At 40.6% G+C, this 275,174-nt stretch overlaps 1 protein-coding gene across 2 annotated transcripts; it reads right to left on the bottom strand.

Moving 5' to 3' along the window:
• Positions 1 to 51,761: 51,761 nt before the first annotated feature.
• On the bottom strand, positions 51,762 to 268,585 carry ITGA9 (integrin subunit alpha 9). 2 transcript variants are annotated; one of them, XM_035552621.1, is made up of 28 exons: positions 268,257 to 268,585; positions 260,609 to 260,736; positions 259,484 to 259,590; positions 253,377 to 253,500; positions 246,207 to 246,274; positions 242,981 to 243,110; positions 241,271 to 241,356; positions 238,609 to 238,677; positions 235,251 to 235,388; positions 232,779 to 232,884; positions 231,322 to 231,416; positions 228,378 to 228,468; positions 227,798 to 227,843; positions 224,731 to 224,885; positions 218,161 to 218,321; positions 159,174 to 159,329; positions 146,445 to 146,521; positions 130,837 to 130,987; positions 108,579 to 108,665; positions 107,065 to 107,144; positions 103,699 to 103,788; positions 101,209 to 101,317; positions 98,377 to 98,484; positions 83,535 to 83,660; positions 82,822 to 82,941; positions 81,050 to 81,151; positions 72,925 to 73,044; positions 51,762 to 56,494 (listed from the first exon to the last, which is right to left on the bottom strand). In XM_035552621.1, exons 1-28 carry the CDS (start codon positions 268,409 to 268,411, stop codon positions 56,396 to 56,398), a joined length of 3,084 nt encoding a protein of 1,027 aa, XP_035408514.1. In that variant the 5' UTR covers positions 268,412 to 268,585; the 3' UTR covers positions 51,762 to 56,395. The 2 variants fall into 2 exon arrangements, with proteins under 2 accessions (XP_035408514.1, XP_035408515.1); XM_035552622.2 differs by lacking the exon at positions 246,207 to 246,274 and having other exon boundaries at positions 55,458 to 56,494; positions 253,377 to 253,514; positions 268,257 to 268,529.
• Between the last annotated feature and the right edge of the window lie 6,589 nt (positions 268,586 to 275,174).

Here is a 275,174-nt window from a genome sequence, read left to right as displayed (position 1 = left end):
TAAGAATTCAGCGAAGAAAAGAATGTAGCAGATAAACAGGGCAGGTGTTGATGATGCAAATGAAATAGATGACAGATGGTTAGTAGCACGATCACTCACTGTGTGTGTATAATGGATAGAGGTAATCAAATTCCTTTGTGAATTGGTGACTTTCCTTACATCAAGAACTTTAACTATGGTGTGCTTATACAGCTTCTCCTTAAAAATTCACTCCACTCCTTGTCATTATCTGGAGGTGCAGGACACTCATATTTGCATACTGTTGCGAACAAAAGCCAGGCATGCAAATAAAACACCACCCAGGGAAGCAGCTACATCGCAATGTGGCCATGAGACTATGAAGTCTCTGTCATGAAGGAGCAGTCCAGGTGACCCACAGTGTAAAGGCTTCCCTCCAGCCTCACAAACAAACCACAATGCTGAATGTGACCCCACAACATGGCCTCAGCCCCCGAAACCCCAGTTCATGGGTTTGTATCAGAAGGAATAGCCAAGTCATCATCAGAGCAGAATAACCCAACTGCTGTTTACTGACGGGTGCTGAGCCCAGCTCAGTCCCTGACCAATATACCGATTTTTAAGGGAGATTTATTTCATGGCACTACACAGCCACGCCTGATGACTTGACATAGGCTGCGAGAGAAAATAACCAGGCTCTAGATGCAAAGATATCACATCATTATATATCCACCACACACACATGCAAACACACAGAGGGGAAAAGCAGAGAATGCTTGAGCCAGCACTTACTTTACAGAAAGCTGTCCTTGTTCTGAGCCAAAAAAAATGAGCAAAAATAATTGCTCAAGGACTGCAGACACCATATCATGAGCCAATCTAATAGCAGAGCAGTTTCCAAGATAAGTACAGAATGGGTTGCTGATGAGGTAGGAAATACTATCTATGCAGCACTCGCTTAGCGTCTAAAACAAAGACTCTTTCATGGAAGTACTCTGTGTGCAGCAATGTCAGCAGAACCCTTGCAAGATATTCCTAGGATCATTGATGAGGCCAGGTTCACATTGCCTCAGTCCTTGTTCTTGCAATTACAGGTATGGCACTGCTGCACCAAGACAGCCTCTAGCTCTGTAGCAGAGTGGTGTCAGCACAGTGTTGTAAGAGTGGTGCAAAAGGGTGATGGTCTTGTGTTCATGGTCCAGCAAAGCATTCCTCAAAGGATCTGCTCTGCTAAAGCACCTGCATTGCGCACCCCTCTACTCAGCACAGAGGGGTAGGGAAGGGTGACAGGATGCTCTGCAGCAACCCTCTGCTGTGGCTAGTTCCAGTGAAGAGCCAAAACTTCACCTAAACTCTAACATTGCTGGGTGGAAGGCTTCATTAGCTCTAAGACTAGAGTAGTTACAGGTCCAGTGTCAGCTGCTTGTATCCTCCTTTGTCATCAGAAGCTTGAGCCTGGATAAATCACTCCCCATGCTTTCGAAGAGCTTTGCAATATGATGATTTTCATCCAAGTGCTAAAATATTTTGGTGCTAGGTGCTCTGCTGCACACCCATAGCTGTATGCAGATTTAGAAATCTGGACAATAGATTTGGTGATTTGCTTAAAGTAAGCAATAGTTCTGCTACATTTATTGAGACGTAACTTTTTTATACCTTGAATATTTGTTCTTGAAATTTGAATGCAAAAATGCAAAAAAATAAAATTAGCTAACAAAATACTACAGAAATTATATATATATATATATATATATATATTAACCTCTTTGTAGCAATACGTACTCATTCAGTCTTTCACCAGAAGTACACTGCATGAAGTTCAGCAAAATAACTCATGCAGCTGCATTTCTTTGTGGAAAAATAAGATAGCCACTTTTCAATAGAAAGGAATAGACTTTCTTTTCTGTTAAGAAAGCCACTGCAGCAGCATCAAAAAAAACAAAACACAAACACCATCAAGATATATAATATCGTGCTTGATGCTAAATGTCAGGAATTGTAGCAAGCTTCTGTGTTGAAGTACAGATATGCACAGATTCTAAAGAAAGTTTACTGCAATTTAAACAGGGAAATCAAAATCCTTCTCTATGCTAGATGGGAAAGCACATTATTAAATATCTTTTGGAATTCATCAAGAACACAGTTCTTGAAACTGTTTGGACCAGAATATTTTATTTTCCCCAGAAACTACATCTACTCCTTATTAAAATGAAATTGTATTACATTGCTATATCATTAGAACAGGGGAAATGCATGCACAATCCAGAGACTACAATATGCAACAAAAGACTGCAACTGCATTCAAGACCCTTTGATGTTTCAGTTTATTCATGCAGTATTTCTGTTTTATGATTCTTTAATATTATACAACCATTATTTGGGCTTATTCATTTCTATACTTATGATGGACACCTGCAAACAATTTAACAAAGTTAGGGAATTTTATTATTTTTCCTATGGGAAAACTGCATACTTCACAAAGGAAAGAATATGTGACAAGAAACTCTGCATAAATCCTTCAATACCGTAAGTATTTGGAATAAAACAGAATAATTGTCACTGAAGAAGAAGAAAAAAAAAAAAGCTATTTAGAACACATTTTTATCTCTGCCTTTAAATTATATCTGCTTAAGTATAAAAACTTTGTCATTACTAGTGTTGTTTCTGCTCCTTGCCTGCCCTACAGAGATGAAGCAGCAAAGAATGAGCTTGGTTATTACTTTTTAGGAAGCATTATTGACAAGTAACTAAAAAATACACGGGCAGTGTGGTAACCCTAAGCTTTGTGTTAAGCCTAACCTTCAATGTAAACTGGCAGGGGAAAACCTGACCTGTTGCATTTTCACCACTGGTGGATGTTAACGGCTAAAGGAGAATGTGTTGGACTCTCAGATGGCAGGCAGAGCTTACAAGAGTATTTCATATGGAAAAATATTTTGGTATAATCTACATTCGATACAGACTAGAAAGGAACAAAACTGCACCCACAAAATATCCATATGCTTTTTTAAGAACAGAAGAATGCTTCAAAATAAATGAAGTTAGATTCCATACAGAGGTATTTAACTGTCTTATGTTTGTGCTTCCTGATAGGTAAATACAAAGGCAGCTACCAAAGATATAAATACTATGTGTGGTTGGGGTGGGGGGTTATGTGGTAGTTAGAAAACAAATTGACAAATATGACTATTGCGTATGTTAAAATAGCATTTAACCACCACTGTTTTGACAAAACAGAAGTGTGGTCATTTTATACAGACCAGAGAGCTTAAAATCACTTCATATCAGGGTAAAATTCTTCTTCTGCAGAGGCTGCCACTGCCTCCATGCTAGTCAGAATATAAGAAGGTCCATTAGGTGGCCACATCTGGAGCTCTGATCATCCAAGGTGTAGGTTCCTGCTCTAGCACGTAAGCTCTCACTGAAATTTGTGAAGGATTACATGCTTAGCAGGAAATAAGAATGTAAATATTTATTGATTTTAGCAGTCTTCCCCCCACCCCACCCTCTTCTAGGGTGACTGTGACAGAGTTACGGACACGAAAGCTGACAACATCCTGCAGGAGTCACGCATTTTGTGTGTATTTAAGTAACTGCATCACAGTCTCTCAACAATGTTCTAACACTTTGTTGATACCACCACAGAAAATTTACGTTAATATGTTACCTCTCACAGTCCTGGGGAAGGAAAGAGATATATCCCACATAGTTAAACTAAATTAAGATTCAATTTAGGTGTATAACCCCTATCTATACCGGCGTAGGTTGTGAGAAGCAGTCTTGAAAGAACAGCAGAAACACCAGAAAGAATTTACCATTTAGGCATGCAAATCTCCTCTGGAATTACTGGTGGTAGAAAGCTGAAATACAAAGCGAAGTTGAGGCAGAGGAGAAACCTACTTACTGCATTTTTATTTCTTAACTTCTCAATATTCCTGCTACCAGTAAGGAGATAGAGAAATAGTGTGATAGTTGCTTATGCATCAAAAACCTTACTCTGTGCGGAGGTGGAGAAAGCAGAAAATGCAAAAGAAATATAGCAGCAAAGATATCTTTAATTTCCCTGATTTTAGGAATCCAAAATATCAAAAGAATTTCTGCTTCCTTTATGAAGTAATTACATTGCCCTTTTCCCTGAGCTATTTTGGAATTGCTAAGAGCTCCCTGGGGTTAAAATAATGGTCTGCATTGAGAGTCAGATGCATCCCTATTCCAATACCGAGCCAGAAAGTAACCTGCATTTGCACCAAGCAGCAGTTGCAAGGATGAGTAATTTTGCATCACTTCCCTACAACAATGACAAAGGATCTGTGAGATGAAAAAAGCACTAAATTTTCACTTCTTTGCCGTGATCCCCGTCACGCCAATAGGCCTGGCCCTTGCACTGAAGCACTAGCAATGTATTGCTCCTTAATCTTCTCATTAGGGGTAGCCAGAATGTAGTTGAGTTTTGAGATGGGAACAGTGCACAAAAGAAAAACAACAACAACAACAACAACAAAACTTGCCTCCAAGACTTGTTTGGAGAGTCCTTGGCTGCCAATAAACTTCAGAGAACACCGAAAACATTTGCCTGTAGGCTGGGAGAGTGGCACACAAAGAGCAAGGGCCGGACACTGTGAGCCAAAACAATGCACAGCTCTGTCATCTGCTACAGGCTGATGGGAGAAGCCAGACTAAAAGAGTCCTTATGGCAGGCTCCTGGGATGTCCTGAAACAGATATCATTAATTTAGAAACAATTTTAAAATTTCTAGGTAGGATTTACCTTTTAAAGTTATTACTGTGAAGGAACTGCCTTTTTGTTTCTGATATTTTTTTCTTACTCAGCATAAAATTTCTGCTAATTAACCTAATTTTTTTGACTTTTAGATGATTTATGCTAGATAATGAACTTTCAATGCTTGTTTTTAACTGGAATATTGGAATAGGAGTCCAGTACTGAGCTGCTATCTTCCAAGGATCAAACATCACCTCTTCTACAATGTCCAAAAGACTTGACAGCTGCCCTAAAACAGCTGAGAGGTTTCAGAAAGAAAGCAGCATTTGCTGCAGTCCATGAAGCTTCTCAGGATTTCACTGGGCTTCTTGGGATTTCACTGGGCATGGTGAGAAAGAAATGGCTGCCAAAGCTTTAGGGAAAGCAAATCACCAAGGAAATTGAAGTGTTACCATAAAGGAGTTGTTTCTTCCCATGGAGGGAAAAAAAAAAAAAGTCTCTCCTTAGACACAACGTGAGATACTTTAATGAGAAAATCAAAGTCAAAGACATTATATGGAAAAATGGATGAAAAGGTCTGTCATGAGCTAGACCTAAACCATTTACTAAATAAATAAATAAATAAAATTGGCAAAGTAGACAGCTGAAAGGATTCTGTCTGCCTCTCAGCAGCCATGTGGCACCAAAGGTGAAGTTAGAGCTGCACAAACTCATCTGTTCCTGAGAAAAAATCTGTAACCTAAAATTAGCAGTAGACAGCACAATCCAGTGATGTGACATGCATATGTGATCCATGATGTCCATAATGCAATCACTCAAATACCTGATGGAAGAATTTTGTGTTGCTTTCACAGGAACTTGACTGTTGCAGAGGAGGCAGCTGAAAGGAGAGCCCACGTAGCTAGTGCTGCAGGGAGCTGCATGGAAGACGGGATGGAGAGGGTGCCAAGGGAAAGACCCGGACAGCAGCTGGGCAAAAGGTACATGATAAATGTGGGAAGAGAAAAAAAGCATGTGCACTGAAGCACATTTATAAGTATTTCAGCCTCTGCACTTGTTGAATATGGGGAAGTTGCACAATGCTTGCATGGTTCAGAAATGACTCAAATCCGAGCAGCTCATTACAAGCTGCACCTGAGCTGCAACTGGTCAGCAGGGCAAAATGTGATCCTGGGTGCAACGCAGCCACTGGGCTCAACTCCTGTGGCAGAATCTCGCAAGAAAAAGTTCCCCACACCTTTCTGCTTGTCAAACTTGAGAATAACACTGATTACTCAATATGAACACAATTAACAACTGCAGATGCTTATAAGCAACCTGCTGATTAGAGTGGAAATGTTCCATTGCAGTGACACGTGGACCTCCACATCCACACATAACAGCAGCAGCACGTCTTGGGAGGCTGCAACAAGATGTGCTCCATGTATCTCCCTGCCCCACGGCTCAGATCTCACAGCTTCAGCTCCTCTGCTTCAGCTTAGTCCCAGGGTATCTTGATAGAAGCAACTGATGCAGTGCCCACCTGCTCTCTGGTGTTTCGAGGGGCTGCCACTTGTTTTTCCACAGGAAACCCCCAGTTTGCATGAGTGAAAGCTTCATGCAGCTAGAGGGTTACCTTGTGTGCGAACCCCTGCTTCTGCAGCTGTAGCCTCCTCATGTGCACACAGACACACACTTCGCTCCTTGGAAAAATGGCAATACCCAGGTGGTCAAAACATTCCGAGTGTCTGTTTTTCTTTGATCTTTATTCTTTCTGTATCCACTGAGCCTGACATCAGTGTCTAACCATGCAGACATTGTGCTGTGCAGCCGTCAGTTGAACAAAATGTCAGCAGGTGCCGACTCATGCTTCATTGATGCTGCTCTATAATTTAACAGCAGTATATACAAATCAGGTCTGCCTCCATTTTTTTTTCTTTTAAATGTATTTATTTAAGAAATGTGATATTATTTTGATGCTGTTTTCCAGCAACCTTCTTGCTAAGTGGTAAGGGAGAGCAGCAGATCCTGTTTGAAATCTGTACATGGAATGAAGAAATTGTGCTAACTTGGGATCATTCTTTTGTGGGAGTTACCATGCAAGATATAAAATGTATAAGGAATAGATTCAATATGAACAAATACTAAGCTATGGAATCTTCTAGTAAGAACATTTCAAGAAATGAGAAAGAGAACATCAGATTAGGAGAAATACCTAATTTTCCCTTCCTAGCTTACATAAATGTAAGACTACTTTGTTCCATGCAGATGTACATCTACTTTTTTTGTTGTTGTTTTGTTTTTGTTTTTGCACTAGGTTCAGCATTTCTTAAATTAGGCTATATTTCTGGCCTCATCAGCAACTCCCAATAGCATTATTTGTTAGGTTAGAACAAAAGAAATTTTATAAAACTTATACACAGTTATTACATATATATTAATATTTATATACATTATATAACACATTTGTCAATTTCTGAGTGATCTTCATTATACTAGTTAAGAAATGAGTACATTCAAGGAAAACTCCATTTTGTACTGAGACATTTTTTGAAACTATTAAGAGAAGGGAACATGCTGTTATGCCCAGTATGTTTTAATAATGTTACTTGTTTTTTCTGGGTCTGCTCCCAACACTGGCAATTGCAATCCATGTAGCAACCAAGATCAGAGTTTCACAAAAGAGTGTTTAAATAGCATCTCTTGGGACTTTGCTTCATTGCACTCTTTTCAAATGTTGACTATGACATGCTCACCACCACTATGCATCTCCCAGATTTGTAGCATACATAAAATTATAGCTGGGAAAAAAAAAAAGAAAAAAAAAAAGAGGGAAGGGAAAGGGAGGGAAGGGAAGGGGAGGGGAGGGAAGGGAGGGAAGGGGAAGGGGAAGGGGAAAAAAAAGTGTCTCAGACCAATGCAGGGAGACAGAGAAAAATAGGAGAAAAAATGCCAAGCTAGGGACGAGTGATTTTTCAGAGTCAGTCTCAGTAAATGCAGATCCTTCATAAATGCTGAGATGGATTTTTTGCACATTGTTACATCTGGAGTATTGGCATTCGCTGACAATGACTCAAACTTTTTACATCCACCTGCTAAAACCCAAACCTCTTCTTCTGCTTAAGCACACTTGTAATCAATCCACCTTGCCAGTCCCAAGGAGAAGCCATGAATCTTCAGTTTAGATCACAGCACTGTGAGAGAAGAGTAAAAATAGCCCAAGAAGCAATAATAAGAAATTTAATTTCTAAAATACTTTGACAGAAAATGTAAACTTTTGTTAACTGCTTCAGCCACTCAAGTGCTTGATTTAACATTACTTACCAGACCGGGTTTTAAATATCTTATTCAAAGTTCTTGGATCAGGTAGCTAAGGAGGATGTTTAATTCCTCCACCAGACTTGGTGTGTAATCTCAGTCTCGATATTTGTCGTTATTTACTTGACAGTTCATGCAAGTCTAGAAAATATTAATAAATCTATCATTTTATGACTACTCTCCAGATACAGAAGACAGTATTTTTTAAATTAAAAAACAAACAAACAAAAAAACACATAAAGCTAAAGTAAATGTGTTCCTATGGACTAAAAAAACCCCCAGTGTCTTTGGAAATGCTACTCTGCCTCCCTCAGCTTGTTACCAAAGAGCAGGTTTTGAATGATTAGCCCCAATGAGTGAATTGCCTGCTGGGGTTTATAACACTAAAACACGTTTCATTTATAAATGAAATATTTTTTCAGCTGCTGTCTCAAAGCAATCCCCATGCTCTGCTGTCTTATGAAATATCAAGCTTTAATATGTTGCTGATGTTTTATACATACTGACAGTCTTGTTTACTAAATACACGTATTGTCAATTGTGTTATCCCTAACCACATTATAATCTCTACTTACACCAATCTAATTGGTACTGCTGCTAAGCATTATTAGTATTAATAACAGCAACTAAAGCATGGAAAATACAGCAAATGTTTCCTCGGCTGAAGGTCACATTTTCTTTACATCATTGAATTTATGGCAGCATAAACAGAGAAGTGCAAAACCACACTGAATATGTCTCTGATTTTGTACTGTGCCACTTTTCCAAGTCCAACCCTGTTTCAATCACGGGCAGCTTCACACACAAAGGATTTTTGAGCAACTCTACAGGCAAAAATCTACTTGCATTTGACCCAAAGCTCATTGAAGTCAGAGAAGGTCTGCCCTGACAATCTGTATCAGGCCCTTATTGTCCATAGCAGATTTATAATTATTAACTGGCAGCAGCATCAGCTAAAGACATTTGAGAAGAAAGCCCCTAAAATTCCATACGCAGTGTTTTTATAAAAAGCAAATAAATAAGGTTCCCCACTCTACTTTGAAGGACGTTTAAAAGAAATAACAGAAATGTTAATATTATTTATTAAATTATTTTTAAAGAGTAATTGGGGCATGGGGGTGGGGGGCATTTAATTTCTAAGCAATCCCACTAGGTTTCATCTCTTCTGAATTCCACAGGGAAAAAAAAAAGACGTAAATTGCAATAATAATAATAATAATTAAAAAAAAAAAATCTGACGAGGAGAAAACATCTTGCCAGCTCTGCACCCACCCCAGAAAAAAAAAATGTAGTGAAAAGGATGATTTAAACAAAAATTAAGGACAACTCACATTTGAATATTATATCTTTGGGCACAGAGCCAAATGCAGATGCATCTAGCCATGTTTTGGACCGAGGCCAAATTCTCTCAGTCCCAGTTGTTCAATTTTATAGCAAGTGAACAAAAGGGGGGGTGATATAATATGGTCGTTTGGTAACCAATGTTTGGGGGCTTGTTAAGGTGCAAGTGAGGGTGTTTATGTGAAAGGAGAGCATAAAATTAACACTGTGTTCTTCAAACCAAAGTATGATGTGTGTCATGTAGTACTGTATTTTGTGTTTATTTCCAATAGCAGCAGGGCAGTTCTATGCAATGATTTGCAAGCTAAGGCATTGTGTCGATCTGCTGGGTTTCTCTTCACAACCATCTTGAGAAAAATCAAACCTGGACACGATATGCAGTGACATATCCAAATATACTGTGACAATTGTGTTTCTGTCTACAGACAAACATTTATAACGTTTCTCATTTTTTCTCTCAGAGTATTGTTAAAACAAACCAAACTGGCAGATCTCAGTACCTTTAATAAATCCCATGGTGTCTGGGAATATTAACACTCTCCAGTTTTAGGGGTTTTGCTCCAAATTAAAATGCATTCACTGGGCCCCACTGACCCAACACGTGGAAGGGGAACCTGATGGCTCTGGATTGGGATGGAGCAGAAGAGATTGCCAGCAACACAAGGGACAACCTCCCTCTCTCCTCCAACTGCACAAATATATTTCACGGTATGGAGGATCATTGAGTGAGCAAGCGACAGCTGCAGAGGCAGCACCAGCCACCACAGACCCACGGGATATTAGCAGGTACGTTAAGGCTGATCCTGTCGGCGTTCATTTCCTGGCTGTCCTCTCTGCAATGTGAAACTCTCTCTGAAAGGGCTCTGGGGCAGCCCAGGGAAAGCTGCGTGTTCTGGTGGGTACCCAAAGTGACTGGGACCAATCGAGGCGACAGAGTGCCACTAGCCTGGACCTCCATGGCTCTGACAGTTTGGGCTGCTCCACCAAGGGTGGAAAAGAAACTCTCTCTTTCAGTGCCTACTGGGAAACCAGTGAGAAGCTCAGTTAAGTGAGTAATAGTAATGATTAATAATCCTGGGGATTTGTAGCTGCAGGAAGTTAGAATAGCTGGCCAGAGGGAGAATTGAAAAGTCTTTTTGATGTTTGGGATATTTACAGTGACCCAAAAAATCCTCCACAATGGGAAACACAGAGTCCCAAGTTGCACTGTTGCTCTCGTGTCAACTGGAGAAGTGACGTGACAGCCAAATGGTAAGAGTGGGCACCGAACCGTGACAGCAAGCAAGACCACCCCACCACCTAGGGCGAGCTCCAACACCAAATTATCCTCCTGCAGAAGAGGGTAAGGCCAGCCCACCACTGCTGTAACTGGCCCTGTTGCCTCAATGACACTTGTGGCGCATACTCACTCACAGGTGAAGGCAGCAACAGGTCTTGGAGGACCATTTTGTGTGCTCTGCAGGCTGTTCTTGGGTACAATTCTCTGAGCCTAAATTCAGCTCAAGTGCAGGCGGCTGCCTCACAGTTGAAGTCAATGAAGTTGCACCCACCTACACCGGATCTGAATTGACTCTATGAATAGATATGTACTAGGGTAGGATATTCAAATTCTGTGGTTGCCAAAACTAGACATCTGTGTCAATGCGTTTGACAAGTGCACTGATATATGTCAGCAAATTGCCTGAGGTACTTGCTAAAAAACTACAGTAACTTTCTCATCCTGAAATACTTCATCTGCACAATGATTAGAAAATGGCTACAAAGGCAAAATGCTAATAACTCCTGCCTGAGAATTTAAGTGTATGCTTGTACTCAAGAACTGAGACTGCAACTTAAATTTTGTGTTCTGTTCAAAAGGAAAAACAAACTGAGTAATACAAGATTCAAAAACACAGGGCCTTCAAACAGCCTCCTATGCCGAGGATTTCACTGGGATCTGATGGTAAAAATCTCCTTCTGCAACTTGCCAACTCAGCCTTTAACCACTACATGAAACTTAAGACTGTCACGAGCACCAGTTCCAGGGAGCAACCTCTGTGCAAACATTGATGGGTCAAGTGCCCCATCCTGTTCTCTAGCTTAATAACCAAGTTGCGTTCCAGATTGGTGCTTGAGGAATCCATATGCTGACATTCTGCCTCTCTTGCCTAAGCCCAGACTGCGCTGCTAGTCACTGGCATTTCTGGACAACACATATGAGTGAGAAAAAAAGCCAAATTGAAAAAGAAAAACCCCATTCTGTCTCCTTTTATTATCAAGGGAGCTCAGAGCTTCTACAGCTTGGCAAGGGCCATAAGCAAATTCTTTGGAAAGGAATAGCTGAGGCAGAGCAACGTCACTTCTCTTTTTCAGGGGAGGAAGGGTATAGTCGGGATTCCAGCAAGACACTGCATATACTTTCCTTTTTAAAAAAAAGTGACAGAGAGATAGAGAAAGAATATGACTTTACTCAGAAGTATGTGTCAATAAGTTACATAAGCTCTTAGAGAATACCGAAACAGCTTATTTAGATCTTTGATCATTGGGATTGGTATTACATTTTTTTCCCTCTGGAAAAAAATAAAAACAAAACAAAACAGCATTGCTGAAAACTGCATTTTTTTTTCCTTATGCATTCACTGATTAAATACTCTAGAAAAATCAGCAGATATTTTGAACCCAGCCTGAATAATGAAACAAATTATGTAGTAATAAAAATAAAAAGATAGTCACAGGGAATAATTAAGAAGAGAAACATATTTTATAAAACAACTGAGACAAGGTAGTGCTCCAAAACCAGCAGGAACAAAAGGCAGTTTTCCTGAGAATATGAACCCAGCTGGAAAAATTTAGTTAGAAAGTCTTTAACAACCCTGCGGAGCAGAGCAAATTACCCTGGTGCACTGCAGTCATGACATGGCTGTATCAGCACCCGAATAGCAGGTAGCATCTCTTCACAGCACTGACAGTATTTGACATCAGTTTATTTAGATCTGCAAATGCACAGGATAGCCACATTTCAGAATTTGCTGTAGCTTAAGCTATGTTACTCTGATGGCTGCAAGATTTAGTTCAGTAATTTTATGCAATTGGCAAATAGGCAGATCTAGTATAATTTAACATTTATGAATTGCCAATCTTCTCATATAAATACTGTAAGGAATGCTGCAATTATCAAATTATCTAAAGAAAGTAAGTTGCAATTTGGGATGCTGCTTATTTGTTAAAGTGATTTATAAACAAACAGAAGCACATTGACTTAAAGAGGCTAATCCAGTAACTCAACATAAAAGTTACTCTGCCTAGAACAGGTGTTTTTGTAATTGTGACACATTAGGAAATTTCACTGTGTTTAATGGACCTCATAGTCACCTTTCCTCTTGAAAACAAACTATTGAGATTTTTGATGGAGAAGTGCCAAGGAGCCATCTCTGGAGTCACAGGTAAAATGCAATCATCAGCCACATACATATACATCAGCTATAACTTATTTGGCTGGCTCATGTTCACAGTTCCACTGAAGTCACAGAATCACAGAATCGTCTAGGTTGGAAGAGACCTCCAAGACCACCCAGTCCAACCTCTTACCTAATAAGTCCATGGCCTAAATTTAGTATAGCTAAAATTCAGCACCCTAGCATTTGTAATTTGACCCACTCCTATCAGCTAGGTTACACTGACTGCAGGGTAAAGAAAGCTTTCAATTCTCTTCCTTTCTCTTATAGTGAAGATCACAAGAGCACCTCCTCTTCCTCCATCTCATTGCCATGGCTGCTCAGAAGCACTTGAGAAGACAGCAAAGCTACAACATCAGAAGTGGGGGGGTGGGGGAAGGAAAAAGAAAAGAAAAAAAAAGCCCTAGTTAACTTATAGGAAGGGAAGTGTCTGCATATAAAAGGAATGGTGTGGGGAGAAACCACTTGTTCCTGAAAAGTTTGACATTAGTTACTTAAATATTGTATCAAGCCCACGGTTTGGAATGAATCGACAAGCAGGAAAGCTTGAAATTTGTTTGAGCCAAAGACAGACTGGCAAAACAGTCCAGGGTAAATAGCATGTACTACAGAAGTGTATATAAATGCCAGATATATAAAGTAAGGTGGAATGTATTTAATGACATAAAGAATGCATATAAACATCCATAAATAATTGTACTTCCAAGAAATGCTTTGTCTACTACATCAAGCTAAGAATTAGAGTGGAATGCACTTGCACCTTGTCATCTATTGTTTAATTATATAAAAGCTTTTCTTGGAGAACTGTATGTGGGGATGCATATACTGCATTCTGACGTGATCCCAGAGGGAAAAAAAAAAAAAAAAAAAGAGCACTAAAAATTTGATAACTTAGCAAAAGTACTTCTATTCAATGTCTTGCATTGCATTTATCACTGTAGTATCAGAGTGCCTTCCAGTAGGGCAGTAAGCAACATGACTAACATCTGTCACACGTTTGTTCTCTCTTCCTCTCCCTAGGGGGGCAATTGTGTGCAGTGGAGTGTTCTCCATTTGCTTTTTCTTTTTATAATGGAAGTATACACAAACATACACTTGCACACACAGACTGTATTGGTACTTCATATCTGTGCAAAAGCATTACGAGCCCATGCAGAGACTAACTTTGTCCTTTGTGTAAAAACGCACTTTGGCCTCATAAACAGAGTCATTCTCTCTCGTTGACCCACCTTAAGTACATACTGGGTAGAGCACCTGATGAAGGCTGAGTCATCAGCATTATAGAAAAGACAGAGGATTCAGTGAAAACACACTGAGCCAACCACTAGAAAATTTCGAGTTGAACTCTTTTCAATTAGCATACATAAAAATTTATGTAACGAAATGTTGAAACTACTTAGACACCAAGAACTAGCTAACATTTTCCCAGCAACACTTCCAACAGAAATGTGCCTTTCTGACTAAAGTTAAGTCTTAAGAAAGTGTCTACTTTCTAAGGAAATTTTGCCTGCTTGTTGAAAAAAATAAAAACATGAAAACTTTTTGAAGCCCATTCTCTGAAAAGTTCCAGTCAGAGGCATAAACTTAGCTTCATTTCACACTTCTTGACAATGTTTAGATCTGTTGACAGTGTTGTTATCAAGAAATGCCGAGGGGACACGGACAGAAATCTGTTTCATGTAGCTCATTTAAGTTAATACCTTCCCCTACCGTTTGCTATCCCAGCACAGTCAGTATGTCCAGAAATAGATGGAAACAACCGTGTGCAAAGGGTGGCTGGTGATAAATCCATCAAAAATAAAATTCAAGGTTCGAAAACCTTGACAGCAGGAGGGATCCAGATTTGAATCTGACAGCTAAATGAAAAGAGCAAAACTCTCATTATAAGTACTTTCATGGCTATCTGGAGGTTTAATCCTAGCAAGCTGCATCACAACTGGGTAGCAGGTTGCCACTCCTCTCCTGGAGGATTGAGAGGTTCACTGTCACCTTTAGGGATTTGTTCCCGTGACACCCCGCTCCTGCAGCTTGGGGCCAGGAGAAACATTAGGAGAAAACCTGTGTATAGAGGTTCTAGCACCAATGATGAAGCCTGGAAATTGACTTTGGCCTTTTGCATTCAGGGTCTAAACAGTCTCTAAATTTCTTCACTGAGATCTTAAATTCAACATAAGACTATCTTTCATTGAGACAGCAACTGCTTGCCCAATTTATTCTAACATTATGGTGCCCTCAGTAGCCCAATTTAATTTCTTAATTTAAATTTGTCCATTACCTACTATCAAAATTTTCAGATACTTCTTTAAAATCAATAAATAAATCTTGTTCTATGTCTTCTGCGCAGGATGGCTCTTCTGAGACTCTTCTGGAGAATTTAGGCAAATGCCCCCTGATAATCCAAAGCCCAGGAGCTTGGAGAGGTAGCAACACCTGTTTGTCCATGGAGATGGACATATTACAGGAGCCAGAGCTCTGGCCACAAAACAAAACCACATGAGGGCAGGATCTGGAGTCTTATCCCCTTCTTGCCAGCCTCTTATCAGCTCTCCTCCCAGCTCTTGCTCTGTACGCACATTGATAATTCAATCAGATTTTCAGCTTCTTGTTAACCTAGGCTGTTCAAATATGTTTCAGTGTTGTGTCTACTGGTGGTTTCTTAAATACCAGACTGCATTGTATATATGTGTTGTGTGCTGCAGACCTATCAAAATGACAGACACATGTTTAAGTAAAGGACTGGCCATCACATACAGACACCAAACAGAAAAAAAGTAAAAGTCAATACTCAAAAACTAAGCTATCCGAAACATTTCTAGGAAAAGTCCCTAAATATTCCTAAGTCATGCAGCCTTTCAAACATTGTTTCAGCCAACATTACTCTATAGCTGTGAGTCACAAGAGAAGAAATTTCAAGGTCACATATAGTACAGGGCATTTGAGGGCTTTAATTGTCACCCGTATGTGCATAGTGGTTGAATTTATTTTGCCTTACATTTTGCTAATATCCACATATGGAGATACTGCAGGGAGAAAACTCATCCTCATGGGACAAAGATGCAACCTTCACTGCTCTTGGAAGGAGCCCTGCAGGGAGAACCCAGATCTGGGAGTGATATACCCAAAAAGAGTTTCTTCAGTGTGGGTTGCATTTTCCCATGTGTCAAAAGAGGATGGAAAGCTCCCTTTCCTGAAAAAGGCATCACTTGATTTGGCCGTGAGCAGCACCAGTTGTTCACAACCTTCTTTCTCATCAGCCAGGGAGGAGCAGACTCATGTATTTGATATTTTCAGCTCAGTTTCTTTAGGCAGCCCTGAAACGGCTTGCGAGTAAGTGTATTGAGCCCCAGGAATGCAGACTGGGAAGTGAAGACATCAGCTCTGTGATTTTTTTATATCTGTGCTCCTGTCAGCGTGAATGCTGAAATCTCCAGAGGTATAAATCTGGAGTATTTCACCATCATTGCCAACAAGGTATCAGTAAACTCCATTATGAACCCTTTGGGGGCATGGTAAATGAACAAAAATGTATGTTAGCCTTGGCTCTGTTTTCTGTTGTTAGATGAATGAATTAAATCAAACGTGTCTGATCTGAGGGACCGCTTGGGTTTTAAAGTTTGAAGGGATGATAAATGAAGTGCAGCCTTCCTTCCTCTCTTCTCTGAGTTTGTGATGAGCCCAGTGGCCTGCTGAGAGAAGGGAGGCAAAGAGAGAGAGAGACAAGGAATGGACTAATGCTGTGTTTGCAGCATCTTCTGCCTGGGTGTCTGTGATAAAAGCTTTGTCGTATGTTGTGTCTCTGAGAACTCTGCATGTTGTTTGGTGGCAGGTAATCTTGCATCCATACTAATGTTGTTAGTGGGAATAAGTAACATAATATTCTTCAACCGACTGTATCAATAATTTCAAATCCTCAACATCCATGCTAATAAATACATATACACATAAGACCAGTCTGACCCAGGCACCTTAATTATGTTCCTTCACTAAATACCCATATGAAAGAGCCTCCCTCTCAGGGAACACCTACAGAGACCACCTTCCTAGCTTTGTTGGTAAGCTAAGGTCCCTAGCAGCAATTTCTCACACATTTTCTTCAGTCACACACATTTCTTGAACGTAGTTGAGTTTATCAATGACAAGTTCAGAAAGACAAACTCCTGCAACAACTTTTGAAGAGAAGCCTGCCCCATATGCCAGCACCCAGAGACAGCTGCTATGCTCCCCGGTTCTCCAGGGAGACACGTAACAGTGATAGCTGAATAAAGCAAGGTCTAGTGAGTCTGAAACTGGTTGGGAATGCAGGAAGCCTGGATTTTATTCCAAATCTGTCACTAAGTGTTGTCTGACTGACCTTAGGCAAGCCTTTTTTACCTCTCATTAGCTCCTTTTCTCTCCCACACATTTTCTATCTTATCTCTTCATGCTATAAGCTCTTATAGATAAGAGCTGCCACTCTGTATACAGAGAACCAGGAAACCTAAGCTGGCTGTTACACAATTAAATCAGCACTTCAGTTCTTTGGTATGTGCATGTAATTTCAAACCACTGTACAAACAATTAATGAAGTCTGCTTTTGCAGAGTAGTAAATAGACACCAGACACTCAAGTGACTAGCCTTTACATCTAAGAAACAGTGGCAAACTATGAACTACAGCCTTGAAATCTTGACTGCTAACCACTTGATACAGTCCTTGCTCTCTTTGTAGGAAGTCTGCTAAACCGGAATTGTTCTATCCTTTCCAGTGATACACATCCACAGCTCTTGATAAAAAAAATCCCCTAAACTTATATAACAAATGCACAAATGTATTTTAGCTCAAAAGTATTACGGATCCAGAGTTGTCTTTACATGTCACAATCACATTTTCTTACCCATGCTTTTACCATGTGTTGTAAGCATATGGCATGTTGGCAAGACATGACAAGAATGCACAAAGTATGGTGTCAAAAAGAAAAAAATCCTACCAAGAAGTTTGAGAAGCTTCTTGCTACTCTATTTGCTCTTGGGTAAATCAGGCATCTTCTAAAGTATCTATTTTCTTGTAACCTGAAGTTTCTCTCTACTCTTGCAAGAAGATTTAATTTTTGCACTCAATAGAAACATGCAACTCTGGAAGGGGCTTGGTATCCTGGTCTCTTGCTGATGATAGATAAAGGTTAAATCTTCAGTTGGTTTACACCAGGAAAGAGTGTATGCTATATAATCTATCAGACTCCCAGATGTTTTCGTAATGGGCACAAGAGTCCTGATTTTGGCTGCCTGTGTGTGGCATCAAAGCTCTGCCTCTAGTATTCATTCACTGACTAGCACCTGTAATCTTTTTTATTCAGTGGATGAAACAGACAAGTAAGGTGCTACTTAGCCTATACTACTGAATTAAATAGTGCCAAGGAATATTCCCGGCCACTAGAAGCCAAATATGAAATTCCCAGAACAGTCTGCAGCTCACCTTTGTCCCAGGCCTACTAACACCTCCCCAAGCCATTCTTCAGCATGGTTCAAGTATTAACAACACAGATGTAGGCTTCACTGTGCTAGATGGCATTGGGGCTGAGAATAGTCCTAGGCATGTTTAGTTTACTACTATAAACATAGCCAATATGAAAACACTGGTGGCATCTGACCTGAAATCTTAATAAAAGATTCTCAACAGAGAATGAGGTTGTACACCTCTTGGTTAGGATGTGAAAGCAACAGGTATACAAACGATTGAGTCACTGCTTTAAGGAAAGCTAGGGCTATTCCCGCTGTGAAAGACTACAATAATCTCTAAGGTTAATTCCCTCCTCTTCTGAAGATCCCACCCCACCCCAACCCCTACTCCAAATCTCCTTGCTCTTTTCTGTACCAAAAAGCCACATCCCTCAAGTTGACCCTGTAGTGTCCCTGCTAGGTGAGCTAGTTCTGCCACCAAATTTTTGACAGCAGTAGGAAGACAACTGCAGTAAGAAGCAGCAGCAAGAAGCAGTCAGCAGACAGGATGGTGCCACCTCACACAATTCCCAGCCAAATCCTGGGTAAACACGATTTAAAGCAATTGAGAAATGGGCCTTGAGCTTCAGAATATGAAGGAAGGCTGGAGTGATTACATTTAAAAATTGCTTTCTAATGATGTCAAAGTGGCTCTTTGTTATGCACTAAAACACATGTGATTATCACAAAGGACACTGGAAAAAATATTTAGGCAGACCAAGGAATATTTTGCTCCTATTCCAGATCAAGTGAGTGATTTTGGTAATGAATATCCAAATTCACTCTCAAGTAAGGGGATGGTAAAAAGAGTAAAATTCTTCTTTTAGCCATCAAAATACTTGTCATCATGCAGGCAGGTATTAAGCAGACAGAACATGTCCAGCTAAAAACACTGAAACACAATGTGAAAAGCAAATTAAATGATTAATTACAATTAAGACTACACTACATATAGTGGTAATCAATGTACTCTAGCAGTTCAGAGAGAGAAAAAGAATCACAGTTCATGGCACAAACTATTCACAGCTGCAAACCAGATAAGTTGTTGTCAGGATTATTTTGGTAAAAGTCAGATAAATAACAAGGCTACCTGTCATTTTCAAGTCTATATCCTCATCATAAAATGGGCAATACTACAAAATCTTCATAACAGTGATGCTGAATACCCACAGCCCTTCTCATCATTAAGGTGCATTACAGTAACTCTTACAACACCCCACAAATATAAGGACAAGTGATATAGATGTGATCATTGTGACCTCTGATCCATTTATGAAAACAGAACAGTATTCTCTATTTGACAGCACCTCAGGCTAAGCTCAAATGGGTAGTCACGCATTCAGGGTACCCAAAATTTCCTCATTATTATAAACTACACATTAGTTTTTAAGCAATTCATCTATTAGAAAGGTAAATACAGATAATCATGTGCATGCAGAATAATGTATCAACTGACACCATTTACAGGATGCAAAATCACCCCCTTTTCTTCTCTCACACAAAATTAGCAATAGGACCCGTGGGAATGGTGTTAAGCTGAGGCAGGGGAAGCTTTAAGGCTGGACATCAGGAAGAGGTTCTTCACCGAGAGGGTGATTGCACACTGGAACAGGCTCCCCAGTGAAGTAGTCACTGCACCAAGCCTGTCTGAATTTAAGAAGCGATTGGACTGTGCACTTAGTCACATGGTCTAAACTTTTGGGTAGACCTGTGCAGTGCCAGGAGTTGGACTTGATGATCCTTATGGATCGCTTCCAGCTCGGGATATTCTATGATTCTATATGATCTCTACTTGTCACTCTTGCTTCCTAATAAGCTTTTGCTAGACACTTTAGGAAAATTCAAATTTTATTTTAGCAAACATGATGTCCTGGACAAATGAAACTCTTAAAAAGTTAATTTCATTAAGTGAATAGGAAGACTAAGCCATTAGTAGAGATGAAGTGAATTTTTTAGTTAGACAAAACAAAAGGAAAAGCCTTTGGTAGACATAGGGCAACCAATGAACAAACACTGAAAGAAATGATGGGAAAAACTCTTCTTTCAGATCCACATGGTAGCCTGTACTCCAATATTTTCACTCTGCTGGCCCCCACTTCTCCTGTTGATATCAGTGCGTGGAGGGAGAAGAACATCAAAGGCATGCAAAGACTCCACTCTGCTTGGGGCATCTCTTGTCAGCTCTTCCTTTTGGCCTCTCTTCTCACCCTCACTGATCTGTTATACCTCCCTTGCTTAAGGGAAGGAGGGAGGCAATGCCGCCTAACTCAGTCCCATAATCAATACTAATTTGCAGTTTAAACCTTGGTAGATATTGGTGGGTTTTACCCCATGGCGTAGAAAATGAGCAGATTGTTTTTTCTTGAGCAAGTAAAGGAGAATGAAAGCTAGAGTCATGGGTTTGTAGTGTGCTGTTGAGACAAAGTAGAAAAATGCTGAGTTCCAGCCCAGTCCCCCGGCTTGCTTCCACTTTCATGTTGGGCAGGTCCATCAGCTTCAGCTTTGAAGCTGGGAATTTTGTTTCTCTGAATAGAAAATACATTAAAAATGCAGCTTGGGAACCATAAAAAGATATAGAACCCACTTCACTGTCTCGTTGAAGCTAGTGAAGAGTCTCAGCTGATTTTTTTTTCCTGAAAAGTTGAAATGCCTTCTTTAAATTTTCAGTATGAAATGTTCTGATTTTTCTTTTTACTGAGATTTTAATTTCAAAGTAACTTTTTTTTTTTAATGTTTTGAGAAGTGTTACAGCATCCCAAAATAACAATTGTAAGTTCTGTATCAAAATAAATATTTGGCCACTGTTTTTATTTCTGTCTAGTAATCAAGAGTTCAAAGAAGATAAAATTCCTATTAAGTAAAATACTAAAAAGTGTTCCCCTTATCTTCAAATGACACACCACATATCTGCTATAAATGGGTTCATTTATCAAAATTAGAATTGCAGCTAAGGAACTCAAAAGAAAAAAAAAAAACTTGCCTCACAATGACATTTTTTATCTTCTTCTTGTAATTCAGATTAGATTATTTGGATTATATCTTCAAGGTAAAAAGGTTTAAGTTTTTCCCTTCATGACCACAGCACTGAGTTAGGGTTGTTTCAATGACTTAACCACCCAAAGCAGTACGTATATCTAGGGATCTCTGTCCTTTAGGGTTTCTCTCTCTTCAGTTCAGAGAGAACTGATCCTTCCTCAGCTTTCTCTAGTGCTACTGTCTTAATTTGCAGACATGCAAAAGCAGCAGCATTGCAAGAGCCTTTAATTCACTGATCTTTGTGTGGCAATGTAATACTAAAGGCCAGTGACAAATGGACCAAGAAATCCTCTCTTGACGTGCACTTACCTTGAAACCACCAAAATCAGTAGAACTGTTGCAAGCAAATTAACATCAGTGGAAATGCACTTCCCAACAGAATTAGACATATTATATAGACTCTACTTAAGAGTTATAAAAACTCTTGACTAATGCCTATCTACAAGTATCTACAGTAATCATAATGACTCAGAAAAGTTATTAACAGTGTTAATAACTTTGCTTATTTACAGTGTAATTTCTTCAAACATAGCCTAAACATGAGTTTTGAATTAGCTTCATATGAAAAGACTTAAATGACTGTTACTATGCTGTTAAGACCATGTGGGACAAAGAAAAGACTGACAGAGATGCCATTTTTTGTAAATTACCTAGTATTTAATTAATTTTAACTGGAAAACTAATTAATGGCTTTCTATGAATGTTTTTGGAAATTCATCCAACGATTGTAAGCGAGGAACTCAAAGTTTGGTAAGGATATGCTGCATCATTTGGAGGAAACAAAGAGCTGATACACTTCTCTGTAAGCCAAATGACCAAGTTGTAACTTTTGGCTGATGTCTTCCCTCTGTTAAGTTTTGTAAGTATTTAATGGACTTGAATCATCCATAAATATCCTAGCAAATTAAGACATCTTTGAAGAACTAGCCTACCAGAATTCATAGAAGAGGCTTAATGGAAAACAAATGATATCAACATTATGAAGTAAAGGCAATGCAATTGAAAACATCTTGCAGAGGAAAACATATTTTCTAACTCATATTTGAATGGTGGAATTCATCTGCACCAACTGAGTCAGTGCACCTTATGTTCTTGAAATAACTCTATTGCTCTATATAGATGTACTGTTTGTATTTAGGTAGTGCCTAGAGATGACAACAAAACTTCAACAGGAGAGGTGCAGAGATGTCCTCTCCTGCCAAAACTTTCTATAACCAGTTGGTTAGAGCAGTTGCTTGAGTGAAGATGGGTTTGAATCCCATCAGGCTAATGAGGGAATTACGTTTTGGTTGCCAAAGGTTGAGGACTCTGATTTGCTGCATAAAACTCAGCAGCAGCATTATTTTAGAATATTTTTAGAAGGAAATGGCAACAACAGCATTTCCTGAAAGGCCCAATCATGTTAATATTCGTGAGGCACATTCATAACATACCTTCTGGCTGAAGTCAATGAAGAGACTGAGTCAGTTGAACACTGAGGTTTCTGGATTCTCATTAGGCTTAAATAAACTGGAAACTGGTATTGACATGCTCAGACGTGTGGTACAGGGTGCAAGCACACTTCTAAACATTAAGAAGTGATTGAGAGGCACAGAGATGTTAACAGGTTTAAGGATTTTTCATTGCCAGTCAGAACTGCCATGTTTACCTTCCATAATAATCCTGTTTCAAGCACCCCATTTTTTACCAGTGGACTTTTTAACCAGCAGTCATGGAACATATTTTGAATGTGATTGTAGGTTCTGTGAAAAATAGCTTGTAAGTATCGTCACACAGCCTAAAACACTCATACCACAGTGAGACTTACACCATAACTTGGTACAAAACATTCAGACACCATTACTTACAGATCTACTCAGTTATAACATGGCTTGCATTTGCACCTAACATGAGTTGTAAGCATTGCAGGAACTTATAATGCATGGTTGAAACAAGGCAACAAAAAGGTTGGTATATGGCACGATTTCATTTTAAAATGCCCATCTATGTCCAAAAAGAAAATCATGCTAAAATAATCCTGCTAGTCTAATATCAAGCAATAAGGTTCTGGATTCTGCAAATGGTTGTAAAATTGGGGTAAAAAGTGTAAATGGAGCTGAAATGTCACACAATTAACCAGCTATGTTCTAGAGGCCTCCCTTCATTTACTTTTTTGTAATACAAGGGGAAAAAATAAGGAGATACTGCTGTTGGTACATTATTTCTGCTTAACGCACAAGATCAGTAATTAAATATATTTCTGCTGGTCTTGTGGCCATATGCCTGCAATATGTAAAAATATATTTGCTTCCTTTTTTCTCTTTCTTTTTTTTTTTTTTTTTTTTTTTAATTCCTTTTGTTCCCAGTACTGACTGCCTGTCAGAGTGAACCCTCCAGATTCCTGTGTGCTGGTATCCATGGGCTCTTTCTTGCCAAGCTGCCAGTCTGGAGCGTCACACCTTACTGCCTTTAAAGATTGCCCTGCAGAGATAGAGGAAAATGGCAATTTTTACATGATGCAGTCTGGCGGCCCAGGAGATTTGAAGTCAGAACTGGTGCCAAGATTTACCCAGGAGAGCAAGCAGAGGCAAAACAGAGAACCTCGGCCAAAGGAAAAAAAAATAAAGCAAAGGAAGAGAGAGTGAAAAGGAGGAAAACGCGGCAGAGTGGGAGCGGGTTTTCTCATAAAGGGTGGAAGGCAGGGCTAAGCAATGGACACTACATGTTGTTTGCATGTGTTTATTAAGAGGGTCAGGGTCCTAAAGAAAGTCAAAGGGAAGAGGTTGGCTTTTTTTGCATGCCCCAAATTGTAGTAGATTGCAGAATGTAAATGAGACAATTATTACACCAATGCTCATCAAGCTGTGCTGGAAAGACTTCAATAGCCTGATGAATATGCATGCAAATTTGTTAATTAAGTTAATTATTCTGCTGAAAATTCATTTGTCTTCCAAGGACATTTTCCCAATGATTTTAACATGCTTGTGCCATTAGTCATGCTCCGTGCTATTTAACATTACTTTTTGTCCACTTTTTCTTTTTTCCTTCCTTCCTTCTTGCTTTTCTGTTCTATTCTATTCAGCTTTTTTATTAAAGCTTTAAAACCAGATGATTGGTTCTCTTAATTGACCCCTGCAATGCTGGAAGATGCTAACAGCCAGCTCCATAGGAATCCCCTAAACCAGATTTCATTCAAACAATTGCTTCCTATATAAAAAGTCCCTAAAATGTCACCTAGGAAAAAAGGAGGTGCTGGGGGGGAACAAACCTATCTGGAATCATTATAGCCGGAGTCTGAATGAATCCATGCAGGGATGGAGAGGGAGTAATCTGTCCCTGCTGCAGGCTATTTCTTCAGTTGCAGCCATTCTTTGGCACAAGCAGCTACCTTGTTCGGGAAGGTGTGATCTTCTCACACCTCCCTTCCCTCTGCCTGTACCGCTATACACAGAAACATATGCGTTCAAAGAGGAACAAGAACTGAGATACTTTTCTGTCACCAAGAGGGCCAAAACCTGTTACCATGGCAACAAAGGGAATAGTGAGTTTAAAAATCATGTCTAAATGGCAAAATGAGATACTTTAAAGCAACAGAAGGATTATTCCCCCCCCCTCCCGTGGAAGAAAAGCATGGCATTGTTACAACTTCGCATGATTACGTGCTCAAAAAATGGGACCTTTCTCTATCCATTCTCAAATCCACTTCATCTGAAAATGTGTCAGAGTGCACAATGACTGTTTTACATTTCTGGTATGTATTATGCTTTTGCTATAACTCCGCAGCGTCTAGCTATTGGTTCCTCTGAAGTTCGCTTATTCTATTCACTTATTCTATTCTATTGCCCATGGAAAAAATAAATTGTGTTTTTTTTTTTTTTTTCTCCACTAAGCCCAAGAATAAAAGTCCCAACATGATTGTGGGATTGTTTTTTCCACAGCAAGAAAGGTACCAGGAAAAGCTTAGCAGAAAAGGGCTTATAAGGAAGGGAAAATTACAGATAATGGAGTTTAAGAAAATTAATTGGCAAGATTTCTCTTTTGTGCAGTCCTTATATATTACACAGTCTGAATGGCACTGTAGTGTCACATAGATCGTAAACCAATTAGGATGATATTTTAAACCCTGTAATTTCTGTAATTCCATCTGCTTTAGATGGTTTAATTAGTGAAAGTTACAAAAGCCAAATATATTTGAATATTTTGAAATCAAGCCCAAAGGCAAGAAATAAGAGTTACCGAAAACACTTGGTGTGCAAGTGGGCATATTGCAGGAATATATGAAAGAGGGGAGGGGAAGGCTTTTTTTTTTTTTAAATGGAAGATGAGTTAAATATTAGCGGTGAAATCCCAATTGTATTGAAGACAGTGGCAAAACTGACATGGACTTCAAAAGGGTTTGCGTTCAGCCCAAAAGAAGACAATTTTTTGTCCCGAGCTATTTTTCTAGCAGAGGTATAGCTGTTTTCTTCATTACCTAGACCCAATCCCTTTTCTTCTGAAATCAAATGCTTACTCCTCGCTGGGGACTCTGACTGAGCCATTCATCTGCAGTATAGAGAGTTGAGGGACTCTACCACATTTCTAATTTTAAGAGAGTCAAGGGAAAGACAGACCAACGGTACTAGCCCTTTTGACCCTACTGTTTTATGTCTATAACCTTTGTCCGGGAAACTGGTGAATACTTTGAACAAAATCAAGTTCTCACTTAGCTGCTCCCTGTTCTCTTTTTTTTTTTTTTTTTAAATATATAGTTTACAGTGGACCTGATAGTGAGAAACTAAAAGCCATAATTTTCTGTTGTGTTTCCAAATTGCTAACAGTACATCATAACATGGAAAGTCTCAGTTCTGGTATATTTGCTCATGCAAGCAGTCCCAGAGAAGTCGACAAGAAGGACGATTTGCTTGGAAGAGGGTTACACAACCCATGAAATCACTTTAACTTACTGGAAAGAAAAATAATCTCTCTTTTTTGAAATGAATTTATCAGAACCTTAAGAATGTCAAAGCCAAATTAAATGATTAGCACTGCACCGTGTTTGTTTAGCTATGGTATTTCTCCTGCACAGCAGCTGTGCATTATTATGGACCACGAATAGCTTCAGTCACCAGTGACTGACAGCAGCATACTGAAGACAGGGTGTATGATATTACAACGTCTGTCACCCTCTGATTGAGGCACTGTAGGTGTCCAGGGCTGTCCTTGCCCACTCTGATAGGTTTCTGAAATATTCCAAGGTAGAACTGTTACCCAGAAAAAAAAAGATCACTTGTCTTCCCACAGGAACACAGTAACAAAAGTCAGCTATTAATTCATCATACCTCCTACAGTTTAAACAAATCACTTTTGTTATAGCTATTGTGAGAAATGTCAAGTAAATGAAAATATCTAACATAACAACAATTGTCAACCAGTTACGATGAAATAGAAAAATTGAGGGGAAACAACAGTTATGTAGCAGTGTTGAAAAAACAAGACTTTTAAAATACCTGTATCATTATAGAGCAACATCCTTTTTCCATAATTGTCAGGAAAGGTCTTACTAATAAAATTAGGCACATACCACTTTTTGCATATTTGGTTCTGTAGCCATTTGCAATGGGATACTTCTAGTTTAAAAAAAAGGGGGGATGGGGGAGAGGGAGGGAGAGGGAAAGGGAAGAGGAAGATAAGAGAAATAAAACTTTTTCCCATCCCAAACCTACACCCTTGGCTCCAATCTAAGTTATATCAGAAGCAGCTGTAAAGATGAAGGACACCTCCTGCTCCTGGGATTACCCAGCTGTTTGACTCTTGTTCTGTATATTGCAGGCAACCAGCTTGCTTTCCTTTCCACGGCCTAAAAATTGCATCTAAACGTCCTTGTGACAGCTGGTAATTGTCACTGTAGGTGTGTCATGAACATACACCTTTCCTCCCAGTTCACAACCCACTGATAAGGGGTGGGCTGAGCTTGCTCTCAACATTGCTGAATCTTTCACTAGTGGCTGCATTATGCATGAAGTGTAAAGCTGGCAGACCAAGGATAACAATTTGTACAAACACCACTCAAATCCAAGAGCATCAGTAGTCTAGTAGTTTGGGCACTCTCTGTAAGGAAAAGGTATTTGTGTTTGTACACTCTATTAAATGAGCAAATTTGGGCGAACCACAGATGCATCACTGTTACTAATTAAAAAAAAAAAAAAAAATCACTATTGCTTCCACTGGACAACAATGGTTCCTCTGTCCCCACTTTATATTTCTCTCTCCTCTGGATCTCACCAGCACATTTCAGGATTAGCTGTCTCTGCTCTTTGCTCTCCATGACCTCACTGCAAAAGTACTGAGGATTTAGCCATAGTGACATTTTTAGGTAATTCAGGAGCAATGGAAAAGCAAGATAAACATTTATTTCAAGACAAAGCAAAAGTAAAATAAAGAAGATTAGGAAATCCAGAACTAGGCACAAAAATGAAATAACTAAATATAAATACTCATTCAACACTATTAGAGCAGAACACTACTCTCCCATAAGGGCTAATATTCCCTGCACAAGTATGCAGCACAGAAAAATCCAGCCCACATCTCTCCACAGGCACAGCCAGTGGAATTAGAGGTCAATGAGACGCCTAATGCTTATGCTAGGAAGCCAATCTGTCATCTTCTGCAGTAGGGTCACAGGGTACTCTGCACTGGCAGCCTCCCTGCTGTCCAGTGGCCCCAAGGCTCGCCTGTCAGTCAGCTCCCACAGGCAAAGGGGAAAGGACAGCTTGCCTTCTCCAGTGGTGAAGAGAGGTAAAAAGGCACCTCCCCATCTGCTACAAGGAGCATCTCCAGCACTGCTTCGCTTCCCAATGTGGAAACCAGCTCTCCACAAACTTTTAATTCCCCTTCTGACAGCAGCAGCACTCATATGTAGGTTATAAGGGCCCACAAACTCATCACAGGGGGACTGTTAGCAACCCTCTTTCTCCTGCAAGCATCTTGCCAGGTCTGACCCACCCCACAGAGCAAGAGAGTTCTGCAGAGCTGCAGCATCTCTTTGGGTTCTGGATTGGCCTCTGGAGGAGGTTTGTGCCTTCTGGGCATGGCCAGCAGAACCAGTTTCACCATGTGATGGAGATGACATTGATTGCTGGCATTCTTTACAAGCCACCAGAGCAGCAAGAATATTCCTGTTTGTTTCTTGCACTATCTAAAAATCACGAACTGGGAGTCCCGAGTGAAGGTACTATTAACCTCCAGCAGTATCTTTAAGCAGAAGGTGGCTTATTACAACTTATTACTGTCTTGTCCCGATTCTTTTTTCCTCCAAAAGCACCACTAAAGTTGTACTTCTACTGACTCAGAGCTGCACTGTGATTGCTTGCGCTCTGTTGACCCTCAGAGAAGTACTTCGTGCATCCTGAAGGACTATTTTCATCAGGGTATTTCCCCTCAGGGATGCACACAGTCCTTGTGTTCTTGCCCCCTCTGCTGCCTTTTCTGTTGTTGTCTCTACATCTAAACGTGACTATGACATGGAAGTAGCACGAATAGTGATAAAACCTTAAGAAGGAATACGTTGCTAAGTCTGAGCCTTCAATTACAAAAGAAACTTTAAGGAGAGTTGACTCAGCACACTACTGCAGCAATTCATTTTCATTTTTCTTTAATCCAACTCAGCCTATAAAAAAAAAAGAAAGGGGGAAATGAAATGGCAACAGTGACTTAGTCATGGCAGATTTTGGCTCTTGTAAGACTGGCAAAGCGACAGAGCTATACCTAATCCTGTTACAGTCTAAAAATTAATATTGTAGCCCACTCTCATTCTGTGCAATAGAGCATTCATTATTATCTTCTGCAGGAAATACTGCATAAACTGCACGAGCTACGGGGCACACATTCCGTAGGAGCACTCTTTGGGATTATGGTCTGAAATGCCCAGGTGGCTGAGAGGATGAAGCATTCTCGTGACAGACCTCCAAAACAGGAGCAGAACTTTGTTAGTGGGACATTGGCTGCCAACGCCACAGTCGTGATCAGGCTAGAGCTCAGCATTTCTGCCTACGTTTGCTACCTCTTTTTTCATTCGTTTCCCATATGAAGGCCAACTCTATCCTGTTCTGACAGCACAGCTGTGTTGGTCAGAGGTGCGATGAGATGTGTTCTCTGACAGCGTAAGCTGCGACCACACTCTGGAATGTTATTTTTCTCCAGTTATCATTAACACTTACAGTGAATAAACCTCTTAATGCAGATTGCAGCAAATCCCCATTTGTCTTCTGTTCTTTTAGGCAAAGAAACACAATATGTGTCTATGCTGCAGTCACAACAAAGACTGCGAGTTCTGCCCACAGTCCAAGCCAGTTTTAAACCGGCAGCAGTGTGGAGGCAGAGCTACCCTGCAGACAGCCAGGCAGATGAGCTCCTGCTGAGCTCCCTGCTGCCACGGCTCCCCCAGATAGCGTGAATAAAGCCGGCCCAGGTACACCGCAAGCACAACAGCGACTGTCAGGTAGAGACACTCGAGTGTGTCACAAGCCTCATGGTAAAAATCACAAATGTCTTGAGCTGAAGACACTCCTGTGATTTTCCTGCCAGAGATGAGATCTTTGGGATTTCTCTTGAAATCCCAGTCCGTCTGAATCACACAATTATGTCAGCATTTTCAGCCTCCGGTTTATGAAAAGGAAAGCAAAAAGTAAATCTTTAGCCAGGAAAAAGTCAGCAAGTGAGACCTCACTTCTCAAAAAAAACAAAAGGCAAATAAAAAGACAAGCACCTCTGGAGATTTGTTTGAGGGCTGGACACACGAGGTGTTGCTCATCATGTTTTGATTGATTTTGTGCTTCTTACAAGACTTCATCTGCTGGTCTCTGCAGTAAATGCCAGTGGAAGCTTTGTCATGCTCTGTGCTTGCACTAATGTATGCTTTCTAATACACTAGAAATTTTAAGAAATACATCTTTGAGAGTCTGAAAAACAGCTACATTGACAATTGAGACTGCGGGGTTTTTTTGTTTACTTCAATGACAGAACATTTTAAACTAACACATGCTGAGCTAACATCAGGTTCTTATCCCATGATTCCTCATCGTGATATGACTCCATTACCAAATCCAAAGAAAGAGGGACACAAGGTACTTGAGCTTACGTGACAAAGAAGTAACAGACACATGCAGGCAGAAGGCTTCCTGCTCATCCCATGGCAGAGTGCTGTGTCCTCAGAGTAAAAGTGCCATCCGGAGGCACTGCATGGAGGTTGAGAAAGAAGAAGGAAAAAAGAAAGAGACCCAACAGGAGACAGGCAGCCAACTGTTAAATGGACTTTCTCTTGGTTGGCCACTACAAAACAGAACTGGGAGGGGTGCAACAAGCATTTGCAAATGACCACATTACCAGAAAAACTTAGGGGCAAAAATTAACCACACACATGCACTGGGCCTATTACAAACTGAATTAGTACCTTCCAGTACATACATCAGTCTAAATCTCCTTGACCAGAACACCAGGGTTAACTTCCAGTGGATGTTACAACTTTACTTTCAGTGGGAAAAAGGGAAAATGGGAGCTGTTGAGGCTGTACTACAGTCTGCATGCACAAATAAGGTAATGCCAAATAAAAACAATGCACTGGTAGGAATTTATTCTCATTATTGCATTTCCTATTGCATAATGTGAATTATCCCTTTTAAGCTTTTTTGCAATGACTCAGACAAACACAGAATTCCTTGCAACAGAAAGCAGGGTACCGTGATTTCAGCTTTTCCTCTCCTCCCTCCGTTCTTTTCCTCCTGATTCCTCACCATCACCACCCATTCCCTGTTTACAATTTCAGCTGTATTTACTGATCATCAGCAAATGTGTAAACAATATAGTCGGGATGGTTAACAGTCTGTTTAGCCAAGATCTTCAACCTTGAGCTTGCAAATGTTGCTGTGAGCACTGGTGGCTAAAGACAGAGGTTTTCAATTAGAGCTGAGCAAGTGCTTAATGTGTGCATCTGTTCTGCAGAAAGGCTAAACATCTTTAAAATTTTAACACAAGCGCACTGACATTGCAAAAAGAAAATCAAATGTCATTGAAAAGCGAATGGTTAAAAAGGTTGCTGAGGATCTTATTTGCATTTTTTGGATGGCTAATTAGGTCACAAGGGTTAATATGTTAAAGAATGGTCTGTCTATTGTTATGTTGGCTGTCAGAGCCTATCTCAATCAAGCATAACTACAGATTACAGGGCAGCTGTCTTTGATCAAAATCTGAGTCCTTGTTTAATTTCAATTCAAAATGAAGAGCCTAATAGTTAATAATTTAAAATATTTTGTAGCCTAAGTGTCATTGTCAGTAAAAGTCCCATTAAGGAAAACAAAAGCTTTCTCATGAAAAAACACTGAACTTCTCACAAATTTTGTCAGTCTGATGCTTTATGCCACAATAATAGATGGTGGTGTTGGCATCATTTCTCCCTCTAAAACAAACACTAGTCCAGTACAACCCTGTTTCACAAACTTTCAAAATCTGAGCAACATTTGCTGAGGACTTGTGTCCTTTCCACATATTTTACTGGAACAAAAACAATGGGCATATTCCCCTGTTATAGTGAACAATTACTCGGCAGTATAGGTTATTTTAATGGACACATCACTTTAAACTAAGCTTTCGCATCTGTTCTGCCCTCTAATTACAAATGCAAAAAGAACATAATTCACAATTGCATCATAAAAAAAGAAGCTGTAAGTGATTTAAATGCATGTGTATGTTCTTTAGTAAACACAACATGCAATCTGCTATGTTTTTCCCATGTACTGGGAACAAATCAGATGGAAAATCTGATGTACCACACAGAGATTCCTCTTTCTCTCTAATTTTATTCCCCCTATAGAAGAAAGATTTCACTGTATGAATGAATCTGTTGAAGAAGTAAACCCGGTAGAAGAATCAAGTCCATTCTCCTGCTGCTTTCTTATACAGTAGAGGATTGAATAAAGCTGAGCAAGTAATTCACAGTTCCTAATTTATTTAACAAATGTTGATGTCTTCTGTCTGCGCTCTGGCCCTGAGCAACTTATTTTGTTGGTAATTCTTCATAAAAAGTTAGGGGAAAAGGCCATACATTTTTTTTCCCTTTTTAGTAAATACCACATTTAAGAAAATCATTTTCTACCCACTTTTGATATTTTTTTCTGCTGCAGTTGCTGCAAATACTGAAGGAATTTTGCTACCATTTTGTTCCCAGCTGACCATGGCTCATAAGCAATTTTGAACAGCCATCTGATATGTCAGTTTGAGCAGATTCAACTAGTTACTGGAACACAAGTTATTTGTTCCAGATCTCTTTACTCAGATTACAGTGGTTCTCAAAATAATGATGTTAATAAATAATTGTATTTTTAATTTTTTTCCCCTCTGAATATTCACTTCAAATTCACAGTTGCTATAAATATGCCCAATAAGAAACTCACATATGAAAACTGTGTATGAATATGTAAATAACCAATACAATCTTTCTGATGTTTATTCATTTCTCCCTCTAACACTATATACAGAGTAACAAAGGTACAGCCCCAGCCTATCAATCAGCTACATTGCTTGCTTTTCAAGTCACTACCACCAGGCCAAGTGGATAACATTTGCTGTGATTTCCTCACACTCTTCTATCATCCTGTTTATACTTCTGAAGAGCAGACCACAGGACTTCACCCTACAAACTCAGTGCTGTAATCTAGCACTGAACCTTACAGAATGGCTGCTGTAGGGGCTGGCATTATGGGGGAGTTTGTTTTTGGTTTTGTTTTCCAACTATCTACACTGTACACCACAGCAGAAGAGAAGACATCAGGAGAAATGCTGATGTGTCTGAAAGTTTTTACCAATTTTTTTCCACCTATGTCTTATATAAGCCATCCCCTCAGTCAGATATCTGTCCTCTCATTTACTTTGTCCCATATGTTTATGGAAGACATGGTATAACAGAGAATTGAGCTTTTTTTAGATCCTTGACATGATGAGGTCTCCAAAGGTTTTTGGAAGGAGACCTTCACTCATCAGTGATTTGCAATAGTTATAGAACATTATCTGCATATTTCAATACTTTTGCTGGTCACCTAATCAGAAGTTAATTTTTCTCAATTATTCCCATCCAACATAGCATTGTTTCTGGGATTTTTATTATTTTTTATTTTTTTAATCCTTTTCCTGTTGAGGCAATGGAAACTGGACAATGTTATGAGCAGAATGGGCCATCGCCCACTTTTTATACTTCTTTGAGAAATTTACCCATTAACACCTGTTGTAAGGACCAAACCCCCAGATCTTTCATTCTCCCTTTCAGGGGTGTATTACTGTCATGGTTGATAGTATACTACTCACTAAGTTTGTAGTCATATCTTATGAGAGTTTGGTGGTGTCTGAAGATGCTCAAAGCTCCCGATCAATGCTCCTTCCCTTACACCACCTGATTATGGTGGCTGAAGAGTCCAGGAATGGTGGTGCCCACAGGTTCCTGTTACTATGCCACTTTAAGGACAAATCTAGTTGGCAAATCTTGAGGAATGCTTGAAGGTTAATGATGTAAAGCTCTTAGGAAAAACCTGGGTATGGAGATTTCAGTGATGTCTGTTGAAAGCAGAACTTGCACGGCAGTTTGGCATGCTCTGTATGAAAAGTGCACTCCATGGTACATGTTCCTTGCACTTGAAGGCATTGTCCAACAGAGGTACAACTTGCAGCACTAAAGTATCAAAATGAATGAATGGGATTTCTTTGGCCAGTCTAGGGACTCCATTTAGAGAGACAGAGAACAAGGATTCAGATTCATATGCAAAAACCCACAGCAGAGGCAAAGACCTTTTAGAGAGTCACCAATCAATAATCCAGCCAGGGCTATGACCTAGAAAATGTCAGCCCTACTTTTGGTCTCATAGGCCCAAAATAACTCCCTCGAAGCACATGAAGTCCATAGTGGTGTAAAATGTAGAGACAAAATTAGTCCTCCATTTTTGATTCCACAGAACACTCAGGAAAGAGAAGCTCATGACTCAGCTGGTGTGTTCCTCAGAAAATGCTGTATTTAGGGCCAGGTTTTCCCCCAGAAGTGATACAGGAGGAAGCATGTTTGAGCCAGGCTTAGCAGCAGCAGGAAAATAACACCCATGCCCAGGAAGAGAAAGAAAGGCACTGAGTGATAGCATATGAAGACAAAATGGGTGTACAGGACAATACATATTTGGCACCAGCTTCCGAACTCTTCCCTGGGACATTTCAAGTCTGAAACAAGCAAAAGTGGTATCAGCCCAGTCTTCATGGGGTACAAACAAAAGAAGGCAATAACATTCACTGCTTTTCCTTTCCTTGCTTTTATCCCCTTCTTTTGCCACTGAAATGTGGCAGAACAGGTGAGCGGCACCAGGCCGCAGTGGGGCTGAATGCTGGACAACAATGCTGAGGCATCTTGACCCACGTTCACTCCCTCTGCCCTCCCCCATCCCTCTGCTGTTCCTGGCTGCAGCTGGCACAGCAAATGGCCGCTTTCTCACCGCAGCAGTTGGTTTCTATTGTTGCAGGGCATCAATAGGCCTCCTCTGCCACATTTATATCCCGCTAACAGCAAGTGCCCCAGCAAGCTGCCACACTGTTTGTTTCCACCAGTCCCTAGGGACCATCAGGGAAGACAGCACTTTCTCAAGAAATGGCAGGTGCTTGCTCTTTGACAAGGTGAATTTAAGTCTAGCGTGGCAGACGTACTGGGAAGAAAACAATCCTTGCCATGATTATGCCTCTAGCATGAAATTAAGGTATTTTCACTTGGTAGTTTCCATCTATTCTGGGCAGTTCTGTGCCCTCATGCCCAGTGATAAGGGGAGGTACAACATCAAGGGGAAACTATGCAGGGAGCACAGCCCAGCCAGCCAGGCCCTGCTACTGTGTCCTCTCCTCTGGCAGGCCTCCTTTCCCATGGCCACAGCCAGCTGCAGACCACCACTGAGGCTCCAACTTTTTCTGTTGTTATTTAGCTAAAGCTCTCCATCTTGCTTCCTCCTGCCTGGCCTACATCAGGAAAATTCTCCTTTTAAACAGGCCCCAGCTGATGGCAGGCTGGCATAGCAGAAGCAGGGTCTTGCTTGCAGGAGGAACCCCACAGGTCTCAAATGAGACATGAGAAAGTGCAGCTAGGGGCAAAAGAGAAGAGGAGCCAGTGCTGCTGGCCTTTCTGGTGAGGAGCTAGCTGAGGACTGATGAAATCCTCCCATTTGATGTTTTTTCTGCCCTTTAATGTCCTACGTCTTCTGGAGCACTGAGAGTCTGCCAGGAAGTAGGCCGACCTAGAGAGAGGAACAGATACATTTCTGGTGATGAGAAGGGAGCAAGAAATGGGAAGGCTTCTCACTGGTAAGAAATATCCTTCACAGAACTGCATAAAATTTGGCAGCATTGAGAAATCTCTCTGGATCTCCTCGCCCCATCATATGTCATGGCTAAATGATAAAACACACAGTTCTCTCACTAAATAGCTGTGGAAAAATCCAGAAAGTAGGACACGGCATTCTCCTGAGTAGTACCATCTCTCAGCCAAAGGTGAGGTGGGCTGCAGGAGGACTTTTGCCACCATATCTTAAAAAAAAAAAAAAATGATATGGTATTCACCTCCTTCACCAGCTGTGAGCAAAAATAGTTGCAAGGTAATGCAGATAGTTGATAAATCAACGCTATGGAAAGAGCATGGGCCTGTCAGGCAGTGAAAACCCAGCTGCCGAAAAATAAAGCCTTCCACACTGAAGAATGAAAGGAAGAAGCAGGAATGGTAGAGATCAAACAGCCTTTCAGTAACTTTCTAGCAATTTCATATTTCCACATGATAATAGTGATCTTTTGGAGGGCCATAATTGCCAAGCATTTAAACAGCAATAACTAAAGAAGGTTTTTTGTTTGTTTTTGTTTTAATTGAAATCAAAAAAGAAAATGCAAAAAAATAAGGATAAAAAAAGTCTTTTTTTTTTTTTGGGTGGGGGGAGGGAGATAAATTCTCATATTAGCAAACTACACATGTGGGTTCCCATATACTATGTGCTAATACACACATTTTTAATTTTTCCACTTGCTCCAGTGCAGGTCATTTAGTCATCTCATGTGGCAGAGGGGGCTCGCAGTTGTGGTTCAGAAGGACATTGAAACACATGCAGCCTTTACACAATGAGTACTTCCACTGCAGCCACCCAACCTCATCACATTCTCTGTGCTAGAGCTGCCTGCAAATCCTTTACTGGAGGAGTCCCCATATTCTATTTGACTCAACTGACCTGTAAAAATCACATTTTCTCCCATCATTCCCTTCCTTGCAAGAAATAGAAAGTCATCAGTACTGTATATTATTACCACCTCTTTTATCCCCCCAACTAAATTCTTGCATGCCATTAAGTGTTATGTATACACCCTACCCACCCCTAACTTATACAACTCATTTCATGAACCTAGAAAAGGTCAATTTCTTTCTTTCTTTATATATATATATATATTTATTTATTTATATAATCTTGTGTGTGTGAATTATGGCAGTGGCATTTATTCTGCTTTTCCATGTAACTATGTAATGCTTCAAAATATGCCTTCTTTACACTACTGTGGTATTTTATCACAGCTATTTGGTCAGATAGTTACTGGATATTTTTGTAACCTTATGCCTGAGATTTCTATAATTTCTATACTGTCCAAACAGGATCTTTAAACTTCTGTTAATAATTGGTCATATCTCCCAATATAAAATGCTTACTAGTGTAGTTATGTTGAATCCTGTGCAATTAGGAAATTAAGAGAGTTTAAAGTGGGTCACTAGAGAACCTACCAAGAAGCAGTTGCAAAGCAAGGCACAAAAAATGCACCATATTATTTCTGTATTTGTGCTTTCTCCTCCAAGTGCTAGGCCAGTTCAAAACAAATGAGCATAGGGTTATCAGCAGAATGTATAGTATTAGATAGCTGATGCTGTATTAAAAGTCATTTCAGATGAGGAAAAATATAACAGCTAGGTTTTGCAAATATGGCAGGTTCCCAAGAGAGGGCTGTGGCTGCTGATGCCGCAACAGTTCATCAACTGGATAAGCATATACTTCTGTCTCTGCTAACAAGTCATAGAGCAGAATCACGGCTGACATGTTTAAATACTTTTAATCTCTTTTCTAATAGGATTAAATCCATTATTCATAGAAATTTGCATATTTTGCAATGTGATGCAAAGGTGGGATTCTGTGCTATTCAGTTATAACTGATATCATATAGAAGGGACCACAGCCTGTCTAGCTCCACCAACATACATTTCTAGCCATGGTTACTTTTCCATGTTTAAAATTTTCTGTGGAGGAAGTTTTGGCCAACTGTTTTTTCACTTATTATGACTACATGTACTTGCAATACAGTAGAATTTGCTTTGGCAAAATTCAGTGAGCAGGCTATGATCACAATACTGTGAAAAGAGTGAATCGGAAAAAAAAATCTAGCCTTTTTTCATATTGTGAAATAAATCTATTTTTCTAGCATTGAGACAAAGAAGCTCACATTTCACAGGTGTTTCAAAATTTATAGCAGACCTGAAAAATCCTGTAAAAGACTGTCTGCAATTGGGACATTTTGATATCCCTACACCTCCCCTTCAAAACTGAAATTCTAGATGTTGCTCACCAAGTATCCTGATGCTTTTGAACTATTGTCTGCTTCCAGTGTATACCTACTACTGAGTCTCAGAGCTACCTGAAATCTGCATTGAAACTGGAGATTTAACTCCAAAAAAAAAAAAAAAATATTAAATCATATGCTGAAAAGAAAAAAAAAAAAAACACCACCACCAACAACAAACAACAAGGAGATACTGGTAATTCATGCCACAAAGCTAAATCAAATGCAGCCTAAATTGAGCGGCACAGTAGCATTCACTCCTATTAAGAATTTGAAGTGAAGAAAGCCAAAGTTGTCTTCTTCATCTTCTGAAGGTGAATTCTGTCTTGAATTGAAAATAATTACAACAAATTAGCCAAATTTATCCTTGTTTCTTTATTTTTTTTCCAAGTGCAAAGGAGGAAGTCAAAATTAAAAAAAAAAAGGGGGGGGGTGGGAATAACAGCCAAGATCATTTCATCTGAAAGGAAGGAAGGAAGGAAGGAAGGAAGGAAGGAAGGAGAGAATGAACGAACGAACGAAAGCAAGAAAGAAAGAAAGAAAAAAAGAAAAAAAGAAAGGCAAGAAAAAGACAAACCCTGACTCTACCGTCAGGTTCCTGGTGGTAAGCTTCAGAAGTCTGAAAGTGAAAGAGAGAGCAATGGAAAGAGGAAAGAGAGAGGGAGGAAAGGCTTTTCATGAGAGTTATGAAACACCTGCTGACTTTCCAGACAGCCCAAGCCAGCAGGAAGCCACATTGTCCTTCTGCATGAGCCAGGCACAAACTTCACTCAGTGCCATGGAGGACTCAGTAAAATCCCTGGATCGCAGTGACCCCTAGGGGTAAACTATACTTTTGCAGGATTTCCCTGGTTCTCGTTGAAACACATTTTCCTTCTACACAAAAGGCGTCTAACGAAGATTTAATTGAGAATCATCCAGAAATTCTCCATGAGGAGCTCTCCAGTGTATACAGATATTTTAAATTGTGAATAAGTCTTTCCAAATACGAACTTGACGCAAAAAAAGTTGTTTCTCAGAAAACAGATTAATGTAATAAACCGGCTGACAACATGATCTCAGCAAAGAAAAAAAAATAGAAATTGACCCTGTCTATCTTGAAAGCAGTGGCAAAACTCAAATTCACCTTAGTGCATGAAGTGCAATGTGTCACTGCCTTCTATTTATTGCTACACGAAGTAACTTCTGCCACAGCCCTGGGGGAAAAAAAAAAAAAAGGCAATCCAACATTCATAGCCTTAGCACCTAAAAGCCTATCACTTGTGAGTGTTGTTCTTTGAGTGTTGTGAAAGCCTGTTTCTCCTCTTTAAAACATTGAGACTCTGATGCCCATTTACTTGGAGAGACCTTTCTCTCACCAGCGTAGCATGTAAGTCTTTAAGGCAGAATAACATGGCAGGTTACATTTTAGCGTGATTTCCTCTGCATGAGGAATTAAAAGCTCAGTCCCTGATATTTGTAAAAATTGCATAATTGATTTGTAGCATGCATTAAAAAACTCCTGGGAACTTGAGTGGATTAAATTAGTGATTTTTCCTATTGTTCAACCAAGCTACACCTCAATTCTTAGAGAAAGGACTAGGAACTATAAATGGGAGGTTATAACTTTGAAATCCCACTCCCAGTCTTACTTCAGCTTCCACTAAGGTCCAAACTGCGACTTTGCGGTTATTTGCAGGCTTCTCCCTAGAGCCTGTCTGTCCTATACTGGTACTTCAGCAGTGGACATTCACAGAGAGAGGGATAATACACAGGGAAACAATTTTGTGGTCTTTTCAGTGGCTACAGCAGATTCTGTAACACTAGCACAGGGAGTGTGGCTGTCTGCCTTCAAATCTTGGCAGAACTGGCTTTGAGGTGTCTCACCGCAGGGTTGTCCACAGTGAATGCCTGTAGACATAACCTGCAAAGACTTATGAAGTCTGGACATTAGAGGATTGGATCTGAAGTGTGAGAGGAGGAGGATGTGCGTAGCAGGCCCTTGGAAGAGACAGAAAGTGCAGCTCCTTGTCCATGTTACTGCTGAGGAGAGGTCTTCCGCCTCCTCCACCATGAACAATCCTTGTACATTCAAAGGTATTTAGGCAACTGATCTGTTTATTTCACCAGTGTAATTTTACTGCTATTAAAGATTCAAATAATATGAACCCCTCTGGAAAAAAAAAATAATAATAAAATAAAAATCATGAACAACACAGCAGCTAGTTAGGAGAAGAATATGATTGGATTTATTGGACACGACTGCAGACAGGGGAAATACTGCTTAGAATAAAAAAACATGGCCCAATGCTTCTTTAAGCAGGGGAGAATCAGAGCAAAACAGCCTTGCAAATCAATCATCCATTACAAACTGGAACATATTGGCATCTCAGTCTGCAGTCACTCAGGATGGGGGCGAAGTCTCCTGATGCCAGCATTGCTCCAGGCTTTCTGAGACATCTGGTCACTTCACTGAAAGGTGAAGACTCTGAACAGAAGTGAATATACATGAAAATTAATTTAAAAGAGGGGGGAAATCCTCTCGCTAGTGCTGTTGGGATGATTTCAGGAAATAGAAGAGTCAGTGCACTGCAGCGTGTTGAGTAACAAGCAAGATGGGGGATTTTAACTGAGCTTGCTGCACACAGCAAAACCAGCATCCAAACCATTTCCACGATATTTCCTTATTCATTGTAAACTGGGTGAAAGAAGCAAATAACACGAACAGAAGTCAACCGAAATAACACGAGAGGTCGCTCTAGAATAGGATTACCCGCACTGACAGCTCCCCCTAATCCTGCATGGTGACAAAATCTGAGCAAACACAGCTACCCTCTAGTGCAAGGAAGTCACACCAGAACTCAAATCTGGTTTTATTTGTTTATTTGTTTGTTTTGCCCGTGTGGAGCTTTTCCAAACTTACACGATGTTTACACCTATTCATGTGCGAAACTGCTATTACATTTTTTCTCTTCTCCCACTGATACTCAGAAAAATCAGATGGACCCAAAGTCAAGGTAACAGCAACATACCAGAGTAGAAATAAATCCTGTAAAGGAAGAAAAGGGAGGTATCTTCATCAGTTATGCTCATTTTCTGTGAGAAATAGTATTGCCCACAATAAATAGTGCAGCTTCACTTTAGTTACTATGTCAATTATAGGGCTCACCATATAACCAAAAATTGAAAATCAGTCAATGGAAAATAAGCAAATCTATGTTTGGCATCTGACAGCAAGGTCCACCGATGTCCCCTAAGTGTCTTCACACAGACTTAGCTTTAAATCTGCCCTTTCAAACAAAATCTCTTTAGCCATGTTTACTTTTCTACTACTTGATTCCCATGCACACAAGCAGTCGAGTTACTGCCTGTTGTCTAGTCCGTGGAGCTATGCTGCCTTCGTTCATCATTGGCTCTCGGCTCTTTCCTAAAATTTATGACTCTTCCTGCATCATACAACTCTCTTCATTGAAAGAAAGCTTGTCATTTTGTTAATAAAATTCACATTTTCAAAGAAAGAAACAGAAACCTCTCTTCTAATTGCCTGCACTCATATAAACTAATGATGCTAGGTTGGTAATGAATATGACAAATTCCTGTGGTAATTTGCACTTCATGCTGGCTCTGTGTGGGCTTGCAATAACATTTGCTACACTAAAAACATGAGGTGAAATCTTGGCCTCATTTGAATCAATGATTTTTTTTTCTTTCAGCCTCCGCAGGGCTGTGCCACGATGGTGCCTGCTGAATTCAGTGGCATTATCTGTTTGATTGCTGTGAACATGGCCATATGGACATATCCTTTGCCACATGGCATCACAAATGAATATCTGATTTTTCCCCCAAGAATTACAAGATGTTATAGTGAGTGATGGTACCATAAAATATTTAGGTTAAGTCCCTGCTCCCGCCAAAGTTAATGGCAAAGAATCTCTGATCTCAAGGGAACAGGACTTCACCCTAAAACATGCACCTAACTCCAAGGGCAGCTCTGGGAGTATCAGGGTCGCTTAAAAGGGTGCACAGGGGAATTATTTAAGCTCGAGTCCTGGAAGTGGTTTTGGTATGGTAGTACTGAGTTTTCATTCATGCAGCTATGTAAAGATAGTGCATTGTCCGTACTTTCACTGCTCTTTCCCAGCTTTTGACTGCTTTTCAATGCAAGCATTTTATTCCTTTTACTATACATGATTGGCTTCCCCCCAACCCACACCCCTCACCATAAAGTAATGGGCATCCATCAGTATAGTGAAAACTAAGAAAGCTGAGTAGCTTATGACAGACATGGGATCAGGCAAGACTCCATCCCACCCCCATTCTGAGAATCATTTAGAGCTTTCAGCAAAATTTCTCAAGAAAGGGGCTGAGCACTCCTTTTATTTTCTGTTTTCCATGATTGTATTCAGGATTTCGTTGTTAAAGCCCCCTTTCCAATCTTTCTGTTGCATTCACCTCCCCAGTCAACTCAAGCAGCTCTCTTAAGGCTAGGTTCTCCTTAAGAATCAGCGTCTCCTGGCTCCCTGACCAAGCCTTGTATACCCAAACCTTTGAGCTTATTTTCCAGGCAAATCTTCAGGAGGGGCATACTGCAAAGTCAGTGAGGCTGATTCAGATATCACCCTGTAACCCTGAGCTTTGCATGCGTGCGCATGGAGCTCGGGAGCATGACCACTGCTCGTTGGGCTACAGAGATGGGGAATTGCCTTAGGAAGCACCCTGGACAAACTACAGAAAGCAGAGCAGTGGGTCCCTCCTAGCTGCATAGACTACTTTCGCAGAAATGGTATGGGGAAGATGCAAAATATTCTGTGGTAGTACATAACCACATAGAAGTCTGGCACGAATAAAAGAAATTTCTGTTTAAAGACTTCAGAAAATTCAGTAAGAGGACAGTTTTTCAACAACCTTGGGTTTCTCTTAACGTGCCTTTTGAAGTCTATACAAAGAATAAATGCTTGAAATGTGTAACCAATCCGAAATCACAGTGGCTGCCAGTGAAGAAGTCCTTTCCAGGCTTTTGCATGTAACTTCCAGTGCTTAGGCCAAGCTAGTTTATATAATGGAGCCTGTTACAAGTTAACATGATGAAGTAGTGTATAAAAGAACTAAAAAGGGCAGAGCTAATCCTGAGGGTAGCTGCAGGCAGCTAATAGCATAAAAGGAGTTTAGTCAGAATAATGATTGCAGCATAGCCAAAAAAAAAAAAAAAGTGTAATATGTTGTCATTCCAGTGTCACTTCCACACCAAAAAAAATTAATCAGAGGAGTAACTTTCATGATGTGATGCTAAATCTAATAGGGAAACCGGACCACTACTTACACGTTAAGGTATCTTTCAAGTCACTTCTTCTTATAACCGTTATTCAGATGTTACCTGCCTCCTAAAGACTGTAAAAATTGTAACTTCTTTTTCTATTAAGAGGTTAATACAGCTTTTTAACAATACAGCAGTCAAAGCACCAAAATTATGGCGCTTTTTTTTTTTTTTTCCTACTTATTGTTCAAGATCTGCTCACTAGCAGTGAGTAGCTCTCTGTACACAGAAACTTGGCTTTTTTGGAGTTTATATGGTGTCAGTCTTACCTCCAATGTTTCATTTGGCATGTAGTGCTTGACAGCACTAGCACTGGACTGTGAAGTAGACAAATAAAGTTTTGTGGGGAGAAAATGTTCACTCAGAGATTCCGCTGCTGAATAGTGTAAAAATCTAGGAAAGGAATATTTAAGACAAGCCACTCGGCAATTTTCATTCCTTTCTACTTCCGGTATCCTTTCCAACTTCTTTCTTTCTTCAGCCACTTTAACTCCCAATAAAAAATAAATCAATACATTAAATTAAAAAAAAAAAATCTTCAGTCCCTAACGTACTTTATCCAAAAATGTCACCAGGGTCTCTTTCAGCACAGTTGGCTAAAGCTTCGAGGCTAATGTTCATGTCCATTAGTGAACGTTAGAGTTGGTCTGATCTCTAATTTTACAGTCATCTTGCCTTCAATAGCCTGTAGGTTTTCTTTGGCAGGCTGCTTGTAATGATAATGAATTGATCACTGCTGGATTGCTTGAAAGCTACACGAGCTTTATAGACAGTGGGCTTAATCCTGCTCAGAGTTACAATCACTTGTCTGCTCCAATTACCTCTGTTGCGGCTGTGCTGGAAGTGCCTGTCATAAAGAAAGGAAAGCATCTAAACTAATCAATGTGCTGGCTGTTGTTTGGTTGCTTGTTTATTTGTTTTTTAACAACCAAAGGTTTTAGTATCTCTGTGTGTATGTATGTGTCTAGGATTCAAGGTCTATCCAGGTTTCAAGCAGTCTGAGGTTTTTTGAGTCTGTAATTCAGTGTTTGAAGGCACAGACTGATCTGAGGATGTGCCAAATAGAGGAGAAAGAATCCCTGCCCCACCAATTCTGCAGTTCTGTAGTCCCAGGCATCAAGCCGATAAAATAAATGGAGACAGGAAAACAGAAGGGGATGAAACAGTAAGACACGGGGCACTGCAGTAAGTGACACAGCAGGATACAACTGTGGTATTATTGTAGGCATCATAAGAGACAAGTCATTTAAGGAGATTATCCTAATTATGCAAGGTGGCTTTGAATACACTAGTGATTCAAATTCAGGACAAATGAGGAGAGCATTATATTAGAGATGGATATGACCCATATTATCTTAAACCAGCTTATAGTTTTAAGACTATTATAACGTACCAGGGCATAGACTCACTGTTTCACAGAGTTAGGTGACTGATTTTTTAGCAATTTAGGTCAGTCTCATAAATATGAATTACAATGAAAACTTGTCTGATATCAAAATCTATTCTACTTTAAAAGTGCAGCTGTCATTCAAAGTGTGTTCAGAAGTGAACAACAAAGAAACTGCTGTATCACACTGGAATAATTTGCGCTTAAATCATAGGACCAGTGTCACTTTTGTTAAAACCAAATTTTGTGTTTCATTCTGCTTTCACGCTCTTTGGCTAACCTTTTTCATGACAGGCAATTTTTTACATCGAGATAAATCTGTAAGATAAAGATCAAAATCCTGTAGGATCTTCTAATACTACAGAAGCTTTGGAGTGTTTATTTTATTTCACATAATAGGGTCTAGATATTGGAACATCTGGGCCATAGCGTAACACTAATATACAGACAACAGCTCAGGAGACAGGTAGCTGAGTCTGCTGTTATTCAGCTCTAAAAGTACGGATTTAAATTTACCCAGTATCAGTATTTAACTTAATGTCACATGTATTAGTGGCTTACATGAAATGAGTTAATGATTTCTGCTGGTTCCTGGGAAAAATTGCCAACACTAGATTTTTATCACTGTAGTCATGACTTCTCCTCTTAGACACATCTGCTGCAATGGTCTCAAGGACTGTGACTGATTCTGCTAAACAGTACGTGCATACCGACATTGATGTTGACAGTCCTGCTGAAGTTTTACTCACATGTAAATGTTAGGATCTGGCTTTACATTCCCACAGCATCTCTGGTTATTTCAGCATTCAAATGCTTGCTATGGCAACACCCATCAAGACACTGCAGTGCTTTTAGGGTTGCCTGCTCCCCAGTGAGAGGACAGTCCTTCAGAGCTTTCATTCCTCCACCTCTCAAAGCACTACATCTCCACTGAAAAAAAATAGAGGGGGAAAACAAAGCATAAACATTTATTAGCACTTCACATCTTGTGATTTCTGCAAGACATGGAAGAAGCAGCCATCACCTGTTATTTTGAGATTCAAATTAAGATTTCAAATTACAGTTCTTTGATGTTCTTTAGGTGGACAGCCTTAACTTTTATTCATATTCCTGACTAGCCTTTAGAAGCACTTTAGCTTTTAGGATGAGCTAAGCCAAGCAGAATTTGTTTTGTTGTTGTTATTAATATTGTTGATTGTCATCTGAAGGACGATTTCCCTCTGGGAACAACCTGAAATGTTTTGTAGCAGGAGCATATGTTCGGAGTGGCAGGGGGAAGGCATTTGCTTTCTGCTATGTGATGGGAGGATGCTAGACAATAAAACAAATTATAAAGATTTATGACAGAAGGAGCAAAAACTTTCAATGATGGAAATAAACAATGTTTAGTGATCATTTGGGTGAATTCTGAGAAGATACAAAATGATACTGGGAAACTGGATATTGGGAGTATTTGATATGTGATACTTGGGATATTTTATATTGGGAGCCTCTCATATGTTTAGTATGAAATATTGATTTTCTTGGGAGGTATTTTGGGGTGACAGAAGAACTGTTACAATAATTCACTCTCCAACTGCAACAGGAAAGACACAAATGTCAAGTTAAAAAAAAGATGAAGCACAAAAAAATGGTCTTCTCAGTCTTCCTTATTCTCTATTATCTTCAATTATTGTGACTAAAATGACATTTAACTTATATAGAATGTTATGGGGATTTTTTTTTAACTTATAAGGAAATAGGTATTATTATTATTATTATTATTATTATTACCACCAAAACAAAGCAAAACCTCTCCCTCAGGAAGGTTCTCTGGTGCCATAGCTCATCTGGACAGTTTTCTGTGCCTGCTCTGCTGATGGAGGCTCCTTGAAAGCCATGAGGATGTAGAAATGCCTACTCTGCACCAACCTAAGGTCCGTTTTGCCCAACATCCAGTCTCAAACTGTCTGAGGGGCATACAACAAGAACAAATATCAGACCATGTGGGAAATGACATTTCCCCAGAATATTCTTCCTGTTTCAAGTGTAGAAATCACTGGGATTTCCTGAGTGAGAGATGATGTATTTTATTTCTAATAAGTATTAGTGGATTTTTTTTAATGTGGCAGTCAGTTTCCCATTGAAAGCAAAATCAGTGAGGCAAAGTCTGAGTATTTGCCTATGCATTGGCTACACCCCAGAGTTGTCCCAATTTACATAAACACACCCTAACCAGTGAGGGCAGACAAATTCTGCCAACATAAAGGTGGATGCATTTCTAATTCATGAGAAAGGTAGCATACTGTATCATTATAAAAACCCTCTAATCCATCTGGAATTCACTATGCCAGGCATTACAAAACTATCTATAAAAATTTACAGCTATAAATACAATAAATATACAAATTGAAAGCTTAATTAAATCAGAATCTTAATTAATTGAAACTTCATTGAACCAAGTATGTGAACCATTTCCGTAAGCTTTAGCTTAAACCCAATGCTAGTCTACCAAAGAATAACAACATAAAGAGTTAACTGCTATAAGAAGTTAATATGGAAAAAGATAACTCCAGATTCTTGTGTGGCACTTAGCCTGCATCACTTTTTCCGTATGTGGAAAAATATATGTGAGTTTTAAGACCCATTTACACTTTGTCCATTTTATTTTTCAGTTTATTGAGGAAAAGATTATTCCAAACAGAAATGTTTGATAACTAACACTGTCCCTTTCATAGTATATGTCAGCTTTTGTTACCTGTCATCAAAATAAGCCATTCTTACTACACAAAAACAGAGCCATCTTAAATGAGTACCTACTGAAGGTGATTTTGGTTTATCAGATACCAAATAGCTGTGTGGTTATGAACTTACAGATACGCAACATCTGGGGAAATATTTATCTTGTTAAATAAAACATGTACCTGGCCCCTTAATTGTCAGCTATAATTGACAACAACAACACTTCAGAGCGCACTTTTCTACCTATACCACCTTGCTGTAATTAACTAGACAATAATTAATGATGCCTTGAATACATGACAACTTCAGAAAAACTCCAAGCATAAGTAAGACCAATGGGTCCCTTGGTCACCTTTAAAATGGTCAGCAGTAGTTGGCAGCCCTTTGATGAAAATACTAACTTGTTGAAATCAAAATGCTTTGTGCTTTTATCTATACCTATATCTATACACACACCGGTTTCAATTAACTTCTGCCAAAATACAGCCAAAGCCTCATATGAAGAACCTCCCCAGTTCCTCTCCAGTTTACCTAGCAGGAAGCATTATGCTACAAGGAACTGCAGTTCCAGGTGCAGCCATGGAATGGATCACTTCTTTTGATAACAACCTTCTCCACAGGGCACATATGATGCTTAGGTTCCAGACTCTTCAGACCTGTAGATGAAAAACCCTTGAGAAAGGTCTCTTGTGTTTGATTTTTCGGTGTCTCTCATTGCTCAAGACATCTCAGAGAGAGCTGGCAACTCCCAAGCCAGGCTTATGTACCTGTGATGTACAAAACAATGGACAAGGCATTCAATACTCCATGTAGAAAACAGTGTCTTCTTATGGCCACCCATATTCAAAAAAGATCAACTCAGAACAGGAAGGAAGGAAGGGAAATATTTAAGTTAAAAAGACTCTGTTGGCATGAGAACAAATAGGGATGAAAATTACCATTAACAGCAGCATCAAAATGAGGTGCTAGAATAGTCTTTTAGCAAGAAAAATAAGGAAAAGAAATTTAAGTGGTTTGACTGGATCTTGTTCAGTTAGTTCAAGAAAGGAAATATATGGAGTAGACGCCAAAGAAAATAGGAGACTGGACTTGAGGACCTTCCAATCCCATGCTCCTAAATTGCATTTCAGAATTTTCAAACAAAATGTTTACATTAATCTGAAGGGCTGAGGCTTTGGCAGGCTTGGCCTTTTTGTATGATTTGTCTGCTTTCAAAAAAAGGCTTCAGTCACATGCGCATGTCTCTATGTATCTATTTCAGATTTCACGTTCGTTGGGGATTTGATAGTGTACATTTCAACTTAGTTGAAAAGCAAGCCAAGGAAATGACCACAGTGCCCAAGAGAACTTCCTGCAGTCCTTAAAACTATGGATGTAGTTGGGAAAACTGCCAAGTTTTCAGAAGGACAAACCTTTCTTCAGACCTGAAACAAAAATAGCACATTTCAAACTAAGTACAAGTTAGAGAAAAAAAAAAATCACTTAAATTTAAGGTAGCTCTCCTATTTAGACAAAATGAGAGAAAAGGTTAATCAACACTTATGAAGCAGAGGAAGAAATTAAGAAGAGATCACGTGAAAAAGTCGGTAGTTTCTGTAAGATGACTAATGAGTGTGGGACAAGCACAGCTGAGCAGGCAGCGGAGTGTGAGACAAGGTTATTGTACAGGGACACATGCCACCTGGCCAGGGTAAAGCATGGGCCTCTCCGTTGATGAAGTCACATCATGGACACAGTCTTGAGCTAAGAAACAGGGTACCAACACCCTATCTTTATGTTGGCATTTGGCAATCTTACAAACAACTTGTATTTTCTTATGCTGTTGGATGCAATCTCTCATCCTCCACTCAGAAAACAAAACAGGAAAAGTATTTTACCCTTATTTCTGTCACCTTCCATCAAAGACTATATGTAAGCATCATGAATTTAACATTGAACAGGTATTCTGATCTCTTACTGGGTAAACATTTTATTGCCAGCTTCCTATTCTGTGCTATTCTCTTAAAATCAACAGAGCAAAATCTGTCTAAATAAATAGTAGGAATTTTAGCCACCAGCCTGAGTTCTGAAGTTCAATAAAGGTAAGGGGGCAGATTGTGTCCACTTCTCAACGGCCCCATTTCCATTGAGAATCTGGTGTAGGACAGATTATATCCTATCTGTGAAGTGCTCTCTCTGCTGGATGAAGTGATCACTTTCTTTACTGTTCCTTTTCTCTTTCTGAATATAGCATGGAGCAGCATCATTAGGATTGAATTACACAGCTCTCAGATAGCAAACCCAGAGGAATACGATTTAAATGACAGAAATTACTGTACATTACCACTTATGCAGATTAGTGCAAAGCTTGTCTCATGATGTGTGTCCTTCAGCTTCAAGGGAGTCTGTCTAAGTCCCTCTTCACTTGTGTTAGTATAAACCTAGAAAAATTTCATGAAAGTCAATACATCATATCTCAAAACATGTCTGCAATGGGGAATTTTCTGCTCATGGTTACTACTTCATTAATTTCTGATTCTTTACAGGTGTTGAACTGCTGGTTAACTTACCAAAACATTGCACATCTAGAAGCTGAGGCATTAAAATGACACTAACTACATCAAAAGCAAAGAAGAAATGTACTGGAAATTCAGAATTGATCTTTCTAAACAGTCACAGGAAATTATAATGTGGCTAAGACACGAAAAACTAATTTCCATTGCCCCTTTGTTAAGATGACTCATTTCCCCACTATTCCACTTTACCTCTGTCAAAAATGCTTTTAAATAAAAATCTCCATTTGCAGCCATTTACACAGAACCTTAGATGTGGTTTCTCTGGTCTCTCTTCAGATTGTATTGTGCATCTTAATCTTTAAAAAAAATAATAAAAAAAATATTTAAAAAGTTCTTTTGTCATATCTTAATTCTGCTGGCAAACCAACCAACGCCAGAGGACCATAAGATCTTTGCACCTGTCATGACTCCCACAACACTTTCCTTAACCATTCTGGCAGTCAAAATTTTAATCAAAACCAAAACACATTACCTAGGACTACTCGATCTGCAAATAAATCTGCAAAAGGCTTCAGGCTTGAGACATCTCAGTTTTCTAAAGCAAAGTCGCTTTGTCATAAGGCTCCTAAGAGGTTCTTAAAAACCACTTATGTCGAAGGGAGCACACAAAATCATGCAATATACAGACTGCTGTTCTCTGCTCATTAAAAAGAAAAAAAGGCAAGCAAGCCCCACAGGGGGCAGTATTAGCTCATCAATCCTCCTTCCCCAGGAGGGGAAAGGCACCGCCTGCTTCCACAAACATACATGCTCGCACCGTAACAACGTATTAGTACCTCTCAAATCTTCTGTTTATTATTTTAGCTGCTGCTGCACTGAAGCTTCCACTAATCTTCAAAAGCAAACCGTGCCTTGCATTCCTTTCTGCAGCAGCATCCTCCTACTCCATTTACCCAGCGATGCTTGCTTTGTCCGGAAGAAAGCTTTCCAGACTGAGAATATTTGTTTTACTTTGAAGGCTGCTACCTGCATGCCAGGACCCACATCTCTACTTGGAGCACTCCTGATGCCATTGTGGTACATGAAGCCATGGTCTTCCACCAGTAGAAACATGCTCTGAGTCACAGGGTAGGTCCTAACCCTGCCCAGTCTGTTCTTAGATATTTAGCTGACCACATGAAGCAGATGAAACAGAAGGTTTCTGTATGTCTGGAGAACATGTAGGCACTTACACAGAGGGTCTCCAAAAAAAGCAGAGAATGGACTAGAAAAGAAGGAAAGGGATAGCCTGAAATTTCACATTCAGTTTTTCCGTTTTATTTTCAAATGAAGGTTCAGGTCAGTTTATGTTTTACCACTAAAGTTCCATCCATCCTCAAAATGAGGAGACAACGCTGATGGAACCTCTTAATAGGTATTAGAAATACAAAAAGAGATATTATAGCTGTAGAAATAAATCAGCTTTTTTTTTTATGGCTTCTCATCATCTTCTTACCCTTGATAGAGTAAGCATGGGGATGGATGGAGTTGAAGAAAATATATGAAATATATTATTTAGCTACTTATGAAATCAAATCCTTGCAGAAAAAAATTATGTGAAAATGAGTAACTTCACTTTCATCCTAATTCATACAGATTTAAACAGAACTCAAAGTTGCACAGGTTAACATTCTTAACATAGGGCAATGTCACCACCACGGCTTTTATTTCATGTTGAAGGAGCAATACTGTTGGAATATAAACGATTCTTACTGCTGTTATTTTATTTCCATGGGCTAACAATATTGTTGTCAAGCTAGTTATATTCTTAGTCCCCAAACACCTAGGTTTTATACAAGTTTTTGAATGACAGTAAAAGGTATCTATTATCCACAAGCAGATAAACACATGCACATACCATTTAATTCAAACATACATGTGAAAATGTCTCATCTAATTAATAGAAAAATACTTGAGCTGGACAAGGACAAGAAGTGACAAAATGATATTATTAGCATAATTTTGCAGCCACTTTTTATTCAAAAAAAAAGTTGTATTTTTGTAAACCTGACATTTCCAAAACAGTGCAAGTGAATTAGAATACAGGTGAACATGAGCTTCTAAATACAGGTGACATCAATAAGAGTGAACACATTCTTCCAACCACAAGCTCACAAAAAGACATACAATTTTACAATACATAAGGAGTGACATTCTAAGAAAAAGGTGATGATGCGGGTACCCTACTGCATATGCAAACCATGCTCCAAAAGCCATTATAGTCTTCATGCCAGTTTAATGAATGTACAGTAAAGGAACCAAATCCTACTTTCATTTTTATCTAAGAACCCTTAGCATCTGTTTGGACTTGGAAAAACATAGAAATTAGTTCTATGACTTCCTTAATCCTTAAAGCAATATTATATATTCCCACATCACATGGATACTATGCTTGAAATTTGTGCAAGACTCCAAAATGTGCCCATAAACAGAAGACATTCAAGAAAGTCAATACTAAATATTGCCAAACACAATCTTTGTGCAACTGTTGCTTTCAGCAAGCCAAATTACTCGCACATGACTAACTTGTAGATAGGGCCCTTCCTTCTCGTGTATCAAGGTAGAGAGGGCTGTCCTCACTTGGTACGCTAGGCATTGAGAAAAACCTTTCCCACTTTGAGATGAAAGGATTGTTCAAGTGGTTCAAGGGCTTGAGGTTCACATCAAGCACAGTTTCTCTCTCAGATAACCCAAGTGATTTCCTCATTGTAGGTTTATTCAGTAAAACATACCTAGTATTTTTATTAGCAATAATGGCCAAATACCAGGGCACCCCCAAAACAGTCTCAGAACACAGTAGCCCTGCTGCTGCTTGCGGTGAACTGACAGAAATTCACTACCAAGAGCAGAATTTTGGTTTGCAAATGAAATGCACGCAAAGCATGCTGTGAAAAGTGGCAAACACTCTCAGCTCTTGGGAAGTAAAATTCGCCCTTGTGCTAAACTCAGAAAGAACTGTGATCCCCTTCTTGAATTCCATCTTGAAGATAGAAAGTAAATGGGGTTGCAACAGTATGGGTTCTGCATTAAGTGAATTCTCCCTTAACATATTTTTCCCTTTCATAGTTTCTGAGATTGTTTTCTTCCTGCCCTAAAAGCAACTATAAGGGTACTATTGGAAAGAAGACATCTACACATTACAGAAATAACTTAAGGGTTAAAATAAAAGATCTCTCAGGTGCTAGATGACACATTTGAAAATGTTAATGCCCCACTTCTAAGCTTCCACCTGCATAGCTTACAGCCAGTGCAAAGTGAGTCTTTTACAGGGGAAAGAAAAAATAATAAAGCAATGCCAATTCAACAAACCTTTCGATGAAGTTGTCCAAGACAAACAATGACTTAGTCCTGAAATGGATTAACTGGGAGAACCCATACAATGACTTCCACCAGCCCTACTGCGTGAGCGGTACAGCACAAAGGAACTAACAAGCAGCTGATAGATGGTAACTTCCAGAACCCTAGAAGCAATTTCCAGAGTAACCATGCCTCTGCATTTTGATACAATTACATTTATTATATTTTTTTAATTAAAATAAAAAACAGCTGAACTGTAGCACAGTGATTTGCTATACATTCTTGAAGTACACTACATTTTCATAAGATTTCTGAAACTGATTGCAGACAATTGATATTAGTGAGTACTTTGGCTCCCCTTTCTTTTCTTTCCTTTTTTTTTTTTTCCTCTGCTTCTATAAAGAGTGGAAAGATGCAACTATAGGATTTTAATATTAAGTATTGGTACATTTCATTGTCAAATCTGACTCTCATAACTGGAACTAAGCAAGAGCAACACTGTAATTTGAAAAAAAAAGACAAGTATACATAGAAAAACAAAAGCATGTGTGACAATGGAACTACTTAGTACATAACAGTGATGATACTAAGAATTTATGGATTATTTTCACTAATCTATCCAGTGCCTTGATTTTCTTTAAGTGAGGACTTGTGCAGGATGAATAATAGATATTTCACCTTTTTTAACTCTCTTCTTCAAACACTTTTAAAAGATGTTTCAAAGAAAGATCTATTCTTGATTCTTAAAATATTGAAATGAAATATTTTTGGCATTTCTGAAAGTCATTTTATGTTTAAAAAGTGGAAATGCCATGGAGGCATTTCAATTTTTCCAAGGAAATTTCTTTTTTTTTTTGATGGAAACTTTTCAAAATCAGTTTAAATTCACAACTTGTTTCTCTTGTCCCCTGAATTATTTTTTTCAGGGAATTCATTTTTAAATCTTTTTTTTTTTTTTTTTAAACTCAGTTTTAAAGAAGTCAGATATTGAAAAATATTACAGCTAAATAAATGGACTCATTACTTGCTTTTCAGAATATATTTAAAGCAATTTCTTACTCAATTCATACTTATGAATCAATTTCATGTCTAACTTTTATCTGACATTCTTAGGTATTTTACAACAACAGAAAAAATAGATACATGAGGTTTAAATACTCCTAGCAGAAAAAAACTAAGTGATGTCAGAAGAATCATACTGTGAAAAATTCTATAGTCTCTAATATAATAGTGCAGTCAAAGGCTATGAGCCTTCTGGTTTTGCACTCTGATGCAAAATGTGCAGTCCAATACATGTGGTTATAGCAGGATTTGTTCTCAGCAGTTTTTTTTTTCAGATTCTAGCTTAAATGATCACTTACTATACCAGATCTGTCAAATCAACAATAATTTATTTTAAGAAAGATAATCAAATAGACTAATAGCTTTTTTTTTTTTCTTGGTCATACAAATTGATATTCTTCATTCAATTAAGAACCATCTTCTGCCTAATGGGTGCAGATAGTTAAGTTAATAACTATTGATCAATACTGTAGTAATAGGAGGCAATTAATGCCAGTGTGTGTGGGGGGGAGGGGGGGGGGGAACAAACAGGAAGCAGGTTATTTTTTTTTTTAAAGCCATAAATGAATTTGCAAGGAAGAGCAAGAATTAGGCATATTTTCAGACAGATTTCTTGCATGTGCCCTATATTCAGGTTTCCAAACGTCCAGCAGTTCTTTTACTTTACCCTTATGTGAGGAAACATCTCCTGCCACCATTCATTCCCGTTAATCCTTCATCTTCTATCGTAGAACTTGATCTTTCTTTCCCTTAGATGAATTTTATACTAACACAATTACTCCTTATTTACACAAGGTGCAAAGTACAAATAGAATCTAAAACCAAGTTTTCAGAGAATTCCACTGTTTCTAGTCAAAAATCCAAGAGCTTTTTGAAGACATATGGCAAAAAAGTGTCTTTCAAGTAAAAAAAAAAAAAAAAAAAAAAAAAGGTTTTCTAAGGAGTTACCAATGAACAAAGTGGCAATCTGAGATTCAATAACATCTACACCTTGCCTAACTTCCTTCTTAACGTTTGATGAACGGATGACATTCTGTACTAGGAACACCCACATAGGGAATCTCAAGATCCAAAGAACATTTCAATGCTTGCATCTACTTATCTCTCCTAAAATTATCATATAAACAAACTCATGACTGGTGTATAAAACTCACAAGGCAGGTATAATAGTCATAGCTTGCATTAACTCATCACTTGCTTTCTTGCTTTGACAGCAACAGGTCACAATCATTGACAGTAGCTTAAAAAACATCCTTCTTAACATTAATAAGGCTCCATCTTTTTTTTTCTTTTTTTTCTTTTTTTTCTTTTTTTTTAATTCCAAGGACTTTATCAATGCCACAGTACTTGGCCCAATTACATCCTTTTGGTATCTCAACTGTCCAGTCCTAGACCACAATACTAGAGACTGCAAGAGAAAACTTCCAAAGGGAAAACATTATTTTATGCTTTCTTTAGTGATACAAGGTGAGCTACAAGTCTTGCTACATGTCACCAAGGAAACATTTTCATCCTCTCCCATTTAGGTCAGTGAAGCATTGACTCAAATACAGAACACCGTATATGTATAACGCTTCAGGTTGTTTAGTTTATAAATCAAACACCTAATTCAACTCAAAACAGAGACAGAGAAAAGATTTTGGCTTATTGCCATTAAATGGTCTATATACAATATTACCAAGCCTTGTGAATTAAGCATATGACATTTCCAGCTACTTTCATCTGAAAATCTTTCTTGTCTCTTGCATTGAAGTTTAAAAGTACAATAGGATTTATATATACATATATGTATTTCCAAGGATTTAGCCAGATATCAGTGCTTGAGTGAACTATATAGCTATTCAATAGAAACTATAAAACATTGATACAAATATAAAGACATAATCAATATAAAAAGCTTATATTTATAAAAAATATTTTTAGGTAACAGTCTTCCCCTGAGGGTATACCACAGAGTTGGATTCATAAATATTGCTCTGCACTGCAGCTTGGTTACCAAAGTTCAAAGTTCAGCTCTTATATGAAGTGTAAATTGCTCCAGTCACCCGACATTGCCGCAGTGGTTGCCTCAGGATATGTTCCCTAGCTTGTTAGAGTGATAAGGACACAGCATCAATGGGGCCTCCGAAAAATCTGGAGAAGATTCCTTCTTCCACATATGGAAGATACGAGAGCAGGACCTATAGGCTAGCAAGGGCGTGTCACATGACCGGGCTTTTCATTTTTGTGGGCAGTTCACTGATTTTTCTGGACCCAGTCCCAACTATCTTCATTTTCCTTTCTGTTCTTTTCGGCCTCAATAATTTCTTTGTACCTCCGGCGGAAGAAGCCCATCTGTAAATCAAAAAGAGATTACAGTGGTAAGTAACAGTATCATTAAATTGGAACTTACACTGTCAGAAAATGTAAAAAAAAAAAAAAAAAAAAAAAGAAAATAGCACAGGTATCAATATATAATTTTTAAGCATAGAATCATAGCTCCTTCTTTACATCAGTATGAGAGCAGACTGAGTCCCAAATCTTCACAAGTACTCTGCTCCCTATAGCTGAACTACTCTGACTCCTCTTATATAAAGTGAAATTAAAACAGAAAAAAAAAAAAGCACATAACATATCTCTAACAAGCACAGACCAGACAAAGCAGATACAGGTTTATTGGTTTCAAATGAAGACTAATGCAAATTTTGGATATGAACCTAAAAACCAGGCTAGCCCTTGGGTTCCACGTAAAGGCTGCCAGAGTTTTATGAACTGTGTCCACAAATGCATGAAACAAAAGAGATCAGAAAAATTCAATATGGCCATCTCCCAAACTCCAACTATCTGCTTTTTTCATAAACTCCTCTTCAAGAAAAGCCAGTATGGTCTATTGCTGGTGCTCCAACACAGCTCTGAGAAGAGGTCCACTGCCATTTTGGCTCCCCTGTTTCTAGAAGTAAAAGCCCATTTCTGTGTAACTACAGGCATTCTCCTCTTCCTGGCAGCAATGTCAACTCAGATCGCAAATTTTCTATTTAATAATCATTTACGTTAGGATCCTTTGGTGGAAACAGCTTCAGATTCTTCTTTTTGCTAAATGCAATCCTTGTGCCATTGCTACCAGTTGTGTAAGGTCAGAAGGCAAAATGCAAGCCTGATCCTACAAAATGCAGAGCATCAACAATAGCTCCTCCCCAAGCTTTCAAGCTGATAATCACTTCTGCATATCTTCTTGTTTCCTAAACCCCTGTACTGAGTTTAAAAAAAAAAAAAAAAAAAAAAAAAAAAGCAAGCAGTTTTCATTTCAGTTTGGATAAAGACCTCTCGTATCTCTGTGGTCATGGATTTTTTGTTTGCCTTTTTTTTTAATAAGTCTTTCAAATAAACAAAAGTTGTTTTAATAATAGACTTTGGTAGGCATTCAAAAACAACTCCTCAAGTTTAGTAGTGCACCATCGAGACCACTGAATCAATATTTTGTTCATCTTAATTAAACATTTATGTAACTCCTACCACTCCAAACCTGTTTTCTTACTCCTGCTGGGTAAAACACGATGCTTTAGTCTTCCTCTATCATCTAGTTATTGCCATCCTTTATTCCCAAATTGGCTGTAGGTAGGAATATTTTGTGCTGTTTTGTCACTACTAAGTTTCTGTTAATTTGGACTTTTTAGTTTCAGTTCTTTAGCAATTTTAATTTTCTTCAAGTATATTTTAACTTGCAGGGGTTTGGAAGACAGCTTGTTCAAGCTGATGAAAGCACTTTTCCAGCAGAGCTTCCTATAAAGCCCAGGTCCTTGCAAGTGAGCCCCAACTACATCCTGGATTCATGGCAACTTGAGACCAGACACACACCACCTTTTCAACACCTGTTACCTCCACCATTTAGCTTCTGTGCAAAGGACACAGAAGATGCAGCACAGTTTAACGAGTTCCTTTTTTTGTGTAACCATGGACCACAGCCCTGATGCACGCTACTAATCCAGAGATAGGTGTACCCTCCTGAGTGCATGGATGTGCGTTACACACACAGCTACAATCACTTTATAAATACACAAGAGACAGACACATATATAAATGCCTAAAATCTTGATTTTACAGAGTTTGATTAAGTGACCTTCCAGAGGCTACCAGGGATAACTGAAATCAGACCTGAAATGTGATTTGTTCATAGTCTTGTACACAGACTATGAACACAGTCTGCTCCCCAACCACCACAAGCAGAGCTTTATCAGCTGCTCAGTACATATAAACACGCTGATAATGGTCTTTCTGTTTCAAAAAATGTCCACACAAAAGGGATATTGTTGAATTTTGAAGGTGCCTGTCTCCCTCACTTCCCATTCAGAACAGTGGACTCAGGAATACAGAAAAAAAAATAATAAAGAGAAGTCTCTAGTTCTCTGTTCTTCAATCTTGCTTCAAAAAAGCCAGATCAAGTTCCTTCTTCTGTAGAAGGAAAATATCATTGCTAGTAATTTTTTGACTTGTACATACAGCTATATCAGTGCAAAGGATGTATTTGGGGAATAAATCCTCAAGATAAGAACGTCATAAAATCCCAGTAAAATCTCACTGTTGATGCCAGTGTAATTCGTATCAACAAAGACTTAAAGCCAAGAACAAAGGTTTCCTTAGATTTTCATGCTCCAACATGGAGACTCCAGTGAATAGTTTTATTGGCAATGAACAAAAAAACAAGTTACAACTTACTCCACCTCTGCTGTCCCAATATTTGTCCCAGTAGGATTAATCATAAGTACTTATTTTAGTCATAGGAACCTGCAGATACACCTTACATATGCTCAGGTAGCAGATGTGTTGAAGAAGTGTGTGACATTTTTGTATTATCAGTTTTTTATAGCAGACCTACAAGTTCTGCACATAGACAAGAAAATTGCCAGGGGACTTGAATTCCTAAGATTAACAAGAGAAGTTCAATTTGTAGCTTTTAAAAACAGGTTTTAAACCCTTAAGGTTTCTATCCTTCACGCAACCACATCCTTGGTACAATAAAATCCTCACTTGAAGTTATAATCAAAATTATAGAAAGGCTTTTTAATTTCCTCGAGGGCCAAACAAACAAAAGCAAACTCTATCCCACTGTTATTTTAATAAAAATGGTCTGTTTGTGAACATCTGCTTCAGGAATTATCTTTAAAAGTTGGTTATGATAGTTCTGGTATTCTACTATTTTGTTACTGGATACAGAATGTTTTTGTATAGCTATCCAGCAGGGCAAAAAAGTGAGCTGAAGACCTTAATAAATATTAATGAAGTATGAAATCCTGCACCTACAAGTGCCACTGTGAAGCTATGTATGTTCACTTGCTGTAAGTGCTGCAGGTAATCCAAAATTTTGTAGAGGGCTTAATTTAAGCATACTAGAAATGAGAAACCAGTCCTTAAGGATTTTTTTATTGGACACTTCGTAAAATAATGGTCAGGGATCTGATATATTTGCCATACCCAGAAGGCAAGGGCATGCTTTGTTATGGGATACTATTCCTTAGCGTTAACACAGCATATTTCCGCTTAATGAGATAAAGGCCCTCTGATCACCAGAAAGATTTTTTGGGAATGGCTGTGAAGGAATCACAACATAATCATTGCCTCACGAGAGACCACACAGCCCACATATCTATCTCCTTACAATAAACTGATTTCATTAAAAATGACAGCAATATTAACCCATATGGTGATGGCGGAGAAGTGCCTGTGGCAAGGTGGAGAGAACAAGCTAGTTTAACATGCAGTGAGGAGACAAGGGGATAAAAAGGAGGAGGACACATGGACCCAAGCAAGAGAAATGGTGCAACGGGATGATTATATACTGTCTCTTGTCACTGGGGCAGAAGCGACACCAGAGACCTATAGTCTCTGATATTTTTTGTGCTAATGCAAAGCCCTTAAGAGAACTTAGAAAACCCAGTGAAGACAGCTAGGACTCAGTGTTGGATGTCAAGCAGGGCAAAGGGGAGAAATTGTCAGCTATTGCTGTAATCTCATTTGTGGAAATGGAGTCATCAGTGGACCAATGGTCTCCAGCCTGTTTCATGGGCCATGATTCTCTAATATTGTTTCTTTTCCATAAATATGTGTGTATGTATATGGCAAAGGAACACCCAAGTCCAGATTCATGACCCCATCATCCAGTGTATGAGTGCACACCACCACAGCCAAGAAAAGGACTGATGATGAACCTGTGCCTGGGGAAGGTACTCATCAGAGGAAGAGCAATAGATCCTATTTATAGGAGGCAAGGAGACAGTACCATGGGAAGATAAAGGGTTATAACGGAAGAGGAAAGACCAGCCACCGAGGGTAACACAGGAAAGGAGAAAAGCAAACCCTACCCAACACTTCAACGTTGGGTGAAAATGATTTGGGAAGGCTGAAGAGGCCCTTAGTTTTGGGCGTTTTGAATCAGTGTGGATGAAAGAAAGGTCTCAGGAGGGGGGCACTACTCAGCCTGCACCATGCTTTACTCTTAAACCTGAAAGACCTCACCAGAGGGGGACTGCCAAGCCAGGGGCACCATGTCCCAGATCCTTTCCTCTGTGTGGAGATAAGAGAGGAGAAAGAGGGACATTTAAACCTTGGGAAACATAGGGACAAAATCCTGAGGTTACAGTGATACTCACAATGGATTCACACCCTACACCAGGAAAAGGAGTGAGACACTGAAATATTTGCAAACCCACAAACTGTCATGCTTCACATCTGCCATGATAAACTGCAAAGGGATGTCTCCTTGCTTTTAAACAAATTCACACAAATTAAGGCAGAACCAAGCAAAAAGGAAATAGCAAGTTGATTTACCAGAATAGGCAAACAATGACCAGTCCCTTCTGGAGGTGCTTCAAGTAAGGATTAGAGCTGCTGTAAGTAGGGGGGGGCTTAGATTTAAAACCTAAAACCATCCATAGATTTTTACACATATACTTTAATTTAGTTATTTCAGTACGTGCACCTTTTTCTAGCATAACCTTACTGCCATCTACAGTATATGCTGAGCAGAAAGCATGTTCCTGGCAAAACAGAACAACAAAGCAATACAAAATCTGTGTTACTTGTAGTCTGGGGAATTACACCTGATAGTGTGAAGTTATTTCTTGCCATGCAACAGCACTGTCAAGTCATCTATTCAATCTCAAGTATTCAAAGTCTCTTTCACTAGCATACACAACTCCCTTCTGCTGCCATGTCAGGTTTAAATCCCTTAAAAATCACCGATAAGTCCCATCTACCAACACTCGCGTGAAGATGCATTCTTCAAGCACTGACACAAACTGAAAACTCCAGTCAAACTCATTCCAAAGTGTTAACATCACAACAAATTATTGTCTTTTTTTCTGCTGCTGCTTTCTTCATTCCCATCTGCATGTCCACAGGCTGGTCACTGAATTACTGGACTTTGTATTTTTCTAAATTCTGAAAGTATAAACACAGCTGACATTTCCTGCATTACTATCATGTGCCACTCTCTCTAGGGTGCCAACGATAAATACGTTTGAAGAATGAGGATATTACAAAATTTAATCCACAGTTGGAAAAAAACAAAGCTGATGAGAGTGCAAGTAATACCACTGGCTTTGTTATATTTACTGTTGGGTAAACGCCTAAAGCATTTTTATCATAGCCAGTGAGACTCATATTCTGCCAAATAAAAAGAGAAATATTTTGAAATGTGGATTGTAGAAGAATGGTTATCCTATATATTTCTTTAAAAAAGTACTTTTCCCATTAACGTCTTCCATTAAGAAACAAGAAAAAAAAAGATAGGAACAGCTACATACTGCTGTAAAATATCATTATGACTTGACTTACAGTAGTGTTTGCAGACTATAACTGAGCTAGGAATATAGGTTTGTGAACAATGTTCATACAGACTCCATTATTGTACAAGAGACTTTTGCCACTAATGTCAATCAGTGAGGTGCAATATTTCATTAAATTTCTACTGCATACTGATGTACTTAGCTGCACACAAAAAAAAAAGTATTGACTTTTATCAGTATGCCTCCGCTGACAAACATCTTCTAATGGAGATTACTGACCACAGTGCAAACCAGCAAGTAAAGAGAGCATACAAAGTGCTGACACGTGTAGCTAAGAAACAAAAATTTAAGAATCACCCCCATTGAACTAGGCTTTGACAAGGTACTTTGGGTTTGGTGCCTTAATCGCAAACCACTTTTTCTCTATTATACAGTTACTTCATCTCCTATAAGAACTATCCAGACATACCTGCTTAAGAGCTACAGTCTGGATTTATATAAAATCATAAGGGTTGGAAAAGCCCTCCAAGACCATCTGGTCCAACCATAACCCTACTACCAATGTCACCCACTACACCATGTCCTTAAGCGCCACGTCCAACCTTTCCTTGAACACCCCCAGGGATGGTGACGCCACCACCTCCCTGGGCAACCCATTCCAATTTCTGACTGCTCTTTATGAGAAGAAATGTCTCCTCATTTCCAACCTGAACTTCCCCTGGCACAACTGAAGGCCATTCCCTCTTGTCCTATCGCTAGTTACCTGTGAGAAGAGGCTGACCCCCAGGTCCCCACATCTTCCTTTCAGGCAGTTGTAGAGAGCAATAAGATCTCCCCTGAGCCTCCTCTTCTCCAGACTGAAAAACCCCAGTTCTCTCAGCTGCTCCTCATAGGACTTGTGTTCCAGGCACTTCACCAGCTTCGTGGCCTCCCTCTGGACATGCTCCAGAATCATGAGTTTTTACTAACCAATCTCTTTAACTTAGGCTGAGGTCCCTAGCCACTTACCTTGCAAACCTTCAGAAAGAATTAAACTAGCCTTTTATCACCTTTTTGGGGTTCATGCCTCATGAACTCTTCTCCCTTCTCTCAAATGATACCACAGTTAAAAAAGAGTACGCAGCTAATTACAGTTAAAGGGAGATCAGGAACCTCACCCCCCACCAAGATGTCACCAGCCGGCAGAGTGGTGATAACCTGAATCTCTGCAAAGCAGGCTGGTGCTGCTAGGACTGGAAGGGTAGAGCGTTTCCCTTTGCAGACATAGATCACTGCTTCCTAAGTGCATTTCATTTTATTGCTGCCAAGATGGTAGGAGAAAAAACGCTTTGCACTTGGGTTCGCGTGGCCCTGGATAATTCTGGCAGGCCGCCAGCTCCAAGAGGATGCACCACTTCCTTCCTCCTAATTAAAGCACCCCTGCCATAGTACAGAGGGGTCATGAACAGATATTGTGTATCAGCTTTTCCATAGAGGACTAGCGAACTGCCACTGCCTGGGCCCCCCTGTGAGGAAAAGGCATGTTTGGAAAGCAGCCATAGGCCTTGGCTGTAGTTAAAGGAGAAGCCGTGTATTTGGGAGGAAGGATGATATCGTGGTTAAGGTAAGCTCCTGAGGACTCCAGTGGTCTGGCTTTCATAGAATCATAGAATATCCCGAGTTGGAAGGGACCCGTAACGATCATCAAGTCCAACTCCTGGCACCGCACAGGTCTGCCCAAAAGTTTAGACCATGTGACTAAGTGCACAGTCCAATCGCTTCTTAAATTCAGACAGGCTTGGTGCAGTGACTACTTCACTGGGGAGCCTGTTCCAGTGTGCGACCACCCTCTCGGTGAAGAACCTCTTCCTGATGTCCAGCCTAAACTTCCCCTGCCTCAGCTTAACACCGTTCCCACGGGTCCTGTCACTGGTGATAACAGAGAATAGGTCACCTGCCTCTCCACTCCCTCTCATGAGGAAGTTGTAGACTGCGATGAGGCTTTGATTATTCAGTCTCTCGTTGAGTTTTTGGGAGGCAAATCCCTTAGCTTTTCTGTAACGTAGATCATCATTTGCTCAATGAAACATGTGCAAGCAAATAAACACATATGCTTCAAACATCACTTTTCCCTAAGTGGCTGGTATGTGTGCGTATATATACACAACGTATATAAATACTTCTGCAGCCAGGGAACTGAGGCAAAGAGAAGTTGAGCAACTTTCTTAACGGTAAGTTCACCTCTACAAACACTTTATTTAGCTACTCGGGAAGAATTTGACACCTAGCAACTGTACTTAATTCCGATTTATTGGGAGAGGGACGTTGCTATTCAGAAAAGAAGTAGTAGTGTACACAATATTGCAACATACCACCTAACTTTCAAGTTACTTTCATCCAGCTAGCAAACTGACTCAAGATATTAGTATGAGTACCTAGAATGAAGATTTGTAATCCACTGTAGATTTTAAAAGGAAATCCATTTCACGTGATTTTGTAATAAAATAAGCACAGTTTTAAAACACACTTTTTAGTAGGCATTTACTTTGAGAGGCTAAACTAATAACGAAAAAAATAATTAAGTACTCTTTTCTTACTAAGAACAGTCAGTCAATTAATAAAGAGAGCTCATGCAGTCGTTAAGTAAACTACTAATTTAACCAAATGCTTTATGTCTGTCTCAAAGGCCAAGTTTTCAAAAACCATAAGTAAGGCTAAGTACTCAAAGTGGATACACAAATTCAGACTAGCCTCATACATGCAAAAGGCGTCTTTAGGAGTGCAAAAGAGAGAACTGCACACAGAGATGGACACCAGAAGACAATCTAATTTAGTATTTTGGTATTTTTTGAGTGTGTGTTTTGCTGTTGTCACTGATGTACTTGATGTGGAATTCATTGTGTGACAAGTCATATCAAGATCTGTATGGTACGTCCACACTGCAAGGCTACATCACACCCCACTCTAAATGCAAAGCCCAGTCATCAGTCATGTTCCTCTCACACAACTTTTCTCCCAGGAGTTGTTCACTGGATTCAGTGGACCTGCTTGCTAATGAGGTGAAGAATAAAGCTGGTGGTTCTGGTGTCTACCCTTGGAATATCTTCACCACATAGGTAAGATCTAGTTTGCCTCCGACATGACTGATACTCACCTAGCAATTGGTTCATTTGTGCATATATTTTGCTAAGGAAGTTCTATGCTACAGAAACAAAGAGAACTCCTGTGACTGAACTCTCGAAGATCTTTCAGTGCTGAGTTCTGGCAACTTGAGTTTAATGAAAGCAGGAACTTCTTGCAGGATAGTAGCTTAGTACAGTAACTTGTATGACAGATGTTGCAAGCATACTTTTAAGTGTAATTGAAGAGCAAATTAGCCAACATTAAAACCCATAAACACTTCCAAATAGTTTAAAAATCTTTTCCTATTGCAAAATTTTACTAAGTAGTTTATTTAAAAAAAAAGTCATAGAATGAACATAGCCATCATCCAAAGTTCATCTCTGATTATCAGTCTCAAAAACTGGAAAGAACACAATGTCTGTTGCAGATATGTCTGGACAAATTACTATAGACTGATTTCTTAAATTTCAGCAGGGAACAGGACAGCAATTAGATATATCATTCCTGAAAGTGCAATTCAATTTAAGATATATCTCAATCCGTGCTTTCCATTTCCTCTTCAAAGAAAAAAAGAAAAACTGATGAAGTATTTCTGGCTTTGTTTGAAAACCAGAGATTAAATGTTAAAGACTATTTCTGGAATCAATAAAAAGTAGCTTTACAATTGTATTTTGATATATTTGACCTGCCAAAAATATTTGAATGAAAGTTGTACTATGCCCATAATTATCAGAATAAACAACTTCCATGGGTTTAGCTGAACCAGGAGGAAATGGCTATGATTGGTGTAAGTCATAACACAGCATTTCCCACTGTGACACCAAGCTTGAAGAGAGAATTCAGACTATGTAAGTCACATTTTCTCTGTTCTTGGCATTTGGGTATGAGGGATGCTAATGGCTTCCAGTAAACACACATGTTGTGTTCCAGCAGTGGGGAACCTTGGAACCTTAGGTTCTTATTTGCAATTTTTCATTCTGCACACATATTCTTTTTTTCTGGTTTGGGCTCCTGAAAATGATAGCTATCTTTTTTCTTTTCAGAAAGACGTTCTGAACCACAGCCTGACCTCTCTCTTGCTAGTGGATTCAATTTGTTCTTGCGGTGCCAGGATGAGAGCTACATTAGCTGCAATGGCTGTGATGTTCCCAAAGTGTCCTGGCAAGCACTGCTCCTATTTGGAGGATGCTGGGACCAGAGTGAATGCTCAGCCACAATATTATTATTGTTGTACATTTACATATACCATTTTATCCAGAAAGATAACAAAGGCATTTCACAAGTACTGGACACACACCACCACTGAAATGTTGCCAGCCTTGCTCTTGAGGGTGTTGAACAAATATTACATGGCAGCCAGCAAACCCACTGGGGAAGGCAGTGTTTTGGCTACAACAGCAGCATTAACCATTTACTTGGCTAAGAAAAAATAAAAAGTAAAGATGTCCAAACCCAATTTTATAGTCAAAATTCAAAAATCACTGCAAATCATCCAAGCAATCTACTGAAAAGCAAACAGACAATAACAACTACCCCCCCCCAAAAAAAAAACAACACCCACAAATAAACAAAAACAAACTAACAAACAAACAAAAACCCCACAACCAAACATTTGAGTCACTGCTGCCTGAATACAACCCCTTTTGTCTTAGGTAGGTAGGGGGTGTCTAAAAATATTTAATAATACTCAGTGTAGTCCAGGAAAAGGAAACAGAATAAAACACGCCTTAGACTGTTCTTTGAGAACATAAATCTCAAATGATCCACCTAATTTCTGCCTGGTGAAATTGTTGTTATTTATACATATAACCAACCATTTTCACTGCTCAACTTCCTCAAGGTTTCCTAGCTGCTATAAATAATGAAGATCCATCCATGTTTGGGAGATAATATGGGTTTGATTTTGAATCACAGAACCTAATTATGACCTGACTGCCTTACTATTATTACTACTGTAATAGGATAATACTGAAAAAGCCTAATTCTAGACCTATTGAGCCTAAAATATCAAAAAAGTCAAGTAGTTCCCCTGATAAGACTATGCATCCTATAGCAAATTAACAATTTCCATGAAGAAACTACATAAATGGGTAAGATGTGGGACATAACAACAAAATGAAATGTTTATCAGAAACACTTCACGGAATGCAGCAATTTGAGACGTATAGAAACAGGAATTTCAGAAAACGAATGAATTACAGGTTTTGCATTTTTGATGGACAGTTGAGACAGGTATACATTATGTAGCTCATACAGGTAAGATTAATACTTTTCTAAGTGAGACAATCTGAGAAGTGAAAGAGGATAAAGCAGGATGGAAACTTGGAAGAAAGTGTGAGAAAGAAAAATAAAAAGAAGTACAGACCTCCCTTAATGAGTTCTTAGGCAGCTGGAGCATGCATCTACATCTCTACTAGGGAAGACTTTTGTGCACTTTGAAATCCACCCTTCCCATCACCAGACCCTGGTAAGTGCTCTCACAGCAAGTTGAGCCAACTGCCTTATTTATCTGAATTATTATGATTCTTAAAATTAAAGCATCATCACAGTAAATACTGGTTTATTCTTGGAACTGCATGTACAGAAAAGAAGAAGCACACAAGTTATGAACTGGTGCCACAACTTTCATCAAAGATATAGAATGCTACTCAGTTTCAACAGGTTTCTCTGATCCCAGCTCTGCCACCTACATTTGATGCTATACAGCTGCGATAACGGTTGGGTTGCACCTAGCTGGGAGGCTTTTTCAGCAAAAAAAAGGTTTTTCATGGAAAGACTATATGGGAGGACATATGTATGTATTTCCTCAGGTAGAAGAAAGCCAAGCTTCTCCTCTACACTAAAATCCGAAGAGGTTTAGTGCCTATGCTTCTCTGTGGGGAAAACAAAAACAAACAAACAAAAAAAACACACACGCACACACAAAAAAAAAACCACCACGTTTTATTTCATTATAGAGCTACTATTCCAAAACCTGGCCACCAGGAAAGGGGGTTGTACAAACTGGCCAGGAAAAGGCAAATAGCCTTTGCTACCTGAGCTGTAGCTAAAAGGGAAAGAAAATGTCTTTGGGCTTATAAGACAGGATACAGAGCAACCACTGGCAAAGAATAAGTGGAGGGTTTGGGGTTTGTTTTGTTTTTGTTTTTCTTTCTCCCCCCCGCCCCCGCTGGAAAATCATGAAATGTATGTTTTGGCCCACTATTTAAAGCCTTAAATGTTTGAGGCCCTAAGTAAGAAAAAGTGTCTCCTTCTAAAAAGGAGAAAATCAGTGGTTTCTACTATATAGGTGAATTTCAGTTAGCCTTGGTTTGCTTCAGATATTTTCTAAACACTCAAACAAAATGTGAGGCAATGACAAATACTACATGTAGGGTAGTTCCTTCAAATGTTCCTTCAAAGACGCTTGTACAGTCACAGGAATAAGTCAAAAGGCTTCTTCAAGCCGTATACCCAAATCCACCCTTAAAAAATGCTTGGGTTTGTCCGGCTTTTTTAATTTTAAATGAAATATGAAGTTCAAACAAACAAACAAAAAACTAACAACTTTGTATTTCAAAGCTTCTGCCCCTGAATCAGTGTTAGGGAACAGCACCATCCATGCAGACAGCCTCTGCTTAAGTGAAGATTTTGCGAGTCCAGCACTTAGCAGGATTCAGAAGAAGCCAGTTCAAAGCCTGGACAAACTGTAACCTCAATAACTGAAGAACTGTCTTCACAATATCCCTCCTGAAAGCTAAAGAAAGTCTTCAAACCCTTTTTTTTAGACAAAGAGCAAATAGACATTATGTGCAGCACATACTGAAAGGCAGGAACCCTCTGGATAAGCAAAAACCAACGTATGTGGGTGCTATTCTGCTTGGTCTTCTCCTGTCTGCAATCCTGCCAAAAATCCAAGGTTTGGAGAAGAGCATCTTACCATGTAAGGGACATCCATAGCATTCATAACATCAGTTCTTTGCCCCAGGAGTGCAAAAGCCATAGAATAGTGCTACAAACCTCATTTTATACAAATTAGAGCTCGGATACCATAGGGACAGGCTCAGCTCAGAAATAAACTTAATGTCTAGTTAAATAACTTTAGATACAAGTCCAGCTCCTGTGTTAAACATGTCACAGAGAAATATGAATGCAAAATCTCTGCTTTGCAAATCACTTCCACAACTAGCTCCACATACCACTCAGCTGCCCCAACATCCATTCTGACGCCCCCGACACACCCCCTCCTTGACATCCTCTGAGCACAAACCACTTTTTTCTTTCTGTGCACTTAGTCTAAAACAATATGGATCAAAGTTAGTTCAAATGTAGCACTACTATAATTAAACAAATATTTATTGTGGTATAATGTAATATTTATTTTGCTACAATATATTACACTTCAGTTTTTCATTCGCACAGTGTATGCCAATTTTCCCCTGGTTTACGTGTGCATAAATCCACCACACCTGAACAGGACCTTGCACCCATGCATGGTTGCAGCCTGGCAGCTGAAGGGACTGTGCATGGGAGAGCACTCCCCAGAATAATCCAGCCATGACCACCTTTTTCCTTCCTGAACTGTTGCCAGTGCTTATGAAACCATGAGCTCAACCAGCACAGGGGTAGTTGGTCTGAAGCAAAGCAGCCTCCTCCCCTGCTCCACTCTCCACAAGCATCTGGAGGCCACCAAAAAGGTGCAAGCCAATCTCTGTGGGTAAAAAGCTAAATTTATTACTGTAGGCATTAGCATGAGAGCCCCTCCATCTCCTCCTGTGTATGGGAGACCATGGGCAAGGCACAAGCAGGGATTGTGAGCCGTGCAGTGGACAAACCAGCAAGAAAAGGCACATGTCCCCACAGACACCTGTGCAAAGGCATCCAGAGCAGATGAACACCGTATGAACAATCAAAAGTGTTGGGGGTAAAATTGGGCTATCCAACAAAATATACAAAAAAATAAGGAAACTCTTGACAGTCTGCATTATGCATGGCACCTTGTGGAAGTCAGGGAAATGCTGCTTCACCCCCTCTGAATCTGTATGCATTTAAACCAGAGGAAACGTGGTGTCTACATGAAGTACTAAAATAAACAAGCAGAGGAGCAAAGCCAGTCAAAAACTAATCAAGCTCATGCTAAAAAGCTTGTTATGTGTGCATAAACATGGCTGTGGTCTTGCATGTAAATAAATAAGCTTTCACTGAAGTGAAATAACCAGGCCTTTAACATCACTTCCATTGACATGGGCCCCTAAGCTGGGCAATTTTAGATCTACAAATAATGAAACAATTACCATCCTCATCTTACGGAATGCACAATAACTTTATTTTGATTCAAAGTAGGATTTCGGGCTGGAATTTCCCTGAGAGCTCATTCCTGCTAACACCATTAATTCAAGCAGTATGTAACATGAAATGTTTACATGTACTGCAATATTTTTTTGCAACTGCAAGTAGTTCCTCACTCCATCTGTGAAATGCTGTTGTGTTGAAGGACTTGCCTGTTGTGTTGCAACACTCAAGGCACAATCGACCACACAACGAGAAGGTACCTTCCACGCCAAGCTGAGACACCGGCGCTGCTGCCAGCACTCAGTTCCCCGATAATGGGTTTGCTACAGCTCCTACTTTGTTTTTTGTGAACTGTTACCTTCCAGGACCACAGCCAAGCTCTAGTTAGTTTCTTAATAAATATACAATTTAATTTGTACTCGTCCTAAACCATGTGTCATTTCTAGTTCTTGCTAGTAATTCTGCAATGCCCCAAACTCCACCTAATTCACCGTTGTTCTTTCATTCCACAATTAAAAACAAACAAAAAAAAAAACACCTCTTCTAATGTAACTTTTCTTGGACTTTTTCAAACATGAAATTTAGGCATGATTGTAGGATATACTTGGCCAATTTTGTCTAACAAATATTTACAATCAGACAATTAAGATTCTTCCGTAGGATTGCAACTTTCCCATGTCAGTTTTATCTTAGACAAGTTTAATATTGCCAGTAACATTAATAAATATAGAAACCAGTGAGTGCTAAGTATTACTTCTATATTTTTATGACCCAAAATAAGATTTAAATGAAAACACTGGCTGATACTAGCAGCTACACACTTCCAATCACTTTTCTTTAAAAGAAAACCATAAGTTACTGGCTACTTAAGCAATCATGCAGCTCAGTGGAGTGCAGCTGATGAAGCCTGGCTTTTACTGCCATCTCTGCCATAGGACTTTGGGTATGTCATCTCACCTTGCTTTGCTACACCATTTTAACATCTGCATACAGCAGAAAGGGCTGTAAAAGCCTAGAATTAATTGTACTTATTTATTCTTGTCACTCAGAACTTTCACAAAAAAAAGCTTTCATGAAGCAAAATGTCAGCATCTTCGTGAGTATTTGAACAGTCCTGATAACATTCAAAAGGGTTCAAGTCTCAAGATGACGCCAGAGAACATAGTGTATAAATTCTAGTACAGACCAACCAATCAACTTGTGTCAGATTCTCATGAAGACTCATGGTGAAAGGTGCTACTCTTCTCACCTTGCACGTTTTCAAACAGTTCACCAAGTGCCTTTATACCTTGAGGAAATGCACCTTTTTCCAATCTCATGATTGGTCTGCCATCATAACTGCGCAATTTCGTGGTTTTCTTTTTTTTTTTTCCCTGCTTTCTGCCACAGAAAGCAAAAGCATTTCCCATGTTCCAGAAAAATAGAAATTACAAGATATTCTGGAGTCTAAAGCCTATTGTAAAGAATGCTCTATTTTGACCTGGCCAGTATATGCTTAAAAAATCTTCAAAATTGACTATATAATGTTTAAAATTTATAATCCATGTAAAAGCTAAATATTCTATGAAGTAGATGTATAATCTATAACAGCTATACAAATATTTGTATAATCTACAGCTAGAATCTCATGACCAGTTTTTGGCCCAGGTCTGTAAATCTGTTTTACAGCCTTGCCACCTGCAGTGACATATCCTTTTGCAGCCCACTGTGGCTGCGACCTACAGTCCCGAAACAGCCGGTGAGCAAAGCCTGCAGCACACATGCTGTTCAACAGTGTGAACTGGGCTCCTGGACCTCCGCCACAGGAAGCAAACTAGGGTTGGACTTGTTCCCATGTGTGCATTCAAGATTTACTTCTCTCAAAGACAGTCCCTGACCTTGACCATGACTTTTTAAATTTATGGGTTGGTAAGATGGAACTGAGGAATGAAAACACTCAAAGCTCCTTAGCCTTTATACTTACCACACCAGATGGCTGTTGCTGAGTGTCAGTATCAGCCCAGCTTTGCCATGTAACCGCGTCTGGGTACAAGAACTATGTCTTATCAGAGATTGTGTGAAGGTTGGCTTTAACAGGTCATGGCACTTTTTGCTCTGGTAATGCATTTTACTCATCTGGAACTCTTTCTCTGAGAGATCTAAAAGAATTATTCCTAGATACTGCTCTTCCCCAGGCCTTTACCTCTTGAAAGCGGTAGCTACAAAGTGGTTCTTGCTAGGCATGCACCCGATGTTTTAGCTGGTAAAGCAAAACTGACCTGATTTTCAGGAAACCCTGTTGAAATCAGTGTGCATCAGTCATCAGAAAACCATGGAGATGTACCATATATCTGAGTGTGAAATAACGGCAGGTTTCTAGAGGGATCCTCCTCCATCTTGAAACTGTAGTGGAGGTTTTAAGTTTTAATATTCAAGCCCCAAAGAATCCACTTTTCCACTTCTCTACATGAGGAGTTTATCCCTGTCCCTCACAAAAGCCTAGATATGAAAGTATTTTTGCTGGCAGACAACTTCTGTAATGGAGTGGACAATTATTTAGTTCCAAAAGCAAATGGATATTAAATGCATGGACAAATTCAAGCTTTTTTCCTAGGACTAGCCTCAGTGTTTACGCTGCATCTGTTACCTTACCTTCCATAACAGCACAGCCAGCAACAGGAAGATGAGAATTCCCACCAGCAAACTGATGGCAATGATCCATCCGACAACATACCCACGAGGCTCCAGATTGTGTAGAGCCTCAAAGACCACCTACAAAGCAATTAGAAAAAGATATTTTTATGATTGGAACTTGCATTGTTTTCTCTTGTACTCATCTTATTAAATATATTGGATGGTGGCCTCACTGATCATATTTCGTCTGTCAAACAAATATGGAATGTGCCCTTAATTTCATGCTTTCTGTCTATTTTTTGCAGGGATTTAAAGCTTTCAAGTGGAATTTGAGTAGCCATGTGCTCAAGCCAAAGGATATCAGAGCCTTCTCCAAAATAACCCTTACTCTTCCAGCTCTTCCATCCCATTCCAGGCACTGAGCTTCTTCTGGTGCTGGGCCACCAAAAGTGCACAAAGTTTTGCATGAAAAACAGCAAGCCTTGGAGTGGCAGGGATTGACATGACACCTTGCAGGGTCTGCCTTAATTATCACGATCCCAGCCCCACAGAACACCCCAATGCTTCACATGAAACACTCATGTATGCTAAGCTTGTTAACTTTTTTCACACACACACAAAAAAAAACGGGACAACTTGCATATATCCCTATTGCATATGTATAGTCCCTGCTGTGCTTCACAAGATGCATTGTAGGAAAAGATGGAAGGGCACGTGCAATCATGAGTTCTTCTGGGAATGCAAAGAGCAGTCCCCTGCTGTTCTCTGCTCTCTTTTTGTACACCATGTATGACAGGGAAATACATCCTACAAAATGCTCTCCTCAACTGTCTGCTCTAAGAAGAAAATGGGAGCAGATTATACCACATGTATACACTGTGTGAATTTCCAGTCTCTTGTTTCAATCAAAATCAGCTCCTCAGTGGAAAACTCAAAAAGAGTTCTCAGCGTTGGCTATTTCTTTGTTAAATTTTGCAATTTAATATCCAGCAAATGCAGAGAGGCAATTTTTTTTAAAGGTAGTACACGTTTGCTTTATCTGGCCTTGGTTTGATTTGCTTTGGAAGGTAAAGTAGTGAGTTTTCCTCCCTCCTTCATAAACCTCATCTTTGCTGAAAAACATCCAAACCCTTTCACAGATAGGAATTGTTAAATCAATCTTTTAAACAAAAAAAAACAACAACAACAACAAAAAGGTAGTTAAAAGCACATGAAAATCCAGGAGTTAGAGTCAGATACAATTATGCAACCCAAAGTTGGAAGAGGCCGCAACAAGGCTCTGGGTTCTCCATCCTTGTAGGTTTCCAAGGCTCAGGCAAAGCCATGGGGATCCTGAGCTGCTGTGGGCAACAGTCCTGGTTTGAAGGGGAAATAGGAGAAGATGGCCCATCAGAGGTCCTTCTAACAGACATCTCTCTGTTTCCGTAAGCATACCCAACTTCAGCAAACACCCACAAAAATTAAAGGCACAGATGTGACAGAAACAAATGGATTGGGCTACATTTTGTCATGGTGCTCCCATAAAGAAGTACTCATAAAGATCCTTCATCTCAGTTTCACAGACTAATGTTGATTAAGACCACAACTTTCCTGGTGGAGGAATTTGAATACAGCTGATTCACATGCACTGCTTTTTCTGTCAATGAGATATTGTCAGGTATTTGATGACAACAAGAAATGAAAACAACAAATAGACAGGAATGCTACTATACATAGATAGCATTTTCCAAACATGTTCATATAACCAGTACTACAATGCTCAAAATAGCTCTCAAACATGGACCAGTTCTCTGAGAAAAAGAATCATTTTAGCATTTCATACATCAGCACAAGGCCTTTGTCAAGCTTTTTAAGATATTTTAGTGAACAGAGAAAGTTTCCTAGGCAGCAGAGCCTCCCTCAGAGCCAAGACTTTCATAAGGGAAATACCCGACAGACAGATCAAAGACCAATCTTGTGTCTTCCTCCTGTTTCTGAGCCAGCTTGGAAAGATGACCTGATGTGGCAGTCCATTTCTCACAGAGGCTATGGTTAGCATCCATCTTGCAGAGACAAGTCAGATGACTATTTCTTAGATGATAAGGCAATAATGTTATTTTCCTTTAGGACTCTAAAGGAAAAAAAAACAATAAACTTCTAACAGATTAGACACTGTCATCTTCAGTGAAAGGAGACCTTTTAAACACTCACTGGATGCAAGATGAGGTGGTGCCTTGTCTCCGCTACTCAGAGAGTAAATGTTAACATAACACAACCTCCAGCACAGTAGACCTGTACCTTGTGCTGCCAAAAGATGGACACAGTAAGAGCTGCAGAGAGCAAATCATACATCATCTCTACAGCAAAAACCCCACATCTGGGGCTTGAAGTGCACTGGCTAGAATAGCTTGGCTCTATCTTACACAGTCACAGATCAAGCTATCGTAACTGAGAGAGTAGAGAGTAACAACAGCTTCTTATCAGTTTGCCTTCTAGCAGTCTGGAATCAACTGACAGGCACAAAAAATACCCTGTTCATGGCTTTGTGGTTTGGAAAGGAGCAGAGATGTCATGCATTTTAATGCCCTTATCCCTCTCAAGCCATCAAAAACTGCCTGCATTAATATGCAGTCACAGCAATGAGTTTTGCTGAAGAAACAAACAAAACAAAGCAGCCAAAAATACACAAAACACAAAAATGAACAAACCAACCAACCAACCAAGTCCCGAATCAACCAGACTGGGAGCATCTGGTTTGTGTTCATCACATGTTGGGAGTGTCAGGGAAGAATCAGTACAGTAAGTGGTGGAAGGGATGGAAGCAAGTCATCCTGGAGAGGAGGAGGTTGAAGGCAGAGAGGGTGATGTCACCAAAAAGAAATGCACAAGCCACTGCCTGCCATTGGACCTGTGGACCATTGCACAGCCTCTGAAAGCAAGCCTTGAGCAAACTTGGCCTCCCCGTCCCAGCCACTCCAGCAGAACAGCCCCTGTGGGGCAGCTGACAGGACAGGGAGCACAAGGCAGTGCCTAGCCCAGCGCACATCCCACAGCCATGACTTGTGGAGAAGATGGGAGTGATAACAGGGACTGATGCAGAAGATAAGGGGTTGTGTGTGGGAAAGCATCCGAGAGAGGGCAGTGGGGGCGGCAGCCGTCTGGTTTGGAGAAAGTACATGCAACAGCCATAAAATATGGAGTGGATTATAGGCTTGTTTTCAGCCTCTGACCAAACACCAGGGAAAGGCCACAAAAAACACAGTTGTCTTGACAATGTATGAGGAGTTTTAGTTTCATATTTATCATTTGCATTTCACACTGTACTAGTGGGATCTGAAAGCAGGAAAGCCTGGGAGGCAGCTTAGTCCGCCTTTTAGCTGTACATAGCTCAAGTGTCAATCAAGTTTTACACAATGTAATTGCCCTGCTGTAAATTAATGGAGAACTGCACCCTACCAGCGACTTCTGAAAGGTTGAATGTGTATGGACAAGGGCATCTTCTACCTGTGCCAATCACTTGTTATATTCTGATAGTCTTAGTGAATAAATCAAAAAGGATCAGATAAGTTTTTAGTGTCTTATTTCAGTAAAGTATGTAGGCAAGAGTTTTACAGCCTAACTGAGCAGGAAATCCACAAAAACCTGAAGTTCATACTACGCTTAAGCCCTTAGCAGAATAGGAGCACGTTGTTGCACTGGGACTCAGGAAGACAAGAAACATAACTCAGCAAAATTTGGTTAGAAATGAGTAACTGTAAAATGTTCCTTTCTCCCTCCTAAAAAGCATTTCTTTTTGCTTATCCACACTGATTGAATTTTGTGTGTTTGTATCATGAAGCCCAGCACCAGGAGAGGCATGGGTTTATCAAAAACACTATTTTATTTCTGTATTATCACCCAAAATATTTCTGGTGTTTCAAACCACACTGCACTGCTGGCAGACTAGTCTATTCAAGTGCCATTATACTTGAGGGGACTTCCAGTAAAGACATAATTCTCACACACATCCGTACACATGTGTATATGCACATTACATCTATAGTATGTGTTATCTATAAATATTTACATTTACTAACAAAAAACTTGGAATCTCTTGAGGAATACAGACCTGAAGTATCCTTGCTACCTGTTTGTGTCTAACACCATGAAATTATCTGTATTTTGTTGTTTTTCTGTATAGTTCTGTTCCTTTACTCAACTCTGTGTTTCAACCTGCTAGACTGCACAGTAAAGACAAAACAATCTCTAAAGGGATTGTTACAGTAACAGATGGAAAGGTAAAACAAGAAAACAAAAACAAAGCCCAGTGAAAACAAAAAGGCTGCAAATAACCTGCTAGAAAGGGGGCTTTTGCAGCTTCTGGAAAAGGCTCACATCCGGCTTCAGCCAGGCTAGGTAGGATGCTGTATCCACCTCAAAGGTAAGCTGGAGAGAACAGGTGCCTAAAATGCTCAGTACGTCTAAAAGACAAGGGGGTGAGGGTAGTGGATTGCTGAGAAGAGGAGGTATTTCCACGTGCATTAAAAAAGGCTGGGATGTTCTATCCAGGTTCAGGCAGAGTACCACAGCCTGCTCCTTCTGATCCCAACATGGATAACAGGCCAATGATAGGAGTCTTCCAAGTTCAGTCTCAGGTAGACAGCTAAAGCTTAGGCTTGGAAATACGCATTTAAATCACTCTGCATATATATTTATGCATATAAAGACCTCTCAGAACACGCTCTAGGTCTTCATGCAATAAACTTTTCTTTTATCGTTTTTGGTTTTGCTGTTTTCTGTCAAATATATTTGCATATCATCACAAACATAAATCCTGAACAAAAAAACACTTGCATGTGTTGCATTAATCCTGGGGTGACTGGTCAGAAAATGAGAGAACAGTGAACATTACCCAGGAGGAGAGAACGGTTCAAAGGCTTAATGAAATGTATATGAGCTGAGCTTAAAACTAGACAGCTTAAATCAGCAGCAGGGAACCTGCAGCTTTTTACAGGGCATTTTGCTGCAGGAACTGCATGCGTTTTAGTTGGGACTCTCCCTTCATTTACTCAGCTTTGCATTCCCTCACTTTGACAACCGACACTTGGAGGTATTTGGCAGGTTTGGACATAGTGAAATCCAGTCTCTTCATCCCTCCACACCAGCATTCACAGAAGGCAGTCATTTTGCTTCAGAAGAGCACTCCTGCGCAAATGCAGAGCACACAGGACATGAACCCTTGGATCTGGTGTTTGACCACTGTGGTCTCATGGAACTTACCGTTGGTTTTGCCTCACATGCACAGAAGAAAAGAGCCAAACCTTCATGGAAACCCAAATGCTTGAGAAAAGAAAGTATGTCTCCTGAATGCATCATGCATCAGTTTCAGCCAATATATACTCATGTTAATACAACTGTCATCACAAAGAGATATCTAAACTCTGTTCACCTTCATGTGACTTATCCAGTATGAGTTTAAGTAGTCTAATGTAAACAGAGAGAGAAAATACATTATCCCAAATCACATCAAACCATATCCAAATCCACAGAAATTATTTCTGAACATTTCATTTCAAAGACTGCCTGGTACCCAACTTACAGATATTTACATAAGCTTTTGCATCTCCCTTAAAAATAGGGTACTGGAGTTCATGACAAAACTGATATTTATATGGGTGGTCCTGCCACCATTGGTACTTCTTAAACTAGCATCTCAAATATAATTCATCCTTTTTCTTTTGTCTTCTATATAGATATTTTGCACTCTGGTATTATACACTAAATAGTAAAAGTGCCCAGTGAAGTAAGGGCAGCTGGTTCTAAAGGACAGATTAAATAGGTTTAATAAGTGTACATTCAGTTGTAGACAGCAAAGAGACCTTTTCAAATTTACCATGATAAAGTCTCTAAGAGAACATGTTTCTCTGTTAGGGAACACTTTCATAAACAGACTCACAGGAAGTCTATGCACAACTGTTCAGAAGGAGCTATTATCCAAACGGATATGGTACAGCAGTCTGTGGTCAATGAAAAGAAAACATAACGGGATTTTAAAAAGGAAGGGAGGAATATGAACAAAGACATTTTCTCTCTCCTGTTTCTACTTCCAGTGGAATAGCTGTGGCTTGCAACAAGTATTGCTCCCTTCTGCATTCCACAAGAAAAGAGAGCAGGGAAAAAAATGAATACCTTGAGCCAAACCACATGTCTAAATTTTTTCCCTTAACATAACTGTATGCAAAACATACAGCAATAGAGAAGCCAACAGACATATGGAAATAGCATAAAGGAGAAAGCAAATAGCACTCACATTAGAAAAGACTTTAAATTACAAATTGATGTTACATGGCTACAACATCTCAAGCATGCTCCTTTACAGCTTGGGCTTCCCAGGAACTAGGAGCAAGCTCTTGTGTGAAGATTCATCTAGCTTTCCAGCACATACAGCGTACTTCATAATCATTGCAACTCAAGGCTTGATGAAACGCTTTCCGGGAACAGGAAAAGGATAATGTTGTAGTTTTTATTTTTTTCCTCCAAGCATTAGATAACAACAACATACAGCAGAGCTTGTATTCCTGGATAAAAGCATTTCTAAATATTGAACATTAAATAGCAATCCCACACATTTGACACTGCAGCTATCATTCTGACATTCCAAAATCACTTACAAATCAAAATCTCTGGCAGAGAGATCTTGGTTTCTCCTACTTCAACTGGTGCATGGGTATCACAGTCAAGCGTTAACTCAGTCAAGTTTTGCCATAAATTTGCAAGATTGTGCTAGCTGCAGAACTAAAGAGATATCTAGCAATGCATTAGCAGTCAAGGCTGCAGGTCATTTATAAGGCACATTCCCAGGGAAGGCTAGATATATTTTTCAGGTCAGCTGCCAAGCCTATTTTTTAAAATGTTCTTTAGAATGATCCAGAAACCTGACAAAAATAAATAAAACAGAAACAGAAAATGGGGTCCTGTCATATAAAAGATTTTTTTTTTCCCTGACAGTTCTAATAAAATCAAAGGTTAAAAAAAGAAATGTGAACAAGGTTGCAGACATCATGATGGTGAAAGTGGTCACTGTAGCAGTGTCTCTGATTTCAGACTAAATATAGTAAGATGCAGGTTCAATTCTTTCTTTGCCTTTGGTGTTTAAAATCCAGTATCTCCTAGATGAGTGCTCTAATACAGCATGTCGGTTTCTTTCAAAAGTGGTTTGAACTCAATACTCTCATACTAAAACCTCAAGAGTACTCACTTTAATGAAGCCTATGACAGAATGGTTGTATGAGTTAGTGGTGATGACAGTCACTGAGAATAAGAGGGTAACTGAGAGGTAGGACCTAGATTATGTTCCAAGAATACACAGTAAGAGGAAAAATTGAATTTGATCCTCATGTGAGATAGACATAGGAAATGAAACTTATAAATTTATCCAGGCAAAGAGAAAGCTGAATTTGAGTATGACCCTCTGTCCAATTTTCATGCATAAGCATTAGGCAACTTGGTAGTAGGAAACCAAACTCATCACCTTCTTCTTTAGCATAAGAATCAATACGGCCCTGTAGAGCTTTACTTACAGCCAAAACTACAAAGTGAATTCACTTTGAACTTCAATATTTCCCCTTCGATTTTCAATCCAGCTTCATGCAGATTAACACAAAATGCAGTATCAGGTTGTACATGAATTCCACCAGCTCAGCACAAAGGAACAGTTCAATGAATCTCTATAAATTTAGCCCTCCTTGCCCATTTTCACAGCTCCCAAAATATCATTAACATTTCTAAGTATTTTCTATTGGCACATCTGAAAAAGCTTTGATGGGGTTTTAAGACTACTATTTTTCAAGAAAAATCTGAATTAGATTAAAGCAGACATCAACCTCAGAGCAGGAAGCTAAACCTAATTTTGGCACAAATTCCTCATAGGCTATTACAATTTTGGCTAGTACAACACAGATTCTCCTACTCCACGTAACATCATTCACAATATTGTGGTTATCACAGTGAACAAAACCACAGAGGCAAGGTTAGCTGCACTGTTAGTCTAGTCAGACAAAATCTGGGCACTCTCACTGGCTAGCCAAGCCCATGCCCAGATGCAAATTCCAGTTTGCATAGTGCTGTTAATGATACCCAGCCCACTGGAATCAGAAAACCTTTCTCTGCAGGCTCATTTACTTACTGGCTTTTCTTCTGGACTCCCATTGGGCACCTCTACAACCCTGAGGTCAGGGTCCACCTGCACCCTCGCCCTTGTGACAAACTGGATGACTGATGAACTGTCCTGAAAAGAAAGAACAAGAAGAACTGCATTTGGGGTGGGGTGGAGGGAATCACCAAGAGACCTCAAAAGAAAAACATCAAACATTTGCCAGTGTGATAAATACATAGAGATAACATGCAGCATAGGTTGAGTTGAGAGTTAAGTACTATCCTAGTTAAAAGCCTGCTTTGACAAAATATACTTTACACTCATAAAATAGACAAAACAAAGCACATTATGTCAGGTTAGAATAAAATGAGGTATGTTGGACTTTAAACATAACATTCATATTTGAACTTTAAACACATCATTCATATTTGGCTGTTGTTTTTTTGTTTGTTTCCCATTTTTACCACAAAAGCAAAAGACAGAACATTGCCAATCACTACAGACAAGTTCAATATTAACCACCAAACAAAAGTTGTACTTGTTTTTCAAATGAACAGAAAAAACATACATGAAAGCTGGGATAGACTCAAATATAACCCAAGATAAAAACTACTTAATTATTTGAATTTCTGCACTGCAAATATCTTAAATATTCAATGTATATCTCCCCATATTAATATATGTTTCTCTTATATTTTACTCATTGCATTTTAACAGACACATTCCAAAAAATATTTTAATTCATAGGTTAGTCATTCAAATGCTGTTCACCCTGGGGAGGGTAGATGATAGGTAGCAAACGGCACATGTTGGTGATACTGATCCAAAAACATGGGTAAACTTTGTATGTCTTTTAAAGGTGGGATGAATCCTGACTATTCCTAGGACTGAACTCCCCAGAAGCACATTTTACGTGCTACATGCTAACAAATACCTGAAACTTCTTGCCTTTCTTCTATCTTCTGCTTTCAAATATGGACAAAAATCAGCAGATATAGTTGGTTTCAGCTCGAAAAACTCAGAGCTATGTATTGCTTTAGAAACTGCTCTCTAATAAGGAGTCCCTCCAACGTTTTTAATCTAGCTGCTATCAAAGACAGGTTTACTTTAGTAGGTTCATATTATCAGCTTTCTCCTCTGATTCTCTTATACGCTAATAATCTCACAACATCTTGCCATAACTACACAGTCAGCATTTTTTCTAAGTACAGGAAAACAGGGCAAATGCAGTAAATCACTAGAAATTTTAATGATTTGCTATTTCATTTAGTGGCTTCACAGAAGACAGGAATCAACTTGCAACCATTTGTTTCTTGTCACAAACATCAAGCTCAGCATTAATATGGTTGTGATGCATCTTCTTTGAATAATAATCATTTGAAGTAAAAAAATTACAAAAAATGCCACATCGCTGTTTACACAGAGGGAATGATAGATAGTTTGTCACAGTTTACATGCACTTAGTCCACTTCTCATTTTTCAGAATGATAACTTTCAGAAATCAATTCAACTTTTAGAATTCCCTAGCCTTAACACCATGCATACAATTAAGGACCTCATTTGGTGTTTCTCAATGTATAAATTTCTGAACTTAATTTATTTCTGTCATAATGGGTAATGGCTAAGAACTAGGATTAACACCTCCATGCACACTGTTAATAAATAGATCTGTATTCTTTGACACTGTGATTTTTTTTATAACACACTAGTAAACAGAAAGAGTAATGCATATCTCGAGTCTGCTGATGCACATAAGCATACTTGAGTTGGTATTTAAGACAAACGATGAAGGAAGCACATACCTTCTTCAGTATTTCAGTGTTCAGCAGCGTGTAAATACTTATATCACAAGACTCTGCTTTTGCTAGTGAACTTAAGTTGCAGCGTATAATCAAGCAGGACCTGCCTGGTCTTTCACAGTCCTATAGAAAATATGGAAAAAGCTGTTAGGCAAAGGAGGAAATCACTGAAAACTGTGTGACTGCAAACACTCCAGCTGACTGGACTCAATGATCCTTGGACACCAAAGATCCTTCACACTTGGGATATTCTATGATTCTATGACTAAAACAGGCAAGGTAAGCTGCAAGGTAATCTGCTACCCAGATCTCCTGCGTTGAAATTGCAGCAGCTTTCAAGACTGAAGACAGCTAGGTACCAAAACCTGCATGAAAGCAAGGCAGATTAATTGCAGCATCTAAGATCCAAGGCAGGCTCTGAGCACGGCACAGGGCCCTGCAGCCCCACCTGCCTTCAGCAAAGTATGGGAGCAAGGGCTCTGGTTACCAATTGCACTCTGCCGCTTCAGATACCTCCCCTTCCTCCTATCCATTTAAAAATCAGATAATTAAAATCACTGGATATCCCAAACATAACTAGCTATCCCCCCACATCAGTATTAGTTTATATACAGCAGCTGCTCTAGTCAACTGTATGCTTTAGTTCTTCAGGCTGATCTTTGCAAAACCTTTTGTAATATGCACTGTATGTTTAAATTTGTCATGGGTGGACTTACCAATACTTTTCTGCCAGACTTTGTGAAAAAAGCAAATATTGTGTGGAAAATATTTTCATTCTCTTGAGGAACAACACAAGGACTGCGGTTTCTGTGAAAAGAGCAGTTTCCTTTGTCCTGACCAACCTGCAAGCACAATTATACTCTCAATTATTATTATGAATTACAATAAAAGACACAAGAAGATAGGATTAACCTGTCCAAAGAAGGCACCTACATCTGAGTTGGATGTCTGTACTCATATTAAGAGTCAAAAAAAGACAAGCCACATACCAATTTTAAGTCAGTTGTGTTGCCCTTTGTACTACCTTTCTTTTAACTGTATTACTTCATGCTTTGGCCATCTTGACATTTTCAGAGTTTTTATCAGAACACATGAGCAAAATGAAATCTTTGTGTAAATGCACAATCCTGGACACCACATCTGTTCTCCTACCTTCAGCATAAATAGTACAAAAATAATGAAAAAAATGCATCTTTAGCTTATTTACTTGTCTAGAAAAACAGATGAAGCTAGTGAAGTGTACCAAGGTTTGATAAAATGATCTTCAATCAAGATAACCTTGCACTAGAAAATCTTTCTCACATTTTTCTGCTTATGAATATTTACTGAAGAAAATCTATTGGAATTTAATACAATTTATGACAATAAAGTATCAGCAAATTTCCCCTGTTCCCCATCCTTAAAAGCTGTGAGGGAGAGTTTTTCCCACAAACCACCAAGTGCTATTCTTGCGTATCTTGCTGTTAATGTCCCCACATCCTCTACCCTGAGGATGAAAACTTCTGTCTTACTTAAACCATAAATGTTTGAAAGAGGGAAAAAAAGTTGCTACAGTTATGAAATTACTGCGTGCTCTGCATCCAATTGCACATTAGCAGTTTTTAGCTGAGTTACCCAAGGTGTTCCCAAAAAATAAATACAGGTTTATCTAGATTTTAAATGCTATCTTCCAGACAAGTGATGGCCATGTCTCTTGGTAGGATGTAGCTTTTCTGCTTCACTGGCCCCCAAACTCTTCATAATCTGTTCTTTGAAGTATGTATTCACAACCTGTCTTTACACAATCTGTTCTTACATTCCCATTAGATACAGACACAAGTAGCTACCCAACATTTACAGTCTTCTTGGGATCAACTGAAAATTAAGACTATGATGTTCTGTACTTGTTCAGATCATCTGGAATGAGTTTTCTTTATTTATTGTATCTAAGAGATACACAAAGCACACTGACATTTATTTTCTTTGAACTTTCACATGGGAATTAGATCCAGATCTACCAGAAGGTTTATGTTAAATCAAGAACAGCAGAGTCAAGATCTATTCAGTACCTGCTCTTTCTTCCTGAAAGTTTGAATTACCAGACATTTGGACAGATGTCATTAGATTCATGCAAGAGATATACAGAGAACAGTATGAGCTTCTGCACTATCCGAGCTTTTGGCGTGCTTTCTAAATAGTCTTTCTTTACATCCTGTATAAACACAGTGTAAGAACAAGCTAAAGCAGAAATATCTCAAAAGACTGAAAGTAATTATCTGGCATGAAGCAACATAAATCTGGTCCTCTCTCCTCTAAATGATTAGATTTTCTAAAACTGAACCTTGGACACACCTCATCCTTTTCAAAACTCTTTAGCTGAAACAGAGAAAGCCACCCCCAGGGGACTAAAACTGAATATGGAAATGCCCTTCCCTCTCTGCCAACTATGCAGCAATCCTGTGCAAGGCAGCTATTAAATTCAGCATCTTGGTCTGTGTCAGGAGGGGCACATGCAGGACCAAGTACCTGCTGTCTGTCACCTGTGCTGTTCTGCAGCAGAGCAGTGGCTTGCTGACAGCCTGTTTTGGTAGCCAAAGGTAGAGGCCGCTTCTTACATGGAGAAGGTAGACACTACTATTTGGTTAGCAGAATTTGGGTGAATTCCACCAGGCAGCAATTTCATATTCAGGTGCAATCTGTTTATCTGCAACCAATCAGCATATGTTGACAGCCAGTGGGCAGGAAAGGATGTAATGCAGCTGAGAAGCTCTCATGTTCTGTAAGCATTCTTAGAAACGCCAGAGCCACAGGGCTAGGAAAAAGATAACAAAAGCCTTAGAAACGTGTGGATCATGTGGAGGTAGGATGAAATCTAGACTTCCCAAAGGACTGGCCACTGTTGTTTGATTGTTTTTGTTAGGATGGCTGTCAGTCATTTAAATTTTGTCTCTCTTATTTTCATCAATTTTCATTTGCATAAAGGAAAGGTTCAGTCAACCAGTCAGACAAAACTAAGTATAGTAATTTTTCATTAAACTCTGTCATCAATGAAGGATTCAGATGTAGAAAACCAGCCAGTTAGACAAAAGCTTTACACAAACCTTTAAGCTGAGACTGAACTGCATCTCTGAAACGCAAATCAAGACATGAGCTCATATTTGAGTCTCTCTCTGTCCAAACACAGTACTAACCCAAGCACCTGTTTTTCTTCTTGCGACCAACTTCATAATCTTGTACACACAGAAAATTTCTGGAAATTTTTTAAGGGCTTTACATAAGCAAATGCTTACCATTTACAGAAGCAAGAACTGTGCAAGTAGATAACAAGCCTCTGACAAAGTCTGGGAGTTGCTAGGTACGTGACATAATAGGGCCTGTTGGAATTTTCCATGTAGTCTCAGGAGCCTATTCGCAGGAAAAGGACTACTGACAAAACGATCTTTCCTGGACCTGGAATGTAACATTCCACAGAAATAGCAGAAGGGGGGTTTCAGAGCAGTGCAGGGGATGTGGAAAGAGATGTTTATTCCCTTTGCACCCCGTACACAGTAGTCTCAGGGAAAAATCAACATCCGACTCCTAACACAAACAAACAGCAACAAAAATGGGGTCAGGGGAACAGGTATAGAAGAGAGATTGTCCTAAATCCTGCACTGAGACTGCAGCTTGGGGAATAAAAACCGTGGCCCAAGCAGGGCACCAAGCAGGACCCCCCCCGCTGCCTCCCAAGAAGGGACTTCCAAGGAGCTGTGTTGGAGCAGTCTCTGCTGGAGGTTGTTTCATTCCTTTTTCCAGAAAGCACTCACCCATTTTAAAACCTGTATAAAATTATTTGCAGCCCAGCACACTGGCAATACAGTCCAATCTCCAACATCAAGAACAAAAGCAAAATTTTCCCACACAAGATTTTACTGACAATTGTTTCTTTTTATCAGGTTCTCCTTGTGTAAAGTCATTCTAATTCTCTAGGAAGAACTTGTCATATGCTGAAAAAAAACACCCTAATGTCAGTGCATCATATGTATTATTTTTTTCTAGCTTTACTTCAAGCCCCAAAGTACTTTTGTTACACTGCTCAGCCCCAAGGTAAAGGGAAACACAATAGAACAGCAGATGGATAAAATGTACACCCGTCATTCAGAGCTCGCCTGCATTCTTGAACATCCATGGATGCCAGAATATTCATCTGCAGTTTTCAAAGAGGGAGAAGTTCTTTTGGGTACCGCCTCCTTTCAACACCTAATCAGGCCTCATTTTAGCTGTGGTGATTTTTAAGAAGAGATTTATCTACATACTCATCCAAAACCTAAGGAACTGAAAACCACTATTCAATCACAGACATACATACGTATGTATTCTCCTGTTCTATTCAACGTGAGCATATACATGCAACATGCATAAACATGAAGAGATAAAAGTCTGAGGATTGCCATTGGTGCCTTGCACAACAGGTCTCTAAAGGTTACCATAACTCTGCAATAGCTAGCATTGTTTCTAATCTGTCATCGTGTAGAAAAGTAGACCATCCCTTATGCTACCTATCCCACCCATCAACAACCACACATTCAGACAAGTCAGTCTCCAGCTTTATTTATTTACTGGAACTCACTGTCCCATTAAAAGGCCCATTAACATGACTGAAAGACAAAATTTAAATATTACGGCCTACACAATGGGTTACTCTGCCAATTTTTTGTCGTCAGCAGAAACCACTAAGCTTCTCAGAGACAAGATGTAACCACTAGAGAAAGCATGTGGATTACTTCATGCTTTAGGAACGCTGTATCTGCCAAAAGGAATTAATTTCCATAGGGCTTCTTCAGTGGATGCTGAATATTTGAGAAGTCTTGCAGAGCAAGGGCAAACCCATAACATAGCAATGATTTTTAACCGTATCAGCTTACACCACCCTTAAAAGAAAGTGGTGGGAGGACATTTCAGAGTGAAAGTTGTATGTAAAACATGTCAGGTATATTCCACATGCATTGCATCCTTAAAAAAAAAAGCATAGGATATTTAATAGGGCTGGACAAATGTTGGATTTGTTATGTAACACAAGTATCATCCTCTGACTTTTCCTGCACATGCATGGATTTATGGGTTGGGCTTGGTGCTCCAGCAAGGTAGTACCAGTGCAAGGAGGACAATCACCATGTCTCTCCCAGAGAACACAGAGGGTAGCCTAGCATCAATGCAATACTGCCCGTATTTCTAATCCAGGTCAGATATAGGTTTACTGGGTTTGGGGTTTCTAGGAGAAATAATATATTTGCAGCCTCAGTACATTCACTTTCTCCTATCAGCTCTGTTCCCCACATTAAGGGGACACATAACATCCTTTCTTCTTATCTGTAACTACTCTCTAGACTTTATCGCAAACTGTTGAACATGCATCAAAGATGAGACTTTTTTTTTTTTTTCCTAAAGCACTGTATCCTGCACAAGATGGCAATCTAGGTGAGGGGAATGAAATACAGTTTCCAAACATTGGACTGGAAAGGTCAGCTGAGGACCAGGCACAGAAAACTGGAAATTGGCAGTTGGTATGAGGTTAAGTATGTGCATACGATACAAGTCCCCTTGGAGGAATGAGACCGAAAAATGAGAGGAAAGTAGCTGTTGCTCCCAAAGAAGCATTAAGTGCAATCTCTCTGCTGTGTTGCTGCATATAAGAAGCTGAACACTAATCCCATATGTAATGTTTGGCATTTTACAAGATAAACAGGCAAGCAAATGTCTTCAGTCCATTCCTTATAGACAGCATTAGATTTCCACTAATGCAAAGAAATTCATTACAATATTAAAACTTAAATTTTCCAGGCTTTTCCAGTAAGCCTGATTCCCCTCTTGAGCTAAATCATCATCAGTTATTAGTGAGAGTCTGGAAGCCAAGAAAACTAAGCTAATACAAAACAAGTAAGAAGGTAAAATCCAGCGGTGAGGGCATGTGATGAGACCAAACCCACCTTTGAACATGGAAAAAGCATGGGGCCAAGTTCAGGGAAAACATCATGAGACACAAGATACTTGGAACAGTACATTTAGCTGCAGAAAACATGACCAAGGGCTGAACGCAGGTCAGTTGTTTCACAAAATTGTTAGCATTTTTCAACTCTGAAATGGATGGCTTTCTCATCAGCCTTGGAGTACTCTGGCTCCAAAGGACAGTTTGGCTGTAGTCTTATTGAAATTGCTGCCAGATAGTTTGTACATATTTCTTCTTTTTTTTTAACTTTTTTTTTTTAATGTATGTATGCCTAATCAGTGGTTCAAGTTTACAAATTGGATAATAAATAACAGATCCTTTTTATTTGTCTTTCTTGCTAACCATAGCGCATTTACCCTAATATCAGGGAGAAAATGTGCATGTGTCCTGATTCAAAGGCACTGATTCACCCGATAGCAGGTGAATGCAACAGAGACAAATTGACAGGCATGGCAATCTCACATGTCACACACACTGAGGAAAAAAAAGGGCTCTGACAAGAAATTCCAGACAAGGTCAGACTTTCAACAGTAGACAAATAAGTTATGTAAATATGTTATCTGAGTACTTGCTCCATATGCCAAAAATGTTTAATATTCACAGATAATGAAATATGTTTGATTCAGAGCAGTTCTGTTGATTCTGGCAATAAATTTAAGAGCCACTGAAACAACAGCGAAGATTTTTTTTTAAATTAACCCATTTTACACAACACTTGAAAGATTTTGACTGAAAATAGCAATGCTGGTAAGGAAAAGCAGTACTCCACAGATTCATCCAACAGGGAAGCACGCATGGCCATGAGAAAATGCAAAATTTAAACAGCAAAGTAGAGATGTTAAAGCATTAAATTGTGATAGAGAAGTACCCCACCATAGCTCTGATTCCTGCTCCTTCAGCTGGAAGGGGAACACCAGAAGCACATTTGGCTGAAATCTGTGCTAACCTGTCAGCAACGCTTGCAGATGTACTTTTGACACGCTTAACTGTGTAGCTTAATTAAAGAGCTGGGTTAGATCAGCATAATCCTGCAGCACTTACCATCAGCAGACAGGCACTGGCACTGCAACCACATTGTGCATATTCAGTGGCACTGCACAGAAGCACTACTCTTAAGGGCTAGTGGGATGTACACGGTTTAGTAAGAAGAGCACGATTTTCTGATTTAAAGTACCTGACTTGCAAGACAGTGGTTTCTCTCCGGGACAGAGGGCATCACCACATGAACACAGTGGGAAGAAAAACTGAACACTCGTATCTATGCTTTCCACAGAAAGTTCAGGCATAAGAATGTACACCTTACATGGAAACTAAAGTGACAATTTACCTTTAACATGTGCTCCTTATGATATATAAGCCTTTACCAGCTGAAGCACAGGAATCTCTGACACGCACAATCCCTCTCCCTATTATGAACTACTTAATCAACACGAGGCAACAAAATACATCTCAAGGTACACCTCTTTTTAAAAAGCCTCTGAGATCACTTGGAGTTCAGCGCTCTTTTAGCTAGGTTTCAGCTACATTAATTTCTAAAGCCTTTCCTATGATGCAGAAAACATCATTAAATGCACGAGACTTCTTTACCTACTTGTTGGACTTTCCTCATGGGCTGTGTTAATATTAGGATGAAAAGCTCTGAAGAGCAAGCAGATAAATACATTCCCTGCAGGGCTTGAACAATTTGGATAGACAGCAGATATCTGAATGCATTAGAAAGATATATAAAATCAGTCACCCCAGGTCGCTTCAGAGGCAGTGTAGAGAAGGTGGAACCTCCAGTGAATAGTCTCGTTGATCTATGGTAGACACCTGAAGGTTAAACGAGTCACCCTCATTATAAGAGTAAGTATTTTAAGTTATGTAGATGTCCTTTGTTTCCAGGACATCCTCAGAGTTCTCATTTCTCCAAGGAACGGTTTATTGATACTTTTGATGTTATCTGGTACCTTGTCCAAGACTGGAAGGCAGCAGAGACATCCAACACAACGTGCTTATTCCCACTCAGGCACGTGATCCGTGAGGAAAACTCTCCTTTCATCTTTCTCCGTTGGGAGATTTTATACACACAAACAACATTGTTTTCAACTCTTCCTTCGTTTCCAAATTATCATTTTAACCAAGTATCTTGTATGTTATTTATAAAAGAAAAAGGCTAGCTTATGATTCAGCATTTAAGGCAGGCATGTATGTTAAAACAATTAATCAGTCAGCTCTTTCCTGAGTTTCCTCCTTCGTTGTTTTTTGGCAGGAACAACTTCACCCATTGGAAAATGGTGAAAGGATGCAACTCTCATATTCACTCAAGCATTAAAATAAAATTAATTTACATTAAATTTTAAAAATGTTGACTCATCTTCTCTCATTCAGTAGTTCCTTCACAAGGGAATTCTCTGTCTAGGAAGCTTAAAAAAAGGCTACTGTATATTTTTTTCTATACCTCAGCAAAACTTCTGATTACTGTGCTATCTACCAAACCTCCTGCTTCCTTTGTGAATCCTCTTAAGAGCTGGTATATATATCCAGTTCACTTGGTAAGGCTTCTTTCTTTACCTGAAATTCAGTTGTATAAAAAGACAAATCAGACATCTTTTTCAAAACAGGAATTTCATACAGAATTTTCAAGACTGGAATTTCAAACTGGAGTTTCATGAAAATAGGAACTATGGACATGACTTCTGTATAGCTATCAAATGGTTCCAGTAAAGCAAAATGCCATAACTTTTTTTTCCACTTTGGATTTATTTTAAGATCCTAGCTCAGGAAATAATTTTACAGCCAGGCACCCTTTCCTGTATAACAATATCTTAAATGAGAACTAAGTTCCTCTTCACTGAAAGAGCTTCAGTTTATCACGCTGACATTAGGAAGATGCTTATGAGAGCTCTTTCTGAGCCGCTTTGGGCTCCCATTTCCCATGCCTAGAGGTGACCATGCTGTGCTGGAACATGGTGTACGTTCTTGCCTCTCCTCGCAGTCATGCCAGGGCACAACAAATGCACCAGTTTCTCCTGCAAGTGACAGGGCTCCCAGGCAAAGCCTGATTAGACTGCCATCACAGAGATGCTCTACATGGGTGGTGGTGGGGAACCACCTTCAACTACCTACGCAAAATGTTTTGGAACAGTCATTTAAAGAAGCAATTAAAGTGAAGGAGGCAAGAAGGTCACCAAGTTTTGTACAATACACTCCCTGGAATGAATAATTTCCTGCAGCAATCTAGCTATGCCTTTTAAATACAGTGCCAAAATATGCGTATGTGACTGTGAGTATAGCGTTCACCGAAATGAAGAGACCACAGGGGGGATGACTAATACAAAGGGCTAAAATAATTCTTGCTGTAAACCCGAAACATTCCTACACAAACATGTTATCAATGGTGGCAACCAGCAGCAGCATAAATAACTGCCGGAACAATATTTTGTTACATAAAGTACTATCACCAAATATTTATGTCTTCACATGCTGGGACTGTGTATATATGCTTTCAGAGCCAAGACCTGAAACTTCAAAAGACACAAACTAAACAATTTTAAACTGGTTGCCAACAAACAAGGGGGTTTCTACATCAAGATAAATACAAAGGTTTGCCTCAGTAGGTGGAGCTTGCACTAGTGAGCCTGAGAATCTCATGAGGTACTTCAAAGAGCACTCACACACAGCTACCACTTCAGAGAGCTCTGGCAGTCTCCCTTTGTATACAGTTTTAAACATCAGCAGTGCAGTTGCCAAAACATCATATTCTTATGCTGGAGTTTAGCAACCTACAGATAATAAGCAGGCAGAAATTACATTTAAGGTTTTAAAAGTGCTCTCAAATAGCTCTCAAAGATACAACTGAAGAAAAACCACAAGCAGCCTGGGACCTTTCACAAGACAGCAAGCTCTAACTCGTCTTTTGCACGTTTTCCTGCTCCTCATGGATGTTACTGTGCAAATGGCAGGAAGAAGAATGACATGAGTGCTACACAAAACTGGCCTTAAAAATGTAACCTGTCATCAGCTACGAAGGACTTGAGTCTCTGGAACTGACTCCATTTTACTTTTTCAACATTCACATGAATAAAATAATGTTTATTTCAAGAGCTTTCCTTATTGAACATAACAGACTATTCTACAGTCCCATGCTCAGGCAGCCATTAACTTGAAAGGCAACTTGCAAAGTGAATTTTTTTTTCCAATTCCTCCATGCTTCTGAATTTCCAGCCCAGCTTTTACTGATACCCAGTTTTCATAAAGGCACAATCCAGGTCTCACCTGCTCAGACAGAAGGAATGGAAAAGTATGAAATGAATATGCCAAACATAATAGGATGCTAACCAAAGAGTGAGGGGAACACTGGGTCAGGAACAAGGGACTTGAGATAACTGGCACTCTCAAGGTGAGCAGAAGCAGGACTCACAAGACCAAAGTTTAACCCATTTCTTTCTGGAGATAAATATCAAAGTCTTAGTGGAAACTCAAGGAGAATAGATTTATTTTTTATATTGTCAGCGGAGACAAGCAGATGCTTTTACGAAGTTACTTCTATGCCTACCTCTCTCCATTAATAACTAGAGTAATACAATATTGTAATTAAAAATATTCCATTACTAGCAATTACTACACCAGTAATTATTACACTTAAATATCAAAAGTTACATGCTAGGAGTGACTTTCTCATTGGAAAACTGAAGACAGTATTTCTTCTCCCTTTTTTCTCAGAATTTCCCTTTATTTCACCATCCAGACTTCAAACTCTTTGAAGAGAATAAGCTTCAATGTGTGCATCTCAGTTTCTAACAAGATTCCTATCTCAGTAATGTTAACATGTTTTTTTCATATCCTCTGTGTTGATTCATCTAAACAGGCTCACAAAGTCAGTGCTTGCTGGCCTGCATGATGCTTAGAACATAGAAGAGTTCAGCTGGAAGGGACCTACAAAGATCTGGTCCAACTGCCTGATCTCTTCAGGGCTAACCAAATGTTAAAGCATGTTATTGAGGGCATTGTCCAGACACCTCTTGAACAATGACAGGCACAGGGCATCAACCACCCCTCTAGAAAGCCTGTTCCAGTGTTTGACCACGGTCATAGTAAAGAAATCTTCCCTTATATCCAGTCTGAACCTACCCAGCACAGTTTTGTGCCATTTCCTCATGTCCTGTCATCAGCGACCAGGGAACAGAGACCAGCACCTCCTTCTGCGCTTCACCTCCTCAGGACATTGTAGAGAGCAAGGAGATCTCCTCTCAGCCTTCTCTTCTCTAGACTAGACATGTCTCATGTCCTCACAGGACATGCCTTCCAGCCCTCTTACCAGCTTTGTTGCCCTCCTCTGGACACTTTCAAGGACCTTACCATCCTTGTTACATTGTGCCCAGAGTTACACACAGTATTCAAGGTGAGGCCACACCAATGCCAAATATAGCAGGAGAACGCTTGCAGTAGCAGCTAGCTTCTTCCAAAAAAAACAGGAGTGCACGGGGCCCTTGTTACCAGAATTAAAGCTGCATGGTGTGAACCAGGACAATTATCTGAACAACTTGTCAGCCCTGCAGAGCCTGGTTCCTCCAGAGGAGGGGGTGAGGATCATCTGCTTGCATTGCAGCTGGCTTCTGGTTTAAACAAATTATGTCTCCAGTTGTTGGTCCCTTGTTCCTCATAACTGTGTTCACCTTTGCTGGAAATAAAATAAGTGGGAATGCAACAATCCTACCCAGTTTCATAAAGTCAGCATTGGAGCAATCCCGGATTTATTGCTAATTTATCAACAGCTTCAGGAAATACTCTGGTTAATTTGGTAGGAACTCCCATAGTGAAAATTTTTCTGGATGCCCAGAAAAAGCATCTTCTTGGCTGGCAAGTCAAGTAGTGCTTCCCTTGCTCTCCAAATTAGCTGGATACCCAAAGGAGATTATTAATCTTTCAGTTCAAAACCAAAACACAGACAAGTATAATGAGCTTGTTTTCCTTTGTGGAAAAACAGATAATCAATGGCATGAAGAGCAGAGAATCTACATTTCTGTTAACACTATCTCTCCTGTACTCTAGGTGAAGCTTTCAGTGCCATCACCTGTACTGTGACAATCCTAACACTTTTACCAACAAGCTCAGGTATTTCATTAATTATGTTTTTAACCTGCCTTAAAACTTCTCCAAGAGAGCAAATACAAAAATACATAAAAGCAGTTTGCCGTACGGGCTTCCAAAATATCATCTACCACTGCAGACTTTGACAAATACTATACAAAATCAATGTCAATGGTGAAATTTCCTAGTTAAATTCACTTGCAAAATTTCTAACATTTCTATTTTGTTTAAAATTTCTGATAGGGGGGACATTCAATCGTTAAGTCTCTAGTTTTCTTTCAATTATCAATTTTCTTCTATTTCTGGCTTTAACTATTGACTTGTTTCCTTTATTTTGTGGGGGTTTTGTTGGGGATTTGTGCTGCATAAGCTCCCTAGACCCCCTTGAAAAGAGTCTGAACATCTCTAAAGCAGAGCTCCAGATGTCAAAATATCTTTGTGACCTGAATTCCTCTGGAAGAAAATCCTAAAGCAGTTTCTGCAATAAAGCAAAAGCTTAGAGCAACAGCAACAGAGGAAGCATGAGGGCTGTCATTTCCTCCAAGAGCAGCAAGGTAATAATTCATATTAACACCTCCCAGAGATGCAGACCATTCCAGCAGGCCACATGTGACTTTCTTCCTGTTATTATTTTTTGTGACTGAATGAAAGACTAGATCAGTCAACACAATATGAAGGAATTAGCTCCTGGCACTATCTTGTGTGGTTTATGTATGTTTGAGACACAAACTCATACTTACTACGCTTTTTCACCCATAAGTTTCCCTGCCGTACTATACACTAGAGAAGTGAGGAAAGCATTATTAGCTTTCAAAAAGAAAAAAAAAAAAAGCATAATGTCACCAAATCTCAAATGCTGTATCAACAGTTTAAGTTATAGATAAATGACAATTCCTGATCTGCTGTTTTACTGACAGCCACTCTGAAAGGTCCAGTAATGCTGACACCTATGCCAGCTGGAGAAATGTGTAATTACAGAACCCTCTGCGCTGTCTGAAAGGACACTATCATCTTTACTACAGCCTGGTTTCTCATAAGTTCAAAGTAAACAAAAGTTTGAAATCTTTAATGAATAGACATACAAAAATGCTTTTGAAAAATATCTGTTCAAACTCATTTTCCAAAGGTCATTCAAATCTGCAGCTTTTAGTTTTGATTTTGTTGCTGTTGTTTAAGTATATTTGGTATGAGAAAGCATGAAAAAGTGCATGATTTTAGTTTTCAGTCAATAAAAACTCAGTGGGAAAGAGGCAAGAGGGAAGGGCAGGATGCTTTTCTTGTTACAATACTAGGACACAGGAGATATGGGTTCAGTGCCCATCTCTGACACAAATTTCCTCTGTGACCTAAGGCAAATTATTTGGTTTTTCAATTATTTATCTGTAAAGCAGGGATAGCCACTAACCCAGACAGGATTTGCTTGGATAACGTTTATGGACATGTCAGAGGTGCTCAGGAAATCATATATTAGACTCCTACTGACCATATATTCCAAAGCAGTGGTTGAAATAATACAGGGTACGCCAGCGTTTCATGAAGATACATAAAGCCACACTTGCCTACTACTACCCATCAGCCTGCAAGGCAAATAAGTCTCACAACAGTAGTTGGAAATTTCTACAAATACAATTCAAAAAGTAGAAGAAAAATGTCAGATAATGCTGGTAAAAACGCAACAGTTGTTGCAGAAAAAAGATGCAAACCCTACAAGCATGTACTAGCATGGTACCCGATGCCACACTGACCAGCTGGATCTCCTCTAGATAAGCCATAGCATGCAACAACAGCAATAAAAAACATGAAGCTCTTTTACAAGTTAAACGCAAGATTTAAGAGGCTTTTGCCTCTTTTTTTTTTTTCTTTTTTTTTTTTCCTAACAGCTATTCAAAACTATATAGGCCATCCTAACTTTGTCAGCGCAACTTGGGGTCTTGAGTAGAAACGATGAAAATTGTTTGGAAATTAGCCCTTGTATACCTTGTGGGTAGCATACAGCTAATTTAAGCATGCAAAACAGGTGTCTTGTCTAAGACAATTTGCCCTGATTTCTAGAAGAGTCAGCATCAAAAAACAATCAATGCCTAGAAGGAATTCATCACACCCTCAACTAGACAGGCTGAATTTGCTATCCCTCTCTCTTGGCTGTACAGGAGAGCATAGGATGGGTGGTGACTCAAGAGGAGACAGAGTCCGGGCAGAGAAAATCTGTTAAGGAGACTCCCACCTCTCTGGTGGGGTTGTGAGCACATGACATGTGAGCACAGACATGTGTTCATGCAGCATACAGAGATGGGATAAGACAAGGACATGGGTCAGGATCCTTTGACAGGCAATGTGTCAAAGGGAATGTGGATTTCCACATATAGGGCTGGACTAAATAAAACACTGAAATGCAATGTCATGGAAAAAAGAGACATAGGCTGGAGTATTATTTCAGTCTAGCTGGAGAATCAACTCAGTCTATACAATGCTGGTGCCTCATCCAATATCCTAAATCTGTTTCTGTCTTGAGTCCCCATCTGTGATCCATATATATACCATACCTATCAATAGCACAGATCTTGGAAACCTGCTCAGAAAGGTCTTCCTGGATCTATATTCGTATTAATTCAGTAACACAGTTACCTGTGTATGAGGGCAGGTAATATCTTCCAGCCAAAACGCTAGAAAAGTAGCTAACCACAAAGAAAGTATAATATTTCTATTCAAGTAAACAATGAGCTGATGGAAGGAGTTGGTTTTGTCTCATAAAAACAGTTTACTCTGAAATTCAGCAATAAATTTACCTCAGGAGTGAGATTTCCCTCTATTGGCCACCACAGTATAAATGACGGCATTTTAGTGGTTTAACAAAAGCTTTGAAAATAATAAATAAATATTAAAAATGAAATCTAAGAATGTGTCTTCTTTACCACAAATTATTTTGGTTTTCTTTGTAGTTGACACAAAATCACCTTCTGAAAAACATTATGTTGAACGAATAAATTCCTCTGTTGCTTACATTGGTTAAAAGAACAGTCAGAAAGAGTAAATTATAATACAGAATATAGGAAAATATACACTGATAATGCATGCAGATCTAGCCAGTGTTTTTGAAGATTACCCTAGAAAAAACAGGGAACATAAGCAGGCTTTGTAACACATCATTTTGATACATCACATGAACCACTCGATCAGAGTGGACTCTGAGAGTAAGACTCAATCCTCTTTGGAGGCATGACTCTGGGAAATATTCTCCACATTTCCTTCAGAATTAGCCTGATCCAGTTTTACACATCGTAGGAAACCAGGAACACACAAACAGCTGTTTGCCCTAGGTGAGGAGGAGCAGTTGACAGCTCGAAGAGATCAGCTGCTTCTGATGATCTGGCCACAGCTACAAAGAACCTTTTATTGTTTCAGAATAAATAAATAAATAACCCAATTAGTCAACTCATCTAGTTCTGCTGGACATTTTTTGTTTCAGTCATTAATAGGTCTCAGCATCTCTCTGGGCTCAATGCACATTGTAATATACTCACCATCATCTGCTGAACATGAAATATTTCAGCTCCAGTAGCAGAAAGGCGGTTTGGAAATGAAATGTCAAGAAAAGCACCAGGGAGAGTGCTTGGTCCAGCATTGTAAACCTATTAAAAAATATGCGTATAAGTGTATAAAAAACCAAAACATATATGACTGCTCATAAATGGGAAAAAAATGTACAACCAGAGCTGGGAGAATAGGTAAATTTGAAAAAATTCAAATCCTATGCCAGCTTTTCAATCTTTTCAGACAAAATCTTCTTTTGTAAGTACCAAGATGAAGTCAAAGGTTTAATTTATCTAAAAGTCTTTAACTACAGCTCATATATCAAGTGAGAAGCAGTTTTGCAGGATAACTACCAGTCATCAATACAAATAGCATATGACTTTATCTTATGTGCAGAGACATTGCAAGTAGTCTTTGAGAGTCCAGAAGACAGTAAAAAACACTGCTGTCTCTACCAATATTCTCATTTCCATCTGGTAACCACTGCATTATATTCCGCATGTGTTTTATTATGGAGCAGAACCCAAAGTAATGTTGACTGTAACTAGTGGACTGTGGGTTTGCTAAACTGAGCTGCCAGGAAATGCATGTGAACAACTTCCATTCAAGATCTGGGGTTTCCAATTAAATTAAACTCTTAGTGGAAAACTTTGGCTTTCTATCAAATCCCCCACAACTTTTCAACAAAAGCTCAAAGAATTTCCAGTCCACCACTGAAAAGTATCCAGAGAAAATTCCAAAATTTGTGGATTTTTGCTAAAGAGAAAAAAAATAATCCATGGAAATCTGTCTATGAAAATAAGTTTTTATGTCTATCTACATTTTTTTTAATCAGGAAAAATATTTCCTGGTAGTTTCTAACAACACATGCATAAGTGCATCCATTAAAACATTAAGCCTGTTAGAATATTTACCTACACTGAGATAGTACCGTCAAAAAATGTAGCAATCAGTGCTTCAGTTGTGTAAAGTACTGATATTAAAAACAACTTTTCATTCTTCAGTCACTGCTTATATTTGAAGAAATGTCTGACTGATAAAGAGAATCAGTTCACAATGCCAAATCCTTACAAAAACCCTGAGGCTCCAGGCAGGGGGAGCAATCCCACTACAATAGAGCATGATAAAAGCTGCATGAAATACAAACATAACGTTTCATGTAAGACATTTAAAAAATCTTGATTATCTCACTGAGATCAGATATAAGACTTAAGGAAGAAAAGACATTTTCAGTGCACACCTTGTTACCCAAAAAAATGATGCATACATCTCTTTCCTTATTAACATTAGACATGGTATAGATTTTCACATATAAAAAAAATATTTCTGTATTTTTGTAAATCATCTTTTGTTTTTGGTTAAGAAACTATTACTTTTCTCCATCTGGAGGAGATTAATAAGTGACAGGCAAATCATTAAAAACAATTAAGCAGTGATACAAACCATGCTTTGCCCATTATGAAACTCTACCCTTTCTTTCTGACACACACAGCTATGAGGTTTATCACGTTACTAGAGAGCAGATCTGTGACTTGTTACAGCATAATTTTCTAATTCTACATGGAAAATAACTTTTTAATATTGCAGTTTACAAGTGTGTGCATGATACACAAGAGGATGGGGGAGGACAAATGGTGGCTCTGCCAATATATAGGTTTTCTCTTCCTTACCTGTTATCACTTTGTTTTACTGAAAATAATAAACTAGTTAAAGCATCAGTACATCTGTTCTTTATCTGCTTCTAACCACTAACTGGCTGGGGAAGACCTATAAAACCTCAAGAATGAAATCAGAATCACATGAATTAATAGCCTGGTTCACAAAAAGCTTTAATGTCCTGAAATCCTGTTTTCACTCCTTTTCAGTAAATAGCTAAGGGCACTGCATGACAGTGGGGGCTTAATTGCTCTGGACCACAGTCTGTCCGTGGAGACAGACATGTGTTGTTCATTATAAGCCGAGTGGCATTCATGCCTACGAGAACAGAAAGGGGAAAAAAGGCGAAAGACTATTTTTCACAATACATGATTCCCCCATCTCTTCCTTATTTATCATTCCCTAGTTCCATCTAGCGGTCAAAGATGATGTGAAGTGGTTGTAATAGAGACAGTCATGGCAGTTAGACAAGTTCATTTTGGTCCCATTGCAACAGCTTGTTATAATAAATGTTCCATATGTTTTACAACTTCAGGAACCCAACAAAATGTCACGTGAAATTTAATCTGTAGATAATACTTGAATAACACTGATATGCTATGAGACATTTAATGAAACCTTCTCACACCATATTTTTAGTGTTACATTCTCTTCCCTGTGATATGCTCTCACTAGTAATGCTATAAACATTTTCATACCAGGGGCATTTGGCAAAGTTGGAATCCCTTGCATGGTATGTGCTCATTCTCATGGATGTAGGCTGCCCACTCCTCTGCTCCATGACCAAGCTGCTAAAAAGAATTACTCCTGCCTTCTGAACCTGGGACTGCATCCAAGATGTGGCACTGCACCAAGATGTGGTACAGTAACTAGAGTTCTTTACTTAGCATATGATGAAAGGTAAAATAGAAACAAACAGTAGCAGCTTCATTCCTATGTGAGATGCCCTATTTGTAATTCTTGTAATAATATACTCAGATAAGGAAATACACCATCCCTGCACACTGTAAATATGGCATCCACTCAAGAATGCACTGCACAGCATACTGTGATATGGAAACATGCACTAAAGCCCATACCACACTCAGAATAAAAGAGATATAACGTTAGAATGTGCTGTCAAGCAGGAAAGCAGTCCAAAAAAAAAAAAAAAGGATCAATTTTACCTGCAGTGTGAAGTTGAGAGACTGGAAAAGGCATTCGTGGTTTTCCAGTTGAACAAAGTTGGATGCTTCCACAGAATCACCATAGAAAAAGGAAGTAGGAAAGACTTCTCTGAAAGATCAAGAAACGTATTTATTAAGTTATGCCTGTCAACAAAATTAAATATATTTGTGGGCTCTGAATCTCACCTCTTGCTTTCTGACCATGGGAAATTCTATGGAACCACTTTACATTAATCTATTATTTGTGATTTGATTTCCTCTTGACAATACTAGACTACACAAACAGCATCTCAACTGACCAGACTTAATATCCCAGCACTGACTGAAGCAGATTTCTTTTGATTATATCTCTCTTTTTATCTTTTCCTATCACAAAACCTCTTCTCAGGGCCCATGGGCTCTGCCAATGATAATTTATGCAAGTTCTTTAGCTTGTGTAACACAGGAAGTCATTGCACTACCAAGTTAGTCTGAAGCAGTTACTAACAGGATTACTTTCAGTTACATATTCATTAAACTAACATTTCATTTTTATCTACTGTTTACAGAGCATTTCATGAATAAACCCCTCATTAGCTATCACTACCTTTATGAGTTGCAGATGGTTAACGGGAAGAATAGAGCGGATATGACTTGCTTAGCGCTCCAGTGGCAGAGGCCAAGTTCCCTCAACTACTCTTACCACCTTATTGCAAGGTAAAACACAGTAGGGTTTTATCAGAAAAGACTTGGAAGCGCCACACAGTACCCGGAAATCCTAGAGAGGAAGACCAGGAGTGCTTTAAGCATCCTTTGTGCCTCCTCCTAATCTTAAGCTGCTCCACTGACTGGAAAGGTTCCTGGTGTAATTTCAGACAGACCTGAGTGAGGGTTTGCCTAAACTCTGCTTTGTTCCTTGGCTGTCCTTTTGATCAGAGTATTTTGAGATAGGATTTTAAGCCTGTTTAGTTACATTTCCTTTTTTTCTGGTCTCCTGACCTGCCTCCTGTGCCAGGGATTGCTAGGGCAAGCAGCAGGAGACAAATTTTACTCCTCCCATCCACAGTGTTGTGCCAGAAGGCTCCTCCCAAATGTGGTACAAGCCCTTCAGGGCTATTTATGACCAGGGATGAAGGTTGCTCTTGCAGCCTCCAATGCAGGATAACTAATAAAATTAAGCTTTAAAAGCATACTCTCTGAAAAAGAGTATTACTGGTATTGCCTAGTATTGCCTGGGAATGCTGTACCCTCCAATAAACCAAACTTTCCCCCAGTAGTTTGACATTTCCATGAACTTGAATCAACTAAGCTTTGTCTATGGGAAAGGACAAGATAATCCACATAGCCAGTTGGGTGGGGCTGACAACTTCAGAGACCTTGTGGTTTTAAGAAGCATATTTTGAAAAGAAAGAAAGAAGCCCAATCTGTATCAGTGTTTTCTACCTGCAGTATTCTGTAAGCGGGGAGCTGAGATCTAAAGACACGTTATTTCTTTCATATCTGTAAAGCTGTATAAAATCTGTGTCAAAGCATCAAGAAGCAAGGGATACAGAGTTAAATTTCTATGCAATCTGTAACTGTGAAAGCATTCAAAAACATTCAGAGCATGCTGCTAGGACTGTGTTCTCAGTATAGAGAAGATTTTTGTACTTGCTAATCATCTTGTGACATCTGACAGTACTCTTCACTTCTCTGAGCAAGCTCAGACATATCGTCTACCCATTCTGACTTCTGTGGCAGTAAATAAAGGATTTTACTGCTATGAGGGGAAATCAGCTTTATATGGTAAAACCTAGACCTGGACATGAATTTGAGTACACCCAGCCTTTCAGCCAAATCACGTCAGTGCAGGTAACCTTGTTTCCTCTGTCTCTGTTAACCACTGTCCTCTCCCAGGGACTGGGCATGTGCTATACAAGTAAGTATTTCAGTCAAAGGGTGAGTGATGTTCCTCAGCTGGTATTCAGACGCCTTGCAGACTAGGAAGCAGAGAGAGTGGGAAAGGAGACAGAAGCAGAAGCAAATTCTGATTGTGAAATTAAAGAGAAAGGCAAACAGCTAGACTCCACCAAGATCCTTAAAATCCCAGAACATTTGACCCTAACCTTTGGCCTGGTGATTCTCAAACATATCTTTAAAGACATGCCCTAAGAAACAAGAAGCAATTTGCTTTTTCTATTTTTATTTTATTTTAAGGTCCATCATATCCACAAAACCACATGAATTCAAATATAGTCACTAAAATACCTATTATAAATGAGATGACAACTAATCAGTGCTAGCTAGAACGGAGTGAGAAAGAGGTACAGTGCTGGAACAAAAGGAATGACAAATAAAATTCCCAGATAATGAATGAGGTGGTCCTTATTTCCAGACTCTGGGAAACAAGGAAAAAGCAACATTCTCACTACATGTAAACAAAGAGAAAAATTCAGTTTTTCACTCAGAGAAACTGAGATGTTGTTGTTAGGACTGTTATTATTTTGTTTTCATTTGATGACTAGTACTTACCCATTGATAGATGAGTCCACTTCATGCATCAGGGGCACTGATAGGGTTAGAGTATTATCATGCAGAGACTCTGTGCGTTCTAGGTTTCCACTGTGCCAGAAAGGAAAAATAAACACACTGTAAAACCACAGCCTTTACAATATACCACAGTTACACAGCTACCATCTCTCTGCTTTGTATTCTGAGCCTTTCCCAGTGATGTTGCCTCTCATTAAGAAGCCTCTCAAAGACTGTTACTTCTGTTCACCCCTCTTTGGAGGGGGCACACATACAAAACATGCTTTGCAGCTCCTCCTCTGTGGCTGGGGCATAAGCAGGATCATGCTGACAAATCTATCTTTGAGCAAAGTACTCAGTTCAAAAGTGCAAAACTACAGCAGCAATCATGCATAGCGGAGAGAAACAAGGATATTTCAAATGCAACTCCAATGGTTGATTTTTTTCCCAGCCTGACTGCACATCAGTTTGGGAGGGATACACACACTTCACAGAGGTTCTTGACACAGTAAATGAAGCTCCCCTTTTATTGTACCTGCATTATTTCACAGTATTGTCTCAGTACTGCTATGAGCAACTTTGCATGTAGACCCTCATACTGAACTGGCCATAAACTCTCAGCTGTTCTGCTCCCTCTGCATGTTTTAATTGTCAAAATGAAAGCAGTTCTACTTTGTATCTTCAAAGCCAGTTGCCACGGCTGGTCAAAAGCAGAAGAAGGAAAGAGAAAAGTGAGCAATCATCTCTCATTTAAGTCAGTTTATTTCAGTGTGAATACTTGTGTATTAAGTCCAGAAAAGGTTCCTGAAATGCATGACCAACAGGCAAACTTGTAAATATTCTAATTCTGGTGGTGAGTCTGCTTGGTGGGTGACAGCTTAAAATAAGAATATATTGCATATATTTCCTGTTCCTTCAGCAGTGACTCTGATTGCTTTTGCCTTGCTGTTTATTGGATTTACTCACAAATCTATCTGTTAAAAGGTATGATCCTCTTTACTTCAGAACATTACCACTGAGGCAACAGCAGGTAGTAACATCCCAAATGATAACATGCATATGATTAGTTGCTCAATTAGGTTATGAAAACAGAGCCTGTTGGCTACATACGTATGTAGATACAGCTCAGCCTTCTGAGACTTGACACATTGGCTATACAGGCTAAACACAGCTATGGCTCAACAAAAGCTTTTCTTCTGAATAGGCTCAGGAAGAGTCCAAAATGGAGACATTTCTCATCTCAAATATCAAAATATTATGCTGAGAAGCAGAATAAGCAAGTAGAATCTAATATAGGGCTCATACGTATGTGTTTATCTGTTTAAAAAGAAGCAGTTACTGTAAAAAAAAATGAAAACATAGCTTGGTGAATCTAGCTCCAGCAAAATAATTCATTCCAGAAAGCAACAGAAGAGTTATGTTTAAAATAAACAAAAAAAAAAAAAAAGGAAGACCTAGTGTAGTGCTGAGTCTTTGATCTCTCTCTCCCACTACAGAACCAGTCTCTCTTGTTACAGATGCTACTGCCAAATTTGCAGCTACAAGGGACAGGTTAAGTGGCCACTTGAAGGGTAATACTTAGTTTCCCATGACAGCATGGTATAGCTAACAGCTTTTCCATGCCAGACATTTCTGCAGGACTAGCTCCAGTTTTGTGTGGGAACTATGTCCCCACTCATTGCAGTCTAACCACAGTACAACACAGACATTTCCCTGTCCATTTCCTCATCACTGACTTTACCCCAGGGCTCCCTGTTAAAGCCCAACAACTTTTGTGGTAGAAACATTTTATTACTCTCATTTGACAGCAATGGAATTGAGCAATTTGCCCAAAGTCATGGAGAAAATGAGGGTAATTCAGCAATGGGAACTGCACTGTTGCTAGAGGTTCAGCTGAATCCTGAACAACACAACTGTCCTCCAGCCCATCCTTCTGAAAGGAAAGATAGTCTTTTAATCCCTCTGATCATTTGCACTATGTGTACAAACTACTACATATTTATTTGTTCCATCTAAATGCAGCAACTAACCCTCTTCACTGGTAGTGCACAGAAATCTTGAGGAGTGAGGTTACTGAGGAAAGCCCTGTGCTATCCAAGGCAGGGAAAGGAGAGGTACAGCCTGGAAAATGCTGGCTGGGCAAATGTAAAGCACTCCTGACCTATCTTTGCAATGGCTGGCATTTACATGGCAGATCCCAATACATCTCCCTGACCTAGAGGTATTACATGGTCATCTGAACACACGATCGACTTCTCTTCATGGAGAATAAAACAGGTCTAAACGTGCAAGACGTGGTCTTGCCCATCTGATGTGAGGTCTCACTGTCAGCATTTCCTACTGGCACTACATGCTGCAAGATCTTTTTCCCTGCCTACAGCTGTTACAGGAGGGGGAGGATGCTGCCTTACAAGAGCAGTCACTCAGCAACTGCTACATCCCCTCTCTCATCTCCAGCTGGCCTCTGAAGTGTCATCAAAGTGGGGAGGAGAGTTCACACTGGAGATCCTGACCTTGATGGGGCAGGATATGAAGCTGGCCTGTTCACACAGTAAGTGGAAGCAGCAACCAGTCCCACACTCAGCACCTCAGAGCGGCAGTTTATGGCCCAGGTTAATGAAGCTATGCTACAGTTGGTTTCCATAAACACCCAGACACTGCCTGTGACAGAACCATCCCTGGTGTCTGCTTCTTTGTGGCACAGAGCACTTGTCACATCTTTTATTTTGCCCAGGATGAAGTTCCTATGCATGTATCTTAAGGTTACTGGCTAATATTTGGCACCACACTACCTTAATGCCTGCTGCAAATACCTCTGGGACTACCCCATTCAGCTGTTTCATGCAGTCTGGCATACCTTCCTAAAGATCCAGAGAGGGGAAAAAATAGACATCAACTGTCAGTAAGATCCCTGACCATCTGATGAAAGCATTTTTCTTTTCTGGTTTGCATCCAAGCATGCTTATTTCATTCAAATGCTGGAACAAGTGGATCTGCCTGGTTCTGATCGTCAAGCACAGCTGAACTGAGCTTGACATACAGCCCAAAGGGATGGGCACAGAAAAACAAGGGCCTTCCAACTGAGAGAGCCCAAAATGCTCCTTCAGAATCACAGCTGCCTGGCAAACAAACCCTACACACAATCCCACCTCATTTTTCAGGAAGGTAAGTCACATGGTTCCTCTGCATTATCAAAAACACACATTTAGCCATTTAACCTTTGACCTTCAGCCATTTAACCTTGTTTACTGTACATACATGTGCTATCATATCATGTCACTGCTACCACACGATTGTCAAGCACATGTAATGCACACATCATGCAAGGAAGAATATTCAAGTCATCAGGACGTACAAAGGTTCTCTTACCTTTGGGCAGTGACAAGGAAGGTAAGTGTTTCTTCTTGCCCAGACAGGTGACTTGTGTCAAAGATCACACTGAACTCATACTACATAAAGAAAAAATGGCATTTAAAGACATTGTACTTTGTTTCAAAACATACTTATTCTGAAACTTCATACATATTTTACTGGTCTAGCTGTACAGATGTAGCATATTTTGATACATTTAATAGAGCCTCCTCTACCGTAGAGTAGCTTTTAAATCTAAGGAATTGCTCATCTGTTCAAATACTACAGAATCCAATTTTTCTTTCATTGTGAAAAGGCCTTTATTAGAACTGCCACTCAATGATACTTTTGGAATAGATTATCTGCCAGTGGAAGAATCTTCTAGTTTAAAGGGATCATTATCCAATCCTACCTCGGCACCAATGTGTACAGTAGTTGCTGGTGAAGCGATCTTTTCAGGGAATAAAGATCATGTCATAGGCATGCACCGACACCCCAAACAACCAACAGTAGCCAAAGCACCGTTCAGGCCAATAATCAAACTGGATAAAATCAGGTGCCAATTTTGAATAGAGAACCTACTTCGATGATCCCTGTAGCACTACATTAAAAAAGCCGTTGCATCAAATATTTATGTACCTCCAAAACCCAAGTGAAAGTTTCTGAATTCATGCTAATTTCAATGGCTTACTGAAAAAAAATGGAGGTAACCCAACTATGTTATTCTGAAACAAAACATTGAAATTCTTACATCCCAGGTAATATTTTGCTGTTTTATTTTTTCCACTGTATTTTAATTCTTTTTAAATGTTTGAAAAGACTATGTTCCAACAAATATATGATCTATAACAGAAAATTTCATATAGGGTCAAATGCTATGTCAATTCAAACAGAAAGGAGTAATTTTTGAAATTTATATTTTCTGAAAAGTTTCACATTGATTTTGTTTGGTTATTTTCTGAAGTTATTCCTCTTCTCACCTTCCTGAGTTAGTCATGTGTACAGCTTTGTTTAGGGACAGAAAGAATGTAGCTGGATTTGTAAATACTACGAAAGAGTTCATTCTCTACTACCCAAAAAAAATCTTCCAAGAAAAAAAACAACAACAAGCTACCAGGAAAACATAATATGAAAAAGTTATTACAACATTTTCAATGTCATTCATATGAATGCAGTTGCACTTTAATGTGAAAGTAGGCAAACATAAAAACAGAGTAAGGCAATATAAGTAAGGCAGAATCCTTCCCTATTTTTCTGCAGAGGAAAGTTTTAAGGTTTTGGTAGCTACAGCTCTTGCACCATTTTTGAAGAGCATTCAATTGCAATGCACAGGGTATTGCCATTGGATGTATCTGGTGGGAAAGAGTACATCTGCCTTCCCACAACTATGAAAGGCTTCAGTATCTGGGTTAGAACACTACAGAAATTATCAGCCACACACATTTAACAGAGCAACTGTCTTTCCTGCTACTCCTTGGAGACAAACAGAGGAAGAAACCGTCACTCGGCAGATGAAAACATCACAACATTACCCTAGATTTCGATCTCATGAAAGGAAATCCCACACTGCACTTGAGGAAGTCTGATTCCAGCAACTCACAGGCAATGCCCAGCTCCTCCTGTATGAAAATAAAAAAGACCTTGAGATGATGGATTTGAGGAGAATAAGAGAAGGATTACCAAGAAATATCATTGAGATGAAATGATCTTAGAAAACAAAACGTTTCCCATTGTATCACTGCTATTCCCAGAAATCTAATACTCCTTGAACAAGGAAAGGTGCAATGAGGCATTTCCTGACTCCACCTCAGTAAGATCAGCACTGTGTGGACAACCATCTGAACATTGCTCTAAGAGCCAGACCATGGGGAAATATGGCATGACTAAACACACTGAAGCCAGGGGACCAGCCCAAAGTTCTTGGATAACTCAGACCATCGGTTATTCCCGTTGTTTTTTAAAAGAGCTTTCAAATATTCCAGAATACAGGTTCTCCACATCAGTTTTCCCAGTAACATGAAGACAGAATTGTATTGGGTGACAGTGACTAAATCAGGACAGGCACAGATGCTGGAGAAAACTTCATCTGGTCCTAGTGTTATTCACCGCCCTGATCTCTTTGGTCCACAGGATGAGCTGCAATGATATGGGTACCAACCTTCTTTAATGATACAATGGTGGAATAAATAAATTAGGGAGATGGGCCTCTCCTCAAGATAAGCAATGACAGCCTATGAACATTACCCATAATACAAAGGAAAATGTTAGAGCAGCCCTACCCTGCTTGATTGGCGACTCCATTAAACCAATGGAAGTGCTTCTATTGAATAGAAAGTGTTTCACTGTTCCACAAAAAAAAAAAAGTCTGGCTCCAGGTTAGCATGTTCTCATCTCCAGGTTATCACAGAACAGTTGTGTGTTCTGTCACTCTGAATAAGTTCATCACATAGAACTTTAGGGGTAGGATTCAGTTCCACAGTCTGATGTGCACTTTTAGGTGCCTGCTATGTGACTTAGATGCTCCCTTCATAGTCAATGGAGCCAGAAAACTGTTCAGCAGGCCAAATGTAGGTGTTTATTCCAGACTAAACTGAATAGTTATCAAGGCCCTGGTATTGTCTAGATCACCACTGTGGTACTGAAGTATGCGGCTACAATACAAATGCCTGAATTTAGCTATCTGAATCTAGAAATTAACTATATTCTAGACATGTTGCTGGGAATCTCAGAGGTACAGGAGATATGGTTTATTTGACCTATTTTAGGTACCCAGAGAAGTTTGCAAAGGCCAGGGTCTGCCTCCTTATGCACATCTCCCAAATTGTTTGAGTTCTGCTTTAAACATGTACTTCAAATTAGATATTTGCATGAGTACCATTCACATCTAGAACAAGTACGTGCTAAAGTGGCTTTGTGAACCATGGACTCAGACTAAGCATCTCCAGGAAATGCTTCTCTGGCTTTCACGTTCTGATATGAGCACGGTATTAGTGTTCTACAGATGTTACTTCTTTCCTAACCGCAGTCTTGATCTTTCAACTGCTTTCTGCAATATCTGAAGGACAAAATCTCCTTTAACATCACGGTTCAAATCATGGCACACATTTATAGAAAATTATGTCCCTCACGCTTTCTTCTCTCAGTATTTCACTGGTTTCACATGTAAAGAAAGTAATCTAAGGAGAAAATCCACGTATGCTTTGAGATGCCTGATAGCATGAAATCACTCCAGCACTAAACAGCTAGAGTAGTGTCCTCCATGTACATTTTCTTTACGGATTTATTTCCTTGCAATCTTTAGTACATTTTATTTGCAAAATTACAAAAGTTGGTACTGCCCAGCAAATCAAATATCTATATTCCGTTGTATAAAGCTGCCATTTTCATATTCTGTGTCGGTTTTTCTCCTCCATTTAACACATAAGAGCAAAGAAAGCACTTCATGGGCGCAGCATCTCCTTCACTTGCCTCTTCCTCTCAGCTATGCGGGAGGTTCTCCAGCTTTATTCAAGTGATCAAGTGAACACAAACTGAGCAGCTGCATAACCAAATGAAAAATTTCACAGCTGTTTCCTCTGGGAACATTCTCGTTTCTGTGTTGTTCTGAGGTCCCTTGCTGTCTAACTGTGGGAACCTATGAACTCTCTTCCATCATCTCCCTGTCTCTGCTCATTCAAGAAGGGTTTCTATTTACATAGCTGTCTGGTGGTGACAGTGACCAGACAGACCCAAGAGGTTGTCTCCCCTCCCCAAGCCCGTATCACTTCAGAGATGTCAAAAACAGTAACAGAAAGAACACTCATCTTGATAATGGAAGAAGTGCAATTCTTCTTCATTTTGCAAATTGGTGGCTCCCTGCCTTTGCAGTTCTGACAACAGGCAGGCAGATGCCAGTTGTTTATAAGGACCTGTTAAGGAAGCATCAGGGAACACTGCATTGTGGCTGGTTTTGCTGTTACTGCTTGCAACAGCTTGATAGATGTATTGAGATTGACTTGAAAGACCTTCTGGCTTCATTAGCATACCAACCAGTTTAATGATTAACATTAATAGGACATTATTAATGCTGCAAATTCAAACTGCTCAATGCTAGGAAATAACAGAAGTAAGTTTGCCTGTACCACACTGGTTCAGCCTTCTGCATGTTTCTAAATTCCAGAGTACCTACAAACCTTTTCTATGGACCTATTGCTCTGCGATTAGGATTAAGAAGCTCTGATAATGGGTAAACAATTTGCTTCTCCTTCATTGCTCACTGTCTGGCCTTAGGCTTTATTTGCTGCATACTGTGCTGGAGAGAGAAAAAACTGTTTTTTTTTTATGGGATTTCCTATGGTGTTCAGCTCTGTAATGCGTGGACACTCAGGAAGCATTAAGTTCAGTTTTCAGAAAGCTGACAGATTGGTGCTGCCTTAATAACAAATAGGGAACAGAGGCAGGGGATTCTGGGCTTCCAGAAATTTTGGTGCCACTTCTCACTGATCTGAGGTAACACTTTAAGTGCATGGTGCTTCTTTATGACAATACAGCCTAGCTGAAAACGCAGTTTATTGCGTGAGTTTCCCTAGCAGAATTTCTAGTTTGCTTAGAAAACATAGCCAAAGGGAAGCTTCCCTTCCAGTTACAGAGTGTGAAGTTTTATCTGGACAACTTTGTTTTCTTTCTGAAACATTTCACAGTTTTTCATATTTTAAGGAGACTATCAGATAAAGAGTGAGCTAATTAGCCAAATAGCTGTACTATTACTGCATAACAAATAAAGACCCGGGTGTGAGATACAAGAAGCTCAGGCTGGCTCACAGTCTGTTTCTCCAAATCTTTTATCGCAGAAAGAAAAGTTCTTGATAATTATGACAAGAGCAATTAAACAGTCAAGTTTTAACTCCATCATAAGGGGCACATGGGGAAAAACAATTCAACCTAAATTTTATAGCATAATCCTTTCAAATACAATCCTTGAGGTATGTAACCAGGGTATAATTAGAGATGTAACAAAATGGCCTTACTTCTGGGGTGTTTGTTTTAAAGCGTAAATATCACGTGTAGTTTTCAACCAAGTAGTGCAGGAAGCTGGTAATGATCATATATATTAACGTTGTATGGGAGAAACAGCAACCTGGAAATGTTGCTATTTGTTAAATTTAAGACTTAAAGGAGAGGAAATTTCAGTAATGCTTGTGTTCTTCCTGAGTCAGATCCACCTCTCTTGCTGTTTCAAATATTCATCTGGTGTACCACGCAGCCTGCACTGGGAGACATCAGCTTTCTTCTCCAGTGGCATCTCTGGCCAGTACCTGTCTCCGCAGAAGCAGTCTGTTGCTGAACGTGGGGGCTCGGAGTACATCTTACTACTGGCTGACAACACAGGAGTGCTTAGGAGCAATGTCTCCTCATGCTTTGTCCCTAACCCACACGCTACATGCAGTCCAGTCTTTACTGCCCCGAACAGCTCAGCTATATAACCAGAAGAAAGCAAGAGGCTCACAGAATAATCTGCTTAAGACAGGAAAACAAAACATTCAGCTTGGCCTAGAAAGCATTTCAACATGAATAAAGCACTTTAACCACACAGATGGGAGGCTAGGATCATTATCCTACATTAGAATAACTCAAGAGCAATGTCCTTTTGCTGGCTTCACCTAGCTGATTATCTAGGGATTAACACATGGAACAACCCAAAATTTTGCTCTTTCCCTATCACAGAGATCGTAACTGGACTGCAAGAGAACCTCGCATTTTCCAGGCCACATAAGGTAGATTATCACTAAGAAAATAGCTTGTCAGTACTAGAACAGGTTGTATCAAGCCAGTCTATGACTGCATGCATCTTAGCATTTAGAAAGATTGTCTTCCCTTGATGTTTGATGGGCGTAATGTTCTCAGGATATGAAGATAGGACCAGCACCAGCTGGAGCACAAGACCAGAGTATTTTAGGTATGATCCTGAAGAAGACCACTTATGAGACCCAAACACTGCTCAAAGACAGCTGCTGTTTGTCCCCACTCCTCCTGAGACTTTTTTTTTTAAATAAGATTTCTTAAATATTGTTTACTTTGACCTCAAAGGGTCATTTTCAATTTGGTTAACTGCCAAATCTAAGACTTAAGAAAAAGGAAAAGAGAATGTCTTATGAAAACAAAAAAAGGGAGCAAAATAGGCTGCCTGGCTCTGGATAAAACACAGTGACAGGTTAGAGGCTTGCCTCTGGGAAGAGTCTTCATGCTGACATACCAACACAGGACATTGCTCCTTGTTGTGCTCCCCCTTCCTGAATGCCAATGACCAGAAACAAACACCGTACATGAAGTGACACAAGGAAGGGCACTGAAACTTCCTCACCTTCAATTCAACTAGCAGTTTTAAGATCAAATCACGAATGTATTTTTCCCCTACGAATCTCGCATAGCTGGTATATGGTGACTTAGTCATCAGCTGATACAACCTGAACCTCCTCTGCCTCATTCATGTCCAAACAAAAAGCTTCAACCTCAGAGGAAAAAACTTTCTGCTTCCCTCAGCCTGACCTGGCAGTTCCTATAAACACATTGTTCTGGTTTTATTTTTCCCATCCTTAGGGTTATTTATTTCTTCCCCAAAGACAGAACAACCCTCCTCTGAACTGAGGTCGCCCCCCACCCGGAGTCATCAGCACACTGCTTTGACCTGCTCCCATTGCTCATCCCCACCCACAACTGGTTGCAAGCCTGATACCTCAAGCAAGCCCTCAAGTAATCATCCCCAGCCCACTGGTTCCCCTTCAACACCGTCTGCTACCAGGCTCTTATCTATTTGATAACTCTTCTACCAAATTATGACTATCAGCAAAAGCAAACAAATATAAAAGTATAGGCCACTTGTGCTGTAATTTGCACTCACCAGTGCTCTCACAGGGAAGGTGTGAATTCAACCATCCTAACGCCCATTTATTGCCTGTCAGATCTCTGTTTTTTAAGAATACGAGCTACTACTAGATAGTGCATCTTCAGTGTCAGCATGAAGCTGCACTAGAACAGTACTCAACTTGTAGAATTTAGCAAAATGATGTCATGGATACTTTTTTTTTTTTAATAAAATCATACCAGACAGTCAAGAGAAAGTTATATTAATTCCTGCACTGATGGTGAGTTGGGTACTGCTCTGAATACTGTTGGTTATCTGTGCCAGAGATGACCTAATCCTGTTAAATAGTCTTCTGATTCACTGTTATTTTTGAATGGATTAAAATCACTAATAAAAGGCACTGAAAATATTTTTGTTGCAGAATTGTTAGGATAAACTGTATATTTTTTGGCTGAAAAACAAAACAGAACAAAACATCAGACTTGCTAGATATTACGTCTAAGAACAGATTACTTCTCTCTTTTCTCAGTTATATTCAAATTAAAGCTTTTGTTGTTGTTTAGATGATAAAATGTCTCCCCTGCAAATCCTGGCTGCTAGCACATACGCTCTGGAACAGAGAAGAAAATGTCCTGGAAGCCTTGATAACATGTTGGCAGAACACCCCTGTTTTGAAGATATTGAGAATTTCTTTTACTTGTTAGGTTTTTTCATCCTGCTGCACATTTTCCAATGGGTAAAAAGGAAAAGTGCCAAGAGCAAATACTGAGAAACCCTGCACTTGTTGCTGGAGAACATGCTCTTGGTTGTTTCTGCTTTTCCTGCTCTGTAACACCTGTACGTCTGAGAAACACCAAACCTGACACCACAGGGCACCACCTATCCTCACCTGAGAGGTCCTACAAGTGCACTAAGGCTAGTTACACTGTCTACTTCATGCTGTGTTAAATCCCCAAAGTTAGATACTTTAAGTCTACCCAGTACAGACTCTCCAGTATATAGACTTCACAACTAATTCTCCCCACTAGTTATTTGGAAATTTAGGGTATCTGACCTGCACACCAAAGGTAGAGGCTTTTATCAGACACTAGGTAAAACAGAGTTTAGTGAAATAATTTAGCTAAATTTGTACTTTTTTTTTTCTATATTCATCATGGACTCTTGTCTTAAAGCACATACTTGTATCTCAGCAATTTCAACTTACAAATTGGAATTTTTGGTGAATAGGGACACTTTCCCAAATGAGAGATTAAACGAACATCTGGATGTTTTGTTCCACCCAACAGGACAATTATATAAACCTGAACTGCATTTTGTGAGCTTCTCACCTTGGGGAGATATCACTGAACACATGTATGTTCACAGCTCGTACCTGCTTCTGTGCACTGAGCTAGCAAACATGGGTAGCACTAACAGCTCTCAGGTCAGGAACCTAAAATAAACGATCACTTCTCTGATGATGTTTGGGATGGCCTCTTCAAATTACTGTTCATAATCTCGGTGTAAGCCCTTCAGCTGTACTTCAGTAACTTCCCCCCACTGTGGCTTTCCGTAGGGTTCTGAGAGAATAATTTTTATTTTGATCGTACCCTTTGCTTTCCCTGCCTCACAATCCTCTTAATGCCTTCACTGAGGCTTCAAGGATATAAAGATTAGTAAATTCATTCAATAGCTACCTGAGTATACCGATTTACTTCCCTTCCACAGCAATAGAGGTCACCAAAGAATGTGGGTCACAGTTACGTGCACGTACAGAGCAATTAGGAAAGCTTCAGCTGCTGAAAGCTTGGGGATTTTTTCAATACAAATACTGGCCTAGGTTGAGTTTCCCTATGACTGTAAGCAAGCGCAGCTCAAGTAATTTCATCTTGCAGGTCCTTTCTTGTGCAAATAACAGGATGGATTTTCAAATACAATTTCATAGATAACATGCTTGCCTCCAAAATGGTGCTTTGCTGGGTATTTTAAAACTGCAGGAACACAAAGAGGATCAGTGGTATTGTAAACAGAGAACTCTTCCTGGTGCTACACAATAATTCAAGTAGAAGACATCTGTCATGACTGAAATGGTGACATTTAGAAATCTCAGGACCTCACAGACTGAGGCTGGTGTTTTGGGAGTTTGGTTCTCTTTTTTCCAGCTGGGAATGCCACGGGACTTTTTGTGAGCTCCAAGCATGTGTGTGACCTCGGAAAAAAAAAGACCCTATTGCTGACAGCAGCTTTGAAGATGGACTGCAGTGGTCCAGCACAGGTGACCATGGCTTTAAAAGCCAAAGATCTAGGAAAAATTCTCATGTACATTTCAGTGAGTTTTGCTCTCAGAACAAAAGTCTCATGAGTTTTATTCAATTTCTTGATGTGGTATATTTAGCAACTTCAAACTTCTGAATCTCATGTCCAGAAGCTCTTGGGTACATTCCTCTACTTGCCAATGCAAATTGGGTGACAAGGAACCACAGAAAAGAATTAATTCATTTCCATCATGAGTTTTGTTTTAAGATGGGTTTTATTCCTTCATCATAACAGCTCTGTAGACCCAGCTTCACAAGTTTCTTCTGCTGTGTTTTCCAAACATTGGTGGAATGCAATCAACAATGTGAATAATGTGAAGGGCAATCCAGTGATAAATTAGCAGCAATGGCAACTATCATGTGAAAGTTATTCTAAGTCAGTACCTGCTAGGAAAAGTATTATAGAGAAGGAAATACAGATTCAGTAGGGACTTGCTGACCTAGATGTTAGCCTTACAACGTTTATTTAGTCTCCTGAATATAATGATTGAAAAATATTGGATATCCGATCAAATTACATGATGGAATAAAAATACCATGTGTTCTGCAAGGGTCTGTTTTGAAAGGCATCACAGGGACTAAACGTTTTCCTTCACTTTTGAGCATTGGGATATTATCCCAACAAACTAAGCCGGCAAATGTGAGGTGTCATACATAAATTCTGTAGCTCCACAAACTGCTGTTTCATTGGCAAAGAGCATTGTCCATGCCAGTGCTCACATGAGCAAGCAAAACTGCATACCCCAAGTACACTGACACACACACAACCAAACACACACACAAAGATTTGGGGAACCAGGATGGCTGGTCTTGTAATTTTGATAATGAATCGATCCTTTAATTCATTATCAAAAAATAAGCTTGAAAGGTGATGGGGAACCTCTTTTTTCCCTAGTTCTCTTCATGAAACAACAAAATTATTTGGCATCAGAGAGAGATTTTCTGTCCTATTCCATGATCTCATTAGTAAATGCTGTAGGCACACCCCACCCCCAAGCCCAGCAAGCCTGGCTTCAAACATCTTGGATTTGCTGCTTATTTTGTGAAAACAACTATTTCGATGTAATTAATTAGAGCCTCCCTCCTCTTCCCTCTCCACCCTTGACAGAACCTATTTATAGACCATGAGATCACCAATCCCAACCGACACAGCAAATCTTTGAGGAAGGAGGGAGAGAAAAACAAAAGCTTTTCTATTTGCTGGATATTTTCAGCATTCTTATTTTTCTTTCTCTCACAACATTTATCTTAACCAGAGAAAAGCTAGCATAGCAGATTTTTAAAGCACACCATCTCAGAAACCTAAGCAGCACCAGAAATTGGTCACTCAGCTCATGTAGGTGATTAAGTCCCCAAACACGTTTTTGAACAGGTCAATAAAAACAGCTGTAGTTTTGCAACTCCTACTTTTTAAGGGACCTGTAGGGCAGGTGGTGAAGTTGTAAGGAGAAAGGAAGGTTTGGTGCCACTCCAAGAATTTTCATCTCCTTTGCCAGCACACAAATTCCCATTTTCAACAGACCAACTGGACTTGCATCAGCTTCCAGCGTACTACACAAGCTAAACCCTTCTCTCTCTCTCTTTTTTTTTTTTTTTTTTTTTTTAAAGTTTGGATGAGTACTGTTGATCTTAGTTAATCAACACAAAGAAAAAAACAAGCCAGGGAACATCACCAAGATCCACTGTCCCCCTACAGCTAGTAGGTCAGTTGTCCCTCATTCATTGTGAGGTTGACTACATTTCAGCCATGCTGCTCCTGACCTCTTTTTGTATGTGTTAATGTACAGCTATATTTACTCCAGTAGCAGAGTGGGAACAGCTTAAAGGTCAGGCTTCAACCTGCCCACGCAACAATGCTCATCCCATGGAGCATCCTTGGGCATGAGCTGGATGTTATTAGTAATATAAGGAATGCCATTTAAATTTAGGCACAATGGGACATATGACTAAATCATGTAGAGATTGTTATCTAGGATAAACTGACAAAATGCCCCCAACGTATAGGATATCATGCCCCAACTACTTACAGCAGTGGGTGACCAGTGCCCACAGTGGAATCATCCAGGTGAGCTGGAGACACTGGACTTTCCCTGGGATCTCTTTACTATATCTCAAAAAAGCTTGGAATAGAGATAAGAGTCTTATTCTTGCTTTTATACTCTTTCACAGACAGTGGTATGAAAGCAGTCACGGCAGAAAATACTTCTCACCAGAGCAAATATGTATTTTTTGGAACATAGTTGTTAACGACAAGTGTGCATTTCTGAGGCCACCTCCCCTGCCCCCCCTCCCAGCAGAAATTATCATCTTAGAAGTGACATCATTGCTGACATCACCAATTCAGGAACACGTGCTGGGGTTCTGGCCCGTGTAGCTACATACACACTCCGGGGAACATGCGTTACCTCAGACTTGGCACTTGCACCTCTTTTCTCAGCACAGGGTCTGCCGGTCCAGTCAGGATAATCTCAGGCTCCTGAAAACCTCTCTAACTCCTGAACACAACCCAAAACAAATGTTTCCCCAGGGCCAGAAAGTTCAAGCTGCCTTTCCTCCCCATCTCCATATGGCTCTAACACTTCCTAGTTCCTGCAGGGAGGGCAACCACCTGAGCTGAAAAGGTGCAAGGGAGACAGACATGCAGGGGCCAGCAGCTACCTTGACTGGAGGCACTAGAAATGTCGAGAGGAAACCTCCTGTCGCGCAATTTCACAGGCATTTTGCTGATTTGAGGCTTTGGAGGACCATGTAGGGGTTTGAGAGCTTCCCCCAGCCACTTCCTGCAAAAGTTCCTTGCTTTTAATGCTCAGCTCGGGGGGGCTTTGGGTGCAACATGTCTGCTCAGCAGAAGAAGGATCCTGGAAATGTTGGAGTAAGATCAGTATCAGTCCCAGTGGCAGCTCATTCATTTTCGACCAAAAAAAGGAAGAGTGTTCTTTTCACAGGAAGGATTTAGATGTCCCTCACGGTATATAAGAAAAAAAAAAAAAAACAAACACAAAACAAAACATCTTAAGCAGGTCCTGGCAGGGAGCACGGCTTGCACTTGGACTCCCTTTTATTTTCTCCATATTGCAAATCAATCTTTTCTTTTGTCCTTCCTTCCTTTCAAGGATGATAAGCAATGACAAGGTAGTTCTAACAAGACAATTTCATTTAATGCTGTATTGTCATTAGCTGTTCCTCAAAAGCAGCCTTTTTGGTTCATTGTGTCACTTCCCCCCCTTTAGAGAAAAAAGAAAGCAGAGATAACAGGGCTGCCTGCCTGTAGGAAGGGACAGTTAATGACACTCCACAATTAAAAGCTGCTAAAAATGCGAAGTGGTGAAGCATCAAGCCTGGAACACAAGACAGTTTTGTGAGCTTAATTTATGTACTAAATAATGTAATTCATGTCCATTGTGACCAAGAAATTAATATCTAAGCCTGTGTGAACTCAAGTTTAATAAAAACAAACAAAACTCATTCTGGTGATCCAGTTTTCACCTGTCTTTTGTAATCCTCACCTAAGAATCAGGCTTGTAACTTCTATTAAGACACAAATGCCTTTCACATAATGAGTGCTTTTTATAGTGGAACACGTAATTATTGCTTGAAATAGAAAGAGAAACAATTCATTGCTTGGAACTTGCTTGCTAAAACAATAAACAGGCCCCTCTGCTAGTGCTCTTCTTTGCATGCAGCACTGCAAAACTATGTACAGGCAGTAGGGAAAAAGGACTGAGAGAAAAAAGCTAACATCAAACCTTATTTGAGGCTTTCTGTTAATGGCTTTGCTCACGCTATTTTCCAGCTGAGGGAGACAGACATACACAGTGGTTTCAAACTGGGATTAACCCATTGGCTCCACTCATGAGACCATGAACTAATTATTTTTTATTTCATCTGACATATGCAGTTAGAATGAGAAATGGCAGAAAGGCATATCATAATTGTATCAAAGTTAGTAAGATGCTACACTGTGTGCGCCAGATAGCTCCATATATAAAATGATCAGACCCTGCACATATTCCCAAAATATTTGCTGCTACAATAGCTATACTCCTTGCCCTATAAATATATAGGAACATATTTATGGCTGTATTAAAAAAAAAAAATCTCAAGGGTAATTTCAGAAGGGTAATAATAAAGCTAAGCGTTCTTTTTCCTCCTGAATCAAAGAACTGACACAACTGGAAACACCAATCATTCAACCTGAAGAAGTTGTCTACAGAAACCGTCCTGAGTTCTTCCCAACCAAAACATCCTCTGTGCACCTGAAATCCCATGAATGCCACCAATGAACACATTTAAAGAGATAAGGGACAGGAAGTGGCAAGGGGGACCTCTCTTCTCTTTGTGTAAGAACTGCTAGACTATTCTGCTTTAGCTTGCAGAAGGATTGTCCCTAGAAGGATTATGTCCCGTTATGTTCCTAGAAGGATTGGGGACATAAAGGGTGCCTTTGTTGACCTAGCGTTGTTAGAAGTATTTATACTTCAACCTATTCATATTGTACCATTTTTTGAACAAATTCAAGTATCTTTCACACACACACACACACACACACACACACATTGCCCCATTCATTAACAAGGCACAAAGTGAAATAAAAAAGTTACTGTGTCTTTGCAGCCAAGCAAAAGAAACTATTTCCTAGAACCAAAACCAATAACACACACATACACACCGCAAATGACCCTAACACAGGCACTTTACCACAGGTATTTTGTGCCCCACAGGTTATTACCATCAGTAGATATTATCACTGAGGAGCCAAATATGTGCAATGTGCAAGTTACATGTACATTTGCAGAGACTTTTCAGTAGATTTTTATAAATGCCATTTACTTTTCCATGAGCTTTCCAGCTCAGTATTGGAAAGAAGAGCAACTACCACTTCTAATGTGAACTCTAATCACACAGATCATTTAATGTTCTTATCTTTCAGGGCTATTAAGATAAGCTTCATAACAGCAGTGCATTCTCATGCATATGAGTGCATGCTCTTCAATACCTCAGACAAAAGTCAGAGACAGGGAAGCTGTTCGGAGGAGAAAAGGGTCTGGGGTGAGCTGTCCTTCATCCTGACTACACATGTATATGTACGTACATATATGTGCACACATCTCACTACTAAATCATGGTTGCATGTTAAGAGGAGAGTTGTTTTTCATTATTACAGATAACCCATGGGCTGTAACATTATTCTATAGTAATGAACAGAAGTTCAAAACATGTTTCTCAAAATTAAAAGCAGAAAAAAATCAGGTGGCAGAAACCAAAGAAACAACATTAATTTCCTAGTGATATTTCTGAAAGCACAGATAATATATGCCCACATGTAAGACAACCTCCTATATGTAAGCTGTGAATTATTCTGAATATTAGCATATTCTTCTGCAATACAGCTATTCCCTCATAGTGTTATTAATGAAAAGCTTAAATTCAGAACAAGGTCAGGAAATAAATTCAAATGTCATCACCTCCACATAGTTCAATGGAAAAACAAATGGAAAAGCTCACTACTAAAAAAAAAGTTAAAACAGACTATGATGAAGCAAAAAAAATAAAAAATAAAAATAAAGCTTTTTTCACCTTCTTCCCCAGTGGTAATTCTCAAGGGTAAAGAATACTATTAATGTAATAACAATAATAATGAGTTTGGCACTGGATATTTTCCTGGAATTAATAAACCTCAGCTCAGCCTACAGTCACCAACAGCCAAAGGCAAACCAGAAAACCCAGGAAATGCCTTTTGAAAGCACACATAGGGCTTTTGGACATTCAGAAGCACAAACACAAGGCACATCAGGACTTTTTCCACAGCAGGAAACCGTGACATGATAAACACTAATCTAAGGATACCAATGAAATGCAAAGGTAAAATTCATTACCTCCTGCACTGGGATATTGAAAAAGTTGCGGGTTGTATATTTTTTTTTTTTTGTTGGTTGGTTGGTTTGTTGCTGGGGGTGTTTTTTTGTTTTTTTTGTTTTGTTTTGTTTTGTTTTTAAACAGAGGCTTAGTTCCTTTGTAAGGCTTTACTTGAAGAGATGCTGCCCTACTATTCAGAGCAGCTGGTCAGTGCACTCCTCCTCTTCACCTTGCCGCATGGAAATCCCTGCCCTGCTCTCCTGCAGATGGTTACAGCCAAGAGTCGAGCACAGGTTTTCTGGACTCCTCCCAAAGGCAGGCTGCAAAAGCACTGTGGCCTGGGAACACGCCTGACTCTGCGTCCCCCCACAGCCTTGCCCAGCTGGGGATCTTCTGGGACAGCCCAGAGAGGGGGGTCCCCTGCTCACCCCAAACGCCCAGCACCTCATGGACCTTACAGTGAAGCCAGCTGGGATGCTTCTCCCTCCTCTCCTCTTCCTCACTCAATGCCTTTGGCTTCGATGAAAGGCCATAGGAAGCTCAAGCTCTTAAATCAAAAAAAAAAAAAAAAAAGCACCCTAAACCACCAGATTTTGGGCCCTAAGGCCTCCTCCAGAGGGGAGGGGAACATGCCTGCATCTGCTAATAGGAATTCAGACTGATCCCAGCCAAAGAGGAAAGAATGAGCAGGAAATTCAAGGAAGGGAGGAAGAGAGGGAAGGGAAACAGAAAGAAGGGAAGAAAAAGAAGAAAGTCAGGACTCTCCTTTCACACCAGAAGCAACCAAGAAGTTTACAGGAGAGTCAGAAAATCCCATGGCACTGGTACCAAGCCAAAGGAAAGCTCCTGTTTACTCACACCACCCCTCCTTGGATTTTCAGCTTAAAACTCTTTTCACACCTTTACTAATCTTTCTGACTGTGGGTAAAATACTGTGAAGCTGTTTGGTTTCGTCTATTTGTTTGGCTAATTTGTTTGTTTGCAAGTCTTTCTACAAATAAAACTGCAGTTAACTTCAGAGAGGCTATGCCCCAAGTATGACTGCAGAATCATGCCTTGTGCTTAATGAGAATAATTAGAGCGTTTCATTTTTATCTATAGATCCTATTGGAATCAGGGGAGAAATCTGAACAAGAAGATGAAAGAGAGCAATTACCACGGCTTCTTGCCACAGGACTCGGCAACTTAGCCATACAGATATTTACACAGTTCTGGTGGGCATTCGGCTCAGGGTGTCGGTTATCTCCAGGCACCATCTTGATCCGCCTGTCTTAGAAGCGATGAAAGGAAACTCCTACAAGAACAGAACTGACCTCCTGTACCGGAAAGTCAATCAACTTGAAACTTCGAGTTACAACAAAAACAACAACCCCCAAACCCTCATGCTGTAATTACAGCCACTAAAACCTGTGGAAATCAATTCTTATGTAAATCTGTTGCAGAGGTCTTCTAAGTTTGGACAATTGTAAGCCCCATCCTTAAGAACACAGGAGACAAATTCTGCTCCATAGATTTATTGCCACAAATGTCTGCAAGTCCCTCTGCACTGAATTTAACACCAAATGATGAGAAAGAAGAGACACTGTGACACGAGAAAGACAGTGATGATCTTTCCCGTACGGAGAGAGTAGCCTGTAAATAAACACGACCAAGATCGAGTGTATGGAACTTACTGTATATAGGGCTCTACCCTTTGCAAAGGGTTCTTCCCTTTCTCCCAGCAATGCAATTTATCAAGATAATCATCTAAACAGCAGTAGCCAGATCTCAGCAACTGAGGCAGACAAAGTCCTTTTTTGAAGACCTCTCTAATGGCCAGCAAAGATTTGACCACAGCAGTGGCTCCTGTCTGTGCAGAGTTCCCAAAGATGCGTGGGGTGAAGCAGCTCATCCAGTGAAGAATGGGCCACATGGGGCCAAAACAGAGAGGTGGCCACCGGCCACCACCTCCAGCTCAGGGAGCCCTTCTCCACACCTTTGAGAAAGTCTCATCAATTCATTGCTTCAGATTTCCTTTTCCCTCTCTCATCCAGAGGGAAACCAGGACTTCCACTCATGCCTGGCCATGGTGAAGCCCCACCTTGGGTGGTACAGCAGCTGCTGGGTACTCATTCACCATCAATAGGCTTTGCTACAGCACAGGCTGCCTTACAGCTTCCACAAAAAGAGTACATCTCAAGTGTACTCATCCACACAGCTGTTCTTCCTTTAGAAACTCATTCCTCTTGCAGGCCCAAGGGAAGAACAGGGCTAGGCAGTCAGACAAAACCTCCCTTAATAATCTGAGCCACCCGGAGCATCCCAGGCTACTCCCTAAAACCATTATTTGTATATATACGTAAACAGTCAGTCTAAGATGCATGAAAAGCTTCTTCCAGGACAAACACTTTCCTCATCACATAACCCAGAGCACAGCCCAAGCAGATCAGCATAAAGCTTCTCAATATATCTGGTCCTTCTGTATGTTATTCCAGCACCATCAAGTCCTTCGAAACAAATGTTTGTTAACATCTTACTAATCACAGGCTGCTGTAAAGCCTCACAAAAATTAACACCACATTTTTGTACTGTAAAATAAGTTTTTACTCTAACATCACCCAAAAGAAACAAGTACATCATCAAAAGCCTTGTCTCTTTCAATCTGAAGTTTCTACTGCTTCCTATAGAAATGTTTTGGATGATCTCCCACAGCAAGTCACTGTTTCCCTACAAGTAGCTTAAGACTGCAAAAACCTCAGATTTCTAAAGCTAGCTGGAGTTGGCTGTATCCAGTTTTGCAAGGTCTGAGTCACGTCATCTTACACATTACCACCCTTCAATCAGATTTCTAAGTATTAAGCTGCTCCTGAAAACTGGATCTAACAAGCTTGCATAGGCTCTTCCACCGCTAAGCAGAAGAAGATCTAAATTCCTGAAAAATCATGGCTTCTGAATCATTTATTCCAACAGGGAGTTTTCCAACAGACCTTGAGGATTCTGCATTCTATTTGTTGATGGGGGAAAAAAATAACAAAGACTTCATTCAGACGTAAACAGTAAGAGGAAAATTTACAAGACTTCTATCAGTACTAATTATACAACTAATTCCCATTCCCTGTCAGTGGGAATGATATCTGAATCCCAAAAAGAAAATCTGGATCAAATGTTTAGCCTTCAATTCCTAGCTGCTAAGAGTAGGTGGATATTAAGTGGCTCTAACAACTTCTGGCCTGAAAAAAAATTGTTGCTCCTTACTTATCCCTTGGGAAGTATAAAACTTAAGGTTTTCATTGAGCATTCACAGAAAAAGACTAAAATAAACAATGAAGTCAGATAGCTTGAACTACATGTATTTTTTCTTCCCAATCAAGAAATTAGACAATTTAACTCCAAGGATGCAAAACAGTTTTGTGCACTTTGGAACACCAGTTAAGCATTAGATTCACAAGAAAGGAGAAGCAGCAGGTGGCAGTGACTGCCACACTACTTATTCCTGAATCCTGGCTATAAAAGCTCTCCTGGCAGAAGGGTTCAAATCCCCTCACATAAGTGATATATTGCTTGGGAGGTCTTCCAGATGTGCTCATGTCAGTACAGGGGTCACAGCTTCCACGCTACTTGGCACCACTCACTCTGACACTCTGGCAGAGCAGATGACAGGAGCAACTCCAACCTACTCCATGCAACATCAGCTGGATTAACTCAAGCCTCTAATTTAAAAGGTTTCTGCTAACCAGCTGGAGGTGAACTGAGAGCAATTACAGTTCTCTACCGGTGGCTCAAAAGGGGCAAAGACTACTGGAAAAAAAAAGACATCGGGAGTACCCATGACCTACAGTTTCTTCCACTGGCACAGATGGATCCAAAAGGAGGTACATGTCCTAGGCTTTTGTGCTCTATCAGTATCCTGTCCCTGCCAGCCCTAAGACTCTTAGAAAGCATGAGCAGCATGGGAAACCAGAGTAAGAGAATTTCCAAATTGGAAAAAATTAAACTCAGTGTGTGCAGCATTTCTGGGCTCTCTTAGTCAGGAGACGTCAGCAAACTCTCAGGGAGTGGGGGGGTGAGGGGTTGGGGGTGTGTTGTTGTATCCAAAGTGCATGACCTGACCTGCCTGCTAACCCAGAGAAGGCACTGCATTACTTATCTGAAGAAAAATCCCAGGGTCCATAAACAGCATGACTCAAGATATCAGCATAGTCATAACGAGCACCAAGGGTTCAGATAGCCATTCCTTGTATTTCCTTCATGTGTAAGTCCTAGGAAACAAAAACCTTGCTGCTCACTCTGTCCTGGCCAAGCCCTGCAAACTTCACTCAGCTGTTGCTTGCAGAAGTTGCTGCAAAAAGCTGGAGGAATGCTATACACAGCTGGCTCTGGATGCTGGGAGCTTGCCTGAAATAAAGAAATAATCCACGGCTGGAAATGACAGTCAGCAGTGGGATTTCCTGACCTCTGCTCTCCGTAACCCATGCTGAAATGGGCTTAGCTCTTAGATTCCCTCCAGTCCTTGCAGAGCACTTCAAGAGCAGCCAGAGATTAATGCTATAGATATTGGGTTATTGCTGTTTTTTATTATTACTATGTTACATATGCTATTTTTTATACCATTAGTATAAAATCTCCTGACCAGATTTAATAAAGATACGGCCCTGCCTACACCCACCCCCCAACATCAGCTCCTTGATCGTGTACTTCCAGCACTCTTCCTGCATTTACCTGGCGCTCATCTGACCCCTTGCAACCTGGCTCGCCTCACTGAACCCACAAAATACTAAACCAACCAAAAGGAGTGAGAAAGGCTGGATGCCATGGCCAGGCACAGACAAAGAACGGGATTTTCCCCATCAGTGGTGGTTGTTGTACCAGCCTACTTGGGAAGTCTCTGAAAAATGTTAACTGCCACTTCAGCAAGCTTACAGTGCTTTTTCTGTAACTGTACTAACACTACCCTTCTGCTCTAAACAGCAGCTAATGAATGGTTACCAAAGTGCCTATTTCTGACGAGCATTTTCAGCAAAACTTCACAAGTCAGCAGGCAATTCCAATAGATGAAAAATGATGTAGAAATTAGCAGTAAGAGCCTTTTATTCTTTTCCAGACTCCTTAGCACACAGGCAGCACTCTCTGTTCTATAGGAAAGTGGTATTAACACCTCTGTTAGGTGGATTTTTCAGGCTCTGAAATAGCTTTCTTGAAATTGAATTAAGATTATGGGACAATAAATTTTAATACCAAAAAAATAGATGATCTCCTATTTAGGGAAGAGGTGACCAATCTCTGTCAACACAGTAAAAGTGAAATCTATGTGAACATGTGAGGTGTCTTTTTTTTAAAAAAAAAAAGATTAAATCTCTTCGTATTTCAAAAGGAACATTTTTCCTAGTGGACAACTTTTGAAATTCATTACAGTGCAATGCTCCCATGCACCTGTAAAACCACCAGTTCTCACTGAATCAGAACTTGAAACTTTTCACAGGCTTTACATCAATGGCCACGCTTCGTCAACCTCCTGAGAAAAAAACCAGCCTTTGCCCAGCCTTGAATGGACTTTGCCATTCTGGCTTTTTTTGTTTGTTTTTCTAACTAAACAATGTGAGTTATAATTGGCTTCTAAAAATCTCAGTTTAATTCTACCAAAGTTAGGAAGAATTGAAAAATAAGGTTTATAATCCAAGTGTTGCCACTACATATGAAACCATACGATTAATGAAACCATTATGAAAGGAAAATACTATGTACAGTAAGCTACTGGAGATGAAACCCACAACTGTATCTTAAGTTTTCAGGAATATCACCAGTTAAGAAATTTACTGTTTTGTACCTATATGTTCACTTCCACACAAGAGTCTCGCTGTATGTAAAAAGGGTGAAGGGATGATTTGAGCGCAGGACAGTGACACTTCTGTGACAACAGTCCCTTGGAAGGGCAGCAGTGATGACAGTTAAAAACACTGCACGGAGGGTAGGCAGAGATGAGAAGTCTGTTGCCTGAAGCCAATGCCACATACTGTGCCTCTCAAGAAAGAAGAGGGCTGTCTGTCAGAAGCTGGAAAGAAAATGCTGGGCTTCGTCCACAAAGCCAGGGAGGACTGGCAGCAGCACAACAGGAAAATCAGACAGTGGAATAAATGGAGCCGTTTAAACATCAGTCAGCAAATGCTTTTTCACCTCGCAGAGAAGCGGCAAAGCCCTGCCAGGTGCTCTATCCACTGCAGCTCATGAAATCTCAGTCTCCACAAAAGGAAGAGCTATCTCCATAATGCACTTCAGGGAATGCTACTGGTAATCCCTACTGAGCTTGGCCATACCGTTGTTTTCAAACACGAACTGTGGCATTTTGTCATGGTAACTCTGTTGAGAAAACAGCATTACAGTTTTTGCAGTGTCAGCTCTCAATGTAACCAAACTACAGCAAGAAATAACCAGACTGAATCTGCCTGGAATTCTACTGGAGACACAGGGAAAACAAACAGGAGACTTCACAGCATCCTGAAAGGACTACAGAAATCGATTTAAAAGCTCACCATGCAGTCACTGTTCTGAGGTCCACCTTGCAGAAAAAGTTTCAAGCAACCACGTGGAAGAGACCCTTCTTTTCCACTTTACCGTCATTCATTAAAAGGCAGTTGCAGCAAGAAGCTTCCCATAAGCAGCAGCTCTTTTGATTCCAAAATTGCTCCACTACGGGAAATCTTATGAGTTGTCATTTTTACTCCAGCTTTATGTTCTGGATTTTTGCCTGGGCAACGTTCAACCAGGAATAAAATCTATTTAAAGTACATGCACAGTACATATTTTGCATAGATGTCAAGGGATGGGAGTAGGTTATGAAACAGAGAGTCCATGATATTTTATTTAAAAAAGCATTGTTCAAGGAGCTTAGGGAAAATATAACACTAATTGAGGCTATAAGGTTGTAATCCAGTTTCCCATCTGGATACATGATGAGGCCAACAATCCATTAGCTTGTCCTTTAGCAAAAGCTGATTGAGAGGAAGCAAAGTCGCCCAACACAACCCTGTTTCTTAGTTTTTCAAACCTGTTACTAAATTATCAGAGAAAAAAAAAAACAACATCAAATCAAACACACAAACAGTGGAGTGGCAGGAATAACATACCCTGTTACAGCTCTCAAAACCAGAGGAAGAAGGAAGCCTACACGTCTCCTTGATGTACGCTGTTTTTTGTTTATTTGTTTTTAAAGAAATGATAGCTTCTATTAGCTGAAGACACATTGAATAGTGAGATAACCCTACAACAATGTCATTTGCTTCCAGAAACTGCTCCTTCTAGGCAGCATTTCACACAGCTGTTTCAAGTCTGCTTTAGACCCAGGCTCAAGGTACAATACCAAGGGAAACAGCACATCATCTTCAGCTTGTTCCCTGACAGTGTTGGCCAAGATGAACAACGAAGGCAATTGGTGTTCCAGTTAACCCATGTGTGTAAAATATTCAACAAGTAAGTACAGAAGAAGAAAAAAACACACAAAAAAAACAACCTTTTAAAAGAACATACATCAAGCTCTGTTTCTTTTCCAGTGCAGAGCAATGGAAACCCTCCCACTGACTTCAATGGGAGCTGGGCCAGACCCTAAAAGTCTTCACGTAAACTTCCATTAAGGAGAAGTTGTGTATTGGCGTAAGGCATTTTCTGCCTTTTTTTTTTTTTAAAAAAAAAAAAGTCATGATAAACTGCACACTTGCAGCACATACTCTGAAAAAGAAGCTTATAAAAGAAAGAGAACTTTCTGAGGTTTGTAACTGTATGCAATGTCAGTCTAATGTGAAAATCAACAGAATTAACTTCTAACAGAATTTATCATACTTTGTTATGTAATGAGGCAATCTAAGAGGTTTATAATAGCTAAAGTCTATTATAATCTTTCTCCATAAAATATGAAAAATAATGACCAAATATCATGGTTTCAATGGGCCATGTTAATACCATAGTTTGAAACATTTGTGTTACTGTTTTTAATACTGCTCTTATAGCTTGAAAAGCATAGCAAAGCTCCAGCAGAGAGACAAACGACTGCAAAAAGCAGGAGCAAATAGTCAGAATGTTATTATGAATGTATTTCTATTTTGCGCAATTTATTTTTATGTTACTCACACTCAGCTTTCATAGCCATCAGTTTGCAAAAAGTTCAATTCAGTATTTACATTTCAACTCCAAATAAACTCAAGCTAATGAAAACATCTGAGCATTTCAACCTAAAATGTGAAGAGGCTAAAGCATGAAAACTTCACCTGAGTTGATGCAGGTGAAATCAAAAGCACTTTTGAGCTCTTAGTTCTAATGAACTGCCCTGGCCACAATCCAAACTTGCACCCAGACGTGAGGAGAGAACAGCCCTGCATCTTGGTTTCTGCAAGGAAAAGAAACAAACCAAAACAAACAAAAAGCTAGGAACCTAGGTCAGGAGATGATCGGGACTGATGAGCGCAGTGTGGCACCACTCAAACTAGAGGCAGCCTTTGTATTTCAGTGTCATTCGGTATTAAACAGATTTCCAAACCAGTTTCCTCCTGTCTCTTAATACCTTAGTACCTCAACCAATGTTTGTATTTCATTAGCTGACCCCAAATAACAGTGCTGTGCCTTCTATTGAAACACAAACTGTATCATTTTCTCAGCTTAAACCCACAGAAGAGAAAACCTCAGTAAAAAGCCTGAAAGAAATTCAAGCCCAGCGTAACCAGAAACAACTTCCAAATCTCTCAGCACTGTGGACCAGGCCACCCCCTGTTCCTACTCCTTGCAAGTAAACTTAACATTAGGAGACTTCCTCACAGCAAGATTGGCATTTCTTACCTTTTGCCACATTTTGATGAAGAAGAGCTCCCCAGAAAAGTTGAAGAAAACGTTGGTGTCATAGGCATCATCCCCGATGTTAGAGATGGAAATGTTAAGTGAGATGTTCCTCACTGCTCCCAGGGCCAGGTAGGCAGTCCTGTCATCAACACTGTAGGCAGAAACAATTACACCAGATTAACTCCTGGCAACTTTCACACACTCATCTTTTTTTCTGCTGCAGAAGCGTCACAACTCAACTGCTTAAAAGCTCTGCAGTTAGTAATTCATCAGTGTGCTGTATGGCCAATGAGCAGTGCAGGCAGCTGTAAGGAAAGCGAGCAGCTTGTGATTCCTGGTTCTGACACTGCCTCCTGTGAAAGGAAATCCCATGATTCTCACCTGAAACCATTTCATGAGATACTGTTAATATGGCTTTATTGGGAATAAAATAGTTAAAGACTGTAAAGTCATTGGATGGGGAAAATGCAACAAGTACAAAACATTATGCTCACATTCAAACACAAATTCTATTTCATTTTGTTTCTCAATAATTTAATCTTACTGAAACTTTATAGTAACTTTCTGAAAAGCTTAGAATTATGCCATGGATAAAAAAAAAAAGGAAAGAGGATCAAATAAAATCCAGAAACTGGTACGAGTGAAAAAATTCATAAAAGTTATAACAAAAACCATCTACTGAACATGACTAACCTTTCCTTGTGCGTTTATGCTGGACCTAACACAATGAAGTCATGTTCTATAAGTGGAATACCAAGAGAATGGTTAATTAAGATAATAGTCATACATCATGAATCAGTACACTACTGTAACAAGGCATGATAGATCACAAATACACACACAATTATAATTTGGTATATATTTAATCATGCTAGTCTCTCCAGAAGATGAGCTAACAAGTATGAATGTAGGCTTAAGATCACAGAAAAATATACAGTAACAATGCACGGGTTTGCAGGTCTAAGAATAAAAACACAATGAAAGATATTGTGAAATATACCAGGTATAAATTCAAAAATAACCAAAATATCAAACTGGCTAGGGTTACCATGAGTATAATGTAAAATCATTCATATAGCCTGGAGCAATGGAGGGAGCATCACAGGGAGAACATCAAGCAGCTGGTCAAAAAAGGGCAGAGTCCTGCAGGCACATAGCAAAGAGATGCTCTGTCATTTCCTCGGAGGGACAATGAGCCCAGAAGTATAAAGGAGGATCTTCTGAGAAAAGGCATCCTCGCACTACCACCCTGCCAGATGCTGTTGCACAGCACACAAGCACACTGCAGCAAGCATCAGCACGGAGAAACCCAAAGCTGACCATGCAGCCTGCCATTCGCCCTATTGCCACGAGGGAATGGCTGCACCAGGGAGAGGCACATTGGCACATGCTGATTCTCTACATAGCAGCGACTGTCTGAAAGCAACTGGGGTGCTGGATGCGAGTCATGTTTAAGGCAGCCTTGCTCCACTACTGCCAGCCCTCCTCGTGGTGCTGCAGCCACAGCATCTGCGTAAATAGGGGGTTTCCAAGGATGTGGCACTTATAAACCCTTCAGCATTCTCTGCCAGCTGTAGCCCTGCTGAACCTCCAAAGGCAGATCTCACTGGGTTCTGTCTCTCTGCATTTGCCAAGGAGTTTTCCAGTTTTCCAGACATCGATTTCCAAAGGGATGTAATGAAGCAACCAGGGGCTCTGGTATGTGGGAAGTGCAGAGCAAGATGGTCTAGACTCAGGCTTTAAAGCTGATGCTTGTGGATTCTGAGCACAACTTTTCCACATAATGCATACAATATTTATAGCATATTTGTTTCCTGAACTTATTTAATTTATGATGACCTTCATTTATTACCCAAAATTATGGCTTACAGTTCAATGACAGGTTCTTATGAGGCAGATATAAATCTCCGGGAAACATGCCTGATTTCTCCTACTTACACTCAACTGCAGACACCACCAATCCTACCTATAACTGGACACTTTGCTTTCTAAATGTTATGGTGTATTCTTGCCATCAGCTATCACTGCAAATAAACACTGGCAAATGTGTACACTGCACAGAATCCACTGAAAAACTAGCTTGAGAGGTCAAAATAGTTGGAGTAGTTGTTTCTTATGCACCAAATTAATGGGAAAACTACATGAGAGTATGTGGAAGCATTTAACCTTTTGGCCTCAACGTCAACATTCACTGTAGAAAAGCTGACAGATTATGAAGATACACAAAAACTATCTGCTGGGATTTGCTAATAATCAAAAGTACATAATTGGAAGCCAAGAAACAAAAACAACCACTTACAACTACAAATTATTTGTCATGAACTTTATAATCTCACTTCTCGTTATCACTTCAAAAAGTAAATCAGCATCTATCAAACCCATTAGCAAAATCTGGAAGTATCACTTCTGTAAGCAAAGGAATGTTACAAGCTATTTATCTTATGCCAGGTTGATACAATATGCAATGCACACTACACATCTGTGTCCAGCTATTACTATTTAACACAGACAGTGCCACTACTTCTTTCCCTTCTACAGTAACTTATTTATAATTAAAAGAACAATATGCAAAGGAGGAAAGAATCCACTCTGAATTGGTGGCAGCAGTACTTTAAAATTTAATTTAAAGATGATCAAGATTACTGTCTTTCCTACTGAACAATAAAACAAATATTCAGAATGAAACCCTACTTAAAAGTAATTCCACAAAAATAACATTAAAATAAATACCATTAGGTTGTGTTACTCCTTTACAAAGCTATCACTCATCTGTTAAAAGTGCATCACACCTAAGAGAGAATGTTTATAACAATGTTTTCCTCAGCAGAAAAGGAAAACCCCCTTTCTGAGAGCATACTAGTTGCTCCCTGATTAAAGCTTCTACACAAAAACTCACACCCTATTAAACTCTGAAAAACCTCACTGATTTTAGGCTGGCAAAGGAGTTCAGATCTTCCTCTAAAAGGCTATAGGAGATTGTGCTTTAAGTCCCATTTTAAGAGTAGCTTTCCAAGTCATTAAATCCATGTACATCTGGAATGAATCAGGCTCACTTGCTGTAAGAAAAGGATTACGAATCTCCCTGCTTGCAGGGGAGCTCCCGGGCCCCCTTTGCTGCTCGAGGGCACAACGTCACGGGTGCAGACAGCCTGCTGCGGCATGGGAGCAGCTCTGCTGCCAGCCTGGTGCCAGCCTCTGCCAGCAGCTGCTGCACCTACAGCAGCCTCGCTGACAACTCCAATGTGTCACTGAAAAGCTGTTGTCACCCGCCAGAAACAAACTAGAGCCACTTGTGGTCTTGACAAGGTATGTCAAATAATTTAAGGAACGGAATCAAGCAATGGCTTTTAGTTTACATTTCATTGCATGAGAACTATACAGCAGCCAGCATCCTCACCACAGCACTCGTCACCCTCCTCGCAGCAAGGAAGGCAGGTTAAAAATAAAAACATGCTCTAAAAAAAAAGTGATAGAAAAGATGGAAAATAATCAAGACAATCACTAAATTGGAGAGAATAACACCACCCATTACATCGGGTAATATGCATTAATAATGAAATGGGCAAAAGCTCTGGTTATACTGTAGAGCTATAAAATTTAGGCAACCGCATTTGTATGCGCATGCATACAAACACACAAAATATGTCAGACTACCAATTTTTGCATGGAAAGGGAAAGAAATTTGATATTCAGAAGTACTAAATACTTGCAGCTTTCATTCACATCAGCTAGACTTGCAGGTAACAAGCAGTTCTGAAAATCAGGCTCCAAGTTTATGCTACACAGAGGATCAACTCTGCCATGGTTTTAAAATTTACTTGCCATGGTACTATGCATCAAACATAAAAAGAAATCTTCAACATTCTCTTCTTTTGCAAAAAAGAAGAGGAAACAATTTTAAAGTTCCAGCATAAAACAAATAGCTTTTTAACACACATTAACATTCTTCGTTAATTCCTGTGCCGCTTCCTTGTGTTACGGTCAGCAAGTGAATAAAGACCAGCTGGGAAATGCTAACAGAAGAGATCTGCAATTTTCATTTCTCCACCCCCCAAGATGTTGGTATTTTTATTAACGTGGCTCAAGGGAGACATAATCTGCATTCCAAAAGGTATGCAGGGACATATTTCTCTATTTCCTGTACTTGAGAGACTTGTTTAAAAAAGAAGAAATGAAAAAGCATTTAGCGCTTCCCCTTAGCTTGTGCAGACCGTACATAGTGCAAGGAATGCAACAGGGTTGCATTTAGCCTGTTAGTCTGGATCATCAACTTTCCCTTTAACCTTAAGAGCCTTTCTCTCCTTACAGAAGATCTGCATCTGCATGGGTAAATCCCTGCTATTGTCCAATGGCCAGTGGAAGCTACAGCTGGGGACAGTTAGACTTCACCAGAGTAAAAAGGTTCCAAACAACTGAAGTCTAACCTGTCCTCCATCTCCATCAGATAAAGGTACACTGCTGAAGAAACACAAGTCCCATCTCTTTCCTTTAAACCAGTAAAAGGTGTGAGTGAACAGCATCAGTCTGTGACAGATCCAAATAGATTGATTTCTACCATCACCAACCAGCATTGCAGCTGGTCTTCACAGTTACTGTGATACTGAATGTGTTTTTTGCCCCCACAAACTCCTAATATCAACCCTGAAAACCTTTCTCCTTCTGGGGTTTTGTCATAGGCCACAGGATCAGTTGAGCTTTGCAAACACTTAAACCCCAAAAGCCAATGAAAAGCTGAAACCCTCAGCTCATCTTCTGGGAATTCATTTGAAGATGCAGAGCAAAACAGAGAGGTAGAAGCCCCATAAATAATCCCAAACTATGCAAAACTTTTAAACAACCCTACAGGTAGCAGAGCTATTGGATTTTATACTGCCTGTGCGTTACACTGTCGCACTATCACGTGTATTCAAGGTCAATTCGCTCTGCAAAGCTCGGAGGCAATCTAGGTTAAGGACTCAGGCAAACACTCAGGATACCAGGGTTTATCCTGCATTAGTCGAACTGCTGCCTTCCCTTCCTCACATTGAAGCCTAAGCCACCACACGCGGTAAGAGACCTCGTGTAGCTGATAACTGCGGCCTAGCTAAGATGCACTAAGCCCACCATGGCAAGCTAGCTCTGGGCCAACCAGATCATTTCATTAATGACCAGTTCTACTTCCCAAGCTGAAAATCTTGCTTTCCAGTCTGCTCTGAATAGTATGAAGTAACACAAGGAGATGGGACAAATTTAAGGGAGAATTTGAGGAGCAGCCCACAGAGCTCCTGTGTCAGCAGAGTACAGTTTGGGAGTAACGCTGTATCAAGATTGCTCCCTGTGAGGGCAGAATAACAAGGTGCCAATGTTTCCCCACAGGAAGGGGCTGAATGTCCCAGATAAAAAAACCTACTGCGGCGAGCCCAGAGCCAAGGAGGTGGAATTGCTTGTGCCTGTACCCTTGTCGGGCAGAGCTGCCCCTCTAGCTATTGAGGTCCTATACATATTGCAATTGAGGAATACAGCACAGAGCATTAACTTTTCCACCTTTCCTATACGTTATTTTTTTATATAAAAAAAAGAGAAAAAAAGAATGTATTTGAGTAGTAAACAATAGAAAAAAAACTCTAGGAAACCCTTTTTCCTCTCATTCTGGAATTGAAACAGAGTGATTTCAATTTACAGCCAGTTATTGTATTTTGAAAGCTTCTCTGGGAATTGTCCTCTCTTCCTCAAACATCATTTCTTCACATGAATCCCCCATAATTACACAATAGACATAACTGCCAGCCCTTTAGTCTTCAAAGTAGAAAGTACAGAGCAGGGCACAACATCCACGTAAAAATAACCCTTATCTTACCATGATGCAGAAATCTGTTGCCTTTCTTTTACTATTATCAGTAATTTCAGTTGTACCCAGCTGTTCAAAGCCCTTTATAAACAGAACTGAAGAGTCAACGGTGAAGGAACCAAGTCCTTTTTCACAGTGTTTACTCTGGGGAGCAGCTTTTGGGTTGAATGCAGCTATCCTGGTTTGTGAAACTGTCACACGAAAGCAAGATCAGGCACAACATCTACAGAACCTCTAATCTAATCTTTCACCCTTGCAGACATACATACAAACTAACATCTTTTATAGCCACAAGCCGTGTCCTTTAAACAAATGATACTGTGCTCCTAAGACAGTTATCCTCACATGTGTGAGTGTATGTGCCTAAGGTTAGAACACAAAAGCTAGTTACTAGTGGCAGAAACAAATTTAGAAGATAAATGGTATGACACATATAGCTGGAGTTGCATATACTAGCCTGATGTGGAAAAAAAATCTCTATATTTCCCCTGTTTTTTAAAATACTTGAAGAGCAATGCTAAAATAGAAGATTGATGTCCAAAGATCTTGGAGAGGAAGTGAAATTTGAGAATGAATTGAATAGCACTTTGTAACAAGGAACTTTGTTGTTTCCAGGAATTAGAAAATTAAATTCATCAAGCAAACCACATATTTACAATAAAAATTATGCCCTCAGCAGTAGACCTATTAAAATCTGACGAGGCAGGTCTGATTGTTTGCCTTATTCAGGGGATGATAGGGTGCAATATGTAATTTAAAAAACATACTCAGCTGAGCCTTGATGAGGAAGAAAGAGATCAGTGCCCTCATCCACTGGTTACCTTCAGAGGTCAATAAAAGGCAGCTAATTAGAGATGACAAGTTAGAAGCAGCACCAGCTTGTTATTTTAGGAAATTTGTTTTGTAGTAGCAGGTGTAATATGTCAAAAGTAAGTTATATCTAAATGTCAAACACTATAAGCAGCAACCACCTACATCAGCACATTTCCTCTATTTCGACCCAATAGCTCATGCAGACCCAGCAAAGTGATTTACCTGGTGACCTGCAATGAAATTCAGCCTCATCAGATTTTGTACTTGCAGGATATACTATGAAAAACTTTATAAAGCTGTGCAACAAAAGTATGTGTGTGTGTGTGCACGCGCATGTATTTATCAGTCAAGAAATATTCTGCAAATCCAAAACAATGGTGCATCTGCTTTTCATTGTGGTCTGTACAGTATCAAGGACTTCCACCTCTGGAGGCAGCTCATGTATGACAGCGCTGCCAGAGGTTAAGCTTTTGTTTTGTTAGCTTTATACTTTGGTTGCTAGAGCAGGAAAAAATATGACAACTTGAACTATCTTAGGTCCATAAAATACTGATGTTGGGCTGTTCACAAGGAAGGCCAGGTTACACATTAGTTCAATGATCATTTTATGTAATGCAAAAAACTCATCTCTTCAGGATCTGGTTTAACAAACAAACAGCAAAATCGTGTTCCAGTGGATACAGTCAAGTGATTCTTAAACAAACAAAAACCACTCACAGAATAGCATTTAAGAAGTTATAAGACTGCCTTGTACAGTACCCCGATTGTCAATCAGTATCCTTTTCTTAAAAAAAAAAAAAAAAAAAAGAATAGATTGGGAATCTGTATTCTTGTATTAGATGCAGACTATTGACGTTTGTTACAACTTGTTACTTGATGGCTCTATTACCATCCACATGGGTTCAATCACCACATGTTCAAAAGGACCAGGACTGCCCACTGCTATCAAACTGGACTTATTTATTTATTTTGGGAGAGATTTATGAAGCTCTGAGTGCAAATAACCAGATGGAAACCAAAAATCCATTCCTTTATCCCCATTCACCCTCAACAGGGGAAACATTCACTTGTTCCTGAGATGATGCTCCCACTGAAATTTGTGCTACATCCTGATTAATTGCTGGCTCTACTGGGTAGTCCTTTCAGGAAACTGCAGATCAGACCCTGGGTATGCTACAACAAATTTTTCCATGTGCCTTGCAAATGCAGCATTCAATTCACTAGCAACTGTCTGTAGGCAAAAGATAAATGAAAGTTGAAGTAAATTAGAAATCAAATCTCTCCTTCCTGGATTCACCAAATAGACTTACTTCCAAATAGAATTACAAATGTGCTAATATACACAAAATGCTATAAACATTTTCATTGCTCCCTTTACAATGCACCAAATTACTTTGAAATAGCATTAAACTATGCTATAATTTGCAAAATCTCTTAAATCACAGTTAGAAACAGCATAACCCCTTTTCAATGTTTTCCTCTTCTTTCTGAACTCTTTTGATACTTTAAAAGACCTGGAGTTAGGGCAGTACTTGGGTATAACCTAGTAACCTATGGGCAGCACACGACTGCAATAGGATGGGTCATGGCTCCATATTTGCATCCCAGAAGTCAGGAATATTGACACCAGCATACACAGCTTTATATACACATGGTCCAGACTGAAAGCTCAAGACACTTTCCTAGCACTAGGCATGCTAAACCATAGCATTTGCTCATTTTTCTTTTGTTCTTCGTAAGGCAGCAAATTAGCTCCATCTGACTAGCTATGTTATTTAGGGTAGCCTGTCTAGGGTAAACAGAATGTCAAAAATATTTTTAAAGAAGTGTTTGTTCAGTGAGAGATAAAATAAGTGAAAACAAATTTTTCATCTGCTATGAATGAAGAGGAAGGGAAAAATAGATATTATCAGAGCATGTAATTCAGCTCCAAATGAAAGGATATTGTTTTTCCTCATCACGACTGTTTTGTTAAGATGCACTTCAGGGGCATAAAACCGCAACGGGCAGGCCATGAAACCTGAGGCCTCTCTGGAAACAAATTCCTGTTGCGTGATCAAAGGAAGATAAGTGCTGAGGCGTGAGCCTGGTCAAATTTATGAAACAGCTTTGCTTCCCACGTTAAACCACAAGCTTGCAGCTTTGCTCCACGGCTTTACAAAGCCTATGATCAGTGAAAACCTTTATTTATTTATTTGAAATCCTACCATATTCATGAGATATAGTCAAAACAGCTTTGATCTTTCTAATCAACATTTGATGTTATTGCTCCTTCCTTCAGAAAGCATTGGCTATCTACATTGTCACTGCAGTCTACTATGGTCTCTGCTGTTACATCTTGTGCTGGTGAAAAGCAAATTGGACAAAGCTGTCATAACACGTTTTTATCTATGACTTCTGGATTCCTTCAGTCAGGGTTCTGCAATATTTTGACAAGCCAATATGAAACTGCTGAAAAAACTTCATTTTTCAAATCCAGGTGCTTAATGTCTGATCGTGTGCTTAGTGAGCCACAGGGAGTCCTTCCACACATTTTAATAGGTCCATGAACAGACTCTTTGTTGTGTCTATTTGCAAAACAACCACATGATTAGCTATCGGTTGCATAGCTAAATGAAATTTATTTTTATTCACTAATAATCATATGCTTATAAACTTAGAAGTTGTTCCAAAGTCCAGCAAGCTCAGAGGGTGCAGGACCATGGGGTGGTGATGCAGGTGTTTTCAGTGAAGTGTGGGCTAGGTACTTTGAGGTTACATGCCAAAAGATCACATTGAATTGTTAACCTGCCTATCAAGTAGATACATGCATAGGACAAAACAGATCATAGAAACAAAAGTACTGTCAGAAAATACGTTAATATTTTAGCAAGTCACAGAAAGAATTTACTTGAAGGGAAAAAAAATGCTTCTGTAGAGCTGACCAGAAGATAACTGGAAAATACTTTTTTTCATAAATCATTTTATTAAAATGGAAACATTTCAAACTTGATGAAGTTTGACAGATTGCTTTTTTGTCCATCTTCTTGCTAATTCCAGAAGGACTGGCAGAAGATGGCCCAAGTCACAAGCATGACCTTTCAACTGGAAAAGGACGTTTCTCAACAATTCCATTGCATAAGAAAACTTATGAAAGCTTTGACTCCAATGCAAAACATGAAAAGTTCGTAAAACCTTGCAAATCTCTGCAAATGCACCTGTTGCCCCTTTGGCTTTCAACAACTTTTGCGTCCAATTTGACTTCTCCAAAACAATTTGCAGCAGTACAGACAGGAACCCCAACCAGTCTCTAGGGAAAGAAGGTAAATTTGAATCTAATAAGCAATCTAGAACACCTAAGGGTGCTCTAAAACCTATACATAAAAGAAAGCTGCATATTACAACCACGCAAACACATGAGCAAAAGCATTCCAACGAGTGAGTAATGCGGTTTCGAATGACAGATGAAGGATAACCTCATGTCACATAAATATATGGAAGACAGACTTCCTCCTGGAACCTTCTCAGGAATAGCAATATTTATTACAGCATATTCTACCCGAGGGAGCTCACAGCCCTTATCCTTACAACTTGATTTACATAACATGTGCACAGCTCACGCTGGAACATTGCAGCTACCTGACATGCCGCAACATCATCTTTCTTCTACTGCTGTTTGTTTTCAGTACAGCTGCACCACTCATTGCGGCACACAGGCTGTCAGTGTATTTACACAGTCATACAGGATTTCCTTCCTAGCTGCATCTCACAGGGAAGCCACCACCCATTCTGCTCTGGTCTTTTAGCTGGTTTGTTTATTATAGCTGAAAGAAAGCCTGTTTTTTCAAACACCTTTACCGTCACTCAGATGTATTTTCTGTGATTTTCACTTGGCTCCCCTTGAAGCCTAATCAGATTTTGGTCACTGCTGTTGCCTTTGTAGACAGTTACCTGAACACCAGTCTCAGGCATTGGACCAGGACCAGATTTGTGTTCCTGTGAACGCTGTTCTCTCAGCACATTTAGGTTCTTTCCTAAAAGACCAGAGTGCTTTCCACCCATATAGAGTACCATAGGAACAGATTAGGCTTCTCTAGCCTTCAAAATCTGCTAATCTTCCACAAAATACATGCTTCAGTTTCCCCCCGCACATCTTGAGGAAACAGATGCAGTTCAGCCTCTAAACAAGTAGCTAAGGAGAGGCTCAATAAAAATGTGGTATTTGCTACAGAAACCTAATGAAAAAGACATTTGCTGGGCTGAGAATACGAAGTGGGGCATTCAAGTCAAGCATGATACGTTATAAATGCATTTGTAATATCAAACAATATATTTGAAAATAATAGCTAACAGAGCACTCTTTAATTGCATTTTGCTTTTCAGTAATGGATTACTGGCAAGGAAAATCGGTTTTCTACTGCTGTCCCAAAAGGCTGTTACCATAAAAATATAACTTATTGCAAAATATCCTATTCCTATTTCTCTTAAGGTTTCAGATTGTCTTGATAGATTTACCCACGTGCAATACATAAATGCTATATTTTCTTTACACTAAAATACTTTTAAATCCCTTCCTTTTTAAATCCCCTCCACCCCTCATCCTCTGCACTAAGATGGGGCAGCACTGCATGGATAGGGCCAGATTTTGGTATCTGCTATTACAGCTGCAAGATTTAACACTGGAGTTTCGTTGATGGGGAGGTGACGAGGTGGTCTCTCTACTCTGTGGTGCTGAAACCTCATGTTTATTCTTCAAGAAGAATGGATTTGAAAAGTTACGACTGGAAAGACAAAACACTTTTCTTCTGATCCTTCAGTTTCTCCCAATACTGCCTTCACCAAATCCCCAGCACATCCCATGGCTCTTTTTCCCCTACCCTTAAGTTGCATCTGTAGTTTTAGGCAAACAACATTCACAGTCCTGAGAATAAATGCAGGCCCAGCACTAAAAAGACCGTTTGTGGTAACACTAGCATGCACCACTGTGGCTGTTTCACATGCTACCTCATTATATCTGCACTAGAAAGTTTAATCCCTGCAGTTTTTGTCAGGTCCAGCATTTGATATCACCATCCCCTCTTGTGATGTTGCATGTTCTTGCTGGCAGAGGCAGCATCAGTGATTGGCAAGGAGCCCCACAGGCAGGTTTCAGCCATGACACTGGAAGACAACTGTCTTAGGCAGCTGTTTCCACCTTTGTGAAGGGATGCTCTTTGTTGACGCAGCATTGCTCAAGTTGCAGAGAGGATTTTACCTTGACATGAGTCAGAGAACTGCAGCAAACTTGGTTGGAAGTTATCTCTAGAGACCATAGCATCCATCCTCCTCCTCAACACAGAACAATTGCCAACCACAGTCAGCTGGGACCTCGAACCTCATCCTGCTGAGTCCTGAAACCCAGAACAGCAGAGCCCATGATCTCTGCCCTCCTTCCAGTGCAGCACAAACTGCCCACACAAGACAGTTTTTCCTGGTCTCCAGCCTGAAGCTGCCGAGACACAGTCTGTGACTGTTGTCCCTCGTGCCATCTGCCACAAGCAGGAAGAGTTTGGCTCCATCATCTCACAATCCTTACAACAAGTTGGGGTGGGCTTACATGCAAACACATGCTCATGAAAGTAGACAAGCCTTAAAGAGGGCCATCTCTTAACTGAAATCAAGCCTTAAAGAAATACCTCTGTTAACTGAGAATGTGTATTTTTATATTCAGAATAAATGCATTCTAGCTTGTCTTTATTCCAGTACAACATGTTACCCTGGTCTTTAGCCCATGTCTCCAAGGACACCTTTCACTATAACAAAAGTGTTTGAAAGAAAAAAAAAAAAAAAAAAACAGAGCATGGGAATCACTACCACATCCCATTCTCACCCTCTGAAATCTTCACTAAAGCTTTCTGATAGGGTTAGAAATCTTTGAGGTTTTTATCATTATCCACTTTCAAGGCCTTACGCCTTCTCCTCCGCACTACCAACATCACAGTGAAGGACTTCAGCTCGCCCAGCAGCACAGTTTCCACTTGCAGCAGCACCAACAGGAAATAACAAGGCAAACATAACTTTATCTGGTCAGAATGGCAGTTTTCAATTTACAAACACAGATTTGCTTGGTTTGAACACTTTGGATAAGTGGCCATATATTAGATTGTTATGTGGATGTGCTGGTTTGTCTATTTGTTATGTATCAAAGTGCAGTGGCCCCCATTTGTGGAGGTACTAGTAAGTTTTGGGGAGAGAAGGAGGATCCCAAGAAATGCCAAATTAGAGCAGGATCATTTTCCTGTCAGTCATTTGGTACACTGGTTTGGCATATTCAAATGCAGGTGTGATCTCAACTAACTGGGTAAGTCTAGTGATTCAAATGCATCTCAGGTGAACTCTATATCAGAGTAGCTTGCGTGGTTCCTGAACTCGTGAGCGTGACCTCAGCAAGCAATTCTCATGATGATAATGTAATCTGAGCTAACTTCCTACACACACAAGTGCTCTGACCAGCACACATGTGAAAGCCTTTTATAGTGATGGACAATACTATACCTCACAATATATCACTTTCTGCATAGATTTTGGCTCTAACATGCTACAAATTAATGAAAAAATGTGTAAGAACAGACAGAATAAATTAGTCCATCCAGCAGAGACTAACTATGTCTAAAGCAGAGGCCTATGGAAGAACAAGGCAAGCATGTAGTGCTATTTTTCTGATAGATTTCTGCAGTTTCCAGCGTTCAAATTTGGCATCTCTACTATTTCAGTTCTCAGCGTTTACATCATCCCCAGCAGTAAACTCCACTGATTAACCATATGCTGCTTGAAAATATACCTCCTCATTTGTTCTTTTCATTACTCTAAATAGCTTAGTATGATCAGCAAACTTTATCACCTTGCTGTTTATTTTTAGCAGATTTCCCTGATTGTTTATGAGTATGATGAGTACCACTGGCCCCAGCACATGCACACCAGAAAAACAGACTAGTTACTGCTTTTGTTGACTACTTTTTAATTAGGTAGTAATGCTCAGGCATCATTCCTCTTAGGCCTGGACAACTTACTTTCTTCGTGAACTTTTAGTGAGAAATTCTAATAAAAGCTTTGAAAGCCCAGGTAGATGACCTCAACCAGATCACCCTACCCATATGTCCAGCAACACCTTCAAAGAGCTGCTGCGTATCTGAGACACTGTATTTACTGCTGCCTTCCCATAAACACCCTGTTTATTTCAATCTATTGTGTCTGTGTTTCTTAAGTGCATTGCTTCTATTAATAAGTCCACCAATTTTAGTCAGATGCGATTATTTAGACAAAGACATTGCCATAATCTTCCTAACAATGAGGTCACCCATTTAGTTCCTAGGTGCATATAGTAATAAAAGATTCACATTCTATGCTCTTCCTACAAAGCAAATGCTTTTTACACAGAATTATCATAAGCAGACAGTATGTGAAAACAGGCTCACAGGGTTCTTTAGCATGAGATATATGGGGCTGGAAATACGAGCATGTTCTTCAAGGTGGGCATTTTTCTATAATCAGAATCCATAGCATGCTTTTGTATTTTTACAGACCAAAAAAGTGTTTTCTTCAGAGATGTTTGCTGTGTTACGATTCTTACTAGCTGAAGTCTACAATACCCTTTACCTAAAGAAAACCTGTTCTGTGTGGACTTGACAGATTTGATGACATCCTGTTTATTTCAAACAGGACTTCAGAATGTCACTGAACAAAAAAGACTTGAGAGTACTTGTTCAACATTTTGTTACATGACTGTGGAAACTCTATTTGAATATCCTCAGCTTTTTTGACAGGTGTGGTTTTTAAATTGTCATGAAAGCATAAATAACAGTCATAAAAGTAAACAGTTTAATACTGTAATCACAAATACAGCTCTTACTGCTATGATTACCACACACTGACAAGTTTTTAGAAGCTGCTTTTTTATTGATTATTCCCCAAGTGCACGATAAACCCCCTTACTTGCTTCCCCAGTCCACACAGACAAGTCTCCAGCTCTACTCTCAGTATGTTCTTCTCACCACTAAAATCTAGTGAAAGGTCAAAAATCCAGACTAATCACAGTCAAAGTGTGGACTCTGCAACCTGAGACCTAACTCTGCTCCCAGCCAATCCCCCAAAACATTCCTGTGGACTTCAGTCGTGTCTGGAGAAGTCCAGTCCGTAACTACTCAGATTTGACTCTTGTTCAGTTTTGTCTCCAACTATGGCTACAGTATGCTGTAGACTTACATAAAATGTGTATATCTCCTATTCATTTTTCTTCTTTTTTTTTTTTTTTCTCCAATTTTCAAAAGCAGCAAATTCTCTTCCCCTCTTTCCCGACCTGAAAGCAAAGCATTTCACAGAGAGCACCTGCAAACAGCAAAACCTCTGGCACACAATTAAATAACTCACATCAGCACTTCCATTTCTAAAAATGTGCTAAAATGCTGAAAAAAAAAAGGAAACAGAAGTGATGCATGAAGTTCACCTTTAGCCTGATTTATCCAGAAATTGAATAACTGCATCCTGACAAAACAATAGGTGCTTTCCTAGGATCACCAGTCTCAAAGGACAGAACCTGAACTTCACCTCTGGCCTATTTGACAAGGTTTATTACCCCAGAAGAAAGTGAAATCAGACACCCCCTGAGTTACTAACAAAAAGACAAAGGAGTGCAGCATTTCAAGAGTTAGCAAAGTATACAATTTCAGAAATTAAAGGCTGGGGTGGGGTAGGATCACAACCATAGAAGACACATTTTTCTAAAACCTTGTGTGACATTTTTTTGGAACAAAAATGCTTTTCTGTGTGCAGTTTACACCTACACCTCTGTGTACATCTTGAGACCTTACCGCACTAGACACGTCATCATTATCAATGTCCTAGTCTGGATATAAGATGACTATTTGCATTTTGATTTTTGAATACATCTTACATAAAATGAATGGTGTACTAGCATATAAGAATGAAAAAAGAAAAAACTTCAACTACTCACCTAGATAGCAGTAATTTACCCTGAAGTTTCAAATCAGCAGCACAGTCATCAGACTGACAGTTCCTCTCAAAAACAGTCTGTGAAAAGCAAAGAAAAGAACTGTTATAGCATAAAACGTATAAGATTAAAGCTCCCCCAAAGAGGCAACATGTTTGGATGAAATAAAAAAATCACCAAAATTTGTGATACACAATATTTAGTGTGAATGCTAAGGAAACTCAAGGGAAGCCAAATCTCATCTATCAAAAACGTCTTTATTCTCTTCTAACTGAACAAGAAGGTTCAACAAAAACAGACTCTCTCAGAGATTTTCCTCAATCCATTCCCACTTCTCATCTTACAAGAATTACTTCTCTCACACAATATTTCTGGCACCTCTTTCCAACACATGTACAAGAAAATGAAACAGAAAATATAAACTATCAATGAAACTATTTTCAGCCCTGAAAATTGGAAGAAAGGAAATCATGCAAACATTCAGTGGTCTACATTAAAGATAAGGATTTAAAAAAAAAAAAAAAACAACTTTGTGAACAGTGGCAAACTTCTCTGCTATCTTGCGAGCAACAGAAAATTACAGACTGTTATCTACCCAGTGATATCCTAGGACAACAGGACCACTGTCAGTCTTGTGATAAAGACTATCATTTATGATCTTTAACAGATTGATAAAAACAGGAATTGTGAAAGAACACCAGGCATTAGCATACTAAGCAGCAAAAAGAATGGCATGTTGACAGACAGGGAATACGTACGAAGTCTCCATTAGCCTACGTGAATCTCTGTGGCAATTTGTCGTAGTTAAATGAGGCAGCCAACAGAGAGCAAAAGGAAAGGATAGGAACACATTCCTGGTGTCCAAGAAACTCAGAAGCTGTCAGGATCATGGTTATTTTCCCCTGCTGTTAAGAACAGAAACTAATACCTTTCTGAACAGTTGAGCAGACCTTTTCCTGTCCTTTGTCTGTGTTTTTAGAGCTCTCCAAAGAGGAGTGCACCTTTATGATATCAATTAGTGTTGGACTAGCAGTACAACCTACAGCATAGTTTGATAGCTAAGTTGCAAATAGGACAAAGAAAAATGGGAGGTGGCAAGTACATTTGGGGTGATTTACTTTGTGCTTTCATTTTACTATCCCACCTTTTGCTTTTTCATGATCTCAGATGTAGAAATAGGTGAGTGTTTAAACACAAGGTCTGAGACTACTTTTCCTCCTTAATAAAGGCTCCCACACCAAAGGACAAGAATCATGATAGCCCTTGGACAGGAACTGGCACAAGGAATCCCTCTCAAAACATGGTACTTTTCAGAGGTATAGTTTCAAAAGTTCTCAGCACTAATCCTCAACCAGCATAGTACCTATATATAGGAAAGACTGTTTGACCTTCAGAGGAGAAAGAAAAATAAACTGCAAAAACAGTCTTGCCTGACAGTTTCCCTATTTGCATTACAGAAATCTTGGCAAAGTGAACAGAGTGACCAAAGATATGACCTGCACTTTTAAAAGAATCAAGTACTGTAAATACATTTAAGTAACTACCTAACAATCTTGGAATTTTGTTACTAAATCCATAGATGTGGTTCTTCACAAGGAATGAAGAAATACCTCATTTTCTAAAACTACTAAGCACGTATCTCTTCCAACACACCATGCAGTGGACAGCAAGCTACTCTTAAAAACATCAGGAATATTTTATGTGATAAAACTCAAGTTCCTACATAGCACTACCACAGGAGAAATAAATAAGGATGATGAGTCCCCAGATCTGTAAATGTGTAGGAGCAAACTCCTTACTTTTGTGGCTAATTTTGAACCCACTCAGGTTTGAGGGGGCAGGGAGAAGATTTCCAGCCCAGACAGCTGCTAGGACCCATCCAGGCAGCCACTACTGGTTCAATCTGTTGTAGGCTAAAGATATCTCTGGATTATTTTGCTGTTCTCCAGTATTTCCCTTGTTTGAATAGATTTTGCCATGCTTCTATTCTACCTCCTGATTTTGTGTGCCTGCTACAGCCTCAATCCAGTAACTTCTCACTTCTGCTTCCTCCACTTTCTTCTCTGCTGTCTTGTGCCTTCCCTTGCCCAGCCTGTTGCATCTTCTGCCTTTCCAGTTGACTAATTCCTGCCTTTTCAAATCCCTCCTAAAGAATTAAAAGTGGTAAACACACTGTAAGTCGTCATAACATTTGTGAGCACTACTTATACATTCTGTTACTGTGCCCTTAATTGGTCTACTTGGACTGTGATTTCTTCAGGCCAGAAACCGTACCTAATTCAGCACTTCATGTTGTTCGAGCAAGCATCTATTGTTGGGATATGCATAAGCACTACCAGAATATAATCAGTAATTTTAGCTCTAAGCAATCTTTAAAGTGGCTTTGGCTTTAAAATAACAGTTTTTGGGATTTACAGAGTTCTTTATATATTGAAAGTGTTGAACAAGGTAACCAACCTTCACACCGTTAGGCTGTACATAATATTCAGGATGGGAAAGAGGGAAGTAGGAGGAAATAAATTTCTTGTGCATAGGAAACACTTCACAATTTTTGCAGTTGCTGCTGCTCAAGGTGAGAAGAAATTCTGAACAGTGGTTTTACAGAAGTTCAAATTCTTACTGGATTCTTACTGGATTCCACTTCAATTGTACCAACTACCTCACAGTTTTGAACATGTTCATCAGAGACGGTCAGGAAGCTTCTTTACATAAGAAATACATTCAAGAGAATTTTTAAGCTTGTGGGAAGGGGTGAACAAAAATTGTCCTGAATGAGAAACACAGCTGCATCTCTTAAGGTCACCACACTTCTGTCTGGCATTGCCAAGAGTGAAAAAGGTATTTGTGTGCTCAGCAGCACAGACTGAATAACGTCAATGTTTCTAGGACACATCTTCACTGTAAAGCACAGAGCTAATGCTGTATGTGTGTGCACAGTGAGTCTGCTAGCCTTCCTGCAATCCCCAGATCTACAGCACATCAGAGTACAAATCCAGTGATTTCAGGGTCCACGATTCCTCCCTGCGTTCCCCCCTGCTGCGCAGGACCCAGCAGCTACACGAAACTGCTCCATAGCGGTTCCCACCAGGTCACCAAATACGCAGGACAAACGTGGTTTTCTGATATTCTGCCTGGCAACTTTTTTGGGTAGAAAAGAAGATGCTTCTTGGGAGGTCAAGGAATGTGGCAGATACATCCTGAAAGATTAGCAGAGGCGGATGTTGCCCAAGTCCTCCAGAAAGTAAGCCAAAAAGCTTACGTTAAGACATACTTGTTATACAGCAAATAAAGACATCTGTATCTGATAAGTGTACTGTGAGAAGAGACCTAGAGCCAGCTGACAGGGAAGATGTGTCTACACAGGCCCTCAGGGCTTTGTAGCAAGTACCTTTCTGTCCAGCTTACCTCTTGAATAGAGGTAAAGGATTAAATTCCACATTTTACATAAATATATGATCCTTTGCCTTATGAAGTAATAGGATAAATCCATCGTCCTGCAACCTAAAGCATCCTTAAGCACAAAGCTGCTGGTTAGTGTGGTTAAAGGTATACCCATTTTTCTTGTTGCTGATCTTGGACTGCCAAGAAATGATACCAAGAGGAAACCAAGCAAGAAGGAGCCTGACTTGAGCCTAATGGCCAGTGTTTTCTGCTCAGAGGAAGGCAATCCAGGGTTTCAAACCTGATTCGCTAAATTGCTTCAGTTTCTTTAAATGGCTATCTAAAATTAAACATCTATGTTTCTGGGAGTAGGGAAGAGAACAGGAAACAGAGAAAAGTGAAAAAACCTGTGTTTATGGCACTCCTGCCCACAGAAAGTACTGGAAATCATCCAATAAACAAAGAAAAAAGTATTTCAAGACATTCAACCCCCCAGAATTCAGAGAAACAGTAGAAATTTCAGGTCTTAGCCAAAATGTGCAATCAAGACTTTGAGAGGTTGCCAATATTGTGTTCTGTAAGAGTTGTGCCCATCTTCTCTGAGATAAAGGAAAGTGACAGCTGAAGGTCAGCACTTGAAGAGAAGGGGGAGAACTGGGATTTTCAAAAGAACACTGAAAACACATTGCTTTATGGTTTGGATAAGAGATTTCACTCTAGATCAGGTCTTTAACTACTTCTTCATACATCAGTCCACAAAAAGTTCAAACTGTCTCTCTTACAAAGTGGCAGAACTGGCCTTCGGAAACTCGAGGATCCATCCATTTAAATTCACAAACTGTGCCACATACTTCAACAGAACACAGATTATGCACAGTAATCTGGATTAAGAATACAGCATTCCAGTATCTACACTGATTTCCTGTAAATTGTCACCACACCCTATAGTATGTGCAGGGATTCCTTAGAAACTACATCACGGTAGTAACACAAAAGCACTGCTAAGAATAAGAGGGCTTGCCAGTCTGTTTTTTGTTTTTTTTTTTTAAAAAAACTTTTCAGATCCTGATGCTATGCCTATTAGCATGTTACATGGTGAAGTTCAGTTCCTAGCTCTATATTTAAGGACCCAGATATGTGATCTGATTTTCAAAAGTACTGAGCAGTAAGCAAATCTCACTGCCTTATCCAGGAACTATTTCCTATTTTATAGCTTTACAAATTAGTCACATGTATATTAATAAGCTTAACCAGATATAGGAGCCTGATTTTAGACCTACATTTTGTCTTTAAGTTTTCCAGCTGCCTGAAAAATAAAGTTATTACCTGCAGATCTATTGACCACAGATAAATAGTTACTGGCTCCCCCCAGACATCCAATACTTCACTATACTACTCATGGAAGCGATCCATTCAAATATCCTGCTAAACCAAGTGCAAAAAAGCAGAGTCACATTCCTGCTAGAAATGCAATTAATACTCTGAAAAGCTCTCCAGGATTTCATCAGATGTGCTGACTAAACTAAGAACATATGATTTCCACAACACCTCCAACAACTGGCAGAGCAAACACAGGACGAAGGCAGGAATACCAGGGGAGCCGAGCTGTAAGAGTTGAGAAGAATCTGAGCCAAAATCTGAACCATGAAACCAAAGAGCAGCCACCTTGGTACCACATGGTACAGGGGACTCAGGTTAGCCAGAAAGCTCCCTCAGCTCCACGTAGACTTCATCAGAGCATGCTTTCCCACTTAAAAAACAGGTACTCACAGTGCATTAGTATAAGAAAACAGGAACTGAATGGTAGTAATTATTTTATTACACTAATAAGGGTTCACGACACATGGAACTTCTCCAGCTGGGGAAGGCTACAAGGAAATTCATCCACTCTGAAGAGCGGAAGACTCTGGGCCTAAGGCTCATGACTAGTGCATTGACACTTGTCAAGCCATCTAAGGCCAAATGCATTAATTTCTCCCCTATTTCAGCTCTATCCTGCTATTTATACCTTTCAGAATGTGTTGAAAATTGGGCTGGAGCACCAAGATAAAAAGGGGAGAAAACACTCAAGTGTTTTTCGAGAGGAACAGGAACTCCCAAATGAAATCAGCCATTTAGAAAAGATCAGGCATGAAACCTGTTAGCAATTGAATGCAAACATAAATTAATAAGCATATGTATTAGTTATTCCTCACAGCAGTAAGTGGATTTAACAATGCAATCGTTTGGCCTCGTATTCTCCTGGGGTGAAGAATTACAATTGGTGGCAATAGAAATACACCCCCCAAAGCCTTTCAGAGCTTTATTAGATTTCTAGTCTGACTCACTCATTTTTCAGGCTGAGGCATTTTTTTTTCTTTTTGAAATCATTAACAGTTTAATCATCCAAGAAGTGTTCTCATTATACAAGATTTCAGACCTTATAAATCCATAGAACAAAGACGAGAAAGACATACCAGGTTAATTGTTCCATCTCCCAATACCATTATAGGATGGATTTCTGTAGCACATTTCTCAATATATTTTCCTGTCTCGTCTTAAATGGTCTTCCATTTATTTTGGATGACTACAGAATAATTCAATTATTTCATCTCAGGAGCGTTTTTAATGATATTTGAGAACATTTTCTACCCTAAACATCCTTATTTCTACCATCCAAACTGAAACTGTGTAAGATGAATCTTTCACCTAGGATGCTTCCATACTTAAACATTTTAACATAGGAGTCAAAACCATTGCTGCTCATCATACAATAGTGTGATTTGAAATATAAGAGCACAATAACAATGATAAATAAATATATATATTTATATGTGGCAACTGTTTTGACGGCTAGAAACACAAAGCTTAAGAATAATCAGATAAGCAATTTATGTCTACCTGTAGCTCCGTTAGACCCACAAGGATGTGTGAAAGTCCTCTCCTAAAAATTCACCTGCACTTCGGTGGTTTTGTTTTTATGACTGCTACACTGAACTGACAAGGATTTTGTGGCACTGAGGTACTCTGAACTGAACAAGCTAATACTATCGTATTATCTGCTCTCCAGATGTTAGGTATTCCAATTAAATTCTACTGACCCTTCATGTAACTGCTGAAACAATATCAAGAGAGCTAATGAAGCCTGTCATCTGTCTGTGTGGCTTTTAAAATATATTAGGATTTTCTTTAACAGCTCAACACATAAGTAGAAACTGTCCCCTCTTACACTTACAATTCTCCATCCACAGAGTAGCTTGGAAATGAAGTTCATGCTGTTACATGGAACTGCAGAAATTACCCAACAGGAATTCAATTTAGGGTTCAGCTTGCAAATGTTCATGTGATCATCTCTCACTTTCCTACCTATTTATTTGAAGAACATATAAACTAAATTGGATAACTCATGTCCTACCACCTCAGACAAGATCACCTTGCAGTCTGACTCTCCCTGGCACACATACACAGCGTACACATGCAGGTGCACATATCTGTACGCACACACATGTGCATGTCATATTGGCTGTTGTTCTTCAGGAAGCCCACGAGATCTAAACCATGTCTCATGCATCCCCAGCTCTGATGTTTTGCCTCGGCCTCTAAGCAGGAATATAAACAAGTTGGACAATTACTGGCCAAGCCTTTTATTGCTTAAGAACAAGCATATAGAAATATGCATACCAGAGGCACTGATTTCCACTAATTCTTAGTTCAGCAAGTTTGCTAATTACAAACATTTCAGAGGTACAATACATCTGGACACCTGCTGTTCTCACTCAGCGCTGAATCTCTTCCAGACTTGTAAATCCTTCCTCATTATTGCCATTCAACAAAAAAAAAAAAAAAGGAAAGAAAAAAAAGCAGACAAATGCAATACTCAGCCTAATCCAGTGTATGCTCAGGGTGGGTCCTTTCCAGATTTCCTGGCATGAACAGCACCCGGTCCCTGCCAGTTCAGGACTGACTCTGACCAAACTTGTCTAAAGCAAAAGACTGACACTACCAAAAGGATGGCAGAGGGAGGAGTGGAAAGCATCATTTTCAGCAATCCCACCCTGCCTGATGGAGAAAGAACAGCGATAAAGTAGGAAGGGTGGCACACGGCAGATCTCTGCAAGAATAAACGCAGAAGGGAATGTGGGAGCTTGCCCTGCCCAGGGAGGAAAGGGAGCTTAGTGGCAAGAAGTTTCACCTGGAACACAGTCAGCAATTTGGCTGACTCCTGCAGTCTCCCAGAAATCTCCTATATGCCTGGGTATAAAATATTTGATTGCCACCCTTCCCACAGATCCAGCTCCAGACAAGTACATGAAGCTTCTGAGGCTTCAGCTGTACCAGTAACTTAAACTGCCCCGGCCTCCAAGACAGGGAAAGACCCTTGGAGCATCCTAGCAGCTGACCCATGCCTGGGAATGGTTTGCAGTAGCTGGCACAGGTTGAAACCATGGCAAGAGCCACTCCAGCAGCCTATCAGGATAGAGATGTCACTCCAACACCTAGAAATGCACCAGGCACAGTTCAGTTTGCTGGTGGAGACCTCACCTGACTTAAGCAGGCATGTTGGCATCTCTGCTTTGAAGAAGGTGCCACTGGCAAACCTGGATCACGCTGTGTGGATGAACACTACATTTCAGCCTGTGTAGATCTGTCACTGCCTTGTGCTCAGTATGAGATATTGATTGGGGGGATGTTTTAAAAAACAGAGTGCCATTATTAATGCAGCAAGCCAAAATTACTACAGGTGTTCATAATTCAGCTTCATAAAAAATACTCCTATGCTTTCTCATACCTGTCGAGTAAACTAATTTATGTCCAAATACTTTTCAAACACGCATTTCCAAAAATAGTGCTTTGATTTAAAAACGTGAAGCCTGTCCCAGAGACGTGCAGCCTCAGACACCCAGAGATGCAGCACTGTACCCAGACTCTCACTGGAAGTCTGACATAACTGGGAACAGAACGTCCTAAACATTTTATGTCTCTTATAACTTATAAGCAGTTTTATGACAGACCATTCCCAAAATCCTGAAGACGCTGACACAATTAAATCTACTGAGAATATTTTCCTATAACAAAATGGTGTCTCCATCCACATAACAGCAGGTGATTTTATTACAGTATTCAAAACAGACAAATTCTAGCATACCACATTTTAAACTCTAAGATACATTACTGGATACTACTAGAACAAATCCCCACTGTATTTGGCAGGAGATCTTTGTCTTTCCTGGTTGACATGTATTTATACAGTGGGTATACAAAAATAAATGTTATAGTACAAACCACTTAGAATGAACGAAGCCAAACCATGTTCTAAATACACATTAATTTCCCTGAAATAAGAAAATTTATTAATTTTTTCCAGTGGACGGAGGTAGCAACTGGATTTGGAAGGCAATGAGGAAGTTAATGGAAAGTCATTCTCAGGGTGGGAAGTTTTAAAGTTCATAATACACACTCAAAAAGTAAAATCTTTGTTTCTCCACCCAACCTTGATCCATCAGAGATTTTCTGTTTGAACAAAACTGAGCTGGCTAGCCACTGACAACTTGGAAGGCTGTAATCTTCTCCACATAACCAGTCTCCACCCAACAATTGTACAAAAGTTGCCAAGGCATCTATCAATAGACATGTACACATAGCCCGTAAGAATTTGCTTTTGCTACCACAAATGATTACACCAAGCTATAGCAACCATAGTTTCTGGTAAGCATATACAAGAACCCTAGAAAATGACTAAGTTAGTGAGAAATCAACTGTTACTGTATCCTGGGCCAGTTTAGTTACATTATTTTGAACTAGGAGAGCCTCTTTGCTTAGGAAAAAAAAGCCAATGCATGAAGTCCCACAATAGCATCATGCTCATTAGGAAATTTCTGTGAAGACCCTTTTCCTCAAATTACTCAGAAGTTTACATTATTTATCATATTCTGATTGCCTTAAGGCCAGATCATTTAGGAAAAGGAGGCTCCCCTCCCTGAACAGTCATAGGTATGTTTGTTTTTAAATACAAGCATCTTTTTGCACTGCCTTACAGTACAAGTTGCATTATTTTAAAATAAACATGATCAATAAGTTAAATAAGTTAAGGCATTCTGAATGAAAACCACATCAATGCACTCCTTTACTACTCTAGTTCTGTTTTGGTCTAATCAATTAGTACAAGACAGTTTTTTTTCTCACATACAAAGTAATGATTTAAAGAACTGATTTAAAGAACGAATACCCAACATAATCCTCTTCAGTGGTTATGCCACCAGTAAGGGATACACCTTCCCACTGGTGGGTGCCTATGAACTGTTTCCAAGCTGACTCCTTAATGCATTGGTGCAAAGCACCATGAAGAACTTTGTATGCTCAGTATAACCTTTAATTCTTACATCAAGAGGTTACTTGATACTTTTTCCTACCTGCTTGTTTGTGAACCATAGTGCTGTAATTCTCCTTGAGGGAAGTCATGCACACATGCAGGGAACATCTGGGTCATGAAAAACAAACTAAAATCCACTGAAAGCAATCATTTCAGCTTTGACATCACTTTAGCTTAAATAAAATCATATCTAAGTGACTATGAAGCCTGCATGTTTGCAAGATGTGTGGCTTTTCAAGTGGGTCTAACAGACCTGACGCAGGATATTGACAGATGGAAGTCTCCCCCTCTCCTGCCCAGTTACAGCTCCCTCCCATTTCATCAGCTGTTCATTATTTCCATCATCTTCTGCCACCTTCATTCACAGAAGTTAGCCACCTGAGCTTATCAGCAAAGCATCAACCTGTAACAACAGGTACCTTGAAGCAACAGATGCAACATTTCCAGCTTCAAAATGCCACTTCTCACTGGACCAACAGGATCTAGGACTTCTGAAATCACACACCACTAGCTACATTTAAAGACTTCAGTACTAGCGTTAATACCATACTTGTCCATCTGCCTCTACCCTTTAGAAATCTTGCTGTTTTCACAAGCTAAATGTGGTACCTGTGCTTCTCCTGCTAAGCACTTATCTCAACGTTATCTGGAGCTGGTATTCAGAGGGAGTTGGATCTTCTGAAAACAGAACCTACTAGATCTTTTCTCAGTTGGATTTCCAAAACGTAAGGTCTCTCCAGAATCGTTATATTCTTTGAAAATGCAAGTCCTTTGTTACATAAACTTTGTTTCCTACTATTCCTCTTGGCCTTTAAAAACAATTCTGCTTGCAAGATGACAAGAATCCTAAGAGAGAACACTAAGCCCCGATTTTTCCATGAAATCGGTCTTTGAGGATCCTGTCACAGTGCCTCGAGGCTACTCAGCCAGGGCTTTGTCACCATGACTGCTACGCTGAATGCGAAGCTCTGCCTACTTCCTTAGCTGAAAGCACACTTGCAGGCACACCCCATGTCAAAAATCCTTTTCTTACTAAGCTAAGTGAACATCTGGAAAGCAAATGGAAAGGGATTGTTAAACTGGCTCCCTCTCATCCAAATTACACAAGAAAACAAGTCAGGGAAATTCCCAACATATTTTTGTTTCTGCTTTACCATCTCAGTATTTAGGTATTTTAATATTGATCTGAGAGTATGCCTGCAGGGCAAGATGTGACCTTTGGAGTTTAAAGCCAGTGGGTAAAGTGTCCAACCAGTTTAGTTCATGTAACATTCAGTTTCCATCACACTGCACAGGTTCCAAAGTTCTCTACAAATTCCTATTGTGTGTTTGCAACAATGCAACATTCAGGTACTTAAGAGACACACCATCCCTCTTCATAAAAATAAGTAATTATTCGATTCTCTTGTCATTCATTCACTTAAACATAAACTTAAATACTCAGTTCTCTAAGTACAAGAATTACAGCAAAATGCAATTCCAAACACTTGGGTATATGACAAAGTATTTTGTTTTTTTGTTTTTTTTTGAGTAGTATTTAGGGACCTGTAGATTTCAGTGCAATAGAATATCCTTACGAGCAGCATCAGAAAGCAATGCTACAGATGATGATGCAAGCATCTCTTTATATATCAAACTTACTAAGGTTAAAAAATAGATTTAACAATCCACTGTAAAAAGCCTAAAATTCCAGACAAACTTTTCAGAGCTTAAAGGAAAGAAAAAAAAGGTTTCCTATTCAGAAGCTATACCAAATTGTAACTCTATAAGTATGCTTTGGAAATCAAACTTGACTGGATACAACCCCAAGAAACTTGATCTAACTTTTATGTTGGCTCTGCTTTGAGCAAGGAACTGGATCTCCAAAGGTCTTTTCTAGCCTAAATTATCCTGTGATTCTGCAAATGAAGAAGTTTTGCAAGCCACAGTAGTCTGATTTCCCTGCAGAGCCTCAAGCCTCATGGTTGGATGCTCCAGTCCCGGCACAGCAGGAGGTGGAATTGTCCTGCAGGCTCCTTCCTTGGCAGGCTGTCCTGCACCTACAAGGACCACGCACAAACTGGAGCCTTTTGAAAGGTCACTAATGGGGTCTCTCTCCTTGACCTGCTTTCATGAACCTTGAATATGTTTAATACCTTCATAAGCACTGTCTTGATAACTCTTGTCAAAACGGCCCAACATTTTCCAAAGATACTAGTGAGGTCAAGACAGACAAACAGACAGGCAGCCCAACCACGTACACTTCATTTCCTAAGGGAATGTTTTGGGGAAAAGAAGGATCCCCGCTCTCTAAATGATGAGTGTTTGAAAATTATATGACTTCTCTTGTTCTGACCAAAATTAAAAAAGACTGTTCTGAAATGCAAAGGAGCAAAACAAGATCCTATTTATACACTGCTGTACCTACACTTCACTTTTACTGAAACAGAATCACTATTTCAGCAAAGCATTTTCTGCAATAACAGCAGCAGAAGGGGTTCCCCCTGCCACATGATTGGATGTGAGGAGCCCTCAAGAAAAGAGGGCAGTGGCCCAAGCAAGGTATTCTTTATTCCAACCATCATTCTTCCCTCCTGCAGGTGGGTAAAGTCCCCGTGTGCCCTCCTGGACCCAACCCTGTCCCTACAAGGCTAACAAAGCCTTGACCTGAAAGAAAAGCTGGGGCTAAGTCTTTCATGAGAAAGACTTCCATCATTCAGAAAGGGAAAAACCAGAAGGAGCAGCACTTTTCTCATCCTTTCCCTCATTCCATCTCTTTCTGCCCAGCACAAACAGTTTGAAACAAGCAAGTGACCTCACCTTTTGCTGCCCAACCCTGTCAGCACAATTCTTTACTACCTCATGGAAGAGCAATGACATCAGAAACAGTAGGGTCAGTACAAAAAGACTACTGGGTACAAATGGCTCTAAGCTTTGCCATCATTTTTTACATCCACTTCTCCTGTCAGTTCAGGATTAGAGTGTGCCACGGGCCTAGGGCAATAACATAGTCCAAACCTGACCTGATTCCTTTGTGCTATCTTTTGTCCTTTCTTCCAGCGGAGAATGGGCTTGAGAGGAGGTAGTTCCTTGTCCTCTTTACCTCTTTCTAGCACATGTTCCCCAAGACTGTAGGCAGCTTCAAATACAATTGGAGATATGACATCTTTGACTCTTTTCTGTAAAAGAAAGTGGACAGAGATATTACCTTCACATACAAACAAGCAGATTTTTATACACAACAATTATACACACAATTTAAGCGGAACTTATATTCAACACTGCAGACATGAAGCAGATTTCTCTGTTCCCCTTGGTCTGCTCAGCGACAAACAGGAAAAAAGCACATTATACCAAAACAAGAAAGATCAAAACAAAGCCAACAAAAAATGAGTTACTCTTTTGGTACTCTTGGTTCCACTGAAGTCATTGGCACATTTGCCACACCTGCAAACCAAGTGTTTTTCAATAAAACCAAAACACTTTCTAAAAAATATATATAAATTAGGATGTATTTCCTTTAGTACTGCAAAATTTGGAAGCAAACAGTAAGTCTTCTCTGGGGTTTCTAAATCCTCAACTTTGAAGTCACCTCTACTGTGCTCCACACATTTAAAAAAAATGAAACCGTCTGGCCTTGTTTTTTGTGTTTTTCCTTTGTTTTTTGTCATGCTCCCCACAGTATTAACGAAATTATTGAATGGTTAAATGTAGCTATAAAAATTAAGGCCACAGACATGCAGGAGCAAGAAAAGCCATCTTCCAGCATGTTTCTGAAAGGAAAACTCATAGCTTTCTCCACCCTCAGAGCAGTAACATTTGCAGGAAATATGGAAGAAAGTTTTTCAGTTTCTTTTAATCACTGTGTTCTAGGCTTCACACCAGAAGTACTATAAATGGTGCCACATTATTTGTCTGATAGGATAAAAGAACAAAGTGCTCATTGTGCTCTGTTCAGTCTTGACTTCCAAAATCCAATTTACCAGGAAATAGAACTGGCAGACATCCTACCTTTTCATGGGCAAACATCCCTCTTAAATTTCAGCTACTTAAAAGACTGTGTGTAAATTCAATGCGGATTGAGGCGATAAATACCATAAGAAGGACGGCAAATCTTCAAATGGGCCAACTCTCAACTTCACCTTGAATCCCTCAAAGGGATGAGACATCAACATCTTCAGCCTCTACCACTCCTACTCCCTTGGGTAGGAGTTGTGCCATTCAGAGATTAAAAATAGCAATGCTAAAATTCACAGAAGCTACTAGTTTTGCTCTCACAGAGAATCATGTGTAATAACTTCAGTGAGGATTGTATCAGCATACGAGAAGACTACGCATACACAGAAACAAGACCATAAAAAGCATACCACGAGGCAGCAGTGAAACACAACAATTTATCAGGCAAATCACCACCTAATCCAACCCTATGCAGCCAACTGTGTCAACACAGAGCAATTAAAACTGTAGGCCATGAGTCAAATTAAAATCCACCTATAGCTTTTTTAGCTCTGGTACTGCAGTATGGCAAGAGTAAATGCTTAATGACTTTTACGTGTTTTAATATGATCTTGCAGGGTTCAGTCCAACGCCCTTTGAAGTCAAAAGACAAGTTTCCCATTTACTTCAATGAATGTTGGAGTGTGCCCATATTGTTCACTGGTGTCTCTTTCTGTTTCATTTTAGTGGTGAAATTGTGACTTCCAGCAACTAGATTAATTACATGTGTGGATATTCCTCCACCACAGCCCTGGGGAAATGTATTTCACATACCCACTTGTCTTTAATTAAGGATGAAAGTATGAATCCTACCCAGTTATTAATTTTGCCACATGTTCAGTCCCTTCTGCTCACAATCTTAAAACACGAAGACAACATTATGTGGGGTTTTTCCTAAGACAGACACAAGACAGTTCTCTCTCTCAGGTATACCACAGACTGTCTGGGAAGCGAGTGTGTAATGAAAATACTGAATATTTGCCCAAAATCAATCTGGAGAAGCATTATTTTAAGTTGGAAATACACCCACTTTCTTTCTCAGACAGTCTACCTGCTTCCAGTAATTAGATCATGTACTGGTGACACTGCACATGGATCACCTTTAAGTATTCCTGAAGTATTCCTGATTTCTAAAAGTTGAAAGATGCAATGACAATCAGGTTTGAGACAGACTGAAAAATTCTTCAAATCAAGGAAAGTATTTGTTGTATTTTCTCTCAGTTACATGGCCCAACTGAAGCAGACTTTCCAAGAGGAATGGTTTCTACAAGCAGCTTTTATATGTATTCACCTTTCCTCACTATGCTGAGGAAGCGTCAAATGTTAAAGACACTTCTGAATTGTGAAAAAGCATCCCTGGCAAGTCACAGCACATGGACAGCACAGCTCTGTTAGCTGGAAAAGATGTCTGGAGGACATCAAAACAAGCGTAATACTTGAGGAGTTCACATTATCAACAGAAACAACCCTACAACAAGTGTTCAGTGAGTAATAATAATAAATAACATGTATAGCCTGGATGTCACTAAACTGGTATATGTTTTTGCTGTGCCTGAATTAGACCAGGGACCTAAAGGTAAGGCACGTTTCCCCATCAGCTACACCATGTAGTTTGCCTGTTCTAAAAGCCACTTCTCTAGGGTGGTTTTGTTTGTTTTATTTTTTCCCCTTTTCTCTTTCTGACCAGATTTCATCCTAGACATAAGAAACTTTTGCAATAAGGCTTTGCAGATATCAATACGCTTCAGTCCCAGCACATCGTCCTTCCACCAGCAAACTCCCTGCAGAGGAAACAGCCCTTGCCAGACGTATTCCTTTGTCTGGATCTTTCTACCTTTTCCTCTGAGGCACGTTGCATGACTACTCTGAGTTGATGAAAACGTTGTTTTGGTACAAACAAGCCTTTTTTTTTTTTTTTTTTTTTTTAAATCAAGGTGCTCTCCCTCACTATTATCAAGTGATGACAAAGAACTCCAAGTCCAAAAACAGCACACTTAAAAGCATCAAAGAAAGCAGTAAGTTGCTTAGAGGCGTTTCAAAAGACTCCTGAAAGCTCACCCTAACAAAGGGCTGGCTTGCCATCTACTCTCCTAGAACAACCACCCCAAATAAATACACTTTATTTTTTTAATGCTGTGGTAGAAGCTGGGCACAGCAACATACATTTTCCTTTTTTTTTTTGTCTGGCTTCGCAGGAGAGAAAAAAAGCAAGTAAGCAAGCCACTGCCAGATTCATGACTGCATTTCTGTTTGGCTTCTGTACCTATGGGGTCCTAAAAACCTGAAAAAGAATCACAGAGCACTGATCAAATATCAAAACTGTGATTCTGAACAGCATTTCAATTCCCTCTCTACGATGGAGCGTGATGATTTTAGGAAATTGTTTTCTGCCTTTTTTTTTTTTTTTTCAGTAGGCACAGCTTAAGGTACACCGTGACAACATAAACACACACTGCAGCCTCACAGAGGCATACCCTGCCTTGTCAGGCAGACACTGTCTTCTCCAACACTAATTTTGTGCTACCAAAAGCCCACACACATCAGAAACTTGTGAAAATTTGGATGAAACAGGACAGGGTTTTATTATAGGGATAGGATTTGCTCTGCTCATGGTGTGAGCAGTTGCCAGAGAGGACTGTATACCATTTCAGCTTTCTTTCGGCTCAATGCCGCAGTACAGTCAGGGGACTGTACATGAGCCCAATAAATCATCACGTCTAATCCCCTTTCTTCTACAAGGTGAAAGTCTCCAGCAGGGACTCTGAAGAGTGCCAAATTCCATTTTTAATTATGGCCAATGGGCTGAGAAATAAATTGAGATGTAAATATTCTCTACAATCCACAGCAAGAGTCCTGCAGGAATAAAGGAGGAAATGTGGCCCTTTAATAGCAACAAACCATTAAGTGAGTATGAAGTCATTTTCAATAGCATTGAATGAGGAAATACATATTGCCATTAGCGATGACTTCTATCGTTGCCCCTTGCTTCTTGTCCTTGTTCACATCTTTTGAGTGTTTCTCTTGTTATTCTCTTTGGGAAAGTTATCTGCTCTGTCAGGCCTTTTTTCTACTCTCTGGCTTGATCCTGAGGGCATCAACCCATGCAAAATTTCAGAGCTTTCAGTGAATTCAGAACAGCTTTTCAGTACTTCTGAGAATTAAGCTTTGTTTAGCTTGATGACTAAGAATGAATTTGAGAACCTGGCTTTTAAAAACATTTAACTTGAAACTTCTAGTCTAAACATATTTATTTCAAGATTTAAACAAGCACTAATAATAGACTATAAGCATTTTTACAGGCCTAAAACACAAAAAATATATTTGACAATCCTAGTTTAATAGATAACACATTAATGCTGTAAAACATATAAAGCCATGGTGCTAATGCTAATCCGGCATAACACTTTAGTCAGCTTGCAGGTCACTACCACGTATGTCCTCAGCTCGGTGCCAAGGGATAAATAGTTCCCTGCTCAGTGGTTTCAGAAATGACTCAAACCTCCACCAGCCTTCAGAGCCAAAGCCAACTACTTCCACAATTTATCATGTTTATTAAGACCTGCAGCCGATATTTCATATATTATGGCTCATGAATTAATAAGATTACAGTGTATGACTTTAAAATGAATTAATTTCTCCTATTATCTCAGCCTCGCTCCCTGAACTGTAAGTCATTCAGGATAAAAGACTTTGGTGCATTCAATTCAGTACAAACAGGGAGACAAACTTGCATTCATTTCAGACAAATGAATGCATAGGTCTCGTTCCTGTACCTGAAAATGAGCGAGAAGCAACTTAACTTGTTTGCCCTGTTCTTTGCAACACTTACTGCAAATCTAAACTACAGACAAGCTTAGACCCTTCACGGCACCAATTCCTAACACATGGTGCAAGTTACTACTTTCAGCCTCCTACTAATCCTATGCAACAGAAAAAAACACCTCCATCCCCAGGAGAGCCTTCCTCTCCCTCTCATCTGTATTTACTTTGATCAAGACATTCTAAGGCTTGAAATGATTTTTTTCAGATTGGTGTGATTTTAGCATTTGTATCTCCCCACTGCAAGAGCAGACAAAACACAGTCATGCCAAAGTCATCTAGAAGAGTTTCCATTCTGCACATAACATATAAACATGCACACACATTTTAGACAGTCCTGTAGTCAAACAGGAAAAAATACAACTGCTAAGTCTGTTCCAGTGGGGAGACAAAACTGGAAGATTATTTGGTTGGTAAAAGCTCATTTAAAACATTATTGGTGAATTTTTGTCAAATTAATAGCATATGAAAGCAATCAGAGGCCTAGCGTTTCAATAATCTGTGCTTCTGTTTTCTTTTAAGATCTTGTGACAGCTACAATTCAACAAGTAGGCAAACAGTCTTTGTTGCTAAACTTCAAACATTACAAGGCTTCTGGAGAATCCTAAAGTTTAGAGAAGCAAAAAAGAGCAAAGGACTTGCAGGGTGTTGCATACTCCGGCATTATTTACTGTTTGAAGGAATGGGAGTGCTTCCTTTGTCCTCATCCCAAATGTGTTCATCTGGCAAACAACTGTTTCCATCAGGTCAGCAACCCTCGCTTCAAACACTGATAATGGGAAAGATGCTGTAGTGGAGAAAATAGCAGACCTTGAGGAAATGGGGTCCTAAACAAACACCAGGGGCCCAGGAGCCTGCGTGCATGGGAGGGACACCGTGAGACGGTGAGGGAAGGGCTGGGAGTCCCAACCCCAGCTGGGTAGAAGCTCACTCTGAGTTTAATTAAGTGCTCCTCATCCCTGTGTGTCTGGCTTCCTGCTATCAGCTGGGGAGTGATAAAGCTATTACCGATGTCAGCATGCGAGAGAGTGCAATCAGTGGCCTCAATACTCCATGTCAGAGGTTACAGAGGCTTAATAATAATATATTACTGATGATCTTTCACGGTAATCAGTGACAGAAGTCATCACAAGCAACCCAAGCACAATGTAACTCATTACTGAGCTCAGACCTTGATTTTCCAGCTCAATACTATAAAACACATTATGACAATATGGTTTTACAGTTTTGGTGTTGTTTTCTTTTCCCCACACCCTAACCATACAGTTTAATGTTGTGTCTTTCATTGTGTCTAACAGTTCCAGGGTGGGGTTCTTTTGTTTTTCAAATCACCCATTTCTTTCTCTCTTTTTAGGTTCACTCTTGATCTTTCTTTTCTAATTTTATTCTATTTAATATGGAAACAGAGTAAAGGAGAAAACAGCTCAGACACCCAGCTTTTTGCCTCGTACCAGCCTGGCCACAGCTATCCCTTTAACATAAAAGCGGCTACCTGCAATATCAACAGCACTGAAATATAAGCAATTAGAAAAAATGCTGAGAGCTGATGAGTTCATTGCTCACCTAAGTTCAGGTCTTCATTTCACAAAGAGAATCCAAGAAGGAATAACCGGGGAAGCAATTAAAATATTTATTTTACTCTTTCTTAAAGCATAATATATTTCAGTAGTGAAATACATACTGAATTGAGACAGTAATTAAATCCAGACTCCTCCTGCACATATGTAACCCTATTGTATACTTGTCTTTTCCACTGGATTTACCACGTTTCATATTCTGCTGATATGACATTTTATCAAAACCAAGCCTTAAAGAGATTTCCTTTAACACTGTCTTAAAACACACGGAGTCCAGAATTTGAATTAATCCAACTACCTGTTTCTCTTTATACAGCATGTCCCTCCAACACTGATGGAAAGGCTAAACACAGAGGTCTCGGTATGAAACTGTTTGAGAAGTTCAAGAGCCTTGGCTCCTGGGCCATAAAATACGGTAACAAGTCTGCTAAAAGTTGGGATGTCCATAGCTTGTTCACTTTCTTACTGTATACATCTGGTTAGAGGTAAAACCAGCTGAGTGTGTCATCCAACAAATTTTCAGTGCAAAATCTAACATGCAAACTGTCCTCAGAGACAAGGACTGTGGTTGAGAACTCACCCTCCCAGCTGATTCCCAAAACCACAGCTCACAGAGATTATGAGCCCTTCTTGCTGGTCCTGCACCCCTTTCACTGAGGGCAGCAGCTCAGACTGAATGCACGGAGCAGTCCCACGGGTGGTGGCTGCTGGCTGGGGGATGCTCCAAGGCACTATGTGCTTCAGCCTTTCCCTGAGCTCAACCTGCCACGTATAAACTGGTCTGTGAGAAAAAGCAGCCACCTCTCTCTCATTCTCTCACTCTCCAGATGGATTTTCTCCCTTGATTGCTGAAAGAAAGGGCAGAAGCACCTTTAATCCCAAGAGGGAATGGGTAAGTAATCAAAAGGTTCCTCCTAAAGCTCTGTAGAGGACACAGGAGCAAAGGGAGGATGAGGACATAGGACACACTCCTCAGCATTTCCCACTGACCACCCCACAATGTGGCAGACTCTCAATGCCTGTTCCCATTTGTAGGTACCTACACTTACTCAAAGGGAGAAAGCATCTAACATTGTTTTATGCAAACTGAGAGAAGATCCATACACTTTCTTGGATCTGGGTCTTAGGGTGCACTTTATCTCACACTCTCATACAATACATCTCTCATATCTAGTAAGTCACTGGGAGATACCTTATTATGAGTAGATCAAACATCTATGGGCTGAACTGAACTAGAACTGAAGCAGATTTGTTTGAGAAAAGCATGGGTCTGTACCACCTGGCAAAGGTCCCCTTGGTTCTAAGCCTGGTATCTCCAATAGTCTAGGTGGCTGCATTTCTGCTAGAAGTTCAGAGAGTCGGGGCAGAAAACTGAAAATTTGGATGACTACAGAACATCACAATAGCGATGGAACAAATATTTTAATATTAATAGCGATGGAACAAATATTTTAATGAATGCTTCATTTAAAGTAGACTAGATCTGAAGGCCTGACACTATGCTGTTGAGATTCTTTCAACAACTGTTGTGTCGAAAAGCATCAACAAAGGTTTATAAAAACACACAAGGGACACAGAAACGTTCTACTTCAGTCCAGTTTCCTACACGAAACAACTAAAAGACTAGATTAGTAGCATTGTGTCAGGATTGAACGAAAGAAGAATCATCTTCAGCAAGAGAAGAGATGAAAGAAGGTTATCATCAACATTTTTACTGACAGCATTTTAATTCAGATGAAAGAGCTGACAGAAATGGTCCTTAAAGTCTTGCAAAGAAAGCAATACACTACTCACCCTGCCTGCCTGCATCAGAGAAACAGGCTGCATGCATAAGAAGTATGGTGTTAATTTACTTTCTTTTGACATACTATTGAGAGGAGAACAATTTAGTTAAGAAATCTGGAGGTATTTGTGCACAAAAATATGAATCTATCTTTCAGTCATAGGATAATGGATAGCTCCATGATAGGGTCCTGGGAGGAAATATGATCAACGTCTATTCTTCCACTATTAAATGAAAGAGACAATATTTATTAGTCTAGTCGTCTTTAGAGCAGAATTTCAAATCAATACGGGCAAAAGGAAAAAGTGCTGTGATCGTCTACGTTGTTTAAAAATGTAAACAACACTCCTCTGAAGTCTAGAGCAGGAGACTTCCAGGAACTTAACACAGTGTTTTCAAAACCCTAAGAAAATGGCCTGCTGCTAATATAGTTTATGTGCGTGCATGCACACACACATGCATATACTTGTACAGTATGCACGAGCACAGGTGTTTTTACATACACACATATATATTATATATACACATATATATAGCCATATCTATTTATCTATACATTATATAGAAGACTGATTACTCCAATACGACCTTGCACAATTTCTGGTCTTATTTTTCACACAGACATACAAAATCAGCTACAGAAGATTTGTTGTCTTGATAGTTATGACAACTCTTACATTGCTCTCCCTCATGGAGTTATCATGCATTAAAACAAGCTCCAAAGCAAACAAAACAAACAAAAAAGCCCACACCACAAACATGAAACAATTTCCTCTAAACCATTTTAAAATATTTTGGCTCATATTTCAAACCTGGATCTTGAGCATATCATTACACAAGACTGTTTTATGTAGTATTGTTATTTCAGCTTTTAATACAATGAATCTATAATAAGCACGCAATTACAAACTGAAAGTTGTTCAAAACCAAAAAACTCTGACATTGATTCATTTTCACCTGGGGCTATTTCTCCTATGAATTGTCAAACAAATCTCTATATTTAAGTGCTTTCATTCTGATGAACCCAGAATATTTTATCTAAAAACAAAATTAAACTTCAAAAAAAAAAAGGCAAGAAACTGATGAGAACATTCCAGGCCAATCAGATTAGCAAAAATGCTAGCAACTTGCTTAATTACTGTTATGGTGCTTGCATGTGTTTGCATATGCATAAACATGTAAACAGAAACGAAAAAGAAAGCATTCAGTCTCATACTGCATCTTGACATCATTAATAAATTCATGCTTTTAAATTAAACTAAGAAATGAATTTGATTATTTCAATGCTTCTGTTTGTTTTACTAACGTGAATATTTAAACATGTAATAGAACTCAATAGGAAAGTTAATCACACATAACTACATGCACTGCTCCAACTACATGAAAACATATGACAGAAACACTGAAAAACAGACAAAACTCCTTAAAGTCTCTAGGTGGGCTTCTGAAAACGGGATCCACAGTCTGAGCTCTTTACTCCCGTGTTACAGCCTCAGCATGTACACAAGAGCAGTGATATCTGAAGAGGATGAGGGAACCTTATTGTACTGGAAACAATGAAATCTCCAAGGATGAGAAATCCCCATTCACTATTCTGTAACTTAACCTAATTATCCCAATTATTAATTACTAGGAACTCTTATTATTAACCAAGTAATGTTGATGGGAAGAGTTGAACAAAACTTATCCATTACGTGGCACAAGCATTACAGAAGACTCCAAGGCTGCTTCGTTAGCTCCCAGCTCTCCCATCCTGCACACACCAAAGTCTCAGCACACTGATGACCACCTCAGAAACACCTTGCCCCTGTGCCATCTCACAGAATGGTTTGGGTTGGAAGGGACCTTAAAGACCATCCAGTTCCAACCCCCCTGCCATGGGCAGGGACACCTTCCACCAGACCAGGTTGCCCAAAGCCCCATCCAGCCTGGCCTTGAACACCGCCAGGGGTCAAGCACCCACAATTAATCCCTACTTTCTTACTAGTTCCTCTTCTCCCACTCCCCTCTGATCATTCAAACACCACTCTCACACCCTCCTCTCTGTAGGGTCCCGGACCATCAACGAAGAGGCAGATCCAGCAGCCTCCCACCCAGCCACCACATTCGTGGATATGATCGGCTGCCTGGGCCCAAGGATGCCGCGCAACCACAAAGGGCGATTGTTGAAACCCGTGGACAGGAGCTGGGATGAACGAGACTTTCTCAGGGGAACCGAGGAAAAACAAAAACTTTCCCTCTGAGTTCCGCTGGCTTTAAAAATAAACAAGGCCGATGTTTCCACAAATAAGTGCTAATTGTACAGTTCCCCAGATCAAAGCTGAGAGCTCTGCTCTGAAGCTGGAGGTGCATTCACGGGAAATGGAAAAAACAGCCCTCTACAGCTGCAGTACTGTGTTTACCGTAATAAGGTTTTAACCAAAGATGATTAAGTTTATGTATTGCCACTTCACACATCTGCAGCTGGCATTTGACTGCTTTTGATTATTTTACACGTTACCTGCTGAGACGAGTTCTGTCAGAGACACTTCCTCAAGGCCCTGTCGCTCGCCTCCACAAGATGGGGCAACAGAAACTTATGGCATATGCAGAAGGCTACCTTAGATGATATGTAACAAAGGTAGAGTAATAACTGGAACATGCTGTAGTGTGAGGCAAAGGAAGAGATGCCAGCAGGCTGAGAAAGGCCTGAGTCAGCCCCTGCCCAACCGCAGGCAATGCCAGCTGAACACACACAGATTCATGGGGAGAGGGCTGAAAAGATTATGAACCACTGAGAGAAATAAGTACCAGAGTCATCAGAGGTAGAAGGGTTTGGTAGGCTTGGGGATGACTTTTTTGGGGTTTGTTTTCAGAAAGAGTAAATAACAAAAAGACAAGGTTATCTGCACTAGATATAATCTTGTATTATAAACCCGTAAAGTAAGCTTGGTCTGTCCAGTTCATTCTCATGTGAAACAGCTTCCTCTTACCTAACAGAAGCAAAGCCAGCAAATCACACCAAGAGCTGATTTTGTTGCGTTCAGCCCATCAGGCTCAGTCACAGACCTGCACACAAACGCCAGAATGGAGAGAGGCTGAAATTTCTTTATAAGACAAAAAAAGCACAATTCCAAAGGCAGCAACGTTGTCTAACTTTCCAACACCTTCATCTGTGAACCGCTCACAGTACACCTCAAAGCATGTACTGGTGGTAGCAGCCAGCACCCAAGGAGCAGAAATAACTTGTGCTATATTTCAGCAACAATCAAACTGTTGGAGGCTTGGTGGTTTGCACATCACGAGCCAACGAAGGTACTGCTTCATCCCTTCATTTCCAGCGCCAAAGGGAAGGAGAGCTCTCCAAAGCCCTCCAGTTTGGGAATATATAGCACGGCACTGCTGCCCTTCAGTAACTCTGCTTTCAAAGGTCACATGCTCAGTAGCACTGGACTCAGAAGCAGCCTTGTACACAGCACCAACAGCACAAAAATAAACTTGCCATAGCTATGAAACTAGTTAAAAGCTGAGGTTTCATTTTAAGGAGTGAAGCCTTCCTTTAATTTTCTTACTGCGTGAACTTTTGGAACATATTTTTCCAAGGTTTAATCATTTCCAAATTGGCTGGGACACAGGGCTGAAGTAAGAGCAGATCAGAGAACAGTAAGCATGTCAGGGGAAAAAACATCAGATAGCTCAAGGAGCAACTGCAGAGGCCAGGGAGCACTTGGAGAGAGCTGCAAGTGCATCAGAAGTGTGACACAGAGCATGGGAAAAGACAAAGGGAAGGGGAGAGGGATAAGAGAAGGAAACCAAAGCCACTGACCAGGATGGCACAGCTTTCTGACCATACAAGCAGCACATACCAAGTCCTGAAAGTCACCGACAGCAACCCTCTGTAAGTTTAGTAATAGCTAAAGAACAAAGAAGAAAATGTAAAAGTATCTGTGTAGGAAGCTTCAGTGGTCTGATTCAAGACAGTCTTTCATGAAACAGTCACAGGTCAGAAACGTGCAGACTCATTGTACAGCCTGCTCAAGCACCAACTCATTTGGCATGGTTGTGCCTAGACTTGGACCAGCACCATGGAATAGGTACAGACCTATGCTGTAAACATGTAGAATATATACCCACTGGCACCAGCAGGTCATGTTTATCTTAATTTGTACTTTACTTGTTAAGAAATTATATTTTCTATCCCAGACAAACTACTACTTTTTTTTTTTTTTTTTTAAAGTCCTACTGGCTATGGGATTTTGTCCATATTTCTGCTTTAGTACTGCTTCAGAAATCCTGTACACAGAAACCGATATTGCTCTGCTATAATTTGTCCCTATTTTATCAACAGGAAATTCTTAAAACACACACTGTGATGCTAATGATGCTCCTTGAAATTCTCCTTTTTGTAAAAATAAATGATCCCAAGAGGCAGTAATAGACTGCATCATTTAGTCTGCCTACTTGTGTATGCCAGACATTACATTTCATTTGTTAACCCTCCACTGCATGAAATCATTTGTTTAGTTACAGCACATTTTCCAGAAATGCATATAGTTGGATCCTATAGTAATCCCTATTGAACTTAAACAGCTGAGGGTCTGGCTTCCATAAATGCATGTGGCATCACCTTTCAGTCACAGGTTTTTTTCACGCTTTTCTCTGCTAGACTAGAGAGCCCTTTACTGTGCACCTTCTTAGGTGTCTCTTGGCCTTCATTAAAATAAATGCTGTGACCAGTTCAGATTTCTAAGCAAGGCCTTCCCTTTGATGCCTGAATGCCTTCTTATGTTGCTTACAACCTTTCCTAAATGGAAAGCATCGTATCAGTGATTGCAAAACACGTCTAGCAGTTAGCCTGAGCAACAGTCCATACTCATGAAGAATCACTCCAAGGTACCGTTCTCTCTACTTATATACCCAAAGAACTCATTACTCCTTTCTGCCAATTATCCTGCTGAGAAGTCATCTTAAATTACTGGTCTGCTCTGACCCTGAAATCATTGTCAGAGACCCTGCCTTCCAGGAGACGAGCCCCTTCCCCCTCGGTAGGTGGGACCCACATTCTTCATTCTTGGATATATGACCTCACACTTCGCTCTGCTGGAATACATTTTGCTCAGCTGGCTCAGTTTAGCAGCTGATCCAAAACACTTTACAAAGAATTCACCGTTCTCCCTTTTAGCCAACTATTTTTGTGTTATGTGCAAAGTCTAGAAATCATTTTGTATTTATTTTCAGATCCTTAATGACTATACTGATATTGAGCTTTCTATCGAGCCCTGAAGAATGTCAGTAGAAACAACCCCACTTACCCCTACACTGACATCTCCTTTTTAGATCAGTCTTCTGCCCAACTAACTTTTATATATACACATCTTGTACTTTTTTTTGAAAAAATAATTGTGGCTAAAACACTAAGAAAAATTGCAAGTCCCTGAACACATACTACACGTTCACCAAGCAACTTCGTTATTATTTTTAATAGAACTGCGTTTTTTCTTTTAAAATTTTTGGCCAATCACACAATATTTTGTTATTTCCATTATATTGCTTGTATGGCGATGTCTATCTGTAGCCCCTGAGATCAGCTTTCCTATCCTTTTTTGGTATACTGACACTTCAGCACCCTTAATGCTTGCTGGAAACTCCCTTGCATTGCAAGAATTAGCAAAAGTTAACAATATGGAGCCAGAGAGCTCTTCGGCCAGTCTTTGGGATTCTTGAGTCTCCAGACCATTTTAATGTGTTTATTTCTGGTAAACGTTATTTGACTCTGTCCATATTTACAAATGCATTAAAAGCAGAGCATAATCTTAATGAAATAAATGCACTGTTCTCCTCCTTTCAAAATACTTAAGTATTTAACAAAACACTTCTGCCTTCTGTGTATGAACAGTTTTATTACCACCATCAAATAATGGGCCAACACTATGGCTAAGATTTATTTCATTCATGCATCACAACTTTATTCTGAAGAGGCTATAATCACAGAGGAAGAGTCTTCCACATAAATTCTGAGAGTAAACAGTACAGCTGCTGTCCCACAAGTACTGATACCCCCATTATGGATCCCACGGAATAGCCAGGCAATATTTCAGAAATGCTTTATCCTCGAGAGCAACATCAGAACTGACGTGAATTGAGAAACCTCTAAAAATGCAACGTCCTTTTCCTTTGCTCTGTAAAGATAAATGCAAGTGGTTGAACTACTCTCTGTTTCCCTACCATCCAGATTGATTTCAAACATGATAGCTTAACATCTCCATAATCTGAAAGGATGAAAAAAGCCACAAATAAGAGCATGAAGACAAATTTATACCCTAGACTTACTGCAATAGTACAGCTCAATAGAAACAAAGATTTATTTATTTTTAAACTAAGAATGGAAAACCACCCTTTAAAAAGCAACCATGCAACACAGTAGGTGTTTAAACCTAGATGACAAATGATTTACAACCGCCCACAGGTGATCTGACTCCTTTTTAAAAGACCTCAGGCAGGCAGGGAAGAATAAAATGAGACATCACAAGCAACAGGATAAAAAGAAAAGGCTTATACTTAGCTTTGTCTATTCTGTTAAAAATAAAATGATTTTTAGGTTTTCTTTCTGTTTAGAGTAGGTGGAATTCTCTTTCCACAAAACCCTGTTTTTACCACTATCCATCAGTAAAGAAGAGACTTCTCTCAGCATCTGACATTTAAAAAGGAAACAAAAAGGGAAAAATAAAGATCATGTTACGGTAGTAGGTATCCACCTCCAGCAAGATTTTCCAGCACCTCTGAGAGGAAAACCCTTTCCGTTATGTAGAAATAGCCTCAATTGACTTTTCCACTCCTTTAACTGCCGGTCTGCAGCACATATAATCTCCAAGGTCTACCTTTAGAGCTGACCAAATTAACAACCACATCTTCTCCTTGGAAAGGGCACTTAAAATAAACAAAAACAAAATAAAACAGCAAAAATATATTACAAATTCTCCAGAGGACTGTAAATTAACAAGTGTTCAATTTCTCAGCTTACTGTAGATGGATGGAACATTTAACTAAAACTCCAAATACTTGGGCAAGACAGATACACACAGTGCTGCTAAACCTTAATGCTTTAGGAAACAATAATCGAGACATTGGTGGTATTCTGTGTATACTACACAAACCACAATAAAGTTATCTACTTTGCAAATATGCCATTAAGAAGATTGAAGGTCTCCCACTTTATTTCCTTAGAAAATGTCAGTGGAATTTAAAATGAAAATTGGCTACCCAGGAGAGGCCACCACTGCCCTAGGATTCACAATAATAGTTACAAAAGTTTGTTAATCTCCTTCCTTGGAAACCCAAGGAAGGGAAAACAGTCCTTTTAAACAAAATCTGGATAACTTCATGTCAAAAGTTTCTATTGAAAAAAACAGGCAAAGAAGTGAAAACCTGGGCACCTAACCAATGGAAACCACTGCCTCAGAGGTGAAGCCTAGGTGAACACCTGAACACTAAAGTCCCACAGCAGCTGTGCAGTCCTGAAGCATACCTGTGACGTGTCAAAACCAAAAGCTTACAGAATTTGGAAGTGGTATATTACACACCCTTCATGCCCATTCACCTTTAATACCTATTTTTAAAATGCTGGGTCAAAGAAAGCATTCTTATACTACCCAACTTGATGCGTACAAATGTACTAACCCCCTCAAATAATAACTCCTGTGCAACCAAGTTTGCATCCTGACATCTCTGGTTACAACCATAAAGGAGTACTCTCACACCCTAATTGCATACCAACCACTAGCCAAAACGAGCTTTCTCTGAAAATCCCAGTCTAAATGGCACCTACAGGTTTACATTCTCTTTGGACCTCGTGGTACTGCAGCTTGACATGTAAATCAAGCGATGACCCTTTCAACTGGCCATGCACGTAGTTACTATTTTGTTCTTACACGAACACAGGTGCAACTGGAGTGCTTACTTTTGAAAATCTGCCCTTGGTCCGATCATTTCCCTGCACTGAAAAACTCTGGGTAGTATCATGAGCTACCACCCAGCCTTCAGACAAGGGCACAAGCTATAAAGGGCATATCAGTTCAACAGAGGCTCGGTTTTTTTTTTCTATTTCATATAACTTCAACATATCCTGCTTTTCTTCACTGTATTTTACACTATACCATAACATATTTGACATTTATTATAAAAACATCACACCTGAAAGATTCTGGAAGACCTCTACTTGACGATTAATCACATTCAAACTTCAAGCTTAGCCCCATTAGGCCTGCTTTAAGTCTGCTTCCTAAACAGACATACAAAAATCTTACACACGATTAAAATTGACTTTTTTTTTTTTAATCAAGACAGACATGAAATATGGTTTGAATATAAATTACCACTTACAAATTGCTTTGGGCAATCCCAACAGAGAATAAATGGCACATTAACAAACTCCCAAACATACGACAACCTGAAAATGCAGGCCTCTTGGAAAGGATGGAATGGGAACAGAATACCTTAGCCAGCGACACTGAAGGCTGGACATGCTTTCCAAATTATACTCCTAAAAATAAAGTCTGTTCTACATCTGTTTGGAGCTGAGACTGAAGATGCAGTCAGAATGCCTGCTTATTATGAGCCTTATGCACAAAGTCCTACTTCTGTGAACACAGCAGTAACATAACGCAAGAAAACAAACTGGTCCACCCCATAGTTCACAGCCCACACTTTTTCAGCTAAGGTCTTTCAAACCTCACTGGAAGGAAGGGAGCATAAGGGAGCCTTGAAGAGCTATGCCATGGGAGGGAAAGCAGCACAGAGACTGCTGTGGGAAAGGCAGACAAATGACATTTTTGCTTTATAAAACTTCTGTGGCACCTCTTGCTTAATGAAAGCACTTGGCCTTTGGTCAGCCTAAAGAACACCTCCGCAGCCATTTAAAACAGAGCTGTCAGGATGCGTTTATATACGAAGCACTCAGACATACACCGCCTATCTTTTAAACCAAAAAAGGGAGACTCCGTGCACACGCACTTCGGAAGTTATTCTTAAAAACTCCTGCTGAGGTTTTCAATTCTCCTTACTTTCTACACATCTGTTTGCTAGAAATTCGTATGTTCAGCCTCCCCTCCCCAGCAGAACATAAAGCAATCTGTATAAAGTATACCCTTGCTTTCTTAAAACCACCCCTTTCTATTAATGCAATACAAGTATCTGGCTAGCCACATAGCAAATAAATACAACTGGGCAATGGAGGAAGCAATGTTTTTGGTGAGGATGAATGGAGGCAGCACATATGAAAAACCCAACACAAAAAGCAAAACCAGTTTTCACCACAAACCTAAAGCACAGCCCCAGAGCCCTCCATGAGCAACCCCACTGCAGACAGCTCGTTGCCTGTGCTTCAACGCACCATACCTTCCCAAAAGCGTGGCTCATTTCTCTTCACCCAGCATTAACACTGGCTGCCCTCATGCCCCTCTGCTCGCAGCGGCTCTATCTCCATGCTGCAGCTTCGGGCTGCCTCTCACATCCACCCCACCTCGGGGTTTGCAGGGCCACTCTCCCAGCTGCAAAGCAAGCTCAGATGTTTCCTTATTACAAAGCCTCTTCAGAGCCAGCTCACTTCAATGATCTAGTGCACAGGTTTACAGTCCTGCAAACCAGAGGGTGCAGCAAGCTATGGCACCGGTATGGAAACAGGGTTACCGCCTGGGTACCCATCTGAGTTGAGCACAGATTATGCCAGCTAATCCCAGTTGTGTGTATAATGAATCAAAACATTTTCTGCCCAGCAAGAGGTTTCCTGAACCTCACTTTCACCTCCAGCATAAATGCACATGGGAAAAAGCAAATACACGAATTGGATTCTGCTTTTAAGAAGCAGCACTCTTGATAATTGTCTTGTTCTGCTTTTGTTGTAGTAATAAAATACATCTGCTCCACCGTCCTTCCCTCATAGTACCTGAAGACTATAACACAGGCAATAAACTCAGATTAAGAACTTGGTAGGCTTTACAAGCTGTAAACAGTCTCAAAGAATATGTTCACCAGATAATGCCTGTAGGAATCCAGTATCTTTTCATTCAATCTTTGCATCGTGAGCAATTAAGCATGCATAACAGGAGTCATAACATTAATCAAGCCATTTTAAAGGGCAGGCTTGCATGTCCAGATTCACATTTTAGTCCATGCTGATGTCTACTTTTTTCATTAATCTCAAAGTCAATGCCCAACCCTATTAGGAGTCCATTTAAAGACCTCACTCTCTTCAAACTCCAACTCTGCTAGCAATTCACCATCTTAGTCAGATAATGAAGATTTTTATGTAAGAAAAAATAAAAGAAAAAAACACTGATCTCTTACAAATGTAAGAGAGGCCAATAAAAGTTCATGCACGTCATGGTACGACATCTCTACTTCCCCATGAGACCCAGCGAAGCAGCACTGGGTACTTGGCTCTCAGCTTCAGCCCCAAGCACACTAGGATGGTGGGCTTGGTCCTGGGGCTCCATCTGACTTTGATGTGGGATTTCTGAGGAGGGGTTTTCCAGGTGCCCTGCACTGCCTCACTGCCATGCAGCGTGCCCCTCACCAGCATGGGAACTCCATGAGCCAGAGGCAAATCCATATTCTATAACAGAAGGGAGGGACACTCAAACCAGGAATTAGGCATAGAGATGTCTACACCTGCTTTCTTCCCAGATATTTTACTTTCAAAATATATACTTGATGATCTACTGTGTTCCTCACCCTCACAGAGTAGGTGCTTATTGCAGCTGCTGTTTAAGAACTGAAGGATTTTACCCCACTGTGGCATCTTCATCTCTTTCATTGATATTCCCCAAATCCCAATGGGATGGCTGTCCTTTGCCGCTTTTAGAAGATACATGCAGTCTAGTACACATTTTACCTGATGCCTGCTCCTAACAGGTGTCAGTCACAAGAAGGACATTTTTCAGGCTCTGTAAAAGCCCTTCCTTTGAAAACAAAGACCTTTCAGATATCTATTTTATTACCATGAACTTACCAGAAAGCACTTTAATTTTCAAACTTTTAAAATATATTCCCTGAGGAGGACTATTCATCTTCAGAAGTTACATCTACATGTCATGTCAAATGAAAGCTTGTGTAGATGTTAAAAAGAAGAAAAAAACAAACGGCTCAAATGTGTATTTTTCCAACAGTGCCAGAACCTAAGGATGAGTGGAGAAAGTATCATTTCTTCTCACTGCCACACCATACGGAAAATATAATTCCCCAAAAAGCAACCTGCTGAAAAGGTATGACAGTGTGAAAAAAGGGTGCTGTAACTGAAATCCTTTCACAGCTGTAATTATAGCAGTTGCTATGAAGCCAAAGCTATAACTTTTGCAAACCAGACTGAAGCAAAAGGAACAAAAGTACTGCAATTGTTTTGGAAAGCTATGAGGGAGGCTTCCTTTCCTTCCCTGCTGTTTAATCAAAGTAGAAAATTGTGGGATCATGAAGACACATGAAAGCTTCATATAATTCTCTGCTGGGATCCAGGCTCCTCAGTACTTTTGCAAAATAATCCAATCAGAGGATATTTGTAAATCATCTGGAACATTACCCAAATTGAATCCTCCCCCTTTCTAGTTAAGTAATCGATGGGCTTATTAAAAAAAAGCCACAGTCCTACAACAGGCTCCATAATGGCTTATATTCCTACTGCCACAGAAAAGCTATTAATTTGCCTAGGACAGTGTAACAAGCTAATCAGCTAATTGAACAAGAGAAGAGGCAGCTGCATTAACTCCATCCAAGACAGGCCAACCATGGTTGCAAGGGCATGTCCTCACTGAAAAAATGCAGGCTGAAGGATGCACAGAGCCACCCTGTCCTCCCAGACCTCCATCACAATCTGTAATACCAGCTACCCACCTAAGAAACAAATATTTGTTACGGAAAACAGTAGATGCTGTTTCTGTGTTTGTTTGCTTGTTTTGTTTTTTAATTTACACTGATCTGTTTTTTTTTTCCTGAGATTTCATTGTTTTTCAGCACAACAACAATTAGAACCCAAAGAAAAACCCTGGGAATAACCTGACATGGTTCCAGCCCTCAGGGTGAGTAGACACAGTAGCAATCCCAGAATTTCTGCTTTAAATGTTTTATCCAGGTTTTTTTCATCCCAGTTTCATAAAGGACATGTTTCAGCCCCTGTATTATCTGCTGAGGCATCACAGGGCACTCTCAGCCCAAGCAGAAGCAGACAATTCAGGGCAGGCCTTGGTCTCACGTTCCTGTCTGCAGGGTGAGTAGGATCAACTATTCGCACAGAATTCAGCACTGCTGCAAGATCAAGTAGTATTTTTTCCTGAGCCATAAAAAATTCTCCACATAAAAGAGAATGTTTTATTTTTCCTATATTTGAAATATTCTTGTTGTGTTTTTTTTTTTTCCACCAAGAAAAAACATTCATTTATACTACTTTGTAGCATGGCCAAGCATCCATTTTGAAAAAGCAGCAAAGTACAAGTTACCATTTTGTCCATAGTTACAAGAGAATAAACAGTGCTATTTTTGGTCACTTGAGCTTTAAAATATTACTGCAGAGAAGTGGTTGACCTCTTCCAAACCATTTAATTATCAGCCAGCTACTTAAATACAAAGTCTATATTCCTTGCTTCTCTATAGCATCTCGTTTTCCTTTTTAAACCAATTTTCTGTCAGATAAAAGCTTACTGCAGATTATGGTTCTAATTACAGATAAGGAGGACTCTGTAGCCTGCTTTTACTTCTCTTCTGATAGAAGGATAAACATTGTTACATTCAACGTTCAGAAAAGCTGCTGAAGAGGAGAAAAAGTATGAGTTCTTTTGGTGACAAAAGTTTTCCTTGAAACCGTAACTACAAGAAGTTTGAAAGGACTTACAAAATTTAAGACTGTTTAGAAACTAATTTTGAATTTTGGGGAAAAAAGTGGAAATAAAAATGACAGGGTGATTCACATCTATTTCCCATGTAAATCACTGAAATTACAAAAAAGCTTTGAGCATAAAGTGATGAAAAAGAAATAACTACAGATGGAGGAGAGGGCTACATTAATCCACTAACCAAACTCCCCTAACCGAAACTGTCTCAACCCATGCTGTTTCTTCCTGTTCTAATATCCAGTGCAACAACACATCATGACAAGGTGAAACTCTTAGTGGAGTTCACAGACATCTGAAACTATAAAGGAGAAATGCACACATGAGAACATACAGAGTCATATTTTTTTTTATAGGTATGATACTGTTTACAGGTACCTATATTTTGCTATGAAAGCTATAATTGGCAGGACAGACAAGACTTGTGTTAGTATATGATGATTTTTTTCATTGCTCTTAACTAAGGAGATGTGTCCACCCTCTTTTTTTTTTTTGGAAAAAATTCTAACCCAAAGATAAATGTAATTTCTAAACATTTTTGTCGTGTATTTAAGGAGTTGTTGAAATTCAAAGCAAAAATTCATATAGAAAAGCAGTACTGCTTACTAGCAGTCCATCTGATTGCTTATTAGTTGCCAAAATTCACAAAGCTTTATTACACTGGGAAATTCCTCCTTCTAAGTGCCTGAAAGACGAAAAATGCATATCTTAATTACAACAACTTGTTCTCACATCGAGTGAAGCCTAATTTTACTGAAACAAAATCTCAATAAAAAAGTTCTCTTTCAAGAAAATAAGATTAGTCTCTTTGTATCTCTTCCTCATGCAAATGTTTACACAAGATTATCTCTCTTACTAGAAAGTCCCTACTATTTTAAGCTATATGAATGTCTGTCTCACACATTTGTCTATTCTCGTCCCAAAAGCAACAGTCACCAAGCAATGCATCTTACACAGCAGGAAAGAGTATTTTGTTCTTCTTTTGTTCCAAGCTGACCACGCTGGGACACTGGCTTCTTATTATGAGCTCCATTATGCTTGCCACCAAAGCCTGTGTGTTTAAAACATGATGTTGACCCAACAGAAATCATCCAAACACTCAACGCGGATCGATGCAGCTGACAAACACTGCTCCCAGCATCAGACGGACACACAAAAGGCTTGGGTTTGGGATAATTCCTGAATTCCCCTAGGGTTTGTATGGAAAGGTTGTTTTGCTTTTGGGTACTGAAAGTTTAGTCAGGCAGGGTCAGATCTTGCTCTTTTATCTCACTGTGTTATGGAAAATGCCCTGTGACAACATACAAAGAGCAACTTGTCAAGTTCCACTCAACCTGATAAAAAGAATCCCTCAAGAGCAACATAATAATGAAAAAAACACTTCCCACCTTGGCATGATATTCATAATAAATGAACAATGTTCTATACTCTAAAGACTACACAGTCTTTCAAACTATTCCAAGTAAGGCACTTTAGAAGCATTGTATTTCACATGAAAAAACACATAGGAAAGTGAAATGATATAAAATATGTAAATAAACCATCTCAGTAAAGGTAGTTTATTTGCAAATCCACAGTATAGAAAACTTCAAAAAAATACGCTATTTTCATGTTTACTTCTTAAAAAAAAATTATCAGAAAATAGAGTTCCTTAACTTGCTGTTAAAGCAAAGAAAATTCAGAACAGAAAAAAATGGGAATAATCAGTAGAGTTAGGAAGAGATCGCTATCTAATGATCTGTGTTACAACCCAATAGTATAGCTGTGTAGAGATATCTGAACTAGCTTTAAACTACGATAACTATGTAGCTGCAGTTTTGCATTTTGAGGGATTCCTGGATGCTTGGGAGTGGAAAAGAAATGCCTGTGAAGCTTGTTAAGGGATTTATACTTCTGCATTTTTTTTCTTCTAATTTTTAATTCTCTGAAAACAATCCATGGATACAGCCTTGACCACTGCCAATTTCTAGAGGGGTTGAAGAAATCTTGATTTATTGAAATAAAAGAAATCTTGATTGAAATAAAAAATCATAAATTAATTCTCTTATTAAGCGAAGCACTGTGCTGCATGGACAGGCTTGGCTATACCCTCTGCTGCTCCGCTCCCCTATAAAAATATCAAAGGTTCATTGCACTCTTCCTCCCTGAAAGCCTCATAAGCACGTGAGAACTTAGAAATGCACAGACGCAGCACTTCTCAGGGATTCATTTCCTGCCGAAGAATAAATGACAGTATTTGTACTTCAATTCCAAATCCTCACCGGTCTCTGCAGACTGGCCAACACATATCCATCCTCTGAGGATTGCTGATGCGGCTGCAGCTTTAAATTATCTCCAGGTGAAGACCCACCAACAGGGGTGGCTTTCAGAGACCTTGCAGAAGTGGGGAGCAGGGCTTTGTGTGCTGCTCCAGCACATGGAGGGTGAGCACTGCTCATTTCCCCTGACCATGGTGGCCTACATCAGCTGGACATGGGCTGGGTGGAACTGCTTTTGGAGAAACAAGTTGGCTAAAGTGGAAAAAATGCTTTCACCTATGAACTGGAGCAACTCCAGAGAACCTCCCCCTGCACAGAAACACACCACCTTGGTAAAACGTTGCTGCTTTAATGATGAGCTTCACCTACGGCATTATAAATAAAGAACCCAAGCACCACTGGAAATGGAAAATCAGCTTCCCCAGAAGGAGCAGAGGTTTTCCCTTGCTGGAGGAAGAGGGGGCAGAGGGAAAGTCACTGAGGGACACCACAGGCTTCCTGGTTCACACACACATCCAGGCAGGCTCCCTCAGAAACATCTCACAAACTTCTCCAAAAGCAACACCTGCGTTGGCAGCCCTGCCAAGCCCTGGCAGCAAGCTAACCAACCCTCCCCACCAGCATCACAGCAAATCCTCTATGAGCTGCAGCATCAGTGCAGGGTCAGGTTTTGGCTGTGGGGAGCACATGCTGTTTCTGCTTTTACCTCCCCCCCCCACTTTTTTAAAAAAAAAAAAAAACAAACTACAAGGGCACACTATTGAAATCAGCTCCCATAAGCCATCTGAATGACTGTTAGGGAACCACAGTAGGGTCTGGGGAAGTTTGGCAGAGAAGAGGAGATTGCAGCCTGCCTGCTGGTGCTGTTCCCTTTGTGAAACATCCCACAGGCAGACACAGCTGCTCCACTGGGGCTGTCACCAGCAGATATATTACAATGACTTGGTTTTAACTTGATGCACAATAAAAAAAGTTTCCAAATGAGCCTGGATTTCTGAAAGAGCTATTTTTAAGAAAAATCAGTAACAGAAGAGTTTTTAATCCCTTTAAAAATCCTTAATAAGCCAAATTTGTCTCCACTCTAGCTCCAGAGGCTGAGCATCCCCCAGGAGGAGTGAGATAAGACCACAAGCAAAGACACCTAGTGGTTCTTCCCCTGCTGGCTTCAAGCACGCGATCCATGGGGAGCCAGGCACAGCCCACACCAGCTCCCTAAGTCTGCCCAGGAATCATTCAAAAGAGCTGGTTTGGACCAAAACCACACCAGGAGTGATGATAACAACATAGTGCCACAGGTGATGGAATCACAGTGTCCAGCAGTACTTACCAGCGATGTTTTATTTAGCACTATGGGCAAAGCCTGTTTTTCCACATAAATATAGGTCATTCTACTCAAAGTCTAAAGCTATTATGTGTAAAAAGTTAAGTTCTGCAATTAGGTTTGTAAATATTTCTGTGCCTGTTTCTCTTCAGAAATGGCCAGTGCAGGGCTACTTTCATGGGCCTGCACCCAGCAACTTCCAGCTATGCAAACGGCCCCAAGGCTGCAAGGCCAATGGTGCTGAGAAGACAACAGTGCAACCCTGCAGCCACCAGCCCTCTCCAGGGACACCTGCCATTTTCATCTTAAACTGGAACAAAACCAAATTTCAAAAATACCAAAGGCATCGTGTGTGAAGTAAAATTAAATTTCTCTAACAAAACCCACTCAAGTCTACTGGCTGGAGACGACCTACATCAAGGAGAAACGCAGTCACAGGAAGCTTTCAAGTGTGAAATATTTCACTGCGTTCTCTCCCTGTCTGGTTTTGCTTTCAAGCCTCGACTCTGATTTCTTCAGCAGTCTATTAAAGAAGAAAACTGAGAAGAAAGATCGTTTCCCCACTGCAGTGTGTTATAAAAAATTACTTCCCTCAAGAGATCTGCTGGGTTCTGGAGGTTACACAGCCTCTTGGCCACATCTGAACAGCTAAGACAAACGCCAAACAGAACTCCAGCAACTATGAAATTCCACTACATCTAACCAACAAACATTTTGAGTAAATAAATAGAACTGATCTACATACAAATTACATCTGATGACCCCACTGCTGGGGACTCAGTGGTGGGGTGCAGCTTTCACAAGGCACAACGTGTCCGAGCTGCCCCTATTACTCCTGTTGGACCTCACCTGAAACAGAGGCAAGGTCAGGTTTTTTTTCCTTGGGATTCTAACACTTTGCTCAAAACCACAAATCATTTTGTCTCGCTCACCCATTTGTAAAATAAAAGTAATACTATTCACCTATCTTAAAGGAATGTTGTTGGGGATTAATTACTTAATTTCTGCAAACCACTCTGAAGAAAAACACTATACAAATGCTAGGTACAACATTTTTCAACCTAAATTCCTATTGTCACCCTGTTTATTAGCAAGGGGAGAACACCTGAGATAAAACAAGGCATTGGGCTGTTGTTTCCCCATGAGGCTCAAAGAAACACTAAATTGCCTCCAGGGTAATTGCACATCATTTAACTCATATCACAAAATTTAACTTGTACCATAAAAAAAGTCTCAGATTAAACTGCATTAATACAAACATGACAACTGGGCAAACAACACAAAACCCCACTGTGTATTCAGTGCCACACACTTCAGAGGCAGCATCTGACCCATAGAAGAGTGGTCTTGCACTTGGGCTAAAGCCAAGCCCCTGCATACCAATGGCACAGCCACCAGAGCAGCTGAGTTACTGAAACCCGGCTGCAGGCTGCTTCATGAAGTGCGAAATTGGAAATGAGGTGTTGGTTGTTCTTTTTTTTTTTTTTTTTTCCTCCTGTGAAACATGTTATCATTTCACAGCAACCCTGGGGAGGAGGTTAATTAGGACTTACTAGTGATTTGCAGCCATTTAGGCTCATGGTGTACATCTGAAATTCGGCTATCACAGTGGCTGTAGATGGAGTGGTCAATGATGAGAGAGTAACAGGGCACAGGAGGAGACCCTGCACTTCTAAAGCTTGTGCTGTACTGGAGGATTTGATCTCACAAGATTTCCTAGACCAAGAGTTTTCAGAACCACTGCAGTTCCCATTAAAAAGAAAGCAAAAAGAGGAAAAACCCAATGATGTTACTTTCAGATTCAGCTGCATAATGGCTGATGCAATGCTGGCACAAGTTTTGAGTGCTATGACTGAGTGCAGGATAATCAATGAGATAAAAAGCAAGAAAACCAGAATGGTTACTAAACAAGGCAAACAAATTCAAAATCAGAGCTACAAATGGACATTAGATGAGAAAGAAATACATGATTTTTACCAGATGCTCAGCACAGTTACTAACATGAGTGGAAACAATGTATTTACAGTATAAACTGTAAAACAGCAGTTTTGGGAGACTTTACATAAAATTTTTATATATTTTATATATACATACATGTACATCAACATCAAAGCTTAAGAAACATGATTTGACTAGCTACCAACATACTACTTTTGCCTGGAGAAAAAAAAATGCTTTAAATATGTGCTGTTCTATAAGCCACATGGCTTCCACTGACTTCTGTTTATTTCACCTAAATAAGAATTTGAACAGTTAAGAGCACAGTAGCAGTAGTTAGATTTGCCCCAGTGTAACCTGAAGCCAAATGAAAATCAGACAATGATCTCGAGCATTCTCTGTAAAATTTCCATAGTAAAGCACAGAAATGACTACATATAGTGAAGTCAGGTTGAAACAGCTGGGTACTATGGACTATTCAGTAATGCTCAAGTCTTGCTACACTGCTTTAATTTACTAATGTAAAGCATCTTGTGAGTTATAAAACCTGTGCTGGCCCTCAGGTGAGAAATGGGCTGCATATTGCACCCACATCCTCCAGAGAGTTGGCATCTGACTTTAGTCTCAAGAAAGAAAGAGTACAAGCATAAGTTCAGTGACTGACTATACAGTCCTATCCCCCCATTCATTGTGGTATGGTTTAAAATAAAAATAAAGAGAAAGAGAGAAGAAAAGGAAGTAGATTAAAGTAGATTCTCCAGAATTAGCAGATGAAAATCCAATGGCTTCATTCTAGAACACATGCAGTTGTCTGTTCCATCACCCCCTCATCTTGGGACTTTGTCCTTTAACCAAAGATTCAACCTTTTAAAATTCCTGGCACAAAGATGACTACCTCCCCATTATCTCCAACTTCCAGTAAATCAAAGTATTATTATTAGTTAGACATTATTTGCTTTGGATTGCAAACAGCAAGTCCTATCCCATATGTCAGAGAAAGCGTAGGGGCAGCAAGACAGAAGTGACTGCTCTTTTCGCACAGTAGCCTTGCAATTTCTTAGCATCGTCCTTGTTTGATAACTGGCCAAATCAATATTGAGCACCAGACTAACCAACCTTCATCTATAAAGACATGTTAATAACTCATTTATGAAAGCAAAGGAATAAAAATGTATCACAGCACAGCAGGTGGAATCCCAGGACGATAGCAAGACCACCGTCCACCTCTAATGTCAGTATAAATGTGAAACTAAGTTAAATGCAGCACATTTCCTTGAGTACATTTACAGCATCTTTCTTTCTCAGTGGACTTAGTGCACTTCATCAGGAGCAGCAGCCGTTAACCTGCAGCAGCCTAACAACCCAGTGCATCCTCACATCACACGGGGGCTTTTTTATTAGGGAACTTGTTAAGAGAGTGCATCCTCATCCTTTTTTCATTTGCTTCCACTGAAAAGAACCCAGGTACCAAGCCTACCAGAGGACTTCATCAGTGAATCAAAATATACGTAGTGGTGAAACCCCTGGGGCACGATCCATCTCAGTTGTGAAGTTTCCCCACTTAACAATTTTTGGAACTCTTTAACCAGCTGTGTTCTTTTGTGAAAAAGAGGGGCTGAGTCATCCTGTGTAGGAGTAACTATAAATACCTAATGCCAAGGCTTCTGCACAAAAGCTGCAGCACTTGATATACAGTATTTTGGAGACACCAGAACATTAGAGAAGGAGTACGGCGTGTCCTTTTTAGGAAGGAACATCTGTTGCAGTCTCTGAGAAGCAACTGGTGCGACCTCCCATTCTCCAAATAATGTCAACTCACCGGTGTTACTTTTTACAAGCAGCATCACGAGGTTTCCTCACAGTTTGAGGGGGAAAAGTGTTTGGAATGGAAAAAGCTGCTGCTGCCAGAGGATTTGTTCAGCCACTAAAACTTTGTTCCTTTCAGTAAAACTTAGTCATTACGTTATCTCATAATGACGCAAATAGCTGGTTCTCTTTATTCCAACATTATATCCTGCAGTTCATCCTGGTACAGAAATGAAATGCACCAAGTCTGTTTACAAACCAGCTGGCATCATGCTGCAGTCCCATTCTCCCATATTATTTTCCTGAATTCAGTGCCCCTAGAAGTTAGCAAGTATGAAAGCCACTATTTTGATACATAGGAGTAACAACACACATGAGAGTTTAAATTCAATGTTACAATGACTTTTTCCTGCCAGGATCAGCTGTAGGAGTGCAACCTAACAAGAAAGGCCTGAATCAAAAGCAGGAGACCACAACAGTACCCACCCCAGGCAGACTCATTCACTTTGCCATAGATAATACAGATAAATAACAAAGCCCTCAGGCTCCTTCTTTTTCCTTTTGTCTGTAGACAGCTCTGCTAGTTCCCAACTACATTTGTACCAATGAGTTCTGCTGTCTGGCTCTAACGGTTTCTGTAGCATTTCAACATTGGTTATATAAAGTTAGTATTTATAACTACCTCAAGCAAGGGCCTGAGCACTTCCTACACCCTGCAGATAAAAGCCAACTCTGAAATCCCATCAGATATTATAAACAACCATATTTCATGCTTGCAATATCAACAGAATGCTGAAATTGGCTTCACCCACATACTCACTTTAACCTTTCACATGCACATTTGTGGGGTTTTTTTTGTCTTTTTTTTTTTTAAACAAGACGTGGCTTTCTGCTAGTTTGCTAGCTAGTTTCAATTTGAAACTGTAATTAAGATCTTGAAGAACACATTACCAGCTCGGCTTTCCCCACACTCTCTCTTCTTCTAAAGACCAGAACTGAATCTGAGCTCCTCAGCATTCAGCCAGGACGATGACAGACATCATGAGATATGACAACAAGTTGGGCACGAGTGTTGATCTGCTGGAGGGTGGGAAGGCTCTGCAGAGGGATCTGGATATGTTGGATCTGGACAGTGAACAGTAACACTACCAGCTTTGTGAGAAGCAGGGATATCCCTGAAAAAGAGTCACACCCTCATTCTATTTGCACACATCATTCTTTTCTTTTTATATGTTCTATCAGTTTGCCTGGTATGTGAGGAAGATGACCAGTATTTTGTTTCCATGAAGTCTGTTAAATTTTTCTCACATTTGCCATTGTTCTGATACCAAAAAGCAAATTAATTTGCAGCTTACAATTACATTGGGGTTGATAGTTCACTATTTCCTATTTGAGTTCCTTCAGAACTTTTAGGTGAAAATCAGCTCGATCTGGAAAGGTGAACACAATTGTTCACGCCATCAATTTGTCATATAACCTCTTCCCCTGTCACTGAGCTGGTGACAATTTGTTTTCACCAGAATGAAATATTTAATTTGAAAGTGTCTAAGGGTCCCCCCCCCCCAAGGCATTTTTGTCAAGAAATAATAAAAAACCACTTCTGTTTAGTCCAACCTTTTTTCTCCTTTTTCATTTTCTTTCTCCTTTCCCTCCCAGTTTTTCCAGTGCAGAGCCGCACCAAGACTCATTTAGCTATCATGTAGGCTCTAATTAACTAATGCTCATGAGATAAGGAAATGACATACCATTCTGAACACTGTTTTCCAAGTGAATCAGAAAACCAAAGTCTTCATTAAAACCACAGGGTGTTTCCTCTGTTCCTGTATCGGGTCTAATGGGCTGTCCAAATCCCAGCCAGCCTCCATCTCTGCCCTTTCACACTGATCCAGCATCCTTCCTGCTCCCAGCCACAGCTCTTCAAGCCTGCTAAACATTAGCTGGCTCTCCTCAGGGCAGAAGTATCCCTGCTTCAGCCCATATATTTTGTCTGTGGTTGCAAAAATCAGTTCACAGTCCCTTGGACTCAAACCCCATACAGGATATAGGAACGGTAGATACCATCATTGGGTTGGACACCATTTTATTTCAGAAAGTGCAGTTTTGGGGGAGGATACAACAGTGACACCTCCAGCACACAAAACTACGAAGAGCTCGTGAGCACCACACCTCTTCGTTCATTTATGACCCTCCTCTGCAAAGAGACCACGCCGAATCACGATGGTGTTCATCTGCTGTCGGGTGCACTTGTTCCCAAGCTGGGGAGGGAAATGCCTCCCGGGAATTACACTGAGGCTGACCTACGAAATTCTAGATGAATTGCTTCCATGTTACATGGGCAAAAAAGCCTGCACAGAAGCTCTTGGGGCTCCACAGATAAAAACAATCAAAGCAGGCTGAATCCCTGAGATGTTGTCATCAGTGTTTCTGTGTATACCGGGAAAGAGGAACATTAATAATTTCAGTGTAATCTGAGAGGGGGCCAAGCACTCCAAGACATCTGAGTATTGCCAACTGTCACTGCATTTCTTCCCTTCTGAGAATTAGATGAATATCACCATCAGCTGTAGCTGCTCTTTGCTACCCCATGTAAAATCGCATTTTCTGAAGCACTCCTCAGCTGCCTGGCCCTTCATAAAAAGCATCTGCCAGAGTTTAACAATACTATCTGAAATCAAGTTATCTTCTCCAGCCATCACCCTCCCTGGAGTTCAGGTTTTCCCCTCATTTTTAAAATGCCAAATACTAAAACACAAAAGGCTTCCAAAGCCAGTCCGACCTCTCCCTGGGAATCATTTTTCCCTTTTATTAACTCAGAGGAGTGCTTTTAGATCCATCAAAAGAAAATTTGTTTAGTTTGTCCTAGAACCCGTTGACCAGACAAATATAGCCACTGTTTTTAGAACTAAAATCTGAAACCAGCTTATATATTTCTGCACTATTTTGCCAATTACCAAGATATTCATCCTGGGCCTCTGCAACAATAACTTGAAGAAAGAAAATGTTAAACAACAGGTGGCAGAGGAAGAAGGGTTTTCAAGCCAGCTTCACTTCCATGTCGCTTACAACCCAACGAAATACTTGCTTCCTACTCAGTTAATAACAGCACTTCCAGCTGTTTATGGAAACAGGAAACGGTGCAAAAAGCTAATTTCTTAAAAGCAAATAGTGATAAAAATTAGGATTGTTTCACAACAATATGGTCACTTCAGAACCCTTCCCTCCTCCGTCTCGGTTGCTGGGAACAAATACATACCTGCAAAAAGAACAGCGCAGAAGTGTGCTTGCCACCACCTTTTTATTAACTGAGACATTTATAGAAAACTGGGAGGGACAACCACAGTAAGAGGAAATGCTCTTTATAATAGCCCTTTGGCTTTATCTCACTCATGTTAGAGTCTCACATCCCATTGAAAATTACCTGTCTGGACTTTAATCTGAGGAAGGAACAAAACAGTTTTACAGCCCAGACTCAGTCTCCAGCTCTCTCCTTCCCCATTTGATGCCAGTGACCATCCTTTTGGGGGATTATCCTGCCAGTAACATGCCTACAGCCACAGCTTTTCTGTATCTTTCTACCTGCCACTGCAAAATGCTTTGGGTGCAGCTTTGCATAAAAGGTGCTACTTGGATAGCCAGTTGCTGAAGAACGGCTGGTCAGCCAACTGGAGCATGAGCAGGCATTCATTACAACCCTGTATAAGGATCTCCCATGACCCTGTTATTTCAGCTATAATTAACTTCAAATATTCACAAGGATGAGAATATGGAGTAAAAGTACTGGATAAGACCAAGGGATGGTCTCACTGTGCCCATTCCCAACCACGGCTTTAGCTAAACTGTGTTTATCTTTTTAGATAAACCATGTTTATTTTTCAAGTTTCAGGCCATACAATCACTTTTTGAACCCAGATAAATTTTTGGCATCCACAAGGAACTCAATTCCAACCAGCTGCCTCCTACCCTACTCTGTTAGGAGCTCTGATTTCCCAAAAGCACACCCCCAGCTTACTGAGAGTCATTCAGAGAAAGATCTGTGCGATACACTGCCTCCTAGGCTTGGCTTTAAACCGAAATCTCATCTCTATCTCCCTCGATTGTTCTCTGGAGCTAAGCTGGAGCTGCTGGAGGTGAGAAAGGCTGAAATATTGGCTCCACCAGCATCTACAATACTGATGCCTCCTGAAAAGTAGGCTTGAAATATCCCAAGGTCAACCCCTTCAACTGAGACTCATGACTGGATGCTTCGGAGTTTCCATTTTCACATTCTCTCACCAAGACCCAAACTTGCTCATTGCTAAGTCAGAGGAAGGAATGGCAAACGCCAAATCCTACAACCACTTTGCTACAGCTTTTTGGTCTTCATTTCAAGTGTTCCCACACAGTTTCCCAGCTAGCTAGACCTTGTTTGTCTTATGAAATCTAAGACACAGTCTGAGGTGTTATAGCTCGAGGCACTCAGTGCAATTCTTTGCTATCAACCGGCCAAAGAAAAGCTTATTCTGCTTTTGTTGAAAAACATCAACATAGCAGCTTAACCCACTGCCTGGACAATACACTAAAATGGGTTTGGGTGGAACAGCCCAGGAGAAGATCTCAAATAGAGAACATGATTGAAAGCACAGTTAAAAATGTATTTACAGAATGAGGTTGATGTAGCCCAGCTGGCAGATATGCATGCACAAAAAATGCGTGGAAGACAAGAAGAATTTTAAAGCAAACAATCAATGCCTCCAACTTAAAAGCATCTCTGTGATCTATTGCCTTGTCCCCTGACCCTGGAGCGCTCAGTCTCTTACAACACCATTGGCAGTGGTGTGTAAACTATCTGTATGCTTTCACCCAAGATACGGCACCGAGATTTGGTAATGTCTATATTTACCAAAGCACTCAAAAGGAGGGGAGAAAAATGGAGTGCAAGGAGAATAGCAAAGACAAATTAATTCGTTTGGCAGAACTGCACTGAATTCTGAACTGAATTCAAAGAAATAGTATTCCTCTAATACACAAGTACATAAAACAAGTGATTACCATAGGAACTGCAAGCAAGTTAGAGACCATCCTCAAAGTGCAAAAAGCCAGAGGAGTAAACACGCATGACGACCCAAGGGCAAGGCAGAGCTCAGAAACTGAAAGAAAAATGGTAAATGCCTTCCTAGCTTCACACCACATTACTGCTTTACAGCTGAAAATTGAACTCAGATTTCTGAACTTCCAGCCCAGGACTTAAACATACAACAATATTTCCTCCTAGAGGAACAACAGCAGCTCCAAACAAAGCTCTCTAGGACATGCCAAGTTTGGTGGTGGTGGTGCAAGCTTTTTTTTTTTTCCTTTCTTTTTCTTTTTTTTTTTTTTTTTTTTTTTTTTTTCCCTGGGGATGGATGGGGTGTTAGACTCTCTGGATTATTTAAACAAAAGACTGGGTGGTCAGGAGTGCTTGTCACAGACTGGCTAGCTCCTGGCTGGTCCACAAAGGAGATTGTGACTGCTAATGGTAGCAGCTAATAAAACGATTCCTTCAAGTTCAGACAGTAGGGATGTGTGCCTCAGAGATGAAATGTCAGGATTTCTTCTTTGCTGGAGGTAGTAACTCCAAGCATGTTCAGTATTGCATTAGTCAAACTGTGGATGCTTGGAAAGTCACCAGATGTCTTATGGGGAACCAAGGAGAAACCACTGAATGCTCTGGGCTCTGGGTCTGTTTTTATACAGAGAGAGACCAGGCACAGAACCAGAGCAGACCGGTCCACAGACTGGTCCAGACCTGAACTCACCCAACACATGGAGACAAGCAGACGTTTCCTATCATTAGGCATTCAGTGATGACACTTCAGTGCTTCCTAAGTAATTAGTAAGATATGGATATGCTTGAGAGGAGATAAAAAGTGATTATTTCACCATTTCTTTTTAATAAGATAACTTCTTTAAAAATATACGTATTTATTTATTAAACCTTAAGCCTCTGCCTGTACCTGTTGCCTTTTCGCTGCCCACTTTTTTTTTTTGAGGGTGGGTGGAAGCAGTGTATGTATTAGGATGCCGAACTCCTAGTGATGTGACAGGGTTTCTAAAAGCTTTATCTCTAAGGTCCTCAGGTCTAAGCTCCAGGCACTGTCTTTCACGTGAACATTCTTCCTTCCTCGGGTGATTCATGTCAGAATTTTCACCACGTTAAACCATTAATAGAAGAGACACAACTAGAGGTTAAGAGGGCAATCTGGCACTCAAAAAGGGAAGACCACTGTCTAATGCAATTTTAAATGATTGGGGAGAAATAAGCAAGCACTGAAGTGGCAAGTGACGTCAAATTATTAAGTTTAGTCAAAACTAGAAAAGACCATGATGAAATTCAGAAGCATGTAGAAAATGGAAAAGATAAGCCAGGGCACATGAAATCTAATTTTGATAAAGCTAAGGTAACAGGCACTTAGAGAAATAATTTAACTGTTGGGTACCATTCAAGAGAAGGAGGTAGGCAGCACTATGGACAGGCCATGGAGCACCACCTCCTGCTTCCTGTAAGGCAGTAGCCTGAAAAATACTTGAATAACGTGGAGTTTCTGATAGATATGAAGAACACAGAAGCTTTTATCTAACATGAACCAGCTTGCTCAGCTATTTGTAACAAATCTCTCACTGAGTCCACATTTTTTTCTAGAAACTGAATAAAATATGGTCTTCCAGCTGAAGAGCTGGCTGAGGCTTCACCTGGGAACAGGACATTACAGGTCTGCCTTCTGGAACCAAGCAAAAGTAATCCTGCCTCAAACATCCGTGATAAGGGAAGTTTTGCTTCAGATGCAATCTCATAATTCTTACAAGGTTTGATGCACTACTTGGTAAAGTATTTTTATATGAGAACACTTATGATCTTCCATATAATCCTTAGCTTCACAGTCTCTGCCACAGAAAGACTTTTTTTTTTTTTTATATCTGCAGATCACATCATTTGAGGAAAGCATCAGAAACCCCAGTAAAAATAAAGCCATATAACAATGTAGCTGCTGGGTATGAATACACTGACTCAGGACTCTGAAAACTACAGTAATATCCACTGTAGCCCAAGGTAATGAAAGATGTATTACAAGCAATTAGAGATGCTTCTTTGGGCTAGCTGAAGCAATGAAGTGAATTTTGGGTATTTCATCCAGGAGGTCTTTCTTTCCCCACCACACTCTGGGATATAAACAGAGTAATTTAAAAGTTCTTTTCAGTGTTTTTTTTTTGTTGTTGTTTTGTTTTTTTTTTAAGGAGAGAAAAAAAGACCACCACAGGATCTGCAGAGTTCCACATATCCTAAAGCTTTCATGCCTGAAGAGACAAAATTTATTTCCTTGATGAACGGGCATTTTAAGCTAACAAATAGAGCAGTTTTCAAAAGTGGCTTCAGACATATCACCTCTGTTGTTTCTGATCAAACATACACTAAGACTGGGCAAACACCACTGCCATATTCGCATGTGCACAATCCACACCTTTGAAGCCTTTCAAAAATGTCATGCCTTGAAAAGAAGCCAACAGATGGGTGAGATCCTCAGAGAGCCCACTCAACAGCCCACAGAAAGTAAAGTGCTTTTCCAAAACACAAAAAGAAAATTAAGGGCTAAAAGTGATTTCTAGAAAAGGGAGCACTCTGGAGTCCACAGCATATGACCTGCACATGCGTACAACTGAGATTCATACAGAAGGCTTAAAAATTATTTCACTTAGACAATCATCGAGTTATATAAGTGAAAGTACTGGAAACATTCATCCTCATGGTACCATCAGCACATACAAAAATTACAGCACAGTGGACTCACTTCAGTTTGACCTGGTCACACTGAAACCAATCCACTGAAAGCAACCCTAGAATAACCCTAGCAGAAATGTAACCTTATCCATTGATTTTCCTGCAGAATTCTTCATATATTCTCATTTTGACTCTTCTGTTGTAGCTTAAGCCTGTGCGAGGAAGTGGCAGGCTGGCTGCTTTCCTGAACTTCTCCTGGACTTGGACTTAATACCTAAAACAAAGTTCAGGTTCCCACAAAAATCCTCGAGAGGAAGGATCACCACACACTACTGGCATCTGGAAGCAGGACTGCTCTGCTGAAGAGAGGCAGACAGATCCACACTGAGAAGCAAATCTCTGCATGCACATCCTTCATTTCCTGTGAACAGCTAACACCGATGCTGCTCTGAGCTGACTGAGCCGCTCTCAGTCACCCAGCTCACTGCTTCTCCCACATCTCAGCATTCAAATCTCCTGTGCATCCTCTCCTTTCAGAAAGTCATTCAAGCTTATCCTTTTTTTTTCAACCCACAGACTCAGCAGCACAACTGAAACCTTTCATAACCAAGCAGAACAACTAACATTGCTCCTTTAGAGCAAAGTCCATCATCAATGCCTGTAAGATGAGCAGCTGCAGTTGTAGCTGTTTCTACTGTGCTGTTGCAGCATCCTTGTATGTCAGCTTATCTTCTGAGAGAGGAAAAAAAAAAAAAAAAACTCTTTTTGGTTACATCTAGAAGTCATTGTTAGGCATAACAGCAAGAACCTGCATCTGCAGCTTGAAACTTCAAAATCAGATACCTGCCTCATTAAAGGAACCACCTTGACTGACTTTAAAAACAGGCAGATTTTTTTGGTTGAAGAAGTTACTTTAGTGAAAGACTGGCTGAAGAGCTGCCTGGCCAGGGCTCACTGTTATTTCATGCCCTGAGTCACGCTGTTTACACTGTGTTTAAGTATGGTGGCATGTAATTATATATGCAGTAAGCTCATGGGATCCTCAGGCAAACACACTGTGTACTTAAATCCTAGCAATACTTTTGACCCTGACAAAGTCAACTCCGACGAAGATGAAAAAGAGAGCAACTTCATTCTCTAACACTAGTGGCTAAGGAGACATACGGACAGACATTTGCATGTACAGGATTAGATCTTTAAGCAAAACTGTACCTCTGCTTATCAAAATGGGACTAATAGCTTCTTTATGAAAGCACAATTTTCCTTCTCCATGTACCAACGCAAATGGGGAATCTTGGGAGAGCTTTCACCTTTGTCTGGAGAACCAACTAAAAATTCTCTCTACCATTACTAATGGGAGTATGGTATATTATGTGATTACTAGAACCAAAATGCAACAGGTGAGGGGAGCAGTGGAACAAGAGAAAATTGATCTACTTTCTGATCTTACATTTCTCATTATCTCTTCTGAATTTAATAAAGTAGGCTCTTGGATGTTCTCCTAGAAAACTGAGAATTAAAAAAAAGAAAAATAACAATCATTTCACTGTTTCTAAATATGTCAAAAACTATATATTTTTTTTTTCCTGGGCAATGTAGAAATTGGGCATTACCACAGGACACAGAATCTCTGTTATGGTAGAATACAAAGATGCTGTCCAAACACAAACCAGAAAGAAAGCATTTGTATCAGAAGCATAAAGTTTAACTGAAGAAAAAAGGTAAATGGATGAAGGTAGTACTTGAAAAAGCAGAACAGAAGCATTGCACTTATGCCTTTAAAGAAACATGCTTAAGTAGTCTCCTGAGTTGAGCTGCTGGGTAAATCTGTGAGAGTTGAAGTAGACTTAGCTTTACATATGTTATGGCATGACAGCAGTCCACGATTCCAAGAAAGCCAAGTGAAGCAAAGCTTAGACAAGGAAAAGTGATTCTGATTACACTGATGTCTTTATTAAATAATACAGTCTGGACTGGACTGTGCTCTCAGATAACAGGGCAAAAAAAAAGGTTTTACAATACTACGTCTGCTGGCATAAATGGTTAATGAATGTCAGGGAAATCATAGGACAGAAAGTGAGGTTGGTTATTAAATAAGGCACTTTCTAAGTTGCTGTCTAGGAAGATGGGTGACAGATCAGACATAGCAGCCACACGCTGTGGGAAAGCAGCAGGGCCATAAAAACATCAAAGAGCAGATCCAGTCTGGCTCTTGTGGAGAAAAAGGGGAACAAAAAAGGGTTGTGAGAAAGCCACAAAGAGACAGACCTGACAGTAGAAAAGCAGAGGAAGATGAACCCTCTGGCAAGTAGAGCAGCATCTGATGCACGTAGGGATCCCAAACTGAGGGCTTCTCTCCTACTACATAGGAGTCAAAATACAATCTAATTGTATTATAAATCAGCATATTTGGGCATCTTAGAAAGGCCAGATCCCTACTAAGCCCTTTTTGTATGCTGGTTGATACTGGTGGGTAGATTTAGCTGGGTTCAGGCAATGCAACCCACAATGTTACTTTATAAACAAATACAAAAGCAATCCATTTTCTTCCCCTCTGGGTGCAGGGCAATGGCAGTTCTGTCATCAGAAACCTTCTGGGACAATTTTGCCTTTTACAAACTGCCTTAAGCCATGCGTACAGCAGAAAACAAAGCCATGAGATTGCAAGTGCTGTGGTTGCCAGCATGCGAGTTTGTTAGCTTCCTGCCCTGCTAAGGTTCCCATCACACACTGATTAATGCAACCCTGATACCTAAAATATCATCATGCTCATCTGGTGGAATGTTTATTACATAGCTATAAATCTTCACACAAAGATGTGAGCTTCTTGGGTAGAAGCCATGGGACAAGGTTTCCCAACAGATACAGCTTCATCGGCTTCAGCAAGGTTATGTGCAAAAGTTGGTGTAAGCCCTGCTCTTTGCTTTCTAGTCAACCATATTGTAGTAACAGCATTCCAGTGCTTGAAAGTAATTTGTTTAAATTAACAAACTCCCTGTCTCAATTTCAAGCCTGAGCTGGAGTGCCTGGGTTATTTTATGTGTTTTTGTTTTGTTTTGTTTTAAATACCGCTCGCACACTGCTCCCTGAGCTTCCCACTCCTGTGGATACTGGCCTAGAAATCAACAACTGTGCCAGCCAGATCAGGGAGAAGGGGACATCCCTGGAACAGATCACAGAGAAGTAGAGACACAAACAGCATCTTCAGCACTGTCCCCGCACGTAGCTGGCAGAAGTCCACATAACAGAAAATGATCACAAGTGGCCACAAGAGACTGGGAAGAGAAACACTCCCTTCTCCCCTGCAAGTCCCACTCAACTGCCCCAAGGCAGCTTTGTGCAGGATTATTTGCTGTACCTGGTTTCCAGATCAGATAAGGGCTACAAGATTTTTCCCAAAGGAAAACATCAGGTACTTGCTTACGCTATACAGCTGTATTTAGTTGTTTGTTGTTTGTTGTTTGTTTTTTTTTTTGTTTTTTTTTTTTTAAAAAGTGAAGTTCCCACTAGCTTCTTTATATTTCCTAAGGAAACTCTTAAAACCCACTATTCATTCACGTGGCAACATGCCATGGCCCACAGACTTTTTTATCCCATCTTATTCTGAGATGAGCTGGTGAGTTTAACAAAGGGAAGAGAAGTCTCCACGGTACAAGTTGAAACTCTGGGATAAGGCCAAAGCCCAGAGGCTGAAGGACAGCCTGCCATCATGACTGGGACCCAGCTGCTGTAGGAAAGTCTCTAACAGGCTGAAAAGCTTCTCCCCACTTCTCTATATGCAGGTTTGGTGTTTCCTAGCCACTATGCAAAATACTGACACGAAGCGCTAATTCTCAGTTTTTCTGGGCAGCCGTCGGGTATGAGGAACCTCTCAGAGAACCACCCCCACAGGTAGCAGACAGGGATGGAGGCAAGAACAAGGAGATCCCAGCCAGCACCCCACGAGGCAGATGCAGTTTCTGACCTTACCTAGGACCTGCCATACTCTGCCTTCTTCAAGCAGACCTACGCTCATTCAGCACAGCACTGTGCCTGGTGTCACTTCATTCCTTTCAGCCAGTTCATCCCTACCTTCGTAGGCTGCAAGCAGGCAGAACAAGGAGACCTCTGAGTGTTTCCCTCACTTGCAGACACAGGCCACAAGTCCTTGGCTGATGCCAGTGAAGATGCAGTGACGGTAAACTCAGCAGTAGGAATGAACTCATCTGCGATGATCCAAAAACCAGTTGTTCTGAGGTTTAAGACAAGTAACTACGTGTAATTCAGAACATGTGGAGTTTACTAACATGGAGGTGCTGATCTGAAGTTCATCCCACCAGTAGCTACAAGTATTTTTTTCCAGGATGAGAGGAAATAGTCACTACAATCTGAACCAGCTCTCCCTTGTGAAGTATGTCATAGGAACTGCATCCCTAGAAGGAGCAATGATGTGCCCTTAAGAAATGAATCTGCTCTTTGCAAGGCAGTCAAGGATGAAAGTTCTGCATCTTAATCATGCTTGTGAGCTAAAATGAAGCAAAAATCTCTTGAGAAAGCTCTGAAGACTGCTTCAGTACTAAGAAGGAAGGAACTGCTCTTACATTAAAAGCAGCAGTGATATGCTACAGAAAATAAACTTTTTGCACTAGATATAAATTTAGACTTCTTAATCCAGCATACCTTAAGGCCAGCTCTGTCTCTCCTTCATTTTACTTTTTTTGTAGCCTAACTAAAAATAAACTACCTTACTGAGATTAACTTTTCCATTCACAGGACAGAAATTAGATCTGTCAAGTCTGCAGTGGTGACCGTATAAATACAGAGTACACTTTGCTCAAATACAAGCTGCTACTGGGAGGAACGAGCACGAAGCTTTGCTTCACCCTCTGTCACCACTGGCTAACCCCTGCAGCAAAGGTCCTGCAGATTAAAATGTCCTTTCACTAACAAACCGCTTGACTTTTCTTGACTGTTGACGCATTCCTCACCTGTCCAGTTGTTTCCTTTGAAGCTTTCCTCACTGTTCTTTTAAGGCAAGAAACTCATTAAATTCAGCAAAAGCCACAGCCAAAGGCAAAGAGAAAGTTTTACATTTCGTTATAGGAGCCAAATGGTTACACAAACAAAATCTGAAGGTGTCATCAGCTCCCACTGAAAGCAGTGCTTGACCAGCAGAAACACACTCATTTTTATCCTGGCAGCCTGGGCTTGAGAGAAGGTGGCAAAGAAGGAGAGAAATTCCATCTCTGCCTCCCTGTACTTCTAAAGCTTTTAAAAGGAATACGGTTGGGAAGGAAAGAAACAAGGAGCTTGTTTTAACAACTTCCCTACCATGCATTTAGGAAGCTAAGAAAACAGGACAGACTGAAGTCAGCCAGAGTTGAGCGAACCTTTCCAGGTGTCCTTTTCACATCTGTTCCCCAGCAGTGGAAATGCCGGGTGTGTGACCCACGGGCACTGCGTGACCCTTTGGAATTCAAACCTTCCTGCCACAGGTCCCATGCGTAGGGGATGCTCTTCTCTCCTGGGATGGGGAGAGAGCTTGGGAATGCCCTTTTCCCCAGCCAAGTGCCACCACTGTCACTCGCGAAAGTCACTCATGTACCTCATGAAAGCCCTCTCAGATTAGCACACCACTTTCCATCGATTTCAGTGCACTTTGGACCAACCCCAATGCAGCAGCTACAAAGAGACAAGTATACACATTCTCTTGCCTTCACACACATTACTGATATTACTTAGGTCTCTTGTAGAGGTTTCAACAGTTACTCATTTTAACTTAATAAAGGAGGTGACAATGATTCAACAAGAAGTAATGTAAAACTTTCCAGGGGAAAACAGTAGGCTTTTATTGTTGTTTTCTTGTTGTTTCTTTCCAAAAAGATTTGCTTCCCCCACCCCCCCAAAAAAAAAAGATTTCCATGAAGACAAATGAACTGGTTGCCTGCTATTTTTTTTTCCCAAAGAACTAATACCTTCCATGAATTGATTTATTATTTTAATCTACACAGCAGGTCAGCTATGCACCCTCCAAGCCCCTACTTCATGCTTCCGTAGGGACACTCATTTGCTACCATAGTAAATAAAAGCCATCTCACTGTTCCTTCCACTCCAGTAACCTCCCTCTGAAACTCGTTAGACTTAAGTCTGATAGAGGGATACTGCTGCTTTATTCCAATCTTTAACAGCAAATCTAAAATGAGATGGTAAACTGCTTGGAGATGGATTAAGTGGGTTTTACTACTTATCTTGCAGTGAATCTAGTTAATTATCAGGCAGTAAAAACAACCCAAAAAGAATTAGATCCAACTGGAACTCAAAAAACAACAATAGCAACAAAAAAGTCAGAACAAAGTGGGAGAAGAATTTTCTTATGGCTTTACTTAATAGTGCTCACTCACATGTCTTAGCTATCTTTCCAATTTTCTTGTGACTATAGACAAAGATCTATAAGGTCTTCGTGGTAATCCCCATAAAGCAAGTCAGACATCAAAATCCTGACACAAAATCTCAACTCCAACGTTCAACACTGGAACATAAGAACAAATGGTTCTTCAACACCTTATTCCTTAACAGGGCTGAGAGGGGCCAAGAAAGTGTAGTGCAACTTTCTGGAGATATGGCTAATCACAAAGGGCACAAGAATATATCTATTTGTTAGCTCTCAAAGCCACATCATATATCAGTCACTGAAATCCAAAACACATCATGCATGTTTTCAGCTGTTGATTTCAGCTTTACATTCCAGCCAAATAAACAAACAAACAAGTTGTTACTCCTATCCAGGAGGGAAAAAAGGTTCTCACAGAAGTATAATGGAAAAGTATTCGTCTTCATATCAGGCTGGAAGTATCTCTGAATGATTAACGCAGAAGTAATGACTGAATTTAATTGTGCCTGCTCTCTTGAAGGTCTGCTTGCAAAAGTGTTCAAAGCAGCTGTGGACATTGGTAAGGAGCAGAAGAAGCTGATGGCACTCAATCCTGGCAGAGTCCAAACACGAAGCTCAGCTAGTCCCTTGCATTAAACTACTCATGCTGCATTATCTGTCTTTTACTTTCCCGTCTGTTCTCCAAACTTATAAATGATGATAAATACTGTACATGAGTTGTACACCTAAATTCCAACCACGGATGTTTTATCCTTATGCCCTCTATATTTTCGAAAGATGAGGCATAAAATATGACTGGCTTCAACTGCAAGGTAGCTCTACAGTCATTTCAAACAAAAAATACGAAGACCATAACAATGCAACTACTAAGCTCTTCAAGAAGACTAATGTAAACTATTTAAAACCATTTAGCTAACGTCTTTCACAGCTGTTGCGTTGTTTGTCAGGGCTTTAATCCAGTCCTACTACTACAACTACCAACAGAAAGACTATGACTGAGTCCCACAGACATTGTTTGCCATTTTAAAAGCAAGGTAGGCATATATGTAGAATACCCAGCTGTAATAAAGGAGTACAAATTTGCTGATTAAAGATAGCCATCACATGACATTTCTGTGAAGCTGAAGAAAATTAGCAGGATTGGCTTGTATAAAAGACTCCTACATCTTTTTAGCCCACGACCAGCAGACAGCAAGAGCGGGACACGCAACAGGAATTGTGCTGTGCTGGCTTTCATTCCTTTCACTCTGCTAGCCCTTGTATGTCCCACATTGAGCTGAGGTTTATAGCTGAGAAGCCTGATGTTTTCCTTCTTATTTGACTGCAGGGAGTAGGGGAAAAAGTGTTTTTTTCACTGTATCACTTCTCTACTCCAGGTCTTTGGCTAAAAATCAATCTAATTCACTTAATAAATATAATATTGGAAACAGATCAGTACATCATTACCAACTGATCATTTTTCCTTAACTTGCAAATAATGTCAGACAACACTAGACTGGATTGAGTGGGATTCATTTGGCTAAATGTAGACATCTGTGTTCCAGATGTCTACCTCTGAGTTGCTCTTGGCTTTCTTGTGAGCCAGTGGAGATGTAATCAATGAGTCTGACTTGCCTCACCCTAACACACGCATGTGGAGTGGGCCAAGAGAATTGTGCCCCAAAAATGCTTCTTACCATTAATCGTAAGGACAACCAAAAGTGAATAGATCACACAGAAAGAGTGGACAAATGAGAATTGTCCAGTCATGCTTGTAAGACTCATTTATGCCAGCACCGATAGCGGTTTCTGTCTTATTTGATCACTGCCTGCATCTTGTTCCAGAAAAAAATGAATAATAATAAATGTCTTAAATCATGCTACTTTTCCCTTACAATCATTTATTTCTTCCCAAGGGGCTATGGGCCTTGTTAAAGCTTAGATGACTGAGCTGGAATGAGATATGCTCAGCATCATAGCTTAGCCCCTCTGCATTATTTGGGAAAGGCAGTACCTGAAAAAATAAAATAAGTAATAAATGATTTTTTCTATGCAAAAAGTAAAATTAGACTTCTTTCAACAAAAAAGTGAAGATTATCTACTGAAGAGATCCAATTGCAAATGCAGCATTAAAACATCTATACACTTTACAGATTACAAGTTACAGATAAACAGAAAATGGCAGAAGATAAAAGGATTTCAACAAGCTGTAGGTATGGACTTACCTACTCAAACAAAACCAATGCACACACATTATCTAGTTACAGCAGGTCATGTGTGCACTCCATCACTGCCCTCAGGCTAAGGGACATTGCTTCTTTCACATGCCACACTCACCTTCCTTACCACTGCCTCCATAGGAAAGGGCCTGGCTCGCAGTTTTTGCATGTGGTGCATATGGCTTCAAGCCACAGCCTGTCAGCCACTGCCTGGTAAAAATCGTGGATACTTATCCTTTTAGCCCTTGTAACTACATCCATAAAATGCAGGCAGGAAACGGATCTAACAGAGATGACTACAGAAGGCACACTGCAGCAAGAGCTGCTGCCATCTCTGTTCTCATCAGTGACCTCCCTTCTTGGGTTACCCAGAGACTATCCTGGAGCAAGGAGGTTCAGAGTTGCCCTGGCAGATACAACTGAAGGGTAAAGGACTGTTCCTAAACCTGCTTTTATTCATGTACAAGTTCTGGTCACATTAACAGTTTATAGAGACTATTGCAATACACCCTTACTGGTTTTCTTTTTCGTCAAGATGCCTCCTAAGCTTACTTTGAAACGTTTTCTTTTCAAAACCAGCTTTGCTTGGGGACAATTTTTGTAAATATAGTTACCATAAAAAAATAGCATCACTCCATCCCCAAAGTAAGAGAAATGGTGAACAGCAGAAGGCTTTGTTGGACAAATTACTTCAGTTTATTCCAGCTCATTACTCAGAAATGTATGATTTGTATAAAACAGAGGATAAGCTGAAAGTGCATACTGAGAAGTATAAATATTAGTCAAAGTATTATTAAATTAGTGGTAATAATGGTGATTTTATAATAAAGTTTTGTTTGTATAGACAGTTTTTGACCCAAGAGCCTCTCCTAAGGGAATGAATTAAACTTGCATATTTTTAGTTAGTTTCATCCATCTGTCTAGTGAAGCAATCTCATGGGTCAAGACTTCTATAATCTGTGTTTACTGCGTACATAAGATAATCATTTGCAGTCTACAACTTGATGTAGTCCCATCTTTGTTTCATACCCAAATTTGGTTGCAGCCACACACAAACAAAATCACTTCTTGCAATATCTCAAAATAAAAATCTTTTTCTGAGGATGGAGCACAGATCAAATGGTGAGGACAAAGCTGAATCAGAATATTTGATATGTCCAAAACGCATACGCAAACGAGTGAAAATTGATCATACCTCTCCTTAACACTGTTCAGTTATTACTAAGTGAGTATCCATTAAGAAAGCTAGCACACATCTCAAACTCGGCAACATGTAGTTACTGATACTCATGTTTGACAGTTATCAGCTGACAAAAAAGGTTTTGTTCTTTTTTTTTTTTTTTATAAAGCAGTTTGCAATGGAGGTACAGTAAATTCCTCTGCCAAAGCCTTCAGCACAGACCAATGAGCTCCTGGGTAGAGTGTAAGTTTGGCAGTATGCTCCTTGGCAATCTAAGCCAACCTACATGTCATGCTCCCCAGGGATCATAAATCAAGCTTTTTTTGGATAACACTGAGCTGTTGGCAAGAGAAAACTGCTACACAATGCTTGTCTCGTAGCCTGCACCTACCATCCAGCCTGGCACTGGAGGAAACGCATCAGCAGAATGAGAAGAGATGTAATAGTAGGAAAACCTGCACCCTATGAACAACATCAGTTTTGTTATTAAGAAAATATCCAGATAAGGATCTATTACATTTTAAAACAAATCCTTTGCAAAACACAAAAAAAGCATAAACATTTATCTGGCTGATTAGATTACTTTTTACCTCACATGTAACACAGGTCTCTAAGAAGTTCTCCAACCCTACATATATACAGGATTTGGGGAAGGGAAAAAAATTAAGTGGTAGAAGAAGATTGGAAATGTATGACCATTAGAAATGCATCATCATATCCTAAGCTCATTTCAATAGTCCTTGCATATTGAGAAATATGTATGCATCACCGATACTCTTCATTTTTTCTTTATACATACTTAGTTTCACTCACTGCTTCTCAACCGCCAGCAGAATACTGCACTGTTCAGACAGCAAAGACTGCAGCCAAATCAAAAAAATGAAGCATATAGACAAAGCTTTACATGAGCCCAGGAATGGTCCTTTTCAAGCGTTAGATTTTTTTTTTCCTTAATACACCCACTGATTATTTCTGACCTTTCTTTTCTTTTCTGGTTTTGACTGGAACTAGGAGCATGAGAGCACATGCATCTCCAGAAACATCCCTACAACACAGACAAGCCAGAACAAGAAAACAACAGGGAGGAAAACCTCCTCTCACAAGACTTCCAGAGTAAACTTTGCTTTCTCAAAAGAACTGGACAGTTTACATATTCTTTTGGATTATTTTGGGGTGCCTATTTTAAGAAAACCACTCTTGAAACATCCAGACCTTACAAGGTCCTATCCAACACGGTGATCGTCTCTGCATTTTAGCCACAAGTACTGCTGCTGTTTACACATAGAGCTGTAAAGGCAGTCCCTCATCCCAACATCCCTCAATCCAAAACCCTGGCCTGATGCAACCAGTCACAAAGGAGACAAAGAGGTCTTAAGAAACACCATCATTACAGGCAGATGCGTTGCTGTATCTTAATAATTCCATTGACTCTGTGGTGCAAAGACAATGGGGAATCGTGATAGCTTCTGTGCCTCTGGCACAGGTGGGAGCAATGGGTCCCAGACTGGACTGGCAATCAGAAAAGTAATCAGAAGAGATACAGAACCTTATTGAGTGGTATTTCACCCTTTTTGCCTTTGCAATGTTTTCAAGGCTGGTTCTGTGTAAGAATCAGCACATTAAATAATAAGACATAAGGTAAATGCTTGCAAGAGTAAGAGATCAATAGTAATAACACAGCTTAACATGCACTGATGTCTGCCCACCATGCAACTCTCCTGAGCCATGTTCAGAAGCATTGTCTTTAAGATGAAAAAGTTAACACCATGAACAGGTTATGAAATCAGCATCGTTACATTTTAAGGTAGCTGCCGCAGTAGGCAGAAGTGAGGCACAGCCCAAGCTCTGCAAATCCATTCTGCTCATTCTCTGGAGCAAATGTCTTTGTGTTGAACCCATCAGCCTTTAGTCAACCCAGGACATCAGATCATTATGTTACAGAAGGGGAGAGAGAGAAAACCAAAGTCAAAAATGAACAGAGACAATGTAGGGCAGACTAAAGCCTGTTCCCAAAATAGTAAGGAAAGAAAAGTGAGCCATCACAAATATTTAAGTTGTTTATATAAAGTTTAAAAATAAATTCTGGCATTTACTCAAGTTCTTGAAAGGGACAACTAAAAAACAGCTCTTGGGATAATATTTCTTGCTTGCAGTGGCCACAGCATCACTGCACAATTTCATGCAGTATCTCCATGCCAGGAATGCACTTTGCCACAGCTGACCAAACATGTACAAGCAGACACATGTGCAGCACAACCTGCTCCAGTGCATTTAGCAGGAGGAGAAATACTGGAGGTGGAAGCTCCGTCCCAGCCATCTTCAACAACGGCCCATTCCCCCATGCCAGAAATATTTAGTAGGTTTGGGAAAGGATTTGGTAACACTGCTTTCTGTGAGAAAGGTCTGTTCTGGTCTCCAGGAAAGATCTTCACCCCTTGCGGAAGCCAGGGATGGTTTTTGCCATGGATTTCTACTGCCAGGGTTCCACTGTACTGTGCTTGTGCGTCTTGGCACAGACTACGGAGAGGGCTCCCAAATCTGGCTGTGCTCCAGGGCTTGACCTCTCAAAGCAAGCTCATGACTTTTGCTGCTGCTATCCACAAGTAGACCAGGGCAGCTGTTATGGAAACAATCCTGTGGCTAACACAAGAAAATGGAAACTTCCTCCTCCAGCTCCCTTCCTGCAACTGAGCAGTGGATGGGCTGAGTGCTCCAATGTGCCAAGGCCCTCGCAGACACCTCCAAGTCACAGGGATGTTACTCATGGCTTGCCAATGACAGCTATAGGGCTCCAGTCCCCTCTTCACCATGAACAGCACAGCTCACTGTATGGGGGCAACACAGCCATGCTTCCTGGGCAAGCTGCTTCTGGGATGAAAACACAGGCATCTTCCCAGCTCTGCAGGGGTATGGGGTCACCCACCACAGATGGGAACCAGACTCGCTCACTTTCACAAGAGTAGTATTTCTCATACAAAATTGGATTTGTTACCATACGAATGTCAGGCTTTTGTACTTTACCAGGGCATGAAGCAACAGTTTCCTCCAATGGCAAGCAACCAAAAAAATGTGATTCAGAAGCACTCGGTGATCTGCTCAATGATTTAAAAGGAGGAGTTTACAGATATTACAATTGCATGAAAACATCAGTTTTCACTGAAAAAAGAAATCCCCTTTTAAAAAACAACAACAAAAATGTTCCCCTTCACAGCTCTTCACCCTAGTCTCAAAGAGGTAGTACCTGAAAGAAAGAATGCAGCTTGAAGAACAAAAAAAATCAGTTTCCAGGTTGTGCTGCTTCAGTGTTGTTGCTGCTTCTGCACTTGCAGGAATATTTGCCACTATATTTATTATTTAAGGACTGAAAGCCTCAACATCAACTAAAAACATTCAAGACATCTTAGAGACAACCTCAGCTATCTAGTCTTCAGTGAAAGATGAGATGCAGCGGGGTAAAAATCTTTAATCTTTATGTATTTCAACATCTTTCACCTGTTGGAGTAAGATGAACTTCCTGACTTTTCCATTTTCCCATCCTTTCTAGCTACCAGAGCAAAAGCAAAAGCCAGATTTGCTCACAGAGTGACAGGGCTTAGCCTCTTGCATGGAATGGATTTTAAAAGACTTTCTGTCAGACCACTGTACCAGTACACTTGGGCTTCACCGAAACCCCTTTTTCAAGGCTAATGCTTTCCATATCCTAGCAGGTCAAAAACACGCAAAAGAAGTTATAAATTTATATAAGACACGCCTTATCTAAACTTGCATTTTTTGTTAGTTGCTTCTATTTTTACACCCTCTTCTTCTCGAGGAAGTTACTTTTATGCTGGTTCCCCTACATCTTTTCTTGCTGAATGAGAAGCTGCCTTGAGGTGCCTGCTAATATGATGAAACTTACTAAGTCATAATAAGTTTAATCAGTTGTATTTTAAATTTATTTTGTCATCTACAGAAGTCTTAAGTGATGCAGTGTATGTGCCAAAATAAGGAAGTAGTACTCTCAGGGATTAGATTCCCTTAGATTTACAGCTAGCTGTTTATATTTCAGTCTAAAACTTAACACCAGACCTGGGTCTTCTCCCAGGACAAAACAAATGCAATGTAAGCTGTTAGTGAATTCTCCTCATTATTATTTGTTATTACAGTATGTTATTTGTTATTACAGTATGGGTATCACCCAGTCCTAGCCTTACAGGATTAGGTACACTCACATATTATGGAGTAAAGCTTATTCAGTACCTTAAAACCTAGAAATAAACTGAGATTAAAATAGCTAGAAAATAAGATGGCAATAAAAGAATCCAACTTGATACCCACATAGAGAACATGGAAACACTCTTCATTATCAAGTATTTTTCGGGCTTTCACAGATACGGAATTTCAACAGGTAATTTCAAAACAAGGAAAGTTCAGTTATTTCCATGAAACTGCTCTTGCTTTATATACAAAAAAAATATATACACTAGTAGGCATAACTTCAGAAAAAGTGGTCAATATCTTGACAATGAAGACAGACTAGAAGATCCTCTGGTTAAACTTTCTGTGAAACACTGAAGTTGCTGTATATGTTCTTAGTGGAACATGATCAGAGAAACCTCTCTGATGCAGTAACACTGAGTTTTCAGTTAAGAATCAATCAGTTCTCTATGTTAGATGCAACCTTTACAACATCCACTTCTGAAAACTGTTCTTCTAAAGCTTTGTGATTGGCATGCAGCAATACAGATTTTGACACAAGATGAAGATAAATGGCACATTACAATAGAGGACGCCAAAGGAAGAAACAAACCCTCAATATTAGATTGCTCATATTCCTAAAGTTTGACTACTTGACTGCTTTGATGATAGCTTTCAAAAGTGTGCTTTCAACAATGATCCTTTTTCCAAAAGGAAAGTGGTCACTAAAAGCATGCACAGTGGCCATAAACATGTAATGGGAGAAAAGGTCATTCTAAAATCATGCCACACCAAAGCAGAGAAGTGCAAGACAATTTGTTGAATGCATCCAATCCACAAGAACACGTGGAATACAAAGTTAGGAAACAAGCTGAAGAATATGCCATCAAATCAAAGACATTGTGGGCAAGTGGAAAATAGTTCTAACTCTCAGATAACTACCAATTTCAGATCTCTGGAGGAGCACAGGTAGCGTAGGACAACTTGCAGGTTCCAGGTGCAGAATACTAAACATTCTCTCCTGGGACTCCAGGAGAGGTCATGGAGCTCTACAAAGGAAATCAGTAGTGAAAACTTTGCAACAAACTGGAAGCATAACCAGGAGGATATAACTTTTGATCGCCAGCACAGCCACACTGGCTGTAATTACCTCATTACTTACAGAAACGCAGGTGGAAGCATGGGTTTGATGGCACAGGGCATGGACCTTTCCTCACTTGTTTCTGCACCTCAGGCATTCAAGATGAATTCAGTTCCACAACTGAAGGTATGGGGGAGGGTGTAGTTGGGGCGAAAGGGCAAGAGGCATTTTCTGCCAGAAAAGAACTCCACGCCTGCAACATATTACTCCCACATATCTTCAAGCACATTGTCAGGTACTTTCAGTATGAATTAGGGCACTGGATTAGCATTACTTGTTGCCATCCAAACCAAACCAAACACAGCATCTGTAGGAGTCTCCCTGGAGACCCAAGTCTATTCTGCCTATCAGGACATTACAGCTTTGGAACAAACCCAGAAACCACAGCCGTCAAAATTAATTGTTTTCTTTCTAACTTTGAGAGGAGTTTTCTGTTGGAAGTTGCCTCCAGTGTTTCCTAATGAAGTGCCTTGCTCATTCCTTCCTAAGTGTAGCGAAATGGAAGGGTGATAATTTTAGGCACTCCCCACTTTGGAAAGAATAAACTGATCATGTACTTGTATGTGCCCAAGATCACGGCACAGACTGATATTCCTCCATGTGTTATAAACAGGAAAACCACTAAGACAAACAAGCTGTTCCCTATTGTAATTTTCTGGAGCAAGACTCTAGTGTTTGGGATTAAACATATCCCCCCTAAAGTGTATATTTGTCCCAAAGAAGTACTAATACACCTTTACGGTACAATTTGCCATCATGTGTTTGGTTTGTAGCACTCTCCCTGAAAAACAAGCTTAGAAAGTCTCTAAAACAGTAGTGTTACCTTCTTTGTTGCTTCTTTCCACCTGACAAAACAAGCTCTTCGGTTAACCAGGAGTGCCAGAAAAAGAAAAAAAATCCTTTCCATCATTACCTGCCTTCTGAAATGATTTTTCCTAGCACAAAGTGTAGCACCTCTTCCATCTGTTTGGCCATTCACTTCCTAGAAGTGCCATCACTGGGAAAACACAATGAATCCTCTCAGAGAGGAGCCCCATGGACAACCTCTCCCAAGAGCCATCCTCCACCCAGGCCTAAATCTGCCCCTCCTAGGCCTCCAAAAAGGTTTAATCTGCAAGTAAAGTCTCTTTTGAGGAACTACTACATCGAACTAAAAGACATCAGTGGGCAACCAGTAGAGACAGGCATAAGCCTATTACTGAATGTTTTAAGACCAATAACAGCATCACACTTCATGTAGACATTAGAAATAATTTTCAACTCTGTTCAAATTTAATATAACTTTTTTTTATGTTGAGTTCATCTAAAATACGTATTCCTCTCTCATTGCAGTTTATACCAGAGGAACAAGCATATCAATGGGCTCAAGACTGAAGATTTGGATCCTTTTATGGGTTAGCAGGAAATGTGGCAGCTGAAAAAAGACAGGTAAAAAGAAATACAAGGCAGGCAAAGCAGAATTTCAACAGCTGCTGTGCTTTAAGTCTACTGACTGAGCCTCATGCAAGATGATATTTATTTTATTTCAAGAGCATAGAGTCTCTCTACTTGGATTTATGAATGTGATTACCTAGGCACTTTATCTGACAGCAGCTCCACCAGAGCAACCAAGTTTCCACCTGGGCCATAAACAATATATCAGGTCCTTTTTCATACATGCTGACTAAAGCTGAAGAGCACCAGTGAACTAAATTGAAATTAGTTACTTCGGTAAAATTTGAAAGTTTTTTTTTTTTGGTTGGTTGATTTTGTAACAGCCGTACTTTGTACAAAGACATTCTCCAGCCAGGCAAGAGTGATTTGCCACCCAATTGTGTCACTGATCAGTGTGAAGTTAAAAATAAAAATAAAAAAAAAAAGTGATTTCTTCAAAAATCTGATAAGATTGGCATTGGAGTGCATGTGGACAAAAACCCTGTCTTCAGCTCAGAGATGAAAGCCTCCTAATGGCCTCAGGACAAGACATTTTGTGCTACCAAACAGCCTTACTAACTACGCTGCTCACTAGACCAAAGCCCCAAAACAGCTAATAGCTTAATGCCTGCCACAGTTTGCTCTCTCACATAATGGCACTGCCAGCCCCAGCAGATATTACAGTACTTAGCCACTTGCTGCTTGGGTCCCCTCTGCTAGTGCCAGACAAATCTGGCTGCTTCAGTTTGACCATGTTGTACAGGACAGTTCTGAATATGAGTCTTGACTTGCTCCTGATAAACACTGCCAAAAGCTTCTGGAAAAGCCAACTCCATGGTCACTGATAGTATTTAAGTTTTGATATTGCTAACATTCATCTCAAAGATGTCAGTCTTCCCACCAACTCCTAACACTTTTACTGTTTATCTAAATCCCTGTATTTAAGAGGCAAGGAATAAGAACCCTGAGTTATGCAGTTCTTCCCTTGCCCATGGGAGCTTCTCAGGAAAGACGTGCAACTTCTCCTCTACCTGGTCCCCAAAAGGAGAGGGTTGGTCACACTAGAACAAGGCGAAAAAAATCACACCATATTTATCTTGCCAAGACAGTATTTGTTTTGCTTTGCTAGAGGGAAGGCAGGCTGCATTAATAGATTACAAGCACACCTTACACGGTTTTGGAAAAAAGACTTGTCCTAGAAAGTGTGCTTCTGTAAATAAGCCTCTGTGTTTTGTGATCACCCCACCTATCCCCCAGCCCTTTAAGACCAGGCATAGGCTACGAGCGCATCTGGCTCAGCCTGACAATTTTTCCAGCTGGCTCAGCAAAAGGGGAGAAAAATGTAAAAAAAAAAAAAAAAAAAAACAAAAAAAAAAAAAAAACACAAAGATACACTCTGCTGTTGGTCTTAATGCTCAGCCTCGCTGTAGTCATCATTCCTGGCAGTCCTACACAGCAGCTTTCGTCTTTCTTCTAGTGGCTATAAACTTCCTGCTGAAGACTAGAATAGGTCACTGCTCCCCTTGTCTGCCCAGAGGTCCAAATCCTCTGAAATTCTAGACAATCATGACTAAGTTTTCATAGCTGCTGCTATGAAACCAATCTCTGCTTCAAACATTATCCCCTGGCTTGCTTCAATTTCTCTTCTCTTCCACAGAGAGGCAAGCAGCACAGCTGGGTCACTACCAAGGGAAGTTGTACTTCACAAGGGACTGGTTTTCACCTCCTCCTCTGCAAAGCAGTTGTTATCGTCCACATCCAGCACATAATCGATCCATCACTTGAAGCACCAGCATCTTAGAAAAGGACTTAGCACACATGCGCAACCAGGCTCAGCCTGGAGCCACCAAACCGAATGTAAGTGCTTCAGCAGCAAGCTCTGCCAATTAAAAAAAAACACTCCCAAAAGTTACATTGACTATGAAGGAGACACCAATCCCATTAAAAATTGATACCTCAAACTAAACTGCAGAGTCTCTGGCATCTCTCTGCATCCTGTAACAACACCAGTCAGACCTTAACATGTAGATGTTAATTCACTATCAGACAACTTTCAGGAAAAAGCCTGTCTGGCAAATGATCAAGGTGATGCCATCTCTACACCACACGATGGTGAGACTGAATGCTTTGCCACCCAGACTAGGAAAGAGCAGAGTTTGGTGGATTAAGAACAAAAGACTTTAATACGTGCATCCCCCTCAGAGGAGATCAAACAGCTACAGAAGGAGAAACGATCACAACCACAGACAGTGACTCAAGTTGGCGAGCACTAGAGTCAAAGTTGTGTGAGATCAACAGCCCAGAGTATCTTCAAAGACCTTAGGTAACAGCAATGCACAGCAGACAGAGGCCAGAAACACATTTATAAAAACGCAAATTTTTAGCTACAGAATTCAGCAGTGAATGAAACACATAACTATGTCATTTCTATTCAAAAAGAGACATTTTATTCCAACCCTAGCTGTACAAAACTTACAAGCACCTCACCTACACACAAGTCATGAGAAGCCCCCTTGTCACTTCTCAGCCCCATCTTCCCCACAGGCTACGACCGGATCTGCTAAGAGTTAATATGATGAGCAACGTGAGACTGCTTAAAACAACCAGACAGTCAACTGAGATAAAGATCAGTAGAAAATATAAATGCTGTGTCTGGGTTAATCCTGTGCCAGGACTGCTGACGGTGTTTGAAGCTATTACAGCCTTCACTTTGCACACAGACAGCCGTGAGTGGTAGCAACAGGCAGCCCAGCTGGCTGGCCTATAGTGGGTAAGAAACCAAGTAGTGCTTTTTTAATAAATGTATAACGTCTTTAATAAATCATACAAGGGGCTTTCACCATCATCTCCATGATACCTTTGTGAGAAATCAAGGATGAGATTTGGCCCCATATAGATCTGCACACACAATTTGCTTTGATGTCTGCATCAACTTCTCTTCTCCTTTTCACAGGCAAATCTCTCCTAAATATTAAGGGAACCCATAAAAAAAAGGTAATGACCAAGGCAGTTAATGCAAAATAGGAAAAAGTTTCCTCAGAGACTATGCTCCAGCTGGAGCAAGTGTTAAGCACGCAGCTTAAGTCTTTTCAGTGATATCAAATTCAGCTCTCAAGAGAAAGTTTTCTATTTCAGCTGCAAACCCAGACACTAATATTAAGGAGACACCTTTAAAGCATCCAAATCCATTTCTTTTTTTCCCCTCTTTTTTCTACCCCTTCCACAACTCTGCTCATTCTCCTCTACTTAGTACCAAGTTCCATTTTCTCATGTTTATGTTTCCTGTTCCTTCTACAGAGAAATGTTTACCTTAAAAAATGATGAGAGGCTAAAAAGTAATATCTTTTTGATGTCTTTTTTTCAACAAGGGTTTACCCTTGTTGAAGGAGAGGGTCTATACTGGCAGCACAGCCAGAGGAGGAATCATCCAGCACCAAAGCCCCTCCTGAGAGTCAACAGGCATCAGCTATGCAGAGATGCACGAAAAAAAAGAGCAATACTCCTGAAGGTCATAATTAATGGCCACTTGAACCAGCTGTTGATTTTCTACTGAACACATCAGTCAAACCTCCAAAGATTGTTGAAATTAAATGCTGCTTTTGCAGATGACACCTGAGGTGATGTATTGAAAATTACTGTTGATGGATACTAGAACAATCAAAGTTTCGTAATTGAAAATCAAACAGGTTCCAAGGGGGAAGAATGGAGGAAACTGCATCTCTTCTCTGCTTCCCCATAACCGTTAGAGAAGCAAACTCAAAGCATTTTCAAATCCAAACATACTTCCATTTTCTTCTCTGTTCACAGCCAGATAAAAACACACCACATTTGCTCACGAACCACAATAATTCTAGCAATTTGAGCTGTAATTCAGTAGCTTGCCTTGTACAAGATTTCTGAGCTATACATATCCTACAAGCTTTGACGTCCATTTATCTCAGCCACACAATCATGAGGAAAGACAGACTTCAATATTCAGAAGGAGAAATAAGGACAGTAGCTCCTGTCCTGAGAGAAGAGCACAAATAGGAAAGGACATGTTCAGAATGTTGAGAATTATCAATTGCAAAATGATTTAACAATTAATCCTGTTGATTCCTTTGCAGCCTGCAACTATTTAGTGCTCAGTTTCTTAGGATCTCAAGAGATCTCAATCAAAAAGGCAACCTACAGAGCTCTGCTGCATGCTGTTTGGACTGGACGCTAGTAGGGTTTGTCAAGCCAGCACATGAGGTCATGCACAAGCCCAGTTTCTCCATCCTTGAACACAGCCACTCCAGAACTGACATCCTCATGTAAACTTATAAACCTATTTATCACCAGGGATTCAAAAGAAAAGTAATAAAGTGAATAGGTTAAGGATGCAACTGCAAACAACTCAATTAGCCATGGAGGCAAATTAGTCAGGCATGCATTAAACAACAGGACAGAGGAAAGCCTAAGTGAAATACTTCATAAAAAATATTTTAAGCCCAGATCTTTTATCATCCATCCACCACAAAACTATGTGACTAAGGAGAATTCCAGGTAGAGTTCAGATTTAGAGTTTTTTTGGATTTCATTTTTTTGTTGTTATTTTTAAACCAGGTGTTCCTTAAGGATAACAGCAAAAGATCATGACCCCATTCCCACTCCTCCACAGTCTGTGGGTCTCCCTTTGATGTTTCTGATGTCATGTAGGCTCATGGATATCACCTTTTCCATGAAAGCACAGGGATTATCTTTCTCCACTACTTTGCATTCTCCCTTACATGGGCAAATGACACTTCCTGCTATTCTTCCAACTGTGGAAAAATAGCTACTTACATCAAGCAGAGGACTAGTAGCCTTGTTTGTTAATCAGCTGTTTTGCTATAAATTGTTATTATATTTAACATTTTGAAATGTTTTTCTTACCTATAAAAGTCATTTTTTCCAGGAATTTTCCAGAAAAAGATAGTTCTTACCTTTTCACTCCCAATAAATGAAATAGTTTCTTGGGCATACGTTGCCTTTTAGTGAATTCTGTGTAGTACCCCAAAATTACAACAGGACTAGCATAAAAGAAGTTATTGGGTTAAGATAGAGACATGCTCCTTTTCATCTGAACTCAACACATGAAAGCCTATCCACATGTGCTCATTTGAAAAAGACCAGAATTAGTAAACTCACATCATATTTTCTAAATAGCAGTAGTTTTGTACGTCTACATTTTCTTTAATGAGCTTTCCCAAAGCAAAAAACAAAGGTTGCTGCAGAAACAAATAAATGCAAAAAAAATAAAAAACAAAAAACTGGAAGATATCTAGTTGCTTCTCAGAGATCTGTAAACTTAACACGACATCATTTCCTCCATGGTGGTCCCTTTATTTATTTTATTTTCACTCAACAACCATGCACAAAATGTTGATAAAGTCAAAGGTTGAATCTTATCTCCTGTTCTCATGGTTTTTTAGGTACATAGAAGTTTCCTGGAAAAGTTTATACATTTAGGGATGTCTGGACCTGCTGGATTCTCAAAAACAAGATATTACCAAGTGATATCCATTGAAGTTAGGTCATAATAATCTATGGGAATATGTCCTTCAGTAAGGAGGACATGCAACTCACCCACGCAACCACATTGCCTCATATTGCTCTCTAGGGTGGTAGCACAGATTAGTGTGCTTTTAAGATGTAAGCAGCTTAAAAGATGAACCTCCTTTCTATATAATTTTCAAATCCATTATATAAATCTCTAAGCAGAAGAGAAACTGTTTTGTATGCTTTGGAAACAGAATTGTACTTGGGTGGCATTTCTTCAACAACAGTTGTCAATTAAAGGTAAAAAGTGTCCTAGCAGACACCGGAAGAAAAGTACTGTCACACAAAGAACTAAGCCTTTCTATGCCCCACAGTGTCTGGAAAGCACTCCCTATATTCCCCTAGGTCTATGATACAGATGAAATTCAGTTATCCCACTGGTATTTTTAAGCCCAAATAAAATGCATGCTCTTCAAACCCAAGAGTCCAATTGCTTCAGGACAGATCCTGCATTACCCTGTCGTTCCTGTGCAGATCCCAGCATCAGCCCCATGCACAAAGGAAAATACCTGACAAAACTAATAGATTAAAAAAACTTTCTGCTCCTGACAAAATAAAATTTTGCCTTCCAATTTTGAGTATAACAATGGTAACAACAAACCAAGCCAAAGGAAGAAATCTCCCACAAATGCACCAGACGAAAAGTAAATAAAATACGTATTCCTGGCACTAGGCCTCAAATGCTCATAGGCAATAGCACTCACGCTGACAAATTATGCCAAACAAGAAGCTCTGAGCTCCCACTCAAAAAACTTCATCCACCTGTCAGGAAAACAAAGCACATCTGGAGCCAAGCTACATCATTTTAATTGGTTAAATAATTTAAAAAAAAAAGGGGGGGGGAGGATTGCATTGAGGCCAATGTAAGTAAAGACAGGGCTGAACTGACCTTGACATATGCTAGGTAATGCTCGCACTTTTCCTGCATGTACGACAGTTGTAACTTCTCTGTGACCTGTCCCACTGTCTCTCCAGAAGTCACAAAGTAAACTCTGGGTTGCTGGCTCTTTTCCTTCTTTGCCACATCAGCAGTCAAGTTATAATTCAAACCTGTTGTAAAAAAAAAAAGTAAAAGAAGAAAACAAAGGATGTCAGTGAACAATAGTTACTTTCTAGCCACCTATCGATGGATCCCGTTGTCCCCAAGGCACGTGTGCTTAAAAAAAGGTCAGGCCTTGCAGGCTCTCAATCAATCACAAAGTTTCCTGTGGCTGCACAAAACCACATCCAATTACTGACATACTCCCAACTTTTGTGCCACTACTTTCCCCAGCCCTTCCTGAAGGATGATGAGAAGCAGTAGCAAGTCATGGGTAAAAATACATCTAAACACGCACACCTAAAAAAAAAAAACAACAACAAAAAATTAAATTATGCTATTAAAAGAAAAAGCAAAAAACACAACACAAACAGCAACAAAAGCCTCAAGCTTTGTTTTCCTCTTCGAAAAGCTCAAACTATGCATATGTCAACCAGGATGTGGCATTTCCTGACAATTACTTCTGTTGATTTGCAGTCATCTTAGAGTTTAGCCCTTAACTAGAGGTCACCGCCCTGCACTGAGCATCCATCCCCTTTTAGATGTTACACAACCTTGGCAGTTTATAGAAGAAATACCCAGAGACTAGCCAGCTGTTTTCCTGCTGCTCTACAAGGCAGGTAGCTTAATACAATGGGTGGGTTTGTGACTGGATGGATATTTTTTTCAGAAAAAAGCTTGTTTGCTATGTCAAGAAGTTGCATAGCAATTGAATAATCCAAACTGACTGTACCTTTTCCATCAGCAGCAAAACTGCAATAGAAGCACAAATACTTGTTCTGCTGCTGTTTGCAGATGATTTAAAGGCAGGCTGTGAGGTCCTTTCACTCATCAGAGACCACAGTCTGTATTGATTTCAGCTGTTATCAAGGCAATGATGGGAGTACCATGAGACTGGCCCACTATAAATGGCTTAATTAGTTGATTATCTTTGTATATGACAGCCAGTGACAGCTCCTGTACTGATTAGTTACATATGTAGGGTGATTGCCAAATTATTGCTTTGGTTTTTATTCATGTTTTAAGTCCTAAATGATTGAGGCCAGATAAAATGCTCCCCATAAATGTAAACTTTTTTTTAACCTAGAATTTTATAAAAATTCAGTGCAAATGTAATATATTGCTGCATTGAGGTCTTCTATACATAATTTCAGCAAGGGATCTTTATTGTTGTTTGCTGCGTTCTCATTCTGTTTTGTGTTGTCTTTTTTAATCAATGAGAACTGATCTCTCAAAATTAATACTGCCATCAATGCTCTCACCTCTAATCATTTATTCACCAAAGTCTCACTGCTTTAAAGAATTCATTTAATGATATTGTGCAGCTTGGTTTCTGTGAGTACGCACCATTTCCGTAACTCACACCCACCTCACTTTGTGCTGTATGCTGCTTTCTGACCAGAAGCCCAGCATTTGGCCTGTTTGAAATCCCAGCAGTCTCTTTAATTTTTTTCTTTGAAGTGTGCACATCCCACACCCAACCCCGATTTTCCCTCTTCCTCTTTCAAGACCCCACAAGCGGGCCTAGGGCTGTGCCTCCATCCCCTGCATAACAACAAGGCGATGTGCCAGCAGACCGAGGCCTGCATGGGCCCACATGGGCCCGTGGGGCTGTGCGTCCCTTCGCTGAGGGCAGAATGGCAGCCAGAGGGACAGGGGCTGCCCAGGGAGGCCCCGAGGGAGGTCTCGTCCCAACACCAGCCCAGTACCAGGCCTCAAGGTTTCCAGCTACCGCAGCGGCAGTGGATGTTTTCAATCAAAATGTGCAGTCGGCCTCTCATCCCCCCGCTACCCCCCCTGTGGCCGCCTCCCCTTTATTTTGACAACTTGTTTCTATGTTATATCCAATGATGTCACATCAGTGGAAAAACTGAAATATCATGAGTAAGGCTTTTTTTTTTCCCCACTCTGTCTTCATTGCTTCCAAAAAGCAGACGGGGTGGGGAAGATAACTGGCCAGCCTCATCACCACTGGTGGTTTAAGTTCCTCCTGCTGGCTCCAGCAGCAGATCAGGAGGCAAGCTCTTGCTAGCAGATTTAACTCTTGCAGGTAATGCCTTCAAATTCTCATCCAGCAGCTTAAAGTGTAGTTAGCAACGCTTCTGGGGATCTGCCCATCCACTTCACACAATCAAAAGAAAATTCTGGCATGGATATGATGAGGTTAGATGAAGGGCTTTATTTTTCTAGTGATTATTCCTTTCCTGTAACTAAAGTCTAATGCCTAAGAGGCCTCAGTAATAGCTCCCCCTGAGAAACTTTGGGTCATATCTCCAAGAGGTCTACCAGCCAGCAGAGCAGACAAGTCACTCCAAGTGGTGCTTGGACACCACAGCAACATACCTGTCGAGTAAAAATGGCATTTTTACAGTGGATTTTCATTCCTAAGTGGCGCAACATGCAAGAGGCATGCCCTGCAGAGAGCTGAAGGTAGCCCTGAAGAGGACAGGAGTGAGGAGAGGGGCAAAGAGGACAGTGGTATCCCATGGTCTGAGACAGGATCCACAGCTGGCTGTGCGAATGAAGAGCCAGCTGAACCCCAAGAACCCAGCAAAACACTTCACAGCTCACTCAGAGGATGCCACAGCATACCAAAGGCAGGTGGCAAAATGCTCAGCAGGAGCACACCCCTAAGGACTTGATAGGCTGCTAACTTGTACCGATTCAGGGGTGGACACCACATATACTGAAAAACACATCCCTACAGCAAAACTGCTGCTGAGGCATTCATAGGGTAGCACCGATTCAGGCCTGCACCCAAGCAGACTGGAAAAACAAGAGACAGACAGAAATAACACTCCTGCACCAAACTACAGCAGGATGCTGATAAGAAGAAGAGTATCTACTTTTGTCAGATTTTGGATCAGTCACGTTTCTTCAGTCCTAGTAGCATACCAAAGCAGAGCAAAAATATCAAACAACTCATTATTCCACACTACATCTCACAATGCTCTCTCAGACAACACTATCAGGGACATGAGGACGACCCTAGAAACGGATCAACATACAAGCGATGCACAGCTGAAGCAAAGAATGAAGGAGAAAGTTTGAAGAACTATCTAAGGCACCTAACTCCAGCCAAATGCCTCAAACCTCTTGTTTTCACAGCCACTAAAATTCATCTAATCCTTACATTGGCACTGATTTTTTATTTTTGTACAGGAGATTACCCAGATCGTAGCCACAAGTTTAATTCCCTTCTCTGGTGGATATGAATGCAGTAACAGTGACTCATGCACAGAGATGCCAGCAGCCTCTCTTTTCTTGTTCTGGTCACCCAGAAGTGTGTGGTCTGAAGAGGCTGAAGCCTGATCATCCAGGCTAGGAAAGGACTTTATCTCATCCCTGCTTTTTCTGAGCTGTAGCTCAGCCTAATGTTCAGCAAGCAAACACTGTCACATCGTGAGATGTAGCTGGGGTCTGGCAAAGCAAGAAGCATCACTGCAGAACACAACCATGGCAATGCTGAGCACACGTGCCCTCAGCCTAGCCCATAAGGGAGGACAGCAGTGGCAGCAACTACGCAGCAGTGTCTATGCAGGACCCTCAGGAATCTTTGACCATTATTTGCAGTGCATGCCACAGTCCCTGTTGCCATGTCTTCATCAGTACTTCTCATCTCTCCTGCACCCTCACTGCCACCTTGCTATAAAGCCACACTGCATGCATCAAACCTAAACTCAACCCATTTCCTAGTACAGAGGACACTAATGGGGGACAATAGAATATTTTCTGTCAGTTTAAGATGCTTTGGGATGTTTTTTTTGTTGTTTTTAAAGTGTGCAATACATACATATTTACCTTATCCAGGAAAGCTGCTTCCTTTCTTTCTCACCTTGCAAGAGCTGCTGCTGCTGCAGGAAGAGAGCATGCTGAGCACTATTCTACAGATAGAGAAACCTTGGGGGGCTGACAAAGCATTGTATTTCTCACACATTCAAGACATACCAGAGCTTGACTCTGATGGTGGATTCTCAGCTCCCCAGAGAGCACTGAGGCAGAGTGAAGGGTCAGACAATGCCTGGCATGCAGAGCAGAGCACATGCTTCATTTGGGCATTGCTCTTTGTTCAGGCAAAACCATTTCTGCAATAAATTCATACTTCTGAAGACCATAGTCAGCAAACAGTATCCACAAAATGGATGGGAATTATACAGTCATTGTCAGCATCAAGAAGCATCAGTAAACACAGACTCTCAGATAGCTATTACATGACCAATAGTACTGCAACTGCTGTTGGAAAAAAATAAAAAAGAAGAAGAGGAGGGTGGGAAAGGTTTATATGCAAGTGAGACACATAAGACAACTTTCCTTCACATGGCAGTTAATGAAACAACACGTTCACGTAAGCATTGTAGACAAACATTTCCCAGAGCAGAATACTGCCTGCATGTTCAGCTTGACTTTCTAAACATGTTGTAGTAGGTGACCAACTTCAGCTGCCCAAAAGCAAGGGCAAAACCCAGATTTTCCAACAGTAACCAGCAGTTTTGAGTGTCCATACTGACAAGCCTTAAGGGAACAGCATTTTCAATGAGCCCTGTGTTCTCACTGCCTGACTTATCAGACCGCTCCCAAACATCTGAAGCTGAGGCAATCCCAGAGTCTCTGCCACAAAACTTTAACACAGCATTTCAGTGCTTCTGCATGCCTTTCAGAGTCTGAACTGGACACTGAAGTACTTGGAGGAATATTTTATTTTTTTCCATATTTAGGCACATAGGAGAGGAACAGTTGCAGTATTTCCATGAATTGTTCCACCCTTTATTAATTGATACTCTTCAGCTACAACATAATTAAAATGGCCTGTTAGATTACAAACTGAAAGCTTATTTGAGATACTGTATCCAAATCATATCCCCAAGGGTTTTTATACAGTCAGTTCTGGCTGCAATGTTTTCAAGACAAATCACTTTGCTAGAAGTATTGTATAAAAGGACAATGGTTGGAAGTTTTATAATCATCTACTTAATAGTAAAAAAATTCCTTGCAATGAGACGGATGTTACCCACCGAAAAAGATGCACATGTGCTTTCACCACAATAAATCATCAAGAGCACTGTTTATATGACAATGCAGAGGAATGCAACTGACTCTTACAAGACACGATGAAGCAGAAGATAACTCCTTCATTAAAAAGGGGAATATATATTTAAAATGAGAAACAGGCAGATCATTTCTTAGCCACAGGTCAAGAGATACAAAATTAAAGCAAAGGAAACATTTTAAGCAGTATCCCCCGGAACATAAGAAAACCTAGGCGTTCAGTAGATCTACTCTTGGATTTTCACAAAGAAATCAACACCCCTGAAGCACCCAAGGACAAGCATTTTCTAACTGACAGAGTAGCAGGACATACAAAAAAAGCTGTATCAAAGCACATATTTGTCTGCTAGGAGTCTGACATTACTTACAGGGAAGGAAAAGGGGCAAAAATAGAAAATGAAGTCTCAGTTGCATCTGTATGTTAGAATCCAGAGAAATCAAACTACAACTCTGTTTTTTTGATCTTTCAGGTGACAGTGATGAGCTGCATTAAGCAACTCCAATGAGCAGCTTCTAGTTCGTACTCCACATGAGAGATAAAACAAGCCCATTGCCATTCCTAGAGCATAGCCAAGTTAAAACAGCATGGCTGAACTAAATAAATCCGGTCTTCATGGTATTTAGAAATGCTGTATCTATCTCATACCACTTCAGGCAATACCCAAGACTTGTAAACATTGGGATGTAAAAGCCATAAGAAATAATTTAATGCAGTCAAGATGTAATGGCTGGGACAATTACACACCTTACACGATTTCATTCACCCAAGTGAAGTGTAAGTTTAGAGAATGGTCTTTAAACCACCCATGTGGTTTAGAGACTAAGTAACTCGAAAGATATTCTTGCCATCAATAAAATACTGGGCTATTCATAATTGTTTTACAAATGGGTAAACTGATGCACTGAAAAGAATTTGCTCGTGTCTGGTGGTAGTAACACCCAAGAGTTCAAATTTATAGTGCTCTATTTCAAGAGCTCCTTGTAGATGTTCAAAAAGTATTCATCCAGAGCACATCACAGCTGCTTTATGATACAGGATGTGTATAAAAAATGTGTTATCAACAGGCAAATAGAGAGAACAAGAACTTTCAAAGCATAGTTTGCTTCTGTGTTCTCTATCCTTGCAGTAAGACTAAGGATACATTCCTCTCCTTTCACTGAAAACTACCCCAGTATTATCTCATCCTCATCAGAAGATAAACAAATGCCAAAGGAAGCACCTTGGGAGCCTCCAACTTTCTGTAACTGCATACCCCAGCTCACCTCACAAAAAATTCTTTCACAGAAAACCTTTGATACTGACTCCAAAGGGAGCCCCCAGCTCCACGTCAACTTGTCAGGGTGCCCTGACCAGGGTTGGCACAGGTACCTTACCTATTTCTCCAGGAACATGCTTGCCACTGAAGCGAAAGCATGCTGTGACATTGAGGCAGTTCACAGGCTGCAAGCCGTCATGGCACTGAGGAGCTGTGATATTGATGGATGCTGGCAGAAAAATGGAGATGTCCATGGTGATGACAGGTCTGGATCTGGAGATCAACATAGAAGTGGAATTGAACAATCATTCAAAGAGAAGTCTCTCGGCCAAAGCAAAACAAAGAAAATTCAGTAATGTGCACAATTTCAAGCAGAAATAAAAAATAAAAGAATGCATTTGAACTCTAAAATAAATTAGCTCTCGACCTAGCTGGCAAGGACAGCTAGCTTCTGAATGAAAATCACAGCATTAGCTTGAAGTTCAGTCCTCAGATACAGACTGCAGGAGGCAGCTGGGGTAACTGATAATATATAACAAACATCTCCAGCAAAAGTTGCATAAAGTCTTCCTGATGACTGAAGACAAAATTAGCAAGCAAGGACAACAGACTCATGCAAGTGAGACTGCTAGCTAAGGTGCCTGCATAGTCAGGAGAGGATAAATAATGGCTTTAGGTAAAATCTGTAACCTGAAAGTCAAGTTGGGAGCACAGGGGTAGGAGATGCATCCATACATATTTTTTCTTATGGTGTAAGTGGGACAAGAGACAAAAAATTCACATTTTCTGGAAGAGTGAACGTTTGGGTAATTTCCTCCCAGCAGGTGCTAAGAAATGAATATTCTTTCCACGTTGTAGAAATCTACTTTGGGAGTCACCCAGTGCACCGTGAATGAAAGTCTTCCACCCTTGCAACTCCTGCACTGAGCTACAGCTACAGTAAGTCCCAGTTGAAGAAGAGCTCGGCGAGAGTCGCAGAGCAAGCTAAGGATCAGCAGGGCCCAGGTGAGTCTGTTCTCACATGACACAGAAGTGCCACCAGCTTTCCTGGGAAAAGCAGCTCAGAAATCCAGTATCTACAGAGCTGTCCCCAGTGCAGGACTTCAGTCCAAGTATTCAGCAAGCATTATTCTTCATGGTTTCAGTTCCGTACATGTCCAATGTGAACATGCTCTTCCAAAAACAACTCCAGTATTTAAAAAAAAAAAAAAATGCAGCAACCAGCAGATTAACTTGTAGGGTAGTCCCAGCACCCTGTAAGGCCAGACCACATAAGCAAACCACGTCAGGACTCTCACTCCACAAGCCACTTAATTTGGAGGTGTGGGAGAGAGGGGAGAAGAGAGCAGGGATTGTAGTTACACCTAATTCATATCAACCGGAACAAGATTCACATCAATCTCTGAGACAGCTGCTCATGGTCTTTTACCATAGCTTGAAATAACAGCGCAAGTTTGCTTTACGAGATGGAGGCTGAAGATAAAACACTAAGCCTAGAAATATATACAGTAATGGGGAGGAGGGGAAGGAAAAAGGAGGAAAGAGTGAGGTTCCTAGGAGCACCCCACTATGGGAAAAACTCTCTCCAAGTGCTAGGGGAGAAGTAAAAGAGTAAATGCTATAATTGATCTAAAACAATATTTCTTCTTGAAAGGAGAAATTTCTCCAGTCATGATGCACTGATTTTTCTTTAATGTTAACTCACTTGGTTATTCACTGGAAAAAACAAACAAACAAACAAAAAAACATAATATGCCTGTCAAACAGCCATACACATGCACGAGCAATATAGCAACTACAATCTGCCCCAAGTCACCACGCCTTCCACAGAAGCCTTTAATATCACTTGGCAAAACATTTGTTGGTTTTGGCCAAAGGACTTCACAAACGCTTCTGTAGGGGTGCGAAAAAAAAGCTGATTTCTTTATCCTAATCTGAATCTAAACAGCAAGAGTGACATGCTCTGAACTGGAAGCAGCAGCAATTAATCAGGCTGCCCACATCGTTAGCCAGCAATGCCTAGATCTCCACAGAAAGGCACAGGCAGTGACTGAACGCTTGGCTGGAGGTCACTAGGCTGTTGTGGTGCATGTTATTCTAAACACCACAGCAAACCTTTCTGAGGGCCTTTTTCCACCCTGCAAGGAACGACAGTGCACAACAACTGCACACAGTTGTACTCTGAGTGGTTTCATACCATTGGGGTTGTGAGGTCCCATCTCAGGGCACAGCACACCATTTCATAGAGCAGCAACTGGCTGCCCCTGCTTGTGTGACAATGGCACAGAAAGCCCTTCAGAAGGCTTGACCAGCTGCCACACTTGTCGTTTCTTTCTTCCTATCCCTTTATTTTGTTGTTTAACTGACTCAAATGGAAACAGAGTCATGCTTTCCCTGCTTTTAACTAGATGTGGGTTGGCACATCATTTCAGCACTTCAAGCATTTGTCTTGCCAATCTCACCACGCTCCCGCATCTTCCATTAAGATGCAGGAATCCCTACTTCTACTTGTAACAACACCTAGTTACTGGCAGGATTGTTCTGTTAAATATTTACAAGTGCAGCAATGGAGCTACTGGCAAAATGAAAACTTCCCATTCTCTTCTCCAGGTCTGTGTGCCTCAAGCCTGCTCGTACTCTGTCTCCACCTGTGTAATTTGGTGAATCAAGCTGCCACACCTCTCTCCATCAGATGAAACAAGCAAGTGTACTTAATGCACACAACTGAACAGTAGCCCAAATGCCGTGTTTATTCAAAACATCTCTGTATTTCATTTCCTTACAGACTCTTATTTCATTCTGCGTTCCATTATAACTTGCAGAATTAAATTCTGGCATCGTATGTGGCTGGCTTTTTGTTCCATTTTGTTCCCTTAAATAATACTTTATGTACTTTATGTAAATGTAAGAACAGTAACAATCTTCTCACATATTCAGAGCAACCTTTCTCAAGAGGCACTGAGATGCAACACATCTCCACCTGGCTTTAACTCTTTGGTTTCTTCATAGCACTGAGAGGTCATCCCTCACTATGCTGTTATGGTTATGCTTGAAAAGCAATCCAATTTGCTGCTTTTACCTACAATAACCTAGGGAGAAAATATGTGGGGTGGAGGACCTAGACCATGTCAGATATAAACAGAGACAATTAAAACAACAATAGAGCAAAAAGACATTGATCTCACCTTAGGAGTACCACACTGTCTGACAAGAAGGCTCCAACAGTCATATCTGAAATTTTTGTAACATTTAGACAGTTAAAAGGGAGGCACAGAGTTCAGTTCCCTCAAGTCAATTGGTAAATGACAAAGCATGCATCAAAAAAAATATTTTTCTGTCTTAAGTCAGACAGCTGATCCTTTAAAATATTATTATATCAAAAGTGTTATAATTAAAAGATTAGGTCTATGAGGATGCTTCACTTCTACTTCATCATTTGTTTATTATTATTACTATTATTGTCTATATTTTTGTAAGTTTATTATCATGACTGAGCAGCTTCCAAGCAACTTATAACCTTGGCAGGATACTAAACTTCCTCTGCTTCAAGACCTCAGTCTTCTGTCATGACTGCCCAAATCCCCTGAATCAAGCAATCAGCTCAAATTTTTGATCCAGGAGCTTTGAATAACAGAGGGAAAAAGGAGGAACACACTCAGCTTCATTGTCCTCTCACAGATGTGGGAACCAGCAACCTGGAAACGACCAGCTCTGGTGTTTTCTCAGCGTGTTGCTCCAGTGTTGCTGTCAGAGCAGCACACGTACCTGGGTAGCCATTGCCATCCATATCGACTCCCCCCGATATGGACTGGCCGAACATCCGCAGCATCGGGTTTATCGCTTGCCCAGACAGCTTCTGCAGTGGAAAACACATCAAGTGAAATCATAGTAACACAAAGAAGCCCTGATTAAAAAAGAGAAAACTTTGAGCCTGATTTTCATGGTCACCGGGGCTTTCTTCTGTGGGCTGGGAGTGCCGCACATCTGCAGGCTCGCACTTCACCCACGCAGCCCCGAGCAGGAAGGCTGCCGACTGCAGGAAGCCCTTCTGCTCTGGCCTAGGAGGCTGCCAGTGCTGACTTGCAACAAAACACACACCTGCACCACAACTCTCATGCAGACCCAAGCAAAATAAAGAACACATCAAACAGATTTCTTTGTGAGAAGGAAATTTAACTGTGCCCAAGAGATTATTTTTTTTCACATTACCTTCATTTATGTAAATAAAAGATTTAAACAGCATCTTCGCAAAAATAATCATTAAAAGAAACAGAAAATCCTGTACAACCATTTCTTTTCACAAAGTTTGCCAGCATACCCAAACTGATTAATTTTCATCCCACTTGGAAATCCTGTTTTTCATCAGCAATTATGCAGTATTTTGTGTCAGTTTGGAAGCTGTATCTCATTTCTGCCTCCCCAGCACAAAGATTAATTAGCTACTAGCACCACTTCTTTTTTTTTAATTACAAACACAAAAACTTTCTCTAAACAGCTCAAATTGTAAAGGTCTTTGCCTGAAACAAATTATTGTATCAAATCTTTTTCTACGGTAAGCTGATGTCTCCCAGGCCTTATTCATTATGCTGGGCCATCAATGCAAGACCTGAACTCTAACTAGCCTTTGACTGCAGAAGTTGTAGACAGAAGAAACCTATCCCACCAACTAATTTTGAGGCTGGTGGTGGTGCTGTATAGCTTGTGACATGTGACCAGCTCTTCCTGGCCCACCCACAAAAGGACACAATATTTGGCAAAAGGTCAGAGAGGAATTCCATGGAAAAGAAGACGAGGGGAAGAAAGACATCCTGCCGTCCTGACAGCCGGTTTAAAGGGATACCAGCACTCTGTCACATACAGATCTCCCTTTCCTCCTACTTGTGGGTAGATAAGACAACTGGAGAGCACTTCCTCCCCACATAACATCACGTTTTGGGAGGGTGGGTCCCAGTTAGGGTGGTAAATCCTGCCTGCAAGCAGCCCAGCAGACATCTGCAGGCCATTACAGTCTAGAAGGCAGAGGTATAAAGCTGCTCTGCTTTTAAGTGCCATGAATGGAAACAGCAGGCCACGAAGCCAATTAAGTTGCTTCTGCTCAGAGCCACCACTCAAGCTGCTCTGTCAGTGTAAGGCAGCAACAATGATCAGCAATTTGAATGAAGGGGGGAAAAGCTAACAAAATGAAAAGAGCGAAAATGTATACCCTACAGCCCCCACCACACACCTTTCTTGGCTTATTTAAAAAAGGACATCCAGGTCATTAAGATGGTTCAGGGGTATAGTAATAAGACACAAAAAGTCTTTCACCTCTGGGTGAAACCCAGGGCAGGTAATGAGCTGAAGCTGTTACACAGCTTTTTTGGGTTGCACGTGGTATATGAATCAGTGGTGTGTCTGTCCTGGGAAATGGCACAAAAGTAGTACTCCCTCAGCTGCCTGGGGACAGGAGGCAAAAATGGGAACAGTATCACAGTATCCTGCCATGCTCTGGAGCTGGGTTTTGTCCCACTAGGGCAAGCAGAGAGGCATGTGCTGTCTGCTGCCCTTGCTCCTCTGATGGGAAGGGAGAGATAGCAAGCAGGATGTTTCACTTACCACTCTGCTGATCTGGGCTCTTTCAAAAATGTTGAATTTCCCCATGAATGACTCCACCCCCCCCAAAAAACAAAACCCTGATCCGTTGCAGCAAGAGCTAGAAAGCTCCAACCTTTGTACAGCCCAAGAACCTCCCAACCAGACGCTCTTGGAAAAAAATGGGCAGGGTCCTCCAAATGCCACAAATTAGTGCACTTTAGAAGTATCCGTGAAGAGTCATTTAACTTCATTTTTTAAAAAGCAGTGCATAGCATATACATGCTAAAAGAAAGAAGGACTGAACTTCTACGGTTTGTTAGAAGAGCCTCCAATATAACCACTAAACTCTTTTAATACTGCTTAAACTGGTTTACTGCGAAAGATCCCACCCAGAAACAAAACAAAACAGCCAGAACTTCAAACACGCGGAGGGAGGTAGGGAAGAGTCAGGCTCTGCAAAAAATAAATGTGCTAGACAGAGGCTAGGGGACACATGTTGGGCAGCATCGACATCAATTTATCTTCTCTCCTGCCTGGCTACAGTAGCTGAATTGCACTGTCATCTCTGTACAAGACTCTGTAGCATACCTCAGCCTAGTTTTTACTTCGTAACAGTGGTCAGGGAGTGGTACCCAAGGACCATCATTGTGATATATTCTCACATCAGAAGTAGAAGGCTAAGAAGCTGTGGGGAGAACAAAAGAAAACTTAAGTTCCTCTTCCTTCTTGCTAAGTCTGCTTTGGTGGGAAGAAAGAGCAACCTCCCGATTCTCCCTGGCCTTTCCATAATCTGTATATGCTCAACCTCTGCAGAGTTTGTTTGTCTTCTGCCGTACTACTCTCTAAAAATTGACATTCAAATCCCAAGATTTCATTTACTTCAATAAGGAAGCTACAGCTAAAGACTGTAATAAAAGAAAGTGAAAAAATACCTCCTGATTAACACAATTTTACCTTACAGCATAAATAAGGGCAAACTGGGAGACGACATCTTCAAATCAGGACCAAGAAAGGGATGTAGAGCTTGAATTGCATAAGACTACCTATAAAGGGATCCCCAAGCATGGTTTGTTTTTTTTTTTTTCTGCAGGCCCCAGGAAAGAGCTTTCAGATATCATAAAAGAGTGTCACGTACCATAGAGTACTTGGGTACAATACCATTGGCATCTCCATGATAAATATAAACTGCTCCTATGTAGTTATCCTCCTTAGGCGCCCCAATGGCAACATCTGTAAAACAGGACAGATGATAAACATTTCACAATCCATTCTGTTAACCCTGCTTCTTCCCAGTTTTAGAAGCCAGATCTCCATAGGAAAATAACTCCCTATGAAGATGATCAGCAGCTTGTGTCAGCCTGGCTAGAAAAACTTGATTGATTTAATGAAGAGCTCATGTTAAAATAAATGTTAAAAATACAGAAACGTATGTGAATTTGCACGTGCATGTGGCTGTGTGTTGTGCCCAATCAGAAACACGTGTTTGTTATGAAAACATGTGTTTACTAACCAGTAGTCATGCTCATAAAGTTAAAATAGAATCCTTTCATATCAAAATATCCAATCAAAACCTAGGGGAACATCAGCTTTATGAACTAAGACAGCACTGGCAAAACATTTGTTGTAGCACTACATTAAGCTTGCTTTAAAACCCAAGCCTCCAAAATGAGACTGGGTGCCTTATATGGATAGGCAGAGACAAAAAAGTGCTGCCAAGTGCGCACTTGAAAATTACATTTGATCCAATTTAACAGCAGAGTGATCCTACCCTTCACTCTCTTCTGCTGCTTGGATCTAGTGATTGCATAGCTGCTAAAATTACATTCTTCCTGATGGCATCATAGCCACAGATTGATCCAACTCAGTCTGCAGCCCCTCCATCAACACGGCTGACCCACAAGCAGCAGGAAGAATGTGCAAATGCATGGACAGGTGCAGAGGGATACTATTCCTACCACTTGCGATGACAACCTGGAGTAAGGTTAGGTTAGGCTGAATGTGCTATCATGCCCTGAGTAGCCTGGAAGAAAAAAAATCCAGGCACACAAAGAGCAAGTCAGCCTTTGGTCAGAAGTCCTTAATCTGTCCTGCCAGATGTCAGGTGCCAGCACCAACACTTTGCTCTCATCTATTGTTATCACAGCATCAGGTCTCATACTGAGCAGCCCGTGAAAGGTGCAAGGGTTACATAAAGCAGGAGAGAGTTCATTAGTAGAGTTCACAGTATCAGGAGTGAGAAACTACTTCTTAATTTCACTTCATGATAAGAAGCATCACTATGCCAATAAAACGGGAAAGGCTCGAAGGCATAATTGGGAAAAAAGAAAAAGACAGGTTTCTGTGCTGTTTGGGGATTGGGTATCTGAAACCTTTTATAAACCATACAAAAAGTAAAACAAGGAAGGCAAACCAAAGTTAATGAGATTGGGGTGCAAGCTGCATGGACATCAACTAAACCACAGCATGTAAGACCAGCTGTCAAAGGTTTTAGATGACAAATCCCATGCAGGCCTGTTGTCCTCAGCATGAGCCCAGGGAGGAGACAGGCAGCACTGCCAGCCCCGCTGACATCTCCAAGGAAAAGGTACTGACCTGGGAACCCATCATCGTCGATATCGCCGAGGGCAGCCATGCTCTCCCCAAAGTGCGCATTGTAGGCACCATCACCATCCAGGACAAGTTGCTCATCCAGCACTCCCTAGCAAAGAGGAAATAAACCAGGCTCAGGGGAACAATGCTGCAGGAAGCACCAGGGCAGAACAGTCAAATGACCATCACCCTCACTGCCGAGGCATCCCCCCACCAACAGAGATCAGCTGGGTGCCATAAATCAAAAGGGTTAACAGTAAAACCAACACAGTTGACTCCAACAGGAGCCAATAGGTCTCCCTAGCACACTCCATGGCCACAGGTGGCATTGCCAACATCAGAACCTAGGTACCACCAGCCTGGTGAGCCAGGGACCTAAAGGTCCCCAGCTCTGGCTGAACAGGTGAGCAGACACTGCCTGAGGATGACAACATCAAGGTGAAAGAATCCACTTAAAGAGGAATTCAGCCCTTCTCTTTCAAAAATCCTTTAATGTTGTGTTACTAAACCATTTGGTGGTGCTCAGCTTTAACTGAACAACAGCACCTTGTAGGGGCTGGTGGGAACAAGTTTAATGCTGATACAAATTTCTGTTTTTAAACCTTTTTATGTTGTTATGTTAACAACAAAAAAAAGTGGGGGGGGGGCATGGGGGCATGAATGAGAAAACCAAAATGCTAAATTAGCTAAATGATAACTCAGTGATACAACTAAATACAGTCACGGGGCTTGGTGACCTCATGAAGGTTTCCCGGACACCTAAAATGTAACAGCTCAGAGCTTGCCCTGCTGGCAGATTACATCTGAGAAGTGAAATCCTCAGTCCAGGCTTACTCAGCTAAACCCCAGTGAATTAGAGAGAATTCTCCCTTAAGAAGCGAACATTTGGGCAATTGGATTTTAAAACTTTAAGCATTGGACAGAAGGATTAAAGCAAACTACCCAAAAAGCCTTCTGAAATGAAGAATAAGGAAAGAGCTTTAATGAAATAAAGAGACAGAGGAAAATTCGGAATAAAGTAGCTTTGTACTCATATGCTATGAGAAGCCTTATATGGATTTGGTATTTCTTGCCCACCCACTTTCTGGTCAGATACATAAGCTTCAGTCTCTTGCAGTCTTCCCTCAAGGGGAAAGGAACATTTCCACAAGAAAACAAAATATTGTTATGCAATCCAACTTTGTACCCACCTCAAGGGTTCTTTTTCTTTGTTTTGCATCCTTTGTGAATGAGGGTAAACTGCCCTCTGGAACATGTAATAAAATCTTTTTCTTGGCTGCAGGGAGTTGCTGACTTTAAGAAAATCCCACATAATGAAATTGAAACACAACATAGGGGAGACAGGCAGGCCTGTATGTGCAACTCATTTCTCTGCAATCCTCGTAAGAAAGAGAAAAACATAAGTGTATCATACCTAGCATCACTATAATGCAGTTTTCTCTGATCCACTGCAATAACCTCTTGAGCACTGATGCTTGTAGAATGAAACTGCAAGCTTTAAATGACCATACCCCAAAAAGAAAGCCACCAATCCTGCAAGCCACTGCTGCTTCAAGTAATCCTTGCTGCAGGAGTTTTATTATTTAACTTCACCATTTTATAAAAGATAAAAATGAAATCATATATACTCTCACTGTAAGCAGGAAATATTAGGTATTATCTGCTTAGCATTCTGGATCTATTCTGATGACTTTGCAGCCACCCTGCAATATAAGAAGTTGGGCAACCTGTGATCAAGCTGAAAAAATAAAGCCCATTTACAGGAGGAGCAATAACTGAAGATAAAAATACAACAAAACAAATTCTGAAGTTTCTCAAATGCTGCCTATAGGACTCACAACCTGTGTTATGTCTAGCATAAACAAACTCCATGTATTAAAGTTCTCAAAGTTCTGATGAATTAAACCAATTTAGTCAGTAATATAATATAATAATGATCTTGCTTTGGTGATGGAAGAAAGGTCAGACTTTTCCAAGACTGTGGTTGGATCGTGAGAAATCCGACAGTATCAGCTGATAAGAACTTCCCAACAGTGGAAATATATGAGCCATAATGTGAAGATAACATGAATTCAGTCTCTGCTTTCCCTACAAAAAGACTCCCTACACATTTTTGTTCTGATTCGTAGGTCCCAATGACCACCCAAAACACAAAAGGAAAACTCAGTCAAAGCTGCTGACTTTTACTTGGTTTTGGCATGTACAGCCACAAATACCACGAAGTTTCAATATAAAACCAGAAACTTTCCCAGACCTCCTTGAAAGATTCACAGCTCGGTTTTGAATGTGGGTTGGTGCCTGGGAAACCATGATACCAGATGAGTTTTTCGTGACTGCATGCTCTGTCGGAGACATCCAGAGCCCCACTGTTTGAGACATCGAGTTTCACCATGCAGCGCTGGAGGGGACATTGGCGTTACCCTGCCCAGACCCACACCCTCATCCCTTACCGAGTCATCTCCTGGACATACTCACATTTCCTCTGTTGATATAGACTGTGACTTGACCCTCATCTCTGATCTCAGAAAACATAGGTGCTCCGACCAGCAGGTCTGATAGCCCATCAGAGTTCAGATCAACTGCACATAAGGAGGAGCCAAAGTAAGAGCCCATCTGTAACCAAGCCGAGTCACAACAAAGCATTCAGTATCTGCCCACACACAGGAGGATATCATTTAGGCGTGCTTTTTGTTTTTTTGTTTGTTTGTTTTTTTATTTAAAATGATGACTTGCTGCTTTATCATTCACAAGTACTCCTACAGAAAAAGCTTAGGGGATAATTCAGGCAAGAATTAAACATTTTACTCTAACAGTGCATGAGCTTGGATGCCTTATCAGAAGAATAAAATCTATACCCTGGGACATGCTTAAGTGAGACACCTAGGCTTTCCTAGACTAACTTTCAGTTGTCAAATGCTTAACACCAGGAAGGGGGTCAAATAAGTTTCCCAAACCAACACCTTGCTAGTGCTTATTCATGCCCAGTACCAGACTTCCTAAAGAGACCTGAACTTATATACCACAGGTCTTCTGGCAATGCCTAAAACAAAACAAAACAAAAGTAAAAATGGGGGGGGCACGGAAAAGGAGCATCCATGAAAAGAGGCATTTGAAGTTACCCCTCATTCATGGAATATTTTTACCTGTTCTATTTGTATCAGTCACCTTTAATTAACAGCACTGGTTATGAGTTTTGTTTGTAACCTTTCCTCTCACATACAGACAAGTAAGTTGACACAGAAAGACGACTTTCAATAAAAACTTTTCAGTTGATACAGAAAAAAACTAAGCCACTTCTATCTCTGGTTATTATTGCTTGATAAAACTAAATTGCTTAAATTTAAGAAATTCATTACATCATTGTTATACAGGTGAATATGAAATGCTAACAATCTCCCAACCAGCATCCACATTATGAATTTAAAAACACATTTAAACACAAAAAGGAAACCAAAAGCAAGAATGATATTCTGCTCTTACTTCATCTACTTCTGCTAAGGTACCACAAGGCATACTCTTTGAGACCAGTTAAAAAACATAGTCTCCAAGTAACTTCTAAAAGAAAAATTAAAAGACAGCTCTTCATATTTGAACTTGAGAGCTGTCTACATAGCAGGAAAAATTGAGGTTACACAAATAATTATTTAGGTTAAAAAGAATGAATCACACTTCTTGCATGTTTTCACATTCCTCTTTGTGGATCCCTGCCCCACAGCCTTCCATGTCTGATAGCTCCAAACGTGTGAGCCAGAGCTACCGGGCACAACAGGAGATGGGCAGCAGCAGCTCCACTCCTTAGAGTCTGTAAGATTTAAAAGCTGCTAAATCTATACAGTGGGGTGAGTTAAGGATAGAGTTTCAGTTTGTAACTCAGATTTTTGTGCTTGTGTGGGTTTAAGGTCAGACCTCAAACATCATTTGATTCCAGTTATTTTGTAGTTTAAGTTCCCTTGTGGATTTTTTATTTGTTTATTTTTTTAATCCACCAAGGTTTTAAAACAAATTTCTCATGGGTAAGGAGTGAAAGTTATGAAAAGCATTTCACTGTGTATTCAGGCAGTTTTCAGGGGAAGGCTATTATTTACTTAACTGCAATGTGGTACATCTGCAGTGTGGGTGAGTTCATGGTGCTGTGAGAACCTGACGGTTATGCACTTAACATTTGTATTGAGGCACTGCATTTTCTTTTTTCATCTCTGCATCTGATTTCCCTGTTCGGCCTCCACAGAAGAAAAAAAAAAAAAAAGGAAGGAAGGAAGAAACTGCCCACTAATGTCTGTCTAACAGTGTCTAACAGGAACGTTTGAGCAATGAACCTTTCACACCACTGGGAAGGACACAGCATTTGGTGAGAGCTCATTTCCAAGCACTGCTCATTGCTGAGCTTGTCTGGTTATATTTCAGCCACAGAACAGAAAAGCTGTGATTTAGGATGGGTTTCTTTCAAAATACAATCCTCATTCAGATTTTACAGAATTTGTAGAAAGCATACTACTGGGAAAGAAGGCAATGACAGCCTAGAAGTACTTGAAGGATGTAAATACTTGATTAGTTAAGTTTCAGATAAGAATAATGTGATTACATTGAAAAATGAAAGTTTTTGGTTAAGACCTGGGAACTTCCTGATAGCTCTGTTTATTAGGTTGAGGAACACTTCTCCAGGAGCACATCCTTAGGGGCAATTAAAAGTCAACAGGGAAAAAAATGAACAGGAAACAATCAAACACAGGAGGTGCCCCAGATGAACTGGGAGGGCTTTTCCTTTCAAGATGTTGGCAACTCTGCTACAGTGCAGAGAAAGACATTTTGCAGAGACTCTTAAACACAAGTCACAGCATCTACCCCACATCCTTGCAGTTTTTACGTATTCCAGGCACGTTTTTAAAGATGACAACAGTGTTTGGGGGAGGGGGGGCGGAACATGCTAATACTATCCACTTAATAATACAGTCAAATTCTCAGACCCTTCTGAGGATGGCAGATCTGTCTAGAGCCAGATTCCACCAGTGACCTTTTTCTTCTGGATTTCCTCTCATGCCAGGAGAATACAGGCAACCCCAGGTAAGAGGTGTTGTGTCCTCAGGGTGTTATTCTCAAATAAACCATTTTTTTGTTGTTTTTATCTACACCTAGACATAGTGTCCACTTCATTCTTCATGTGACAGATCACCGGCAAGCCCCCAGTGAAGAATGTAAGCTGTTCCCCACTCAAACACAAAATTGCATGGGGGAGTTGGATCTCACCAGCAATTTTTGGGCAGGAGGCAGGGTTCAGTTCTAAGGCAGCGATCGTAACAGCAATACTCAGGACTGATTCATGGCAGGAAGAGGAAAATCATCCTCTCCTGAGGCACAGAAGCTGCTCCTCCACAAAACAGCATAACTCTCATGTCCCTGCCTTGTCACAGCAGGGTAGAGAAAAACAGAGAGGGGCTTTGTGTAATAAACCAAGCTCCAGGCTACCCAGAGCTACCGGTAACATCTAGTCAGAGGAAATCTCGCTGTCTGGGCTCTGCCACATCTCAGAAGGCAACAGCAGAAGCTGCTGCTACATTTGTGTAAGGCTAAGCAGAACCAGTAGTACAATTTTCAGCAAAACCCTTAATTTCAGTCCCATGGGCATTGAGCAGAGATTGCAGTCACCACCATTGCAAGACAAAGGGAATACAGGTGGTCTGTACAATGGGTTTACATCTTCAGGAAAAATGAGGAAAAACAGCCTTTGATCAAAAACTCACAAAGCAGTAAATTGAAAGTGATGCTCTGAGACAACCCTGCCTTTATTTCCCCTCCCTCCACCCTCAGATGAAAACATATAAATATAAAATCTCACCTTTTTTCCCGAAGCCTGAAAAATCTTTACCAAAGACCCTGATCGTCTGTCTGTTCTGAAAATATAAACCTGAAAAGTGAAAAAAAAAAAAGGTTATCCAATAGTAACTACAAAGCACATAAAGGCACAGCATTGGTGCTTTCTCCTTGTATCTGCATCGGGATCATGGCCATGGCTATTGCCAAGATCCAACTTCAAGACAGTTTATTGCTCAGTCTTCTTTTAAAAGACAAAACATGTACTTCCCCACTTTCCTGGTGAATCGCAGGCCTCCTATCACAAGAGATGCTTGAACATTATTTTGTCACCTACTTTTTTGTATGTGAGCATGTGCTGAGTACTTAAAAGCAACCCATAAAGGAACTCTCCAGCTCTCAAACAACAGGCATTTGGAGAATGCCAGGAAACGAGCAGGGCAAAGGGCTGAGAAGGCACAACGCTGCTTCCCTTCCCTTACCCAGCCTTCCCTTCTCAGGGATGCATGCCTGCACGTACGGCACTGCAAACTTCACAATGCTTTAGCAAAGGTCAGAGTAGAAATCCCAATCAGATCACTCAAGGCATTTGCACTGTTTCTTCTGAAATGATCTGTAAATACACAGCCATTCAAACTCGGTCCACTTGTTGCTCATTTCCATTGAAGAAACTGCTTAACCAGGAACTCCTGGGGATAAAAGCATTGATACAAGTCCAGTAACAGATCTTGTACCAAAATTTAAGACCTAAAGCACGTTGCTTGTAGGAAGGGACTCCCTTTGGCAGAAGGGCTGGCACAGTCAGAGTTTTTTGAGACTCTTCCAGCATTTGACAGGCTTCTTCCCAGCAGGTCTTCATGCTGTTTGTGGGATGAAGGGTCCTTATTTTCCAAGGCCATGTGGCTGAGCCAAGCACTTGACATAGCTGAATATGCGGTGAGTTATTAATAGGTGGTGAGACAGAGTTCAAAGCCATTCTCAGCCGAGAACACAGCACATATTCACCGTGGATTGCTGCTGTAGATATAAAGGACTCCCCAGTTTTTGCAGCAGCCTGTTTAGCAGCAAGTGCATGTTGCCAGGTGTCATGACTCCAAACCCAGTTTTACTGATGACACTCCTGGTGCCATTTGGGAAATGACTCGGTCTTGTTAAGTGTCTTGGCTTTCTCCTCAATGGAAAGGGTGTGACAACAGTAATCACTTTCTCTCGGGGAAGTGGTAAGGATTAACTTATTAGAGAGTGTGGAAAGCACAACAGGACTGCTCAGAATAATGTCCTGCGTTCAACACCTCTTACTGCCCCCATTGCCATGCACTCCTGCTACCCACATTCCATGCCAAGTGAGAATAACAGGAGCTTTTGCAACTAGAGCAACAATCTTTAACCTACAGAGCCAGCTGCTTCCTCATGGATCTCACATTAGCAGCTGCATTTTTTTTTCTCCTTCCCTGTAGAGAATTTAAATCTGTTCCACTGAGAAAACGGGTTGGAAGGAAAATGCACTGGAGCAACCATAACAGAGCACCTGGGATAAGGAAACTATCTTGTGCATGTCTTCTCAGTAGCAACTGTGCTGCTGCTATATCCCTTACGTCCTAGTCATGCCAGACCAGGTGTACACAAAGTTCATCCTCTACTTTTATTCCATTATCCCCATTTACTCTGCTGCCCCCAGCAACTGCAAGGACACAATCTGTCTAAACCAAAGGACAGTGTTCTTGCTAATAGAGACCTCTCACTCCTTATTGTTAGGACTCAGCTACAACCGATGCCCCTACAGAGCAGTAGAGGGAAGAAGGTGGAAGGACCAGACGTCTCTGCTGGAGCAACTGGTGACAGTAGGCCCCAAAAGGATTTCAAAGAAAGAGTGGTAAAAGCAAATCCTTCTCGTCTCTTCCCTCCTTCTCCCTAGTCCTGCTCCTCCACCTTTGGTTCAGAAGCATATAGCGGTCCCAGTGCATACCCTCACCCTGCTACCGACAGCAGCTGGATATCCTACAGAGAAACTACAGGAATGCCTAACTCATCAGCTACCTCTATCCAGCCATTCACATGCTTACACCCTTGGGATTGTACATACATATACCTACAGGAAAACCTTTGGGTTTTTGTCTTCTGAAGAGCTTGTCACCAAGATTTCTGAGCACAGCTGTCAGAAATCCAGATGTTAACCTATTAAATGTCAATGTATTGTAACATTTTTTAAGAGAGACATCAATAAGGCTACTAAATTTCATGCTATTAGAAGTGCTACCCTGAAGCAAGTAGGGATACAGTCTACATGCAAAGCATTGTCAAATGTCTGAAGAAAACAAGCAGAGGACTAACCCTCTTTTCCAATTTTTCTCATTTCTACACAAGGTTTAAGTGATGCCTGTATATTAGAAATCCTGAACAGAAGTGGTATGAAAGAAATGTTGCCATTGTCTTATTAAAATAACCATTTAAAGGATTGCGTGGGAGAGAGAGGAAAGAGAGGGAGGAGGGATGTGAAGCACCAGAAGAGACAGGTGGAGAAAATTTGATGACTTTATCAAACTACCTCACCTCTCCCCTGCACAGTGCTCCAAAACTACTCTGTAGGCAAAAATATCTTGGCTTGTCAGACATTTGAGAACTGCATCAATACTACTTTCTTTGCCCAGTTGCATCCGACCACTTTATTGTTTGACAAAAAGCCGCACCTTTCCAATGCCTCCATCCTGGGGAGCTCCTCCCACGACGTCCGTGGTAGTCGGCTGGGAGAAATGACCTGCTGTCACCGCGTATCCTGAGCAGGAGATGGGGTGGGGTGAGAGAGAAGAGAGGAAAAATAAATAGATAAATAAAGACAAAAGGAAGGAGCCTGAGAAACAGGTCAGCCATCTGGAGCATGCTCATCGGGTTTCACGGCTCCTCTTAGACTGTGCGTTGTTAGCATTATGCAACCATTTTGTCCTGGATGCACCAATATTCACTCAGTTCCAGAGCACAAGGCTTCAGGAAATGGCACTACACCCTCTGGTACACTTCCAAAAGTGGAGAGAAAGAGATGTGTGCATTGTCAGCAGGGAACATGCAGGGGGACACACAAAACAGTTAAAGGGAACAATTCGGTAACCCCAAGTCCCTAAAGGGAGGTGGTAAAACAGGAGCATGTAAACAGAGACAAACAGAACAAGGGGCGTACATCATTGCAGAGAAGTATCACATCAAAGAGCAACAGTCCCACATCAACTGGACACAAGTCTCCTCCTTTGGCTGAAATCACTGCCCAGGAAATCTAGGGAAATTACATGCCTTTTTGGTAGGGGGGAGAATGGAAGAGAGTAGACAAAAAGGTCAGAAAAGTTAATGGCTTAAAAAGATTTTTGTTTATGCAAGAATAAAGAAGGGAGGATAGATCAGAGAAAGAGTGCATTTGACAGAAGGAGATCAAAGATTTGATCTTATTTGTTATATTAAAATGATATATATATAATAACTAGAGAAGAGTACATAGAGCAGAGTACTTTCCTTCTAAGGCTGTCTTGCATTTGACTTGGCTTTTCTGTTGTAAATTATGAGGCTCTTGTCTACATGGTAATCACTATATTTCAGGTCTATCAGTGGCAAAATCTATGTATGTCCTTAAATATTAATAATATGTCCTTAAAAGCACTCCTCATTTAGTTATCTCCAAGCAGCATTTCCCAAGTGGTATTTTTTTAAAAGACTAAAGGTTAAAGGGAAGAAGACAGGTCAGTGCAAGTCTTTAGTCAAACAATATCAAACCACTGACTGTTTGAAATGCCTTCTAAGTCTTGAGCACTAGGGATTTGGTGGAAGCCTTTAAACTAATTATGCTTGGGACATTAGCTGGTTTTAGAGCAAGTAAAACCAATGGAGTTAACATTAAAGATTACTCAAACCATCCTTCTCAAGCCAATTATTTCATAACTTTCTGCTGCTGCCAATGAGTCACTTACGTGGTAACGTTTTTGTTCACACAAATCAGTCTCTGCAATACACCTTCTGTAATTATGTATTGTGTCTGCTTTACAGTAGACACACAGCCTAACTGATACGCATAGTTTTTCCATCACAGTGTAAAAGCACAAATGTAGGAGGCCCACTACCAACCTGCTTCTCAGCCCAAATGCACTTTCCATATTACTCAAAAAATTACAGCAAAGGCTGGTTGTTTCTTTGTTGCTGTTGTTCGTTTGCTTGTTTTTCAAAAAGGGACTAGCCTGGCTGTTTCCTTGCTTACATTTGTCTCCAGGTAGGTAACCCTTTAATTCAGATACTCTTCACGCTTTTCATAAAAATACTCTACACCATCAAAAAATCAGCATCAACTGCACAGCATCCAAGCCCTGAAATATGTTGTTCAACTCAACCTTTCTCACAGAAAGCACCACAGGGCTACTTACCAAGGTAGGTGTAACGCCTGGCTATTACAGCATCATCATTCAGCTTGTAATACATGTTGTCGGTGAGATTCAGTACTTTGACTGTTCCTGTCCAGTAATAAGATCCTGGTGCCCCCATGATGACCAGCTCCTACAACAGGAAAAACAGCAGGGTGAGGAAAGGATGGGGAAACAATAAGTAATAATCAAAACTGGACAACAATTCATTCCTTATGAAATAATGAGAAAGGGACAGGATATTAACTTAAAACACCATTTATAAGTCCATCTATAAGAACCTCCATTCTGTGTTCATGTAGAGTCTCTTTCTCCCCAAGCACGGAGGTTACTATACATATCCTAGAAATTCTTGATCTCCCTTTCTATGGCCCACTTTTGCTCAGCTGTTCTGCAACTTCAATAAAAGACACTCCTCAGCCTTACTAGCCATAAAACTTACCCCTGCTAACACACAAAAAACGCTTCTCTACCTGCTGCCTTTCCCAGCTAGCCTCAAGAAGACCCATAGACAGCAAGCCGAGTGTGTACATTTAAAGAATTGAACATCTTGCTTTGCTGTCCTCAAAAATGCTCCACTCTTTCAGAGCAAACCTGGCTATATTTAATCACAGACACACAGAGCAATTCAGGGTTTTGAAAGACTGGAAATCAAAAAAATTTTGATGCTTTTTTAACATGTCAACTGAGATCGCCCAGATCCAACATCCAAATATAGATGCTCATAGAGAATGTTTTCAAATCAAAATCAAATGTACATTGGCACACCCATACAACAAAATTCCCATTATTCCCATGAGTAGGGGATGCAAGAAAGTCACAAGCAAGGCTGGAAGAGGTGCAACAATGACATTGCAGAGATTTTAAATGGTAGCCATGGTGGCAAAGGTAAGGAGAGTAAAGTAGGGAGAGAGTAAAGTAGGATTCAAGCTGAATCCTACATCCTGAAGTTACTGGCTGAACTCCAAGCACAGCTGAAAAAATTCAGCGCAACACTTGATGCTTTGGCTGGGCTGGTCCAGAGAGAGAGGAAGCAGGAGTTTTTATCAGCCCACTGTAAGAACCAGCCAACTCTAAAGTAAATTAATTGGGTGAAAACAGTGCTTCCAGTTGAATACCCTCTAGGGTGACTTTTTCTAGGTCCTGAGTGTACCTCAAAACCTGCTCCCAAATATCTACTATGGAGATACCCTGGTTCTCTAGAAGGTTTGGTTCTACCCTCACCCATACTTCTCATACTACAAGTGCATTCAACCTTCAGACCTCTTTCCCATTGAAGGAGACTATGTGCAACACTAATAGTTTTTTTTTGTTTGTGGGTTGGGTTTTTTTTTTTTTTTTAAGTTTTCTTTTCTCCAAACACTTGGAAAACAATGTAAATTCACTTTATCAAGTGCCAGGCTGTAACAAGTAAAAATGTCTGTGTTTTGCTGGTTATTCAGAAGAGGACAATAATGAAGAGAGAAACCCTTTCTTTTTCTTTTCCCAGTTTCAAACTGGTGAGAAAAACTTCTTGCTTGTTTTCACACATGGAGACCTACACAGGCATGTGAATCCAATTCCAGGATTTTCTTGGCTATTTTTGTCACAATTTAAAGCAGAACTTGAATGGGTATTTTTCAGATTTGCTTTTGCCTATGGAAGATCACCTGCTCATTTGCTGCTGGCAAAATGGCACACTTTTTTCATTTTCTAGGATCAAGCATTAGCACAAAACACCTGCATGTGACACAGGAAAGACATGAACTGATTTGAAACTGCTCATGACATTTTTTAACCATGCTTTGGTCACAGGGAAACCTGTTGCTTATAGGGGTAGGACACAACTATTTTTCAGTGAATTACAACTTCACTCCAAAAAATAAAGACATTATTGACAACTAAATAATGTTATTTAGGAAAACAAAAAAAAAATTAAGGAGATGAAGATGCAGAGTGTGTTCATGATCCAAAGCTTCCAGCATCCTCACAGCAAACCTTTGCTTTTGGAAAGCAGCAGATGTGGGTTTAAATAGCCCCAGCAGAGGTTTTAGTGAAGCCTGGAGAACATTAAGCCTAGGTAAGTTCTCCAGCCACAGAGAAGACAGAAAACAGTTATTTTGCCTCACCACTCCTTTCAGCGCAAGCCTTGGGTGGACTCCATCATTGTGGGAAATCACTCCCATACTACAGACCCCTTGGGGTGAGCGGCTGCCGTAGCAGGGACTTTAAACAAGCAAATTTCCTAATAAACCTAGAGGGACAGGACTGCACGCCCAGACAAAAATATGGGATGTGCTCAGCCACAGCTTTTTTCCTTGGAAGCCGCCCTGCCCCGAGGTCAAGGGATCATTTACCGGCAGGAACGACGACCATCAGCAGCACTGAAAATATGGTAGGGGCTTGCCTGTTTGACCCAAAAAGCCATTTATCTGCGTTTCCTGCTCAGTCTGGAAGTGCTGGAGCCACCACTGGGCCCGAAGCAATGAAAGTTCAAAGCTATCTTTTGAACTAGGCGAGCAAAGAAGGATTTAAAGCATGGGAACAGAAACAGGCTAGAGAGAGCAGGGAAGCCAGGAAACAGATGCTGTTGCTGATGATCATCAAGTTATCGGGCAGTGCCACTGTGGCAACAGTGCCTGACTGCCATTCCTGTTTACTTGGACATCAGCTCCTGACAGTGCAGAGGGGACATCATTTCTGTGTTTGTATCAGCCTGGACAACAAGGTCTGCAGCCCAGCACATCTATATTTAGGAATAAGCATATACTGGACATGACAGCAAGGAGCCTGACACTGCACTGAACTAGTTGTGTGTTTGTTGGGTTTTTTTTTGGTTTTGTTTTTTAGATCTTGAAGCATTAAAAAAAAATCCAGTACATACATAAGGGAACAAAGTCATCTTTGCCTTAACTAAAACATGGTTGATAAACTGCTGTCTAACAAAGAATATGGTCCAGTATTCATACCAGCTCTGTATGCTATTTTTTTCACCTTTTTGAAATGAAGAACTGAAACAGAACTGGAAAAAAAAAGTGTTTCTTATCTTATTCTGGATATATGTATATATATGTGTGTGTGCAAGTTTATATATTTATATATTCACGTACACGTAATTAAACAAACTCATTCAGGGAAAAATGCCTTAGACCACCACTGGAAGAAAATAAATAGCATTAGACACAGAGATATCCCTGTGTCAGGAGAGCCTGCTCACAAACCCCATTCCCACCTCACTACCTCTGCTCACCTCGGTGAAGAAGCCCGCGATCCCCGCCTGGCACGAGCCGTGCTCCTCCCCGTACTTCTTCTTGTATTCTGGGTGGGAGAAGGGAAGAAAACAAACCGCAGTCACTTCTGGCTTGTGCTGGCAACAAATATACTACCCCTACCACCACCATGCAGTGGGCATTTCACACCCAAGAGGTCTGCACCCCCCTGCGCACAGCCTGGAGGCTGCCAGGGTAGGATGGGGGACCCCGCAAGCATTTCTGGTGGAGGGATGCTTTGGGACACCATCCCCAGGAAGAAGGTGCTGAGGAAGGAGAGGGCACCGCTTTTAATCAACTGTCTGCTCATCTCATCTGTGGGATGCTCAGCTCCACTGCTCTCAGCCACACGCTCACAGCCCCCAGGTCACACGGGACAAGGCTCCCAGTCCCCAGCAAAGGAGCTTTCATCTGTGTTTTATGAAGCAATTGTTTCCCCTGTCAAACCTGAGGATTTTTTACTTTAGCCTTCAGTAGAAAATGGAAGGGGAAAAAAACAAAAACAAACAAACAAAAACTCACTTTCCTTAAAAACAAAACAAAACAAACAAAAACACTAAATTAAAGGGATGGTGTGGGGAGAAATCACTTTCCACTTTGAAGTTTTTTTTTTCCTGACCATTACTGTCAAATATTTACCATAATAATGAGTGAATAATGACTACACAGCTTCTGCACATTGCCACTTCCTGCGTGTTACAGTACGTTCCAAAGGATAAAAAAAGTCCAGGAGAAAGAGCAATTCAGTCTCCAAAAACAGTCTCCAAGTAGCCTAGTAACATTTTTTTTTGTTCTTTTTTCTTCTTCTTTGAAGCAAGCATCATTAACTCATTGCTAAATGATTAAAAAAATAGTCATGGAATCAGTGAGCAAATGGCCTCTTCATAGTGAAGACCAAAAGGAATTATCAGCAGCAGCTGTGCCCCCACACACCCAGCTTCCCAGTGGGAACGTGCAGCAGCACACCCACAGAGCAGTGAAACCAGCATTCACTGGGCCTTCTCTTTGCTGTTTACAGGCAGCACTAGGGCTCTGAATCTCTAGCTTTTCACGGATAGTCTCTCACTGAGTCAGGTTCTCCTCGCTTGGAAAAAAATCCTTGTTTGTAGACATGAGCACTTTTTATTCAGCAAGCTGAGGAGATGAGGTTTCTCCCTCTGGCATTTCCTGAGAAATAATGCCGTGTGTGTCCCAAAAGGCCCTACTTTTCCAGTGGCTGTGTTTCCAGCCTTGCATGGGATCCACTGCCGCAAATTCCACATTTGCCCAACTGAGGCGCTTTCACCTCCAACCACATTTTTTTTTCTTTTACCCCATGTACCAAGGCATAAACAGATCCTGCCTCTTCCCAATTCCACACTCAACCTGTGGTATCTCCCAGATTCTGGTAATCCAAAATCACCCCACAGCGAGCATCCCCCTACATGGGTTGGCAAGAGGCCTTCCAGCCCCCGAGCGCAAGGCCACAACCAGCTGCTGCAGCTGGGCCTCGCTGACTATTTGATGGATTTAAAATGGTATATTTCCCTACAAAAAAGGTATTAGGCTTGGCTCAGTTTCTTTAAGTGTCTCCTTCAAAAAAAAAAAAGTCCACACAGTTCAATTTGCTTTAAAATAAAAGGGGAAAATTGCCATAGGATATTTAACTAATGCAGTGAAAGATTTAGGTCAGAAAAATAACGAAATAATCACCTGGAATGCTTCAGCACAGGTTGAATGGCAAATAAAATTTATTTCTTACTTGTGATTTTTAAAATTTCTCCTTCTATCCTTCTATATACAGGCTTTACAACACTTTTTCTCCCAATCGATCCTGCCTTAACTATTTTACCAAGCTTTGTTTACACGGCACCCAGGGTACCCACTTGTGCCTTACATCTCACCCTCCGCAGCACAAACGAAAGTCTCAAACACAACTGAATGCCCCGGAAACTGAAGTTTTGGCATATGAGAGTCCTGATTCTCCAAATCATCACCCCATGTTGCTCAGGGCAATGGAAGGCTCCCTCCACAAACACTTGTGGATGCAAGTATCCCAGCTGACACAAGCCACCTCTTGAATGTAGCTGCAAATAGAAACCAAGGAAATGTAAAACCATGTGAGGATGACAGAAGAAAGAGCAATAGCTTCAGCCATACAACAAAGCAGCCATTCAAGGCTGGTGGATGAGTCCAGGGCTTCATGCAGTTGTGTTCCAACAACGAGCAAGATAACTTCGTTTCTTGGGATACAAAGGATTTTCTTCTGATAAAAAAAAATGCCTGTACAAAAATTAAATTATTTCTCTAATCATGTCAAAAAGCTTATCAAATTTAAAGCATTATTTTATTATAGTATAATTTTGCCTACTTTTAAAAAAAAGAGGCCAAATTCAGATCCAGGAATAACTTGAAAACAAAAGCTCCTACATCACAGGACACAACACAGATGATTTTCATCAGCAATATACATATTAGAAAAGGAACAGAAAAACACATTATTGTTTTCATTGTCAGGCAATGAAAAAAAAGTTTTTCTTTAAATGGGATGAACAACTGGCTGCAATGCTTAAGGAATAGGAGAGATTTGGTGGTTTAAATGGTTGTACAATAAACTCAATTGGTATGTCCACTGAAGCTCATACTTCAACAGACATCATTCATGGCTTCCTGTGGTGTTCAGTGTTTTTAAGTCACTTGTTTTGCCAGTACTATCATATCAAACTAATAGCCCTAGACTTCACTTAAATAAATAGTTACGCTGTGGTTGTAACAGTGGTCAGTTGGAATTGCAGCATTTCAAATAAATTCTGAGCATGGATATAACCATTGTCTCTGAAATGAATACAAGACACAAAAATATTTGGCTTGAATAAATACCTGATAATACTTCTCAGGAAAAAAAAAAAAGAGCTTACAGGGGAATAAATGGATTCATTACAGTAGCGTGGCAAGACATACAGCAACAACACAAAGCAGTGACCATCCTTCCATCCTACAGGTATCCATCTATCCTATCACTGCACGACCTGAGCAGATCACACATATCGATTCATCTATTTTCCTACCACCCTTGAGAGAGAAAACAGCTTTAATGACATTCTGCAAAGAGAATCTGAAGCACAGAGGCACAAACACCATAGATATTAATGCTACCTGAGCATTTAAAACTCCACTGAAACAGAGAAGAGAGCAGCATCATGTTTTGGAGGGATGCCAACACAGGCAGTCCTGCCCAGGGAGACAGCAGCCCAGCCTGGCTGGACACTGGACTCCTGGATTCTGGCATTATTCTTTCAGCACAAAAGCCACTCCTCTCTTCAGGCCACCTCACTCCCACTTGCACATGGTTCTCACCCCAGGCGGATCTCCTTCCAGCTCACACAACCAGGGTCACAGCCCAGAGCAGCCCCTCACATCCTGGATGATCACCTTCCAGCCCCACAGGCTTCTGCCCCCTCCTAGAGCCATTCTGCTTCTCTCAAGCAGCAGAAGAGCCCCAAAGGCATAAAAACCAAGATTGCTTCTACTTCCCCTCCACCCTAGTACATGGCCATGACACCTGCCACTCATACCCCCATCCATTCCTCCACCCATCAATGCACTGAAACTATAAGCCAGCAGGAAACTGTGCAGATACTGCATCAGCTTACAGCTTTTGCACACCTGAACAGCAACATTTGCATGAGGTTTAGATATTACATGCAGTGGATTAGGTAGTTTCCACATATCTGCAGGCAATAACTGCTGTCATGAAAGGATCCTTTGTTTTTACACTTCTTTATTGTTCTTTCATCTGTCCGCAGACCACTGCACACCCTCACTTATGCAGACCACAAGCCACTAAACTAACTGCTGCAGCAACAGCTGACAGCAAAACAATAAGACGAGGCTGAGCACGAAAGAGGTGGCTGCCTTTGTGACTTTGAAAACATGCCAGAAACTGCTTAAACCCCCCAAAAAAGTTTTGTGTTAACAGGATGATTTTAGTTTATAAGAGAAGTAAGGCTGAGGAAGAAGTAATTGGTTAAAAGAGGACACAAAAAAGGATGAGCCATGATGTGTGATGACACTGAAGGCAAATGCTCCACAACCTCTTCTCTGACCAAACCCAAGTCTCTAAGCAAACTTCAATATCATAACATAGCATGAGTTTCACTGTGCAATAAAATCCTTTACCATTTTCACAAATGGAAGTGAAATGGACAGTTACAATAAGCTACCATTTGCACTGAGAGCATCCTGTTTCCCATCTTCTTGTGTTCTACTACACTGGGAAAAAACAGTAGTAATTTTTCTGACCTAGCACTGTGGTATTGGTTTGCACCACAAAGCAGGGATATTTTGATGACTCCCAGAAAAACAAGTGTGGTCTGGACCCAGCACTCGCTCATCCCTTCAGAGGGAAGGCACGTGAGCATGTGCTGTTCCCCTTATTTCCTAACCACACAGTCCACCAGCTTCCCCGCCTCCATCACCAGCTCCTACCACAGAAGGCTAGGAAACCATCCCAGCTCTCCCCATACAGCTGGGCTACCTCTCATGCTGGAAACGGACACCCTTCTTCATTGCAAACTGAAGGCACTGGGGGAGTGAACAGGCAGCTACGGAAAAAATAAACAAGCGAAAGCACCGCCTGGAAGATCGTGGCTCCATACCCCAGCTATACCTGAGAGGACAGCCAGCTCATATAAACCAGATTAGTTCCTACTCAGAAAGATTGCGTTTAACTATTAGGCTTGCTGCTGTTCTCATTAGCTCTCAATAGCTTCCAGACTTCTGTCAGCTGTTTCAGGGAAACTGGACAAGAGTAAGATGGATTGAGACCACTGTGTTGTTGCACCACTACCATCCAGTCAGGAAACGGAAACTTCCTTTTTTGTCTTTAATTATTAAGCCTGTTTTATGCAGATAGAAAACATACTGTGTGCATTAAGGACGTCCGTCCCAAGGTCAGATTCCTCTCCCTTTCTGGCACAAGACTTTTGTTACACAAGCTAATAATCTGTCTTGAGGTGTGCGCACACAGACGTATGGCGACTGATGTGTGCTCAGCTGGCTTGCGCGCTTCACCAGTTGGCAAGCCACTTCTGTTTGTGAGCTGTACAGCCACGTTAGCCTCTCACAAGGCTTATCACTTTAGGTGCACTAATTACAGGCTCTGGCTTTAGAGGCACTTGGGTTGCATTACTGACTGCATTTATTATTCCTACCAAACCTCCAGCTTCTTTCCCTCAGACTGTTTCTCTTAACCCGTAGCGTCAGTGGAAGAGAATTTCTTCTCCTCCTTCCAGAAAGTGAAGGAAAAAGCTTAAAAGGATTGTCGCAAGATGAGTGGATCACAGCCGACCTCAAACAACGCACCCATCTGCATGCCGTATCGTGGCTATCACTCATTTTTGGGATCAGGCTTGCTTTATCAAAACCTAAAAGTTCCAGCAGCAAATAAACACAGCCATCTCTTGTGACACTTTGTGATTTCATGTCTGACAATGGCAGATGGGGGGGGGGGGGCGGGGAGAGAGAAATCAGTCCCAAAACTCCAATTTTCATTCTAGCATGCAGTGAAGCTAAGCCAACATTGTACTTCACCAGCCCTGCCAATTTTCCACTGGCTGCTTTGCATACGCTAGGCCCACACATTTCTATTTTCTAGCAATTCCTGGCAAATATCCTGTCAGATTAGCAGCCGTTTTACTCTCAAGACATGACGCACAGAAAAACACCAGCAGTTTGTCTCCTCTAGAAACCACCTCCCTGCAACAGATTCAGGCAAGCATTTTTAAAGAAAAAGCGGGAGTGATGACAAAGATTCAGAGGAAGCTCTGGCAGCATCTCCATACATGCACATTGACCATCAAGGCTCGTATCGGACAATTTGCATTGTGTTAGCTCACTGTGAAGCCCAAGCCTGGTTTTGCTGACAGGAACGAAGGAAAAAGAACAAATACAATGGGACAGCACTCACAACAGGAAGGCTTACGTGGTTCACTTGTATTCTGTCACAGATCAGCTGGAGTGGCTGGTTCAAGAGACTCAAAAACTCTCACGTTTCAAATAACGAATAATTTCAGGACTCGTTAAACATGCAATACACAAGTGTGCTGCCTCCAGACTGAAACATGCATTTAAGACAAAAATTGCATGGGTTTGCAATGAAAACAGTAAATAAAACCAGAAGTGTTGCCCACATCAAACCATGCTACACCTTGTCTTCCAAACTCCCACGCTTCCTCAGGCTCCTACAGGCAAGAGGGGAACGCCAGGGACAACCAGGAGAAACCCAAAAAGGTGTTTTCCCCGAGTGCCTCTCTGGGGGCTGAGAAACCTTAGGAGACACCCTGTCTTCTTCATAACAGGATACTTATGGCACTGGTTTAGTTAATTACTTCTGGCTGAGGTGATGCTGTCTTCTGAAGTCTTTAGGAAAGGAAACACGATACATAGATTTCAAATGCACCAGAAAAATGGAAAATTAAGATGTTGACACTTGGGATTTACAATAAAAACAACAGGAACGGTAGCCCATTGTTCAGGGTGGTGGAGCCCTCTTTCTTCATGCCCACCTAAACACAGACCTTTGGAGGATCCGAACAGGGATCAAGACACCTTACAGCATCTAAAACACAGCAGCAGTTGTATTAAGCTGCTGCAGAAGTTCCCTGAAATAAGCAAAATGTTAAGCAACACTTTTTCCTCTCTAATCCTCCGATGAATCCCAACATAAAAATGAAAATATTTCCATGAGATGGGAAAATAGGTTCCCAATTACAGTATTTCCAATTTAGTCTGTTCTACAGCTAACCATGAGAGTCCAAGCTCACATCAGTATCTACTGATTATTCATACACAGGAAAGAGAACCATAGCCTCCAAACACAATTCAGATAGGTATTATTTCACAGGTAGTTAAATGTGACCATGTATAGAAAGTCTCAGGATCTGTTCAATCATTGTGCTATTCTCCCACCTTCACCCAAAACCCAACCTCCATCCCAGCTGTAACTCAAGGCAGCAGTATGTTACAGAGGGGGAAAAACAAAAGAAAGAAAGAAAAACATCAGCAGCAAGGGTTACTGTGGATGGTTTTGCAAAAAAAGGGAAAACAGAGCAGCCGTAAGACGTGAGATGAGAGATGGAGGTGAGCCCCACTCCCGGCCCCCTGCCCCTTACCTTCGTAGCAGGGCAAGAGCTTCCGCCCGGTGGGCTGCAGGTTGGGGGGAATGATGTTGCAGAAGCCATGGGGCAGGATGTACTCTGTCTCATAGTAGATGTTCTTCCAGCGGTGTGCGCAGGCCTAAAGAGATCATACTACATGCATTACTGACCCAGAGTCACAGGAGAGCCCTCCGACCAAGGCAAAGTACGCATAGTGCATGAACAGCACATATCAGCATCACCTTCCCCGCCACTGCCCCGCCACCCTCCTTTTACACTCCACTCTTTCTAGTCACAGCATCTTCTCACTGTTATCTTCTGTAGCTTAGGACATTGCCTAACTTGGTGACTCAGATCTCATCCTTCATAGAACAGCTTGGGTTGGAAGGGACCTTAAAGACCATCCAGTTCCAACCCCCTGCAATAGGCAGGGGCACCTCCCACCAGACCAGGTTGCCCAAGGCCCCATCCAGCCTGGCCTTGAACACCTCCAGGGATGGGGCATCCACAGCTTCTCTGGGCAACCTGTGCCAGTGCCTCACCACCCTCTGAGTGAAGAATTTCCTTCTAATATCTAATCTAAATCTCCTCTCTTTTAGTTTAAAACCATTCCCCCCTATCCTATCATTATATGACCAAGCAAAAAGTTGCTCTCCATCTTTTTTTATAAGCCCCCTTTAAGTATTGAAAAGCTGCACTGAGGAAATCCTTCTTATGTGCATGATGAGGAAAACAGCAGGTGTCAGAGCAAGTCATAGCTCATGCTGGAGACTTCAAGATCTCTCGTTGTGTATTGATCCTCATGGCCAGGGGACTAGAAGAGATGCTAGGACTCAGAAGGTTACTAAAAGCGTACTAGAACATTATCTCACCAGAGGATGCCTGTGTAAGTCAAAGGCTTGTCTTATTGGGAATGGCAGCTTTGCTCCTGGTGACAGAAAAGCCGGGTCTTGCTTACCGATAATTAGTTTAAGTGAAGATGCCAGAGATTTTGTGGCAATGAGACTGCCAACATCAGTCAAGGTACAGACAAAGGGCAGAGATCAGGGTGCCTTCCCCTTTTAGTGAACAGTAAGATCAAGGAGGGCTAAACCAGCTTCACCAGGACATAGCACTCAGTACAACTGCCACACAAAGACATGCATGCCAGCAATATAGAGCCTGATTCACACCTTTCCAGAACCTATTTGCTCCAAACATTAACACTGCATTCCTGCCAGACAAATCACAAGTTATCCCGTGCACAAGGGTTACTTGGAATAAAAGGAAGTGAGATGTGAAAGAGCAAGGGCTTTGAACACATGCTGGGCCACATCTCCAGCTGGTCTAAGTCACTAAAGTCAGTGTAGGTGTATCAATTTGCTTCGTTTAAGGCTTGGTTCCATGTGCACGGAGCAGGCTCTCTGCTACAAATCACCTCCTCCGCATGCTTTCAACTTTTTCTGGAAACTTCACGTCAGCCTTGCTATCTCAGAGGGGCCTGGGACAGACCGCGTCATGATCCCTGCGTTTTACCTAATCCTCCCCAGATGAGACATCCTCTCTCCTCCTTCCCCTTATGCTACCCCACTTTCCTGCCTCAGCACCTCGCAACCAAACACATCGCCATTGGAAGCATCTCAACAGCAGTAAAGAAATCCACAAAGACTGCCACCCATCACACAAAGGATGCTTATAACAGCACTTGGGTTGACAAACAATGTATGTGAGCAGTCCTGTACAGAGCAGCCTCGGGGACTCGGTTCCCTGCTTTAAGGAAACTCATTTATGATTTTAATCCCCAGGCACCCCCATTCAAAATTCAACAGCAATGTCAAAAAAAAAAAAAAAAGAAAAAAAAGAAAACAACACATGAAATGTTAATTCTCAGAGTAAACAGGAAAGAGCTTCTCTCCTGGCACATCTGTACTGTGAGCACAAATACATTCAGGCATGGCCCTTCTAAAGAGAGTACCATAAAGACACATACCGTTAAAGCTACAGTCAAGTCAACCTCAACTCTGGATATTCACTCAAACGGAAACAGACCGAGAATATTTTTTAAAATTATGTAAAGACAAATAAAGAACCGTGATATTGCAAATTCCCTGCCAATTTATCTCTCAGAAACTGTCAGGGACTCGCATAAATTTACCTACTAATCTCTCCCAAAGGAGCACAAATAACGGCATGTCAGGGTGAGCAGCAGCATTTCATCAGAAGCAGGAGGCTCTGCTCAGGAGCAAGAAGGAGTGAAGTGCAGAGGCCAAGAAAGATAGAACAAGATAAAAAAAAAAAAAAAGAAAATGAAGAAAAAGATGCCACTGCATTAAATGTATGCTTAAAAATCAACAAGAGGCTGGGAGCTCAGTTTATTAATTCTGGGCACACTTCCCTAATCTGTTTGGTATTTTTTTTGTTTGCTTGATTGCTCTTGTGAGTATTTTCGTTTGTGTTATGTTGGGGAGGGAAGGGGGATTCATTTTTTGTATTTTTTTTGTTTTGTTTGCAAGAATGATCACTTTTCTGCACCTTCAGCATAGTGCATACTCGGGCACAATGCAATTTACCACTGGCTGCCTGAGTCTGCTGACACCCTGTGAGTAGATCTAAGGGATGAGCTCCACCTCAGACTCCCCACCACCACAGCCACAGAATTTGATATTTTCCCAATGCAGTGGAGTTCAGCATCTCCTCTTCCTCCCCAAAACTCACTTCTTTGCAGCCAAGCAATCAGCATGTTCGTCCCACTGCCACAGCAAAGCTTGTCTGCAGCTGCTTTTGGTTCTCCTGCCTTCCCAAAATTGCTTACTTGGATTATAATACATGATCCCTGCACTATTCAACATTGCTGTGTGAAGGCGATGCACCACAATAGTTGGCTACAGCCTTCCTTCTTCAGCACATGGCTGAAGAGGTCTTGGGAATGGAGAGGAATTTCTTGAATTTGATGTGGAACAAGGGAGAAAGGATGTAAATCCTGAGGCAAAATAAAACCTTTCTGGGCCAAGCACACAGAGGTCTCTAGCAATTATAGAATCGTAGAATTATTAAGGTTGGAAAAGACCTCCAAGATCATCTGGTCCAATCATCCCCCTACTACCAACGTCACCCACTAAACCATGTCCCTGCATACCAGGTCCAACCCTTCCTTAAACACCCCCAGGGATGGTGATAGTAGACACTGCATCACCACAAGACCATGAACAGCCATTTTCAGAACCGCAGATGCTTTTTGCTTTCTTGTACATTGAGCACCAGCCATGGGCTTTGCACCACAGGAAAAGTACACGAGAGACCAAGACTTCACTTCAGAGGCTGACTCCTGAAGTCAGAGTACAAACAAAGGACTTGTTAAATGTACCACTGTCAGACTGCTTCTGGCTTGCTCTGCCCTAGGGAGGGCTTTGGCACCGTGATGGGTTTGCCCCCACACACGCTTTTATCACTAAGCGTGCCAGTAAGCTACTTAGAGCGAAAAATGGCAACACTTGATAAAACGCAGAGTAACGACAGATGTGACAGGTATTTAGGAAGAGTGAGATTAAAGGACGTGGCTTATCTCCAAATCATAATGTACTGTCCCCAGCTCCTCTCCCAGTAAAAGAGACAGAAGGAATTTTGCCATTTCAGTTGGGGAAGAGACTGCAATCTCAGCACTATCACTGTAGCTCTTAAATTAATGCAAATATTGACTGACAGCATACCTGAGGACAGGAAGCCACCAAACTACAAACTCAGCTTATTTTTTAGATAATCTTACTTCTTCATTCGCTTAAATCTTCATTATTAGATGTTTTTCTATTAATTCTTTTACACAAACATAAAACACTGGTTCTGTAATGTTCTGGCACACTATCAGCTCAAATAAAACCCACATTACCAAACACTAGCTAGGCACACTCCTAACCTGCACACTCCTAACCTTATACTGAAGCTGGTACTTTCATCTGAAGGAGAGGAATCTGCATTGTAGAAAACTGTTAAGACAGATTTAAGACACTAGGCAGTTTCAAAGCAAAAGGAGAGACTTCTTCATACTCCTATAGTTTCACTGTGTATTGTAATTGTTCTAACACATGACATCAAGAGCACGAAGAGTTCACGTGGGTTTAAAAAGTGACTGCCCATATTTATGAAAATATATTTTTAAAAAATCCAGGGCAAATGAACACAAAACTACTGCACTTGATGCAAGCCCTTTGGGCAAGTACTCTCAAAACACTGCCTTCCTACCAGCCCATGAGACGCTGGGCTAAGTAGCCTAATCTTTCCTCAAAGCAGCAAATAAACCACTTTTAAAAAGCACTGTTTTGATACTTTCCACTATTTCTTAGTGCTCTGTTCTGATTTGCTCAGCAGACATCCCCTTAAAACCTCCAGTGCCTTCAGCTGGGTCTTCCTGCCTCCAGTAATGAGCACGGAAATTGCTAAGCCGTAAAAAGCTAAGCCCTCCCAGTCTGCCCACGTCCTTCACCCCTGCAGCCTTCCCTCTGCCAGTGAGCAGCCAGACCTAGCCTTGGCAGTTAACTGGCTTTTTCACCAACTTCCCTTTCTTCTGCTGCTTTTGCTTAGGTACCATCTCCCTAGACATCAGCTGCAACCTCTTCCCCTTTGAACCGAGATATATGAAATCATTATTCTTAAGATAATTGTCATTTTGACAAAAATGTTTCAGTGTTGCCTAACAAAGTATATGCACTAGCTTCTGAAAATGACAGAAGGGCTTGTCTAGCTCAGACCAATGACTAGAAAATTGTGAGTATCATGTGTCTTAGAATCATAGAATGGTTTGGGTTGCAAGGGACATTTAAAAATCATTTAGTTCCAACACCCCTGCCACGGACAGGGACATCTTTCATCAGGTTGCTCAAAGCCACGTCCAACCTGACCTTGAACACTTCCAACATGGAATTGTAGCATGAAGTTGGGTTTTCTGGCTCAGTGCATGTTACCCTTCACTCATGCAGGGTTATTCTAAGAACACATACTGGGTAATCCCTTGAAAATATGAATTGCTTACAGTCTTCTGGTTGGAATGCCTTACTTTCATGCTCCCACTCCCCCATGGGAAGTCAGTGTGAAAGAACCTGGGGTGTTAAGTGTTTGGAATCTAAATACAAATTAAGAAAAATGACTTTAAGTCAAGCAGCTTTCTCCACTTGGCTTAGTAAGTGGTTGGTGCAGAAATTGTCGCATGAAATCTCCTGTAGCTCATCTGTGACTGGTTGGCACCACTCACCAGGGCGATTCCCTACCTCACTGGAAAGATGCGGTCATACTGCAAGTTTTCGACTCCCAAATGTCAGTGTTTAGAAACAGATTGTTGTTAGGGTTACTCTGATATGAGCTTGAAATTTGCCTGCCACATATTATGCACAACATTTAGTTGCAATTTTTATTTTGTTTAACATTCCTGCAGGCAGGCTCCCAGGGTAGACAGAGCTCAACAGCGGATGCAAACACAGACAATTATTGATCATAATACCTTTTTAAAATACATGAGTGTATTTGTCCAGCTCTTTTTATGATTCTTTCCCCGCACAGAAAGTGTTGCTTTGCAGAGATAAATTCTACATCCTAAGGACCACATCTGCTCTCCTTGACCCTTTCTATTTGCATGGTAACCATATCAGAGACAACAAGGCCACCCACACACAACTAATTCATCTCCACTCTCAATTCTTCCACCTCATTAATGGAAAATTCATATACATAAAGACAAAATATTGCCCCAAAGTCTCATCTTACATTTTTCATGGTGAGTTCTGACACGCAATATATACGCTAGTGGAAAATGAATGGATACATAAACACAGACAACCTACAAAAAGAACAAACCAACAGATACCTCACAGACAAAGTTCTATTTATTCCGTTCAGAGATTTAATCCCTCAGATTTAGGAGGAAGCCCTTAGGTGACACAAGTCAGGTGTGATTGCTTTGAAGCCGTTCCTCTATAAATAAAACTTTCTGGCTTGGGTTCATTTTCCTTCCGCTTGAAGGAAGGGACTACAGGATTTGCTGCCTGTAAAGCTGGACTCAGTCAGTCACTACCAAACACATTAATCCTGACGTGTTTAGCATTAGAGTCAGACAGCAGCAATGATTTTAATGAGATCAAAGAAAAGAGTGGACTTACCAGCACACTTCCACCAGCCTTAGGCTGTCTAGCCAGGCTCACACCCATCCATTCGTCATCTCTGTCTTCTTTACAGGTCTTTCCACAGAGCATGCCCCGAGAATTGCCTACAGAAGGAGGGGAAGGGCAGCAAGGCAAGGAGATGTGAGTTTTAAATATCTACCCCATAGGAAAAGTGATTGTCCATCAAACATCTGCCTGTCAGTGCTTTTCTTTTCCCTTTCAACCCAGTTATTACTTCTTGTATGCATTAGTCAGGGTGGTGTTCTCACCATTACTAAGGCACCATCCATAGTAGAAGAGAGACCCTGTCCCAAACAGCCAGCAGCTATTACAGTATGTCCACAGCTTTACTTGAATAAACCATTCAACTGAAATCAATGGGAGAGATGGGGGATTGCTTGCAGCATGCAATCAAAATAAAGTTATCCTGCAAAATGAGATACGGGGCATTTAAAAAAATTGAGGTCTAAATCCTTAGTCCTCTCAGGCAGTATTCATGAATCCATGAAAGATGGTTTATGCTACAGTAGGTGGACAAATCAAACTTGCCAAAATATTGTTTTAACCCATGTAAGCTTCATAAAAAGAAATTCTATGTCACTAAAATGTGAAAAGATTAATAAACCAATACTAACATAGGTTTTATTATAGATGGAGAAATCAATACTGTGAATCACATGACCAAGAAAGAGAAAATATGTAAAGACTTCAATTTTCTCCCTCAGAATCCAGCAGAAGGTTTTAGATCAGAGCCTTACTTTGGGAATAGGCAGCCCATCTTCCCCTGATTCAGACAGTAGGTCAGAGAAATGAGTTGATCCTGATCAGTGTACCAACAGTGTACAAGCACGGCTCTCTCAGAGGACCTTACTACCTTTCGCACTCGAAGCAAAGGCAAGGTATCATTAGCTGCATTACGAGGCAACCCACAGCCTGCTGTGATGCTAATAACTCTGACATCATGCACCCATCACCCCACCACCTGGTCATCCCACACCCACCTCCACCAGGAGAGGCAGATGGATCCCTCTCAGGGTCCTGGAGCCTCTTTGAAGCTGGCAGGAGGACTGCCAGCTATGTGGGGCCTTCTGATCCCTCCCTCAGAGCATCACTGCTACTCACCTCGACCCATATCCAGCTCCGTGCATCTTCTGTCAGGATTGGTGTGGACTCGACATTTAAACACCGCTCCTGGGGACTGAACAGAGGTGCTGTATTTAGAGTCTGCCTTGGGAGCTCCAACCAAGACCCTGGAAACCAAACACAAAGTAACAAGTGATTAATTTCAAGTCAAAAGAGAAAAACAACAAACAAAAGCAAGGTTCGCGTTGCCAGAGGTTCCTCACCAAAAAGACTTTTTCCAGCAACCTTGTAAAACGATGACATTGATTCACAAGATGAAAACAACACTGACGGTGAAAGCATTTTTTTCCAGTGAAGCCATGAATACTTTAATAAGTTAAATTTCCATTAGCAGTGTAACACTTTTGAAGCAAGTCCTTTCCTCACCCCAGATAGCATTTAGGAGAGTATTAGGAAAGACGACAGCAGCTGCATCTATTTTTCCTCAGTTTTAACTATATCCCTATCAACCCAAAAATTCCACAAGAGCTAAAATACACCCATGAGATGAGGAAACCTGAACCTGCTTGTTTCTGGCCAGCTTAAGTTTAATAAGGCTACTAAGAAAGTTGAGGCACCCCCTTATCAGAAGATTTTATGTAATTACAGTTTAAAAAAAGGGGGGGGGGACGACAACACAGGAACAAATCTCCTCCACAGTGCCTCGCCATCAGCCCTCATTAGCATTAAGGCTGGGATGACTATACCTGGAGTAGTTGTCCCATGTGTGAGAACTAGTGCCTTGGGAAATTCCAACACAGCTATGCTCATGGGGTTCCTAGATGTAGCCTTGAAAGATGATAAGCACTTTCAGCTAAGTGGATCATCCCACAAGTGACTGTTTAGCAACCTGGTAGTTTCTCATGCCTTCTCCTCATTAAAGGGACAATCTCCTCACCTGGCTGTGAACTTGGATGTGGGCACTTGAGGGTGAGGAAGGAGGTTAAGCAGGAGGAAGGCAGTGCCGGGGAGGACGATGGGGAGCACCAAGCAGTTCAATATCAGTTCTGCAGATACCCTTGCACTGTGGGGCAGGGCAAAGCTTTTGTATCTAACAAAATCCGTGCTGAAGTTAAGCCCAGGGCTGGAACTGAGGGCAACCGTCTCTAAAAGACAGCCTCCAGCGTTTGTGTGCATGGGTGCTGCCTGTTGACCAAGGAGGCACCACTGTTGACCATGGGTGCTTGACCAAGGAGGCACTGCTCTTGGTTTAGCCACTAAAAGGATAGAGAGCTACTGGTGCAAAGTCCATCCAGGCACACAGCCCACCCACGGCATGGATGGACAGCCCAGTACAAGTCCCAGAACGGAAGCTTTCCTGGTTTTAAAGGTTTTCCTTCTTTAAAGTTCCATTCCCAACCACCACCCATTGTCACCATCCCCATAAATACAGAGACCTGAGGCACAATGCACGCACATGTCCAGCGCCAGCCTGGGCCACCTGGATGAGCTGCCATCGGGAGCCTCCTCTATACCATATGCTTCCCCACACATCGCAAAACCACCCCATGGCACTTGGAAACACATTCACAAAATGAAACGAAACCCTACATTTTCTCCCAAGTCTCATGAGCTGAGCAGTATCATTTGGAGAAGTTCAGTGGGGCTGCTCTCGATAACACACGTCATGTTTGCACAAGTGAGAAGAATTAGTGGCTGAAATGCTTAAGTTCCTTAAGCCTACAAAGCCTGCACATTGGGGACCGAAAGCAAAGGAGCCTGAAATAATAGCCCAACATGGAAATCCCACCAGCCAGGCAGCAGGCAGAAAATCCAATGCCAATCATCTCATTTACACAGGCAATGAATGCATGTCATTCACTTATTGACATTCATGAGGTCCAACAAAAACAAACAAGGGGGCATATTACTAACTTAAAGAGTTACTGGTTCGAATTGCAAATGGCAAGAAACTGTTTCTATGACCTGTTGTAACAATAAGGTAATGTGGGCCAGGCTGACCTCCAGTTTAAATGAAGCTTTCCTCTAAACCAAGAAAAGTAAATTCGATTCGGCAATTAGTGCAAAAGATACCTCAGACTGCAGAATGCCAGATGAAGACCTCTTCAGATCTCTTTAAAAAGCTGAATGGGAAAAATCGGTAATTAATGATCTGAGTAGGCCACAGGCGCAGATTACATGACTCAGATTGTCTTGAGTGATACCTTTCAAAAACATTTGTCACATCTCCCCACATGGACTGAGCACAAGGAAGCAGCCACTAAAACCAACTGGTGACACGTGCCAGAAGCAAATCTATTTTGGATTGTCCTGAACGGCCAAACATCCAAATTCGGTATTTAGCCTACCTCACACACCATGTAATCTTAGGATCTTGTTTCTTTCATTCACTCTTGCACTTCCCCCCCAGTGACTGAAACCTCTGCAGGTTTCCTGTTCCCTCTGGTGTGACCCATGCTTGCCTGTGCCTGGGAAGAAGTCACCTTCAGGGAGATGGGAGGTCTTTCTGCTGGGTCCCATGCTTTTTGGCTGGTCAGGTTGGCATTTGTCACATACCACTTGCTGTGGTTCTATTCAAAGACTTGAGGCTGGGATATTACCTTTGTCAAGAAAAGATTCCTTTACTCTTTCATCAGTTTCTGTGTGTAACTGCTTAAACTGTTGGACGAAAATCACCTATTTAACTGCCACAAGACTCCCAGCAGGTCTGGACAGAAGACTCACTTTCCTGCTAGCGTTTTGGAGCTCACTGAGCAAAACAAACGTCTGTTTTGCATCTCCCCTACACATTAAAACACCTTTGAGGTCTTTGGAGACTTCTGTGAAACAATGCTGCAACCGGAGAAGGTGTTTTTCTCCGGTACCATACCAAAACAGAAAGGCATTTCAAAACAAAGCCTCGGAGCCTCACACAGTCTTCTCATGCCTCAGCACTGTGCATTCTGGCCTGACCTAAACACAAGGATACCTGAACAGCCCAGAGAATCACAACCCTGGTGGTTTTTTTGTTTGGTTGGTTTGGTTTGGGTTTTTTGTTTGTTTTTTGCTATTACCAGGCAACCTTCCAACCATTTTAACAAGCCTTAGGTTAAAATAGCCTTATTTTGTGGTACAGTTCTTCAGGGGTACTATAGGACTGCTTGGACTATCAGCAAGCAAGCACCAGCAGTCTTCCAGCCTTCTGCCAAAGGCTTATGGTGTAGCCTTTGCGGTGATTATCCATGAGCATAAGCTCTCACCACAACCATAAAGTGTCACAGGAAGCCCCTAGGATGTTGTGATCAGCTGCAGGGAGACACCTCGATCAGGAAACCACACCACAGGAACGGGATCACTTCCCAGTGAAGACAACCAAGGGGTTAGGGCCATTTTAGGGTCACTTTTGCTTGACAGGCACAGAAATCTCTAAGAATTGGCTACATCCCAATGGCTCTGTGAACCAAGTATTGGGATCTAAACTGACATGAGAAGCAGTAAGCAGAGAGGCCATTTAACCTTCTCTTCTTGCATTCGTACTCCCACAGCTGAGGACAAACGCCCTCATCTGTATGGAGACGGCTATGCAGCGGTGCGGTCAGAAACCATCGCATTGCAGAGGCCACATCAGCCAATATTATTGGACGACAAGGAGCTTTTCTGGCCCCAGGGAAATCCACACCTTCTTAAAATTACTTCCTGACGAACACTAACTATCACTTTGCTGGTGATTGACCCTCAGGACGTACAGATTTGGAAACTAAGTGCTGCATTTAGCGGAAAGAACAGTGAAGGGAAGTGTCAAGCTGCCCAATGGCGTGGAGGGATGCCAAGCACATTAAGCATCAGCCTGGAGCATGCCAGGAGTGATTAGGCAATCACAGTTCAAGGACTGGGGAGAGTAGGTACCTCACCTCGCTGCAATGTTAAGTGGCAGGGGAAAAAAAGTCTTTAAATATCCTTGCATACCGCAGCAGATTTCAAAAGCAGTGCCAGAGGAGGGTGAAACTCATCCCAGCTGAGTTTCTCCCCACCAGAAAGGTCTATGCCACTTGTTTAGCCCTCAAAATAAAAATCACAAAGGTTCATCCAACACATGCAGAGCGAGAAGCAGGACCGTTATTGGGGCAGTAGATGGACAACTTGTGAGCAACACCAACAATCCCATATTCCCCACCTTCTCCAAACACCCTTGCTGCACCTACAGCATCCCTGCATCATTGATGCAACATGGCATCATTAACACAACAGCCAGCCTCTGCCAGGGCAGTCTGCTCCTATGTCTTATTTTGGGTACAGACAGGTGCATCATACACTAATGACATCTATCCATCCATCAGCCTGAGATGCAAAACCACCTTCATGCTTCAGCAACAGTGCAATCTGGCAAAGAGCAGGGCCAAAGAAGCAAAGCAGCAGCACAATAGCCAGCCTCATTCCTTACTGTAGTTCTCACAGCAGGATGCCATGCAGCTAAACTGACTCCCTTACTTTTTAGTGCCGGATCATGTTGCCAGAAAGGATGAAGTTGTTACCCTGGGCTTGCTGAGGGATTGGGGGGTGTCAATAAGGAGAAGACATAAGGAGGGGAAAGGAGAGAGATAAAGTAACATTATTAACAGAAGAATGATGAGGGATGTCACATCATTAACATCTTTTACTGGGGCAAAATCGACGTTGTTGCTTCTTGAACTGTCTCTGAGAAAAGCAGAGGAAACCGCATTCTTGGTCGCTTTGTCGGGTCTTTACTCCAAGCTTCCAAATTATTTCCAGAGAACAGAAGCACTTCAGCCTGTCTGTGATCCAAATGCAAGCAACCACCTGGATCCTTACTCTGCTAGAAATGGCAGTGACGGGGAGCTGGGTAAGCCTTTCAAGATTTACAGTCATAAAACCCGCTCAAGGAAGGAAAACGGGACATTGTCAGAAAAACAATAACTTCAGCACATCTGTGATGACAAACCTTTCTTGACACAAAAATTGTGTGAAAACAACTCCTAAAAGGAAGCTTCATTGCAATTAACTATTTCAGACATGTCAAAGGCACTGACTTTCATCACTATTGCAGTGGAGGCTGAATACCCATTATAATTTCTGTGTCTAGGGCTGTGTAGCAGCCTAACTATCTGTATTTATCTGACAACACTTCAAACCAAATATTCCTCCTTTAGTTCCTCTGGCAAGAATATTTGGCTCACATAAATCTTCACAAATCATCAAACTCTGGGTTGGTTTACTGAAAACCTGCAGGTTTATGGCAGATAACACAGACAAGCTCCTTTGTGGTGTTGGAAAACAAGTGGTTGAAACACTGAAGTTGAAGAGCTGGCAATTACAGATACCATTTTATTATGAAAAAAATGAATTTATATAAAAAGCACATGGACAGACTGTTGAGAATAATACACTTCAGCGATCAGAAATACTCTAGGGGAATACTGGGTCCTCGGGCAATAAAGATTAAGAAGCCTTGAGCTATCAGGACAACATTCTCCAATGGTTGGGAGCATGTTAACACATGAAATAGATTTAGACAGGCAGGAGACAGCCTCAGATAGGATCGACCACAGTTCTGCAGGCTCACATAGTGCACAGCTCACCAGGCAAGCCATGTATGACTGAAATATCACAGTCCAAAATTAACTTAGGTTAATTTCCCACAACAGCATATAGGCCAGAGGGACATGAGAAACCAGAATCATAATGTTTCTTTGTGTAAAGAAAAGCTATGAAGCTAAGAATGAAACCGACACACAAAAACAATAACCCTATGACTATTAATAGGAGCTGTATGTTACAATGGCATGAATAGAAAACATTTTTGCTACATATTCCATATAACAGCCTTCACCCTGTCCACAGCTTATCACAGTTTGAAAGAAAAATACATCACCTGCTAACTTTACAAGCCAACTAAGGAAACAGCTATATAGCTTTGCACACAAAAGCTTCACACAGAAAAACCTGACAAATCCAAAAAATGCTATCAGTTCTACTAACCATTTCCCTCTGCACTCAGCCAATAAAACAGAGACTGTATCTTGTGCTTGAATAATCTGCAACGTGTAATCTCTTTGAAATGGAAATCAGAGGCTTTTATGCTCTGAAGTGATATCTGTAGGCAGAAGTAAGGTTCTGTCCAGTATGATTAGGATTTTAAAACAGTACTATACAATACTGCAAGCCTTTGTGCCCTACTCAGGGGACGAGGATATAGCTAAAGGCTCAGACGAGGGTTCAGTCCTTTGATGGTCTGAATGCCCAGAAAGATTGGCCAGATATTTTAAGCTCTCCAGAAGAAACATATTAAACACTTAAAATCGATTTTACATCACAGTATGAAAAAAAAAATGCTTGCACTCAGAATATGCCCATTCAGTTCAAGGCGACATCTTCAGAAAACTGAAGAAGGCTGCACATACTTCTATGAGCAAAACTTTGCTGTCGCTTCACAGGTTGACAATCCTACCCTCACGATTTTTGACAGCCCTGTGCAGATGCTGACCATATAAAGCTGCTGCTCACCCTTCCAGGTGCTAGGGCTAATGCGTTTTTTTAGTTATTTAAGAACACTTTGTGATGTTAGACACTTCATGGTTCTGGGTGCCACAGGCAAGGCTCCGTGAAGAAGCTGCGTTTTCAGAAAATAGGTGTGAAATAATTTGGGGCATCAGACTTCTTACAGATGTCTGCCTTCAGAGGGATGCCCTGGGCCACTGATCCAGCATCATTTACAGGCAGAGCGGGATGTCGCAGAGATTCTCCTCCCTGCTCACCCTCCCCTTCCAAAATGACACCAGCAGGTGCCACCTGAAGGTAATCCACGTCACCATCCAGAAGGACCGGCACTAAGACAAGGAGCAACAAGCTGCATCATTCTCTTCTCACCGTATCTCGCTCGCCCCGCGGCGAGCCCCCCGCACTCTGTGTCGAACACAAGCCACTTTCAGCCTTTTCATCCTTTGTTGCTTCCTGCCCTGAGTTAAGCATCGCTGTGAACTGAGAGCTTTTCTTTCCTGAGAGCTTTTCCTCTGCGAAGCCTTCTGATAAGTCCTTAACAGCGAATGCTCCGGAAAAGCCGCTGCGCAGAGAGGCAGAGTACACAACTACTTGTGAACTAAGGGGCATGAAAGAGAGTCATTTTGGAAGAACTGGCCGCCAGCATGAATACATTTATTTATCTATCACAGTGCGCTACAGTTCCAACACCAACAGCTGAGCAATCGGGCCATATCTACGCATGAGAGATAAAGACGAGCTTTGTGGGCACGCGCTGGCAGCGGCGGCTCCTGATCGTGGAAGGCCACGAGACGACACCGGCTAGGTCCAGCTAAGAGAAAAAATCCCTTTTAATTCTAACAAAGAGCCTCTGACCCAAACGAGGGAGAGACAGACCACGCTCCAGGGCTCTTTTCAACCAAGAGGACCAATGAAAAGCTTGCCAGTGTGGATAATTTTTGGGGGAAGTGGACAAACTTCCTATCCTTACCCAAAAAAATCAAAGTTACGTGCCTGTTCCCCCGTGCCTCGTCCCAGCAGCGGGCACACGCCGGCTCTCCCACTGCTACCCCTCCATGACCGGCACTGTCACCGCGAAAAAGACTACTAAAACCCATTTCTTTTCCCCTTTTCCCCCATTTAAGGCAGCACGACGGCTGCTCGCACCGCCTTTCCCCCCGGGGATTGCTGTCTGTCGGGGTCCCCTACTCACCACCGGGTGCTGTCGTGGTAGTGCTGCAGTACCGAGTAGCCGAAGAAGGAGCCGTTGGGGCCCTGGAAGACCACCGGGAGCCCCAGGTCCACGTTGTAGCAACGAGCCAGGGCCGCCGCCAGCAGCGCCGCCAGCACCCGCCACCCCGCCGCCATCCTGCGAGCCCCAGCCCCGCCGCCTCCTCCTTCTTCTCCTCCTTCTTCTCTTCCTCCTCCTCCTCCTCCTCCTCCTCCTCCTCCCGGGTTCACTTCTGTGCCCGGCTCGGCTTCGCCCCGAGCCGCCAGCACCCGGCGGGACTGGGCGACCCGCCCCGCCCCGCTCCGCCCCGCGCCACCGCCGCGGTGCCCCCTGGCGGCCGCGGCCCGCAGCCGGCCCCCCGCGGCCTGAGCCCCGCAGCCCCGGGGGGCGCCGTGAGGCGGGGGGAGAGGGCCCCTAGGGGTGCCCCGGGAACCAGGGGGGTCCTGGCAGCACCCCGCGGCACCCCTCGGGTTGCTGATGGGGGGCGCTGGGTGGCCGGGGTGGGTGAGGAAAGGGGTGGTTCGCGGTGTGGTGAGGGGAGAGGGAGGAAGGTCTGGGGGTGAGGAGCTGATTTCTGTCTGAGGGACGGAACACAAGACACTTTGGGAAGAATACCAGGCCCATGTGTTCTGCCATGAGGCTGTGAAAGAAGTGGCAACAAGCCGTGAGTCCCTAAAACAATTGTAGAATCATAGAATGGCCTGGGTTGGAAGGGACCTCAAGGATCATCCAGTTCCAGCCCCCTGCCATGGGCAGGGACACCTCCCACCAGACCAGGTTGCCCAAGGCCCCATCCAGCCTGGCCTTGAACGCCTCCAGGGATGGGGCATCCACAGCTTCTCTGGGCAACCTGTGCCAGTGCCTCCTTACCCTCTGAGTGAAAAATTTCCTTCTAACCTCTAATCTAAATCTGCCCTCTTGTAGTTTAAAACCATTCCCCCTTGTCCTGTCATTATCTACCCAAGTAAAGAGTCCTTCTCCATCCTTTTTATTAGCCCCCTTTAAGTATTGAAAGGCTGCAATGAGGTCACTCCAGAGCCGCCTCTTCTGTAGGCTGAAAGCCCCAGCTCTCTCAGACTGTCTCCATAGGAGAGATGCTCCAACCCCTTGATCATCTTTGTGGCCCTCAAGCAGCAACATTCATGGCTGAACAAAGGCTGAAAGTAATTGTGCTAATATTTTAAAAGGTAGACTGTCTGGGACCGAAAATAAACAATAAAAGATGGACGAGAGCCAAGGCAAGAAGGTAGTCACCTCCAGTGGGCAAGAGAAATGTCACACATCCTCCTGCATGAAGAGGGGAGGGGAGTTACAGGCTAAAATTCTCCGACCTATAGAACCCACACATTTATTATTCAGCAAAAAAATGGCAGTTTGTTGTGCTTGGGGTTGTTGTGAAGGTGTGTTTAGGTTGATCTTGAGGATCGGCACTAGGAGCTCAGGAAAGAAGTGCTCCCACAGGAATAACTGGAAGTTTCATTTGTTGCTGTTAGCCCTTGTTTTGGCTACTTCATTCCACGTACTCTTCTCATCCAGGAGCAGGCTCGCTGGGAGAAGTGCAGTAGATCCCAGGAAATGCAATGGCAGAGGGGCCAGGAGCTCCAACACGATGGGAATTGCTGCTTCTGGCAAGCAGCTGGAAACACACAGACACGTGCTCAGCATTTCTTGCACCGGCACAAGCTGGGTGTGCTTGGCACCTGAGGGTTTGCAGGGAACTTGCTGCAGATGACAACAGTGAACCCTAATGAAGAATGTTGGATGTCAGGGCTGTTGGAGAGCTGCTGTGGGAATACTCTTGAAGGTAAAGTCATCTTTCAGTACAGGAAGCTCTCAGGGAAAGTTTAGTATCTCCTGTGAAGGGATTGAGCTGATTGTGGGTTTGTGCTGAGGGTGCATACTCAGTGAGAAGGTAATTTTGTGGTAAGCTGTTTCATGACATTGATATGGCTCTTTCAAAAGTGTAGCTTGTTCCTGCAGGGGAACATCCTCAGATAAAAGCCATCTCCAGACTATAGGTAAGCATTGACCTTGAGCATCATCCGCAAGTGCCCTGGGGCTGTGCATGTATACATACATGTTGCTGTTTGGAAATTGCCCTTTTTGATGTTGAATGTGATGCCAGAAAGTGGATGTGAGCATAGGAATATTCTGGGGACAAGCTAAGTAGAGCGGCAGCGATTATAGAATTAGGTGGTGGAAAAAATCAGCAGAGGAAGGGAGGCTTCCAGCCATCCAGATATTTTATACTTACCACATAAAGCTTAGCAGTGTACTTATTTAAAGCTCTTGCTCAAGGTGGCTTATGGAAAGGCTGGGGCATTTTGAGACTTCAGTTTTGGGGGGTTAAAATTGCAAATGATGATGCAAGGACTTAGCAACACGTCACGTTGAAAGGAGAGGTTAAACTTGTGAAAGTGACATGCTTCTGCCACGGACCTTGTCTGCAGATTACTGTAGCTCCACCACCATGAGGGTCTTCACATCTGCTTCAAAAACAGGTTGAGCAAAGCAACATTGCATTGTTCCCTTATTACCCTTCTGTAAGCTTAAAGAGTGTGTTAATTATCCACACATAAATCTATACACAGGCACATACACATAAGTATGGCCAGGGTTATGCAGAAGTGAACAGTGAATGTTCTCCAGTATTAAATCTAAGTGACACAGTGCTTAATACCAAATAAAAAGGAAAGGTCACTCATCAATACTTTCAGCTGTTAAGTATACGATCAAATTGAAAGAACCGATTTACTCATTACAGCACCAAATGAAATCGACACAGCATTTACGTTGTTTTAGCAAGGATATTTACAACACGTAATGAAAAGATTTTCACGGGAGTTCTCTAACTGTGCAATCAATATGGATAAAAGTAATCTGATTTAGCCAGAAAGTCAATATGCAGTGATTCCACAAACGACATGCAATCCCATTAGCACTACCAAGCCAAATTCTCTGCACTTTGAAGCAAGAAAGTGAAGGGGCTTTTCAATTAATTATCCAGGCACTGAGTGATGCTAGACAGCTCTCCAATGAAGTTAGAGGAAATGTGAGCTGACACGCTGGGGAGAAGGATGGGTTCATTCATCTCCAGAGGGACAAGGGAAGCAAAGTGGCTAGATGAGGTGAATGCAACACTTGTCTCTCACGTTGTAGAGCATTCCCAGGAGGGCTTATTTCAACTAGCAGCGATACAATACAGAGGTGTGTGAGTCCATGAAGAACTTTACCTCTCCATTCCTGGCAAGGAGGATTATCCAAGGAAAGGCCAGGAACACTGTACTCCCATGCCCTTCCCCCCTCCTTTTTTTTTTTTTTAATTTTTATTTTTTGTTTTACTGCGCATCCAAATACTAACGTAATCTCACAACATTTAATCCAATGGGAATTTTGTCAGGCAGAGCAGAAACAGAAAGTGCATGTTTAGGTCTTTGCCGTTTCAGCTGTTAAAATCCTGGCATGCACTGGAAGAAATGAAAGCAATGGGAAGCATCTAACTGCAACTACAAGCATTATAATAATGTACTGTTAAATGAATATGATGCTAACAATAAGGACTGGGAACAAGGAATAGTGCACTAAATCATATGCCAACCTTTTGTTAATGAACTATTCAAACTGGAATTAGCTGTGCCTGCATTTCTATATCCCTGTGTTCTCTCTGCTTCAACCTTGATGTTTGTATCGTTTGGGGAGGCTCCATACCCGCATCATAAGGGTAATTTGTATTTTACACCATTCTATATTAATTAAGTACTTAACCACAGTTTAACATGCTCTATTTTGGCAGCAGTCGGTCTCCAGATCAGGTTTTAAATTAGAAAAGTTATTTGTAAATTGAGAACCTACAGTGAAAAGCACCCTTGACAATACTTTTTAATTAATAACTTGAATTGCAGAGCTAAGGGAAAAAAAAACAGTAATGCTCTGACTACAGAAAGAGACAGAAAACAAATGCCCAATGTCTGCATTGTTTACAGAATCGTTGTGTACAGACTTGGTTCATCAAGACAGCATGTTAAGAGGTAATTCCCCTCCTGCAGGCTTCTCCTCCCAAAATGCCACTTCTCACATCATTATTAGCTTCTCAAAAATACCTAATTTTGCTCCCACACTGAACATATTGAACTCGGTATCATTTTCATTATTTTGATGAATACCTTGCTTAACTTTAGGACACCGCTTTTTGTTAGGCTAATCATTTGCTTTTCCTTGCATTTACACCAAAAAAGTGCTGTGGTGTCCTGGCACTATTATTGTGCTTGAGGTTTTACTGTCTCTTTTAAGCTGGTCCACATGTATAACTCAGATGCGTTCCCACAAGGGGAGGAGGAGAAGGAGAGCACATCTGCTTGTGCTGCTGCTACTTCTCCCACGCTGGCAACATCACCAAGAATGCCCCAGCAGTGGGCAGGCATCCCATGAGCTCGTTAATATAAGGGCTGCTGCCTCTCCTAGCCATTACCCATACATTTATGTCAGCATGTGCTTAGTGAGGAGACTTCAAGTGAACTTGTGCTAAAGCTTTCCCATCACAGCTGTGAGACTTACTGATTCTTCACAAGCATTCTCTGTATTTCTCTGTCAAGTGCTCAGTACAAGGAGGTTGGTCACTGTGTTTGTAAATCAGGTCTTAATGGTAATACTACAGTTTATTTTTAGCCACAGAGCTGTGTGATCTAATCCACTTTCAGACTCAGCTGTGATGAGCTAAGGAGACCAAACTTCTTCAGTCTTCCTGTGGAAGAGAGATTTTCCAGACATTTTTGTAGCTCTTCTCGCACATCAGGTCAGAAGCATCCTTTTCAATTTCTCTTTCAGTGTGGCTTTGTGACGAAGATTTATCGTGGTTGCCTCTCCCATTCAACCAAAGAGAAGAGCACAGCCACCTTTTGTTACACTGTAAAGAGAAGAGGAAAGACTTTTCTTCTTTCCTCTTTTCAACCCCCCATCAGTGCTGAAGCAGTCAAAGAGGAGGATGCTACTTTGAAACATAAATACGTAAAAGGAGTAATTATGAAAAATCAAAAAAAATACACTAACACATATCCAGAAAATATGATAAATACCAAGTACATTTCGTAAAGAGAGAATTCCACACGTTCACTTACCTACCAACGAATTAGGTAGGAACCTGCTGGATCAACAGGGACAGAGCTATGGGTTTTCAAAATAATAGCAGTCATAATGTGAGAAGCTTTCTACTTTAATCTGTCAGGCAGTAAATCATTGTCAGCATCTAGATTTATCAGCAAATCTAGACTGCAATTGTCATGGTACAAACCATATCTTCAAATGTTGTGAAGGAGATGTTTTCTTTCTTGTTTCTCTACTTGGGTAGAGTTTTCCAAGCAGACTTAGAATCCAGAAAGCTTTATCTGGGTTGAAGACAGAGTCAGTACAAACCTTAGGTGATACAGAAGCTGATAATTCAATCGAAAATCTTCTTCTCATAATAATAACTAAAAGAATAGCGTATAAATCCAGAATTTTCAGAGTCCCATATGCAAAAAATCAATTCTCCCTTTTTAAATATTTAAGGATTTTCTTTTCTTAAACTGTACTATTTCAGCAGCAATCCCATTTATTTAGTGATCCAGACTCACCATTCTTCTATCCCCTTGAAAACTATGCATTAGCATTAGACTTAAACACTTGCCCTGGCTTTCAGTAGGGGGGGTATATTTCGACATGATTTATGGTCAATTCATGCCCAAATGAAAATGCATCTTGTAACGTAAAACATATTTCTAAAACATTTATCATATACCGTATACCAGTAACTGAAGGAATTCCTCAGAGCCAAGTAAAAGAAAAAAATATATCCGGTAACTTTTTCCCCTTTCATAGAGTTTTCTTTCTTTCTTTAATACATCTAGATTTCTGCATTTTCCTTCTCATGCAATAAACCTCTACTCAGGAGTCTCTATTCAGCTGTGCTACGTGCTTCATTAAGGACCTGCTTAAATATGAGTGCATGCTTACGCTTTATTAACTTCAGGTGAACTGAACGGCAGAACTGAAGCTAAGCATGTGCTTAGGTTGAATTGGGACTCAGGCTAACTTACGGACACGCTGCTAACAGCAAGTAGTGGTCAAGTTTTGCAGCTCTCATATTTTCCAACAGCCGTCATATATTTGTTTGGATGTGGTTAGAATTACAGCTGTGTTGTATGTATTCATATATTATATATTTTAAAATGCATATACACACATGCTGTAAAACCACACACAGGCTTATTTTGAATTGCTTTTCGTTCATTACCATTGGTCTTGCTAGCAGAATCATCACTGCATGTTTTTGTTTCACGCTGACACCAGCGATACTGTGTTCTCACTCAGTTGATTGAACCTCATTACCTCAGCTGAGGGATCAATGGGTCTAAAAGCTTTCACCGCCATAATGAGAGGAGACACGCTCGTGTTTGCCAATGTACTGTAATAACGTTCTCTTTGTGCTTGCTGTTTGTTTGTTGCCTTTTTTTTTTTCCTGATATTTGTTTTAGAGTGGCTCTAAGAGGACCTGTGGACAGAAATCCTTAAATCCAAAAGTCGGCCATGTGGCAGTATGCTCCAAAAGCACACGCCACACAATTCAAGACGCCACCGAAAAGAGCTGCCCTAGTCCTGCAGGGGACACAATGAAGAAGTTGTCTTTCCTTCATCTCCACTGATGGGTGGAGATGAAGGAGATCAGGACCACTGTGAGGAAAGAAAGAGGCCATCAAGGTACAAGAGCCATGGTTAAGGAAAAGTGAAGCTCCACCACAAAGCAATTCAGAGCACCTGAAGCTGAATTTCATTCTCTCTCACCTGTGACTACAGAAAAACTCCAAAAATACTAAACCTCACTGCAACAAGGCTAGCCTTTGTCAGTACCTCCTAAATCACTGCATT

The sequence above is a fragment of the Cygnus atratus genome, chromosome 2 (assembly GCF_013377495.2).
Source record: "Cygnus atratus isolate AKBS03 ecotype Queensland, Australia chromosome 2, CAtr_DNAZoo_HiC_assembly, whole genome shotgun sequence".
NCBI classification, from domain to species: domain Eukaryota; kingdom Metazoa; phylum Chordata; class Aves; order Anseriformes; family Anatidae; genus Cygnus; species Cygnus atratus.
This window is presented reverse-complemented; position numbering and strand designations above follow the sequence as displayed.

Coding starts and splice junctions, on each gene's coding strand:
- ITGA9 (XM_035552621.1), bottom strand. CDS start 268,411: ATGGCGGCGGGGTGGCGGGTGCTGGCGGCGCTGCTGGCGGCGGCCCTG. Junction 253,501..259,483: donor AGGCTGGTGGAAGTGTGCTG/GTAAGTCCACTC, acceptor TGATCTCTTTAG/GCCTGCGCACACCGCTGGAA. Junction 83,661..98,376: donor TTCATGTTCAGCAGATGATG/GTGAGTATATTA, acceptor TTGTGCTTGCAG/GTTGGTCAGGACAAAGGAAA.